Source organism: Falco biarmicus, chromosome 7, assembly GCF_023638135.1.
Source record: "Falco biarmicus isolate bFalBia1 chromosome 7, bFalBia1.pri, whole genome shotgun sequence".
In the NCBI taxonomy this organism is placed as follows: Eukaryota; Metazoa; Chordata; class Aves; order Falconiformes; family Falconidae; genus Falco; species Falco biarmicus.
In genome coordinates, this window is record NC_079294.1 from 33,151,912 (window position 1) to 33,398,776 (window position 246,865).

General features: G+C 38.5%; 5 protein-coding genes across 16 annotated transcripts; 4 read left to right on the top strand and 1 right to left on the bottom strand.

Moving 5' to 3' along the window:
- The first annotated feature begins 2,794 nt into the window (after positions 1–2,794).
- BDKRB1 (bradykinin receptor B1) lies at positions 2,795–7,546 on the top strand. Of its 3 annotated transcripts, none has more exons than XM_056347784.1 (3): positions 2,795–2,929; positions 4,049–5,115; positions 5,566–7,546. In XM_056347784.1, the coding sequence occupies exon 3, from the start codon at positions 5,622–5,624 to the stop codon at positions 6,705–6,707; it is 1,086 nt and encodes a 361-aa protein (XP_056203759.1). In that variant the 5' UTR covers positions 2,795–2,929; positions 4,049–5,115; positions 5,566–5,621; the 3' UTR covers positions 6,708–7,546. The 3 variants fall into 3 exon arrangements, with proteins under 3 accessions (XP_056203759.1, XP_056203757.1, XP_056203758.1); XM_056347782.1 differs by having other exon boundaries at positions 4,049–4,174; XM_056347783.1 differs by lacking the exon at positions 4,049–5,115 and having other exon boundaries at positions 2,805–2,929.
- Positions 7,547–38,757: 31,211 nt separating this feature from the next.
- ATG2B (autophagy related 2B) lies at positions 38,758–83,753 on the bottom strand. 3 transcript variants are annotated; one of them, XM_056345473.1, is made up of 42 exons: positions 83,381–83,753; positions 79,614–79,776; positions 77,638–77,790; positions 76,551–76,653; positions 75,347–75,509; positions 74,689–74,868; positions 72,177–72,273; positions 70,922–71,104; positions 70,092–70,246; positions 69,240–69,351; positions 68,824–69,085; positions 67,799–67,949; positions 67,208–67,300; positions 66,852–67,040; positions 65,286–65,559; positions 64,585–64,687; positions 63,356–63,548; positions 63,060–63,202; positions 61,748–61,905; positions 61,331–61,503; positions 60,884–61,031; positions 59,819–60,018; positions 58,844–58,924; positions 57,031–57,137; positions 56,676–56,768; positions 55,803–55,873; positions 54,744–54,820; positions 54,334–54,504; positions 53,718–53,859; positions 52,536–52,738; positions 51,330–51,556; positions 50,515–50,623; positions 48,555–48,740; positions 47,867–47,968; positions 46,099–46,177; positions 45,016–45,220; positions 43,978–44,047; positions 42,900–42,982; positions 42,297–42,418; positions 41,950–42,104; positions 40,769–40,918; positions 38,758–39,958 (listed from the first exon to the last, which is right to left on the bottom strand). In XM_056345473.1, the coding sequence occupies exons 1-42, from the start codon at positions 83,540–83,542 to the stop codon at positions 39,728–39,730; spliced, it is 6,222 nt and encodes a 2,073-aa protein (XP_056201448.1). In that variant the 5' UTR covers positions 83,543–83,753; the 3' UTR covers positions 38,758–39,727. The 3 variants fall into 3 exon arrangements, with proteins under 3 accessions (XP_056201448.1, XP_056201447.1, XP_056201446.1); XM_056345472.1 differs by having other exon boundaries at positions 50,515–50,620; positions 60,884–61,034; XM_056345471.1 differs by having other exon boundaries at positions 60,884–61,034.
- Positions 83,754–84,061: 308 nt separating this feature from the next.
- On the top strand, positions 84,062–88,164 carry GSKIP (GSK3B interacting protein). 4 transcript variants are annotated; one of them, XM_056345478.1, is made up of 3 exons: positions 84,062–84,082; positions 85,364–85,622; positions 86,260–88,164. In XM_056345478.1, exons 2-3 carry the CDS (start codon positions 85,365–85,367, stop codon positions 86,419–86,421), a joined length of 420 nt encoding a protein of 139 aa, XP_056201453.1. In that variant the 5' UTR covers positions 84,062–84,082; position 85,364; the 3' UTR covers positions 86,422–88,164. The 4 variants fall into 4 exon arrangements, with proteins under 4 accessions (XP_056201453.1, XP_056201450.1, XP_056201452.1 ...); XM_056345475.1 differs by lacking the exon at positions 84,062–84,082 and adding an exon at positions 84,096–84,326; XM_056345477.1 differs by lacking the exon at positions 84,062–84,082 and adding an exon at positions 84,420–84,442.
- An 899-nt stretch (positions 88,165–89,063) lies between these two features.
- AK7 (adenylate kinase 7) lies at positions 89,064–117,471 on the top strand. The gene is made up of 18 exons (XM_056347849.1): positions 89,064–89,141; positions 89,711–89,893; positions 91,006–91,114; positions 92,102–92,196; positions 92,939–93,049; positions 96,812–96,895; positions 97,456–97,544; positions 98,080–98,170; positions 100,862–100,939; positions 101,656–101,805; positions 103,300–103,428; positions 103,733–103,874; positions 105,383–105,511; positions 106,523–106,591; positions 108,480–108,677; positions 111,998–112,218; positions 114,381–114,539; positions 115,711–117,471. Exons 1-18 carry the CDS (start codon positions 89,064–89,066, stop codon positions 115,747–115,749), a joined length of 2,154 nt encoding a protein of 717 aa, XP_056203824.1. The 3' UTR covers positions 115,750–117,471.
- Positions 117,472–117,786: 315 nt separating this feature from the next.
- PAPOLA (poly(A) polymerase alpha) lies at positions 117,787–162,426 on the top strand. Of its 5 annotated transcripts, none has more exons than XM_056345229.1 (22): positions 117,787–118,114; positions 126,728–126,898; positions 127,494–127,560; positions 128,959–129,040; positions 129,598–129,707; positions 131,693–131,746; positions 134,772–134,883; positions 136,106–136,195; positions 136,286–136,424; positions 138,081–138,153; positions 139,588–139,708; positions 140,605–140,689; positions 145,326–145,379; positions 146,147–146,266; positions 147,976–148,085; positions 150,748–150,869; positions 152,505–152,647; positions 154,029–154,126; positions 155,708–155,928; positions 156,337–156,402; positions 158,044–158,118; positions 160,243–162,426. In XM_056345229.1, the coding sequence occupies exons 1-22, from the start codon at positions 118,107–118,109 to the stop codon at positions 160,336–160,338; spliced, it is 2,217 nt and encodes a 738-aa protein (XP_056201204.1). In that variant the 5' UTR covers positions 117,787–118,106; the 3' UTR covers positions 160,339–162,426. The 5 variants fall into 5 exon arrangements, with proteins under 5 accessions (XP_056201204.1, XP_056201207.1, XP_056201205.1 ...); XM_056345230.1 differs by lacking the exon at positions 160,243–162,426 and adding an exon at positions 158,279–158,380 and having other exon boundaries at positions 117,788–118,114; positions 154,026–154,126; XM_056345228.1 differs by having other exon boundaries at positions 117,791–118,114; positions 154,026–154,126.
- Positions 162,427–246,865: the final 84,439 nt, after the last annotated feature.

A 246,865-nucleotide genomic window follows, 5' to 3' on the forward strand; every position in this document is an offset into this window, starting at 1 on the left:
TAACCCTGTCATGCTGTTTTTCTATCAGCGCATTGTGGGATTCCAGCCTATATTGGCTCCTTCCCTATTTTGTTGTTTCAGTCTCTGTAAACTGTAGTAAATGGAGCTTGATTATTACTGCACTGTGATGCTACCAGGGTCATTTATTAGGAATTGCAAATCATTGTACCAGAGTTTAAGCTCTCCTTAGAAATACCATCTATAGTGTATGTAAAGAAATCTACCTAAGCTGAATGAACAATTTTGCATCACAAGGCTGCATCAAAAAACTTTTCTCCTCTTCCAGAATAGGTGAACAGTTATAGCCAATAACTGTGTTGATTTGCAAATCATTTCAATAAAGAAAATCAAACTGTTAAATCATACTGTTCCAAAAAGATAATTCATTCACGCTCCACCTATGTTAAGAGGAAGACTTTTAATGGCTGAACTGTTGGACCAAGAGAAAGAACCCTGGATTTGTGCCATTTGTCTACCATGTAATGTGTGTAATAATTGAGCAAAAATACCTCTGCCTTCATCAACATATTTGTTTAATCTTTCTGATCAGAGAGGCCCAGTTAGCATTCCTATGCAGCTCTAGAGAATGCACTTTTTGCAGGGAAATCAACATAGACAGGGTGGCTGAAGATCATCTAAGCTTAAAACATACTAATGCGCTGTGAATATCCTGAGCTGAAGGCACCAACAGACAGATGTTTCAATTGTGTATACACAGCAAAAACTTTTTAACTGTTGACTCTTACACAGATCTTTTTAAACTAGTCCTTCTTTAATTTGTGGTCCATCACATCTGTGCAATCTGTAAAATGTTACCAAATCATTATATGCTTTCTACAGGTTGAAATGAAGACCCAAGTTACAAAGAAGTAATAAATTAAAACTCCTTTTCATATAAAGTTACAGCTTCTTATGTGGACTTGTTCTCAATTGTTTAAGAGCTGGAGCTACAGCAGTGCCTATTCATTTCACTATTTCCACCAAATGTATACACTCCCAATTCTGCATCTCTCTCCTCTACTGAAAAAAGTTCTAATGATGGAAGTGAAAACCAGCAGAAAATAAGAAACTAGATTTGCAAAGAGGAGTTGGATTTGCAAACCAATATTTTGATCCCATTTTGAAGAGATGAATTTTCTAAGACTATGTTATTTATCATACAAATCTTAGGTACAGCTGCAGTTTTCTGTTCGGAGTCTGTGAGTAAATGTGAATGCTGGCGGCTTCTAGAGGTTCATGTCAAAGCAATGATGAATTCCAAACTTCTGGTTATTGCTCAAATGTTCTTCTTTATGGAAAAAATAACTTAAACACAGAAATTCACTAGCGTAAGCAAAGGGCAAGTTTTAGAAAGCCTGTGACGATCGTCTCTGGTTGTATTGCAATTACCTTAATGAGTCAGTGTGGGATGTGTTGTTCCAAGATTGATCTCCTGTAGGTTACTAGGATTCCTTAGGTAACATATAATTCAAAAAATGTTGTGTAACAGGTCTTCACCAAAATAAAAGTTTTGATCAAGATATTAAATAAAAATCATTTTGACAGAAGTGAAGCATATAGCTTCATTTGAGATGTATTTTTAAATGCTGTTTCATTTATTTAATAAAATAAGTATATGTTTAAATGGGATGCTGTTTAAATAAAAGAAGTATTTATACATTTTAAATCTTCAAATTAAATATTGTGTTCTTTCAAGAATTCTCCAGTGTGATGGTGTTAACTGGAACAATTTTTTTAATTTGTCTATTTTACCAGTGTTTGCATAACTCTAACTTAGTATCTTTTTAATGAATAAAAAGTTGGAATAAAAGTATTTATCATTATGATAGGGAAGTTGATAATAAAATACCACTGTGCAGCCCCACATGGCTTTTCATTAACGCACTTTCCAAACAGCAATGGACATGGTCAAATAAGAATTCAGAGAGATGGTGCATGTGTTCGGTAGGTAGCCAATGGGAAGAATTTTTTCATATACGTAAATAACATTCCAGTCCCTTGACAATTTTTCACTGTGTTTTCAAAAGTTGAAACCCCCTATTGTTTACACAGGTATATTTAAGAGAGATTTGTATTTAAAATCTGAGCTGCATCAGATATGATTTTATTTTTAATATTGCTCTAATCAAAAGACGATTGGAATGAAAAAGAGAAAAATAATTCATAAACAAACAGTCTCGGGCTACAAGGTCCCAGGAGGTAATGAAGTAAAAAGGGGATTATTTATGGATGTAAGCCTGAGAAAGTACAGCAGTCATCATGAGCTACTGAGAAGTAATGTTCACAGAGACTCATGTCCTAGAGCTCTATTGTGGGATGCAAAAGACTGTGCTTTCCACAAACGGTGGAAACGAAGTTTAGTGGGTCCACGCTTCAGCAGCCCTGCCCATGTGTCTATTCTGCTTTAACCCCAGCTCCTTGGCATGGTCCTCCCCCAGGCTGGCAGAGGAAGGAGCTCCCACCACAACAAAAACCTAGTTCAAAGTTTGTCTTTGTGTGCATTGGCACTGAGAGGGCACTTCAGAGCTGTTGTAAAATTGCTATTGTTACAGACCTCGTTAATCATACAAAGGAACTTTTAACTGCACAGGACCTGTACTTGAGAGCTTTATTTAGCTGTCACAGGAGGACAGGAGTCACGCCATATGGCTTGTATGATTTCACAATGAGAACGAAATATTTCACATGCCTTGAAAATTACTACAGCTGACATTTGGAGAGGTTAAAAAAAAAAAAAAAAAAAGTATCCTGGGGCTTTCTTCCAAAATGTAACATCACACACATTGTACATGGCCAGCAAAGCACTCAGACAGCACTCAGTTGCTCAGTCGTGCCTCAAGATGCATCTTTGAATTATCTCAATAACATCTGTACCAACTGTTTTTTAATGTGAAACTTTGCCTAAACTGCCAGGAAAGACAAGGAGTAGGTATGTCTATATGGTTTTAATGTCTTACCTTTATTAAAATTATTTCACATACCTTTTATATTTAAAAAAAATAATATTTTGTGCTCTCAGTTCTAGTAAGAGTTTCCCTTTCTGTTTTACCATGAAACTAACTTTGAAGGTCAGGTCTAGTTCTCTTTATGTGTAAAAATGTGATTCATTTTATTCGATTTCTTTATAGCTGAAATGCTTAGATGTTTGCAGAATTTTCTCTTTCAAAGTAATCTTTACTTTTAAGATTCTTCCTAAAGCTCAGGTTGTATCTATTTAGTGTTTTCAGAGCACATGATCCTAGCTGGGTAATATGTATTAATAGTAATAATGGTGATAGATTCACTACATGGAAATTAATTTGAAATGAGTTCAAAGTAGGAAAAATATGTCATCATTTGCATAAAAGATGACTGGAATGTGTTACATACATAAATTTAAAAAACCATTCATGTGGCTAATTGTCCATTAGCACTAAATACTTAAAAATACAGTCTTAAAATTTGTCTTTGAAGAAGAAATTAAATTAAGCAACTGAAAATTAATTACATTTTCTGTCAAGACCTCTGGAGCTGTAAGTTATAAAAGGATTCTGGCTTGTGGTAGCGCTCAGGCACTGGCTAGTAGCCTCTGAAGAAATTCTCCCGATGACAAACTCTGCAAAAATTTCACGTACAATTGCTAGCTGAACAAGAAGTAAGATTGAGCTGTGGCTCAAATCTAAGTTGCAATGGAAACTAAATGTTTCTGAAGTTTCTAGTTTAGCCCACCATGAATATAAAATTTGTGTCTCCAGCCCAGAGATCACATCCAAAGTGTGCAAAATGACTCAGAAAATGAGCAAGCAAGGAAAAAAAGAACTTTTTCCTCTATATTTAGTAAAAATAATAATTTTGTTTACAAAAGGAAATGTTTAACAGTTATCTTATTTCTATGTTATTTTTGACATATAATGTTACAGATTTTCTTCCATTACTCTCACATCTTAGCCAACCTCCTGCTATAAAAAGGTTAGATTCCTGCTATCTCACAAAGAGCTTCTTGCTGTCTCAGAAATAGACTCTTTGATGTTAATCAGCCATTTATTTGCTCTATATATCTTCTCTCCAGCTTTAGATCCTCTCAAGTTATCTTAGTTTGCATGAGACTGTCAGTGAAATAGATGACATTCAGACTGTTGTGAGGGAAGATGTTCAAAGCCAGAGAGCCCAGTTCCTGCCAAGACTGCCAGCCTGAGTGAGTTTATGAACTCAAGATTAAACTTTGCTGCTCACTTAATTCTGCAATGATGAAAAATGTTCGGTGCATCAACTACCAAATTGCATGATGTGGAATATTAGTACTTAACTAATTGCTAGAGGCATCACAGAAACAGGTATTGCAAGCTGCTCAGATACAGACATCACTAAAGCTGGACATATATGTAAAAGAGCTAAACGATAGTTCTAAATGCTTTCTTCAGAAACTCCATCCTTAGCTATCCCCTTGGTGTAGAAATACAGAAGCTGAAAGAGCAGAGTAAAACAGCTGTAGAAGAAAGTTAACATTCAGGGTGGCTGACTGCAAAACACTGATTTTTTAAAAAATATTTTCTTTTTTATGATTGACACGCTCCGCTTGGATATGAAATACTGAAATGTTAGATGTCACCACAGGCTCAGTAATGCCTTGCCTACCATAATGATTCTGAGACTGAATACCTGTAAAAAACCAAGATCCAGGCACTATGGTCAAGCATGACAACACGAGAAGAATAAAGTCACCACAGGAGGCAGCTCACAACCCAGTGGATTTTCATGGGAGGATAATGTTTTATCTGTGCTCTCATTCCTGCAGTGTCTCGCACAGAGTTACCAGAGAGAAATAAATGTATTGCCAATGCTATACGTGCCTAAACGTTTTGGACGCTGGGGCTGCCTCTCTGCAGCTGAACTCAGCTGAAATTTTTGAACTGGAGGAGAGTGCTGTGAATTTGCAGCTGCAGAGGCCTTCCCTCCAGGCAAGATCTTGAGCATAAGACTTTGGATGAGTCAGTGTTTTATTATTACAACCGCTGACATTTAAGGGCAATAAGCTGTCTAATCTAACGGTGATTTTGAACCCTAAGTTCAGGACGGGAGGAACTGAGAGGGAACAAAAGAATGCAAAGTTAAGCAAACAAGTGATGCACACAGAGGGTGAGTAGCATTTCCAGCTCTGGGGAAACGGGCATTACCCTGCTAAAGTTATACATAGCATGGAAAATAAGACTGAGGGCAGGGCAGGGTGCAAAGCTAGCTTTGTGTCACCAGCATGACTCCCGCTACTCTCAGAGAGCTAGAATTCGGCTATATATGTTTCTGTCATTAGTCTGGAGGAGTCATACAGAACTACTTAGACAAAATGGGCACTTCCCTTCCTCTGTGCTACTTCAAACAATGGCAGCAAAGAGAGGAAATTTCATAGAATGTAGAGGAAGTTCCATCCTTGCCAATTCTGGGAACATTTCTCACCATTGCACATATGAAGCATGGATTGATCTGGCCTATAATAATCAGTGAGCACTAATAAAGGATTTCCACCAGTTAAATGTTTGTTACACCTCTGATGGGAGACAACTGTTGGAATTTTATGCTTCTTTTTCACAGCCCCTTTCTCTCATTTCAAAGACGTCTCCTGTTCACTACTTCAGAATTTTTAAAAAATGACTGAAACTCCTCTACTGAATGTTCTCTCCTCAAACCGGAGTGAAAACAAGAGCAATGAAACTATTTGCCCGGACTTGGAGGAATGGTGGGAAATTGTGTACTATATAGTACCCAATTATATCAACATCATCTGCCTTATTGGAATGCTTGGAAATTTGTTTGTTCTCTTCACATACTTACTGCACAAGGGGTCCCTGAAGACAGCTGAAATCTACCTTACGAACTTAGCTGTTGCTGATCTTATCTTCCTCACATGCCTTCCTTTCTGGGCAGAGAACATCAGGAATGAATTTGACTGGCCATTTGGCAAGTTCCTTTGTCGCAGCACCAGCATGTCCATCACCCTAAACATGTACACCAGCATCTATTTGCTAGTGGCAGTCAGCGTGGATCGCTATTTGAGTTTTGTTCATACCTTGAACCACAGAGGGATACGGAGGAAAGCTATGGCCAAAGGGATCTGCTTGCTCACCTGGTTCTTCAGCATCCTTCTCAGCATCCCAACCTTTATGTTTCGGACTGTGAAATACTTTCCTCTGTGGAATATTTCAGCATGCACTTTAGACTTCCCCACCCCAATGTGGATAACAGCTGAAAACCTGGTATTCAACTTAGTGGGGTTTGGGTTGCCATCTACAGCAATCATCTTCCTTAATTTGTCTACCTTTCGCTCCCTACAAAAAAAAGCAAGAGAAGGAAGAGCACTCAGAACAAAGAGTTGCAAGGAGCACAAAGGCACAAAGGCCACCAGGTTGATCTTCACAGTGGTACTGATGTTTCTCTTGTGTTGGACTCCTTACCATTTTTTTGTATTCCTTGATACATTATACCAGACAGAAGTGATCAAAGGCTGCTTCTGGGGGGAACTAGTCAACTTTGGTGAGCAGTTCAGTTATACTCTGGCTACCACCAGCAGTTGCATTAACCCTGTGATTTATGTCTTTGTTGGGAAATACTTCAGGCAAAAGGCTTTAGAAGTTTTTTCACAGTTTATTCCCTGTGGATTTCCTTTGAGCTGGGTATCGTTCAAAGAAAAGTCTTCATATTTCAACATGTTTCCAATTAGAAGTAGTTTAACCTGATTGTTCTAGGTCCCATCTTCATTTTGATATTACAACTTAATTCAAATGGCATTAAAAATGAATATGAATTGCACTGATCTAGCATTCACAGACTAAGCAAATTATTTATTCAAGTAAATCACTTGACTGCTTATTTGTCCTCAGGTTTGCTTTTCTTTGTGTTATCCATCCAAACACCTAACGTGATATCAGAATTTTATACCAAATTATTTAACCTGTCTTAACAATTGTCAGTGACTTGAAGGAAACCTCTTTGACAAGATACCAGAAGTCTGGTTTCTTTACAGAAAGCCATAAGCTGGAGGAACATTCTACTGCATTATACCTGTGATGACAACTACTATACCACCAATAACACTATACATAAAATTAAAATGTGTATTACAGAGCAAATATGAGTATAATCTTCAGGTGATAGCTGCATTTGAGCAATTATAGAATATCTCCGGTTATTTTTAACAATATTTTAAATGTTTTGCATTTTCACAGTAACATATGGAAACTCTGAATATTTTTTGTGCACTTCAAATATATTCAGGGCATTAATATTGTACAAAACAATGTACCATAAAGAAAGTGTACATAAGTTGTAAAAAAAGTGAAGCAACCTGGCACCCTCCACAAAATCTGACTTTTTTTTTGTCCAGTAAAATGTTACACAATTATTTCTCAAGTACGTAAAGATTCTTTTTATTTTTTTATATATGAAAATATCAGTGATGGCCATTGAGACTCTATTATCTTGGAATGTCTTTCATCTGAAGCTAATCCTTAGATACATATTTATATTTTTATGAATCAAAACTAATAAAGTGCAGAGTGTGTCCCATTTTACACCATAGTCTTGTTCCTTCTTGTATTTATTTTGCATTTTGTCTCTCTCTGTGTTCCTTTGGGGAAAAGCAAATATATAGTTTTGTAATTAAAAATCCTTGCTGTTACCAGAATATAAACTCTAGCGGTAGTAGTGGTAGCAGTAGCAGCAGTAGTAATAATAAAAATAATAATGATAATAATGATGTAACAATAAAATACCAGACAGGAGACAAGAAGAAGGAAACTTCCATCACAGCCATAATTGCACAATAGACTTAAGACAACCGAGATACCTGTTCCCATAGCTCTAACAGCATGTGTATGTATGGGTATGGAAGAAGACAGGAGATAGAGTGCGGCCTGTTCAGCCAGAAGGATACTGAGTGCAGGAAGGGACATACAAGCGCATCGTTTGTTTAATCAGTTATTATACAGCTGTTTGGTCTTGTACTCCCTGTGTTGTATTTTCCACAGTTCTTAGTGTCACCATTTTGAATATGGAATTAATATCTTAATTATAGAAATCTGCCCATTCAACTTCATTGCAATAAGAGTAGTGTTCATTTTTAACGATTTCCCCAAACTTTTTGAATCTTAACAGTAGAAGCCTTTTGAAGAGTTAAAAAACTTGGTACCACGATGCTTTAAGAATTAGGGGTGGATTAAGGGAGCAGGAATCAGTCATAGCTTTATTAGTGACACTCCTTCTGTGACAGGCTTTTTTAAAATAAATGTCAGGGTTCGACATTAGCAGTAACAACAGCATGTGAAACCCACTGAGTCATCTGAGATCAAACACTCAATTCCAGTCTATAGTAACACACACAGCATTTATTTAACACATACTCGGCTGAATCCTTAATTCAAAAAACTTCCAAGCAGAGATATTTCCTGGGGAAAAAAAAAATTGAAATCATGATAAAAAATGTATAAACAGAACCGCCATTTTCCCACTACACATGGGGACCTTAAAAGGGAAAAATATTTTGTCTGACTAATGCTTGTCCATGTTTTGTAGCATACACAAATAAAGGGAAAAACACTTCTTGAGCACTGTGGCATATTTAGGGTATGAGTTAATAGGTTGAAAATCGGTCTGAAATCCAAAATCGATGGAAAGCCTCCTGTTTATCTCAATGGGCAAGTGACCAGGGCTTTCATGAAAGTGCTTCTATTTCACATGTGCACAATTCTCAGGAATCACAGAATGGTCAGGGTTAGAAGAGACCTCTGGAGATCATCTAGACTAACCCCCTGCTAGAGCAGGTTCACCTCAGGCAGGTTGTACAGTCACATCCAGGTGGGTTTTTAATATCTCCGCAGTAGCAGGCTCCACAGCCTCTCTGGGCAGCCTGTTCCAGTGCTCTGGCACCCTCAAGGTAATGAAGTTATTCCTGATATTCAGAAGGAACTTCTGTTTCAGATTGTGCCTGTTGCCCCTTGACCTGTCACTGACCACTGAAAAGTGCCCAGCCCCATCCTCTTGACAGTCACCTTTACGATATTGGTAGACATTCATGAGGCCCCCTCTCAGTCTTCTCTTCTCCAGGCTGGACAGTCCCAGATCTCAGCCTTTCCTCACAAGGGAGCTGCTCCAGTCCGCTCATAATCTTTGTAGCCCTCCGCTGGACCCTCCCCAGTAGTTCCCTGTCTCTTTGGAACTAAGGACCCCAGAACTGGACACAGTGCTCCAGATGCAGCCTCACCAGGGCAAAGCAGAGGGGGAGGATCACCTCCCTTGACCTGCTGGCCACGCTTCTCCCAGTGCCCCCCAGGATCCCACTGGCCTTCTTGGCCACAAGGGCACACTGCTGGCTCATGGGCAACTTGCTGGCCACCAGAACCCCTTCCCCGCAGAGCTGCCTCCCAGCAGGCCAGCCTGTGCTGGTGCTGGGGTTGTTCCTCCTTACACTTCCCTCTGCTGAACTTCATTATGTTCCTCTCCACCCAGCCTCTGGCCTGCCCAGGTCCCACTGAATGGCAGCACAGCCTGCTGGTGAATCAGCCACTCCTCCCAATTTTGTGTCATCAGCAAACTGGCTGAGGGTACCCTCAGTCCCTTCATCCAGGTCACCGATGGATAAGTTGAACAGGACTGGACCCAGCACTGAGCCCTGGGGAATACCACAAGCTACAGGCCTCCAGCCGGGCTCTGTGCCACTGACCACAACCCTCTGAGCTCCACCATTCGGCCAGTTCTCAGTCCACCTCACTGTCAACTCATCTAACTCGCTTTCTGAGTTTACTTATGAGGATGTTATTGGGAGACAGTGTCAAAAACCTTGCTGAGGTCAAGGTAGACAACATCCACTGCTCTCCCCTCATCTACCTGGCTAGCTATTCCATCATAGAAGGCTATCAGGTTGGGCAGGAGTGATCTCCCCTTGGTGAATCCATGTTGACAACTCTTGATAGCTGCCTTTTCCTCCACATGCTTAGAGATGACCAGGATGAGCTGTTCCATAACCTTTCCAGGGATGGAGGTGGAGTTGACTGGCCTGCAGTTGCCTGGGTCCTCCTTCTTGCCCTTTCTGAAGACTGGAGTGACATTGTCTTTCCTCCAGTCCTCAGGCACCTCGCCTGTCCTCCATAGTCCTGTTTCAAAGATGACGGAGAGTGGCTTGGCAGTAACATCTGCCAGCTCCCTCAGCACTCAGAGGTGCATCTCATTAGGGCCCATGGATTTGTGGGTGTCAAGTTTGCTTAAGTGATCTCTAACGTGACCCTCCTCAACCAATTGAAAGTCTGCCTTTCTCCAGACTCTCTCTTGCCTCCAGGGTCTGGAAAACCTGAAGGGTGGCCTTGGCAGTAAAGACTGAAGCACAGAAGGCATTCAGTAACTCCACCTTCTCTGTGACCTTCGTCACCAGGGCACCCACCTCATTCAGTAGTGGGTCCACATTTTCCCTAGTCATGCTTTTCCTACTGATGTACTTGAAGAAGCCCTCCTTGTTCTCAATGTCCCTCACCTGATTTAATTCCAAACAGACCTTAGCTTTCCTTATCTCCTCCCTGCATGTTCTGACAACATCCCTATATCACTCCCAAGTGGCCTGTCCCTTTTTCCACATCCCATAAACTACCTTCTTCTGTCTGAGTTTTGTCAGAAGCTCCTTGCTCACCCAGGCAGGTTGCCTGCCTCCTTTTCTTGATTTCTTACTCATCAAGATGAACCTATCTTAAGCTCAGAGAAATTGATGCTTGAATATTAGCCAGCTCTCTTGGACCCACCCTACCTTCCAGAGCCCTAACCCATGGGATTCCTCCAAGTAGAAAATTGAAGAAGCCAAAGTTAGTTCTCCTGAAGTCCAGGGTTGCAGTCCTCCTTATTGCTCTGCTCCCTCCATGCAGGGTCCTGAAATCCACTATCCCATGGTCACTGCATTCAAGGTTGCCCCCAGCCTTCACATCTCTAACCAGTCCTTTTTGTGAGTACAAGGTCCAGTACAACTTGCCTTGTTGGCTTCTCCACAACCTGCATCAAAAAGTTACCATCAATGCTCTGCAGGACTCTCCTGGACTGCGTGTGCCTAGCTGTTTTTTCTTTTCCAGCAGATATCAGGGTGGTGAAGTAAAAAAAGGAAAAAGCATCTGTAGGTTAAATACTGCTTTAAACCATTTAACAGGGTCTTGTGAATCAATTGCTTTACTCTCCTATACAAATGTATGTAAATGAAATTATTTTTCATCCATAAAGTAAAAATTGATCAGCTTCTCTCATTACTGATTCTGTGACCAATACTAACGTAGAAAAATATGAAGAGTAAATGCAATTTACTCCACAGCAAATGCAAAATTCTATATTTAATCAGAAATAATCCACTGCATAGATACAGGGTGAAAAGTGAGAGACTAACATCAGTTTAGCAGAAAAGGATCCATAGACTGAAAATCGAACATGATCCAGGAGTGCCATGCTGGTTTTGCCTCAAAGGTGTCTATGACAGCATGTAATGAACTTAAATTGTAGTAAGGGAGGCTCAGGATAAGCATTAATAAAACCTTCTCCTAGTAAAGGTAGTGATAAGCTGCCTTGGAGAGAATCCACCACAGCAGCAAGGGAAGCATCCAAGACCACTTTAGACAGACATTGTTGGGGACAATATGAATTAGTTCTGCCCCAGCACAGGGAGTATTTTTAATGATGTGTAACTCTCCACTGACTCTTTGTCTTGTGCTCAATAAATAAAGTTTCCTTGTTTGCATTTTGAGGGCTCTTCACCTATTACCTTTCAATTAATACTGAAATGTCACGTCTGATAGCCAGTTAAACAATACTGCCAGACTCCACTGCCCATGGGCTGCTCTTTTGAATAAACTCTCTTTTCCCCTTCTCGGATGTTACTTCTCACAGTCCCAATAAATATTGTCAAGCGTTAATAATTAAAAAATTTCTGTGCTGCAATGCTAATCTTTTATAGCCAAGACCCTAAAAGCCTGCAAGTATAATTTAACTTGTTCACCCCATCCATCTACATTGAAATAGTATATTTTATTTTTTAATCATAAGTTCCATAGGGCAAGGACTACCTTTTTGTTATCTGTTTAGGCTAGCATAGTCTGTTTACAATATGGCTCTGCTAGCACTAGTGCAGTGAAGTGACATTTAGGATTCACTGAAACCTATCTGAAGGAATAATACAGCCTGGAGTTGCATTGGCACTATCAAAACATTTTGACAAGCTGTTTCAGTTTTACAAGCTTTAACTGTAAATGTAGACAGTTGTCATATCAGATTCTGCCTGTAACAAGATAACACACACACACACCCCAAAAAAAAACCCAAACAAAAAAACCCCAACAAACTACCCACACCAAAACTGGCTGATCCATTTCTATAACTGAAGGTAGAAGAGAAGACATTGATCACTAAAAATAAAGACAGATGCATTTTCAGAGCTTTAGAGCCACATGGGCTTCTAGCCTGCCAGGATTCATCTTCCTGGGAAGAGCGCTCTTTGTCATCCCTGTGAAAATCATACCGAACCAAGTGAAAATGTTGACTCTTAGGTGGAAGAAAGCAGTCTGCATACAGTACGGATGTGCTGGAGCTTTCAACAGCTAGATCCCATTCTCACAGAGATGCTTAAACCCTCTGCAGCTGCCTGTGACAGGGTTCCAGAGAGACCTACCAGGTCACAGAGCAACAGGACCCATTTCACTGCCTGCAGGTGCTGTGGGCCAAGGGCAGTGGGTGTTAAGGAAGCTGCTTGCTCATGGTCCTAGCGAGCCTGTTGGCGCACTCCCAGCATCAGGAAAGGAACAAGTGACAAAAGATCTGCTAGACCACAGGACCAGAATTAGACTGGGGAAACAGGGCTGTGGCTGGAGGTTAATGGTGAACAGAGAAAGATCTGGCTGGAGACCACGAGTCGAGAAATGCAGGACAAGAGTGAGGGGAGAGAAGAAAGCAATTGCCAGTGTCTCTGCCAGCCACTTCCCAATGCAGCAGTGTGTGGAGGAGCAGGGAGGTCACACTGACCAAAGGAAAGCACTGAGGGAGGAGAGGAGACAGGCCCTGGCGATATCAGGAGACACAGCAGGAACCAGTGTGCATGTGAAGGGGAAAAGGCTTTGACAAGGAACTGGGAAAGAGCTGGGACCTGCTGTGCAATGAGGTCAGAGCAAAGGATAAAAAAAGGAAGAAGTAGCAGACACCTCAGGATGGGACTTGGAATATTTTGTTCACTTTAGAACTAAAGTTTGCCAAAATTAAAAACATCAAAAGAAATTTGAGTTTACCAAATTAAGCATGCAAGGGCCCGGAAATGTTTGATCTAATACTGTCCCTGGAATCTCAGTGTGTCCTCCTTCAGTGTATGAGTTGTAATGCAGTCTTATCTGACTAAACTTTGAATTTCCAGCACCGCAACCTAACCACTTCTGATTTAGCTTTGTGTCATTCTGCCTTATGTGGGAGATAGACACACATAAACCAAACAGTACCCTCAAGAAACTAAATCATCCATCCTGCATGTCAAATAAAAACAACAGTATAGATAATACACATCCTGCCTTGATTTTTACAAAAAGAAATCTTTGAAACAACGTAGAATTAAACTGAAAAATTTGCTGCAGTGAGATTATATAGACGCAAACGAGTCTAATAATCATATCTGAAAAGATTAGAAGAAATTCTAAAGTAAGAGCGATTATGAAGAACGTTGTCATCAGCACAAATGTAGGAAGGAACATTCCCCTTTCCTTGTAGCTCAGCAGGCTGCCTGACAAACAGCAGACACCACCTTTGGTCACTGGAAAGGAGTCGTCAAAACAACTTCATGGTAGAAGAATAAGGCAGGGCTTTGGGTCTATCAGGAGGGCAGGAGGAGGACAGAACTGGGGATTCAAAAATATACTACTGTGTCAGCTCAGGGCACAGAGAATAGCTGGAAACACAGATCCCCTGGCTGGACCATACAAGAACAGGGTTTTTTTTATTTTTCTAAGGCAAGCTGAAGCTCAAAAGCAAAACAAGCCCAAGTGAAGAGCATGCCAGCTTGTCTTAGTTACTCTGGTGTTTTTCTGTTTTCTTCAGGTTTTCAGTAGTTGCTGTTTATTGCCAAGCCTGTTATTTCACACGTGAGTGAAAGTAAAATCCTGAGTATCTTCACCAGCCTACTGAACTAGATGAGAGACCTGCCCCTTCTTTCCCTAGCCCCAAACAATAAAGAGCCCTTGTGACTAGCATGTTCCTCCCTGGCGGAGAATCGTCGTGGACCCATTTAGTCACAGGTATCACGCCCTACTTTAATTCTCCAGCACACACCACATTGCAAATACCCATCCGACTGAGCAAGAGAAAATGTTAGCAAAGCTTTACTCCAAAGGAAGAGTGGACACCCTCTCCTTTCTTTCCTTTTTTGTTGTTGTTGCAAAACAGGCACAGTCTTGCTGGACGAGTTCACTCTGCAGCTGCCCACAAAGAAGTAGGACTTGACCCATTCTTCAGTTCCACCTTGATTATTAAGCATGGCTTGAACAGATCCAGCTGCCTCTCAGGGTCAATCCATGGGCAACAATGCATCATAGCACCTCATCTGAATGGTAAGAGGGGAAAATCCTGCTTTAGCATTCTGCTCCTCAGTTTCTGGCAGGAGAACCTTGTCCACACAACCTACTTAGGTCATGCTGTTGCCACAAATACAGTAAGTCTTTTGTGACATCAAGCGGTGATCATGGGGGGGGTTACTAAATGACATGACACAGTAAAAAGGGATCAATTAACTCAAAACTTCCTACTTCTAAAGCATACATGTGGCTGGCTGCAGTGCATTGTACAAGAAAATGCCTTAGGAAGCAATTGCCCAAGAAAACAGGGCTCTGCCATCTTACTGTTGTGCACCGCAGGTTTGTTTCTGCAAAATCTTTGCTGTCTGCTAGTGATATTTTCTTTCAGGAGCTGAGGCTTATTCTCCATCATCGCTCTAATCTACAGCTACAGCTGGAAGACACGTTCTCCTCTGGGAAGTAATTCACGCACAGGAAAGTTCACATTTGGTTTCATGCATTGATATTTATCTAGTTCAAGTCCTGCACGGCAAATCCCCAGCCACACATCAGGAACGAAACTAGCCACCACCATTTCCATCACACAAGACTAAGTCAACAGATAAATTACAAGGTCCAAATACTGAAAAAAACTTTTCGAATTTTTCTAGTATTTTTTTGATGTATGGACAAATGCACGTGTCAGGTAGCTACAGAATAAGATAGGCTCATCATTCAACACTGGGAGGCAGGATAAGTAAAAATATTTAATCTGCAGTCTCAAGCACTCATCTGAGTGACAGAACCGTTCTATGAAAACCAGGTTAGAGGCCAAAACCTCACCCCATATACATCACAGTACACTGAAATTAATGGATCTATACCTATCTGCACCAGCCAAAGGGCTAGTCCTGAACAGAGATAGTGACTCTGAGTGCCTGTCATTACACCATTTTAAGGTTACTACAGTTTTTTCAGAGTCCAAAGTGTATATAACCATCAGTGTATAGCCAGCGTAATAAGCAAGAGCCTTCATCTCTTTAGTTGTTTTTTTTTTCTGCTATGCTTTTCAGGTACAAAGCTTTTGTCACATGACAAAACTGCTGGCGCACACTGTAAAAGTTATTGGGGGGGGTGGGGATTTGCTCATTTGCAGGACAAAACAAAGAGACAGAACCTGTCATCAGCCTCTAGTGATAATGTGAGACACTCACTAAGCTCAGTTTTGGATAAAGACTGGTAAATGGCAAAAGTCAGTCAAAACTTGACACTAAATTTAATACATTTTCAAAAAGGAGAAACCCAAGAAAAATTAAAGATCAGGTTGCCTATTCCGCAAAACTTCAGTCCGTCCTCAAGCACCACGAGAAGCACTAAGCCTCTGAGTGAGGCCTCTTGCCAGCATTGCTTAACTCTTATCTGCTGATTGCGTGCCAGCTTCCCGGCGTGGATGCCAGTAATTCATAAGCCAAATCATACACAGCCAGAACATAAAATCTCTCTGACGTAGCAAGGGGTAGTCAGACAATGGGTGACGATACATCTGGTGGGATTTAACGCCCAACTAATATCCTTATATTCCCTAGTGAAATATTAGCCAAATAAAAGCATTTTTGTTTGTTTTACCATGAAATTAACCATTTATTTAGAAAAGCAGGACAAAAAACTAGCTTCATTCGAATTATTCATATCTCATCTTTCGTGCTATGGCAAAACTCAAATATGCTTCAAGTACACTGCACATTATCCAAACAGTAAGTCTGCGAAAGAATACAAGATGTCCCTGAGAAACTACACAGAAGCACCACTGATTGATCACTTTAAAAGGAGTGCTCCACAGAGAAAGCCTGTAGACCAAGGGCATGGTTTCAGTAGAATAAAATTAGATGTGTGATGTTAGACCTGTATTGTTCTTCCCGCTCTGCTCTGCTTCACTTCCAGGCATTCTACAGGACCCATCCTGTTTATTCAGATGAGCTGTGAAGAGTCTGGAAGAGTTATTTTGGGATACTGTCCCAGACTTTGGGGATACTGATGTGAAACACAACTCCCTTCATGCACTGGATTCTTTGTCTGCTCTTTTTTCAAATTCTCGCTATTCAGACTAATATTAGTGGCCTGATTTTAGGGAAAGGCTTCCTTTTCCAGTTCAGTATATCATTCTCTGATGGGCTGGACAATGCCATATCCAGTCATGCTGTGGGAGACCTATCTGAAGTCCCTGGTCACCGGTGGAGAAAGCCTGCAGTAGCAGATAATGGCAGATGATGCCCTTTAGCAAAGCTCCAGCCCCACAGCCTCTCTTCTACCCCACCATCAGGAGCACCAGGCACAGCCAGCCGTGTTAGCACATGCTGGCCTGAAGCAGGAAAGCCCCTGCAACTCCGCAGTAAGGTACTAGTCTGGTGGCACAGAACCAGAAAGCAGGAGCCCACAGTACAAGACAAAAGTGATGGACTAGTCACGTCATCTTCCATTCAAGGAAACACCAGCAGTATCTTCCTAGATGCCCAAAATATCTTTTTTTTTTTTGTCACCGAAGCCAATTGGGAAATAGCTTTCTTTGCCCAAGGTTATTGCTATATGAAGTGACAACTGCAGTACATCTTTCAGGAGCAAACAAGACAGCAAGGTGCACTCAGGTCTCTGAGCTGAGATGCACTCAGTTCCTTGAACATTCTCCTATGTTATGAGGAGAAAGAACAGCTCTGATGCTATTAGTCCAACTTAGAGTAAGGTTAACAACACTTACTGAGCATTAGCAATGAACTCATCCCACAACACTATTTTACAGGAAAAATACCTTCTATTTTGAGAAATATGAGTGTATGTTATCAGAAGCTGTTGGCAAAAGAACCAGTTTGTCTTAGAAAACCAGCAATAGAAATATAAGAATGTCTTAGTCACTCTAACTGAAAGCAGTTTTTGTACTCATGAAAAAATTCTGGTGTGACAATTTTAAAATATAGACACATAGTTTCACAGAATCATTATTTTTTACTGTCTTCTCCTGTAAGTTTTTACTGAGTTACATGCTATACCTTAATAACGCACTCTATAAAGAGTCAAATAATTGTTATCCTTTTCCTAGACATTCTCTTATTTGTACATTTTAAGTATTATTAACATAAAGGTTATTTCTGAGAGATACTTTTTAGTATTCAGCTTATTCAGTACACTTCTATACTTCTTAGGTGATAGAAAAAGTTGTGGCATAAGAAAAACTCTGGCACAGCGTAGAATTTAGACAACCAGCTACATCCAAAAAGCAGCAGTAAAGGTATGGAACACATTAATGAAATTCTCTATCCTATGCTGCTACCACACATGTGATCCAAAAGTGGTGTTTCTTGTAAGTAAAGCACTTGGGAAGGTCATATTTGGCAATGTCATCAAAGGTGAAGGACAACAAAACAGTTCAATGTTTGGGAAATGATGTGTATCATATAAAGGAAGGTTAAAGGAGTCATAGCTTGCCTGTGAGACCAGGGGCTGTTGGTGGTGGGCAAATTACTCCTGTCAGTATGGGCTACTCCGTCTGACGTTGGATCAATGACTGTGTTTCCTTGGTGAAACAAGCTAGGGAAGTAAACAGCAAGAGCCAGAAAATTAGGAGTTCTCCCCTCTTGTCATTCTAAGCACTGAAAGAGGCAGCAGGAAAAAGACTGTGTAGCAATAATTCTATACAGTCATGTAATCAGAAATTATCCTCACAACACAAACCCGTTAAGGGAGGTAAATGGAGGTAGGGCAAACAATAGAGGTTGTTGCATTTGGTTGCTTTCTGCCATCTGATATTTCAGTGTTATTTCCATTATTTTGCTATAAATAGTTTCTGTATACATGTATACATATGGAACTAAGACTAAAATAACTTTTAGTACTTAATAATCCATCTATTTTTCTGAAGGAAAATGGGGAAAAGCTACAGTTCTCTGCAAGGCAAATATTTTCTAATTCATGAGGTCTGAAAAACATTAAACTACCATTTGCAATATTCTAGGACATTAACTCTTCCTCCCTCCACATACACGTTACAATAAATACACTAAATTTCTCTTTCAGCAAATTTATTTGTAGTAACTTCTAACATAACTGACCGCAATTATTGTCTGATCCTGAGTTATAGCAAGATTGATGGGTTTGATTAGAGTTGGTAAACTGTTTCTGGACAGGCATTTTATTTGAAAAATACAGCCTCTGTTTTTCCTTATCAAATATCTACAGAATTAATGTGTTTTATGTGTTTCAAATGCTCATTGTTTGAATTATGCAGCAGATGGTATATATTGCAGCATACTAAAGAATGATTAACCCTTTAATCTTGCTTCCAGCAGTTTCAGTTGCTGATTTTCAGTGTGGTTTGCCATCCAAGGCTCCTGCTTTCATTTGTCGTCCGTCACTCGGGATACTTTCAGACCCACTAAGACCTCACATACTCTTTTGACAAGAGCAGCTTCTCACAGGAGCGAGTAATCAGGTCACTTCTTTCAAACTGGTTTGCGATCAAAGTTTTGCTGCCGGAAGTGTTGGGGAGTTGGGGGGAGGAATATGGGAAAGAAAAGGTGTCTCCTTTGCTTCGCTGATGGATTTTAATTTTAATTGATGGATTAGTAGCAGCCTGAAGCTGCTCTGCCAGCATGGTTCAGCTGGACACTTCTGCTTGACCTCATTCAATGACCTTCTCTATCTCCACTGGGGCTACAGACATGGAAATGAATTCAGAGTCTAAGTCTGGTTTTGCAGCAGCACTTACCAAGCTGGAGACCTTCCCAACAGATTGGTAAAGGAAGTGGCAAGCTGCACACGTGGTGCAGCACTGTATCCCACAGCACCTTCAGCATATTTTCACCAGCAGCTGCTAGCTGAGCTGTTAGAACACCGACATTGATTAGGGGCTCTTGTTGAAATGCATCTCTCTCCAGTCTCAAGGAAAGGTCGTGCCTCATATTCTGCTTGCTGCTATATGCAGCTTACAGTGCTGTTTGCCAAGTGTGTCTCAGAAAGACTAATGATGTTTATAGCGCTTCATACACATTTGGACACAGTATTTTCATGATAATCACGTCAAGAATTCAGACCACCCTGTGAGATGGCCTTCTCTGAGCAGGAAAAGAAATACTTACTAGTGAAAATGATTGGTGAAGCCATATAGAGCTTCATGAACGGCTAATTTCTCTACACCTTTTAAAATTGCAGTTGTAACTTATATGATTACAATTATACAATCACAATTTATAACACATATAACAGCGTTTTAAATATATCACAGCAGGTCTCTTGTGATGGAGCCTAGATCATTGCTGCAGAACTCTGTGCAAGGAGCACTGATTCTTATCAATTTTTGACATGTGTGAACTGACAAGATAGAGACTTACTGTGTGCGTCACCACTGCGTGCATGCTCTTACTGGGAAGTCTATACGAGCTGTATCATGCCTCTCCCTCCTGCCCAGTCCCACACATTAGCACTGCCTAGTGTAGCACGTGTTCACTGAATGAAAGGGTGCAGCAATGCTGACATAACCGGCTTGTCCAATCCCGGTTCTTTTGCACACCTTCATACAAATCACAACACACACAGGCTGTCACCACAGCAGCTCTGCCAGCTTAGATTAGCTGCTACTGATATAACGCATGATAACACCACAGGGCAAGCCAGGTCCCTGGATACATACGCACTGATGAAACCATCACCAGAACTGCCTAACTCAGCAGTGAAACCGCCAACAGATTATATATGGAGCATACCATTAGAGTTAATGCACCTGAAAGAAAAGTGAAGGGAAATTGTACTTGAACAGCAAAATGGAGGGACCAGAAATGGGTTTCAGTAACGGCCAGACAAAGCTGAAACTCCCTGACCCATCTAAACCATTAAACTGCTTTGCTCTCTTTGATGACCTGTATTAGGGAAAAACACTGAAGCATCAGAGAGGTCCCAACGTGACCTGCTTTGTTAGATGGCCCTTGTCTGAGAGATCAACAGACCTGCTTGCTCACCCATCCCTACTTTGGATTAAAGGAGGATTGAAGGGCAAGATAAAGAAGCTTTCCTGAAAGGTAAGAGTTAAAGTACAGAGGCAGCTGTTGGGGATGGGTATAAACATATTGGGAAGTACAAAGTTCATATTTTTCTTTAAAATTAGATGAAAATTTGTACTCCTCCTTTTCTCAGATATTGTAATCCCTTTCCAGTTACAATCTACTTCGGTTGCTTTAATTATTCTGGAGGACTTAACTTAGTAGCCAGGCAGTGAAAACCTGCACTACATCTCTGTCCTCTGAAAATTGCCCCCTATAACTCTCTCTCTACTTCCTGGAAAACTTCTGGCATCATTACTTAGGTCCACAAATGGAGAGCAGAGCCCAGTTAAAACACAGAAATTAAAATTCAAAGCAAGAGCTTGTGATTCAAAGCAAGGTGTGCTATCTCACAGGTACTCATTTACCAGCCCTAGCCCTTTCAAAGGCATGTTAGTGTTTTACCTATCACATACTGTCTAGTAAACACTTACCTAAGACTTGTGGATGTCAAGAGAACCTCAGCATGCCTATTTCCACCGATGAAGTGGAATATCACATTGATCTATGCCAACAAGGTATTGTGCCACATTGTGCTGAAATTCGAACAACTAGTGCAAGATGACTTGAATGAACTCCACGTAACTGAGGATATTATTGCCTTCCCGAGGGTGAAGCGGCAATGTTGTCAGCTCCTCAGAAAAGGAGGAATATGTATCAGTCATCAGCAACATTCGAGCTGCTTCAGGGACATCAGTGTACCACAAACGAACCACAGCAGAAAGCCTGTCTTTTATATGAAGTGTGCACCTGAGGTCTCAAGAGATGGGACAGAGGGGAGTAGAAAGACTGAGTGCATGAGCATACATGAGAGAAGCCAGGGGACTGAGAACTGCTAAGGATATATGCTAGTTTACATGCTAACAGGAAAGGATTAACGTCCATCCTGCAGGAACACATTGAGAAATGCTGTTGCCAGGAGAGAGAGGTAGGAGGATGTGTCAACAGCTGAAGAAACCCTAAGGATACTTACTGCAGAATTTTGCAGTAACCTAAACTGTTTTGCATGACTTCCGCTAAGTGCATAATTTGTATGAAGCAAATACTTCCAATTGTTTAGTTTAAATATTTCAAAGTATTCTCTCCCTGTTCACAGATAAAAGATGAGGAAATTACACTGCCAAATGCAATGTTAGTTATCTTCTGAGATCTCAGCAGCCCGCTTTATAAATATTCTGTAACTGGAGGCAGATTGCTTCCAAGCAGTGTGCACCTAGGACTAAAGTTCACATCACAGAATCATTTATACCAGAAGGAACCTCCTGAAATCACCTAGTCCAACCCCCACAGCTCAGAGTCAGCTACAGCAGTTTTCCCAAGGCCACGTCATCAAGTTTTTAATAGCTCCAGAGATGGAGACCCCAAAACCTTTCTGGGCAACCTATGCCAGTGCTTGACCACCCTCTGTCCTGGTTTCAGCTGAGACAGAGTTAGTTTTCTTTTCAGTAGCTTGCACAATGCTGTGTTTTGGATTTAGTATAAGAACAATATTGATAACATTGATGGGTTTAGTTCTTGTTAAGTAATGTTTATAATAAGTCAAGGACTTTTCAGATCCTAAGACTCTGCCAGCGAGGCTGGAGGGGCATGAGAAATTGGGAGGAGTCACAGCCAAAGGGATATTCCGTAGCATAAAAAAGTCATGGTCAGTACATAAACTGGTGGGAACTGGCCAGGGCCTTGCGATTGCTGCTCAGGGACTGGCTGGGCATCGGGCAGCAGGTGGTGAGCAATTTTACTGTGCATCACTTCGTTTCGGTTTTTTTCCTTTTGGGTCTTATCCCTCTCTCCCTCTCTCATTTTCATTAAAATTATTATTAGTGATGTTATTATTATTATATTTCATTATATTTCAGTTATTAAATTGTTCTTATCTCAACACATGAGTTTTATCTTTTTCCCCGATTCTCTTCCCCGTCCCACCAGGGGAGGGGCAGAGCAAGAGAGCAGCTGTGTGGTGCTTAGTTGCCGCTGGGGTTAAATCCCAACACCCTCACAATTAAAAAAAAAAATGGTTTATTACATTCAGATGGAATTCCCTGTGTTTTAATTTGTGTTCCTTGCTTCTTGTCCTGTCACTGGGCACCACCGAGAAGGGTCTGTCACTCTCTTCTTTATTACCTGCTGTTAGGTGCTTATACACGTAGATAAAATCCCCCTTGCGCCTGCTCTTCTGCAGGCTGAACAGTCTCAGCTCTCTCAGCCTTCCCTCACGGAAGAGATGCTCCAGTCCCTTAATCCTCTTAGAAAACGTGTGCTGGACTCACTCTAGTTCGTCCGTACTTTCTTGTACTAGAGTGAGTCCAGAGCTGGCTGCAGCACTCCAGGTGTGGCCTCATCAGTGCTGAGAAGAAAGGAAGGATCACTTGCCTTAGCCTAAGAATTTAAACCATCTTTATACGTGCACTTGGTCACAAATAGAGAAAAAAAAGGAAAAAAATATAAATCAATAGATATGGCATTGTAACAGGGGAGCAGAGCACCAACAGTCCTCAGAGATTTTAGTTATCATACACGAAACAACAGCTCCAAGGCGGAGAAAGGCACGCCGCCAAACGAGAGCACAGCTTTTCATTAGGGTGCTCTCCTGGAACCTGGAGAAGAGTGTTTAGGTCTCCACTGTATCTCAGGTGAAGGAGAAGACATGTGAACATGTGCCACACCTAACTTGAGAGCCAGCAGGTAGCAGGGCCCTTTTCTTGCACTCTTCCACCCGGGTTTCTCTGTCTCTGGGGAGATCTCTGTGATACGAACACGTTACCCTGGGCGGTCCAGGTGGGGGACTCCGGGCCTGTGACTCCCAGCAGAATTTAGGATTGAGATATCTACCCAAAATTTTGGCTCTGCCAAGGGATGTGTGATGCTGCCAGTTCACTGACAGGGTTGCAGATGTCCATGTGATTTTTAACAACAGAAATTTGAGAACCTTTACAATTAGATAGCAAAGCACTATCAATGACAGTGGTGAATGTACAGTGATGTCATGAACAGAAATGCCAAATTATCCCCATCGTTAGTCTGTTCTCTAGCCAATACAGTTGCTTTAATCTTGTATGTCTTTTCCCTCTCAATGGTAAATGGTGCATTTAAGACAACCAGACCAGACCTCAGGTGATGGCAAACACCTTTGCTTATGTTACTTAACTGGAATGTGGATTGCACCTTTGCAGGAGTTTTTATTCAGTTATAGGAAGACCCTGGGGCTGAATATCATGCCATTTTTAAAGTTCTCTTGGCAGAAGCACAGATCCTTCAAATAGCAGTACAGTATCACAAAAGCACTTCTTGGAAAGCACCCTTGTCCATTAACTGTCTTCTCCAAGGGACGATCTCATACAGACTCATCTCTAACTACAGACACTGCAATATGTGACCATGGAGGACTACAAGGCTACAGAGGCAGTCTCCAACACCACAGATCCTCTATCTGCAATGAGGCTAGTTTGGATTTACACTTCTGTGAGGGTGCACAGAATGAATCCTATAACTTGAATACTAGTGGAAGAATTCTTGCTGCCTTGTCTTTTTGTATAACACATTTTTAATACATGTAACCTCTGTCGCACCATCACTCTCAAAACTTCCAACATGGTTTTTAAAGACACATTAACTGCCTTGCCTATGCAGTCTCTACTCAAAAAGAAGCAATCAAGGGAGCACTGCTTGGCAACGCAGAGCTGGATGATGGCTGCTTTAAACACCATGCAGAACTCACTGATCTGCTCATCACTCCCCAAGCCCTTAGCTGCTGTTTCTCCTATGCAAGAACAGTCTCGTGGCAGAGATTACTCTATTGTACCTAAAACTGCCCCAGAATTATTCCAGAGTGTGTCTGATGAGGAAGGACCAGTTATGCCTTCAGAATTGCCTATGTTTACATGAATAGATACATAAAGCATGGATTAAGAGCTCTGGAGTTAAACACCATGAAACAGGGGCTGTACAACACTAACAACTTATTTTCCTTCTATTTCCACTGCATGTTGCTGGCAAAGTCATCCAAATAGAAATACATATGCAAATACATGTCAATGATCGCAAATTAATCATGTATGTAAAGCTCAGAGCTACAAGATAGATGCAAAACATTAATTTACTTGGTGTGAAACTGCTCCCAACAAGCATTTTCACTCTGTCTGCGAGATGGAGGATGCTGGTAGCTATTTAACTGATTTTTGTGTGAATCAAGTGTGCTCAGGAGATGCCCCCAGACCAGCATCCTGGCTAATTTTCACATCCACACAATGTATGGATTGCAAGCCCTGATCTCAACACTGACCTGGTACTCTTGGGTGACCAGAAACTGAGTATTGGACTCACACTTTAAGAAAGTTTGAAGTTCTTACAGGTGACTTAGAGATCAAGGCACCATCTGGAATTGAAGAGCAAAACTGTTGTGCAGACAGAGCCTTCGCCTCATCTTTCCACCTGAAGGGAAATGAGAGGTCTTGGGCTGGTGAAGATGCTCATCTTTAACACACTAACGCAATGTGAGCTCATAAACAAAAGCACTGATTTTCTGTGGAAGATGTTTGAGAGTAAAAATTTGAAGCTTAGACTTCTTTATTATGTGCTTAGCCTTGACTCAAGTGGGGGCAATCAGAGAGCGATAAACAGAACAATATGGCCTGGAAAGAAAAGGTCCGGAGGGGGATGGTGAGGGGGAACCAAAACCCAAAAAGTCGTAACAGAGACCGTAGCTAAAAAAAGAGAATAGGAAAGGATGAAAGCCGCACCATTGCTCTATTGAGCCAGAGTGATGTACATTTTATGCTCAGGAGTTTTGAAACGAGCCAGGCCCAGATCCCTGGTGGCACAAATAGCAGTTTTTTCACTACTGTGTTCTTCTGTCTTGCATTCATTAAAGACAGTGAATGAACAGAACTGTCTCATTTATAACTTGTAGCATGTGGACACCCAGGACTCCTCTACCTTATATGCTTTGTCAGTGTAAATCAAAATCATCTCTTCTCAAGAGCATGTTCATCAGTTTAATACTTTGGGCAGTCAGACTCCTTCCTGCTGCAAACCACTAAACCTGCACATACTCAGTTTGGGGTTGTTACTACTATTTTTTTTTTTCTGATGTTTTAGCACCTCTGACTCCAACAAGCAGGATCCAATTCTCAGTCACAAATCTCGTCTGTAGCCTTGACAAGACTATCAGCCTCAAAACGGCTGTCATAATCCCCTCTGGACCAGTCCGCTCACAGCAGGATGCCTCCTCTCCTGCGCTCCAGAGCCTGGGCACAGACACTTCCCATCTCTGCTGCTTGATGAAGGGCCTCCCTTGGTGGGAGCCTAAGGCTCCAGCAGAGATCCACAGACCTGAGAGTCATCCAAGGATGCAAGAGGCAAGAGTGGCTGAGGAGTGATTTGTGCTGGGCACAGCCGCAGCAGAGTAGGACAAACTGGAGAACTATGGCCCTACTCTGAGCTGCAAGTGAAGACACAGGTCACCAAGTGACACAGGCTTTGCTCAGCAGATGCCAAAAATCACTGTTGACATGCATTCCCTCCTCCTAGCTCCCCCACGAAACACCACCACCTCTCTTCCATTCACCTAGTCTTTGAGTATGGATCAGATATGCCCATGGCGTGCCCAGGGACCAGCTTTCCCCATCTCCATTAGCCCCCCAAAAGCTATGTGTCCTTCTCCAGCTGACCAGACACATCAAAGAGAGCCATGGCCAAAGAGTACCTAACAAAGACACCATCCAAGACAATTGTGCAGGAATAGTCAAATTATTCTGCCTTGAAAAGCACAGCTAGAAACTCTTTACCAGAGAAGTTCCTGGATAAAGATGATGCTCAACTCCACCCATGTACTAGGGAATCTGCTTCTCAGTGGCTGAGGAAGGTGCATGCCTCACTTGGAGCTGGCTGTAGGTACCTTCAGCAGCTTTGGAGGGCAAATGCCCATGCAGTGAGCTCAGCTGCTGTGGTCCAGGATCTAGCGTGGCTAGTGGTCGAGGAGGCTCAGGCTGCTTGGGAGCTCAAAAAAAACGTCAGAGCAGAGGCTGTGAGCAAACCTAAGAAAGCCAAGAAGCCCAACAACATTTCAAAGACCACTGTTACGGTTGTCCAAGGCAGTTTTGCCTTCATAGTTTCAATAGTAATGCAAGGTCCGGTGCTTGGGTAGGGAGAAAACAGCACGGGATTTTTCTGAAGGACTGCAATCCTTTAGAGTCTCACATTCTCTTATCTGCCAAAACTGGAAGTCACTCAGTGTAGTAAGGAGAGCCTTAATGGTGTGAAAAGTTTTTTTTATTACTGCCATATTAATATTTATTATTATTATAATAATGTAAAATATTACTTTACTATTTAATATTATTATTTAGTTTAAAGGAAGCTGGGGCACAAACACATGAAGAACTAAATCCTTCAAGCTCCTCAGGCCCACTGCCAGTACTGAGTGAAAGACTCTGCCCTGTGACTGACGTTTCAGGGTGTCATAAAAGGCCCAGCGCGGGTGCGCGCACACACACACGGGGAAGGAACCTTTCCAACAAGCTCTCTGAAATTAGGGGGGCACGTGAACATCTGACCTAGGCAGAGCTGCAGCCCAGCTAGGTTTTATTTCTTGGCATGGCTGTTATGGCCAACAAACAGTTGCTGAGCAGCCTCTCCTGGTAGAAACTGATTACTGCTTTTCCTGAAGAATTAGGGTTCAAAGTGTTTCATTTCAGCTACAGTCCCTGCAGCAGTTTTTCTCTATCACTTCACCATGCTGCTGGTGAAAATCTGAATGATTTACAAACAGGCTCTAGCAAATCATCTGGTAAGTTGAATGACAGTTAAGATCCAAGAGTGTTTTTCCCCGAGAAAATGAATTATCCCATAGCTTGAAACAGTTCACGACCTATGTGCCACCACTCGACACACTTCTGTGAATCATTAGCTGTTTGTACAGAATTTAGAATCCCTTTTCAAGCAAACACTTAAGGACGTTTTCCATTCTTAAGAAAAAACACTTAAGCATGTGTATTACTTTGACTTCTGTTTAATTGTTCTACTGGATTTGTCATGCAAGTCAAGCCTAATGGACACTTAAAAGTTTGATTTTTTTTAACCACGCAGAAATAAACATAGCATATAAAATGCACTTTTTAAGTTACCTGCAGTGTAGGTAAAGCAAGTTAAGGCCAGCTCTGTACATATTTTAATGTTATTGAGTCTTTCCCAGGTTCCACACTATCCTCTGAGCTACTGGCAGAATCTGACATTTACACCAATTAAACTAGTATCACAATTGGCATAAAAACTGCACTGGTATTATCTCCCTGAGACAGTACAGTATTATTTATCCCAGCAGAAATGGAGATGTAGGCAGAATAGAAAGCATTATTTCAAGATGCTGACTATCAAGGGTTTTTTTCTTCTAAATTAATGCTGAAAAAAACCTAGAGATCAAGTCTTGCAACATTGTTGTCAAGGCCCGCTCACCTAGTGTAACACACGGTAAGTTAACACATTATGCATATCAGTGTTGACTTAGTAAACCTCACAATTTTTTGTGTTTTATGTTTTTACACAAACATAAAGGAGTTTAAACACAAACTCCTCCCTCCCTGAGTATCCTCTGCAGGGAATTGAATTTCTTAAGGGAAATCATGTCCTGAACTGTCCAAATGGCACACAAACTTTTTAGCAGCATCAGACCATACGAGTGGGAGTCATGCAGCTAAAATGCACCATGTTGATGCCTTCCACTAACAGAAAGAATAAGGTCTCAAAAAGTTAACAACAAAAAAAAAAAGTGAGATAATGAGAGCTCTTCCGTTACTTAAAAAGAGAAGAAGAAAACAAAGAAGAGAGATTTCTTAATTGTGCTTTGGTTAGCAGAGAACACACCTTTGAGAGTGAGTTTGATAAGCAAATATCAAACTATATTTCCAAAAGCAGTAATAGGTCAAATCTTACTATGACAGATAACAACAGTTACAAGTGCTCATAGGCATTATACTTATGAGTTGGTGAATTGTCTTTAATTTCTCCCAGAGAGCAAATGAAGAGGTAAGGGTAACTGATCTTTGCTGAGGCCAGTTTCCCACATATATTTCTTTCAAGGACTATGCTGGTTTGTCCTGCCCCAGCTGGACTTCTCCACTCCTTTGTTCTTTCTCCTTTAGCCGAGTCAGGAAAGCTGGATCTGTAGAGGTGTGATGAACTGAATCAGAAAAGTGATCCAGATTAAAAACCAGTAAACCATTAATTATCCAGATCCTGTTCTAATTGACTATGTAGCTGCTGGAAAGAAGGGCCAAGGACAGTTTAAGCCACTCCTGTGACCAAAATGTAAATGCATACAAAAGCACCAAACCAACCACCAGTATAATTTCATAGAAAATACATAGATTCAAGGATTCTTTTTCCTAGGTAAAACCATGACTCCCGGCTGTTCAGCAGAGATTATATTTTTCTGGAGATAACCACTCTGTCATCAATTCCAAGTATTTTAATACCTCATTGAGATTATTAACAGGGTTTTGCAGGTTATAGACATGGAGAACACCACTTGATTCTAGCAGAACAGCATTCCAACAAAAATATTACATTTGTCAAAAAAATCCCCACCATTTCTTCAGTTGCTGGGTAAAAGTAAATTACAATATTTTCCAAATTAAGAATGGAAAAATGTCCAGAGAAACCACAAACTCGCTGCAATGTTGTCTTTTTAGGGAAAGCATTTCAGTGCTGGACTCAACTTTGACAGCAAGGCCACACCAGACGGTTATTTGGCTAGACTGAAACCTGGTAAGCAGGAGAGATATTTCCTCATCCCATTTCCACCATCCTCCCTCCCTGAGTATCCTCTGCAGGGAATTGAATTTCTTAAGGGAAATCATGTCCTGAACTGTCCAAATGGCACACAAACTTTTTAGCAGCATCAGACCATATGAGTGGGAGTCATGCAGCTAAAATGCACCTTCCACTAACAGAAAGAATAAGGTCTCATAAAGTTAACATGGCTCTACACTGTCATGATTCAAGTTATTTGACTGTAATATGATTTTTTAATTTTCAAATATTCTTAACGCTGTTTTCAGAGTCTTATCATTCTAAACTATGCACGTAACCATTTTTAACATTGCAATACAAAGCAATTATCACTATTCTTTGAGAGCCCATGTAGATACATATGTATTTTCTCAATAAGCATTTAATCATTTTCTCTGAAATGAGCTAATCCTTAGCTCATTCAGGAGCTAATGTACTGCCAGCGATTAATGTGGCCTTGTTTATATTAAGATGCATCAGTTATGGATGGCTTGGAAAACAGCACTACTTAATTTGTTGTGACTTTCCCTGGTCTCTGTGAATGACTATGGCTAATACTGAGACACTTAATTTTCTTCTGTAGCAGCCACTCTGTTGTTAGCATTTCCCATCAGTATGATCAGTTTCTACAGAAGGCTTAACCCCAGCATTTCATTAGGAACAACCAGGAAATTCCTCTCTGAAAATGAGAATGTTTGGGGAAATTATTGGTAAGCCTCATAAAACATTTCCTTTAGACGTTGCAGAAAGTGCAATGTCTAGTGCTCTTTCACACTTGACTTCCTAGAATATAACTATCATAGCCACAATTAGAATCTATATAAGGATGTAAATTTGCCCAGCTAGAAGTATTTACGATAACATTTAAGACTGCCCTCAGCATCAACCATAGATCTCGATGGTGATTGTCCAGCCCCTTCTGTGTCCTGAGCCAGTAGAGCTTACATGCTGTCCTCCAGATCGTTCCTATCCCACAATTAATAAATACATGGGATGAAGCCTGATTTATAGCAGACAGTTGCCAGTTTTTATGTAAACAAGAGCTATCCTGAAAAGACATTTTTGCATTATAGTGACAGCTGATATTTCTGGAAACACCTTGTAAAGAAATTCAAGATTTTGAGATATCTGAGGAATGTAAATTCTTGTTGCTTTGAACCTAACACAGTGGACTTGATCTTAAACAGAAAACTCATCTGAAGAAGGAAACGCTTTCAGCAAAGCGGGCTCAGTCATGTGGAAGTTCCCCTGGCAACAAACAAAATTCTTGTCAAAACACTTTCAGTTCTTTGCCTTACTCTAAGCAGGTCCTTGCATTTTCAAATAGTAAAAAAATTTGAAGGAGCCTTTCAGTTCTCCTCAAACTCTTCACTTTACCTTGCTATAAACAGGCAGGGATAGTTTGATTTTTTCAGTTCTGCTGTAGCTTCTAGAGTTTTTCAGCAGCTGAGAACACAGGAGAAGGTAGGAGCAGCCTGCCACCTGCCTCCCAGGCACAGCTGGGCAAAATCAAGAGTCCCAGCATCACCACATGTTGCAGTAGGCTAAGCCCAGAGAGTTTATTTTCCTATGCAACGCAGCACGCATACAAAATGCAAGAAGATAAAAGAAGATATCATTTTTTAAAAACAATAGGACAAAACCAGGAGAAAACGTTTCTTCAGTTGGGATTTTACAGTAAAAAAAAAAAAAAAATGTATACTGAGCTGCTGTTCTGCTTAGCTTTCTCTGGGAGTTTAGACCTTCCCTGATGCACATCACAAACTGGCTGAAATAATTTTTCCTTAGAAAAGGAAAGAGGGCAATACTAGTAATGTTACAAGTAGGAAGGAACCTGTGTGCTCATCAGTCCCTGCACCTGATGGCCCTGGCCCAGGACCCGCTGCAGGGAATGGTCAGTGCTGGTTCCCTGAACCACAGGGGAAGCTCAGAAAGGCCCTATTTTCCTACCAACAGAAAAAGACACTGTGTTTTGGAAGCAAACATCTCCATCCTTCCTCAGAAGGGCTGGGTGCTTATACCCCATAGGTTCCTCCTCAGCTCTGCAGTCTCTGCTCAGGCAGATGAACTCACTTTACCGTCTTTTCCCTGTATTAACTTCACTGCAGAGAAGAGTATTGCAAAAGCAGCAAGTATTAAGAGCTATTGGTCAGCAACATAAAGAGGGGTCCAGCGCACCTGTTTGGATAGCTACTCCTAAAATGTGTAGCGAGTGGAAAAAAACCAAACCCCAAACATTTTTAGAGTCTTCGGTATTAATCTGAAAAATCTACTTTTTCTTTCTTCTGTTTGCATGGCAAGTTTAAATTCAAGCAATTGCCCCCAGGAGAGTGGTATTGATCTAGTAATTCAGACACAAGAACACTTACCAGCAAAGCTCAGGGGTGGCAGAAATAAAAACACTGTTCATCTTTATTCATTGTCCTTACTGGCCTGTTCTGCAACTTTACAAGTATCTGTTCAAAACTATTCTTGGGGCTTCACGCTTAACAGGAAGCAGCATCAATAAAAAAATCAGGCTGAGGATAACGAGGAAAGATGGTTATGATGCAAATTGCATTTGAAAACCTCTCAACATCAGTGCAGCTCTTTGCGTTAGGTTATACGACAGGCTTGGGGCAATGATGTAGAGGCATTAATAGTTAATGTAGTGGGACACTGACAGTCACACTCCTTCGTAATTGCCTTCTGTCATTTCTGCAGTGTCTGTGGGATACTGCGAAGAGACAGGGCCCAGCTACAACACTGTATCGACAGCTCTTCTCAAATCCGGAGGTCATTTTTCTTTTTGAACAAATTGTCAAAGTCCATTGCATTAATAAATTTATCTAGAGGGGCACCACCACTGACAAGGGAAAGGAAAAAGGGGCTACACAGTGTAAAGCTACAGCTCTTAGGAAAAAAAAATATAATAAAGTAAAACTAAAGACCCATGCTCCAGGACAATACACTTGGCTGGTGTAAATGAGATTCAGCTCTCAAGTAAGAGGGTTTGCCTCCACTGGAACGGGTATAATTGCTCCCCCTCATTTACATCTGCTGAGTTTGCCCTCCTGACTGTTCTGAGGAAAATAGGTACTCAGAGGCAGAAACGACATGGAAAAGAAAAAAAGAAAAAAAAAAAAGATCAAACACCATTACAAGTACTAAAGAGCGCTGAAAGGCCAAGAGAAACTGAACTCAAGAACATCACTGAAAGCCTCATGCTTAAAATAGGTACCTTTAGTGTGCTAAAAGACACTTTCGGCACTGAGTACACAGGGGCAGGCCTGTGATAGTGAAGCATTTTATTTTATTGAATAATTCCAGGAAGCCTTTCAAATCTGCTAAATATTACTAAAGAGATAAATGATACCAGGAGCTGTATTTCCTAAAAACCTGTACCTGCATGAAAAACCTGTTTATACAACTGAGCACTGTTATTTCCATCCTTTCATGTCATACTTCGCTTTTCTATTACCTTTCCATTCACAGTACCAAGTGCCTGCACATACGTCTGCCACGCACATATACCCACGTGTACGTACGTATCTGTCACTGCTAGGCCCATGCACTGTCTGGCATTCCATCAGCTGCAACAGATCCTGATCTGTAAAATAACGTGGTCATAGCAAAAACCTGGTCATAGCAAAACGCACACGTAGCTACACGACCATGGCACGGCTGTTAACACTCCCACGGCACACCGCGCGCTGTTTCTCCTGCTGTGGTTCGGCACGCCATGCCTGCACCCACCGTTTGGTGAAGCGGCAGCGCAACGATAAATGACGAAGGGCAAAGTGCTGCCACCACCCTCAGCCTCACAACTCCTCGCGCTTACAATTAGCCATAAGCCTCCCGCAGACCGTGTTGTACACACAGTAGGAAGCATTTTCAAACTAAATGGACGGAAGAGTTGAAAGGAAGAAAGGAAAGCAGCGCTGTGAGATTCACGGAGTCGTCAGAGCCACCAGCACATCTGCAGCACCGAACAGCCACTGGGTGTTAAAAAGTTAAAGCTTTCCGAGACAGCTGTTACTTGCTTCACTTTCGTGTTTGTGAGCTACAAGGGACCAAGACCCATTTTACGGAGTTCTGTGCTGAGGCGCAGGTAGTCCATATCCCCAAAACCAAAGTAACTTTCCTCCTGCTTATACAGGTACACATCTCTACTCCTCCCTGCAGGCTCCCATCCATTCTCGGCCTGCAAGAATGAAATTTAACACTCATGCTCCTAGAACAGAATGAAGTCAACCACAAAGCAAGTAATTAGATACGCAAATGAGAGCCTGAGAACAGAATCACACTACATAGAACGGTCTCACAAACCCTCATAACAACCATCTAAGGAGCTCAAACTGTTTCCTTGCCTGTGGGGCCATTAAATACTTCCTTGCCTGCCCTTCAGTAAATCCTGCTTTCATCTGACCACCCTGCTTCAGAACAAAACAGCTTCCAAACCTCAGTTCACCTGCCACAAAAAGGCAGCTTTATGAAGTCTTTCATAATCTCTGATAATACCAGATGGCTTAAAACACCATTTGCTAAAATATGAATGGGCAGGAAAAAAACATCACTATATATAATATTTGAAAGGTTGTTAACAAAAAACACTAACAAGTAAGAAAAAAAAATAATCCTCAATTACGAATGCATTTCAAGGCCACCAGCCAACGTTGCTGCGGGTTGGTAGGTCGTACTGGTGGCTTTCCATAGATTCCCAATTAGTTGGAGTGTCATAGGCCGTGGAATCTTAGTCTCCTCTGCTCTTGGGACTAACCTGGAAACGTCAGGAGTATCCTTGGTACACCTTAGTATCACAAAGGGAAACAGAACTTCTTTCACACTGCTTGGGCTGCGATTCCAGCTTGTGCCATCCTGTATCGTCTCCCTGGGGCTCATCTGAGCAAAACGAAGCCTGGTATTCCAGCCATGCAGATACAAGCTTGAGTTACAAATTTGAGCAGACAAATTCAGAGAACCACAAACACTTATGGTAGCTTTTATGTAACTTTTCTTACAAGTGACAGATGACTCAAAAATCCAGGGAAGCACAGACAGCAAATCAGAGTTTGCAACTTTATCACTTTCGATCCATGAAAGAAAACACACGGAACAAGTGAAATAAACTCCTCTCATTTTTCATACTTTCCTGGGTTGATCAATGACTAATTCCAAGCTATTCCCTATTTATCCTCTGTGATTCACATTTCCCTCAGCACAGCATTTGTTCAAATATCCATGATCACTTTTACAGGTAATGTTTAGAAAACCTGAGAAGAAACTTGTCCACTTTACTTGCAAAGAAAAAAAAGTCTCGCTCGTTCTCATTCTGCTTATACAGAACTTTCTTAAATAAAAGAAAAAAAGAGGTTTTCAACAAAAATACTGACACTGGAAGTTAATCTACATGAGGTCTTGCTTACAAAAAGAGGGAGGACGAGTTGCACTGGGTGGAAGTCAGCTTCTTTCTTGAATGAAGGGTTACTGTTTGACAGAAGAGTTACCCAGGCATTATATAGTGACATTTTTGTTTTTCCCTAAGCTATAAGAACATTACAAAATACAGTAAAACATTATTTACACCTGTCACATTGTGTATCATTTTTATCTGGCACTACCGCCACTGTTTAATACTACTCAGTACTCAGCCTTCTAAGATCTCTTTTCAGATGCTTGTAACTAAGTGCCTGTGAAGGTGGACATCATACAAGCATCCTGAAAGGAATTAATCATTTTGCATTCTTCACAGGTTTTGGAAGCTAATAAAGCTTTAAAATCTCCACTGAATGCGGAGGTAAGACATACACACTCAGTAAACGTGGCAATGGGCCTGTGGGAGACAGTACATCATACAGTTAAAACACCACTTTGTGGATGCACAGCAGAGATGGGTTAAAGTTCTATCAGCCAGGTTAATTTATTTGCTAGCTTTTGACCTTCATGCAATTTTAAAGTGTTCTTTTTCATTACTATTATTTTTTATTTTTGAGGTACAGCTGTATAGCCAGGTAGGTAAAAATCTTTTAACAGTTAACTCTTATTTTGGGAGACTATTTTCTACGTTAGTTATATCCATAGGTAGAGAAAACCAACTCGAGGAACAAATTAAGATATTTATTTATGTATTGTTACAAATTTATGTTTTTTCCATTAAACATATTTAACAGGACAACCTATTTGCACTCAGGCCTTTCAGCATTTTAATAAGCTAAAATATACACTTTTGGTGCCATATAAATTATGGTCAAAAATAATTCTCAAAGACATACTGAGGGGACAAGAACTTTAAGCAAAATAACTCAAGTTGAAATAGTCAATTCCCTTACAGTGGTTTCTATTTCATGAGATTATATTCTTTACACTAGCAAACTATATACAAACATTACCACAAACCTACTATAAATGCAAAAATGTAAAAAATACACAAACATATACACAAATTGCTGTGTTTCTGTCTGAGCTAACTTACTATTAAGAAATCCAGTACAAATGCATGATTTGTATTTATGTACTTAATTTGTAGTATCTAAATTTTTAACTGTAAACAAGATTCAGCATGTAGAGCAACTTAAAACAGTTGTCAAAAGCTTAAATCATGAGGCCTGGAGACCAAGAGAACTATGCACGCTAGGGAACCAAACTGACAATGCTTATATTGCCATGAGATTTCGAATATTTAAGAGATTTAGAAGTATTTAACTACTCTAAACAAATTCTTTGATTTCACTGTTTTACAAAATGCATACCTGTCAATATTTAAAGTAAAATCAGTATCACATTTGCAGGTATATGGATCATGTTCAGTAAGAGTGTCTCGTTCATAACCATTTAACAGCTTTTTGGTTTAGTAGAAACCTTTCTTGGCAACTCAATCAAGCAACTGCAAGTGACAGCAAGCAATGGATATTCATAATCGACCACTTAATGAGAAAACAAAAACAGACCCATCCCTTAAGCACATACGAAATCACTGGTGACTAACCTAATGCTCATCATTAGCCAGTACGCATAGGGTACACTACATTGCTAAAAAGCTGCAGTATTAAGGAACTGTCAACAGATATTGGAAAGAAAACTGAAGCTGCCTTTGCACGGATGTGATGATTTGTTCTTTCAGTCGCTGCCCAGATTCTTACGAAGCATGATTTTTGTTTGTTGTTTTTTTTTAACAGATGGCTGTCTTTTGTCAGGTATTTCCCAGGCACTCATCAAGGTATTATTTGAAGTGCTACGATACTTAAGAACACCCAGGGTGACAGTTCTATCAGGACAGTATCGGACTAGCTAACAGTAGCAGTGTTTGTCAGTTGAACGTTAAAGAATTTGAACATTAAACATGGACCGTGCCAGTTTCAACCCACTACAACTATGGTAAGTGTCAGTGTCCACAGCAACTGATCTCAGTGGAAAATTCAAGCACAACATTTTTTGCAGATCTCCTCGTGCGAACAGAGAATACAGTAATGTATCCATAGGCTTCCATTTCCAGGAAATACATCCAGAGTCAAATCTCATTTCGTATACTTTTCTAAGTGCTTGAAAACGCTTACAGTATTGAGCAGAGCATTTGATGAATTGCTTCTCATAGACAATATATACTTTTTGATTTAAAACACAAGCCACACTATACAAGACATTTTGAAAACAACGTCCTAATGTAAAGACTAGTTTGGCAAGTTTTGTGGTTTGGGGCTTGTTTTGGGTGGGTTTTTTGTGTTTTTCTTTTAACCATTTCAAACACTACAAGATCACATTACAACTAAAAAACAACGCAGAATATACATTCAAAAATTAAGAAACTGCTTGTAAAAATAAAATGTTGGAAAAAAAAATTAAATCAATTTCAATGAAAGGGCTCAGTAAAGTGCAAGCAGTAAACGCAAGGGTTTACATAGTGAAAAGTGAATTTTAATAAATTTGTACAACATGTATAGCTGACAGTGAGAGAGACACTATAAACGTGTTTTACCTTGACAGCATGCCCTCAATATAAAAATATATTCTAATTGCATTGCAATACAACCAGATCACGACAGGACTGAAAGTGAAATGAAACTGAAATGCCACTCCTCCTTTTCACCAATGTCAAAAAGAAAACATGTAGATTTATACTACTACAGTATACTCCAGTTAAATGAAGGAACTGGACCAGCTGAAATTACATAGCATGGTAATTGCAAATGAAAATAATACATTGCTACTTACTTGCATCGACTTACCACCACTTCTTGAGAAGGCATTCAGGAGGTGCCAAATTACAAATATGGAACTCATTCCTGTGCAAAATGCTCAAGCTTTGAGCTCTCACTAAGGTAGAGCTCCCCAATTACTGGACACAAGTATGAACTGCAGCAAGTATTCATGTCATTAAATCTGCAGGTATTTGTCCTCTCAAAAGCTTCTCTCTTCTGCTTACAGAAAGTCATTTAACTGAAGTAACCAGGTCTTCAAAGCGTACCACAACTTAGAAAATTCCAGCGAATGAAAACAAAACTTTGTCATATCACCTGTCCCCAATGCAAGAATCTGTTTGTAAATGGAGTTTTGTTTTAGGCAAAATAAAGCAGATATGACATAAGTCTTCCCAGCAGAGGGGACATTTTCAAATAATTTACCTTTCAGTCAGATTCTCTGATGTTCAGGAATAGCTAATATATTATCAGGATGAAGACACAGTAACTGTTTTCCTTCATACACTCCTATTTGTCCTGTAAGGCCCATAAGCAAAGTTTTTGCTAGGGGCAGGTATTAAATACAAGAGAGGGAAACTACTTCCTCATCACCCCTTAAAGACTGAAGTCTGACTGATAGCATCTGATGTCCCTTTTTCAGTGGAGATTCTCCACGTTGCATATTTGCAAGATTTCCACTTACAACAAGCATATATATAACATATATATATATATATAACATATATATATATATATATAACATATATATATATATAAAACAAACTTATGCTCGGGCTAGTCATCCAAAGTGTTAAGGTGTTGAAATTCAAAATAAGTGTTTTCCCTATTCAGAGTAGTCTTTTTATCATCCAGCTCTTGCTAATACAAGGGAAAAAAGTTTATTCCTGCACAGTCAGTGCCAAGCCTTTTAACTGCCCAGAAATGGCACAACGCCACAGAGTTTTATTAAGCAACTGGAGACCCTAGTTACCTATTAAACTGTAAATAATGTCAGTACCAACTTTGATTTTTCAGTATTTTTTTTAAATACTCTCACCCATCCCCAGTTCAAATTAAATGACCCCAAATACTCATTGTCAACTAACTGATGTCACACAATTTAAATTAAAAATACCCTGCGAGAGCAGCAAATCTGCAACAATATGAACTTAAAATAAAAGCGGATTATTAAAATAAAGTCTGTATAGAATTTTAACTACAAAATTATGAAGCAATTTGGTTTTACTTAGGATTTATCACTCTTACAAAGAACTGTTGGCCACCATAGTATTTAACTGCTGTTTTTCTGAAGAATATTTTTAGCATTGTAATTAGTGTAACAGAAGACAAAAGTGTTTGTACATATGAGTTTAAACAAATTTAAGACACTTTTCTGTAGGATCATCATCAAATGATGCTCTTTTCAATAATTTGTGTAAGCTTCTAAACCACATAAAGGATAATGCACATTACATTTTATTCACACTATAAAAAAAGCACAATATACAGGCCATATCCTTTAAAGTGCAACACAACAGAACATTTCTGCAACATTCAGGTTCTTCAATGACCCACAAAAGTAGGTATTTAATATTTAGGAACAAATCCTGTTCACAGGTGTATCAACACTGAATCAAAATTCTGAATGGTTATCAAGCTTGCCCTTGCTGTAAGTGCCACACTAAAAGCGATGCTTATGACCACTTAAAAGATATTATCTTATGTGTTTCCATATTACATAGCCTTCATGTCTCATGTCCAGAATGAAAGCTTTTATCCTTTAGTCAGTGAAGAGCATCTGCAGAGCCCTTTATTCAAGACAGTTCTTTGACTATGGTCAGGAAACATCTTTAAAGTATACTTAGTTTCACCATACAGGCTACTGCTTCAGGTGTTAAATCTACCAAGAAAAATATGGTAAACTGAACAGAGCAAGCATGTCTCTGAGTTGGCAGCGCATGCTTCGCTATGTTTGGCACTATCTACCAAATATATTGGTAACACACAGTATAAGCAAGTACCAATTTGCTTTTCACTTCATAAATATTTTTGGTTGGATGTTTTGTTAATTATAGTTGCAAATCTCATTTGTTCCTGAGATGAGCATGACAACATAAGTGAGCTCCCCCCAACAGGGGGACAGTCTTCTGCATTTCCAGCCTTGCTACCTGCCTGCTGAGCCAGATTTATAATCTCAATCCTCCCCAAGGCGCCACTTCTGAGACTCTTCTTGACGCACATCTGGCCTGATCTGGTTTCTCATTCCACCTAGAACATTTGAGGTTGCCTCTGTTGCAACAATGAAAGGTTTCACCACAGTTGGTGGAATTTGGCGGAGGACGCCTCCTACTGCTCCCGTTACTCCTCTGTTTTCATGCTCACGAGCAGCAGTCTCATAGATGGTTTGGGCTGTGTCCGTAATCCCCTTTGAGAAATGAACAGAAATTAGTTACACTGAAAAAGAAAAAGCAACCTCTCCTAACTTTAAAGGGAAAATTAAACTGCCCAGCATTTGTCATCTTTGTGACTTGTATTATAGCTGTAGTACAACTATACTGATATAAATACGATTTAGTTCTCCTCGTGAAGATTAAAATAACACTACAATGAACTTAAAGATGAAAATATTTCATGTAACTTCCGGTGGCATTTCTTGTGCCTAAAGGAAGAAGCTGTGTGGTACTGTGAGCTATTCAAAACGACAGAATTCACTGAAAGCTTGCCAGCTGAGGCCCAACTTCCTAGACATGGTATCAGGTGCAACTAATGGAAAGTACAAGCAGTACAGTAAAAGCAAGTTAGCACTCTAATTTTTGATACCTTGTCATGGTAAAAAGAGCCTTCACTTCTTGTAAATCCAGTATTATGCTTAAATTCTAACCACCTCAGAACTGACAGTAACAGGGCGTTGGAGGGGACGGGGATGACAACACACAACAGATGATCTGGGGTGGGAAATCAAGTTTACATGTCTCAGAACAACTGTAAACCCTCACAACTGCAGAGCACTGAAGTCCTATTCACACTTATCTGCCTAACATCTTCGTTATTTCTGCTTCTTTGATTTTTCCAGGCAACGTTTCTGTGGGTTTAAGATCACCATTGAAGACAGTCTTGTTCAAAATTTAAACCCCCTTCTTCATTTGGTCTTCTTAAACTAAACATCTGATATTTTATTTGCTGTCTTAGGAAATAATTCTGAAGTTTGGTTAAGCACGATTACTTTTGCACTCACCTCTTTTACTACACTGTAAGCTTTAGCTACACCTTCCCGTAGGTCTACTGGCTGATGAGCTAAACGATGGCGTGGGAATCGTTTGATCTTTTTTGCTTCAATAAAAGTAGGCCCTGGCGATACCATGTCATATGCAGTTTCTGCAGCTGCCTGAAGATTAGGAGTGAATACAAAAATACTTCAGAAGTCTTACAGTATTCTGATCACAATTAAACTACTAACAGAGTGACATAACTGAAAGAAAAGAATTCTAATTCCACAAATAATATTTGCTTACATCAGATTAAGGTTTTGTACAAGAACTTCTGGAATGGGTGCAGCTATAACTATACATTAAATTCCATAATAAACGCGGTAGGTTTTGGCAGGGTTTTTCCCCCCTCTGATTGCATTGCTTCAAGGGCACCCTCTAATCTGTACAAAATGCTAAATATAGAAACCAAAACATTTGATCAACAGTATGTTTTTCTTGCAAACACACAAGCATACACATAATTCAATTTATGTGGTTAATACCACTGTTTTATTACTATATATGTTCATGTTTAGGCATATATACAGTTCAGGGGCAGAAGTGTATTTTCATTATGTATTTTACATTAAGGAACGTAAATTTATTAATGGTTTAGTCCAAGATTACTTTAGGGTTAAATCCAAAAAAGCTTTAGACTTCATGTACATCAACACAATTAGTATTGTTCTGGATGCATTTTTATTGTTTGGTTTTGTGTTTCTGGGTTTTTTTTCTTAAATCAACGCTGATAAGCTAACATTTGAAAAAAAGAATCTAATACTAGAAAATACGCATGCACAAAACCCACTTCTTTCTTAGTATCAGTGATTTTTTAGTGCAGCTGAATATTTCTGTGTTAAACTAATATATTGACGACATTAAGAAACAGTAACAGCTTGGGTGCTCAGCAGTATTTTAATACAATTTTTAACTATTGTGATTGATGCCATAGCTCTCACCTCACAGACTGCTGCAAGCTTTGCTTAGTCTCCGCTTTCCTATATGAACAGCTGCTTTGTCTTTTTTCTTTTTTTTTTTCTTTTTTTTTTTTTTTTTTAAGACATGCTCCCAACCTTAAATATGTAGCATTAAGATATTAGCTTAATATAGAGCACTTACTGGCAACACTTCTCATTATATGTCTGACTCCAGAAGTAATACACTATACCTGTATAGTCTGAACCATTCTGTTAGTTAGCTCCAGTGCTGCCATTGCAGTGGAAGTACCAAAAGAAGCTGCTCCTCTTTGAAAGCCTCTTACAATACGGCCATCCTTTCGGTACTGCTCTATTGGTAACCACACCAAGTCTTTCAGACCTTGGACTGAAAAAGAAGACAGAACACCTTAGTTAGAAAGTTCTCCAAGATAAGCAGAATGCCTTGAGAGGAACTGTAAACAAGTGTCAACATTGCGGGGATTTTCTTGTCGTGGGGGGGTTTCTTGTTGGGTTTTGCTTTAAAAAAGCAAACAAATAAATGCCATATGTGTCTAAATAGAAATAAGAATGAACTTACCTAACTGCACTAGCGAATGCATAGGCCCTACTCCTCCCAAAATTCCTGGTAGCTGGTTTTTCTTTATATCATTAAGCCATTCACTGATGGCATAGGAGAACAATTTATCCACACCTAATAAACTAAAATAAATAAAGTTGTTATTATTATTTTTCTAACATACAATTCCTAATAAGACAAATGCATTATTCACTGAAGTAAACACAGATACCATTTAAACAAAAGTAAAGCTGTTCCCAAGTGTCATCTTTTGTTGCTGTTGGCTAACCCAAGTGTTTCATGCATATGTGCTTAATAAAACAGAAGTTCAAGACTGCATAATTACATCCAGTTCAATAGGGAGTAAACATACAACTAAAACTAAAGGAGTTTAGCACCAAGATTAGCACATATATGAAACACTGTCCTGAAAATAGACGTTTTCTTGAACACTATATATTTGACAAAAACTAAAATAGAGAAATATTTGTAAAGTTAAAGAGTGTCTTCGATTTTAGAAGTGCATCTTATCAGAGAATTTGCTTTTTGCTTGCTATGATCAGTTATTCACCATAGACTTGTTCAAATTGCAGTATCAACATTAATCCAATACAATAAACTCACCCATGTCTGTAACAAAGTCTCTTCAGCTTTAATTCTGAGCAGTTTAACTGAGCAAGCCCAATGAGAATCCCAGCTAGTGTCCCCTGTAAATGAAATATTTTGTTATCACGTGAGTTTAGTCCTTCTGGATAGTATGTAGGTGAGAAAATTTTAACATCTCATCTCATATTGCAGGTATTTCTGTCTAAACTGACACTCCCTCAGTCTCCACAATGCTACTTGTTGCAGTGCTATGAGTTGTCACATGAAAACTTGCAAAAGATGAATCTGGCTTAACTGCCTACTCTAAGAAAAACACGTGGATACAAAAGGGCTTCTTCAGAAGTATTAATACATTAAAAAAATTATGTAAACATAGGTTTGGCATTAGGCATGTTCCAGGCATTCTAAAGCTGCTATTTCATGTCTGCATTTCTTTGGCAGCAGTGCAAATTCAAGAAGTTGCTGCTTCTACTTGTTTGTGTTTTCTTACTGACTTGCCATGACAAGAGTAGAAACCAGATTTTTTGAGGTCTGCTCTGTAAACTCAGTATGATAACCAATACATATTTTTAGAAGAACTATGAACTTTTTTTTTTTTTAATCTGTATTAGATTCTGCCATTGCTACTGACACCCATACCTTATTATTAGACTGCAAGGGAAGTACACAAGGAGAAAAATGACAATACTTTATTCTGGCATTAATGAGGAAGAAAATAAAATGCACAAGTCCGGCATCAGATAGTGGTATCATCCTTTGAGGGGCATCACAACTGTATACAAAGATCTCCAGCCACTCAGCTGATTAATGGGACTTTCAAGTCTCATTCCGAGTTAATCATACCCAGAGGATCCAGCCTCTAGTTTTCAAATTAAGAGTGAAACACTGTGAAGCTTCACTGAAACTAAGGAGAAGAAAAAAAAGAAAAAAAAATTCTACAGTTCTCAAGATCACATCAATAACGAGCAGGGAGCATAAAAATATACCCTGACTCATGGTGGGGCAGGGGGGGGTGGGGGGGGTGGGGAGGAACAACACAATGGACAGACAACACCCTCGATTTTTTTGTTCTGGATCATCAACATTATACACAAACCTGATCCATTGATACATGTTTGCCATGGTAATCAAGCCGTATTGGAACTTCTGATGTAAAACGAAATTCTCTGGGATACATAAAGGAAATTTTATAGTGAGAAACATGAAAAAGGAAAGAAAATTATCTTTCAAAAAAAAACCCCCATGGTTTCCTATCCTCCTGGAATAGGATGCCATACCCTTTTCTATAAACCATAAATCCTCCAGTTACTGTGTTAGTACTTCAAAGTGTACAAAATACAGTGACAAATTTGGCTTTTCTTGGTTTATTAAGATCTAGTTGAGGTTAGCATTTATAGTAAATTTAACAGCCCTGCAAAAGTGCTACTAATCCTGCAGATGACATCTTCCCTCAGTTTTCACAGCATGAATTTCAGTTATTAAAAAAGAAGGGTATGGCTAATGATGGTTCTGTGCACACAATTTAGCCCTGCAGCTGGAACTTATTAAAAAATTCTGTTAGTGATGTATGTGATGAAATAGAACCACAGTCCTTCTCTCATAATTGGGCGCTGTGCTGCTTCCTAAAGCACAAATCTGTTAGAGGCACTTATGATCTGAATACACAAGACAAAACTTCTACATAACAATTTTTATAATCACTTCCCAATCAAGACTACATTAAGAGTTTCTCTTGTGATATTTTAATCTCATACCTCTCCCATGATACCCTTTTCCTTTATATACTCTCACCTCTGGTTATATTAGATCTAATTTACATTGTTAGACATAACAGTACAAACACTGGTGTTTTTATTCATTTGTAAAACATCTAATTACTGGTTCTGTAGAAGGCAGAGCTTTGATTTTTTTTCTTGTGCACAGCAGTGTGTAAAAGTTAATAAAGAAAATCCTGTTACCCTCCAGTGACAGAAAAAAAATCTCATTACCACAATCAGTCAAAAGACAAAAAAAAAACCCCAAACACCAAAAAAATGCACCTTGTCATAAGGTCAGAATGCTTTATCATTACACTTCCTTAAAACATTGAGCAGAACAGCTCTGTGTCACTGGAAATTCTGTAACAGAAGTTTACCTGAAAAATACTGGCTGATCACTGTACGATGTCACTTCTTGTGAGAAATGATGATCATCTCCATTAACCACGTCCATAGAATCAATGCTACCATTTTCATTTGCTTGTTTGTGTGATGAGAAAGAAATGACTGGACTTGGGTCCTTAAGGCTGCTGACATGCCTGGGCAAACTACACGTAACTTCAGCACCAGGAGACTTTTTAACTAAGATAAGAAGTCATACACAGTAAACTGACTCATATTTTCCACAGTGATTACAAAAAGATTGCATTTATACAATTATTGTGTCCTTAGTAAGCAATAATTCTTATTAATAGGAATTACTAGCCAGACAATATTTAGATTCTCTTCTCTTAGTAAGATCGTATCGTAGTTATCAATAGAAATTATTACAAGAAGCCTAAGTTGAGGTTTATGAATAAGCATAAATAATTCATCTAGTTTTACAGGCAGTATTGCAAAGTATTTCATTATCTATGCATTTCAGTGAGACATCTCAACAGAAATAGGGAAAGTGTAACTGCTAACAAACTCACAAATATAGTTAATAGAGGAAATTGCTTTTCAACATATACTGATTTTTTACATCAGATGGTGTAGTTGAAGTGCTGCTTTAACTGTACACATACATTGTACTGCTTATTTACAATCCTGAACTCTGTTCCTTTCTTTAGGGCTTACACAACTTCAAGCTATTAGACAGACATACTCCTTTATGCAGGTATAAAATAGAGGTAAATATTCTAGAGGTATTAAATAATTTGTTTTACCAGTAATAATTCCTAATATTATATACACAGTCCTCAATTTTTTCAGACGTTATAATTAAATATGATCTGATTTTGATGAAACCTTTCATACAGTGGAGATCCCAGGTGTTGAAGCTCTTTGATGGTATTTACAAAATACAATAACAAAATACCTAAAGTTTCCGTGTTCTAACAAATTAGTTACTGATGCTGCGGTTTGGTCACTAACATAAGTTTTTACACACACAGAATTCACATGTGAATTTATAGACACATACACACATTAAAGGAGAAAGAAGCAGCACTTTCATGTAAGATTTTTGAACAGTGTACCTTCAGGATCTGGAGTAACTAAGAGTTCTACTTCTGTAGAAAGGCTAGTGAAAAAATCCTTCAGGAAAAACAAGGCATCCTAATGTCAAAAATAAAATACAGTCAGGTTAAAAAAACAAAAAACAACAACAAAACCCCCACAAAACAAAACCAATTCTCAAAAAAATATTATCTACAATGCCAGCTCTTTATTTCTATACAGATAGGAATCAAAACACACTACTTCTTTTCAGCCTCTAACATGTGCAGAAGCCACACAGAATTCTAGGACAGAAACCAGGAAGATCCCCTTGGTTACTGCCCCCTGCTACATACAATATGATTTCATAATCTATCTAGCTCTGTCTTAAAATTCCAGGGTTGTTTTCATCATCTCTGCTCTCATTTTGGAGACTGTTCCAGAACTCAAGTGTTTTAATGGCTATACATTTTTCTCTGATTTCTAATAAAAAGCTATTCAAGTATAGTTTATATTAGTCTGCCAATGTCAGACAAATTATTCCACATCAGATCTCACCACTGCTTCATTATAAGTCATTAATCTCTCTGCTGCTAATGTCTTGTTAACATCTGAAAAGTTATTACATCCCATTTTCTTCTTTTGACAGATGCATCACACTGGTGTCTTGTTCATCCTTATCATTAATGACATCTGGACTATTTTTTTTTTCCTTTTTTTTTCCAACTGATAAGCAGACAACTTTAGTAGTAATAACAAGAAATTCTAACGTTACTGCATGCAGCCCTGTGCTTCCAAGAAAGCTGTAGTTAACCGTGCAGAAGATGTAAAGGTGAATTTTGTTTATGATACAAAAGAGAAAAGATTTAGGAAAGTAATCAAAAAGGAATGCATTTCCTCACTAGATGGCAGTATTTCTATGCTTTTTTCCTATATGAAATTATTACAACCTTCCTGTATGAAATTATTACAACCTATACAGTGTTCAATTTTTCTAACAGTAAAATGAAAACCTGGTCTCTAACGTGTACTGAGGGAACCAGAAGGTAGGTATGGAACTCCTCATTATGCTCTTGGGGGGAAAAAAACCCCACCATAACCAAAATCCACATCTCTCCGCAGATGACAAATTAAGCAAGAAATGCCTCAACAAAGAATAACTGCACTTTAAATTGGAATGCACAAACACGTGTAGCTTCCTTACTGGTGCAGAAAAAACACCCAACTTTTTCTTGAGTATATGAAAAATACTTCGCACAAAGGCTCGCTAAAGAAAGTAAAACAATTTCTCCCACTTCTGTTCTTCATGCCACTGCAGTTGATAGCAAGACCAAAGCCTTCAGAGTCTAGAGGTAGTCCCAAAGCATCAAGTGCCCTTGACTAAAATGCTGTGTACAGCTTCTAGATTAATGATTAACCTTTTTCAATTAAAAACACCAAAGTCACTTCATGAACAAAGCAAGATCATTCAAGAATATGCTTTTTACAAGCCATAATTCCAAAACATTTGAGATGATCAAAAATCTCAGGAGGTAAGCTGTTACTGAGTAAACAGCCAGGTCTGCAGATATTCTTAGTTTTTAGACTAAAAAAAGGCTAGTCTCTGTAAAGCTGGAGCAGAAGGCAATTTCTAACGTGCATATAAACAGAGTGGCACAGATCCAAAAGGTATGTGTGATTTTTCATAAATAAAAAAAGGTTTCAAACCAAGAAAACATCCCCATAAAATGTCTATAAGTATCTGGTAAAAAAGCCCAGTAGCATTAAATAAACCTAAAATTATTTTGTTTTCGCATTGGCACAACCAACCTGGTCAATATTGAGGCGAAGTGGCATTAGTGAAACACGTAAACAACATTCCTGCGGGGATCTGCCAGACTCTGGGCGGACATGTAATGCTTTAACTGTTAACTGAAAAAAAGCAGGATAAATAGAAGTAATAACATTCACAATTATTGCATCTCAGAACACGAGTTAGCAAAAACCTTTACTGCAAAACCTCTGTACTAATCTGACAATACTAGCTTTATAATTGGTAAGTAGAAAGAAAAAAAAAGCCTACTACGGATATTATAAAAAAGGAAAGTAAAATAGGAAACCCCCAAATTCGTAAATCCTTTATACAACCAGTAAAACTACAGTATATCATAAAACTACAAGTCTGCATGTGTAGTGAGAAGTGTAATCATACTCACACAAGCAGATGGTTGTTCAAAACAAAATGCAAAAGCTACCAAAGCAGTCCTGCACATCTACTTTTTTTAAAACGGCAGAATCTCAAAACCATTAATACCTGCCATACTAATATTCAAACTGATTTTTTAATTAGTTTTCATATCCACAAGGAGCAAAGCAAGTAGCTACAAACAAGTTATATTACTTCAGTGTTCCATGACCTCATATTCCTCCTTGTGCAAGATTAAAAAATGTATACAATCCCCACAATGACAGTTCAACCACTATAATTATAATGAATTAACATATTTCATAATGATACCATGTTTGAATGTGCTTTTCTGGGCATCTCCTTACTGCAGTAGAGATAGAGAAATTTATTCATCTGTGATGTAGCTAAACGATCTCTGATCTCCAGGTCTTGAACAACAAAAACCTGTCGCGACACTGGCTGCTCCAACAGACTAGATTCACCTCCTGAAGGGTATACCTCATGCTGGAATTTCACCTTGTAAACAGGGAAGAAAACCAGCATAATCAGCTTCAATGAAAAACAGTCTTTAACAATTGAATACTTTAATAAAACCAACCAACCAAAACAAAAAAAACACACCACCATACAAGAACTTTAAAACCTATCTACTACCTTAAAGGAATAATATTAGGATTTCAGAAAACTATTCAGATTTTTGCATATCTACCAGCAGAAATCTTCCAATTCCTAATTGTGTACATGTTCATATTTTAGGACACCAAATTTAAGCCAAAACAGAGCCAGTGTGAAACCAAACAAGGTTTGCTTTTCATTTTAATATCAGCTCTGCTTTTTCCTCTCAATCCTGACATCTCTCTTACATCATGTTGAAGACTGTACTAGGCAATCTTGCAGTTCTTGAATCCTGCACTTTTTATGCTTAGTAAAGTAAGGTTTCTTCCCTACTGACAGGCTTCTCAAGTAGCTTCTTCCAATCTCAGATTCTTTTTTCTTTACTCACTTCAGTCCATATAAATTCTGATCCATTACCTTCCTCAAATTCTAAAGTATTCTGAATTCTCTCCTTTTCCTCATCTCTTGATGGAGTCCTCATTTTCAAAGACTGTGGTTACCTACAAGTCATTCCCTGCCTCGATAACCCCCATAGCATCCGTGCCCGCAACGTAACGCGGCAGAGCACGCACGGCAAGGAGAGCAGTGCCCTCTACTGGCCAGATACTGAGAAACACTAAGTGCCCTGTACTCAAGGTACATGTGGTAACGAACATCTGAAGTGTTGAAAAGAAAAATGGGTGTTTATCATAAACACTGCTCAGAAAATTCACGTTTCCGACATCTTCTCCTTAATTTCTTGTTTAAATATTATTATTAGTCATTCAACCAAGTTACGGGTACAAGTAGGGAAAGACAGGCTTTATGCCTCAGCACTAACACCAACTCTAAATACCTGCAAATTGAGAGAAATCATTATTACACTTCTATAAAGACGTTTTCTACGTGGACTATTAAACGCTTCCTTTTTTCCTCTTTTTTATTGCAATGTTATTGTTTTTCCAGGAAAGGCTAAAATAAGTATCAAACATTTCTGGCAAGCTTGACAGAGCTTCTGAGCTTTAGAAACTATGTGGACTATAAAAGGCATTTGATTTTATGTAGTGCCTTTCATGTTTATGGAAAGGTTTGAAAAAACCTTAAAAGGTTTTGTTATCCATTTAACATGAAATCTGGTTAATTCCTTGCCAACATTCTTCACAGGGCCAGAATCAACCACCTAGTTTCTGTGTACACAGGCTCAAAAACCCAAAACATACTTATGCCTAGAAAGTGCTAAATACGTTGAGAGAAATACATGATATTATATCAGGATGTTATTTAATATCCAGTTATCATCAAGTGATACACTGAGCGTCTCAACTCATCTACATCCCTATTTTGCTAGAAAATTTAATTTCCTAATAGGTGTATCAATTAAGAGAACTGAAAACAGAAAAAAGTAACAGCAGTTGCAAAACATAGTTATAATAAACAAAAACTTAAGGAATATCATAATACACTTTATCTTTAGAAACATCTTTATTCAGCAAGTAAACAATACTATGCTAGAAGAACAAACATATTTTTTGTCAAACAAATTCTAAACTCGTCACCTTCAAAGTGACTGCTTAGATGTAGATACTAATGGAAGAAAACCTGCTGAATTCTAATGGAAAGCTGTTATCAAATACATGCAACATGCAAAGATAGTCACACACAGATAGTCATGGCTGAAGATGTTTCTGTCATTCACCTTGCTTAACTGTATTTCCATCAGAAAGTCTGGGTTTCTTCCTCTTCCCCCACATGCTGTACTCCGTCCATGCCTCGTTGGTGTATGAGAAGGCGAACTATGGGGACTTCTGGAGAAATAAGAAAAATATACTCTCACAGACTAAACTTAAAGCTATCTCATTGTTAATCTAACACTAAAAGCATATATGTTTCACCATATATAAATTATTAGCATTTTAATGTTTACAAAAGAAAAACATACTAGAAAATACAAAAAAAAAATATACTGGAAGCTGTATTACTGTTAACCAAGTATTTTCTTTTTGTTGTTCAAGGAATGCATACTTAGGCAAAATGCTAGGTGTATGCTTCCCACCAAATTATCGTTCATAAAACATTTCCTTAATTTTGACTCTTTATCTTATATGACATCCTAAAAACCAGACTCCAGCTACCATAAGACAGTCTCTTATACTCCTTTAGCCTTAATCTCTTCAGGAACATTTAACTTATAATACAACCCTTAAAACCAAGCCCATCCCGCCATCCCCAAAAAAACCACCAGAACCAAACACAGCTTGTCTAAATTAAAACACAGGAAAAAACACAATCTGGTGTGCAGAGCTAAACTGAGTAAGAAGGTTCCACACGATCTTTAAAAGTTCCTTCCAACCCGTAACATTCTATGATATATTTCCTGTAACACAGAGCGAAGAAGCAAGTGACAGAGACTTGAGATTGCATAGCAAGATTACTTAATTTTCCTTTGATTTGAGGTTATTTTTAAATGTTCTAATCTACACAGTTACATACAACACTTACACAAACACTTACACAAAACTTTTTGCTGGAGATGGTGGTGGTGCAGTCCCAAAATCCCTTCCACCATAAAGGTGCCAAATAAGAGAAATTTCCTTTACAACGTAGCGTACCAGTGGAACAGGAAAATGAAGGGGAGCTTTGCTTGTATCTGTTTTTTTTATAGGTTGGCTGAAATGATTTTCTTTTATGATAATTGCATCATCAACCATTTTTTTTATTACTGGCTCTTCTTCTTTTTCCTAATTAAAAAAAAAAAATATATCCCATTGAGAGGGTGAAATCTGCTTTCTTTCTTTATGGACATTTTTGTTTAATTCTTTCTTATGGAAGGAAAAGAAACTATAAAAAAAGCTTATACAACAAAGGCTTGGTTTAGGAATGATTCTTAATCAAGTAACTTAAAGGCACAAGCATGTAAGAATAAACTAGAAGCTGAGAAGTACTTAAAAAAAAAAAAAAACGAACAAAACAAACCTCAAACCGTAAACAAAATAAAGAAGTGAAAACAAACAAAAAGCATTGGAAAAGCCTAAGCTACCATATTAGCCCTTTTGGAAACAAACAAGCTCAAAAATAACTGGAAAAATACAGCTTCTAATCAGGGATTCAGAACTAGTTCTGTTGATTAAGTAGAATACAACCAGAGATACTATGAAAAATATGAACACAAGCTGTCTTCAGCAAGTTCAGCAGTTTCCCAAATCTTTTAATGCAGTAGACAGACAATGATGTAAAGGCACACACACGAGCTTTTTTTTTTTTTGAGGTTTTGCAAGGAATATAGGCCTATAAAAGCATTGAAAGCTTAGACTATGAGAGAAATTAATAAATAATTAGAAGATGTGCAAAGCTGCTATTTTGCTAAATACTGTATTTTCCTTAAAAATTTTTTTTGACTATGCCATTAATGTAAGTCAAAATGGCAATGATAAAACATGACTAAAATGTAGAGAAACTACCAATACAGTTTACTGTAATATTCAGATCCAAAAACATACTGCTGAGATACAGAAAAATCATACATATTTGAAAATATTTGCAATCCTTCCTAACAGTAACTACACGTGCAGTTCAACAGAAAGATTATTTTCCTATTGCTCTGCTCACTGATAAAAATACCACAAAAGCATATGAAGTGTAATTTGTCCAGATTCTACATAGGCTTTCCTCTAATTCAGTTTATATATGGATTTTTTAGTAACACTGAAATCTTCTTACAGCAACAGCAACTTTGGGTGCAAAAAGAATGCAGAAGTCATCACTTTCTGCAGGAACATCTCCCATGGCCTCATTTATCAGGTGATGAGTGAATGAAGCATAAGTGGGACTTGGATCTTGTGAGACGTTTCCACTTTCGTCTGGAAACAGGAAGAGATCTGAGCAAGATGGCTCCTGAGTTTGAGATCTGTCATCCAGAACTCCTGGGAGTTGAAGGAGGGTGGAGAAAAAACACATTTCAGTGGAACAATCTTTACAAAATATGACAATATGAACAAAATGGCCTAACGGTTAACTAAAATTTGTTACTTCAATTACATCAAGGGAATTTGTTTACTACATCTTGAATCAATTCCTCCCACAAATAAATTTTTGAAAAATTTTAACTTGTCTACCGTAAACTGCAAGTGATTACAACAATCACAACTAGTTACTAGTAGACATGAACTGACACAATACAGAAAAGCTATTTGTAAAAAGCCCATGGATTAAAATAAAAAAAAAAAAAAAAAAAAGAAGAAACACTCACCTTTTTGTGTCCAAGTTTCTTATTCTGGTAGTAAGACCACAGAATCAATAGCTTTCAGTACTACACTGACTGCTCACCTTCCAACATCAAAAAGAGGGCCAGATATCATGGAAATAGTGAAATGCTCTACTTGCAGTAAAAAATCCTTAGCCAATTTAAAACCGGGATTTAACTCTAGCCATGATGCAGAAGCCATAGTCCTGTGATAAAAATCAGTTATCTTGCTCTATCTGCTAACTGAAAGATTTCCTCACAGCTGAAGTTCTTTCTGTGACTCAGAACTCTACCATCCTTCTGGACTGCTTTCATACATGGAACAGAGGTGTCCGATTCCTCCATACTGCAGCATGCCATACAAAACTTACACCCATGCTAACTTACACTCCTTGAGAATCTGGGGTTTTGATTAAGTCCCACAAAGATTCCTTCCTTGCCGTTTTCAGTATCTCAGTAATATGTATTTGGCTCAAATGTTAAATTACTTTTACATTACTGTTAATACAAGCAAAATTTGTTTGATACTTTGAAGACTTCAGACAAAGGTACACGCCCGTTCTTGTTGCATCATCTCTACATACACAAAACTTCCAATCCCATTTTCGCTCCAAAAAAGTTGTCCTTTTTGTGTACTTATGCCTCCAGAGGATTCTTACCATTAGACTCTGGCTTCATGGCAGCAGCAGTCTGTTGAGTCTCAATTTCCTCCATTGCATCACTCATCAAATCCCGTAAAATCTGTTGCTCTGATTCTGCAAGGCCTGGTCCGTGGGAAGATGGCTGGCTAAATGTCTCTACCTGTAGGAGAGGAACACACTTACATCGTAGGCAATTGCAATATTGTGCTGAGTAACATTTTGCTAGAACGGCTTGATATGCAGCTCAAATTTTAAGAAGTAACACCTTAACTTTATAAATAACCAAGTGAGCTGGAAGTCCAAGCTCGATGATTCATAAGGTAGGTTAGAACATTATGGTTCAGGGTATTTGGATCCTCAGAGTACCTGGGACAGCTCGTGTATGTCCTGGAATTTCCTTCTTTAGACAAGAATAAAATACAATAGGTAAGCAGCACAAAATATTTTAGAATATTAAGAAGTGACAAAAGCAGAAAAAAAGGCACTGTTTTACTCTTAAAATATATTTAAGTTTAAAGCAATCTATTAATTTCTTTGCAGGAAATCTCACATTCTTTGGAAATAGAATGGGGATATCAAAATTAAAACATACTGCCAGGAAGCATAAAGTATATATTATGTTACCATTTTATACCTTCATTTTTGGCTTGCTAACTCCACGTTTAATCTCTGTTTTAACAGGTGGATGCAAATCACCATAGCTTGCAATATATTGTATGAGATTCATTAGTGCAGCACATGAATCGGAGCAAGTACGAATATGGATTACATCACTGGAACAGTGCAGTTCAAAGCGTGGTTTAGTCTAGATAGCAACAATAGAAAGGTAAGAATACACTTCAAATTAGCCCAAGGTGCATAAAAATAGCATCTATACACAGTTGCTTTTAAATTAATTTACTAATTTAATTAACAGGTCAAAAAGGACGTTAAAAATAGTACACAAATTGAAAAAACTTCCTTGATTCTCAAGTATAATAAAGTACTTTTCCAATCACAATCTGTCATGGACATTTTATATTTTATTTGTGATTAAATACTTACTCTTTCCTCATCAGAATCAGATTTTACTGCTGTAATGGTTAGTTCCAGCAGACCCATATCCATAACACGAACATAATCTGAATGACAATTAATTAAAAAAGAGAGAGAGTAAGAGAGAGAGAGATAAGATTTCATAACAAACATCATCCTTACTATGCATTTTTGGTTATTACACCATTAGAAATAGCATAAGCAGGGATCTTTTTTATTAAAACGTTTATATCTTGTTTCTCCTTCTTTTATGAGGATTACTCTCAGAGTTCAATTTTCAGCCACTCAAATCAAGAACTCAAATCTTTTCAATCCAATATATCACTCCCACTACCACCATCTGTGTGCAGTGTAATCTTTTAAGATATTTATCTTCATCCCATCTGGCTGAGTTAGAGAAACAGAGGCACAGAGAAGCTGGGTGACTAAGCATCCTAGCAGGTTTTTTAGTTGAAGTGAGAGAGGACATTTTCACATTGTACTAATCTTTCAGTACCATTAATAATTTATTTCTTATATATATGACACGGGTATATCTTTACTCTGCCCTTCAGTAGATATTCTCTTACCTAAACTAAACACACATATTTTTGGGCACTGGGTTTCAGTTTCTCCAGTTCATCTGTTAAATATTGATTCAAGTTCCTCAGTCCTTAAAGGTTGTTGTACTATATGAAAGGGAGAAAACCAGCGAATAACATTCTTTTCAGAACCTAGAACTCTGTGCTGTGTAATGTCTTTCAAGTTCAACTATACCTCTCTCATAAAATGAGATCTCTTTTCTATGAGGATTTATTTCTGTGCCAACTCCAAATTTATAAAAATACTCTTTTTTCAAATACCCATTATGGAAATCTAACACGAAAATTATGAACTTGCAAGTTACTGTTCTCTGACACACAAATCTAGAGCACTCAGATTTTCAGCAACACTGTATTACACATTCATATTCAACCTGCTGCTTTTTATCTCCTCAGACTCATCTTCAATAACCTTTATATATGCTGAATATGCCTGTAGTTTTGTTTCTTTACACTTGTAATTCACTCACTTCTGAAACATCCTTACCTCTATGAAGGTTCACCGTAACAGTGTTGCACTTGTCAGACAAATGCAAGGCAGCTTCATCTAAAATTATCCTAAAAGATGGGGGAAAAAAAGAAATGAAATAAACATACCAGAGAAGTGCTGTGCAATTCACCAGACAAAAGAAATTCCTACAGAAAAAAATATTTAAAACCATAAATATATCTAGCATATCTTAAATCCAAACACTTCATTCTTTCATCATCTCCAGATCCACTAGTAATTAACCACTGTAAAATATTTTCACCATCACCGATTATTTTATCTGCATTTTAATTTATATATTTGATTCTTCCAAGAATAAAAAGCAATGCTTTTGGCATACAGATTTATCACTTATTTCCTTTTTTGCCTTTTTTCTTTTTAATAATGTAATAAACAGTATTTGAAACAAACTTGTCTATAAGGTTTTATCAATAGAAACAAGTAACTTGGCAGATGTTTTGCATCAGAACAGGTGTAAGAGAATGAATATTCAACTACAATTGCAAGAAAAAAATCATTAAGAAGTTAAGAGAAGTTCAGTAATCACTAAATATTTCCTCAATATACCATCTCCAAATAACACAACTTTAAGAAATCTTAAGGTGCTGCTAATTAACAAAATAGACTCACTTCAGGACATCTTTCAACTGCATTAAAAATTGGAAAGTTTCTAGTTGTTAAAGAAAGCAAACCTAAAAAAATATATTTCACCTAATACAACAGAGGAATTACACATGAGCGAAGTATATTTCAAAAGATGTAAACCAGTGTGATAATTTACACAACATGAATGCTTTGTAGGTCAAAAAGTCAGACTGGCACTACAATTTTTACAGGAGCTTCCATGTTTCACAATTGCTTAAATTATACCTGAGAGTAGAAGAGGATTTATCTACCGCAACACTGCTGGAAATGCTGAAAGTTTCAACAGTAAGTAGCGATCTGACTGGCAAAAACAAGGGCCTAACAAGAAACAGAAGGAAAAAAAAAATTAATACTCTGTACCTATTTAGAAGTCTTATAGGTTACCTAAATAGGTCTCCCCAGGCCTAGGCAAGCGTTTAGCCTACTTCATATTGCTTACGGTTTTAGGGATTTCTGTTAAGTACTTTTTCCAAACAAACCTAAAGAAATAATTCTTAACAATACACAAACTCCAACATTCCTAGAGAATTAATACATAGCTGCAGTGCCACCAAGTGACATACACTTGCATTTTATTTACCTGTAATCAAGAGCACAACTCCACAGATGTACATGAAAAGTTGTAATTGTAGCTGGAGGATTATATCCCAGAACAGGCTCATCAGAAATATTCAGAAAATTTAAAATCTAAAAATCACAAACATATTATAATACTTTTAATATCTGTTAAATTAATAAACCATTATGTATTAGAAAGGAGAAAATCTGTAACAAGTATGACAATAAAATGTTTGATTAGTAGAAGGAAAAGAGTGAACAAATCTCAGATATTTAAAGGTACTTAACCAGTACCTGAATATGGAAAAGCATGGAACATAAACAGGGTAAAATATAAAGCACCCAAACTGCTGCCTTAAAAGGTACAGAAAAGATCAATCCACAGACACCTAAGTGGCTCTGTGCACAATGTCTCACAATCCATTTTTAAAGCATTGCCCAAATACAGTTTCATTCATCCTTCTTTGTAGTTGTTACTGTAGTGCTAGTTAGTATTTTCTTTGTTCTCTATCTGAAAAGTCAACTTTTCTTGCAATACTGTACATTGTTACAGGGATCTTCAAGTTATCTTTCTTCCTCTTGGGGCAAGGAAAGGGGGGGGAAATATGCTCAGAATCAGAAATACGTGCACATGCTCTGTATATGCTGCTTTCTCATGTATCACTGCATAAAATAAACTCCTATCCTCCTCTAAGATCCGTCATAGTTCTATAGTGTAACGGATTTGGGAGAAAAGTTCTTTTCAAATTATTCCAAGCCTGGAGCATATGAACACTGCTAGCCTCCTCTACCTACTTCTTTGGTTGTCTTTTTTTATTTCCCCCTTCCCCCTCCAAAAAAGATTCCTAAGTACATTACAGGCAATATTAATTGAGCAAAAATTCACAGAGCAAAAAAGCAATACGGTGTAAAGCAGACTACATGATCACATGTATCTACAGGAACACCGTGCTGAGAAGAAAGTAATGACAGCAGAGTCCAAAGCACCAAGTTCAGCTCCATGCTGCTATACAATAAGAACACACATAAAAATAAACAATAAATATTTAAATATATAAAAATAAATATAAAAATAAAATACAAAAGAAATAGAAATTAATTAAAAGAAAGTAAAAAAAATTTAAAACCCCATACATACTGGAGGATAAGCAGGATAAACTTCAATGTCAGGCTTTACTATCTGTAATCCAGTATGGTGTCAGTACATGCAACTATACTGCTACATAGCATGTCCTAGCTCATGCGTGTTTACACACAGCTTCTGGATCAAGGGTCTCTAGTCCTGTTTGCTAAGCTATACCTCTGCATGCATGCATATCAGTACAACCCTTCTAATTCAGAAGTTTGAATTCAAAGCATTTATGTAAACTGCTGCTCACTACTTCCCCAAAGTCTCCTTCTTCATTACTGCTATTGAATGTAAAACAGGAAACTGACAAGGGAGAGATGGGACTTGAGGAATGCAGTGAGCAGAAGGGAGAAATACATAAACGCTTTCAGTGCTGCAAGTAGGATGTTGGGGGTTTTTTTTTAGGTTTGTGGGGTTTTTTTTAAGTCAAGGATTATCCAATACTTGAATAGCATTGGACTGCTGAGATTTTCCCTCTGAACTATAGCAAACGAATACACAAGTAAGATTTAAGAGGAAGACTACAGTCTGTCCAAGGTCTCAAAGAGACACAATAAAGAATAACACTTTCAAGAGCAGAGTAAAATATTAAGACACAGCCGAATGCAAAGATTTTCCATTGAGGTTTAGTTTGATATTTAAAGCAGTTGTTAAAGCAATGAGACTCAAAGTGAAGGTGTAATCGAGAAAACTGTAGCAACCTGACCTGTTCATGCCAGCTTAAACCTGAAGGCAGTACTCTGTGTTGAAGGGTGGCTCCTCTTAGTCCAACAGCAACTAGAAATTCCTGCAAAAGAAAGCTGCACAAGTTAGTTTACATGAAATACATGTAACTATTTGGCAACTGGATTATTAAACACAGTCATCCTTCTGCTCCCAGAATCTCCAATTGTCTAGAAATGAAGAAAGGACTGGGCCAGGATTAAACATTCAAAAAACCTCGCTTCCTACTACAGAAACCCTAGATAATACAGTCTTAATACTTTTTGCAAAAGGATAGTATAGAAATTACAATTTTGTGGTGGTGATAGGAAGGCTACCTGTTCATATATTCTGATATTCACCAGAAACTGCCAGAAGCATCAACCACATGTAGTGCTTTCATACAATGTTCAAATTTGAGTCAATTGAGCCCCCATGACATTGCACTGGTCTGCAGAGTCCTTCTTCTCTAGATAATTCTACCAACCTGTTTGTAACAACTATGCCAGCTAAGAGGTCATCTTCTAGCCATGCTAGTAAACGCTACTGTCAAAGCCAAACATACCACTCATTTACCAGAGACACTCCAAAAAGGTAAGCCAAGTCTGCCTATTAGGCGACACTGTTAGTAAGCTGAGCAAAAAGCTTTTAACTCTTTATACTTGTTCTTGCTTGGTTTCACACCAGATTAAAACTCAACCAAAGAAAAAGAAGGAAAAGAGTCAACTGGCCAAGAAATACATTCGGTAAAGAAATACAGTGGGATCAGCAGAGGGGAGCATTACAAGAATTAGTATATTATGCTGATACTAAATTTTACAATCCACCCAAAAGATTCTAACAAAAAAATTATAAATTGAAGATGAACGACTCAAAGTTTTATGTTTTCTTCATCTATAACCCTTGTAACCCCACATCTAAATACTTCCATATAAACAAATAACTCAATTTATAAAAACACAAATATAAAACCGCAAACCTTTGTATTGCTCTCCATTTTATCAGATTGGATTTTGACTGCAACAGTCAGCATACTTGGACAATCCACTCCTACACCATCTGAAGTAGTCCTACTAAGACCATCTTCTTCAGAAAAACAAATAGTAGGTTCCAACCAATGGGGACGTATTGTGCTGGGCAGTCGTACTTCAGAGGAAGGGACAACCCCATCTACCATGCCTGCAAAGAGATTTTAGAATGAGTCACCTCATGCTTCAAAGCTGTTACTAGTGAAGAGTTAAGGAAAAACCTTTTTATGGTAATTAAAATAATTTAAAAGGCATTAACAAAGTTACTCATGCACACTGACAACCAAAAATTGTGAACGAGAGATTACAGGTGACCCAATATTTAAAGCCATGGTTCTAGCTAAAATCTTCAATGTGACTATAGGGTTTGATTGATTATTTGCCCAACAAAATGGCAAAGCTGAAATAAAGGACAGAAATCTATAGGTTATGTGGAAAGACAGGAATAGGTCTCTCCTTTTAATTTTATGAGATGGTGCCACGTTAACCTTTAAACACACTACAATTAAGCCTTGCACTGAAAATCCATTCACTTGACTACCACTGATTCTGAGACATTTGAGGGGAAAACCTTAAAAGGTTTTACTATATGGGGGTTACCACCCATACAAACTACCGTCACCTTAGAATTCTTCACCTGCTGACCCAGGAAAGATACAGCAGCCACTGGTAACCTGTACCTTTTTAAACTAAAAAAAAAAACAACAATGTGTAGGAAGTGTGCACTGCAGAATAAAAAACACACTGTACAGCTACTTTGCCAGAAGGCCGTAATATCTTTAAAGACCAGCACTTGCCAAGGAAAGTTTGAGCTGAATTGTAACTAAATACAGTCATTATGAAGTTGCATTACTGTAGTACTTAGGAGCATTAGCCACGGCCTAAATCTAATGTGCCAAGTGATACACTATCAGATGATGGGGGGGAGGCAGGAGGAGAACAGCATTTTCTCCTAAAAAGATTCAAGCTTCTCATTTCAAATTGAGTCCCAAAAGCTACCTCAATCCCACTCCTACCTTGATGATATAAATTGAGGCTGCTAGAATGGAGACAAACATAGTGTCTGTCCTCAAAGCCTTCATATTTAGTCACGCTGAAAAGTGAACCACTGTTGAACTCAAACCAGAACTCGCCATATTTTCCTTCCACTGTACTTCCATCATCCTGCTGAAGGGAGAACAGAAATGATAAAATGATTACTTGCCAAGTTTGCTGCAGTTAGTCTGAGCTAACATAACGCTTGCTACCAATACATATTTCCCTGCTTGCATTTAGTTATTCTCATGTAAAGCAAACAGAATCACTATAATACTATGCTGCATTATTGTCTAATTATAGTACAACAGCATGAAGATTACAGAATTACTGTTACAAACACTTGTTCCTTCCAAAACCAGTACACATCACATGAAGGCGACCTCACAGTCAAAACAACAGAACAACTTGCAGCCCCTGTGTCTCACCTTTACATCTGTGAATACTGACACTAATCCATGTGTCACGTTTAGCAGAACAGACAGAAAGCTTTGCGAGTTCTTATTCTGACAGTCAAGCTTCTTCCTTCTGCGTGAACGGTAGTTTGGATCAACAGTGGAATAATACTGTAGTGTTTCTTCCTCAGATCCACTCTCATCATCTAATAGAGAAAATGAAAAATAAATAACTCTCTGGCTAGTACACATATCAATAACTCATTGTTTTTCCATCAGTAATGTGATTCAATTTCACACTTATTTATTTAAACAGTAATCTATGCTTTTCTTCTTGGTTTAAGTAAATCCTTTCTTATAAATTTACAGATTCTCTCCACTACCAGCTTAATGACTTCAGCCAATTATGCTTTTGAATCACTATAGTTCTAGATGTTTTAAGTGTATTACCATAATGAACTGCAGATTTAAATTGACTAAAGCTGTCTTTACTGAAAGTGTTGATGAGCTGGCTGGCCACAGATAATCCAACACCGTAAGAAAGGTTTTCAAATGTTTCTACAGGAGATGGAGCAGTGGGTTCCCACAATAATAAATCATTGCTGATCCTAGGAAGAAATACTTTATCATTATACAAAACATATGACTATATTCCCCTTTAATATAAGGTCAGTCAAGCAATATTTTCTTTGCAGACTTCATATAACAAATTTCAGATTTCATAAACAAAGAAGAGGAAAAAGTTCAAGAACACAAGAAAGAATAACATATTCATGAGTAAAAGCAATGAGTAACAAAAAGTAACTTTCTTCTGTAATTACGGTATGTGCATATCAAAGTCTAACACTTGACAATGACACAAAAGCCTCTTCTTAGTAGGTGTATGTTAGCTCAGTAGGTTGGAAGCAGGGTGACAAAACCCTATTTTGATCACATCAATTTTCAACCACGTTGCAGGAAACATTAGTTCCTTTGATTTCAAGTGAGTCTGTCCGTCAGGGTAAAGACGCATGTGACATTTAGTACAGAAGTACACCAACAAAATATTCAATGAAAGGTACAGCTTTACCACTTTGCAAGTGAAAAAATGCTTTGGAAGTAAAGTAATGCCTATCAGAGGCTAAAACAGATCAGCATCTCTACGTAGGTATTATGCTAAACATTAGCTATTTTTTTAGTTGATTTAATCTAGTTGTATTTCTTGTTTTTCAGACAGAACACTAAGAAATAAATGCTAAAACATATATTTCTAACTTGGGTTCACTTTATTTTTCATAAGCCTTTGTAAGGCTTACAAGACTGGGTGGTTAGGGCTCCTTCCCCTGCTTGCCTTGTGGACTCTTAATTTTTAGATGGAGAACCACTGAATAAATAGGAAAGAATAAAATGGAATTCAATAGGGTTTGAACTACAATGATCTATTATAAAGGAGAATTTAGAAAGATTAGAGCAAAATGAAACATTGAGAATGAATCTGAACAAAGTATTCACTGAAAGCAAAAGACTATTTAACTTTGCCCTTTGTTCACAAAATCTGTCAAACAATTTTTAGCAGATGGCTGCTATAGCACTGATCAGATATACAACATAGTGACAGCTCTGGTGATAACTTGGAAGAATAATTATATAGCATTTTATGTTCTTAGAAAGCTATACAAATGAATTCCTGCTATAGCTGCTCATTCGATTGCTTTTATCAACAATGAATACAGAATTAAAAGTACAGGTCATGATAGCCAAGCAAAACAATTATCATACTTACCTATTGTAAAGTTTTTCATAAAAACTTTTGTTTGGTAATGTTAAGTGAATGTTTGGTAACATGAGTTCCAGTACATAATGAGAATTGCTAATTGTTTTATCCTGAAACTCAGTCATTTCAACTACATCTCCTGGCATCACCATCTGAAAGAAAAAAAAAAAAACAAAACACAAAACCCCACAGTAAACTCTCAAGTAAAAAACCAAAACTGCAAGTCAGAAGATGCATATAAAGTAGTAAGAATATACTAATTCTGTCTACCACAAGCACAAAGCAACAACAAAATTTTATAGTACCTCTTCATTTTCAAACATGACCCTACGAGAAGAAAAAGGAGAAGGCTCTGGTCTTCTAATATCACAGACATCCTTCAAAGAATGAGACCCTCCTTCTTCTTCCTCTTGAAAGTTATTATCACCTTCTTCCTCCTCAGCTGCTATCCTTTCCAGAATAGAGTGCACAGCCAGAGGGTTTATTCTCAATACAATCCTAACATTGGAAAAGTTATGCAGAATAAGCCATTAGAGATGCTTGGAATTTTCATATTGATGCACAGTCACATGTCCCCTAGCTCCACTACCTAGCCATTAAATACACACAGACTAACAGCTCAAAAACCAGGGATGCCTTCATTAAATAACATTTTATTAGACAAAGCAATACCATTATGAAAAACACCAAACTTAGAGGCACAAAGGGACATGGAAAAAGAACCATCAGGCAAATTCTCAACTTCATCAGGTGACCATTAGGTGACTTAAGAAAAAAACTAGTGCTCTCCCAAATTGTATCATTAGACCACCAACAGTTATTAAAAAACACTCTGCTACATAACAAAATGTATTACTTGTACACACTGCTATAGAAAAATTGATTTGTAGCATTATAAAACCTCACAGAAAAAATGTCCATACGAATGTGCCATCAGAAAGCCACAGATTTTGTGGCAAAAAACATGTGGCAAATCCTGCAGCAAATCTAAAATATCCTCTTCAAAACTGTTCAATATCTCTGAAGTATTTTAATGCCTTAGATATGATATAAGCTGCAATAATTCAGTAACAATACAATTATATTTACTATTGTCACTGCTTTATATGAGCTTATGTTAATATTTTGAGGCAAAATTTGATGGAGGTTTTTATTTTTTTGTTTGGTATTCTATCTTCAATGTAGAAGTAGGAGAAAAGGTAAATGGACAAAAAGAGGGGAAGTTACAAGTTTCTAATCATTCACCTAACTTTCACTGAAATTTACTCAAGCCTATGCAGAAACCATTATACATTAAAACAGTCTTGCATTATTATAAATAATACATATAATGCATTATATAAATAATCTAAATAAGAAGTCTGGGTGGGGGGGTTTTATAAATTCTTTGGCTCTTTTCAATAGCTACATGTTCTTTCTTTGCAAATTATTTTCAGGCATTTACTACACAAGCAGCCTGTCTAATTTTAGATTAGAAAGCAGCACTTCATAAAAATCCAAGCCACCCACATTAAAAAATAAAACATTATTTTACCGAGGCCAGTCAAAATTATCTGATGATGTTATATCTCCATCTATGCCACCAGACACTTGAAAAAATTTTATTGGCGCTTCTGCATTATCTTCTTCAAATGAACCTGAATAGAAAAATTAAAATTAATATAGGAATGACAACTCCTAACTTCAGTTTCCTACTCCTCAAGCTGGAGTCCAACAGATTAACTCATTGATGCTATTACTAAGGTATTTTGCAAATTTTTTTGTCTTTTCCTCCAAACATTTTTAGAAACTAAAACTATTTTACATTATATTCTAGCCAGCAGCAGTTAGAAAACCAGATGCTTCTAATGCATAGATAGCCGTATTTCATTTATAGCATCACTACATTATGTCACAGCCTTGAAAAGTACACAGAACAACGAATCAGCAAAGAAGGTTGCAAATATAAACCAGTCTCACAGATGCATTATTCTGAAACATATTAGAGGCATATAAGTATTAAACTTTTCTCAGTGACAGTTATTCAGGACATCATTCACCCCATTTCTAGACTATAGTTGAGATTCTTAATTTGCATAGCTGCAGTATCCCCCTACAAATCTACAAAACTTACCCTAACACCAAGATAAAAATCCCAGACAAAACCTAAATTGAAACAAAGTGGTATAACAATATAACAGAAAGTAACAGAAATACTGGCTCAGATCTCAAAAACAAGAATGTTAACATTCTTACCAGTTAGCTCTTTAAAAGTAAGCTCTAATTTAACTTGTTCTGGAGTTGACCCTCCTATAAACTCAGTTTTAAATTCCATATCTGTAAATTCAAGATGAAGAATCTCCTTCTGAAGTGATTTCTTAAACCATGGTCCTCTTTCCTGATCTGACCGTAGGTCAGGTATTGGGAAGCGAACAGAGAGATTTAATGCTGGGGCAGTGACTTGAACTGAAACTCTACAGTTTGCAGGAGTATGTGAATCATCCAGAAAAACTTCAGTAAATGCTTTATGCTAAAAAACAAAGTAAAGGAAATAAATTATCTAAATTAGAGAAAATAGCACTGAAAATTACTATGGTCATTTTGATGACGTAATACCTAAAAATGAAAAAGGTTAGTTTTTCATAGATTACACATATTAGGACCAATTATTATGCCTCTTAGGATATTATTCTATTATTGGTGGTGTTAAAATTCTACTTAGTTCGGTGTCAAGTATTTTGCAGATGTTTGCAAAAATGGCTAGGTTACAATTATTTTTTTTTAAATTAAGAGTGAGAGTACTGAACAATACTTAGCTGCAGTTAGGAAATATCATGTCTCCGATTTTATTTTTTTAATTTGTTTTTAAATGCTATTGTTGAGAAGCCAAGAACTACCATCATGCATATTTGGCCCTTTCAGTAAGTAATGGCTTCCAGTTCCCATCACTAATGTGTCATTCAAAACCTCCCTGAGCACAGCTTATTGCTGACCATCATTGAAAAGAACCACACTTTCAGAACATGACCACATTGATAGAAATTATTGATGTCTTACTAATTTTAAAAATGAGGATTCTCCATTTTTGAAGACTAATTTTTCAGTAAAGAATCAATGCAGCAATATAATTACATGAAGGTATTCGTTGCTGTGTAGAAAATCAGTTAATTGCATTAATCCTTCCTCATGTTATTTCAAGAAAAGCCTTCAATTTTAATGTTATTGTGCTAAAGGTACCAACACTGAAATCCTACTGACAACCTGAACCAAGACAAACAAGCTCCAATTTCTGTTGGTCCTCAGTCACTAGAATGTAATGCATATGATCCCCATCCTTTCTATTACCTACCCCAAAAACAGCTAAGGCACAGCACAGGCAACTAGACTGACTGTGACACCTAAAGATTTCAATACAGAAGTAGAATTGTCAGCAACAGTTTAATCAACTGCTGGAGAACATGGTCGGACAGATTAGGGATTAGAAATCAGTCAAAATTCCTCTTTTTTGCCCAGTTCTGCTTGCTTCAAGCTGGGATCTGACAGTTTGTGAAGCAGCTACCATTGCCTTTAGGTTTGTTATCAAGCGTGCAACCACTGAACCTAAAGTGAGTACCTATGTCAAATGGCTACTGTTTTGTACTCAAAGTAAAAAAAAAAACCAAACCAAAACCACATAAACACACACCAAAACAAAAAAAAACAAAAGCAAAAAAACAAACCACCACAAATCAATCAGAATTAGCTATCTTAGGCTTAGTGCCGTCCTGCCTTCTCCCTGCAAAAAATCAGCAAGTTTATTAATCAATTTCACTTTTAACTTACCAGACTTATGTGCTTGTTGTAAGAAGCATACATGTGAGACGCCATCATCTCCACTGTAGTTAGTTTTTGTGGCTGAAGTAAGGAATTTAATCTGTCTACAATACTAATATCCAGCTCACAAAACACTGGACTTAACTTTATTTGTAACTCTGCCTTCTGTGGAACCGAACTGAGTCTCCCTTGACTAGCCTGAAAACAAAGAGAAAAAGCACTAAAATCCTTAACAATATAGTGAATCAAATTACAGCAACAAACTCATGGACCCTCTGTTTTACAAGATACCTTTCTGTTAAAATGAACAAAATTAGACAAAGGCTATTATATAGAAACTTGGGGGTTTTAATCTCCCACCTTACCTGAGGTCCTCTATTATCTGAATGCTTATAATGAAGCTGAAGGCATGGCATAGCATGAGAATCACTTCCTTCTTCAGAATGAAATGTCAGCAGCTTTAGAATAAAACAAGAATTAAAAATAATTAATAGATAAGGAGGAAAGAGTTGCCATAGGAAAACACGTTTATGACATTTCACCTACAACAAAGCGTAGGTGACCCTACATTTAAGTCAGCAAACAGAGCCTCAACTCAAATGCTTACTCAGTCCATTTATTCAACCACTTTATCGGATGTCTGATCCTTAAAAGAGCTGAAAAAATAATCATCACCCAGAGAAACCTTCTCATTGTTCAACTACAGCAGTTTTTGGAAAACATTTACTCTAATTCCCATATTGTGCTAAGCATATTTAAATATTTAACTCTATTCCTGCCAGGTATGACAGCAGTCTGGTTCCTTGTTTGAGCTTACAATTAAAATAGAAGTTGCATCTTAAAACCATAACATGTTAAAAAAATAATAAAAAAATTACAAGCATTTTAAAATCTAGCATTCTCAGTTATACAATTAACATTTATTTTCTATGGAACTACCTGTATTTTTTACATACCTCTGTATAATGAGGTTGAATGGAATGAGAGTCAGTAGAAAAAAGGCATTCAAGGAACTCCATATCCCCAATACATAAATCAGTACTAAAACTTCGAGAGGCAGTCCTTTGCCTTTGTTCATAGGACACTTTGATGCCAGTACCTATAAATCTGAATTATGAAAATTATTAATTATAATGAGTAACACAGAACAATAAAAATTACAGAAAGTCAAGACTTGATTTAAAAAAGGATCACTACAGTCCTTTTAAAAAAAATTATTAAAACTGCCATAATTTCATCGAAAATAAGAAAAAAATCTAATGTATTATAGCTTTAGCAACAAAGACAATGAAACTCTTTTACATTAAACATTCAACAATGGTCAGTGTAGAGAAATTTGTAAAGCACACTTCTGACATCTAACCCAAGATGCAATTCACAAAGCTGGGAATTAACATCCTTATATAAACAATGAAATAGTCAAATGCCTCAAAAAGTCTAAGTTACATGCGTAAGGTAAAAAAAGATATATACACCCCTAAATATTTTACTTCATACACTATACTGGGACATTAAAAACTTCCAAAAAACCCAATTGTTGACTAACTTTACAATTTTGCTCATGCTAACTTTTTATCCCTGTTAATATACTATTTTACACTAAATAAAACCCTAAGCTTCTTCAAGCAGAAATCCTTATACTGGAATAAAGGTGGTCCTGTAAAATACAGCTATTTCTAAAGAAATAATTCACTTAATGATTCTTGACTGTCTAGATTTTTGTGGTAGAAATCGTACCTAGTTTAATTCATCTATTGTTGAAAAGAGTTAGGTCGATTTTAATGTTTATGCACTTTTCTTTTTTTATTTTTAAAAAAACCACAAAAAAGTCTCAGACAACAGATGTCAAAATTTGAGGCCATTTTGAAATCAACAAAGTTGAATACAATTAAGTGAATACAATTCTTATGGAAATAAACTTATTCAAACTTACTTAAAAGATATTTCTGTTATCTATATTTATTAATAAGCAAAGTTATACCTAAGGTGATCATGAGAACAAGCTTCTGCAAACACTTCTCGGAAGGACAGAAAATCTTCTGTTGAAAACTTAACTGGCTCAATCTTTTCTATTCGGGTAAAGAAATCCCGAGCCATTGGTGTCAATGGGTTAAGGTTCAGTGAACTTTCAGGTGGGGGTAAAGGGTCAATATGAAGTACAGACACTGAGAAAGTTCCAACTGCCAGTCTAAAAAGAAGCTCAGGTCTGGATTCATCCACAGAAACAGATCTGGATGGAATAGCTGAAATACAAAATTAAGTTCACGTAATTTTTCAGCAATAACACATTTATAAAATCATCTTACTTTTGATTTTCATTTCTTTTTATCAACTTGCTGCATAACAATTGATTTCCAGAATTATCGAGGGAGCAGAATGCAAAACAATTTTACTTACACGTCCTTCTTAAGGAAGTCTGGTGAACCACATTGGCTGTAAGCGTAGAACTTCTTGGAGGTTGTAGTTCTTGTTTGTTACGATCAAGAAAATCACCCCAAGTTGGTTGAAGCTTAAAAAAACCAAAAACAAAACAAAACAAAAAAAAATCTTAAATTTGACAATTAGATGGTAAGACATTAGATCAAACAAATAAGGTAAAGGAACAAAAAGAAGATACATGCATAAACAAACAACAGGACGCCATTTCATGGCATATTGGTGCTCAACTGAACAATTTAAATATGCTTTACTTCAGGCTACATTTTCTAAATACTATCATCACATACTCCCACATATATTTTAAAGCTAAAGCTGCTCTATCCATAAGCGTATATTCTCCCGTTTCTCTGTAAAAAGCACAACTGTGCTCCATAGCTTTCACTAAGCAAAACATTAGCCATATAACAGATTCAGGAAAGATGGCGATATCAACACTGCAATTTTTATGTTGCTTGAGTAATAACGTAACACAACAATTTTGTACTTTTTACTGTCATTGCCTGTGTAGTTCTTTCTAAAAGAAAACCCAGATGGCAAACATGCAGTTATTGAAAAAGAAAATAAATCATAAAACATCCTGTATAAGCTACACAGCATTTGAAAAAAATATATTAAATTTCCTGTTTTGGTACCCAAACAGATGAGAAACTTTCCAATACCAGTTCCATAGCAGAAAAGGAATACTATCAGCTCTAAACATTTTCAGTTGTCCTAGAATCTTGCAATAGTTCTTGATATTATAAAGAATATATATGCAAGTTTTAGACGGAAGTGTTAATTTCAAAAAGATTTTAGATTTAGATACTATACCACTGTTGTGCTCAGTGGAGATCCTGCTGGTGTAGTTGTATATGTACTAGTTAAAGACAAGTCTAGATCCATGGTTGGAGGGTCTCCAAGAGGTGGAAGGGAGGAAAGGCTGTGAGACATGTCCATTTCAGCCATTGAAAAGAAAACTTCTTCTTCTAATAAGAAACACAGATAGCAAAGAGTTATTTTCTAATTGGGAAAAAAAAAAAACCAACCCAAACTTAAAGTGGAAATGTATTCTTAAGTTTAGAAATCTAACTGCTAGACAGAATAACCAGCTAAATATATTATTTACAAAAGTTCCAAGTTCTCTTGAGACTAGTATCATCTATGGACAGGGATTACTAAAAAAAAGACAAAACCCCGAATACATACAAAAACAGTTCAACGTTGAATTTTCATATTCTAGTTGGCATAATATCTAAAAATTCATACACTCTCCTTCTGACAATTCAAAGTTCGTATTTTTACATTTTAAAAATCATAAAAAATTATTCAAATAAAAATATAAATATCAGGGCAGGCAATGCAATTATTATTCTGTTTTTAATTTTGTCAAACATGCAATTGAAGTGTTATACTGCATGTGTATTTACTGTGTTGCACCGTAACATACAGATTACTGAACAGTTTTAATGAAATACTGAATCAAGTCTAGCCCGATAGCTAAACTAGGTGTTATTTTTTTATTCAACAGTACAATTAATAGTACACAATTGTTCTTAGTCAAAGTTCTTTTGATATTAAAGTTAGTAAGATAAAAGACAAACAGTCCATTTATATAATTTAACAACAGTTATTTGCTATGCGGGATCATCTTTTATACTTGCCACGACTAGAAGGCGTTCTGGCGCTCTCCGTCTCATAGAAGCTTTGTTCAGATGATGCTCCTGCAGATAAAGACTCTTTTCTTAAATAACGTTTCAACTCCATCTGAATCCGATACTCATCCTCTTGCTGCATTGGCCGGTTCTTCCTATCTTTGTTTGACAATTCTATCCTGCTTAGACTCTCTGAGAAATTCAGAAAAAGGACAGAAAGCGCACTGTAATTTCATTACCAGGGTCTCAAAGAAAATTCAAAAATTAATCTGAAAATTAGCCAGCTGGTGTTGTTGTATATATGTGTACATCTCTGTATATACAGATCTGTTGTATATCAGATATGTATATACATGCAGTTTGTTGTTTTGAAGATTTTACTTGCCCAAAAAAAATTACCCCCTCCCTCACATTCATTAATTTCAAGTCTGAAAAAAAATATTTTCAGCTCATATACATAAATGTGTTCACATATAATATCAGTACATATTTCTCTTCTCAGTCAGCTTTCGGGACTAAAGATACAACCTCTTAAGAGTTTAACTATTAAGGATTATTAAAATTTCAGGTTTGAAGATGACACATATGGGAAACTATATGTAATGCTTTTCCAGTTAATCCAAAAACAATGAACAAGTCCAGTACAACATATGTAGCAGTATCATTAGAAGAATATTAAGCATCTACCTAGGACATGATAAATCTTTTCAAAAAGAAGATTAAATATCTAGCCTAATAACTGCTGTTACATTAGGTAGGTGCGTTGGGAAGGAACACACAAACAAAAACACCCTCATCCTACTACTGCAGTAATGGAAACACTGCTGTTTATTGCTTAGCAGCTATGGACAAATGACCTCAATTACTGTCTGTTCTACATTTTCTGTGCCTGCCGCTAAAGCAGAGGACAGAGAAGGAACCAGGCTGCTAAGTCCCTCTCATGAAACAGAAGCTACAAGAACCAAAACTGTTTTGGCCTCCTGATTTTCTCCATTTACCATTTCCCCATCTCTTGTTCTATTACACAGTTACTTGTCAAGCCTAGGTTTTCATTAGCTACATGTACAATTTGCAACTTAAGCCAATAAATTGATCATCGACCTACTCAGGGCAGCTACAAAACATTTTGCTAATATCGGATTGAAATTAATAATATTCTACCATCACAAATATTTAATTCCCACTGAGCAAACTTGTTTATCTTGCAAAGTTTATTTTTTGTCCACCGTAATACACATTTAACATTTACAGAATGTTCACTTGCCTGGTCCAGCAATAGCTGCTAGCATGTCCAACAGAAGATGAACCTGCCTTGGTGACAGAAATAGATGTACAGAGTCTATTTGTCCATCTACATCCAACTACAAAGAAAAAAAAACCAAAAAAAAACCACTTTCAAGAGCAGTTAAGGAATTTTTCTTTCGAAGTCTTCAATCATCTATTGTGATAATAGATTTTGATGCTGTAAGGAATACAACCATTCCAGCAGTGTCTTCATCTTCACATCTCTAGCGGTGTCATCATCTACAAAATGACAGCTAGAAATTTAATTGTGTATTGCTTCCAATCTGTAGCCTGTCAGGACAAACACAGGTGTATCACTGACAATTCAGTAGTTTAAAGTAAATACACAGTCACCTAACAGGAAAATTCAAGAATACTATCAACCTGCTATTTCTTTTTGCTGCTTTAATAATTCCTGAGACAATCAACAATATAGTTAGTATTGTGTACTGATAATAAAATACTGAAGTCAGCACCTTCTGAAGTAGACCTTAAAAACTGTACAGGTTTTCTTCAGGACTTCTCTTTAGTATACAGATGAATAAAGTCAATTTCTTCATAAAGAGTGGGATGTTTGTAGAAGTCTAATTGGTTTGAGATAGTACACAACAAAGCAAGCCACTTAGAAGCTCAAGCTAAAATTATCTTAAAGACTTGTATAGATCTATTTTCAATTGTAGAATCCTGTACTCCCAGACATTGGTCCATTCATGATTATACCTTTCTAGTGGGTGTAGGTGGCAAGGTGTTGGCAGCTGGACATGCAGGGGGAGCCTCCCTGCTAAGAGGTCAGGCAGGGTCTGCCCGGTGCTAGGCAGAGCTGCTGCCAGCCAGCCCTGTAAGGGCCCACCTCAGGACACAGCTGAGCCCATCAGCAAAGCTGGTGGTGCCTCTGTGAAAACATATTTAAGGAAGTGCAAAATGCTGTGTTGGCAGTGAGATAAAAACAGCAAAAGGAACAGTCCAGCAGACACCAAGGTCAGAGAAGGAGGAGTGGAGCAAATGTGACCCAGTGGATGCAATGGAATGCATTTATATGAAAATACACTTTTGTTTATAAATAACTTAGGGGAATATTTATCTAAGCGGAGAAAATAAACAATGAATTTGTTTTATATACTGTTTCCTACTATTTTTTTTCCATCCTTTGCAAAGAGTTGAAAGAAAATGAAATCATAGAAGCGTGTTATACCTGACGTGAACTTACACAGTATATTTTGTAGTTTACATGCTTGAAACACCTATTCTAATCAAAGATGTTCTAACGTAATTCAGTTTCCAGAGTTTAAAGTTTAACACAGATGCAGTTCATTGCTTAGTCTAGGGTCTTTCCAATCTGCGTTAACTCTACCTGATAAACCAGAAAACACCTTCTCCTTCGATTTTGTCATGCAATATTGCAAACATTCACTAGTTCAGATGTTGCTGTTACTTAACATACAAAAAGTGTTTTGCCTGTACTCAAGCCCAACTTGCAGAGACTACTACTCTGCATTCTATTATACTGAACATCTACAGAACAAAAATGACTCTCAAGGCTGCCCTTGACATTTTTCTTCTGGCTACCCTAAAATACATCTAATGATACAAAAGTGGGGAATTTTTGATCTTTAGAAACATCTGGACATCACTTAATTTAAAGGTTGTTAACTGCATTAACTATTCATACTTTTGAAACAGCCAGCATATCTATTTCACACCAAACAAAATATGCTATTTCACTTTTCAAGGCCTATTCTTAACTGAAGAAACAAGAAAAGTTAAAGATTGACTACAAACTGCTGAGCAAATTTTTCAGCTGTAGTAGACTATACAAGACAGGTCAATAGCCAACTTTAAAACTGCAGGCAAGGGGAATATATTTACAGTACTTTTCTTACAGAACTTCATTTCAACTGCTTTGCTTCCTGTATCTTAATGTAAATGTCAAATAATTTATTATTTTAACTAGTAGCATTGAAAGATGGCATTATTATTTGATTTACTACAAATCTATACAAAAGTAAAATTTACTACAAAAATTTGGCAGTAGTTGATATTAGTTTTACAATGCTGCAATCTAATCAATCATTTAAGGTTTACTTGCAGCTGTTGAAGTAAATTGTACCCTTTTAAAACCAAAGTTATTTTAATCACCCAGTTAAACATTTCACACATAGATAGGCAAAGTCAGTCACAGTACTACAAGTAAAAAAGAATAAACAAACAGCAGCAGGAGTTTCATGAAAGCAAAACAACTTTCTCAGGAGTTACTCCAATACATAAATTCAGTTTCTCTAACATACAGGAATTCTTCTTTAACAGACTTCAGTGTGCCATTGGCTTGCCTGGCCACTGTAAAGGTGTTTAATTGGTTTTGCATGCAGACAATCTACAACAAAACTAAGGGGATTCTTCCTCCTTGAGAACCTCACCATTTTTTTTCATGCAGTAAAAAAATAAAATCCTACATAACTATTAATTTAGTTAAAGACCAGAAAAGCATGACTAACCTTAGCTCCAGGAAGTACTTCATTTTGTTTTAATGTTAGGCTTAACTCCATTCTACCAATCAGCTTACTGATCTGTACAGGGTCAGAAGGAGTAATTTCCGGCAAGTTTCTTGTTAATTGTGGATGTGGCTCATAAATGATTTTTGGATTCCAGCTAGGGGAAAGCTTTGGTTCAGTTGCCTTAAAACATTACAGAGAAAGGAGTGAGTGTATCCCATTTCTTACAATTAAAAAAAAAAGGCATTTCAAATAAGGTTATCACACAAATTATCATTTTACACAAATATAAATTTGACAATGGCCTTAAAAACATGTATTGATAACTGTGAAAGAAACAAGGCATGTACAATGTGAAATGTTAGGCCTTTGCAAAAAGAAGTGGAGCAACCTTCCACAGAACAGCATATTGCAGAGGACTTCTACACATTCAAGTTGCAACCACATTCCAGTACAATACATCCTAAATTTTAGCAAGTCCTACAATCTCCCTTTCTTTCCTCCTTCTCAAAATCAACAGGAAGTGATTATGAAACTTACTGAACACAGATGTAAGTAAAAGTTAACTTGTATCTCCTTCAGAAGGAATCTAATATATTAGTGTAACAATATAGTCTATCCTTTGTCAATATACATTCTTATATAATGTATTTAATTTTACCAGCTGTGTAGCTGAACACACTGGAGAGGACTTTGCTGATGCAGGAAACTCATCCCAGAAGAAAGAGACACCTGAGAGCTGCAGTAACTTGTGAGCAAAAGCTGTGGGCTGATGTACATTAATCCCAGAGCACTCATCTGCAGTTTCATCACAGTACATAGTTCTAGGAGGCAAAAGGAAATAAAGATGGTAGGTGCATGCAAATTGTTACCTTTTTTGTGCCATTTAGCTTTTAAGTTTGTACATGCTCTCACTCTCTCTCTTTATGCTATTTACAATGCCACTGACTGTCATCAAAGGAGAAACCACCACTCTCTGGAAACGGGTAGAAATATTATCTACAGGACACCACAGGACTACCTGCTTCCAGTGTGAACATATCCTAGTGTATTACCCTAGTACTTATGTCTAATCTGAACACAAAACAAAGGAGTCTGCCCAACACCTCTATACATACGTTTCCATTGGGTCACTGGCAATTCTTGCTTTAGAAACTGCATTTTAAAAAAAATCTGGTATCTAGTATTTTTCTGTTGTCTGAAAGTATTACTTGAAAGTAACATTCTGTTAAAATGAAAGTTGAAAATTTCCTGCAAAATTTCTGTGAAATCAAATTTTTTACATTACAATACTGTAACCAGGTTTTTTTTAGTAATGATTTCAATACTTTGCAAGAAAGTAAAATTACACTATCCCAAAGGTCAAAACAAATATTTTAATAACATGCACAGTATTCAAGTTCACAGCCAGAGAATACATGTGGGCTCTTCCGAAAGCTCACAGAGGACCTAAAATCTTCAGGTTTTGGTTTTTTTTCAGGACTGTGCCTTTCCGAAAATATTTACAAGTGTCTTACTCAAAAAGGTCAGTTCCTTTTGTGTATCGAAGAGATGGCCTGATTTGCCCACAATATCCACTGACTGGTAAACACATGAGAAATGGTATTCATTAACTGCAGAAGTGGTGATTCACTTATCTTTGGGAAATCCCGAGTCTTCTAATTTGATGGTTAAATATCTTTAGCTTAAACATGTTAAGTTGATAACATGCTCACTGGCATTATAAGAAGAGGTGCCCAAAAATCTAGTGTGTAACTGTATACTAAGAATGTGTGTGCCTGGGTAAAATGTATTGTACAGGAAATGGCAAAGAGTGACTTAAGGAAAAAAACCACAAGAGATTTAAAAAAAAAAAAAGTCTTTACCTTTCAATTCTAATTTCAAGTGCAGTTCCACTTTTAGAGTTTTCCGGCACATGTTCTATTCTCAAAACAGTATCTAAAAAGGTAACTTTCACTCTTCTTAGAACTTAAGTGAGAAAACAAAAAGATACCATGCAAGCATTTAAGCCAAGTTACTTGACAATTACTTTTGTAACCAATTTAAAATGGTCTTTCATTTTATTTAAGTTGTCAGTATTTATTTCACTGGAAATGATCAACCGAGTTTAATAATGTAACAAGACATCAAGTGACAATGTAAACTCCTATTAAACATCCAAGATGTACATCCATACCATGCAACAGACCTTTAACGCAAGGATATTTAAGCAAGTGACAACTCAAACAGAGTTTTCTATGGCTCAGTGTGGATGATCCTCAAAGGAAGTACCTGCTTTACTGTGCACCATGTCTGAACTCCCAAAGATTTCTATAGCATCACACTACTTTGGCTAAATACTTCTATTTCTAGATCTGATTTTAAACATTTCCCTTAACTTGTACATTTTAGCACTAGGCTCTCCACCATGTAATGTGGTCATCAGCCCTTAGTTTCTGCCACTTAAAAAAACCCACCACCAATAAAAAACAGAGTTTCGAAAGTACTTCTAACAACATGGTGTTATTATTGATACACGTATGTCGTAACAGGTCAGCTTTGTGTAAAAACAGCTCAAAAGCCATTCTCTGTTTCTCCTTCAACAATATTAATACTAAAAATCTAAAGTTTGTGTGATGAACTAAACTAACACCTCCAAAACCAAGGAATCTCACCAATCACTCAGGCACAGATTTAGCTGGATTTGCTCTGGTGTAAACTCCAATTTGCCCTGAAGTAGGGTTCATTCTGTCCACTAAGGGAAGTAAACATATATTTTAGTAATTAACTGAGCTCCCCCCCTGCTTTGAAAACAAGATCAATTGTCCTGCCTTCCTGTTTAAACTTTACAAGCAATGATAACAAGTGAAATTTTGTGAAATAAGTTTTGACAAATGTGATGCCATTTTGTAAAACTGAGACACAACAAACTAATCTCAGATGATTATTCACATCTCAATAATTAATTCATACCTGTTTCAATAGTTTCTGCAAATTTCTCAAGTCCTTCAAAAGGCTGGGACCCTTCTCCTTGTTCATCTGTCAATTTTTGGCTAAGACACTCTTTTGCGAGCTGCATACTACTGGTCATAAAACTTGACCAATACATAGGCTCAGACCCAGATGCTGTGGAGTTAAAGAAGTCTTAATAAATTTGACTGCGAACATTTTGAAACAATACAGACAAAACAAAATAATACATTTGGCACATCCAGAGAAGAATTTCAACAGCTTAGTAAGAAGTCATATTTAAAAACAAGTTTAGTTATAATCTCTCTATACACTTCACTACTTCAAAATTATTTGAATCTATTTAGATTGCATTGCTAAGATTCTGGTGTTTTAAAATTCAATATAAACAAGATGAAAGCACGATTTAACGTAACTGATCTGCAGCACTGGTTTAAGAGAGTAATTTCTGAAGAAATTATATTGGTATGACTTGACAGGCATAATTGGCAAAGAGAAATCAAGCAAATAAGAATTTTGTTTTGTTGTTTGTTTTTTTAAGAATTTTTTTAAGGTTTCTTACTCCATTTGAAACATATACTAGATAGGGAAAGACTAAAAGTGTAAGATGTTATTTTAGCACACTAGAACACATTTTAAATATCTATCACAGCCCTGACATAGTAAGTAGAATATAATGAAATCCAAGAGCACAGCACATATTAAGCTGAACAAGTTTTTCAGGAGCCAGAATAACTTAATTGATAGTGCATTCCTATCAGCTAATGCCAAGCCCTTTGTGAGCAAATACTGTAAAACCAGATTAGACAAGTTAACCAAACTGTAAGAGTCTAGTATAGGCAAAGAAAAGTGAAATTAGCACAAATAAAAACATGTTAAACAGGCATAACACTCCAGTTTAGCATTCAGGTCTGGAAACATCCATGTGGCTACAGAAGTGCGATAAAAACAGCATTGTCGGGGGTTTTCCACTGTATTATAAAGCACTGTACATCAAAGAACTGAATGCATGCAAGTAAATAAATAAAGCTTCCTCCTAATACTACCATTCTTTCAAAGCAATAATCTTACATAACAAGATTGCTCAAAATTTAGTGCCAGTTAAACAAATAAGAATGAAATGCAGAGCGTAGATAAGCAAGTTACTCAAGGTGACTTGCAAAAGGTGGAAAATAGGTTTTCTGCATTTTTTCTCTTCTTCATGGTTCATTTAAAGAAATATTTTCTTCTAACGTCTCTACATTATAAAAAGGAAAACGAATAAAAATTCTTCAGACATTCAATCAAAATTTTCCAGATGCTGAAAATGCACTAGATGTCCCACACACACTATAACAACGCATCTTAACAGAATGTATGGAAGTTTGACAATCAGCACCGGGACAGTCTAACTAGATCAGTTAGATTCATATGGATACAGACAAGCTAGAGGAGCTCAGACAACCCTCTCAGCATTATAACCAAAACTCATTATCTCAGACTGTGATAGCAATTAAATTGTTAGTTGTTCTCCAAATATACAAGATGATTTACCCTCAATTTGCCAAACAAAGCCAGAACCTCACTGTAATCCCCCCTCACAGTCTTACACTATTGCTACTCTACTGCCAGCTAACAGACAGCTACTAACGCTGACTTAACAGCACTTGACATACAGCACCCTAAAAACCTAACCAAAACTCCTTTGCACAGAGTATTATTTTCATTTCAATACATCTCAAAGACTTTGGACGAAGAGATACAACAGTAGGAACATTATAAACATTTTAAGTTATTTAACAGAACAACAACCAACTGAGAAACACTTGCCAATCAACTGATAAACACTTGACAGTTCCTTTATTGCATTAATAACAAAGTATGTATGTAAATTAAATGGCACTTTAAAAAGGCTAAGAACTGACTAAATCAAGTGTAGCCTTATGCCTCTGAAAAAAATATAAAGAATCTCCTTTCTGAAAATTAAAAAATAAGCCTACCAAGCCTTGGTCTTGGCCTGAAGACCATCTCTAATCCTTTTACTTCCAATGCACAGTTATCCTGTAGCAATGACCCCCATGGAACAGATAAAGAAATTGATTGGATAAATCCATCTGTGACTTCCAGAGGTGCATCTGCAGACTCCAGGATCTCATTAAGACACTAAAAGAAAAGAATAAAATATAAAAAAAAAACCCCAAAACACATGCATAATTTTGCATATAATAAATAAAATAAATTGAGGCTACCAGAAAATTAATTTTATTCAAAAAGACAATAAACTGGCCACTTTCAAGTATTTTATTTCTATTGTAATTTGTTTCACATTAATTACTTTGCTTTTAGCATAATACAGATTTCTCTGTAGCAGCTGCATAACCTGTATTTTTGGACTATACCAAAAAAATTCTGCTACTTTACTGTTATAAATACTACAGTACTGACACAAGTTAATTTATTCTTTCTCCAGCAATACTTGAAGAAAGCTGAAAACAGGCTGACAGTAAAAATGCAAAAAGTACAGAGCATTTCACTACCCTATAATTTTTGTGTAATGCTCATGTCACATTTCTCTGTGACACTGAACAAGGGAACCAAATAATGACCTCTTGCTGTAACATACTTGCAACATACAAATAACAAACTTGCCATTTCTAAAGTATATTTTAATGTGTTCAATGTTCAGCACTAATTTCGAAATTGAAGCTCAATGGACAGACCAATATTCTACAGAAACTGTTTGGCTAACCCAGTCCTTTATAGTGACATCATAAACAAAACTACAGTCAAGTTGCCTTCAGTATCACACAGTAAACAAAACTGATGAGAAAATAGAACACCAGCTCTGAAGTCGCAATTTAGGATTTTGACATTTTCCATAATCCTCAGAAAAGACTCACTTGTTGCACTATATAGCTTTCATTACATTCATGCACAGGAAACATATTCTTCACATATATGTTAAAAAAACCCATTCAAATCCCTATTTGTGCCTTGATTCAAAAATTTAGTTAAAAACCACAGTTATTGAACAAGAACTATTTAGGCTGCTTTAACAATAGAAAAAACAATATAAATCACATACCAAATTCAGTCAGAGCAACTTTCTAATATAAAGACCCTACTAAAGACCATGGTTGTAATACTAGGGCACAATCTCCAACACAAAGAATGTGGTTTTGACCTTCCTGTATTGAACAGGGCCACCGCTTTTAAAATACATAAATTAAAAAAATTAGGGGGTTTTTTTTCAATAAGAATTTAAAAGCGTGGTTTGTTTTTTTTAATTCTAGTAAAAATTTTATTCTAATTATAAAGAATAATTTTAAAGTAAAAATTAACAAAAAAAGTCTTCAGAAAACAACGTTTTTCATCCTTAAGTCTCTAGGTGTGACTTTTCCATTATGTTAACTTACTGCTCTGCTTATGCTCTTAATAACTTTGCATTTAGAACTTTGTTTGTTTGCATGTTCAGCTTTTCTAGCTTCTGTACCAAAGTCCATTCAAGCAGCTGAAAAAGACACCAATTTTAAAGAAACAGAGCCTGAAACAATTTTATCAGGAAATTAACAATCAAATAAGATTCAGTGACATTGAAACTTCATTTTGAACTAAATATAAGAATTATAGACGTGGCAATAGCATAAGACTGTAAGATTATAAATATACTAAAATAATTATTTGGCACGAAAGCTATATTTGGAAATACCACAGATTCATTTAAATTACATAAACCTTTACAAAATAGTTTTCTACAGCAGGAAGTAAGCTAGTTACCATATTTTTAATAAATCTGACTCAAATATCTTTTTGCTACCAACATACATGGCAATAAAAATGAGTGTATTGCAGTACATTCCTCATTATTTTGAAATAAACATTTGCTATCTAAAAGTAAAAAAAAAACCAAACAACCAAGACACCAAAAACAAGTACTCTTATAGCTACATTAGTTCATAAACAAGCCAGTTGTTCCTAGAAAGCAGCAATTAGACCATTCCAAGTGAAACTGACATCAGGACTTGTTCCAACATTATCAACTGAAAGCCTCCAGCTGGAAGTCATAGTAATACTAGTAACAAAAGCACTATTCTGTGTTTATTAAAATTCAACTACAAACACTATGGGTCACATTTTTCTAAACAGCTCAAGTCCCAAGAATCAAAGGGGTTAAACAGCCCCAGGTATTCCTACATATCTCAATAAACACATGTTGGCTAAAATATCTACAGTGATGAACAGAAGTATCTACAAAAACGGGTAAGATAATATGTAAAAATACAGTCATCCTGGTGATTCATAAAGAACAAGCTTACAATGACTAGGGGGAAAAAACCCAACCCTGTAGTACTTCCGCGGCATCTGTTTTTGCAATCTGTCATACATGAGAAAGTCACGTGCAGAGAGAACCTCAAACATGTCATTGTTTACTAGTGAAAAAAAATAAATGCCAATCTACAAATGGGGACGATAACTGAAGCACTAGCGCATATACCTGTAATCAGTACGTATACGTAATTAACTGTTCATTTAGTACTGGTCCATAACTGCTGATTTACATTTTAAATAATGTCACTTTGACCAGTGAAGAGCGCTGAGATACCCACTAGAGGGCATAATAATTAAATTAAAGCGAGCCAGCCTTACTGCTGGCCGCAGAAAACAAGCTGCAAACACAGCCAGAAAAGAAAACTAACATGCAAACAACAAAACCCCTCACACTAAAACACTGCTAATATTGAACATTTCTGCAAAGTCTGTCTCCTGCCACTTTCAAACGTATTTTCACACAAACAACTGGAAAAGCATTATTTGAAAACATCACATATTCACAAGTATTTTCAAATGTACCCAGCATGGGCCCGATACCAGAACGCAGTACAGTAAAAATGTGTTTTGAAAGTACTTTACAAAGCAATAAGCCTGCACACCTAGGTCATCATCTGCGCTACCCTGGCATTCAATGACTGACTCACAGCAGTGCTTAAGGTTCCTCATGACAGTCACTTGACTGGCAGGTAGAATTCAGTAACGTTGGTAATTAACCCAAGAAAATTTAAGAAACATTACAAACACGGACACAGGCCTTTGGATTACTACAGTAGGCTGCAAGTATGCATACCTGTGTGTGCATAGACACAACCAAGACTGAAAAAGCTCCAGCTGGTTCAAAGCGTGACACTCCACCTGCTAAGCAAACCCCAGCTAAAAACAGCTTGCCATTTAATGTCAACAAGTACCTTCGCTATTGCAAGACTAGGGGACAATTTTTAGAGCTCTACACGGACTAAGCTCAGCATAACGCTGTCAACAAGAACCCACATGCCTCCAAGATGAAGACAAAACACAGATATCACATGGATTACTTCATGTTTTTATAATCTCCAGTAACAGCCAGTGAACATGCTCCTTGGTAACTACAGCAGCATTTTCTAGTAGTTTGGGCTACACTAGTTCCTTCTCCCTGAAATATCAGCAGCTATTCCTTTCTTCTAAACTTTGTTTCTTTTCTTACAGTTTAAAATAACAAAATCGAAGGGTAGCTAGAAAAACGTATCTGTAATAAAAGCTCAGTTTGGGTTGTTTTTTTTAAGTGCTAGCGTACCAGAAAAAGAGTTCCCTGGAAAATATGCGAATTATGGCTGTAACTTTCTACACAAAGGAGGCTGGGTACTGAAAACAAAGTGGGTGGCAGCCGGGGGCAGGGAATCAGCTGGTCCCTCAGACACGGCAGCAGCCGAGGGGGCGAAGCGCCGGCATCTCTTACCCACTTATCCAGAGGGACTTGCGTCAAGGAGCCGGTGCCCTGGTAGAGATCCAGGCTGAGCTGCTCCAGGCTGAGCTTCTCCTGCAAGAAGTGGCCCAGGTACCTCTGCAGCAGGTACCTGCAGGCCCTCTTCTTGATGGACTCCGAGAAAGGCCACGGCATGGCGGCTGCGGGACGGGGGCCGCGGGGCCAGGCGGCGGGACGGGGACGGGGACGGGGCTGACCCCTCCGGCGGGCGGCGAAAGGGAGGCGAGAGGGAGGTGAGGAGCCGCCGGGCCCTGCCTCGCCCCTCAGCGCGGGCGACCGCAGGGGCTTCCCGCTGCCAGGCGGCGCCGCCCCCGCCCCTCACACCGCCGGCGGGGTGGCACTGCCTCCCCTCAGGGCGAAGCGGCGCCGACAGGTAGCCCCATCCTCACTCGGACACCGTCGCCGCCATCTTCCCGGCGGCCCGCAAGCGCGGAGGGGGCCGCCGCAGCCGCGCTGCGCAGCAGAACGGTGCGCGGAGCGGGGCACGGGGCCGGGGGCCGGCGTGTCGCCCCCCCGCGTCAGCTCTCCGGCGAGGGCGGCCGGGCCGAGCCGGGCTGGTTGTCGCCTTCCTCCCCGCGCGCCCCCCGCCGCCGAACCCCGTCACCGGCACCGTGACGTCCGCGCGGAAGTGGCGTCGCCGAGCGGAGGAGGCGGGGGCGGAAGCGGCCGCCGGAGGTGGGTGAGGGGGCGGTGTCGCGCCGGAGGGGCCTCCGCTGCCGGGCGGCGCCGGGGCCGCGCGCCGGGTGCTGGGGGCCGTCGCGCCGCTGGCGGCGTGTGGGGCCGCCTCTCTAGTGAACGGCCCCGGGGGAAGCAGCGGGGCGGGTCGCTCTCCGCCGGCAGGGCGGAGCGGCGGCTGCCGTTGTGTCCGGAGCCGCTGGGGGTCGGGCGGCGGGGCCTCGGCCCCCCGCCGCCGGGGCCGGTAGGTGGGCTGCCAGGGCGCGGCGCTGCCGGCGGGGATGGCGCCCTGCTGCCCCCGCGCTGCGCCGCCGGTGGAGCGGGTGCGAGCCGGGGCTGTTTCGCTGTCAGTAAATCGGAGTGAGTCAGTGCGAACGACAGGCTACGCAGCTCGGTAGCCGGCTCCCCTGCCGCCTTCGGCTGATTTGGAATTTGTTTGTAGGTCCAAGGTGGGATTTGTTAGGAAGCGATGGATCTGACCGAACGAATGTCTTGCGCGTCGCCGAGCGGTGACTGCCAGCCCGCGTCCCCTCTCGGCAGCAGTGCTGGGCTCCCGGGGCAGTGTCCCAGGGGCTCTCCCCGCTGGCCCGGGCGGGGGGGTCCCTGGGCGCTCGTTAGCTGTGGCCTCCTGGCGACACTGGTACCTGAGAGGCAGCTGCTGGAGCCGCTGTGGTGGTAACCCCCACAGAGCCCGTCCCGTTTTGGTGACAGTTGCTTACAGAGGCCAGCGATGTCTGTCTCTGAAATGTTTTGACAGTTGTGCATAAAAGCTAAGCAAGAGAATTGTTCTTTATTGACTGTAAACAAAAAGCTGCAGTTAATATGACTTTATAGTCTCTGGTGAACCATTTAGTTCACAGGCTTTTCTAAGTCTTTCTTAAATTTTCCAGCAATAGGTTTTCCTTTTCTTTTTCGTGGCGTGACTTGTCTTCCTACTGCATTCAGGATCAGCAAAATGCAGACTTAATTATTGCTGAATCATAACAGCATCTTATACAACAGAATGCAAGTTACTTGCATAAGAAGCAGCAGCTTCAGTGATAACTCCTTCTGTGTGCTGGCATAACCTCCTTCGGCACTTGTGCTCGACATCTTGAGTTTGAGTTCTCTGAACTGTCATGAGTTACAGAAGTCACTAGGTCTCATATTTTCCCTTTTTTTTTTTTTTTGACAACGTTAAATATGTCTGCTTGAGATGTATCTCATTTTACAATTTTATGGTATTAATATATATGGAGTGTAATGGTATAATAAATCTAAAATAAATGTTTCTATATGCAGAATGGAGACTGAATGCAATCCTATGGAGTTGCCCAATAATGCGGGGTTTGAAGAGGATTCTGATTATAGAGACTTTGAAGGAACAGATGTGAAAGATATGAGACTAGAAGCTGAAGCTGTTGTGAATGATGTTCTGTTTGCTGTCAGCAACATGTTTGTCTCAAAAACACTTCCCTGTGCAGTGGATGTGGCATATATCAATGTGGAAACCAGGGAAAGGAACAGATACTGCCTGGAGCTCACTGAAGCAGGACTCAGGGTAAACTAACTTTTTTGTCATTTCATAAGCCTCATTGTTTTGAACAATTGTTGTTTTCAAAAGGTACCTAGAAAAATTCTTCAGTGACACCAAAACTACATATTCCTCTTGTACTTTTATGAAAGCCTGTTCCTACATGTTTTCTCCTAGAAAGTGGAACTTTTAACTAGTTACTTCCAACAAAGCAAGAAAGGAAGTTGATGAAAAAACAGGCATTTATTTGAGACACAAAATGATGAAGATTGAAGCAGCAATTTGTTACAGGCGCGCCAGTCTTTGGGTTTCTCGGGTACCCAGATAAGTCAGTAAAACAGCATATATACAGCACTTTTTTTGCACCATTTGTATTTTTTGTGTGTGTGTGCAAACATGCAGATGTAAGACTTCATTGCAAAGGTCATAATGATACATTTTACTAATATTCTGAGTTTTGGACAAAAGGTATTTGAAATTGTCTAAATACTGTATTACCACTAAGCCCCATAGTAGGAAGCACAGACTGCAATTTAAATCCAGTACCTTTTATTCTCATATTACTGTACTTCCCTGACTGCCAAAGTTAAATGTTGTGATAGCTCTTTCCTATTGAAATGTGGACCTAACCACAGAAATTTAACCAGTCATTTCTTTGTTGCAGGTAGTAGCTTATGATTTTGATCAGACTGATGACAGACTGCAAACTCCGTACCATGAAACTGTCTACTCGTTATTGGACTCTCTCAGCCCTGCTTATCGAGAGGTCTTTGGAAATGCATTACTGCAAAGACTAGAAGCTTTGAAGAAAGATAGTCAGTCATGATTTACCCGGGTGTGAGGAAGATTTAATGCTAGAAGGAATTCTTAGTATGAGGCACAGAGATCTTTCTTACAAACATAATCATAAACATCTTAAGCTTAATTTCTTGCATTAGTATCTAATTCATGCTAGTACTACTCTATAGTATTTTGCTACAGTAGATTTGTGTATATTGCAACGCTATTAAAAGCCACTTCAATAAATAACAAAAAAGTTTCTTAATTTTACTTTTTTTTTTTGTTGTAGGTGAGCAAGTAAGTTGCTGCTTACAATGTTCAAAAAATTTGGTCTCTTTTCAAAGTGTTGTTATCCAAAACTCTAAAAAAATATAGAGACTAAATGTTACATGTACAAGTAGTGATTTTTTTTGTGCTTACTAGTAGTTTTCATACCTGCTTTTTAAAATAGAAGCTACTTGCTCTACCCAGTTAATGAAGAATAATTGGGAGAATACTTTTTGCAACGAACAGAATTTCAGCTTGATTTGCTATACATAAATCTGAAAATGCTCAGTTTTGGTAACAAGAAAGATGTTTCTTGAACAGTTGAGCATTGCTTATATAGTGACAGTATTTGAGTTAAAAGCAAGGCTCAGTATTATTTGATCTGTCCTTGTCTACGGCAACCAGCAAACTCGAACTAATAAATGAGAGGTACTGCTAATATATGAATGTATTGTCTGAATCGCAAATGAGTTAAGCACAGAATTAGGATGTAATGGGCTACATTTCCTAACGACTATGTTATATATGCTATATATATGTATAAGTATGCTATATTGTAACTGGGAGGCTTGGAAGACATTTTAGCCTGTTTACTATTCTGAATGTGTGTTTACATGATGTACAGGATATACCCAAGACTATTTTTGCTTCAGCCTTTACTTTCTATAGTACAGTACTTTGCTACACCCGTTTTTCACGTTTTCTCCCTCAATTGTACAGCATCCTCTCCTGATGAATACTAAGCAAGCACTGCAATGTCAATTGCATTGTATTGGTTTGAAACCAAAGGCTGTATGAAATTTGCTAAGACTAATACAAACTGCAAGATATAACTTGTATTTTCTACTTAATACCTGGTACAGATCTCTTTATACACCTGTTGTTGTGCTGTAACTTTTCAAGTACATACTGAATGGCTGACTTTTTTAAAATTACAGTTGGTTAGAAATACCAGTACTGTTGAGCTAACATTCTGTGATGTTCATACTTTTTGTATTCTTGGAGTATTAAATAATCGTGCATCTTTCTTTAAATAATCCTGCCATTATTCTGCCATGCTTTTGTGACAAGTACATGCAGTAGCTTTTTTGGGGCCATGCTTAGGAATACATCAGTTCTCATAAAGTCACAGATTCCAGTGACTTCAGTAGAGCTATATTGACTTCTACCTGCTAAGGGTTAGTTATATTAATTGGAGAAGCCTAGTAGAGCTTTTGTAATAGCTTTGGGGTAGTGATGTACAACTATGACAAGACAACTGTAGTTACTGCTTCTGTTTTCCAGAGCTTAATTTTGTGGTTATTATCTATTTAGGTTGAAACTTCTGATATTAATCTTCTACCTTAGGGTGTGCTTCCATGCTCTAAAAATTGTTCATAGGCTCTCTTTTTGCACACAGGTTTGTGGCACGTGGTTAGTCCTCTGTGAGGAGAATGTACTTTACCAAATTTATATTTGAATATTTTTCCTTGCGACTGGTTTACTTGCTCAATTTCAATGATTAAAGCATTAAATAAATGCACCAGTGTGTTGTAGTTTTCTTGGGGGGGGACCTGCTGGAAAGGGGGGAGTGAACAATTGAAGTTATCATGCCTATGAAAAGAACTTAAATATCAAATAGTTAACAAGTATTTTAAAACCTTTGCCTGCAATCTTGTATCTGCTGAAACTTTGTTGTGAAAAAACAAGGTAGGCAATTGTAAAGAGGGACTTGGAAAAGAAGCATTAGTAATACAAGTGGAAAAATGCCAAATTTAACATTACATTGCTAGGATGTTTTTTTTCTTGGACATCTTTACAATGCTTTGTCATTCTGCGTGCTTATTATAAACCTAAGCTGAGAAATACATTCAAAAGAGGTGTTTTGTAGGTGTTACCAGAAGAAACTGGTGTCATTTCTTACAATGTACTGCAGTGTGAACTCAGAAATGGGGAAAGCTATGTCATTCAGCTATGTCTGGATTACTTCTGGGTAATCCTTCGCCCCTCAGTTACTGTTTGCACTATCCAAACCCCTGAATAAGTGCTGCTTGGCCTACCGTTGCAGTTGATCTGTGAATTTCCTAAAAGCCTCAAAGCCTGCCCGCTAGCTGACACGATGCCCAACCGCCTCCTTACAGCTACTTTTGGTCTCGGCAGTACCACGTATATTTTGCACTGTGCGGCGTCTAGAAGTCAGGGAAAGTCCCTTATGTGCTGACTGGCGCTGTTTGTCCTAGAATACATTGATTTAGGTATTAGAAAAGCGGCACAGCTACACACGCCGTGCCTGTTTACCCCGCCGACGGCCCGCAGCAGAGGAGCGGCCCCGGCCCGCCCGCAGCGCCCCGCGGCGGCTGCCAGGGGAGGGGAGGCCGCGCCGCCCACAGCGCCCGCTGCGTCGCGTAGCAACGGGCCGCGTCCCCGGTGCAGGCTGTGGCGATGGCGGCGGGACCGGCGCCGAACTGCCGGGTCTTCCTCAACCACCTCGACTCTTACTGCGGCCGCGGCATCGGCGAGGTGACGGCGAGGGGCGGCCCGCAGCTGCCCGCGGTCGCGGCTTCTTCCTCGGCGGTCGCTGCCTGAGGCGCCACCGCCCGTCCGCCCGCCCTACCCGCGGCCGGCAGCGCGGCAGGGAGCCGGGTAGCTGAGGTGACCTAAGCTAGCTGCTGAGGAGACGGACTGAGGGCACGAAGGGGTTAAGATAAGACGGAATAAGAATGAGAGGAGCAGGAGGTGTGGATAAAGCCGGTCTGGAGACCTCGGGCCGCAGGTGATGAGTGTGGGGAGGTGTAACGTCTCTGTGACGTCTCTGTAACACCTGCCTGAGAGGGGCCCTTTTACATCGAGGTGGCCTCAGGGACTCACCGACACCTTCGGCTCTGAGGCACAGGCCAGAAGTCGAGACAAAACATTACAGCTAAGGTTGAGGAGTCTCTAACGTTTTCCCGTTGGAAAGCTGTGTTCTGAGCTACATTACCTATGGCAGGATCAGGGCTAGTCAGAGTTAGCGTCTTCCCAAGATCATGAGAAGCTGTGTAGCGTTCAATATATACTTGCATACAAATGTGTGTCTTTGTATATTGCAGTATTTATCCGGATGTGTTGTTGGGGCATCGCTTGAAAACATAGGAGAAAATGAGGAGGAGGAAGACGAAAATAATTCAGCTGCTGAAGTTTCTGTTAGGCCAAAGGAAGGAGTCTACCAAATAGTGGGTAGCCTTTCTAAACCAGGGAGTACTAAACCATATTTTGCAGAGGAAACTTATACAGTAAGTAAGAGTCTTATTTCAGATTGACATTAGAGAATATTGGTAATATTGCAAGTCATGTAAAATGGCCTGCGTTGATTAAGTAGTCTTTTCTTACTGCTGGAAGCTGTGTATGTATATTTTATTCCTCCTGCTTCTTGCACACTGCTGTGACCCTGCTAGGCCTGATACAGCAAACAGTAGAAGGAAGGAACTCAGACTCAAACTAGTTTTTTTTAAAAGGATGGTTATGGACAGGACATCATCTATCCTGATGTTCCACAGGACTGCTTTGGTTTTTCTCTCAAAACACACACCTCAAGAACCTCCCTTGTCTCCTCTGTGTCTTTTATCTGCATTTTAAAGATTGTGGTGCTGGAATCAAAGTCAGTGTACCCCTTATCAACGTATCACTGAAATCACAGCTTTCGCTAGCAGCCATTTGTTCTGAATACCTACTTTTTTGTATAATGTCCAGCGTTCAGTTAACTAAAGGAGGCTTGCTTTTAAGAATGTCATTTCTTATAGCTTGATTTAGTTTTCTGAAACTAAAATTATCTTTGTCTCAAATTGATTATCCAGAATGTCTTCAAACATTTGAAAATTTTGATTTAAACATCTATACAGCTGAGCTGTTCAATCAGAAAATTATGGCTGGTGGTATTTAATCTTAACCACTGCTCTTGCCCAAAGTGTTTGTTGGACATGCTCAAGTGATGCAGACAAGCTGCATTTAAAAAAAATGACAGGATGCTATTTTGCAAGCCAATGGATCTTATTTTGTTTTCTCCATTCTTCCAACTGATCCTTGTTTGAAATACCTATAAAAGTCATATTTTTTGATACTCACAATTGCACTGAAAATATGAATCCTAAAATACCACTAAAAATTGTACATCTTTTTGAACTATATTAATGTGTACTGTAAATTAGAAGTTTCAGCATTTCATTTATATTTCATCACCTTACTTGTATCTGACAGATAAAGTTTGATATGTCTTATGAATTATTCTAACATCCTAGTGTTAGAAAACTACATTCTATCAGAAAGTTAAATCTTAAAATTAATTTTGGATATTTGTTTTCTTCTTTTTACTTTTTTAAATGACAGATTCTAACTTTTTTTTTCTCAGGTTTATTCTCGAAAAGAGCTCTTAAGTCACTTGCTTGAGTGTGAGATAGTTTTATATAATATCACTGAAGATGCAAATCAAATTGAGGAAGCAACATGGGCTGCTTCTGGTTAGTATAGCTATCAACTGGACTGAAAAGTGGTTGCTATACATCCATCAAAATTTACCATAAATTCATAATGAAATTATCTGGGATTTATCATTTACTATGATACAAAACTAGGTTATTTAATGGAGAAATGTTGCAAGAATTGTTCAATTAATTAGCAAGGAACCATGGAATATACTTTAGCATTTATAAGGTAGAGGAGCTGTCATGGAATGGTCCAATACTTTAAATGACATATCTGTGTAGGCAGTTATTTCCCTAAATAACTATCAACCATCGTCTTATCTATTTGCATTAGGAAGTGGGTAGAAAATTTGCTCCTGTGATATTCAAACAATGTTTCAAAATTTTATATAATTATTTTAAATATCTTTTGACTAAAAAGTCCAATAAAAAGTACTGCGAACAGTCTTTCTGAAAGTTTCTCCTGACTGTTATATCCAAATTCTAATAGGAATCTGGAATCTTTTTATGTTGACAGTGCAATATTTTTCTTTATATGATAGTTGAACCAAATTATACTTTATAGTATAAATACTTGGACATCATAAGTTACATAACCCACATTTAGTTATTTTGCTCTAAATTAAAATAAGGAAGCTTTTGTGGATTGCTATAGATTTTGTTTAAATAATGAAAAAAAAAAACCACTCTTTTATTTTCTTTCAGTATCTCAGCAGTTTAAATAAAGATTAATCATTTCCTAGTATAGATTGTTACTTTTCTTCCCTCTATGATATGTAATTCTGTGAAGATTGTTGATTCCCAATAATCTGATTCTTTATTACTATTGTTTGTCTATTTGTTTTCTTTCCTGATTTATTATCTTTAATTTATAGCAACCTAAATAAAGACTTTTGCTTAAAAATACATATCACATAGAACATTATGGTGTAAATGGCTATATAGGACCTTTATATAAAAGCAAAAATACAGTTTGAGTAACACAGTTTAGAATAAATCAAATCCTTTGCTTTCATTTAACAGCTCTACATACAGAAATAGAGTATTTTGCAACACCAAAGATATTCATCCTCATTTCAACAATAATGAGCTGGGCAAAAAGCAAATCCCCTGACCCTGTAAGTAATACAAAAACATTAATTTCTTTTTAACTGAATATTTTCATTTAATGGAAAATACTCATTAAATTCAGTTAAAGTATTTCATGCTTCATATATACTTCAACAATAGCTAATAAAGTTAGTGTCAGAAGTGTGGTTTTTCTCATGATATTTTCACCATGGACCACTACTTACTGCCAATATTGTTAAATTTATTCCACTGGACAGAGAAGTTTAGGCACTGGGTTACAGTGATGTAGGCACTGCTTGGACAAGAAGACCTATGCTAACCACAATATGCGCTGTTCTTCAGTTACAAAAAAAAATCCACATTTACTACTTATTTAATGAAATACATATTTAAATCAGTGTATAGAAAGATAATAGATAGATCTTTATATGTGTTAAGTATTGTCAGGAACCAGGTGGGATGCTTTTTGTACATATGTGTATGATATTGCAGTTCTCAAATTTAGTGTTACAGAAATAGAGTTTTTCAAGATTCTGTAATACTATATATAAAAACTAATGGGTTTTTAAATGTAAAAAGTAGTTAAAATCTTTTACTGTGAAAACTGAACATTGACAGTTTCAAAATACTGAACCTCAAGTATCAGCATCAAAAATTTTAAGAATTTCAACTGAAAACAAAGTTAAAACAGATTAAAAAATATTTTTAAGAACTTATTTTAATCACCTAAGCCTTTAAAAATTGTTATGTTTTAAGATATGTATAACAGTCACATTTTTCCCTTCATAGGAAGATCCTAATATTCCTTTTACTGATGAAGATTATCGCAGAAGAAAATCTCATCCTAACTTTGTGGAACACATAAATGCTGAAAAACTCATTCTCAAACTTGGGAAAACTGTATGTAAAGAACTGTTTTATAAACATAGGTTGTTTGGTCTTCTTACTTAGAGCATCTCCTTAGTAATGGAAATTACCAACAATCTGAATAAATTTTAGGAGTGTGTTACTCTCTTGATAGATAGGGACAATATCAATTACTAATTATCAAGTATAGAGAAGACTATAATGCCTTTTGAAACATAAGTGTCTACATAATACAAATCCTAAAATCTATCCTTTTTCCTTAGGTAGTGAATAAGATAAATGCTTGTCTTATTGAAAAAATAATAATGTTTCATTGGTTGTATCAGAGAGAATTAAGCTGGGGCCTGTGTGGGGAGAAGCTTAAGGATGAAAGCCTGTAGGGGAAAGGGATATTAGTGTAGCTTTACAGTAAAGCAACATTTTTCAATTGTAGCAAGCTATGTTAATATTTTAAATACATAGATGTTCTGGCCACACCTAGCATGTTCCTGGATAGTTTGTACTTTTGAAGCAGAGGGCTTATTGACTTTCATTCCACACTATAATCCACTTTAAAATCATGGCCATAAAGCTGACCCAGAATAACTGGCCATAAAGCTGACCCAGAATAACTAGAATATGTTATCACTTTATCTGTGTTTTAAAATCACTTCCTTCAGCTTTGTTTGTTTCAACATGATTAGGCTATTAAATTTACTAGAGAATAGACCATGCGTGTCCTTGTATTTAAGAGCTATTACTAAATAAATACCAACAGTGTCTCAGATGTGTCTCAGTGTCTTCACAGCTCAGGAAGATTGATGCTCTTGTCATTAGTGATGGGGTACTGTGGTGGTTAGGAAAGAGAACTGGAGGACAAATACATTGTATGATGAAGGTGTCATTTGGTCATTCTTTGTGCATTAGCTGTCTCCCATAATAAATACAGTGTAATTGCAGAAATTTATCAGGCTAATTATGGAGGGGGAAAAACCTTTACACTTCTCATCTTATGCCTTGCTGAGAAAATAGTACTAGAAATTACATTCTATTCTAATATCGGTTTAATAGTACAGAATGCTAGTAAAATTTGGTTTACAGCTTGAAAAATCAGTGGTAATTGTTCTTACTTTTACTGTACTAACATGGAGCTATAAGACTATGGAATAACTTTCATACTTGTGATGTCAGAAACATGGAGACAGTAAACAGTGTCCACGAAACCTTGCAATAACTTCTGCTACTACTAACACCCAGACGAACTATTGACTCAATTTTTCTGACTAGTCCAAAGCACTGAGTCACTATGTAACAAAGGAATTAATATAATTAGCTTCTAAATGTTTGCCAGGCTTGAATGTCCAGCAGTACATGATAAAACAACTTGAGTATTTTCAACACATGCCTCTTGCAGGCCTTTCAAAAGGAGTCCTTTTCCTCCAGAACCCCAGGGGCAGCATCAACAGGGATTATTACCCCTGTCTAGTTCCTGTCAGCACTTTGGAACAGGAAGGATGCAAAGCATCTGTTCTTCCCAGCAGATACATTAACTTCCTGTGGTGGCTGGAGACTTCTGGATTACTGTTCTTACTCATTTTTAAATTCAGTGGCATCGAGGGAATGTGCTGTCTGTGAAAGAAATGACAGTGTTACCACTGCCTGCAAAGAGCTCAGCAGGGGCTATTAGGATTCAGCAGCTGTGTCAGTCACGCAGAGATCTTGCACCAAGAATAGGAGGGTCTCAGCCTTGGTAACTGTTCAGAGTGCAATTTAATGGCTGTTCTTGCTTAAAGCAAGATGTCACCTCCAAGTTAGTGTACCTGTCACCCATATTTTGCTTGAATTTCAACAAGCTGTGAGCTAGAAGTCTCTGCTTTTTACCACTAGCAGTTTTTTGCCTTTACCTTTGTGGCAGGGCATTCGGGTTGTGTAGCTTTTCTCAGAAGTTGCTCACTCTGAGGTCCTGCCAAATTCAGAATCCTTGGAGAAACATCTGTCTACTACAGACTCTTCACCTCCTAGCTCTGTTGCCAGTGGCATTACAATTCCTGAATAATTTAGACCTGTTTCCCACTTCAAGCATTTTATTAGAATTAAATTAAAAAAAACCAAAAAAAACCAAAAACCAAACAAGGAAGCAAGCAACAGAACAATCGAAGGCTAGAGCTGACTGCAACAGCTAGAACGTGACATCTAGTGGCTTTAATGAATATTACACAGGAACTTGAAGGTCTTTACCCGTGACTAAATATGCAGTGTGTAACTGGAGCTGGCCTAATACTTGCCTTACTTTTTGAATAAATTCTATCCAAGTCGTCTCAAGTAGTACCTTCTTACTAAATAGATATTTTTAGAGGTCTTGAACCTGTTTCAGAGGTTTGTATTTCAGTGAAGTGTAGCACTCAGTGCTGAACTGTAGTTTGTCTCCCCAAGTGGCTACTGCAGAAGCTATTGTAAAGTGAATGGAAGAAAATCCTGTTTGTTACATTCTTCTTAGGGAAAAGGAGAAATAGCACCTCCTGTGCTTTCACAAGAGCCGGGTTTTTCCTGCTGGGAGATGGAAATTACAGCATGTGTTCTCCTGCAGCATGTTTGCAGTCTGTCCAGCACAATCCCAGGAGCTGGCTGCTTTTAGGGTACAAGCAGTTTTTTATCATGGTACTTCCCAAGTCAGCCTAAGTGTGGGAGCTTTTCTGCTATCAGTAATGTCTTCTAATTTTAATGTTTCTCGTGATTACTAACAAGTTGTTGCATTCAACTGAGTTGCGATAGATTTTATTGCAAAATTTTATTTTGTAAACAGACATACAATACACTGATGTTGTAACTTGTCATCCCTTTATATGACGCTTTGATTATACAATCATTGGCTAACAGTGTTCTTCATTTTATGTTTCTGAAATATTGTAAAGATGATAACGAAAGATGCCTTCCCCATCCCTCCCCCTCCCCCCCCCAAAAAAAAAAAAGTAGATCCCAAATCTGGACATTTATTCCCTAAATGCAGGCTCATTTACATAGTATTAGTAGATATATAATGTCTACGATCTTTACAACATAAGAATTATTTCAAATATTTGTTTCACTTTAAAAAATTTCAAAGTGACTGGTCCTAATATAAAAGATTTTCTTGAAAGTTTTTCTCCTTAAAGATGGTTTTTGAAAAAATGTTTTTTTCTCTTTATAGCCGTCCTCAACACTGATACAAGCAGTGACATTATACATGAACAGGCAAGCAGGACAGGCAAATTTATGGCATTATGCAATAATGGTCAGCAAAAATATGGGTTGATCCTGGTGTGTGGTTAGGAAAACACTTAGATAGTTCACAGAGTTTTAATTTTTTTTAATTGTATATTAAAATGAAAGTAAAGCAACTGTAAAATCATTATACACAGCATTTCCCACTTCTTTAGGCAATCACATGCAAACATAGTGCAATTAAATGTAATAGCTTAAATGAATTTCAGAGTTATTTTTCTTGAAAACAGAACGCAGACACATGAGTTATCCTGTTCATTTAATTGATCTACATAACTTCCAAATTTTTTAACTCTTAATTTTTTTTTTTAGAATTTCAGTTCATATGTAGACATGTAATTCTGATTGACTGATGCTTTTTTGGAAGGAAATATTAGCAATATGACTTATGAAACTACAGGATATGCAACAATTGGTCTCACTACAAATGTGAAGTGATATAATTTACACACGTTGTATATTTAGTACACAAGTACTCAAGTTTCAGGGTAAGCTAGTATGCCATTTGCAGTACCATAGTTTTATAAAAACGTTCTTGTTGATTTTACTTCACAGAACAAACATAAATTTTCAACTTATGTTGTTGCCTCAGGACTTCAATATGGAGCTGAGGAAGGAGTCTTGCACTACTTTTTTAAGGTAGACATCCAACTATTTTTGAAGGGTCATTTCATTTCTAGGGGCAAACCACATGAAATCGAATGCATTTTTAGTAGATTTGGTGCCATAAGCTTAATGCTTTTGTGAACAAAACTGGTTATCTGATCCCTTCGAAATGTTTTAGCTACAGTGGAAGTGTTTTCCACTTTTTTGACTCTATGTGTATTTTATTTTTTTTCCATAGTTTTTGAGCAGTATTTCCATATGTACTTTACAGTGAGAACTTACCTGTCATATCAATGGAATCAGGAAAAATGTCGGTCTTCTCAACATTATGTTCCCTTTTTTCCCAAGCATTTCTTTTGCTTGGGATACAAAATAACATTTGTCAAGATCAAAGAATATTCTTTTTTTAAAAAAAAGTTTCTTGTTTTTAGTAGGCTGCAGTCAGTATTTCTCAAGAATTGTTTCCTTTATTGCAGTTCCATTAATCATCCAAGCAAATGAATATATAAATTTGCCTAGTAAACAAATGCACCATTTTTTAGCTCTAGTTAAAAGTAACCTTTTTCTCCTCACTTTATTCTCTGTATTTTCAGATAGGTTGGCTTAGTGAGAGTCCTGCAATACCTGTTTTTGGAGATGGAAACAATTTTATTCCAACCATTCATATTCTTGATTTAGCAGCGTAAGTAAAAAAATATATCCCCTGAACAATAATATATACCTAGCTAGATAACAAATCCATATCTACTAGCAAGTACTGAGGCTTTTAAATTTGGGTGGGTGGGGATGGGTGGGTTTAGGAACACTCTTTGACCCTTTTTACTGATTCAGAGACTTCCATTTCTTTAGTACTAGATATGCTTTCTGGAAACCTTATCTGACTGTTTCACTGGTGCTATGCTTTTAAGAAATGACTAGCAACGCTCAATCTAGAGTGTGATACCAGTTAACTTGCACAGAACTGGAAATGGATTGTGGACTCTACAGTAGGCTAAGTTAGTATCTTCTACAAGTGTTGCATTTTATCCTTTGAACTTCTTTCCAAATAAAACATCTAGCTGTGCTTCTTTATTAAGGAAAATATATATGAAAATGTCATGGTGTGAAAAGTTCTGTGAGATTTTACAAACTCTGTACTGTTTCTGAAATGCATTTGACAATGAAAGCCCAGTATGTTTATCTAACTACTGGCCCTGACTGTACTTGCCGTGTTTCAGAGTGTTACAAAATGTAGCAGACCATAGGCCAAGGACTCACTACATACTTGCAGTAGATGCATCTATGCACACTCTTCAAGAATTAATAAAGGTAAGAGATTTGATATTTTTTTTCCAGATATCTTTAAGGTTTTAAAAACTATAAGTTTTACTGAAGTAGAAGTTCATTGGTCTTTCTGAAGTGTCTTGTGTGCTAAATTACATAGAATTTTTTTTTTAAATCCTCCAAGAGTCCTGTCCTTTGAACAAAATACATTACTTGGACCTGATTTTGCAGAACCTTTGCAGTATTACCATTAACTTTAGAAATTTTACTTAAGAAGGTTCTGGTGAATTGTTATGGGGTTCAGAGTACTGTAATTAGACACTCAAAATCGTAAAGATATTTTTCCCTTCATTTTGTAGGAAGGTATCTCGTTTTTCCAAGCATTTTGAAATTAAGTCTAGAAATAGTCTGGATGACACTGTTGAACTGCACACTGGTAGAGTCAACAAATGTGATATAATAGGAGACTTGCTCATGTCGATTGAGCAGATGTTACTTAAGGACCAAACATAACAGCCCAATATTTTTTGGTTGTGTCAAAGAGTGTTTCATGGAAGAGTGTGTTAGGGAGCTCACAAGAAGATGCAGCCTTTGTTTTGGTTCAGGTAATTATACAGGGTCTCACTGAAAAGTTAATAGTTGAAGATCCATTGTATGTAAGTGACCATAATGCAATTAGTCAACATTCCTATGGAAAAACCAAAGGTCAAAATAACTTTTGCAGCCATGGTCAACCATAAGAAAGAGCGTTATATAAAAATGAACACAAAAGACATGTAAAATACTAAATACAGGAGAAGTGTAGAAACTATTGAAACTTACATTTTTAGCCATATAGGCCCTTGTGTGCTACTTATTAAGAAAAGTTTAGGAAAGAGAAAATTAAAATTAGCATGGTTAAACTGTAGGTTGAGGAAAATAAGATGACAGACTTCAAAAAGTTATGGTTATGTCCAGGTGAAGAAAATAGAATAGAAAAGATAATGAAATCTGGCAGTGTCAGTGTAAAATACTTGAAGATCAACTATTAGGAAAGACTTAGAATGAATATATTTTTTTCTAGAAATTAAAAAACAAAAAGCCTGACAGAAAATCTCTAAGTCAAATTGATGATTATGGTATAAAAGGAGCACTCAGAGCAGACAAGGCCATAGCAGAGATGCTTTGCATTAGTGGATGGGTAAGAACTTGGAGGCATCTTTATGCTTCAGGATCTCTTTGTGGATAACTTGTTAGAGGATCTGTATAAAACGAAAGTTACTGTAGAAAAGATTGTAGAATGAGCTGACCAAATGAACACTAAAAAACCACCAAAGTCTGATGGTATTTACTGAAGAGGACTGAAATAGCTCAAGGATGAAATAACTCTGAATTGCAAATTCATACACACAATCTGCTGTTTAGCGTTGTCCTGGCACTTGAAGACTGGAGGATGATAGATGTGGTGCAGATGTAAAAAGAGATGTTCCTGAAATGTTTTGGGAATTACAGGCCAATATGCCTAATAACATTGGCTAATAACTAGGTACATTATTGGACATTATAATAAATTAGATGCATTAAAGTACATCCAGATACATATGGTCCATTTGGGAAGAGTCAATGTGACTTTGTAAAATATTTTCCCAATAAATACTTTACAAAAAAGTACTTTCAGATACTTTGGAAACCTCCTGAAGTTCTTTAATGTGACCAGCGAATGTGGGTAAGGCTGAACAAACTGATGTAGTCTACTTGAAATTCCCAGAGGCTTTCAAAGAAGCACATCATGAAAAGCTGTTTAGAAGCAGCTAGGCACCCTAAGAAAAGTGGTTGGGTCCTTTTGTGGGTACGGTCTTGTTTAGAAATGAGAAATAGAGGGCAGGAATAAGTGAACAGTTCTTGGGGAGATGGGAAGTTGCCAGTGGGGGACTGCTGGAGAGGGCACTACAGGGAGCTGTACCAGCCCAGGGGAAGACTGGAGAGGTACATGGGAGAGAAATACCTTGAAAGTTACTTAAATATATAGCAGCTATTTCTAGTTTAGGAAATCTTTGACTTGAAAGTAGTTGAAGATTAGAAAAATATTTTGAAGGAGTATCATATGCTTTTCCCATTCTTACTTTCATTTAGGTGTCCACCAATTGACATTGTTGGAGACAGAATGCTGGAATATATGTAGATTTGATCTGATGCTCTATATCAAATGTTTATGATTTTATGGAATCTAGCAGAGGTTTTAATTATTTCACAGTGCTATAGGAGTAAATAACAATTTCTGTCTAACAATGAAATGAAAATGTTATATGGAGAGTTATTGGTGGTGTTGATCTAAAACCCCTTCCTGATTATTAACAGAATCAAATACATCAAGAACCTGAAGAGAAAGTGCTGGCGAATAAAATAGGTCTCCAAATAGGTCTTGAGCAGTAGGAAGCTGTATGTACATTTAAGAGCTTTGGAATACTTTTCTTTGGTTTTGGGTTGTCTGTTTCTTGGGGTTTTTTTGTGTGTGTGTTTTGTTTGGTTTTTTTTTAATTTCAAGTGCTAGAGGGGAAGTGGTATATAGCAAAACAAAGCCATTGAATACTAACATTAAAGTTAATATATTGTGCTTTGATCTGTCCATTTCAAATCAGAATACTGATTTTTCAGGTGAAGTGTAACATAAAATGTAAAGCATATATTTTATCCAGAGAAATCCTGTTCAATTTTTTCTAAGTATCTTATTTGGTAAGTGCATTTTTTTCTTGATAGTGTATCAGTAAAAATATTGGACCAGGAAAAATTGAGAAGATTCCAAAAGAAAATGCATTCCTGAGCAAAGAATTAACGGTCAGTACTTTTCTTCCTTTTATTACTTAAGAAAAGAATGTAAACTGAAAAGTATAATATCATTAAATAGATGATTATTTTTTTTCATTTAATCAGAAAACTATAGCTCTAAAACATGTCTAAAAATATGTACCATGAGTTTAAGTTTAGAAAATAAACAAACTGAAATTTAACCATCATAGAACAGACTATTTTAAGGAGTTACAGCCTGATTTAGAAAAGCACTGATGTCACTGTTGCACTTAGCATACTGGAGCACTCTAACAGAACCTACACAAAACGATAAAAATAACAAAAAAATTTAATAATGAGGTGCTGCTAAGGCTGATGGTCATAGGATACATCAATTATGTTGTATCCAACTATTTATCTGGGAGAAACTGTTTATAGGAAAAATAAACAAATTATAACCAGGTAGTTGTAAGATGGTACTTGATAAATTTATGAAAGAGGTTATTCCCCAAAATTATATGAAACCTTTGCATTGTACAGAATAATTGTTTAACATTTCATGTTCTAATAGATCATGAGAATACTCAGATACAAATACACATTGAAAAGGCTCATAGTTTTAAAAAGCTTAAAATGTCTGTTTTGCTTTTTGCACAAACCTTCTTTCCCTATGCCTTAATTCTTTCTATTCTCATCCCTCCATTCTAGCCTATAGTTTAAGCTAACAATATTCACATGCATAACTTAAGCCTTTGCTCCTTCAGCAAATGCATTTGGATATGTTGTTTGTGAACCTGCGAATGGAATCTATGTTTCTAAAAGAGACTTTCAACATTAAGTGGGTCGCTCAGGCAGGACTGGTGGAGAACATTGAACAAATCATCAAGGAATACAAGCAAAGTCGAGGATTACTGGTAATGGTTTGGTCTACGCTATTTTAAAGTGCACCTTTCTTTTTTTTCCCAATAGAAATGGTTATATAAACATAAGCTTTAATTTCTTTGAGTAAAAATACATGAAAGACTGATATAGATGCAAAATAAATGAACACGAAACCTGAAAATCAAAATGAAGAAGTTAAAAAAGAGGGGATATTAATTAAAACAAAAATCATTAAATTGTATTTCTTTTATGCATAAACCTGAAACCCTGTAAATGCAAATAAGCTTCCTGAAGGAGAAGCTGCTGTTCTGAAAGTAATTTCTGTATACCAGATACAGCATTCCTGGTATATTTTGCTGCAAGAACACAGTAAGTGTATCTTTTGTTTAAGCTTTTTTATAATAGTCGCTAGTTAGGCAAGTATTTTGTGTCCTTCGTTATATTTAGTGAGCCAGGATGTTCAGTTGCAACGTAGATTTCATTTTACCCTGCTCTGTTTTGTAATGAAGCGAGTAACTTTGCTGTTTCCTATGTTAGTTTAATATTTAGAACTTCTGTATTCAAATGTATGAGCAAGGTTAGTGAAAGGTGCAGAAAAATGGTTGCACACATTGAAGTATTTGTTGGCATGATAAAGCTGTTCAGCATGTTTAAATCTTGTTCAGACTTTGAACAAGAGTTCAGGAGGTATAAAACAAAATACAACTACTATCATTCAAGATTGTTTGTTAAAAGTCCCTGTGTACCTCTGAAAGGATTATCATATCTGTGTTTGGGTTAAACTCCTGTGTCTGAGTACATATGCATCTAGTTCAAAAAATTCGGTACAAAATATAGACATACCATGTGGCAAGGAGAGTGAAGGCTGGCTAGAACTCTGTCCCTGTCACTATTAAATTTGTAGTTTGCATCATCAGATTTACTGAATTAAGATAGGCATTTAATGATGTATGATTTTGAGTTTGTTGTATAACATATTTAATAAGCATATACTGGAATATTAATTACATTTACTCACCCACAGGCTAAGTAGGCTGAAATGAGAAACGGCTAATATCTTGCAATTGTAATGGAGCTGAAATTTTTTAGGTCAAAATAACCATTGTGATGATAGCAACTCTACCTTAGTTGGGAAATAGAGCTTTGGCATGTGTATAGTAGAATATCTACCACCTCATTCCAAAATTCACTGTGTCCTATCTATAGGATTGTGTTTCATCTCTTTTGATCATTCAAACACTAATAGTGCCGCTATAAGTTGGTTTGCAGGTCTATTAAATAGAAGCGTGCTTTTTCTCCAGTGGTAAAGTTGTACATTTAAATTAAGTAACTGTGTTACTCAAAGCTTGTGGATGATATAGGAAATATTCAGTGAGAATTAAATGAATAAAACAAAAATATATTTTAAGTTTTAATGATTTTTGTTATTTCCTGTTAGTTACGGTAAAAAGATTGTTCCTTTTACATAAAACCATCTGTATTATTTGAATGATGTTACATTTTTATCTTTTTTTTTATTCCCCTAGCCTCTCAAAGTTTGTATTCATGGTCCTCCTGGCGTTGGCAAATCTACCATTGCTGAACAGCTCTGCAAATACTACAAGCTACATCACATTAAGATAAATGATGTGATTTCTGAAACAATAGCAAATCTGGTGTGTTGCTGTTTTCTAATATTGCTATTATTTTAATTTCTGTGGGTTTATAATGTTTGGCACAATTTAAAAATTAGTCTGAATTCCATTATTTTAGAATGGAAATATCTTTTGACTTACTGATCACCTCTGGGGGATGCACTGAACTGATTTTAGAGATTAAAGGTGGTTGCTTAGTATCTCACTGTCCAGGAGCATATGTAAAATGAGTTGTTGAATTATTTTTTTTTTATTACATCTGTGTATAAAAGGAATTTGGCTATGGAATTTCTGAGCCTATTTATATTTTGGTTGTTGTGGTCAGGAGAAAATTGTGGCTCCTAAAGAACAGGACTCTGACAGTGTGGAAGAAGAGGGAGAAGACAACAAAGAGGACCAGGGTAAAAATGTAGAAGCAGCACACAAGTTATTAGCTGGAATAAGAGAAAGCATGGAGCAGAATGCAGGTAGGAAATACAAAGTACTATGATGGGATTTAGGTAACTAGTGTGACCCTATGCAAATGGAAAATCAAGAAATAAATCTGTGCTTTAGAACTTTTACTTCCTATTAAAAGCAAGAATCATGCCCTGTCCATTTGTATATACCTTATTTAAAAATCGAATACAATGTTTTACAATATACATTATATACCTTGTATATTAAGTGTGATCTGTTTTTTAAATATTGTGATACTTTTTTAGTTGTAGAAGTTCCATCTTCCTACTTCTTCATACATTTTCTATAATACTTTTTAGTGAATTAAGTTGATATTTAAATAGCAACGATATACTCAGAAGCACAAGAATCTTGGCCAGATTTTTTTAAAAACAACATGTTTTCTTCTCAGAACAGGGAGCATAATTTATCTAATATAAAGTAAAAAGTGGGTGAAGCATATCTTTATCAAATTTGCAAAGTAGAAAAGTATTCTAGTAAGAAAAAGAATTAGTGCATTGTCATATGAGATTGTGGGTTTTTTTAAAGTACTTTATACCTCATTTTGGCCATCGCTAAAAAGTGAATAGTATTTACTGAAGCCTGTAAAGAATTTTAAAGTTTGGAGATTGAAAAAGGTCCAATAAATTGCTGTTACTGAAAAGTACTAATTATCATCTATATATGATTAAAGTCATGTCGGTTTTGACTTAGTGCTTAAAATTTTCCATGCGGTATGAACCCCTTTTAAACTGCATTCTGTCACTAAATATTTACCTAATTTGGATCTTGTGTATCTACAAAGCAATGGACTTGTAACGCAGCCAGAAGCTTCCGTAATGAGATCTATAGCAGCATCTCTTCTGCATGCCTTGATTTGTTGTTTTAAATAATAAAGCCTTTCAAATTAGTAACATACCTTTATGATTACAACAGTTTATAAATATTCAAGACTTTTAAAAGCCAAAGCAAACTAAAGTAGGAAACTGGAGTCAATGGTTTGTCCTGGCAAAAGGATAAAAAATCAGGTCAAACCAAACTTTTTATTCTCACATGTTTGCTCAACAATGTTGGACAATATAATAAACCACTTCATATCTCAATCTATTAATCTTAAAATAAAACTAGTAAAACCTATCTCATGTTTGTTCTGCCAGACTATCTTTAAGTCTTACTGTTAGCTGTAAATAGAAAATGATTGCTTTGTCTCATGTTTTTTCTATAAATATTTCTTTGCTGCTTCTATTAACACCTGATTGCATTTAAAAAAAAAACCCAACTAATTTCATGTTTACTATCTTTGAAGTTCTAATATTTATATCCTTGTAAGCGCAAATGTCATCTTATTTTATAGCTACACATTTATATTCCATAGATCACTGACAACATGTAATTGTACAAATAGTAACTCAAAATACATAAATTTTTTAGAGTCTAAAAGAAGTTTCACTGATAAATGAATGAAGATGTTAGTAAAATAATTTCAAGTGTCTATTTTCCATAAACTAGGTACCTATTAACCTTCTTTGTGTCTTAGGCCATCTAGATGATCAGTATGTTGTTAAATTTGTGAAGGATAAACTCAAATCTATGCCTTGTAGAAACCAGGGATATGTTTTAGATGGGTTCCCAGAGACATATGACCAGGCAGAAGATCTTTATAATTGTAAGTACCGCTGCCTCTGTTTTTATTGCTGCTTTTGTTTTTATCGCTGCTAATACTGTCATGATCATTACTATTATCAGCACCGTATTAGTTGAAGTGCATCAGCGCTGTAATGACTGCAGTGCAGGAGTGAAACAAAGATGTTTTCACATGATGCTTAAAATGTAAGAAGGATTATAATGCACCTTATTTAATTTAAGCACAAGTCAGTTTTCAGACTACCTTTCCTGGCAAAGTACTGAGTAAATGCACAAATATGGAGGATGCTTGTTCTGTGTCAGTCAACTCTACCCAAGAAAGCTCTAAGAATTTCTTCATAATATTTAAGGGCTGCTTAATAAGGGGATCCACCCAGTGCACCAACATGTTTTATGAGCCAGGTTGGAGTGGGTTATTAGATCAGCTACATTAGCTACGACTCCAGAGGAACTCTGTGACATACATTTCAAATTGTGAGCAAGGACTGTCAATGCATTAAGACCATCTCCAAATGTAAATTACATCATGAGTTTTGAAGGAAAACAGTCTTCTTCAGTTTAATAAACTGAGCTGTAAATTAATCATGCTCAGTTGATGCTCTTCAGGCAGTTTTACTGACTATTCAGAACAGCAGTCACTTAGCAGCAGAAACCATTTTAACCGTAATACTGTAAAAAATTTCTACTCAGTGTTCCAAGCCTTGCCTCTGTTTTTGGTAGAATGATGTACTTGGCAGGAGGAGAGGCCAGGGTCAGGACAGCAGTTTTAGAATTGGACACATCTTAAAATTGTGTGTGCATGCACATACTTCTGCTGTATAGGCTAACAACTATTAGTGTCCCAAGGCAGGATTCTGTGATGGCTGGCAGCATGAATTACTTACTGAATTCTCTAAATTGTGTCCAGGTTAGATTAATTTCCAACAACTAGTATAATTGGAATAGATAAACCTGTGTTTGTACTGGGCACATTTTTGGCAAATATAATTATATTGTTGCTTCAAATGAAAATGCCAATAATATTTTTTTGTAGTGGAAAGTGAAGATGAAGAGGAAGAAGTAAAAGGCAAAATAAATAAATGTGATAAATTAATCACACCTGGTAAGTTTGATAGATTTCTCTTTATATAAACTGGGGAGTTTTCAAGTACTGCTGCCACCAACGAGAAGTTGAAAATATCATTCCATCTGTTCATATTTAATTTAACATAAAATAAATATCTAATTCACATAATGCTGCTGCCTTCTTATTTTAAAGTGAGCAGTTAATCAAAAGGAAGGTTTTGGTTTGGTTTGTGGGTATTTTATTCTATCTCTTTTTTTTTTATTTTTGTGAAAATGCCATCAATTGCTGGCTAATAACAATAGTAGTGGCTGCCTTTGTTGTGATTACAGCAGCTATTAATGGAATAAAAATGACCTCTTGAACTTGGCATATTAAAACCCCATAAGTTTATCCTAGTATGATCACTTGAAAGATCTTACCAAACTCACTTTAATACATCAGTTAAGTTGGGAATTAAAATAGAGTGGTTTCCCTCCATGCAGAAATGGCCTCAACCTGGTGTTTTCACTATTTTTATTTCTTTGGAAGTTTTGATTACATTCAAACAATACATTTGGCATATTTTGCATTACAAGATGTGTATGGTTAGATAGTATAAAGGTTGACTATCTCAAACGATTGGTGTTTCAGTAAATTATAATTTGCTGGCTTCAGTGGAAGTGAAGAAAATTCAGAACTTTCTGAAAAATTCCTCAGTCCTTGCACTTACGTGAAGGGGACAGATGTTTGATTTAAAAAGCAGGCTTCTACAAGTTTGTAACCACTTATGATGATTTCTGAAGTAAATAATTTCTGTTATTCATAAACAAAACCACTTTTACCCACCATGTCAAAAGAGGAAATGTGAATGAATTATTATGATGGGCTGGAGAAGTACCACTTTTTCCCCCATAACAAGGACTTCAGGCATGGGATCTCTTTTAAAATACCTTCTCAACCTTGGAGAAAACTTGTTTTAGAAAACAGAATGGTTCAGGAAGGATTTATGTTAATTTGGGAAGGCTTTCTTGTGTTTGTTTTGGGTTATTTTGAGGTTTGTTGGGTGGGGAGTGGTGGTGTCTGTGCTTGATTCTACAGATTTCTCTGTCTGGAAATTTGCTTCCTGGCTTTGTTAAATTAATGGGTTTCAGTAGTACTGAGTAATGTTATTAGTAGAAATATCAGCATATATTGTGATAAATTGTATAAAATCATATATAATAAATACAAATTGATTGCTGAATTAATAAAATACTGCAAGATTCAACTTAATGAAAATACACATGTGAGATTTTTGATGCAAAGAAAGGAGATGGGTTTTTTATGGATCTTTGAAAGATTTCTGGTGTTACTGTGTACCGATAGCACTAAAATAACATTGGCACTAATTTTTGTGGCATGTGGTGACATAGTATTTTTAATGTACTATTTGATTATTTAAAAAAAAAATAATTCAGCAGATACACCTTTGTGAGATTAAAAATCACAATACAGAGTGATAACTTTTGATGATTTGACAAACAAGTGAGTTGTTAAATTTTTCAGCGTTACTTGCTGCTTTGGCTGCATTCATAAGATTTTTTTTTTCCTCCTATACTTATTACATGTGATGGTTGTACGATAGCTTTGTCAGAAAATTTGGACTATGCTGCATTGCTGCTGTTAGGATTTTTGTGCTGCTTATTGCAGGAATAGTCTTGTTGATAGTGCTATGAAGAATTTGGCAAAATTTGAATATGTAGCTTCTTTACAGATATGTCTCAATATTATTGGACTGCTCCATCTGGAGAAGTTGAATATAAGCATTTGCTAATTAAATTCGCTGTGAAGATATATACAATTCACATCTATTTATGTTCAGTTGTGGTTTAAAAGTTATTATTAATGCAAAATAGGTAAGAGGAAAAACAATAGATCAGTGCTGATAATGTGTTCTTCTTCACAGAATTTATTATTTCATTGACTGCATCTGATGAATTCCTTATAAACAGAATAATAAATCTGCCAGAGAGAATTGTTGCTGGAACTCATTATACCCAGGACCGGTTCCTGCAGTCTCTGAATCTCTTCAGAGAGTTAAACACAGATGATAAGACAGTTCTCAACTATTTTGATGAGCTTGAAATATATCCTCAGTTTATTGGTATGAAATAATAACAGTATATAAAATATGAATTAAAAATTGTTGTTATTACAAATGTAACATTTGCGAATATCATATAGTAAGTGTACATATATAAATATTTTTAATTAATGTTGAAGGACACATATACAACAAACATTTAATTGTATACCTGCAAAAATATCTGTATAGTCATAAGGATTCTGAATTGTTGTCATACAGTTAGCTGTTTTTAAAAAACAGGGGGGTTAATTGTTCATTTGTATAGGCTAAATGTTCGAAACAATTTTCTGATTCAGGTTACAGACCTCTGCACTGGCATCCTTCCAGATTGGTGTAATAGTATATTTTCATGGACTTTCAATATTAGATTTGCTTATATTTTTTCTTCAGACTTATCCTCAGATACCATAATAATATATAGGTCATCTGTAAATGATGAAGCATGAAAGAAAATTATTAGATCTTAAAGGTGGAAGGCTAGGACTGAATCTGTTTTGCCGTATACCTGTATGTGAGAAAATTTGTCTGCCCTTACTATCTAGAAAACTGCGATCACTGGAAAATCTTGAGAAGGTTATAGTAATCTGATTATTCAAAAACAGTGAGATCAAGTTGACAGCATTCTTAAGAAAAACGAGGGAGGGTGTATCTTCTTAGGGAGGGGGAGAAAAGGCAGATCAAAGGGAAAACCCTGCAGCTAAAATCAAACTGCTGATATTTGGAATGTCCATTTGAGATGAGTTATGAGAAGTTAATTGTTAAACAGTCTCAGTTGTAACTGATTTCCTAAGTTGTTGGGTTTTTTTATTTAATATCAGTCATGGAGATTATCTTGAGAATAATACCACACAAGTTTGTTAGTAAGTGTAGCAGTGGAAAAAACAGTGTTTTAGTATAATCATTTTAGAATTGAGGTAATTCTGCTACAGGATGTAAATGTAAGAAACATTAAGTATTAAGATCTGATGCCATCAATTGGTTATTTTCTTACCTTGCACACTTCTGGATACACAAGTAGTAGCACCGTGCAAGAACAAGTTTTATTTTGCTGGGGACTATGAAGTGTTTACTGCTTGATAGAATATTGCTAGGAATTATTCCCAAAGATTACTCTTAAACTCTAGTCCATTCCAAATAAGGAAATTCACTGGCCTAGTAATTTTAATTATTGAGGTATCACAACTATGACCTTCAGTGACATCCAGATGATTTTAACATTCCGTTTATAGTGTTGATTTTCATTTTCAGAGGAGCTTTGTCTTTATGTCCTGTTTATCTCAGGAACAGCCTCTTTACCTATATTCACATCGCTGATTGTTACCCTGCAAAGTATGCAACCATACCTCTTTCAGTTGTAAAATGGCAAGGACAGATAAAAAGATAACTTCTGTGAGCAACCTTCAGCTCTGCCAATACGCCTTCATTCTAGTTGATGTTCCAATTGGTTTATCAGATCCATAGAATTAAATAATGTCAGATTTAAGCAGAGTGCCAACTGCTTTCTCAGTCACATTCTGAAGGAATTTAGTGGGGAATGGTTAAAAAATTGTGCTTGATTTGTTAAATATTGACTGAAATTAATCCTATCTTCCACCTTAAATTTAGAAAATTGTAACATATGGCCTTATGGATTGCTTTTATGATAATTATTTTTTCTGAGTCTGAAGTACGATCAGTACAAAGGAGTGGGCTTCAAGATTCTGGAAACCCTATTTTGCTACAATGACTCACTGCATGAAGTCTGCAAGTCAGTTATATTGTGTCTTGTTTTTCTCATCTGCAAATTGGGAGTGGTGACACAGGCATATTAGATCATCCACAAAAAGGCATGTTAAAGTGATAACAGCAATTTCCTTCAAAGACCTTAATTTATGAACTCCTTTTCTGGTGATCTTTCCTTTCAATTAGCAACAGTGATAACCTAATTTTATATTTAAAAGTTATTTATTTTTGAGGATAAATGTAGATAATTATGATTTCCTTAATATTTGCACTGTAATCTCCCTTGGCCATCAGAAAAAAATAAGTCTTTGAGACCTCAAATTCAGTGTTGTTAGAGTTCTTAGCAGTACTTTAAATGACTAGAGAAGTGGGTTTGCCCTGTATTTTGTATATACAGGTGCAGCTAAAATTGCAGAAACAAAGGACTCCTTGAAGTAGAAAATGTATTATTCCTTTAATATGGAATACCTGATTTTTCTTTTTGAAGGAGAAGCTGTAAAAGAAACTTTATCATGTAGAATTATGGTAGGTTTCTCCTCAACTTATTAGCAGAGTTTGGACTTCAAGACCAAGTCACAAACATTTAAACTCTTGAAGTAATGGTGTTAGTATTGGACAGCTGTCTTCTGTCTGAATTAGTGATTAGAAAGACATGGGAAGCATGCTTTGCCAATGGCTTTCAAAATAACTCCATAAAGCAGACTGTGGAGTCAGGACTATTGGAGTCTCATCCAGATTCTCTGTTCTAGTTGTTCTGCGTTTTCCCCTTCCTCTGCTTGGTCTCCTTATCCATTTCTGTACCTTTAAATTTCCAGTCCCTTACCACTGAACAAGCCCTTTACCCCTGTATTTTCTGAATACCTGAAATACTCACTTTTACTCTTTTCTGTGTATATTTCTATACCCTTTCTGCCAGATGCCTCCCCACACTGAATGCATATAAAGCCCAGAAAGCCCTGAGGACAGTCCCCATTGTTCTGTGTTTTTTCTTTTCCTGCCTTTTTTGCAAGTTTAATACCCAACTAGCCTCCAGCAATTAAAATGGAGAAGGAATGAAAGAGAAGTTCTTGCTCAGTCTTTATGGTCCTGTAGATATAACACAGTAAGAGTTCAACTAGATAGGTCTGGGTATTTGTAAATGTGTGCAAGTGAAAACTGCAGTTTGTTGCCAAATCCTAGCAACTTATTGTGTAACCTGCAGGGGAGACGGGGTCAAAAGCTGATGGGTTTATGCACCTGGATAAGTTGACAAGTTGATTACATTGGTGGCAGGAACATCTCTGATAGCTGAATAACCTAATTTTAAAGTTTTGAAATCCAGGCAAGCTGAAATGGATAAATAGAATCATTGTAAAAATTATTTTAATAATTTTCTCCCTTACATCATCTTAAAAAGACAGACTATTTTAGCTGAAACTAGTAAAGAAAATCAGATATATAAAGCTTAATTTCGTGTAGCAAAAAGTTAGCATCTATAAGCAACTGAAAACAACATTTTATACTTGAAAATGTAAACAACATGAACACTATATATTTTTTAGGTCTTGCAGTTATTTACTAATGTCCATTGATAACTGATAAAAGTCATGCAAAGTCTCTCTTGTATTGTTTAAAAGATGTAGCAAAATTTGAAGATCCTGAGAACAGATTTATCATAAAAGAGATCATCAAAGAAATTGGGGAACCTCGGAATTATGGTTTAACAGATGCAGAAAAGGAGAAATTGGAACGCAAAGCAGCTGAAGAATGCCTTGTCAGAGAAGCTCAAGAAAAAGCTGAACGAAAGCGTAAACAAGCTGAGGAGAGGGCTGAAAGGATGGCAAATTGGGAAGAGTGGGTAGGTTAATACATATTTTGGGGAATCCATTATTTATGTGTTTTATATGTCTTCCAGCAATCTGCTATGTAAATCCACTTGGAAAGTGCGGCATAAATTCTCTAGTTCCTTATATCCTATTTAGATCTTATTTAGAGTATCTTCACAGTGCTTTTTGAGGCTGAACCTAAAGAATAGTCTCTATTTGATTACAGACATAACTTTTCTTTTTTTTTTTATGTTGGTATCACTATGTCTTTCAAATACTTTCATGATACTCTTCTTGTTCTTGCTGCACCATAGCTCTTTTATTTTACCATTCCTAAATATGTACTATGATCAATGGTGATTTTCCATAACCATTTTTCTAGGACTTTTGCATTTCGCTCACTTTACTTCTAAGCAGCTCACCAAGTCTTAATTATCATGCCTTTCAAACAAGATTTTTAACTCAACACTGGTCAATATTCCAGTATGCATCGCAGAAAGGTTTCTGAGCCTGCAAGAGAAACACCTTTGAGAGCTGAGTCCTCACTGCAGAGAACTATTTGATGCAGTCTGAAGGATGCTTTTTGAGTGCTAATACTCGAAAAAGTACTTGGTATTTAGGCTACTCGACATCACAGGATTTGCACAAGTTGCTTTTTCCCTATTTACTTTGCCACACCTAAGAACATTTTAAGGAAAGAAGGTGAAATGCATACTGTAATAATGTTCTTGTTCACACCCAAAGTCAGGTTATTTCACCAGAAGGCAGTTCCATTGTCTTTAGAGCTATTTAAACCCAAACTAATCGTTTCACAGTGAAATTCTTTTCTTACATTTGAAGGCCCATAAACATCTTTGGGGAAATAATACACAGAAATTACTGACTTTTAATGAAGCATTTGCGTTGCTCTGATGTTGGATCGTAAATATGTTTTGTTATCTCTATGCTTATTTACAGCCTCATTCAACATTAAATAGCATTTTGTACTCACTGTAAGCTTGTCTAAAATATCAGTAAGGGTAGTTAACACATTTTTAGCTATATTCAATCCAAGACCATCTAACTTCCAAGAGCAAATTGCATTATTTAAAGCTAAAGAAGGTGTTTAAATAAAATGTGTACTTAAGTTTATCCTTTTAAATAAGCAGACATGTAGGAAATCTAAGCAACTATTCATTTGCCCTTGAGACTGTAGATTAGCTGCTGTCTCTGAGTAGTGACCAAAGACCACTTACTTGCAGGATTTATTAGCACTCCTGAATTAAGTGAATAAGGTAAGTATATTTTCCAGATTTTGGTATGTTGTTTTTACCTGAACATTGTTTTTGTGTTGAGTTTAGAAAAGCAGTCTCAGACTATCACTGGCTTTCTGTATCTATATATGACTCATGCTACTGATGAATAAAATGAGAGAAGAGAGGACAATAAAAATGGTTTTGAGTAAGGTCTGGCTAAAACTACTGAAAATATGCATGCTATTAAGTGCTATTAACTGGAAGAAAGAAAAACGTGCAGCAGTTTTATTTCCCCACCCCTCCTACTTTTTGAGTGTAATCATTGTAATTGATTTAACCTGAATCCAGGAATAAATTTAGATGGTGTATAGAGATTTTATTTACGGTGGTTTTAGTCCGTTTAACTCTCATCCCCCTCAAAAACTAGCATACATGAAATAAAAACAAAACACAGCAAAGAAACCAAATCCAAAACAAATAAACAAAAAAACCCGCAACACAATTTAGTTATTTAGAAACTTGGGTTTGTCTTCTGAGTAAAAATATTCTCCTCACTCCCCAGTTCGAAGAACTCTCAAGAAACTGTCTGCATTCGCAATAGTACTAATTTTTTAAGTAATACAGTGTATTCCAAGCATTTCACCAAGTATCTTGTGGAAGCAGGAGCCCCGGAACACTTCAGAATAAGCCCCCTTTTAGGAGTTAAACAGAAATCTTTTTTTTTACTAAGGAGATTATTTCAGTTGTCATTGTGTTCAATTCTTTGTCCTCAGTGTGTCGTGTGCTTGAAATGTAATAAATAGTACATAGTTTTTCCTGCAGAGTTGTGAGTTTTAAAGTTCTGTCCACAGCTTCTAACACTATTTTTTTTTAATTCAGGGTACCATTATTATTTAGTCATGTGCTATTTGGTAGACATTATAAACCTTATTCTTTGTGATTTTGTTCATTATTTATAGAATAAACATATGGAGGAAGTGAAAAGACAAGAACAAGAGTTATTGGAGGCTCAGTCCATGCCACTACGAAACTATTTAATGAAGAATGTCATGCCAACACTTATGCAAGGGATAACTGAATGCTGTAGGATCAGGCCAGATGATCCAGTTGATTTTCTGGTAAGGTGATTACAATATTTTTTTTCTTAAATATATTTGAGTACACCCAAGGAATCTCTGTTAACATAAGGATTTAAATTCTTTTTTGTCACTGTCATGGTAACAATTAATTAATGGTTAGATCTGCAATTCTAGTGAGCATTAATGAATGTGAAAATTAAAAACCTACTGAGTACTCTTCAAGATCAATTGATACTGTGTATCAAGTAAGGGCATAATCCAGCTTTGCTAAACAGTAATAGGACAAAAAATCAGTAGTAGAATCTGTTTCTCTTTGGTACATGCACCCTGCACATCTTACCGACCCTACCAATTCTGCTGTGACACAGAAGCCTGCAGAAAGGGGGGACATCACTCTCCACCCTGCTTATGCCCCTCTAGGCACAGCAGAACACATTTTTGTAACAATGACTGAAAGCAAGCTCTTTGGTAATCCCCCTCACAATACACAGATAAATTGAGTAAATCCTGTAAGATATTCATAGGGCAATTACAGTTGCAAAGGACCTCAAAAAGTTATCTACTTCAACTTTTGGCTGAAAGCAGGGACAGCATTGCATTCAGACAAGGATTCAGATGCTGTGAAGTTATTGTTGTACCGCTGTTCTTCCTGCACATCCTAAGAAAATTAACAAGCTACCACAGTTTTAATGAAAAGAAATATTTCATAGCCAAGAAAAAGCTTAAAATAATAGCATCAGTATTGGGTCCCACTTTAGGCACTAAAGAACGTTTAATTGTTTTAACCTTTTTGCTTACTGATGTGTGACAACTACCTGTAGCTGCAGGAGCATGATATCTTCCCTACTAAGTGCCTAATTTTTAAAGATCGGTATTATCTACTTTTCTGGGTCCAGAAATCAGGCCCTAGCATATCGTCTACAATTTTCCATGGAGTGACAAATACTTTCATAAATGGCTCACTTCCTTCTCTTGCCACAACACAGAGATGGGGTGACTGCTACCAAGAGGGAGAATGATGTGGATGGTATTTGGATGTATTTGTGTGGAAGAGGTTTCTCTGACATATCTGTCAGAAATTACATTTTAGATCCACTTAGTTTCTGCAATTTAGTTTAAAGCAAAATTATCCACTGTATTTTTGTTATTTTGTATAAATTTTAAAACGGGAGACTTGAAAATAACTAACTCTGAAACTTTCTATTTATAGGCAGAATATCTCTTCAAGAACAGTCCTGATATCGAATAGGATAAACATTAAATCATAATAGCTGTAGAAATTGTGAAATGGAAAGGGAGAACATTCATTCCTAATGTTATTTTTAAACAAAATACTTAGGTTTCTGAAATTATTTTTGTTTAGAATTATTATGTAATCTCCATTTTTGTTTCTCATACTTCATTACTATATTGTATTGGGGTTTTAATTATCCTTCTACAAAAGTAACATTTACTGCACAGATTAATACATTTACACATCTGTATTTCATATGTCTGTTTGAAACTGTGAACCATAGGAATCTTCTCTCTCCAAAATTTTCTTCCCGGATTTTTTTTCAGTTACACTTTCTATTTAAGCAATATATTCTTGTTCTGATCTGTAGCAGATGTAGGCAGCTAGCCTGAGAATTTTTTTTTTTTAAAAAAGTGTGTTAACTGAAAATGGAAATAAGTAGAAGCAGCAAGCTCTCTTATTTCCCCTCCCAGCTACCAAGATGCAGAAAGTCATGCAACATAGTCTTCTTGTGCTGCACTGAAGACTAACTAATAAAGTTTTCCAGCATAGGTATGTCATAAAACCTGTTTTTTTCTTTGCTGTCAAACAAATGGGTGTAGTTCTCATTTAATTCTCTTCATTCAATATTTGATACGTTTTTCCCAGATTCTTGAAGAATCTATACTTTCCAGCATGTGGCTGTCATTCCTTTTTTTTTTTTTATTGACTTCATATACCTCTCACAGAAACTGTCAAGATTTATGCTCACCGAGCTGAAACTGATAGCGTATTTGGTGTAAAAGAAATACTGGATTTTGTCAAAACAGAAAGCAAGGGCCATTTGTGAGAAGGGGGGGGGGGGAAGAGAAAGAACTGAAAGGATGTTTATATAAGCATTTCACAATTATTTCATCTATTACTTTTAGTAGTAGAATTTTAGATGTGTTAAGCTCAATGTTCTTATTCAGATACATTAATATAGTTTTAGAGAAACAGTCTTATTTCATCTTTTCTCACAGAGTCACACAGCTGAGTCAGTGATGATAGCCAGGAGCAGAGTTCAGAACCATCATCTGCTCTAAGAAACAGATTTCTATGGGATCTAGGCTTCCTATATGCTGCCTGTCCAAGTTACTGTTTATCACGTAAGGCAGTTAAAGATGAAATAATCGCTAATTTTAGATAAATTCTTAGTTTGAGAGGCCTATATTTCAGACTAAAGATGAAACTAGGACACTATAAAATGATAAAACAGGGTGGGTTTTGTTCTTTTTAGTTGCTGTAATACGTTTACTTTTCTAAGAATAAAGTTTTGAGCTGATCTGCAAAGAGTGCTTTTTGTGAAACTTAGGCAGCCGATTAGAGGCAGAGCTTCCAAAAACCAGTAACAGAAAAGGTTCTTCTTGCTCTGTGTGAGGAATGAAAACCACGATAAGCCCGACGCAGGGAGCGAGGCAAAGCACAGAGATGGCTTCGAGCCCACAGCCTCCATGTCCCAGAGCCGCAGGCAGGGACGCAGTCGGGCCGCGCTCGGCCCCTGTGAGCCGGTGACGACAGTCCCGCCGTGCCCCCGCGGGGCGCCGCCGGTGGGGGCCGGGGCAGGGCCGGCCGCGGCCGCCCCGCTTCCCGGCGCCTCGCCGCAGGCAGCCAGCCGTTGGCCCCGGGCCGCCAGCCGGCCGCAGCGGGGCCCGCCTCAGGACCCTTGGGGCGGCGTGTTGGGTGACGGCCCCGCGGTCTCACCGCCTCAGTTCCCACCGTAAGGAAAGCCCGCGTCCCCCCCTCGCCCGGAGCCCGCCGCGGCGCGGGCACGCCGCCAGCTGCGCCCAACCCTTCCCGGCGGTGCGGCCGCCCCTCCCGCACTCCCTCCCCGGCCGGGACGTCCCGGTCGCCTCCGGCCTCGCCCGGCGCGAACCCGCGCCGCGCTGCGCGCACGCGCCGCCTCGCAGCCGTTAGCGCTTTGTTTTCAAACCGGGGCTGGCGGCCGCGCCGGAACTACAGCCCCCAGGGTGCCCCTCGGCCGCCCGCCCGCCGGGCACGCGGGGGCCAGCCAGCGTGCGCCGCGTGCGGGGGTGGCCGCGGCGCTGCGTCAGGCCCCCCCCGCTCTAGAACGTTGCTGTGGTAGCGTCTGGGCGCCATGTTAGAAGGCCGGAGGGGAAGAGGAAAGTGAAGCGGCGGCGGCCGGGCCTAGCGAGTGGCTTTCTCCTCCCTCTGCGGCCTGACCCCGGCCCGTGCGATGGTCACGATTCCCGCTTCCTGGCGGGACGAGTGACCGGTCCGGAGGCGGCAGTGGTGGGGGAGGACGAAGAAGAAGAGGAGGAGGGAGAAGGGGACGACGCGGTGGTGGTGGCGGCGGCGGCGGCGGAGGAGGAGGAGGAGGGGCCGGAGAGACGATGCCGTTGTAAGTTGGAAAGCTCGCGGAGTGTCTGAAAGGCCTGTGTTTTGCCGGCCCTTACTCAGCGCTGTCCCCGTAGCGCCCCGTGCTCCCTGTCCGCTCGGGCCCTTCCTGCTGGCTCTCGCCCTTCCCCCTCTCGCTGTCCCCCCGCCGGTGCCGGGCTCTTCCGGTGCCGCAGTGTGCGGGGCTGTGGATCCGCTGCTCTCCGCCCAGACCGCGAGGAGCTGCTTGCTCGTGTAGCCGCCTCCCCGCCCCCCATCGCCGTGAGTCCCTAAGAGATGCTGATGTGGCTTTTACGTTGTTGTTGTTGTCGTCTTCTCCTTCGCGATTTCGCAGCGGCAAGTGCGAGGCACCGGGCGGCCACGAGGCGAACGCCTGCCGTGGCCCCCCTCGACCCACTGTTGAGAGGCCGCACGAAGTGGCACAGTGCCGCGCGTTTGTCCCTTTCTGGCCCCGGCCGCCAAAGATGAAGCTCTTTTTCTCTCAGGAGTCCGGGTAGTGCCTCTCCCCCAGAGGCCGCGCGAAGGGTTTTGCCTCGTTGCGGGGGCCGGAGGGACGCAGGCCCTGGTTCTAGCAGGAGACCCGAGCGGAGCCCGCGGTCCTTGCGAAATTCACTGGGGCCTCGGTGGCCCCGAGGTGCCGAGCCGCTGAGGGGAGCTGGCTGCCGGCCGTGCGGGCAGCGCCCCCTGACGGCAGTGGCGGGCGGCGGCCCCGCGCCCCCCCGCGCCATTCCGCTGCCGGGAAGCCGGGGGCTCTCACTGAAACAGCAGGCCTTGTGCTTTGGACCTGCCGCGCTGTAACCCTGCTGGTGGCCGTGAAGAACGAAGTGGGGCATAAATTCATCCCAATTTCTTCGCCGTTTCCTTCACCCCACCCCCTGTTATTTTTTTGTTGTTGTTTTTGTTTCTTTTTTTTGTTTTCTTTCCCCTCGTTGACATTTTGACGGCTCCGGGTTGAGACGACAAAACTTCCTGCTCGTCAGTTCCGTAGCCCATATTGTTATTATATTATTGTCCTATATAAGTTCACGGAACCAGTGGATGAGTAGGTGTTCAAGTGGCTTTTAAGAATAAGGCATGTTTATATGCAGGCTTCTGTTTGTTTTTTGTTGCTTGGGGATTTTTTTTTGCCAATGAAGGAGAAATGTAAAGAATTCGATATTATTTATTATTGTTTCACTGTTATTATTTGAGGTTATTCACTGTTGTTTTAAATGTGTATACTTTATGTTAAGAATAACTATGCTTGCCTGTTGTGCTTGTTTTATTCAGTCTAAAATGTGGCTAAGTTAGTTGTGTGGTAGATAATACCAGGCAAACCTACCTGAAAGAGTTTATGGCAGGAAAAACACAGTGGGTGAGTGCAGAAAGGAAAATGGTTATGCCAGGCAGTTTTTAACGCTTGTATAGTGAGACTGCGATGTCTTTATAGTTAAGTTTTGCACATGTTCATTAAGGCAGTGAAAAACTACCAGAAACCAGCTTTGAAGTTGGCTAGGCTTTTGGCCTCCAGAAAATGGGAGGGTGCGTATTCTGACTGCTTTTATTCTTAGTTTATTTTGTTGTGACTACATAAATTCCAAATGCTTAATAACAGCATTTGAAAGTTTGGGCTACTTCAGTGAGTTGTAGTAATAGTGATCTTCAACTTGGACAAGTTTGGAATGACTTGGTCGTTTTTCTTAATGTAGGTGTTTATGGTACTTGAACTAGAAACTCTTAAATAACATTGCATAGTTATATTTGCAGTAATAGATTGCTATTTTCAGTATAAATGTTACTGGCAACTTCACTAATACAGGAGGTTTATTTGGGAAAATCAAAGCTTTCTCAGATTCTGCATTTGTTCATTACTTGCGATTTTGGAATGATTGACTTTTAAGTCTTGACTAAATAATACAAAGTGAACATTTTAACGCTAGTAAGTTGCAATGCTTTTAATGTTAATTCTTGAGTTATGAAGTGATACCTATCTCTGACAAGTTTAGAGAAAAAGGCGAGCTTAGGAAGTTCCTTTTCTGTATAATGCTTTCCTGTATAATTATTTCCAGTTAATGCTTTCATACTTTTGAATGATAATATTTTTGAGTGAGACTAGAACAGCCCTATGTCACTGCCAGGTTTTCAAGATGACCAACAAAATACACACACACACACGCACCCCCCCCCCTCCTTCCCTTTCAATACATCCTTTAAACTTCATTTTTTAGGGTGGTGGTTATAATTGACAGGCCTAGTCAGAGCTGATCTCCCATACAACCAGAGGTTGTCATTCTTTACTTGAAAAGCGTTAGTTCAGAGTTCTCAAGAGGTGTACAGCACTGTTGATTCTGCAGTATGGTACAAAACTATGAAAACAAGAAAATTATTTATATACAAACACAGCTGTTACAAGAGTAAACTGCTGTTCTGCTGATAGATGGCATTTGCAAAAGCCTTTTTAATATTGAAAAAACCCAGATTTTTTTTCCTGGAAACTTACATGACTTCTTGTTACGATTTTCATTAATGTGTTGTGTGAAGAGATAGCAGCCCTATAAGGGATATCTCTTTAATTTTCAATTATTCAGAACTGATTAGGTCAAAGATATTTCTGCTATTATGAAGCTACATTTTAGTGAACTGTTAGATGTGGAATGTTCCCGTGCCTTATCAGAAACATAAGAAGTCAGGGAGAAATGAAGCTCTTTAAGCTGTTCATATGTTTCAGTTAAGGCTAGATTTTACGTGGAAGGGCTGCTGACTCGGTGAAGCAGCAGCTATGTTTATGTGAATTGATGATCTAGTCTTTTTGTGTAACCTGGGCCTTTCTGACCCTCCAAATAGAGAAACAGGACCATGAATTTGTTTCCTGTTAAGCTATAGATATTATTGCACTTCCAGCATCTTTGCTGAACTTCTGTGTCTGCTAAAATCATTGAAAAAGCCTTTTTATGTTTGTTTTTTAACCAGAAGTGGAGAAGTGCATTGAGTCATACATCTGAATACTTAAAAGTGCCATAATCACTGTAAGTTTTAACTATTGTTGGTATTGGTAACTTCCATATTAGAGTTTTGGAATACCTTTTTTTTTTTTATCTTTATTGTAGACAGTCAAGCTTATTCCCACTTCTGAAGTAAGACTTTTTGTATGTTTTCTTTCACTGAACTTAGCTTTAGACATATGCAAAGTCATTGTTTTTTTGACTTTTAATTAGTGTCTGTCAACTTGTATGCCAGGTGATGTACAGCAGCATATTTAAAATGGCTTGTACTGTTTGGGAGTCGATAAATATGTTTTTGAACACGGAGTGCTCAGATTTTTATAAACTGTTATGGAAGGAATTAAATTTTTTCTGATCTTTTAAAGCACAGGACCTACTTCAGACGAACAGTTGCCTTAAAGTGATAGCTTTATTACTCAAGAAGAAATTAATATAAAAATCTGTACTGAGGGTTACACTGTTAGATGCAGTACAGAAGAACTGGGTGGCAAGTATATGTAGTTTTGCAACAGCTTTCAGTCTTCTAATGTCATGCCAAAAAAGACTGAGCTTATACCCATTATCATGGAGTTGTACTGCACAGAACTTGGAAACCTAATTATTTTTGGGCTGAGCAGATCTCACCGCTGAGACAAATGCACCTCTTAGTGAAATGCTTCTTGGTATTCCTAGTTCTTGGTTTGATACTCCCTGATATCTTTTGATCCATCCTTACTGAATTACTTAAATTGCTGCATCTGGAGTTTTTTGTCTCTAGAATAGCTATAAACCTCATTTGTGGTTCAAGTGCTGCCTGCAGACTTCAGTAGAAATTTCTTTTGTTTGAACTTGAGAAACTTATGAGACTCTTGTTGGCAAGAATGTTGTGGATGGGTGTGCATTTGTGCCTTCACTATTCTTCCGTGCAAATGCAAGAGCCAGTGAGAACTCAGGATTGAGTCAAAGGTTAGCTGAGTGTGTATGAATGTTTTTCTTTTGCCATAGGTGAGTCTCTTTTTCCATAGGTCCATTGCCTGTCATTGCTCCAATACCCATGTTCATATCTCTTTTGGGAATCTTGAACATCTCATACTGACAGTTGAAAACTTAATTAATGGTCTAAATGATCCAGCAATTTTCTGCTAGACCTTAAAACTTTTGGTCAGGAAGGACAGCTGGATTGTCTTAACCATTTGAAACATACTGTCCCTGGTAAATGATATGCACAGATTTCATTAAGATTTCCTGCTTAGATTTCTGAAATTCAGTGTGGAATGATGGTGTTAGCATGAAGCCAGAAACTTTAATCTGAAATTGCCAGTCAGTCCTTGCTGGAGGAGGTTTTGAAACAAGCAAATGAGACTCTTCAAAACACTTCCTCTGAAATCTATCACAGTTGGAGCTTGAATTTTGAGTTTAACTCCAGTTGATCGACCAGATGATGTGATGACCATTATTGCTTCAAGTATCTGACTTGGGTGGCTAACAACAGTAAATAAGAAAGACTGAATATTACTGAGGTAATCAGTAGAGCCAAATGGAGAAGAGAGGATAGTCATTGAGATTCCTTAAGCTGTGTTTTTTGTCTTGGTATCTGGAGGTAAGACTGAATGAGCCAGAGGTCCTGACAGAAGTTTAAAGTTAACATTCAGTGGGTTGTTGGCACTGTTTTGGGACACTGTGCACAGCCCACGGTTTGCCTTACTTCACCATTGCTGGCCTTAGTGTGCACGCCTGTCTGGACAGACTTAATCCCCAGCTGAGGTTTAGTGATAGGTGAAAGGGCTTGTATGACTTGTAGCAAAAGCAAGGCAGGAAGGGATTTTTGCATGCACTGAACATGCATTTAGATGAGTTAGATCTTGGGTAGTTAAGGTCTTTTTCAGGGTGGATCGGAGACAAGTTTCAAATTTATGTGGGAATCAGAACTGTTGCCATTTGTTAAATACTATGGCATGTGTTTTAAAGATTTCAATTGTTCATATTATCTTTTATTTCTGTGAAGCATCCCAGATTTCTGGAGTATGATGTTTAGATAATGTGGTGCTGATTGCAGCTGTATTTTGTTTGTTGATAAGAATTCTAAAACCTTAACATGATAAAAACATTACTAGTAGAACTGAGGTAGAATACTGGGAGTGAAGAGGAAGAAGTGCTTAGAACCTCAGGGCTGGCTAAAATGTTACATGCAAATGCAACATTAAAGCTGGAAAAATGAGCATGTAATGTTAAGGTTTTTCTCAGTGATAACTTTTCATTTAAAAAGCAGCTGGCAAATGCTTTACTTGAAGTTTCTTGGCTTTGTGGTAGGTAGAGGGGTGGGGAGAGGATACACCTTTACTTGTTTGTTTTTATAGTAACTTTGGTGACTTGCCCTTATTTAAATGAATGAACATGGGTAGCCTAGCACTAGTTAGTTTATTGCATCCTTGAATGGATTTAACTTTCTTCCCAAATGTCATTTTTTCTGCCACTTTACAAAGGCAGTTTTATGATATCTGTTGATATGCTACAAAAACTTTAGAATAGCAGGTGTAAACAGTTGAGCTTCATTTTAAATGGTTTTAACTGGAAATAACCTATAGTCTCTTCAACACTAATACGTGTTAAAATGTAAGCTTCATTGTATCTTTTGGGGTTGTAAAATCTAGAAGGCAGCTGTGCTTAGAATCATTAGGTACCATCCCAGTGAAAGTGTTGTTAACTCCTCAACCTTCAAACACAGGCACAACACAAATGTGGTAAGGTCCTGTGCTGTTTTCATTCTTATAAAATACATGAATATTCAAGCAGTAGCTGTAACAATTCCTAAAGGTGTATATTAGGTGATTGATTCAATAGATTCTTTAAAGCTGTTGTTTTAGTGAACAATTTCAGAGCTTATTTTGTGCCCTGTGACCATGCTCTGATGGTCCTGCAGGGGCTGAAGTCATGTCAATGTGGTGTTCTGTGAAGACAGACCTGCACGGGGCACTGGCAGGATTATGCTGTAAACCAGATATGGGAAGTGATCAGACATTTGGTTGTCTTTTATGTGTTATAATTTTGGGAGCAAGGTGAAGGATTATTTTTAATGTACTAGTTCTCAGATTGGTGAAGCGTGGCCCTTATACAAGCAGGTAGAAGACGGGGGGTTCCATCAGCGTTACTGGCTTGGGAGTCTGCTTCACAGAATCTGGGCCTGAGTGACATTGAGTGGTGGGTTGTTTTTTTTTTTTTTTTTGAAACCTAGTAAGTGTCTGACAGGCTGTGTTTTGCCTGTCCTGTCAATGAAGTCTTAATAACTGTTGAATAAAGTTTCTATTTCTGGATGGGTGGAAATTACGATCAGGACATTTAAGTTACACAAAACTAAAATATTGACTGCTTTATATTACTGCTTTAAAAACCTGTAAAAATGAACTGTAAAATCTTAAATTAAAAAGCAAATTATTTTTTTCAAATTAATAGTTGGTAAAAAGGGAGAAATTGTAGTTCAAATTTAACTACTTGCTTTGTGGTATAAGTAAAAATGTTCATAATATACAAAGGATGTTTATGTATTGAGACCTTTTGTTTTCTGACTGCTTTGCATTGTGACTGAACTGTTGATTTCAAACATTCAAAAATTATGGTACTTAAAATAGTTCTAAAATGGGTTTAACTTGTGGAAAAATATTAAGTTTTGTTGATTCCCATCAATTTTAAGTTAAGATGTTCTTTTTAACACTTAGTCTTGATGGAAATGAAGAATGAAACCCTGAGATGATGACAACAGTATGTAAATACAAATGAAATTGTTCTGTAGCTTTCCCACCCAGAATACGTAGTTAGCCTGAAAAATTGTTTCTTGTTTTGTATTACAGAAATAGTATATAACATGTCTAAACATGAAGCAATATACAGGGGAATGTTGTACACTTTTTTTTTTTTTTTCACAGAGGATTCTCTTTTCTTTAGACTTTATCTCTCTGAAAGTTGAAGGAGACCAAACTGACGATAAAACTTTTGCCCAAGTAGAGTGAATAAGTGAATTTCGGGGGGGCAGGAGGGGAAGCTAATGCATAATCTGAATTAAAAATATTAGTTATACATTTTGTATTAAGCAAAACATTATTTTATACCTTTGAAAGGGAGTAATCTTATATAGTATGAGTATAAATTAAGTAATGCAGATGTAATGCTTCTACATAATTGCTTTAATTGTTGGTAAGGCTTTTTGAACATCTGTTGATGCAATAGCTAAATTTTCTGAAACATGTATTTTGATGAGAGATCATAATGTTTCTGTTAGATCTCTGAAGGGTTGACTAAGTTGCAAGTTGGTTTCAGAAAAGCTTTTCAGTATGCTTAAAAACAATGATTTGTCACTTAGAAAAATCAAAGATGGTGGAGTAATGCTTGTGGCTTAGAGGAAAGTTACCTATGTGTCAATGTAAAACTAGTATTTAATGCTGCAAGTAACACTTAGATCTTTTTAAATACAGATTTAAGTAGTGTATTGTTTTTTAAACTTGTGATAATGTTCAAGATTTAAGTGTTTTTAAGTTTAGAATTTGGCTATCTTAAATCTTTAGTATATAATTCTACAATACTGAATATATTTAAGATTTTTTTTTAATGGCTGCCTGTTGATAGCATCGGTTCAAAGAAGTTTTAACTATGTGGTATAGCATGCAGTAATCACTGAATCCAAACAGCTGTATGTTATGCAGGACCAAGTTTTTAGTTTTGAAACACTTCGAATTACTAGCCTTAAAGCTCAAACTGTTCTGAAAGTAAGGCTGTGTTTAAATGAGAATGTCACAATCAAATATATGCCTGTTATGAAAAACTGCATAGGTGCTTTTCATCCAGAATGCTCATCTAGGAAAGCTGTTAGTTTTCACAACATAATGATAACTTTGCTGTTGTGTTTCTGCTGAAGTTCTTTTGTATCGTCTCTTCTCCCTTCTTGCAACATTTAAATATGGGGGATTGACTTTAAGAATATCATCCTTGTACTTGAGGTTTTGCTCCATACCTGTCTGTGTATCTTGAAAAGTGCAAGGCAAGGATTCGATGAGGGCTTGGAATGGAGCAGTTTACTAATGAACTAGGCCCTTGTACATTTAACCCACTGTGGTAGGTTAGGTTTACTTTAGGCTTGCTTCCCTATTTAGAGAAATACTTAAAGTAAAATGTCATGTTAAGGAAACACGGGTCTGGAGAGATTACTGCTTACATCCTTGGTACTTGTGCTAGGCAGAGTCTAGCACAAACCTGGTATTCTCCCCCCTCATGCAGCAAGATGACATGTAATATTGCCAACATAGACTGAGCTGGCACTGTTCATCTAACCGTCCTGTTATGCTAGCCAGCACAGAAATCAGCTTAAAAGTAACTGTTATGCTGCTGATGGGCTCAAAATATACTAAAGCCTCCTTACTTATGTGAGCATTTTGAGTGTGTGAAGTCAGCTGATGTAAAAGGTCGTGCATCATAGCAACTTGTAACCCTGCAAGGTAATTCTGTTGTTGTCCTTAATACAGATTGATCTGGGATGTAAAGTGCTAACAGGAGGCTTAACTTTTCATTTTCTTGATACATCTCTCTTCTCTGCTACTCTGATGAGAAAAAGTATTTTAGTATTTTTTGTGTTGTTTCTGTCAGTAACTTTATCTAATTGCCTTTATTAGTCCCGTTACAACCCAGGGATCACAAACACAGCAACTACAGAAGCATTATGGCATTACCTCACCTATCAGTTTAGCTGCCCCCAAGGAGTCTGACTGCATGCTTACCCAGAAATTAATTGAAACCCTAAAACCTTACGGTGTATTTGAAGAGGAAGAAGAACTGCAACGCAGGTGAGTAAACACTCTAGCAGTGGTTTTCTCCTGTTTTGAGGTTCATGTAGTTGAATATTGAACCCCAAGCATGTTTATGTTCTTTCAGATGCTTTCTTAAAAGCCTAGTGGAATATTAAGCTTGATTTTTCTCACCTTAAGAGAAATACCTCAGAACACATAAAGGAATAAAAATTATCTTTAAATTTTGATGGCAGGCTTACATATCTTTTTTTCCCCTTCATAACTGTTTTGTTGTAGTGGCCTATACTTTTTTTTATTAAGCTTTCTATAGAGTTTTTTTCTCACTATTTTTAGGTTCATGTGTTTTATGAATTGAGGCTGTATTTTGGAAGAGTAGAATTCATACACCTGAAATATATACAGGGCTGGCTTGCTTGCATTTTTTCTGTGCTTAAATCACTTGAATTAATGGAGAAAAATAGTGGGAGTGTTGTAAGAGTGGCTTTATTTCAGTGTGTATATATATAACGAAATCTGTAATTAGATCGGCAATGTTACTGTAGCTGACTTACTGTGTAATCATGTTCAGGGTCTTAAAAAATACTAGTTTGATCTGAGTTCATGACCTGTGATTCTGCTGTTTTATCAATAGGATTCTAATATTGGGAAAATTAAATAACCTGGTAAAGGAGTGGATACGGGAAATCAGTGAAAGCAAGGTATGGTTATATTTTACATGGAACTGATCATACTAAGACTTCTGTAGGAAGAAAATTACAAAATATACTCCCAGTCTAAACAGAGTGAATCTTTAATTTGGGGATCAAATTTGAAAAAACAAACTACCTTTGTATAGCTGCTTTTGTTTCCAGGCAGCATTACCACTTAAAGTAAAACTGTGTCAAAGAAGGAAACTCATAAATAATGGAAAAAGTCATGGTAGTAATATTAATTTTCAATTGTTCCTGTTTTTCCCTAGGTAGAAATACAGCTTGACTTCTTGTCAAAATACATTTGTATAGTACTATGTTAACTATATACTTATGTCGTTTAGCTTTTTGAAGCAGTGCTAGATCTTAAAATGGACTCTTTGTAGCTTTATGATCTGTGGCCTTTTTCTCTCTGATGTTACTTTTGTAGACTCGTAATAATAATAGTAGTGTTTTTGCCAGGTTGTAGTCCTCCCCACCCCTACACACACCTTTTTTTGAACGATTATAGACTTGTATAAATGTAAAGCTGTAAGTGGGTTTTTTTAGGGGTAAATCCCTGAATTTTTTTTTTTTAAGCTGTTTTGCTTGGAGTATGTTTAGGATTGTATTTCTTCTGTACACTTCTCTTTTGAAATGGGAATTTATATGTGACCAAGATTATATGCAGGGGTGACCCTACTGTCATTTGAATATTTATATTTGAAAACAGAATAGTAATGGTATCTTGACTGGTGTAAGAGTGGAAACTGCTTAAGTTAATTCAATATACATATAATTAATTTTCAATTTGTTTTTATCTTTTGTTGTGTAACCATGAATGTAGGGCTTCAGGTTTTAACATTGCATCCCATTATGAAAGGGAACTGTCTTTGCCCATGGTACTTGGATTCAAGAGTTTTTTGAAAGTACAAGTCTAGGAACTTTGACAGATGTTCCTCAACAGTTTTGACATAAAAGAAATACCTCTCCCAAACCCAGTCTTTTATTTAAATAATGTAGTATGGGTGTCTCTGTAAGTAACTTAATAAACACTGATAAACACTGTAAATAGTATTATTCTGTGGTTCTAAATTGGATTCCATCATCGATTTCTAAGTCAGTCTGATAAAGCAACACATTTTTAATGTCTGTAATATTTTAAAGCTGTTGCACCAGAAGTGTAGAACTGCTGGAACAATTACCAGGTTTGAGGCAGTAATGTATAATGTAGTTGAAATGTTGCAAATAGTTCTCAAGTGGCAAACGTACCTCTGTTTTCTGTAAATACTAAGATTATTATTTCAGTAGTAACTACATCTTAAACAACAACAATTTTGTGGAATACTTTTCCGTTTGTTTTAAAATAAATTTTGTGCTGTTATAACTTTGAAAAGTAAAATAACCAATTTTATTTGCTCCATTTAGAATCTTCCACAGTCTGTAATAGAAAATGTTGGAGGAAAAATTTTTACATTTGGATCCTATAGATTAGGGGTTCATACAAAAGGTAACACTTTTATTATAAAACTCATGTGTTTGAGCTAGTGATGTATCTGTAAATGTCACACTTAAATAACAAAACATTCCTGACTTTTGAGGTGATGTTAGGATTTTATGTGTTTGATTTTGGGGTTGGTTTTGTTTTTTGTTTGGGTATTGTGGTTTATTTAATTATTTTTTTCTTAGTTGTTTTGGTTGGCCATCTCCAGTCTTCATTATAAATAAGAAATATGTTCCTATATTACGTTTTTGTCATGGGTTGGGAAACAAACAAAAAAGTTGTAAAATACTGAAAAATAGAGAAAGTTGTATACTTGGATTCTCATGGTTTGTTCTTTGAATATTACTACAAGTCTTCCACAATTGAAAGAAGGATGTATGTATTCAGTATGCTTAATGGCCATTAACGTTTTTTTTTGTATTTGGGTTGACTTAGTATTCCCAAAGAAAAGTCATTCTATGGGAAGAGAAATTAAATTTTCCTGTTCGGTTTCAAAAAAAATTCTAGCTATTGCTGGCATTTCACGCTTGTGAAGTGTAACTTGTGTTAATAAACAATTTCAGGTGCTGATATTGATGCCCTCTGTGTTGCACCAAGACATGTGGAAAGAAGTGATTTTTTCACATCATTCTATGAAAAACTGAAACAACAAGAAGAAGTCAAAGATCTGAGGGTATGTGAACTACCTGATACAGCTAGCTGAACTGATGATGCTGAAAAATCAATAGGGAAAGATGATGCATCAAACAAGTAAATATAATTTTACTGTTAAAGCTTGCAGTGGATTTTCAGTTAACCTGCAGCAAAACCTATCACCATAACTGAAATAAATAGAGATTCTTCCAAGTTTTCACTGTTTCCTCTTGAGACAGTAGTTTAAGCACCTGGATGGCAGAATGATCTCCTAGCATGTATGTTAGTATTGCAAAATTTCTGCTTGCTGTCTAGCAGCAGGCAGATGCAAATGTGGTTAGCTTGAAAAAGATCAGGACTGAACTTATGTGTTCTTAATGAAGACTTTAAAGCATACTGTTATGTTGCTATTTTTATAATTTCATGTTTATAGAAACAGTTAGTGGTTGATATTAACTAAACTTTATATATTGGCTGTCAACTGTGCATTTTCAATGGAAGTTGTTTTTAGTATGTCTCAGTGTTAGATGCTTGTGCAAGATTTTTAGTATGTTGACATGAAGATTTCCCTTGTAGGAATGGAAGACACACTGGTATACGGTATTTTGTTTCTATTTTTTTATACCTGAATGATATCATACCTAAATGACAAGCCCACTAGGTCAGCTGCTGGGAGCTTTAATCTTCTCGCTGTTGGCTCAGAGTAAATTTTTTCTGCTGCAAGTCTTTTTTAGATTAAGATAGTTGGCTGGCAAAACTTAAACTTTGTTTAGTTTAGTCCTGCTCCCATAAAAAAAGTACAACTGCAACTCTTCCACTCTGTGCATCCTTGTAGTTGGTAACTACCAGTGTAGTGCAAACATCTGGTGGTAATACTGTATGTACTGAAACAACTGTTTTGAATGCTTTATTATCTGAACACTTCTAGTAATGTTTATATCCACATGCTATAATTGTGAGCATTCTGATTTTCAGATTTCCAGTTAACTTTGATGTAAACTGTAGCTAACTCAAGCTAATGTAGTTCATTTAGCAGCAAGGTAGATAAATGTACGCTGTTTGGTGTAGCTCTGCAGTGGTGCAAATAACCTTTAGATCAGGGTGTCATAACACTTCATTCCAGCTAGACCTAAGGAAATTTGTACTTCTCCCGTGTTTAGGGAACCTAGGTTGGCTCTAGTGAGTGACTCTGAGAGATTTGTGAGCTTCTGATTTTGCTTAGGATCCATCCTACCAACCCGTAACATTAAGGTAACCTTAACTAAGGTTAAGTGCACGAAGTAGTGGTGTTGTCTCCTCCTCTTAAGAACTAGAATATTCTTAGAACAGTGTTTGGCTTGTGGCAGTTCCTGTTTCTTATTGAGAGGTATGCAGTAGTCTCTGCTTCTGTGAAAGAAGTGCTCTGCAAATCTGCATTTAGTTCAGATGCCAGTTCAGGAAGGTGGTATTCCTAGCTGATTGCATAGTAGACATCAAGTTTTGTGGTTTTGTTGTGGATGTTGTTTGTCAAAGTACCTTAATAATAACCACATTTAGAAAAGATGCTTGAGCTCTGGAGACTGGTGACTTGCAACTGGTTTAGGTGAAGTCAGACTGCATAGGTGCACAGTTGTCATATTGTAATTTCTCATAAAAATACTCACTGCAGAAACAATAGAAGAGACCTCTTGGAGTAAGAATACCCATAGGCTGACCTTAAAATACTGAGATGCTGTGAGGAGTAAAAGATGCTGGGTCATGTTCTGCTTGTATTGAGAGAAAGAGTTGGACATGGAGGTAATATCAGAGCTGGTTGGTATGCGTTTGGGTTCTAGTTAACATCTAGACAGCTCTAGCACTTGGTGGATCAGTGCTTACTGCATAAATTCTCAATGGTGGAGAAAGACATCACTGACAAAAATCGAACTGAAAACAGAAAATCATCTCTGCATAAATAGCGTTTCATCATGATTGTTTAGACCTGCTAGCTATTGCTTGTAAATGTTCTTCTCTACACTGAAAAATTATTATTTTTTTTTCCCCCAGGCTGTTGAAGAAGCTTTTGTCCCTGTTATTAAACTTTGTTTTGATGGAATAGAGGTAAAGATCACATTTTATTTTGTTTTGGTAGAACATGATTAAAACAGTTTTCAAGATCTCCATATCTTTTGTAGTATCTATTAACATGAATGCTATTAAAGTGACTCCTAAGTTCACACCCAAGTCTTTGAGAACAGTCCTCAGTTGTGTAATTTAAAGTAGGCCTTTAAGACTGAACCACGTCTTTCTTGATGTACTTAAAAGCTGTGTGTAGAATACCTTCCTGTTTTTCTTTAGGCGCTGCTACCCACTGGTGTTGATGAGCTCACTGACCTGTAGAGTGCCAGTATTGGCATTATTAAGACTTAACATTTAATAGAAATTCATAAGTAATGTGGCTTCAGTAATTTTTTGGCTGCTAATGGTTAACTGTCCAAACCTTAAATTCATGTTTGCTTCAGTATCTTATACTATAGGAAGTTTTGCCATCTTTGATCTGTTCTCAAAAAGGCATTGTGGAAGGCAAACTGGGTATCCCCTTTGTCCTCATCTCTTCAGATGTCTGTAAACGCTTGACTAAAACAGTGGCTTGGGTGCCTGTAGCCTGATGGATCGATCGGCTGCCTTGGAGTGATGAACTGGCTTAACTTGATATTGACCATTTTGTGAAAAGTTGCTGAGAAAACAGGAACACTGCTTTCAAAAGATACTCTGTTACAATCTTCCTTGGACTGTTTTGTAGTCAACCTGTCATGTTTTCTTAGTGACAAGACAAAAACATAGGAACTGTTCATACACAAAGTTTAACAGACGTGTAGCTGGATTATGTCAGCCAGTAACTGGTGGGTATAAGAAGGGTACCTGCAGTGGGGGAAGAGTTCCCATGCTAATCTTTTTGACATATGACATGATTTGAAGAGCTATAGTATTGTACACAAGACTGGACAGTTCCTTCTTTCCCAGTTTGAGTTAAATCTCTGCCTTGCAATTATAATGGTCATTTGTTAGGGTACTGGCAGTTTTTGAGTCTCAGGAAAATGAACCACACACTTTGCTGTCATCCATCCAGCTTTACTTATTTGTAGTTTCACTGACGTTTGTGTCAGTTGACACTAGGAACGTTTCTCTTGAGAATCTGTTCACATAGCTTAGGTATTCATTGCAAATACTAAAACTTGCCATAGGCATCCTCTGGTTAGTCTGGTTTTTGTATGTTTTTCTCAATTGTTTACATTCAAGCCAGTGTTGTCTCTCCTTTTTTTAAAATTAAATTCAAAATGCAAGTCTAAATAGGGAAATAAAATGATTCTCTGCTGAAGGGATAGTATTTTCTTGCTCTAATACAGTAATTTATGATGGGTGCTGATGGTTTAGGTTTATGAGCAAGACCTGACCCATGTTGTTGGCAGTACATGAGAGTTCTTTTGTCTGGAACACTAACTTACCGTAAGCACTCTTTTTATATATACAGGTGTTGTTAGGCCACAATCTCTGATGACTCTGATTGTGCCAAGTATGTGAGCATCAGAAGACTTTAATATTTCTTTTCCTAATCCAGGCAAGAGGTGTCAGAAGTTATTCCCTCTGTAAAGAAAACCTTAGAACTGAGGAAGAGGACTTTAGTTTTGTGGTGATCCTGTCAGTTAAACTTCAGAAGTTTCTGCCAATACCATTTTTTTCATATGTGTTTTATGTTCTTGCTTAAAATAAACAAGAACCTTCTTGATACTGCTTTTGTTCTTCCCTCCCCCCTTCCCCCCTAGAAAAAGTATATATGTGATATAGCACAGGCTATTCATTTCTTGATTTGAAAAATCCTTTTATTGTCAATGAACTTTGAATTTTTAGAGGTGCTAGAGTTTCTGGAGATCAGAATAGAACTGCAAGCTGAAGTTAATTTTGAACTTGTTTTACACTGAACATTGAAGGGTAGCACTTCTATCTTAAGTAGAAGCTTGTTGGACAAAATGTTAAGACCAGTTATTAAAGACTTTAAAATCAAAAGTCCATTGGATACTTCAGAAATTACTTTTTTTTTTTGGAGAAGTGCTTCATAGTTTAAAACAGATGTTTTAAGTTTTGAGCACCTACAAATAGTTCTTCATTTTAAGATACCTTCAGCATTGTTTTATCTGCAAGAGAATTTTAATGTAACCAAACCTGTTTTGTTATTGGTGCAATACCACCAGGTATTTCATAGTCTTGTATGTGAAGCATTTATTAGTTTGTCATGATTAAAAGTCTCATCTCATGAAGGGGGCTTGTTGTGCAGACCAGCTGTGGATGTGCACTTGATACTCTCATCATGACTGACTGATGCCTAATCTAAGACTAGAAAGGCAAACTGACTTCTCTGCTCTGTGTAATGTCCTTGGCTGTGGGTGGGACAATGTAAAATTCTAGTTCAGTGTTGAGTAGTATCTGAGATGTTCTTGACCTAGAAAAACTATGACAATAAATTATTGCAGAAGTAATAGCAAAGAAATTTGACATGATTTCAAAATTTACATAAGTTCGTACACTTGCTCAGTAGCTTGCTGAATTTTTGTAGCTTCCTGTTTTCTGTCATCAAATATGTAGACTTTTCATAAATACTGGCCCTATACTGATGCAGCTAGTTGCATGTGTGCGTTACATTGCTAGATGGGAAAGGTCTCCTACTTTTTGTGTAATTCAGTGATAATTTTGAGACTGCTTAGGTTAAAACTAGATTACGTTTTGACCACTTGCCCTGACATAATAAAATTGTGTATTCCAGACCTAGAAGTGGTGCTCGTTCCCAAATGATTTTTATTTACACTGACAGTTGACAATAGCTTTTATGTGTGTGCTGGTATTGATCGTAATGTGTGTTTTATCCTCTTGGAATAGGAGCCATAAGATTGATGAAGCATCTGAAAGGGTTTCTTTTAATGTCTGTGCAGGGTGTTATTATGTACTGTTTAAAGATAGTCTTTGTACTAGAAAGACTACTGTTTTTATTAGTAAATGTGATGAAAATGGGTTGCGGACTTAACTGTACAGAAGCAAGAACAATTTTCTAATACCATGCCTCTCTTTTTTTTTTTTTTTTTTTTTTTTTAAGATTGACATTTTGTTTGCAAGATTAGCACTGCAAACTATTCCTGAGGACTTAGACCTACGAGATGATAGCCTACTTAAAAATTTAGACATTAGATGCATACGAAGTCTTAATGGTATGTATATACACGTTTGCATATGAAGGTCTTGTCTAATCTTTCAATAAATATTTTTGTTTGATACAGTAGTTTAGTTGTGGACTTGACTGAAAATACAGCAACTCCTAATCTGGAAATGAAGTCATAGCCAGTTTTATATACCTTGTTTGGAGGGAAGGGTTGTTTCTTGTTAACCAAAGTTCTGTAAAATTTTTTCTTTTCTTTGGATTGTAAATGGTGCTGTCTAGAAATTAATGGGACTTGCAAGACTTTTGTATTGAGCACTATCTGTTCCTATAAATAAAATGTGTGCGTGTTTTTTAATTTGTATGTGTTCTAATATCTATAAATGTACACAAAATTGCTTCAGTGATAAAATTGGGATGTTAAAATACTGTCAGTTTGAGGTTAGGTCTTCAGTAGCTTGTGTAAGCCTTAACTTTTCTATAATACCACAGCTTAAAAAATTGTTATTTATGTACAGGATGGTAGGGGATTTAGCTGCCTGTATGTAACTTAGCAGGGAAGAGAACATACGAGATATCACCAATTTTGGTTATGAGCTGAAAATGTGATAACTTGAGATTGCCACAGTGACTTGCACTGTTTTGTGAAACTCGGATTTGTGTAGTCTCAAATTCATACTTGTCTCTTACTTGCTTTGAAAAGAACTCCTGGTCTTAGATAATGATTGTCTTGCAACCAGCTCTCTCAAACAATTCAGTGACAATGAACAACTACTTATTCTTGATTAAAAAAAAAATAAAGCAAGCAGTTTATCTTGTCATTTGTAATGTCATTCTTAAGCCTGAAAATACCCCATCAAAGTAATGATACAACTTTGTGTTTAAAAACTATTCTTTCTAGCCTGTTCTCATAAATTCAATCAAAGCTTTTACATAAAATTTTCAGGGTTTTTAGTTTGTAGTTCCATGAAGGCTCCTTTTTTTAATTTTTCTGTGTGTTCTGTCCTGTAACAGCAGAACTTAAAACTTGTTTCTTAAACAACATGCATGAGTTGTCTGCCTGAGTGCTGCTGTAAAACAGTAAAAAGGGGCGGGGGGGAAATTAAGCTTTCTAATCCAAAACAAGTGATCAAAATAAGGAATTAGTTTCTAGTGTGCTCATCTAAAAAGCCTGGTGGCTTTGAAGCTGGGGGAGGGTAAGCAAGCAGAAAAACTTTGGAGGCAGCAAGTGTAATGGACTCTTTTTCTTTTTTTTTCTTTTTTTTCTTTGGCAGGTTGCCGGGTAACCGATGAAATTCTGCATCTAGTACCAAACATTGACAACTTCAGGTTAACACTGAGAGCTATCAAACTGTGGGCAAAACGTAAGCAGTTTTATTCCAAAATTTGTGAAGTTTTCATTAACTCACATGCTTACTGATAACTCTTTTGTCTCTTTCCTTCTCAATCCACAGGCCACAACATCTATTCCAATATACTAGGTTTCCTTGGCGGTGTTTCCTGGGCTATGCTAGTAGCAAGAACTTGCCAGCTTTATCCAAATGCAATAGCATCAACTCTTGTACATAAATTTTTCTTGGTATTTTCTAAATGGTATGTGTTTTTTTAAAATTTAGATTACACTAAAATAAAATCGTTTGTAGACACTGAATTTTAGTCCTGTTTTTATGGTATCGTTTTCAGCTGTTACCAGATTAAGATGGTAGTTATGGGCTTTGTTTTTGCTGCCAGAAAATTGTTACCTTGAGGTTTCCAGTAAGTCATCCAACATATCTTGCTCTTAAAGTATCCAAAACAAAACCACCCATGTTTTATTTAAAATTGTCTTAAGTATTTGTTGTAACTCAACATTACTTTTCAGTTAAAATACTTATATAGCGCAAAATAAGAGCAGACACCCCAAAACTTAGTCTGTGAACCTTCAAATACTGAGATAATGGGAAAAGGAGGTATGTCGGTATGTGGTTGAGGCACATAGCCTAAATGCAGTTTAGGAGAATCAGTGACAAAAGTGGGAGTTTTAATCTTGTCAGTGTGGAGAGGTAGGTGTTTTCAGATTAAATATGATTTCATATTCCTGAGCTGGTTACCTCAGAAAGGTGGTTTGAATAAAACTGATGAGAACAACGGGAGCATTCCAAGTAAACTTAGAATGAATGGGACAAAAGCGTATTTTGCAGCTTACAAGTGAATACTGTTTTTCTTGAAAGAAAGCATATCTGGATACCTGTAGTCTTCGTGAAACATTGACAGGTTTTAAGAGTAATTTTACCAAGCTGTTGCTTTACTTCCAGTGTAGTGCCGCCTTAACATGAAGGTAACTTCCACAGTTTCACTCTCTTGAATCCGTAGGCTTTATAGCAGGGGTCCTCAAACTACGGCCGGTGGGCCGGATATGGCCCCCCAGGGTCCTCAATCTGGCCCCGGGTATTTGCAGACCCCCCCGCCGGGGGTTGAGGGGGAAACCAAGCAGCCGCAGATGGCTGCCTGCCACTGCATCCGCGTGCCGGCCCCCTGGTTACAAAGTTTGAGGACCCCTGTGTTACAGCCTCTGAGGTACCTAGTGTTTAGTAATATTTTACCATGCTAAGCTAATAGAGGAAAACTGGTTGCAAGCTCTGTTTAATGTGTTCCTCATACTGCTGTCCATTTTATACGTGCATAGTACAGGAGCATTAATCTGCAAATAGGAAGAGATGAAATGACTTTTACTCTTTGTAGGAAGATAACTTTACTCATGGAAGTAGAGACGGCTTGACGAACAGAAGTGTTACTTTTTTTTAGTGTTTCATTCATGGGTTTATTTAATCTTGATTTGGATTTTTTTTTAATACATATGCTTTTAGTGATGCTATAATGTTGTAATCATGCTGGCTGTTTCTTCTTTAGTTTGTCCATGAAACGGCTAGCTCGAAGATGGACCCAGTGTCAATCTTCATAGAAGAATTTCTGTTTGATAGGTATATTTTTAAGAAGAATTTAGAGGAGATTAGTAATCTAAACCAGTGGTTATAAAGCTTCAAGACTACAGAAAATTCACTGTTCTGATGCTCTGGAGGAGCTAATTACAGCTGTATTGTAGTTCAGCAATACAGCTTATTTAAACAACCCCAGTTAGACCAGCTTAATCTTGAGGAAATGATGCTTACCTTGAGAGCAGAGTTAAGGATCGCATTCAGAAGTATTGTTTGTTGAATGTACATGGTTGTATCCAATAGTCTTATTCAGTGCTACAATCTTTTTGAACAGGGAATGGCCAAATCCAGTGCTATTGAAACAGCCAGAAGAATGCAATCTTAATTTGCCTGTATGGGACCCAAGGGTTAGTGTATTATTTTTTCCCCTATAAGTCACTTTGTACAATAAATTCAGTTGCTCTAAAGAATCCTAGGTGAGCTTCATTTTGGGTTTATTAAACTTAATATTTTGGTATTATGTCTTCTTTATAAGTAACCTTTAGGTGTGGAACAAAGTTTCATTTTCTAAACTGACTGCTTGAAGCACACTTGCTGAACAATGCACTTTTTCTCCCAAGTTTTGCAATACATGATATTAATAAATATTCAGCATAATTAGATATAGACAGTAAAGCAATGCCTTTTTAAAAAACTGCTTAGCTTAAAATGGTTTGCATCTGACTTAAGACGAGTTACTTTTGCAAGTATATTAAATTCAGTTTGGTGCAACAGTCAGAGCTGGATGGGTTTGGGTCCATATAGTTGTAGTTGTGTTTTCGTCTTGGATAAAAGAAGATCGTAACTTGAAGTCTTTAAGTTCTTTTTATAATATTTGATCTCCACCTTTGTAGCAATTAAATTAAGGACACTGAACATCATTGCCCTTCAGGCAGTCAGTAAAGCAGCTTGCACAACTCTCATTCTGAGGTTTCAGTAGGGCGTAAGGTGAAGATGTTCGACGCTGCTCGGTCAATCTTAGAATAGTTGGTGTTCAACTAACCTTTTTTTGGTGAATAGTGTAAGCACCAGAGGTTGAGTTGTACCTACTTTTGTACTTAAAATCTGGGTTTTTGGGCAAAAGTCCACATTTAAATAATGTGAGACAGTTGAAAAAGTGTTCTCGAGTCTTAACTGTTATTCGTGGGGTAGGGCATTTGAGGTCAGTGTGTGATGGGAACTGTCTGTTGTAGTAGCCAAACAAAGTGGGGTAAGGGTTTTATCTTTAATTTACAGTCTACAAGTTTTTTACGCTGATCCTATTTTAAATGTATTTTTGCGCATGTGTGTTTTGTCCCTTCTCTTTTGTTTCCCTGTGTGCGGTTTAATAAAAGATACGTTAATGCAAGTGATGCTTCTGTCAGGTGGTTTAGAGCCTCTTGTCTTAAGCTGGCTCTTTATTTTCAGTAGTGTTACAGAAATAAAGTATAAAATATTTTTTGCAAGGTCTGAAGACAGTCATTCTTCTGAAGGTGCTCATGTGGTGTGATGTAATCACAAGCTCATCTCTATTGAAGAGAGAAACTGTTCTATTCAGTTGGTATTTCTGGACTTAGAAATGCCTGCAACTTGACCATGATGTGCTGACAGGTTACAGCCCTCCCACATCACTGTGGTTCAGAATGGTGTCCTTTGTGAAGGCGTTATCCTTGTTTTCTAAACTTTGTCTGAACTGTTGGTAATTTATTTGGCCTGATATCTAAGGTCTCTTAGAACTTAACTGTTGTAGTAAAGGGAGAAATCCAAATTTGTTAACTCATGTGTATGCTTGAAGAAAACTGATTGGCTGTTGTTATATATAGGTAAACCCCAGTGATAGGTACCATCTTATGCCTATAATTACACCAGCATACCCACAGCAGAACTCTACCTACAATGTGTCCGTTTCTACACGGATGGTCATGGTTGAGGAATTTAAACAAGGTAAGTATTATCTTACGCTCTCTCTCTAAATGTTTGCAAACAGATTTAAAATAGTTCCATCATGGCTATGCTTTGTGAGGGGGAGGTGGGAGGGTGTTAAATAGCCTCTTGACATGACGCTCTTCTGAGGGAGGTGGAACTTGGCCTGTTAGCTTATGTGGCTTAAAGTTCTATATTAAGTAGAAACTTCTGGAGGTCTGTCCTTCACTCCTGGAAACTGGGTAATTAATAAGAGTGCCTTATGCTCTGAAAATGAGAACTAATGGTACAATATCTTTTTTGTTTATTTTAGTGGTTTTAGATCGTGTCATGCCACGTGGAAGAATAGCGTAGTAGTCCCACTGTACGGCCATTTCTAGGCCTAATATAAAACAATATACTTGCTCAGAGATGAGTCCTCTAGATTTATCCTAGTAATCTACTTAGGTAATTATAGTAGATAAGAGAAGATGTTATCAAAGCAAGGAGTAGACTTGACACGGAGAGCCACTGCCAGTAGCACTCGGACAGAGCAGTAGCTTATTGTCTCCCTGTTTCTTTGCCTTGTACAATGTCTTGCACAAGAGATGATTCAATTACTGTAAAGAAGTAGTTCTCTTATCTTCGCACTGAGTAGTTACTGTGGCATACACAAAAGATTAAACTGAGCTATGTTACGCTGCAAAGCAAAAATACCATTAGTCTGATCGTTTAACATACATTTCTAAATGTGTTTTATTGATGTTCTTTTTAATAATATGATTTGGTATGACTGGAATATAAAGCTTGTTGATAAATTCCTTTAAAGGGGGGAAATAATTTGTAGTAACCTTTGCTAAGTTAATAAGCTGTTTTTACTCTGGGTATTAAACTGTATTTTTTAAAAAAAAAAAGTTTAAATTTTTTTTATAATTTAGGTCTTGCTATCACAGATGAAATTTTGCTGAGTAAGGCAGAGTGGTCCAAACTTTTTGAAGCTCCAAACTTCTTTCAAAAGTACAAGTATGTATTTTATAGCATGGCAGAATATTTTAAGTTTTATCAGTTAAAATATCTAATGATGCTCTGTAGCACAGGATCTTAAATATGCATACGTTAAACTTCCTGGAAGTGTTTTGTTAGGATCTTTTAATATAGAGGGGGAGTAAATGCACTATTGTCCTTTCTCTTAGAGAATTAATAATTTTGTCAGATACCTTTTTTTTTTGTCTTTAGCATGCATTTCAGAAACCTTTTAGTCCCAGACCATATACTTAGAATGTCACCAGTTAGTATGCTAATGTCACAATTAGTATGCTACTAGTAAAATTGAAGACATTTCTGTTGGTCAAACCAGCTGATATGTTCTTTAGTGGTGTCAGTAAGCATTCTAAAAATGGGTCTTGCCTCCCAGGAAACAAGATATTAAAAGAACCAGTTCTGAAGGTCAACATTTAAGATGAATACGTACTTGAAACTGTATGTTTTCTTCTGTCAATATAGTCAACAGTTCACTGATAATAAAAGATATTTTTGCAATTGTGTTGACTAACTGCCAGATGTACTAGTTATTACTAGATCTTTTTCCATTAAAGCTTAAGGCTTTTGGCTCTTTATTAATACTCTTTCACACTGAGCTTCTCTAATTTTGTGATGTCTCTAAGGGAAATACTGAAGTTCACACTTCACATATTTAGGGTTTCTAGTAATATGCTTGTGGGGCAGAAGCTTGTTAAATGTATATGAACTTGCTGAAAGTTGTATTTTTACAATAAATATGGATTATTAAAATACGGACTACATCTTCTTTGCCCTCAGTTGAAATTGGAGACCCATTTTTCTTGAATCAAGATCAAATATATTTTACACTTGTTTCTGTGTTGGGTGGTTGGTTGGTTATGTACTAATCTAAACAAGACTGAAATATACAGTTCCCCCATTAAAAGAGACTGATGACCTTCATAATGTGTCTGTGTTTTGTTTCTATACCTTTTGCATGATAAAAGCTTTAAAACATTTGGATGGCTTTTATGTTGTACCTTGGAGGTTAAGTTTGAAAACACGTAAGAGCACTGTAAAGTTATGTTTTTTTGAAGTTAAAAATGGGTGGCAGACAAATCAGTTTCTGCTCAAGAGGTTGCTAATAAGTTCCCTAGTACATTTCCTTTGTTTCTTTAAAAACTAGGAAAATATAGGAAACACTAAATGTCATTTGAAATAATCTCCATTTTAATACAGCCTTTTGTGTTATCAGCTTTCGCCATTTTATCAGTTTTAATAATAAAAGCTTCTCTTGCCAACATTAAATATCCAGATTTTGTATGTTTTGCACAAAATGTCTTTGCTTGAATTATTTTTTTTAAACTATGGTATAATATTATGGAGCCTGCTTTAAATTACCCAAGGTTTTCTATGTTTTAGGTTAGTAAGTTAATTTAAAGCTTTGGTTAGTAACCTCTACAAAATAAAATCATTGTATTGCAGTCATCAGTATGCAATAAATGTACCTCTTGGTCAGATCATTGTCTGAAAGCTAGATGTTTTGGATTCCCCCCCCCTCCCTGCACTGTCCTTTAAATTGTAGATGCCTTGACTTGTTCCTGCTGAAAATCAAAGCAATGTGTAGTTCTCTGCCAGTTAAGAGAAGATCTAATCCTTGCTATGAGACGTACTTTTAAAAAGTTTTCTTTTCTGAAAGCATAGCTTTTGGTAATCTGTATTGCTCTCAGTGGCAATTAGTTTCTAAACATCTGTGTTGATTGTAAACACTTTTGACTTGTAAGCAATGTTTAAAATAAACTTTAGTGATGTGTGACTAAGGAAATCTTGAGACTACTGCATACCTGCATGGCAGGAGCAGGTTAGAAATTGGGAGAATGGAGAAATCTCTTTTTATTTATTTTCGTTATTTTTACAATGTCAACAATTACTTGGAGTTAGGGAGTTGTGTTACCTGCCCTTCATATAGGTTTAATTTTTTCAGATTGGGGAAAAACAGCAACAAAGAACATACACTTGCTGGATATGGCGTTTTACAGGGAAATGACAAGAATAATTTCAAATAGATATAACATGAATATGAATTGTTAGATGAGAATGAAATTACTAGAGCTTAAAACCAAAGGAGAAGTATGGTGATGCGGGAAATAACACTCATTTAATGACTTTTAGGATTTTGGTTCTCTGTTATAAAGATAAATATCCTGCTAAATAAGTAGAATTTAAACATACCTTTTAAAAAGGTACTTTGAACTCTTGGCTTTGGTAGGACTTTATCGAAATCACTGGACAATTTGAAGTGTAAATCCTGGACAACTTAATAGAGAAAACCTGAAAGGCACATGTTCAGGTGTTCTCAGTTTTTTCAGAAATTAGTATGACTCTTAAAAATAATTAGTTTTTTTGTAGGTAAAGATGTTGATGGTGTAAGACAATTCCATAATATCTACATTAGGTTATTTTTATGAAAACGTAGTGATGACAGGGAGACAGTGGGAGAGAAACAGCACCAGTTTCTAAAAGAAAAAAAACCAAACCACCAAAAACCGACCCCCCCCCCCCCCCCCCAAAAAAAAAAAGAAAAAACCCAACAAAAAAACCCCAAACACCCTGCATCAAAAAATCACCATTGAGAAATAGAAGCTTAACTTCGGATTTATTTTTTTTTTATCGTGAAGTAATGGATACTTCTGAATTAGTTGTATTCTTTGTGGTAGAATTATGAATGAAGAACCGATCACAAATCTTTGTAAAATTTAGCAGCCAGACCTTAGACTCTTAAGTTAATGTCTTAAAATAGCACAAGCTGTTAAAAATTTTTACTGAACATGGCAATAACAGATTTCCAGTGATTAATTCCCTCTCCACACTGTTTAACAGTTGGGGGTGGCAGGAGAAATTGCACCTTTCCCTTTTCTTTCAGCTAGTGCTATCTGAGCAAAAATAGCTAATCATTATACTTATTTTCATAAATAAGGCTTAGGGTTTTCTTCTGTGTGCCCACCAGCTAGTTGAGACTTCTAGACATAGCCAAATTAATTATCTTTTTCAGTTGTTCTTCAGAAGCTTGTTTCAAAGAGCTGTTTTTAATAAGTAGCTGGAAAATTCATTTCTCCAAATACTTCCAGATTTGAGATTTGTCTCTTTCAGTTTTATATGGTTAAAAACAACAAAAAGCTTGAATTGTCTTCCCTACTAAATGAACCATTCTGCAAGTGTGTGTGATATGTATGATGTAGGGATATTAAGGGCAATGGTGCTCCCTGGTAGAAGTTCATATCCGAAATTGGTAACTTCGCATGCAGAATTTGAGTAAAGAACCCTTCCTTTTTTTTTTTTTTTTTTTTTTTTTGTAATATAATTGAGTCATGGTATCCTGCAAGTATCTAAAACGAGTATTTCAATAAGATCACAGGAAAAACACCATTACATTTTGTACGAAGCAGTTATTACTGCCAAAATGCAAAAAATAAGTAAATGCCCTGTTCAGAAGGGGGAAGAATTTTTCCAAATATCTTTTCTAGTCCTCTCACTTCATTGACATTCTCTGACTGAATTCAGAAGACTCTAGTATTTACCTATTTTTTTTCCCCTCTGTCACCTAAAGATAAGTAGAGACATGAAGTTATGGATTTCATCTGTTTCTTTTGGTTTAAGTTTGTGATTTGAAGGCCTTATAGCATCAGAGGACTTTTTTTTTTTTTTTTTTTTTTTTTACACCATAGTTACCATCATTGACCTTGCATTGCTTTCTATGAGGTACATGTACTAGGGTCTAATCCTTCACGTTATTACTGTTGTTTAAATCCTGCTCTGAAGATACCCAAGAATACCATATCAGTATAAAGTAATGCCAAGTTGAATGACTTGGGATGTTAAAGTAGACTTCCCAGCTAAAATTCTGAAAAACCTGATGGTAGACATGTCAGGTTCCCCTACCACCTTTATGAACTCAAGTTGAAAGTAATCTTCTCCTGTTCCACTGTCTTTGGGCTTGTTTAAAATACATCTTTGCTTTGTATACTGTTTCTTTGAAATTTACTTACAGTGGGTATACACTGATTATCCTGGAATATAATTGAGAGCTTAAGAATTATCATCAGAGGAAACATTCCTTGTGAAGTTTCAGATAAGTGTCTTCAGACAATTCTAAAATGCAGATACAGTTGTTTTTTTTTTAAACCACACTTGATGGTGTTATTTTTGACTTTGAACAAACGTATATGTGATAACCACTTAACTATTCAGAAATAATGTGACAAAGACAACTGACAAATTTATAGATGGTTGTGAACAACTGGTTTTACTTGCAAGGAATATTTAGTAGTCAGTTAAATCCTTCATCTTATTAGGTATTGAAATACCTGTACTGTCTTTCAACTAGTGCTATGTTCCTAGCCTTTTGTTAAGGTTACTGGTATGGAAGTATAGTTGCAAATGTCCCTAAAATCCAAAATGTTTTGATAAGTCCATTAGTCACATGCTTGGGGAACATATCCCCTTTGTCTAATGAACAATACTTAATTTTATTATAGGGTATATACTTAAGCTAATAATCTGTAGTTGCAATGTGGAATTTACTGCAAAGTTTTAATGTTAAGGTTTGAATGTCTAGTTTTAGAAGTATAAATAGAATAGCATATTGTCTTTATCTCCAAAGGCATTATATTGTACTTCTAGCAAGCGCACCGACAGAAAAACAGCGACTAGAATGGTGAGTATAATGCTTGGTATTTAAAGAAAAACAAAAATCACCAAACAACAAAACCAAAAACCCTTACAGCCTTGGACACAAGGGAATATCTGATATGTATAGTATCTTTTTAATGAAATAGAGTTTCAGTGTTTCAAAAATAAATGGATGAAGATGTTACACTTCTGAAAAAAACAGTAAAAATGAAGAGCCAGGGAGTGAAGACTGTTGCTTGAATTTTGCTACTTTACAACGCTGTGAGGTTAACTTTACAAATTTATTTTTTTAAGCCTCTTGTGCTTTTCTAATAAGCAGTGTGAGGAGGTATGTTCTCAATCTCTTGAAGTACTGTTTCTCAAGAGAAAAATGCCTCTCCCTTGTTTTTGCTCTCTTTTGTTAGAGAAGTTTTAAGATTGTCAGATATTGGGTTTTTCTTCAATGTTTAAAATTCATCATCTGAAGCCAAAAGCATATTGGAGAAATACGTACTAGTTTCTTGCTGACTGCCTTTTAATTGATGTGTAATGTCTTGCTATTTAATTCCATTTGTAAAATTGGGTTATAATGAGAGCTTCAGGGCATTCTTACGCTTCCCTTGCATTAGTTTTTGCAACGCATTCACTTGGTTCATTGATCTAAATTAATGTCATGTATAGTGCGCTAGTTACATCTGTAGTGTCAAGTATTAGTATAAGGAGTATGTTGAGGATTTTGTCCTGGTATGTGATGATAGATAATTCTGTTATTTCATATTAATGAGAACTTGTTAATAAATGACATTTATGCAGGGTGGGCTTGGTGGAATCAAAAATCCGTATTCTAGTTGGAAACCTGGAGAAGAATGAATTCATTACACTGGCTCATGTGAATCCACAGTCATTCCCAGCACCCAAGGAGAATCCTGACAAGTAAGCAAAAGTGTTCTTTCATGTGATAGTCAGGAACTAACTTAGCTAAAATACCGGTTCATTAACAAATAAACTAGCATTTTTTATAGAGTCTTAAATGGCTTAATTTTTAATGACAGCATCTAAAGGCAAACAGTTTTAAGCTCTTCTCAAGTACTATTTGTAAAACTAGATATTTATTCTGTATAAGAATGTTTCTGAGCCAGAAAATAACTTCAAGGAAATAATATATTTTTGCTAATAACTATATTAATTGCATAATTTCTTGCCACTAATCCATGTCAGCTACTGCTCCTTAGCTGCTGTTGTTGTTTGAGCATCTAGCATCACTTGGTAAGACAGTTTTAATTATGAAGCATCATGAGCATTGGGTAGAACATCAGGCACAGTAGAACCAAAATCTTGAGTAATTAAGTACATTAAAGTTATTAAATTTAGCAGTTGAGATGCATGTCATTTAATCTTGGTGATGGCTGATGTTAGAATTCCTCAAGATGTGGAAACAGTGGAGAAAATACCAAGCACTTCAAATTGTTTAGGATTATCTATTTTTCAGCTCCTTCCACCCTTTCCTCTGCCACTCAAAAAATGATTGCAAGTGTGTAGGCTCAAAACGCTTTTTAAGACTTTATTTCTAGGCAGTGTTGTGATTAATTTGTAAGGAATCGTATTTTTTTTGTGAAGTGAAAAAGTGAATGAAGTGTGAAAATGGGGAAGAAATTGTGGTTTTCACTGGGAGTATATGAAAAGCCTTGTTTACCTTCCACCCAGCCTTTTCCAGACTTAAGTGCTTCAAGTGACAGTATGGTGCTCCCTTTTTAAAAACTTATATATGCAAATTATGTGCATGTTCCAGGTGAAATTGGACAAAAGCAGGCAGTACCTCTTCAGCACCATTTAAGTGGGTAAATACAGCTACAACTGCCTGCATAATCACAGGCTCTCATTAGCTCTTATTTCAGAGGACTTGATGTGGGCAACTTTTCTAGGCAAGGTTATTTTCCCAATGTAAACTATGCGTGTTCTTTCACCTGCCTGCCCAATTTTTTTTCATTGATTGATTGGAAAGCAGTGTTTTTCTGAAATGGTCTTGCAGGGAAAAGACAGTTGAATTAAAACATTAAATTTCTTGAGCTGCTGTAGAAGTGTTACGCTATATTCTGTGCTAGACTATAATAGTTCCTCTTTCATGTATATTATGTGAAGGTGAGCTGTCAAAGGGAGGCTCATCTTACCTGAAAACTGCACTTTGTGGTCAGTTACAGCTAAGAAATTTGAGAGTTGGAAGACGTTTAGCAAAATGGAAGCTGTCTAATCAAGGAGTAGATTCTAACTACTTCAAGCATCACGTGCTGGAAATCTGTCTTCTCCTTTCAAATCTGTCCTTTACAGTTGTGATGGCTAGTTATAACTCCTAAAAATGAGACAATCTATATATAGAAGCACAGTTGAATGAATTAATCTACTCATGATCTTAGTTCATGAAGTTTGCTGGAGGTAGATGGGTCAGTGTTTCGTGACACTTTTTTTTTTTTTTTTTTTTGGTATTGTGGGTGCAAAGGGAATGTCATTAAGTCAGCTTTGTTTTTGGTCTTTGTATGGCTAGCTCCACTAAAATGTTCAACTGTTGTCTATTGCAGCAGATAACTTAGTAAATTATTCAGTTCTTCTGTCAGTATTATATGACTCTTTTATGTAAATTTTTCCAGGGAAGAATACCGTACAATGTGGGTGATTGGGTTGGTGTTTAAGAAAACAGAAAATTCTGAAAATTTAAGTGTCGATCTTACCTACGACATTCAGTCTTTTACAGACACAGGTGAGTGTTGCTTTCCAGATGTTCTGGTATTTATGAACTTGTTGAAGTTACTGTTTCTGTTCATTAGGTAGTCTGTTTCAGTAGTAGAATCTAGACTTAGGCTAAGGAGTTAGGGTGTTTAATGAAATACAGTTTTAATGAGTTTTAATGCTTCTAGACACTTCAGACATTGTTTTCAGTTTGTTTTCATTAAAACTGATTAAAATGATGCACACATCTTTTAATGTCACTAAAAATGGTACATTACATTGTGATCTTTACTGAAGAAAATTGGTTATCATGTAACCATGATGCAACCTAACCTCTTTTTGACAATATGTGTATAGTTTAAATATTCTTATTACTTGTGAAACTGAATTCATCATTGGATTAAAGCGGATTATATAGTAGACTCTAGAACAAAATGCTTTTTATTCCATGGTGTTACGTAGTAGCTAGTTGATTCAGTAACTTTTACTTTCATGTCCAACACTTGATGCAAGAAACCTGTTTGACTTTCCAATGTTCTCTTTTTTGATTCATGAATGAGAAATTTTAAGGAAAGAATTGATAACAGCTGCAGAGTGTGACTCTCTAGTCTAAGCCTAAGAAAGGAGCAATACCTTTGAGAAGATTAACTAAAAAATTTGCAGTTCTTGTTTTAAACAAATGACAGTTAAGGCTCAAGTATTACATGTTTACAGAGTTAAAGGAATAGGTTCAAATGCTAGTTAATGCAATGCTGGTCTTTGGATTTCTGAGACTCGGTAAGACTGGAAGCAAGGAAATAGTACACCTCCACCCCCTGGTATGGATGTATGAGTGAATATAATAAAATAATAATGTATATTTATAAGTAAACTATGCCAAGGCTTGAAAGTTCTTTATTGTCATTTATAGCTGCAGTGAGGGGTCTCTGTGTGTGTGTCTGTGTCAGTCGAAGGGATTTCTATTTTCTTGAGAGGGGTGGAATATTCCCTTTGATTATAAGTGGTGAAGGTGAAACTATAGGCGCATCATTCTAATTTTTGAGAACTTGGAAAAGCTTGGTTGCTGCTTTGAAGGAGTGAAGGAATTAATGAATTAGTGTCTTAGGTCTTTTGTTGTTTATAAAAAATGAATTTCAATAGTGTACTTAGGTTTTTTTCTATATGAAAGTACTAAAAGTTGCACATAGGATTTTGAATCTGGTGTACTTGCACTACATTCAAATCTGAAATTTGGCTAAATACATGGAACTTTAAATGAAGTAGCATTTAATCAAAATTTAGAGACTGTGATGCGCAGTTTTCTGTTCAGTTTCTAAATACACTTTCCAAGGTAGTCAACTAACAAAAATTTCTGTTTTGTGAGTTTTTGTCACCTCAAATCAATGTGAGTGTGTCTCCATCATTTTTAATCCATCCTGAAAACCTCTGTTTGTCCTATATTTTGGAATAGATCCTAAGATTTTATTGAAACTACTGAAGTATTTTCAAGAATGAAATTAGGGAATAGCTTGCTTTATAGTAGGAGCAGGGGGAGGAGGAGAGCCATGAAGAGTGGCCTAGGTTTTCCTTGAAAATTTTCCATTGAGACTTTGGTAACACCTAATGTCAGGAATATGGAATGCTTTAACCATGTCTAGCTTGCTTGAGCATGCCCCTACCCTACCTTAACTATAACTTGTATAAGCCTCACACAGAGGTTTTATGAGCTTCTTCAATACCAAGAATTAGTCTAGTAGGCACTTTAATATGCAGTAGTCATTGAGCTTTTTGTGTGTCTGTCTCTTAACAGCTTTTTTTATTACATGTTCACAGCCTATTCAATGAGAATAGACAGTGAATAAGCGAGATACCTCCTAAGTTTTGTATTTAAGATCTACAGAATGATTTTTTTATTCATTCGTCTGCCACAGCTTTATTCAACATTTTATAGAAAGCTGATGTGAAAGAACAACAGATTTTTCATTTTTATCTGGCTTTACTTGAACCCAAGATGTTGGGTTGCGGTGTAGTTCCTTTACTAGCACTAACTGTGTTGAATCACCAGAAGTAAATGTTCTGAGGTGAAGAGAAACAGCTCATTATAGTAGACATAATTACAAAAAGAAACAAAGCCAACAACAAAAAAAGCCCAAAGCAAACCAACAAAAAAACCCCCCAAAACATAGCAGAAAAAAACCAAACACAAATCACTTCTGTATAAAAATGTGGTGGTATCTGGTGTTGCCAGAATGATTTGTAATATAATAGCTGACACAAGCATTAAACTCCAGAATTAGAACCTGTTTGTAGGAGCTGCATAAATAAAAGCTGGATCAATTGAAGGGAATAGTTTTATGTAAATACTGTAATTCTTATGAGGAAATCTTATTTCTGTCTTTAGTTCATTTGAGCTGAACTGAAGAATTCACTTTAGTGCTGTTACTATTAAAACTTGTAAACAATATAGTTTAGAGAACGGCATGCTTGCAAGATACTGTTCTTGGACAACAGGTCCCCTACCAAAGTAACATTTTAGTGTTTGCACTGTCAGTGCTGGCATAGTTGGCGGTTTACTTTCTTCCTCCAGAAAAGGGAATGCTGAATTTGTTCTTGAGGGTAATAAATGTTCTGAAATGCAAATTGTTTCTGCCTGGGCAAGTAAGTGGACTTTGCAAAATACTTCAGTGTATCTTAATGTTATTCTAATTGTGTAGTTTATAGGCAAGCAATAAATAGCAAGATGTTTGAGATGGATATGAAGATTGCTGCAAGGCATGTGAAACGTAAGCAACTTCACCAACTGCTACCTAATCATGTGCTTCAGAAAAAGAAAAAGGTAAACTGGACTAATATTTGAGAGCAATAAAAATGCTATTGAGAAATGATACCTCAGGTTTTTAGATTTAGTAATCAAAGAAATAGAATCACATTTTGAATGCTTAGTTTTACCTGTATAAACAATGTGATCTCATCTGACACTAGCAGTATTACTACATGCATGAAATACAATTCTAGATTCTCTGAACATCAAGAACAGGAATAGTATCTTTGGGTCTGGCTGAAATACCGCGTTGTTTTGGCCTTCCTAAACTAAACAGATTTAAAAAAGCGTAATCTAAGATTTTAAAGCTCTCTTAGTACTCTAATGATGCTTCCTTTAAGTGACCTGCACATTAACAATACCAATAAAACAATCAGTCAAGCAATTCTTGCTACCGCCAGCTTTTTCCTCTTAAAGTTGTTATTAGACTTTCCTGTAAGTCTCCTAAACATAAAATTGCAACTCTTCACATAGAAGGAGAGTAGAATGTTGAACTTGTTGCTGGTTTTTTGTACCTAATGGTAGTCAGTTGCTGTAACTGAGATTGAATACTTTGAGGATACATTTCAGGGAAGTATTCTTCAGCCTGCAACTTGGCAGCTTTTGATATTGTATGTTCTTAATGAAAAGATTTAAATGACAGTTTTGACACCAGAAAGTTGCCCGTTGCCTAGCCAGGGTAGGTATTTTCTCCCTCAGTGTATAGTTTACCTGTGTGGCCATACATGAGAATGGTAACACTTTTAATTGTGTTGGATGTGATTTACTTTCAGTGGAGGCAAAACAAAGGAAGTGGAACATGGAATTTAACAATTTAGGCTGTATTTCAAAATTCCTGTTTCTTTGTGTTAGCTTAATCTGAGAGCAATACGAGTTTGCTTGTATTTGTGAATAACTACACCACTGTTATATACTCGGGTATATAAAAATAACTTGCTTTGTTACTATAGCTGTTTTATGTTAACTGCTTTTTTAATGAACAGGAAATCTTGTATTGATACTAAGTGTAAATCTGTTTGTAATACATTCCAGACGACAATGTAAATATTAAGTGATGCATCTCCTAAGTAGTAATGTGTCAGAGGAGGGTGTTTCTTCTCCACTGACTGTTTTAAATTCTAATCAGTCTCTAAATTCTTTGTATTAATTGTGGGTTTGGTGTACATTGGTATTACTTGGAAGTTAATGAAAGCAGTATCTATAAGCCCACAAAACCAAAGACATTTGAAATAAACTGTTACTATATTTAGCGATTGTATTTTCATCTTTATCTTATGTTTTTGAACATCGTTGGTTCAGACAAATCTGTACCTGAATTGCGAATGTGAAAATGTAAATGCTTGTAGTGACAGTATAGTGGTTTATTTACATGTAAAAGGATTAATCGTCCATTAATGTTTTGCATTTTTAAATGCTTCTACTTCCAGGTTGTTTTTTTCTGAAAACATGCTTAAATTTACCTGCATTTAAGGCATGCATACTTGCTTCGTTTGTGGTGGAAGCTCATTGCTGTTAAATCATCTCTTGTTTTTTCTTCACAAATGTAACAGCTAACATTTTGCATAACTGAAATATTACATCATTTGAATCTTCATTGATTTTTAAGCCTTTAAGACTAATGTAATTGTCTTTTTGTCTTGTGGATTGCAGCATTCAACAGAAGGAATCCGGTTGACAGCTCTGAATGACAGCAGCCTAGACTTGTCTATGGACAGTGATAACAGCACGTCTGTGCCTTCGCCTACTAGTGCTATGAAGACGAGTCCATTGAACAGTTCTGGAAGTTCTCAGGGGTAATGAAGACTTTCAGTCTTGTGGCTGCTCTCTGTTCCTGAATTACTTGCATTTAAAAGCATAGCAGATACTGCATCCGTGAGATACTACGGTTATCAAGGTGTGACTGTTCCAAACTGGAACTTGAAGACAATCTTTATTTCCAGTTTGAGCACTAGAGCAGGGCTAAATTTGGGGGATAGGGAGCATGGCATTGGACTTCAGATAAGGAATTATAAAGTTGGGTAGAAATCCTTAGAACAACAAGGTGATATAAAAACTTGGGGACACTGCAGTAGGAGGCTGTGAGAGGTAGTAAGCAGGAAATTGAAGTGTGAGAATAAGGGTTGTGTGAGTTTTGGTCAAAATGAGAGACAGTACAGGAGTTTAGGCTTTCTGTCTGGGAAATCAGTAGTGCTACTCCTATTACTGATGATATCTATGCAAATTAAGCTTATGAACATAATTTTCTATTGTATTTTCAAAGTGTACATATTAATGTTTATCTTAAGCCTGTCTTTCTGTATTGTCTTTTCATAGAATCACAGAATGGTTTGGGTTGGAAATGACCTTAAAGATCACCAAGTTCCAACCCCCGCCATGGGCAGGGACACCTTCCACCAGACCCAGTTGCTCAAAGCCACATCTGACCTGGCCTATCTAAATTTGTTTGCCCAAGTAAATGGGATTCTGCTCTTTCTTCTTTCAAGAGTCCCGTGTTTGTCTGTTTGATGCAGAGACAAGTTAACATCAGTTGCCTACAATTGTGCAGGATTAGATGTATATTACAGGATGTTGTATAGGATAAAATACTTAAGTTCACTAAACTTATTCCTTTTGACAAGTATTCTTTAAGTTGGTCTTCTGTGGTAAATGATTTCCAATAGTTGATGCCGCTAACCGTGATATTAAAACAAGTCTATGATATCTAGGAAGTCACACTTGTAGTGGAAATTGCCCCATTATGATTTTTGGGCATAGTCATAACGGTGTGTGTAAATGGAAAACAAACTTTCTATTCTATTTTGGTCCTTCTGTACTGGTTTTGTTCCGTTCTTCAGGGAAGTAGTTGCTGCATTTTCCCCTGCACCTTATTTGGGCAGACATTGCTTCAATTGTTGCCCTTTTTTAGTGCAACTCCTTACTGGTCTAAAAAACTGTCTCTGAAGTGATTCAGATTAAATATTTGAAATAGCTTCCATTGCTCAAGTTTGACAGTAGATTACCAATGCTCATTTCTGTCTTCCTGCTGTGACATAGTATTGTAAGTTCTGCTCTGTAATGTAGGTAAAATCTATCATCTATGGTTACTGGCCATGCATGTGATGTGATGAAAGGCGGGACATACAGCACCATAGCTTTACTAATGTTCAGCATTTCGTCATTTTTCCCTTTTAGCAGAAGCAGTCCTGCGCCAGCTGTAACAGCAGCATCTGTGACCAACATACAGGCTTCTGAAGTCACTGTGCCACAAATAAATTCCAGTGAAAGCTCAGGGGGTAAGGAAAGTGGCACAGTATATTGTTTCTATTGATTTTGTTTGTTTGTTTTTTGTGATGTCTGTGAAACAGTTTTTCTTCCAGTTTGAGGTCTTTACTTAACACATGCTCTAACATGTTCTCCTTGATGTACAGATTTAACTAATTTCTTTAGGACTCAAGAAACCATGGCAGAATACTTTGTGCCGTGATGTTTGTTTATTCTTTTACTCTTAGAGATTTATATTTTACATTCACAATAGCCATAGTTTTCCAGTGGCTTTATGTAGGTCTGTAGTTCAGTTGATCAAATAAGGAAAAACTATCTAAAGATGGAAGAGCAATTTTTGTATTTATCCTAATCCATTTTGTAGTTAAACCCAAGAGCTGATTCTGTACTGTCTGTGATCTGTGCTTCCATGTTACTGTTCGTGTTGTTCATGAAATTGTTTCTAATAATGAAAAAGACTCAGGTGTCAATAAGGAGCATGTGTTCTGCTTACATCTTTTCAGATATGTCCTACTGTGTGTGCTGACGTTACCCTCCATATTTTCTACAATAAAAGCTACGCTTCACTTAATACTTAAGAAAAATTGACTTTTTAGTGCAAGAACAAAAGCACCTGGTGAAAATACTCACTTGGCAGTGTCAGCTGCTGCTCTTTTTGATGGCACTTTAGCTGTATACAAGGAGCAAGTCAGAAACAGATTGAAAAGGGGACCAACTGGTTAGCCTTTCAAGATGAGAGCTCTATTATTTCACTCCTTCACATGTGGCACGGTGGAGTCTTTAACTGTTCTCTGATTTTTATTGTAAGTCACAGATGCATCAATGTGAGTGAGTTAGTCCATGAGCACTAAATGGAGCTTAAATGGAATGACTGTTTTTTGGATTTGTAGACATATCAGAAGTTGTTCATTCTTGTATTTTAGTTAATCAAAAAGCAGTCACCTGATAGTTATTAATGAAAAAAGTTCCTCAATGTAATTTTTCTTATCCTGGAGCATCTCCCTATGTGTGCTTGTTGGTTTGAGGTAGGCAATTGATGAGGTAGAGCTTTTTCAAATGGAGCATTTTTCCAAAAGATGTTTGGAATGTCAGATCTTTTTTTGATGCTCTGTGATGACTTCATATCTGTCATTGTGTACTCTGAGCCTGAGAAGTGGTAAATTTCATGTTTGAGTGACAAAAGTGGTATCAAATTGGTCTTGAATTTTATTTCAGGCAGTCTTTGGCAATGCATTTATATGGCTGAGTACAGAAACAGTAAAACTTCTTTTGGGTACCAAAAATAATAGCTGTATTAGCACAGAGCTTTGTCTGGGTTAGTGTACCTAGCTGTTAAGCAGGGTTATTTAGACCAGGCAGTGTCACTGACATGGCTACCCTGTATCTGGTACAGGAATTCTCTCTTGGAACAAGCCTGAAACTAAACTGCGCTGTGTCATTCCAAACATGATGCTTATAACACTAACTGTACCACTGCTGTCATGCCTGCTTGGTTTCTGTGGGTTTGAGTAGAGACCAAAAATACCAGTGAGTGAACTGAAATGGTGGTGTCGTCTCATCTTGTTGAAGCTTTTTTATTTATTTATCCACAGGTACTTCAAATGAAAGCATTCCTCAAACTGCCACACAACCAGCCATTTCTCCACCACCAAAGCCTACCATCTCTAGAATTGTTTCCTCAGCATATCTATTAAATCCATCACCAAGAACTTCAGGAAATGTTGCAACAAAAATGCCTAGCCCTGTCACAGCAGTGAAAAGGACATCTTCTCCCCATAAAGAAGAGTCTCCCAAGAAAATGAAAATCGAAGAGGTATTTTGGATTTTGGGGTCATACATAGCAATGTCCAAAACTTTGAATATTCATTTCAGCTGCAGAGTGCTGATTGTTGTGTTTCAAATATTTTGTTAACCGGGGTGTATATTTCCTATTCTGATTGCATTGCTGCTTTATGTATTCAGCTTGCTTAGGTGTTAGTGTTTTTTTTCTTAGGCTGATGTTTGTCACGTGACACACGTGCTGCATTTCTGAGAATTCTCAGACATGCTTAGATTCTAAATTCTTGTCTTAAAAGCAGGTTTTTTTGTTTGAGTACAACATGTTAAGTCTCAGAAGTAATTCTGTTTTCAAAACCGCTTTATGACCTTATTTTCTTGTTGATTTTTTAAAAAATGTTTTTATGATTTTTTTAATAGTTTCTGGGTTTGTTTTCATTTTCAGCAGGATGAAATGAGTGAAGATACTAGCTGTATAGATTTGAATGAGCATGAAAAAATGGAAACTAAGGTATCTATGCCTACACCATAGAATTTTGTGTATATTAATCAGGACTCTTCCTTGTGAAAATTACTGTGTTTGCCTCTAGGAATGACTGAGAGTGTTCATAGATACAATATAGACTCTCCAGTAAAGATAGCAAAATGATACATAATTTTATCAATGTATATGTCAAGATTAATGAATTGCAGTACATTATCTGTTGCCAGGCTAAGCTGAGCCTGAGTCCATGGTCGCATAGGACAGCAATTTCTTTGCTGGTCATTCACACAGTGTTATGCATGGCAAAAAAAATTAATGATGATATTTATATTGCATCAGATCAGGCATGTGTCTATATGCCTTGCTTTGCCGGCATGCCAAACTTGATGTATATTACTTAAAGAACAGTTGTCCTATGTATTCCATTGGGATTTTTTCATGTTGGGCTGAGAATCCTGAAGCCAGGTGCTACCTTGTTCACTGTTGAGGTAAAACAAAGTTTCAAATGATGGTAAATAAATACTTTCTGATAGTGAAATTATTCTATGAAATTGCAGCATACCTTTTGGGGACTTCCAAAGATTCAAGCATGCCTCTCCTGTATCTTGTAATTTAGCAGACAATTTTTCTGCTTACTGATTGGCCAGAAAGGGTGACAGTCTATCTTAAGCCATATGATAGCAGCTCTCCACTTGGGTGCATACAGTTTTTGTAGGGCGTGTTCTGTTGTCTTTGGAATCTCTGGAAAACATATCAAGAAATTAAAATAGCTAATAAAATGCTTGAAGTGCTTTGGTTTATAGTTTACACACCTGTAAGTGAGGAATTGTATCTTGTTATGTAGTCACATTGAAATCTCTTTGAATTCAAGACAGGTGAAGTCAGAAATGCAAGTAAGCATTTAATTCTAATGTTGAAAATAGATCCTCTGGGTGCAGATCATTGTAAAAGATAAAGGTACTCCTGTTAGCTTTTATTGTTAGTCTCCTCTAAATCTTATATCCTTAATAGGCACAGAAGGAAATGGTGGAATGAGCTTTAACATAAACATAAGTATTTTTCCATTGAAATGAATGCCTTTTTGTTAGGGTATGGTTTACTAAATGATAGTTTTAACTAACAGGCTGTCTTCATTAAAATGAATGTGCTACTACCCTGCTTTAGCTGTGCAGTCCCACTGTTGTACCTGAAAAACTGGCTTTGATGTTAAATCTGTTCATCCACAAAGCTGATTCAACAACCTGTTGAAGTAGTAGGAAAACTTTTTCTGCTGGAATGGTGAAAGCAGTGGAAAAGCAGTTGAATTTGCAACAAATTCAATAGCTTTTCACATGGTCTTTCTTGATACTATACTTTTTGTCTTTCGTGAGTTGAATGACATGTAATGTTTTCATATAGGGTTCTGTATAAAAGGTGTTAAGTGGTTAAACAAGTGACAGTTGAGAAGTGATTTAGCTTGTATTGATGTCAGATTTCTAATCAGCAAAACATAATACAGAAATCCCACACTAGAGAACAAAAGGATGGGTATCAACGCAGCAAGTACCAATATTTGCCTTTTTTCTTTTGCTGTATATGCTTAACTTAAAGGCATTCGGTTTAATGGAGTTCGATATTGCTTTTATAATTGGAAGTGGTATAACTGTGTCGATGTTTTTGTGTCTTTAGGAGCAACTTGAGACAGAAGTGAATGTTAATTCTCAAACAGAAACTCTTCAGACAACTTCTCTGCAAGCTCCTCAGGTACTGTTTTTGAGAACACCTCCATGCGTGTGTGCTAATCTGTGGTGAAAACACTGACATTAAAATGAGTCCAGACATTAAAAATAAATGTGTATTTTTTAATATAAATCCATTGTGTGGAAAGCTGCTTGTTGTTACTGTTGCAATTTTTGTGTTTTAGATGGTCATTGATCTTATTGAATGTGCATTGTAGCTAAACATGTATGGCTTGCCATACAAACTGACCGAAGCTGGATTCGCTCTTCTGAATTGTGCCTTCAAAGTAAGGGGCTCAGTTTATTCCTTTGTGCTTTGCACATCACAGAATAATCCTTTCTAACAAGGAAACAAATGCTTTAAATAGCTGCTGCTCAAAGATACCCTGGTAGAGGTTGAGAATGTCTGAACTGTAACCAGATTCTGCTGTTTGGTGTGACAGAGAGATAAATTGTAATCTTATAATTTCTTAGCCAGCTGTGTTGCTTCCCTGAAGGTATTAGAAGTGTGAGGAGCATTGGAAAAATAGACAAAGTTAATTTTCTGGCATTCACTCAAATTTTTGTTCCTAATACTGTAACAACTTGTAGAGAACACATCTTTGTCCTTACTAGCATTTTTAAGTTACTCTTCATGCTCTACTGATTAAAGTTTCACTATCACAAAGTATTTTATGCACACTTCACTCATTAAATGTGTAGTAAATGTATTGATTGAAAATGGAGATATATTACAATAGTATTAAAAGTATTTGTTATCAGACTTTTTGAGCTATACGAGCAGTATGAATAAAGGTAACAAAATTGTTTGGCCAAAACTCCAGATGTTACTTCGGCACTCTAAACTGCTTCAGGGAAAATTTTAGATCATTTAGTACACTAAGTTCATTTTACCTTTTGTTGAGGGAGGATTATATGAAGCTTTGTAGCTTTTACAAAATTATGTAGTTGTTACTTTAGGAAAAGTAATCTGGAAACTGCAGAAGAATGGTGGGCCTCTTCTGTCATTTTTCAGTATTCTGGCAGGCTTTGTTTAAAACACTGCTCGTGTTGTAGAAAATAGAAACATGTTAAATGGCAGGTCAGCACCAAGCAGAGTGGGCTGCTGGGGGCAGGGGGGAGGCAGGCAGGCAGAGCTTTTGTGCCCTGAGTCCTTCTTGCACTGTGCTTTGCTACTGTCAGTCAGTGCTAACTCAATTGACTTTTTAATAAAACAACAATTAAGAGCAGTCATTTTAATGCAGCTTTTCCCATGTATCAAATGTACCTTATATTAATTTTGAATGCTTATAACACAAGAAAACATTTGATGATAAATCATGGGAAGTAATGCATAACTGGGTTACTGGGATAGCAAATAATCTGGTGCAGGAGAAAAGAAGCCCTTCGAAGTTTAAAACGCACATGCACCCACCCCGCACCCCCCACCCCCCCACCAAAAACCAACTCAACCCAACAATAAAGGCTTGTTAAGCCTGTGAGAAATTAATGAATCGCACTGAATCTTGAGTATTCCTTTTCTGTGCTTTCCTTTATTTGGCTTCAGATACAATTTTACTGAATGGGATTTAAGTCTTTTAAGTGGGCACTGTTTCAGAGTTTGTCTTACCTTTTCCATATAAATCTAAACCAATATCAAAAGTTGAAAATTTGTCTGTACAGAGCTTTTAAACAGTCTGAAATGTGAATGTGTGAAGACACATACTTTGCACTGGGGACAGTTTATCATCCTTCATCTGTAAGGGGCTGAGGCTTAACACTGAACTGTTCAAAGGAATTTCGAAATACTAAATATCTAGGTCAGGTAGTAGATGTCACTGATCAAGCACCCTTATTATATCAATATTATGTTTTATTGTATTACAGGTTACCAGTAGGCTCAGCTTTATCTGCAGATTTATCTTCCTAATTTCTTTCAGTTGTTGAAAAAGGAAATGTACATCATGAAAGACTCTTGTACAAATTTTTCTTAATGACTGTGTAGGCAAAGGAAATACCTGCTTCTATATTTATAATTATCCTTATCTTGGTGTATTCCTAAAAACTCTTTTAAAGATCTTGGTTTTGAAAGTTAGTGCCATTACTATAGTATTTTTCTTCTGATATTTACAAAGTTAAAATACAACCAAACTTCTTCTTTTCTTTTCAGAAAACACCCAGTACAGACCTTTCAGATATCCCTGCTCTCCCTGCAAATCCTATTCCTGTTATCAAGAATTCAATAAAATTGAGATTGAACCGGTAAAAACAACCTCAGGGGTCCATAAACAGTATCTGCCAACTCAACCTGTTGTCTTCTAATGCTAGAAAAAAAAAGGAGAACGGAGGGTGCAAGACTAGAACATAATTGCAAATGGATTTAGGTATATTTTGTGCACTTCCCTTTCTGGGCTAAAATCACCACTTGATTGGAAGTCCAGGTTAGTATGTGAAGCCAGGAGTACAATTAATGTGTTAGCAACAGTTGCATTAAATATTTCGAAGGATTACTGCCTTTAAAAACATGAACACTATTTGTAGCCATATTTGACATTCTGATTGAATTTCTTTGCATTGTTTCAAAATTGAGATAAAACTGGCATAAGAATCCCTTAAATGCACTTTTATGTACTTTTTTTATTGGAGTATGACTAATTTTAGATTGTCAGCTGATACATTTTCGTTTTATTGAAGGATCTCTTCAATAGTAGTAATCTGCAAATTGGGTGATGTTCTATGATGTACTATACATTGAAACCAAAGTGTATAGCATATCTAGTTCAACTGCCATCAAGCAGCAGTAAAACTTTAAAGTGAAATGTCAGATCTTGAGGTTATATGACAAGTTTGAGGAAGTAATTGGGAAGTTTTGGTGTTGATGGGACATGATTAAGATGTGGTCTACTTTTTATTTATAGGATTGTTTTAAGGTGCATACAGATCAGCAGTCAAACAGCAAATAAACTTTCCTTTGAGCTAATCAAACTCCTTATTCCCTTTTTGATCCCTTTACTTCTTGGGAAAGGCTTTGCATTTTATGTTGGTGGGGGGGTTGGTGGGGGGTTTTTTTTTTGGTGTTTTTTTCCAGCTTGTATGCACCATATAGGACAATAGTTATTTATACAAAATAAAAACAAGCTATGTACTCATTTGGATTTCCCCCTGCCACTTATCTAATTGTAATACCTTCTGGCCTGTAGGCACAAATTCAGAATTTTGTCCCATGACTAAAGTGTTTAAGTAAATATTGCGTGCCTGTGAAATAAAACACCTGTCTTGATGGCCTTTGAATTGCTAAATATGAGATGATTTTTGTACACTCCATAAAAGTCCTGTATGCATTTAAAAGCTTCAAATTTTAAATAAAGGCAAAAAGATTTTTCCCTAAGTATTTTAACCTTTTTATTTTTAGATGGCTCATCAGAAATAGTTTTACATACTGAACAACACTGAATTTTTAAAAATCATATTTCTAGTAAGCACTTGACATCTAGTAAGCTCTTTTACTCTTATTTTTTGTTCTTGTAGTCCTATCAAAAAAGTAACAACTTTTTCTTTTGAAAGAACTGAATCTCTTGTGGCAAAGGACATCAGTATTTGAGGAACATGAGGAATACCAACAGTAATACCAGATGTAGATAAGAAACTTCATGTTACTATTACTTAAGTCTGAAATATGTGGGATGTCAAATCATACTTCCCATACTTTGATTAGCATGTTTTATGAACTCCCTTCTCCCGTTGTGCTCCATCCTATTACACGTGCATCTTTCATGTTAAAATTAAATTACTTACACTCTTCCCCTTATCCTTCTAAATTAATTCTCCAAAGTCAGAGTGTAGCTTATCTTTTACTTAGGCTGTGCAGTAACTGAAGGGGTTTTTTTTTGCCATTTGTCTAAGATGTCTAGTATACAATATTTCTTTTCCTTGCCCTGTGCAGCCTGCTGTCGTCCACCCCCCAAAGAAGGTTATATTAACAGTTGAAGTGTACAAGGTGTCTGTGTATTTTGTGTAGCTATGGAGTTTAGATCGAAATTGCCAGGCACAAATTTAGTCTTGTCATTTTGTTTACACATCAGAAAATCTTTTTCATTTTATTAAACGTTTCATGTAACTGCACCCAAGTTTTGCCAAGCTGGAAACTTGGAACTTTTCTGTATAGTGACTTTTTAATTCTAGTTTTCATAACCTGGAGATCAGACTGTTGCTTTCGCATGATGTACGTAGTGTCTCATGACTGGAGTTTGCTTTGTTTTATAGTATCTGTACTCCTTGTATTTTTCAAGAGCTATTTTGTAAACAGATGATGTATTTCTCCATTGAAAACACAATAAAAAACAGCACAATCCCATAGTTGTCTGATTTTTCTGAATGCATAAAATGGATTTTACTCTCTTAATTCATGCTTGGCTCTTAAATTTTCTGTGAAGACAAAATATGATGTGGCCTAAAAGACGTGAATGTTCTCTACATAAGCATCATGATGGATATAGGAAGTGGAAGTAGCATTCAGGGAGGATGTTGAGTTCTAGTCTGTTAAAGGGAAAGGTTGTGGATTGTGCAGTGACTTGGCAGGGGCAGAGTGTATTGCCAGAAAAAAAACAAATCCATTTTAAGAGCATCCATTCCTTGTTTCCTGATCAGGAGTCTATCTCAAAGTCTTGAATTCTTAAAAGCTGATGAAACTAGAAGAAATGTGTGCATAAACAATTTGGGGCTGTACTATTTTCTTGAAAGTTGGAATTCCATTTTTTGAAAACTTTCAGCTGTAACAGTTTTGGCATCTTACACTTGCTTTTCTTGCAAGTGACTATTTCTTGTGTCAGCAGATGGCACTATTTCTCTTCTTGTCATAGTTTAAGCTTGCCCTGAAATAAAAAGTAAAAATTACAAGTAACTGTGCATCATTGATCTTAGTATCAGCATGAACCCAATCCTCCAAATGCTTGATGTGAGTAACTTTAATAAGTAGTCTCCTTTTGACTAAAATTTCTTTAACTGCTAAAACCACTGATGATTACGGTCTTCATATTATAATTACCCTGCCTAAAACAATAAACCTTTGTGTTGTATATATTTTTCACAGCATGCAATTGCATGTCTTGTCTAGAAAAGATTCATCATCTTTATATCTTGCCCACCCTGTCTCCCTTTCATCACAGCTGATGTTATTTATGGCTTTAATTCCTCTTTTATTTTCGCTGACCAATAAAAATCTGCTAGTAGATACACAAATTTCTGTTCAGTGCTTCTCAATCTACTGGCAATAGGCTTGTTTTTCCAAGTTACCAGTCATGAACCTCCAGAAGTAAGTTCATGGACTCAAAAGGATCTGCAAACAAGAAGCTGAAAATTACTGTTGTAGCCAAAATAATTAACACTAATAAGCCATGGTTCTAACAGATGGCTTTAGATGTACTGATTTGAATCAGACATTTGAGTTGATGAGTTCTCGCTAAAGTTGTGCTTCCTTGCTGTAGGTAGTATGTGTGCATGCCATTTCTTGGTTTCTTTCTTTTTTCTTAACTGCAAAATCTTTACACTTGTAGCTACAAGTAGTAGTAGGTAGCAACAAATACCAGTTGATAGTAAATTTACCTTAAACAACCGATTTTAATCGAACAATAAAAGTTAAAACTCAGTTCTTCAGTTTGTAGAATAGCAAAAAATAATTCAGTAATTACTGAGCCAGAATCTGTACTGAAATGAATGCTGTGATAGCTACTGAGGAAGTAAATGCGTTTATTTTCTCATATTACGTATTTTTTTGGAAGTTGGGTGCATTTGTACAGAAGGCATTTGACGTTTTGAAGTGCATCATTTATGTAACTATAAACACACCAGTTACATAGCTTTGCTGTGCTTAGTCTCTCTTTGACATCGTTGTGGCTGAGCCATACTTACCAAAATTTTGTCGCGTAAAAATGCACAGGTCTTAATAGTGCACTCACAAATATCTGTATGCACGTAGATTAGCCAAGTACTGGGTAGAGTCACTTTTTCAAAGATCCAGTGTTTGTATTAGGAAAACATCAGCAGTAAACCATTTTTAATTTACTTTAATAATCTTGGTAAAATTAAGGATCTGTTCCATAGAAACAAACCATCTTGGATTTGTTGATAGAGGCAGATGCAGTTTGATACGCCTACAAAGTTCAAACTAATAATTTGAGATATCTACAAACATCAGACATCTGCTGCTATTATCACCAAAAGAATGCAAACTTTGATATCAAACTTCAGAGGGCATGTTTTATTATGAAAAAGATAATATGATGAACCACTGCTGGATGTCCCATCTGCTTTTTGGATATTTAAACTCTAATGGTTTTTTAATAAAGTTTAGGCATATTTGTATTGTTCTGACTAAATTCTGGAATGCTATCTTTAGGTAACTTTTTTTTCTTCCTCCCATGCTTAATGAATTAACCAAATCACACTTCCTATTCAGCATGTCTGTTTTTTTAATGACCTAAGTATTTTTATGACCTCTGTATTCTAGTAGAATGTTTAAAATAAAGAATGACAATGTCGTACAGAATTTATTAAATTTTTACCTTATTAACTCCAAAGATACTGAATTTAGAAAAAGTCAAATTTAACAGCATACTAATAGTTGGAAAAAAACCTACTTAATGGTATATGCAGATATTACCAAGCTTGATTTTTTTGGTAGCAAATTAGTCTTTAAGTAAGAGCCAGAACCCAGGCAAGTAATAGGAAAGGATAAAGAGGAAAATTACTGTTGATGTAAGGTGATAAAAACTACAACTTGTTGGGTAGGGAAAGCTGCCTTTATTTATTTAACTTAAGAAAATAGCCAATGCATTTAAACTGCCCCATAATAACTGTGGCCCGCACAGATACCGGACAGCTTACAAGTGTAAATGTCTTTTTGTCCATCTTCTTTGCAACCTAGCACATCTCCTTTATGGACACATTTTATGTTTGTATTTTTAGAAGTAGATTTCCTCAATAAGGCTTCTTAAGTGAATGTTTTGCATGCTTAATATCTACGTATCGGTTCAAACTTTTCAGTTAATCTACGATTATTTCTGTGGTGTTTGCTTCAGTTAGGGAAATACGTTAACCTAAAGCAGATAAAATTATTAGAAGTGAATGGAGTGCTAGGTCACATATCCTTTATTGATCAGGCATTTCAAATGTTAAAATAAAACTAGAGGCAGGGGGGATATTTGAGAAACGACTCCTCTTCCCCCTCCCCTGCCTCTCCCCAGGTAGAAGTTTGATTCTAAGTAAACATAATAAACATGATAGTTCTTAAAATGGCATGTAAGATTTTTGTGCTGCAGCTTCTGCTTCAGCTTTGCGGAAGCCTTGCCCTGGATGGTGTCTGAGGCTGTGTGTTTCCAGAAATCTGGCATGCGCACTGTCCTTGTTTGCGTTCTCAGTCTGCAGTGGAGCTGTTAATAAAGAGATTGATGATAAAGTTGTTGAAAAGAGACAGTTGGACAGGACTGCTCGCCATGAGTGACAGAGGGCATGCTCTGCCTTCACAGCCAAGAACGTTGCCCCCAGCAGAGAGCTGGCCATGCCTGGACGCTGTGCCAAGACTGTTCAGTGCGTGGGGAGAGGAGTCTGCAGCTTATAGGAAGGATTTCTGTTAGATTTTTAGCTTGTGTTCTTAAAGTGAGATTTCCTTTATTTAGGATCGTCATAAAATTTCTGAAAAACTTTATGCCCTCTTGAATACAAATGCAGTTTCAGCAGCACTGTAGAGGCTACCGTAGATACATTCTGAAATTTTTGTGAACGCAATGCTAGGACTTTTAAAGCATTTTATTGTGGTCTGGTTCAATGAAATGAAATAGAGATCCCTTGTTCTTAAAATTAACATTTTTTGCTTTTATGGGGAATAAATGCATTATTCATGTACTCAGTCGAGATATTAGCTTCTGTAGGAATTTCCCTGCCAAGATGTCATAAACTTGATTCAACTCAGTCACATCGTTGGAATAAGAGAAGCCCAAAATGATGGATGGAAGTATTCTTTGTCTCAGCCATGGCTTATCATGTATAATTTTTACCCATCACGATGTAAAAAACAGTAAGACTGATAAAACATTTGATAGTTTAGGCCATCTGCTCAAGCAGCATATTAGAATTATCAGTGATTATTCCTACTGTTTCTTATTTTCATCCAGAACAGTGTGTGGATTTTCTATACAGTAAGGATCACTGTGACCACTAAATGCAGTATCTCCTCTAGGAGAAGGTTTGGTTTGGTTTTTTTTCTCTTGTTGCATCTAGTCCTCATAGGTAGAGAGATAAAAAAGATCCTTGCAACCACAATTGAGATCAATGACTTAAAAAGCAGTTTCAATAGCTCACGCTTCAATGTTTTGCTTTTGAATATATTTACACGAGGAAGATCAATCTTTTTGGTCTCATCACAGTAAGTAGTGGTAGATCGTTTTCTGTAGACAAATTGTACAAATGCTAGTATAGACTTTTTCCTGCGTTATTTCCCACAGGACATGGTTTCTTAGGTGTTTCTTAATTGGATTGAAATATGTAGTAGTTCACCAATATATTAATGCATTTTTATATATACTTAAAAAAACAGTAAAACACTACAAAAAGGCCTTCTGTTCTATGTGCCTTTGACCTGGATAAGGATGAAATCTTGTTTTGTAGTAGTTGCTGTGAATAAAAAAAAAAAATGTTGAATTGTAGAAACATTTTTCCAGTAGTTGATACAGGTGGAAGGCATTTCTTTTCAGTTTTTAAATTTTGCTTCTTGACTGGCTTAAAACATTCAAACTTTGTTTTATAAAAATGTAGGTTTAATTCTGGAGAATCTCAAGTCTGTCAATTAATTGACTTGTGAGTACAGTAACCTAAGAAGATTTTTTTTTTCCTTTTTTAAATGTAGGGATATAAGCTAACTCACTACTTGTTTTGAAGGTGTAGGCATTGGTTCATAGCCTCACTAGTGTTGCTCTGAATAGGACCTGTCTGAGCCAGAAGTACGCCAGATGTTCTGTCTTGGCAGATAAAAATGGCAAGTTTGATCTAGTACCATTAGGACTCTTTTTTTAGCTTAAGGAATACTTCTACATTTCATTTATTATATGCTGTATTTTTAAAAATGCATGGAAGTCACGCTTTTGAGTTGTTGCAATCACCACAGTGTTGATTTTTCCTTTCTGGCCCATTAGTTTTTCAAGGATAATCTGAACATCCGTTACAGAAGTAGGTTTCTAGTTTTGTTTAAAATAGAGAGATTTTTGCTTTTTATTACTTATCACTATTTAATGTTCTAGTATGTTAAATTATTTATTACCTCAAATTATTAGTTTTTATTTCCAGCCCCCACTGTTATGAATCAAACTGAACGCAGCATGCCTTACCTGACAACAGACAAAAGTTTTCAAAGAACTGTGGGAATGAATTGTCCATTCCTCTGCATTCCACAGTCACATATCATCAGTGCCGCCTTCAGCTGTAACAGCTCGTTTTGGTGTCGTAGGATCTTTCCTGTTAGAATTCTAGTGTTTTAGTTTCTTCAAAATGAAAGGCGTCATAGTCATATTATTTCAAAGGTGCTTTTATGTGGCTATAAGAGGAGAAATAATATGTAATGTGTAAGTAAACAAACAAACCCCAGCTATAACTCATCACTATCATATGAAGCAGTTTGTTAGAAAGACTGGCTCACAGCAAAGCCAAACCTGCATTCCATTCCTGACTTGTGTACATGTGACCTTGACAGGGCTATTGACTCTTTGCTTCAGCCTCGTATATGAAATGAGATTAGTGGTTATCAAATATTTCACAAATACTATCTTGGAATTTTCATATAGAAGATGCTTTAAAATTATTCCATTGGATTCTACTGTAAACATGAATCATACTCCACTTGAAACTCATACACTAGTTTTCCAGTCTGTGTTTTGTTTTATATCAGATACATCATCTTTATATCCTGCTGTAAATTAGTTCTAAGGGCATCACATGAAAAAGGAAAGGTTGCTGAACATGTTATTAAGACAGTCTTCCGGTAGAGGAAAACTACAAAATTGGCCAACTTGGTACTTCTTATTTGCTGTCCTATTTTGCCTTTTTTTTAAAAAAAATATTTTTATATAAACACACAGACCTGCGTGTGGTAGTTTTTCCCCAGGAAAAATACAGAGGGGTTTAGGTCCTGAAAGCTGTATACCTGTTTGCTATTCTGATCTTCAGCTGTTTAATCCCGTCTTCTTTCTGTTTGCTTATGTGTAGTCTGCAGGCTTTGTAGCTCACTAATACGTTGCTACAATGTCTATTACGTATAACATGAAAATAAAATTTGGCTACACCACTCTTCAGCTTCTGACAGTACAAATGAATGATGTAGATCTGCGGTCTCTCTCACCCTGTAAACAAAAACAATGGAGGTGTTGAGGACCTTGTTGGAAGACTGGCTTTTCCTCTGTTTACAATTTATGACATTTTCTAGTTGTCCAGGCTCCAGTTGCTTTCATATGGAAGCTTATCTGAAAATGGGGGAAGACACTTTTGTACGAGTCTGCTCATGGGTTGCATTTAGGTTCTTCAGAATGGTAAGTGTGGAGGGGTTTAATTTTAAGGGTTTTAATTTTTAAATTTATTTTTGAAGTACAATTTACATAGTAAATGCAAAAAAACCCCTACTGCTTCTTTTTCTGGTGATTTTTTTTTTAAAAGTCCTTTTTAATGTAGTATGTCTGACAGGTCTAGATGAAAGAAAAGCGCGATGGTTTTACAAAGCATTGTTACTCTGGTGCGCATGGCGTTGCACAGCAGCACTGCCTTGGCTTATGTAGAAGTCAGTTTTAGCACATAGTGGCAGTCCAAGTTCGCCACCTTTTGAGGACCAGCCTGTGCAACACTGCAGAATAAAAACTGGAAGTAACATGGACTGTGTAATGATCATTTTGACAACTGCTACCAGGCTGGCAGACTTAATCCAAAAAGCAAGTGTCTGCACCCCTGTTCTGGGGAATAGGACGTGCCCCATGGTGATCCCCTTTTCCCTCAGATCTTCTCAACACCTTCCAATTTTTTTGTTGTTTACTTCCAGTAGTCTAAGTAGTCCTAGTATTTTGAAATAACTCCTCCTACTTCATTCTACCTGGAGGACTGAACTGAGGCAGCAAAACCTAAAGCTATTTGGGAGTTATGTTAAAGTCTGCTATGCTGAACGCTTACCGATAATGCTTTGCTTGCTATCCACACATCTTACCCCGTTACCTGAGCCTGTCTCTATCAAAGGCCCCTCAAAGTATCTAAAGTGTCTTCATGTCTGCTGCTTTAGGTGTATTTTTGTTGGAGAGATCAATGCAGCGCTTTCCCTTCCCACACAAGCATGTTTAAACCCTTTGGTTTTGGGAGACAGGTTGCAATTAAAAACCATGAATCAAAAAGGTGTGGATTATCTAGGCTGGGGGTCCTCAAACTTTGTAACCAGGGGGCCGGCGCGCGGATGCAGTGGCAGGCAGCCATCTGCGGCTGCTTGGTTTCCCCCCCCAACCCCCGGCGGGGGGAATGGGGGGAGTCTATAAATACCGGGGGCCGGATTGAGGACCCTGGGGGGGCCGTATCCAGCCCGCAGGCCGTAGTTTGAGGACCCCAGATCTAGGCTTTGGGGTGGGTGGAGGGGCTGTGCCATGGGACCAAGCAAATCCATCTTCGGCTGGCCTGGTCCTGCCTGAGGTAGGACAGTGTTGCAGTATCTTAGATCACTTCTGTGAGCAATTTTAAGCCAAGACTACTTATCACAGGTTATGAGGAAAATTATGAAAATGGTGCCTTCTGATGGGGATTCAGTCAGCCAAGGAATAGGAGTTTCCTTGGGATCTTGGAGTTATTTCTAATTCCTTAAGGAAGAGTTTCATAGTGGTGACCTAGATGCTATAGTATTGGGATCCCTGGGACGTGGGGAATCTCTTTATTTAGGCAGTGGTTGTGCACTTGCAAATACTAAATTCAAGCTCTTCCTCATAAAACAGTCAAGGGAAGATGCAAAGATGCTTCCTGGTGTCCATTGATCAAAAACTTCCAGTATATAAAAAAGTTGAATCAAATTCCGTGTATGTGCTGCTAACTGCTACTGGGAATTTTTCTATAGAGTATAGAATCACTCTGGAGAAGACTTGTTTTGTGTTGAAGTCAGATTATGTGTCTTCCTAAGAGTTCTTTTACATCTTTCTAACTGTTTTCAGATCTACAAACTGTGGTGACTGGTTCTGTACACAGTGGAAGACACATGAGACTTTATTTAAACAGCCGTGTATATTTCCACTAATAAACTAGAAACTGAAATGTGGGCAATACTGATAGGAGAAGCCATTTGTCCGATTGACTCTCTTGGCACCTATCCATTTTTTTTCCTCATTGACTTTATAATATTTTGGACTTACATAAGCACTTTTCATCTGATGATCTCAAAGCTTTTTGCAAACATTAATTAAGCCTCTTGATGCCCCTGTGAGCTAAAGAAATACAATAGGAGCAGTTTAGATGGGTGAATGAAGATACAGAGTAGTTGTCTTGCCCAAGGTCACCTAGTAATTCAGCAGTGGAGCTAACAGGTAGAAAACTAGCTGCCTGACTCCCTGTTCTAATCGCTAGGTTTAAATCGGATTCTCCCAGGTAACTACAGATGACAACGAAACTTTTAATGCTGTGAAAGATGGATACAGCAAATAATTGCAGTTTGTGTTCTGACAATGACCAGAGCTTTTCTACAATCCTGAATTGTCTTTGCAAAATTAATTACCTGCTTCATGCAACCGGCCCAGTGAAAGAAATAATTTAAAAAAAAAAAAAAAAGTAATGACTCAAACCTGTAGTTCTGTTTAATATTTAAGATGTGTGAACCGTGTTTCTTCATGGTTTACTTACCTGCATCCAAGAAGAGGCTATCCAGTATTTTAAAAATATTGCGTATGAGGAATGGGATTAACAGGAATATGGAGTAGGGAAGAGGGGGTAAAGAAGAGTGGAGATAGATGTCTGAGCACCTTAAGCTTAGTATTCATGATAGGATTTTGTTTCTCGTTAGAACTTTATTGGATCTATCCTGTCACCTGAATACAGAAGGCACATACCTACTCCTGCTGTTAGGTTGAAAAATGGAGAAATCTGGCTTCCTGCTTACGGTATGTGAAAAGTGTGTATGTGAAAAATGGTACATCATGTGAGAGCTTTACCTTCATGTAGGACATTGGTCTTGCCTTAAGCAGGGTGACTTCATTTCTGAGTTCTTTTAGGCCATGAAAAATTTCTGGAGGGCTTTTAGGCTGTGACTGTGTGAAACTCATTGCCCCTGGTGTTGATTCTTCTTGCTACTAGTAAAATAGTTGATGCTGCAAGTTAGTTCAATGATAATCAATCAATCAATAAATAAATTTTTGCTTTTTGCATCAAATGTCTTTATTAAGCTAAGAACTACTTAATCTCCTGCTGTGTTTCTGAGCTTCAGACTGCTGCAGGTGCTGTGTTGCTAAACTTGAATCTTGCAGCGCAAACTGCATCTTTCAGTGGGACATCTCCAAGAAGTTACAAATTAACTCCTGCAGGAAGACATATACTTTATATGCAGTATATTTGTCCAGGAATAAACACCTCTAATTTTTCTGGTACTTGATGGAAGTGGCAAAGCATTTGGTGGTAAGCATTTTGTAAGCTGCTGCAGGGAGTTGGGAAACAAAGGTAAATGCATGAACACGGTTTAGTTTAACAACTGTTTTGTTTTCCAGTTGATGGTTCTCTTGTTTTTTTGCTTCTTCCTATTCCTGATGCAGGAATAAGGACTTCGCTTAAGTCTGGAGTTGGGAAATGGAAGAAAGATTGTTGCTTTTTGAAGAACTGATCACAAATAAAATTCTGTTTCCATACATTTTAACTTTCTTGAAGGTTTGGTTAGGGGATTTGATGTAACATTGTGCATATGCTTGTTCTATTATTTCTATGTCACATCCATTACTGGACATTCTTTTTACATTTGGCAAAATATGTAGGTTGATAACCACTGAAATACAGCCATTTCTAGTCTGGCAAGCAAACGGCACATGAAATGCAGTGCTGTAATGATGGAAAGCTACCAGCTCAGTAACTTTCTGATCGAACTCAGGCTGATCTGACCTTACAGTACCTTGCTTACTTCAGAATTGCACACTTGTTTAGTCAGGGAAAAGAATTAATCCAAATCAGAACTGGAAAGCACGTTGCAGGAACAGTCTTGCAGAGTGTAGAAAAGTTGAATAAATTTAGTATAGGAAGATAGTAATACATTTTTTATCAACTCCAGTTCATAGGCTAGACCTGAATGTCCACATGCCCACATAATAAGTATACATCAGTCGAGTTTTAAAAATTTCTATTTGAAGTTCCAAGCATCTGCACAAATGTCCGTGAAATTAATCTGATGTTTGTTGTCCATATCTCATTTAGAAACAGTTTTTTCTTAAGTACATGTTTAATCAACTCTATGTTAAAGAAAAATCTTTCTCTTTCAAGGTGTCTCATGTATGTTGTTCTGATCTTTGGGGGGGAAATCGTGAGAGAGAGATGAGTCTTGCATCATGATCTGAAGTTCAACGGGCACAGATCCTGTCACGTTTGGATGGTAGACAAAGCAGCTTCTCAAGATGAGGAACCCTTTGAGTAGCTTGACTTCTAAACCACTGAGATACAATGCATCCTTTTTTCTTTTTTTTTAAAAAAAAAAAAAAAAAAAAAAAGAAATCCCACCACCTACAACTGGCCAGGGTACCTTTAATTAGTTTACCCAGTGCCCTGGCAGCCGCTGATCCTGAGCCCGGAGAGCCACCAGGAGTGGGAAGATGTTTGGCTATTGTGTCTATAGCAATGCTAGAAGGACTGGAAGATGTACATAATATACTGGACTTACTTACTAGATGGTACCAGGATGTCTGCAGTGCATCTGAGAGCACACGTACGTTGTAACAGCTCCGTGCAGTTAGTGCTGATGTGCACTCCCTCCTTCAGTACGTTGCATCTCATTAGCAGTCTCTTTCTGTGGAGTGTAAGAAACTCCTTTTGACCAGGGCATGTTGTTTACTTCCAAACCTGTGTACAGCTGGCATAAATCCCTCCAGGCTGTGGTCAGAGCTGGAAGTTGGCCATTAATACAGGCTGCTTCTTTGTCATGATATAGACTTAAAGAAAAGAAAGCAGGTGCCCTCCTGGCATTTTATAAAGAGTCATTCATGAATATAAGATACTGCATTTTGCATATTAGTGTGAGTGCCAATATAAACCCAGCTGTGTGCAAAATAAAGTGAAATATGTATTTCAAAAACTAGGCCACAGCTTTTCTATGGCGCAATCTGAACGCATTTGAATCAACTTTGCATATGCATAGCCTTTTCTTTTAAAATTATATTTTTCCTTGGGTTTTTTATTTTTTCTTTTCTCTTTTTTCTTCTTTTTTTTAAATGTGGTGATTTTACAACACTTCTCCCAAGGTAATAAGACAATAACACAAGCACAGGCTGAGGAAAACATAGGCAGATGCCACAAAATGCATTTTGAAAACGCACCTCTGTGGCAACTTTCCATCCTCTTCTCTGGTCCCAGACTGGAGCCCTCCTCTTGTATTGAGCTGGGATTCTCTTCTTCCATATGCAACTGTTTCTGAGAAGGCGGTCAACGATTTTGCTTGGGATTTTGTTATACTTTAGACCAAACTCTGCAAAGCTAAAAGTTCTTTAATGCTACTTTTAAATCCTAGAGGCTGAAAAAAATGGATTTTTAGGGTCTCTGGTATTCATCTTGCGCTATGTGATCTTCTGCATGCTGAGGGGAAGAGAAATAAGAGGGGGCAGGGGAGTGCAGGGAAAGTAGAAGAGAACCCTCTGGGCTACAGTGGAGTTATCCACCACAGCAGGTAACATCCACCATGCAGATAACATGAGGAGTCACTGGTTTTGTGAGCCTGTAACTTGCCTCGTCTTGATCCTTGTATACTTGCTTTTACTGCCTTCACAGATAGTCCACTATTTTAAGAAATACCTGTGTGGAAATAAAAAAGATGCATCCAGGTTTTTTTGATCAGGTAATTATTAAATGCAAGATGCATCTGGTGGCTGCAGTGAAGCCAATGTTTATTTTCTAGTAGTTGTAGGTGATGTGTGGTTGTGAGATGTTCCAAGCTTTTCCTTGCACCAAATTTCAGTGCTTTTTCCAAAGAAAAAATGAAATCAGCTTCTCATTGCTCTGGCCCTGTGGCACTCTGCTCCGGTGCACGTGAAAAAAGGTGAAAGGAGGAATATAGGGAAGGAAATCTACTCCCTAGGCTGTAGGAGTTTGCCTATAGATTAAACCCATAGATTAAACTGCCAGAGGTCATTTGTAGAGCAAATTTGGGTCTCTGCTGCCCAGCCCTGCTGTGGGAGTTACAGTTTCAGGACTGCAAAATCTTGCATCTAATCTAGCTCAAAGGATTCACCTGGCAGACTGCTCCAGTCCAGGGGGGCAGATGGGAAGGCAGTGGCCTGCAGCTGAGACTCTCAGGGACCTGCACCGGGGACAGCTGAGGGATGGTGAGGCCTGCCTCTGGATTGCCCCAAGCATCCTCTGCCTTCTCCTCTGCATGGTCCAGGGACAGGAGGGATCATTGCTGAGGAGCTGATGGGCCAGGCTTGAGGCTCTGGCCGTGGATGAAGGTGAGAGTGCTCTCATCTCATAGATGAAGGTATCCAGGTGCTGCATCAAACTGCATGCTGGGGTCACAAAGGAACTGGTGATGCACACCACAAGGTGTGCTTCCAGGTTCTGTAATCCAACCAGCAGATGACACTACCTTCTTTTTTTCTTTTTCTTTTTTCACTTCTCTTAAATCTCATAATGGATCCATCTGCATTTATATGCAGTTAAAAAGTCTGATCTGATGACAACTCATTTTTCTGCGGCGAATTGTGACTGACAGAGTGTGGCACTAACAAAACCAGAGGAGTTTAAAACTGCGTGTATGCGCTTGTGAAATGAAGACGTGGGGGTTCAAGATGCACTGATAATAGAAATTAATCTGTGTAGAACTATTATCTGATTTATTTTGATCTGTGGTTAGCAGTGTTTTGTTTTAGTAGGATTCTTTGTTTTTTGCTAACAGGTGCTTGGCTTTAACAATATTCTTTCACTGGTTCTGGTAGATTTAATAGCATAGTTGCTAAATTGAGTTTAGATAGCTTATCCTGTATATATTTAGAGATAAGAAGTTCATTTAGGGATTAGAGAATGCTTCTTGTATATGCACCATTAAGCATAGCACATCTGCTCCTGAACTAGCAATCAGTAGAATATTGACAAAAGTTATAAAGAAATCTTTTTGTTCATGTGAACACACATTTATATGTGAGGCTCTAGATGCTTACATGAAGAAAGAAGTAGCTCCAAGAGCTGTAAATTAAATCCAGATTCTTGGTTGAAATACAAGAACCGATCTTGGTTAGAAACTGTTGCAGTTGAAATGGGTCAAAAGAATTGGTGATAAAAAAAATCACCTTACAGCAAAGTAAGATTTACATTTTAGTTTCAGTTTCTGCTTTGAAGAGGGAAAGAGAAGCTTGTTTTCTGGTATATGGGACGAAGCTGAATAAACAGTAAGGTACAAAAAATGAAATACAGACTTTCACATATTATTTGCTTTAATTGGAAAGTCAGGCCTCTCTGAAGTAGCCTTCAGAGCAGTAATCAAAGCACAACATTGGTTTTTTATTTTAAAAAACCCAAACAACCAGCAAAACCCACACAACCAAACCTAAAAACCGGAGTGCTTTAAATAATGAGGAACCAGTGAAAACTCCTGGACCGTCTGGGAGAGAAGGGGAACAAAATGACCACGTTACTGACACTCCCCAGCTGGTAACCAAAACCAAAAAGGGAGCAGTGAAAACGGAGGGGATTCATCAGGTTATCTACTCTTTATTCATACCAAATGTAACACTTTATATCGCAATTAACAGAAATGTGATTAAATCTTTGAAACATGGAGATGAGCCTTTCAGACGTGCAGGTGGTTCTTCTGAAATGCCTGCTTGTGGAGGAGAGATCTGTGTGTATGTATATGCATGGGCAGCTCTACTCCCACCAAGCAGCTCAAGGAAGCTTTTCTGGGCTATTTATATACTTTATGGAAGGCTGTTTGCTTTATAAGAGGAAAAGCTGATTCATGCTGGTGTGGAAGCTGGTTCTGCTGCCAACGGGAGAGGCAAATTTGAGGTACACGAGGATAATTAAGCAGGAGATATGTACGATTCAAAAATATGGATATATTTTTCTAAATGAGATGTTTGCGTGTGAGTGTGCGGGGCTCAACTGCAGGTGTCACTGTTAGATCTGGAATAATGGTTTCCTCTTCGACTCCTGCTGTCACAATAGACTCTTCTTTTCCTACCAAAGTCACACTTGTGATAATAGCAATGTAAAATCTAGAAAACGTGTAGTAAACCGTAATCTATTCAAGCTCTGTGTGAGTGTGTCTTTGTGCATACATGCGCTTGTATGTGTACTGAGGGCATACCTATACTTTAGGTGTATATCTGTGCACATATGCACCCCACCAAGAGCTATCTCAGCATCTTTACAGTAAGCCTAAACATCTCTACAAATTAGACTTACAACTTTTAGTCTGAGTGTTTTGAAATCCTCCCGTGCTTTGGGATGGGTAAGTTAACTTCCACTGACCCTTAGCAAAGTGATGATGAAATCTTAAATACAGCTGTACGATGTGTCACTGTTAACGCAGGGATTTGATAGCGGGCATCTGAAATTGTTTACGGTGATTTGCAGTAGCTCAGTAATTCTGTTTTCTGCAAATGAATTTGCTTGCGTTTATTTGTGGTTATTTTTTTTTGGATTGTTTGTTTGTTTTAAATAGTCTCTGGCTTTTTGGGTAAATAGGCTTGATTCTTCCATGCTTATTATTCAGATAATGAATAAAGCGCTGCAAGTTTACTCTCTCTTTCACTTTTTTCTTTCCTCTTTCTCCCCGCCCCCCCCCCCCCCCGCTCTTTTTTGAAGAAAAAAAGGGAATGAGAAAGAACTTAAAAAAGGGGATTTAAAAAATCTCAGCAAAATCTTCCCCTGTGCCTAATTTGAAACTAAAACATCCTGTTTAGAAAACGAACAAAAGTATGATTCTGAGTATATTTTGGAGTAGCTCCCCAACAGCTTTTTAAACAAGAAATTTTAAGGGATACGCAATATTCTCAGTAAGTATCAATCTCCACTGCCTGTTCTTCCCCACCTGGATACCATGCCTTCAAAGCTGGTAGTATGACACATGACACCGATTAGCTCACTATATTAATGTTATGAGGCTTTGTTGTTTTTTTTCTTGGCGGTATCTTTTCTTAAGTATTCATGCAATTCTATGAAGTATATCCCTAATCTAGAGCATATTATTTCTATTACGTTATTCTCAATTTTCACTGTTTAAAATGTTGTGTTATGCATATATATAGGATTTTTTTTGTTTCTTCTCAAATCCTGCCAAATGCTTTTGGTAGAGCAAGTGTGTTTGTGAGATCGAAAAATACTTTCCTCAAATCAGACAATGGAGTTTTTCACTTGCACAAATAAATGTATATATCCCAGAATAAGCTCACTCTAATTGAATCCTGAACGTTCTGGAGGGATTTAGCCCTCCCTTTTTAATTTTTCTCAAAACAAAACCTAGAAATGAGAAAATATTTTGAGGTGGGCAGGAAAGGGAGGGGGAATAGAAAAATAAAGCAAATAAATTTTTGAATAAGAATGACCCATGTACTGTGACCAGAGGGCAAATGCAAATGTCTGTTTTCAAACACAGACTCGTGAATTCTTATTAGGGGTTCGTGACTGTGCCTCCAAGCACATCATTACATATTCATAAGTGTGAGGAAAATACACTCCTTCCACATTCAGGTGTGTTCAACTAAATGCTGCCCCTTTAATCTTAAAGAACAGCTCATTTGGTCTATTTTCTTCAGTTCACAAAGTGTTAAGGGAATATGAGATAAAAGATGCACACACACAAAAAGAAAAAGAAGCAGCAATATTCCACAAAGATCTTTTTAGTGTCAACTTAAATGCACACAAATAGCAGATGATGATCTCTTTTATTGGACTAACATTTATCCAGTAATATCCACACACTTTTAAAACCATTGAGACCTCCTCTTCAGGTGTTCATTTGAATAGAAATAGCTGAATGAGTGTTTTTATAATTGATCCCCTGAGTACTGAATGTCTAGTGCAGCATAACCAACATTTTCCCATTGCTGTTTTTTTTTCCAAATTGCTACTCTGCAAAATTAGGATTTTGTATAGTTTTGATAAGAAAATTAACCTTCCAAATGCCAGACAGCTCCCCTTAATGTTACTTACGAACCAGTGTGAAGGTACGACGGGAACTCTTGTTATCAAATGGATTATTTCTTGTATGTAAGAAAAAAGAATATATTTTCTTCCATAAAATTCCACAGAAACTAGAGCTCCCTCTCTAAAAAAACATTAAAAGTTGTCTGTTGAGTTTCTTATTGCTGTCCCTTAGATAAGAAGTTGGCATCTTTAGAGAGTGCTTAATGAAATACATTTGCTTTCAACAGCAGCACAGAAACTTTGTAGTATTTGTTTGCTATTGTTTGACTTTTAAGCTGGCTGAAAAATCTGATATATTTTCAACTTTTATTTTTATCTTTAAAGTCACCTTTGGAAGATTTTTTTCACAACATACATTGTGTGTCATAAGAACTAAATTTTCCAGAATGCAACCAGGTACAGTGTAGATTTCTTCTTATTATTATTTTTAATAGGAAAAAATTACCTAGGTAGAACTTGCAATTTTGGACGTGGATTTTAAAAAAACCCTGATCTTGTTGTGAAGACACAGAGCAGCTGAAGTTTAACAGCATGCATTACAGGTGGCTGTTCCTTCAGTAGCCCCTTGAAGGAAATGGAATTCCTAATTGATATGAAATCATTTTGTAGCAGCAACACCTGAATAGTAGAGAGAAAGAGAAGAAGATATGATAATGACTATGTGATAAAACCGGTTAGCATTTGTGTGCCATAGCAAACACTCATGAGTATAAAGAAAATACTAGCTAGCCACTAGAGATATCCACTTATGTTCATGATACAACCACTACAAACTCTAGTTCTATCAAACTAGCATCAAGCACAAGATCCATCTTTAATTAATTTAATCCTGTAGAGCTGAGACTCATTTTATTTGTGACTGTGCAGAGAGAAATTACACTTCCATACTTGCCTTGAACTTCAACCTTATCCTTCCCTATCAGTCATATTGAATAACACAAAAGCACATGCTCTGAATTTCATGTCTTGGTGGTTGTTTTTTTTTCTCCAAAGATTATTCAGATCTTCCTACATGTGGCTCACTCAATAAAAAGCACAGAAAATGCCTCCCCCCCACTCCTCCTTCTTTAGGAGAAAGAGTGATTTCTTCTGCAGAGGGGAAATAGCTTATTAAATCAAAAGTCTTTCTCATAATGAGTAAGCACCATGGAAATTCTAGAATAAGGCAGAAAGATTTGTTTTTCCCATCCTTGGTACAGGAATGAACGAACTACACCCCACTGAGGGCCATACCTAATGCATACAGGATAGTGTATTTTGCCTTCCTCCGCTCCCGCCCCCCCCCCCCCCCCCCCCCCTTAAAAGTGTGCTTTGTGGAAATTACATATTCTGCATGTACTACTCCTGTGTGGGTAGTTTCTGTATCAGTAACCCATTCCAGATGCTATGCAGGTGTCACGATACAGTGTGTGACCAAAGAGACAACTGTGCACGCTCCTGGGATCAGCTTCGTGATGGATTCATTTCCCGAGTTCAGCTCGTACAAGGAACAATACAAAAGTTATTTTAGACTTTTTTCTTTTTTCAAAGAAACAAGGGCAGAACTATGGCCCACCCCAGGGGAAGCAGCCAGTGGCGAGTGCTTCATAAACCTTTAAAACAGCACAATTTCTAGGGCAGAAGTGCTGCTTCTCACCCTGGATGACCAGACTCAGTGTGAAGTTGTGGTGTCGCTGCATAAGGCATGTGTCAAAGTTTGTAGCATCTCTGATACAGCCATGAAAATATGTGGATTGGAGAAAACGCTGTGTGCGTCTTGGTGGCACATCTTCAGGGTGACAAAAGCTCCAGCTTTCGTGCAAGCCTCTAATTTTAGGCCCTAGCTGTGGTACTTCTCATGTACAAGGATGAAGGGAAGAAAGTTTCTCACCTGCCATTTCCAAACAAAACAGTATCTTTCATTTTTTCTGTTCATAAAATTAGGAGAAGCTAAAGGAGTGCAAGAGCTGAAGTCTAAGATCTAAAGGAAAAATCAGTGGGCTTCCTTCCCTTTAGCAGCAGACTGCTGGTTGGCTGTATGTGCCTTTGGTCCGAAACTGGCCTTTTGCTCTGGGATACCAGGGAGGGGTTTGCTTTCTCCCTAATTCTTAGGTCAGGTCTGTGTGCAGGAAGAAGTGTGGTGAGAAATAATTTTTGAATGTCAATTACATTTGCAGAAGATTTTCTTGGGGGGAAAAAGAAAGATTTTTTTTTTCTTTTTTCAACCATGCTCTCAGAAAAGCAAATATAAGGCTTTAGCTAGGTTTAAAATGGGAAACACATCAAAAGGATGTAGAAAAGTCAAGTCCTGATATCTGTGTGGGGCAGAAAGTGACCCTCCCAGCTTTCCTCACCGTGGCCAGTCTTTTTTCCTGCACTGGTAGAAAAACTTCAGGAATAACATAGTTTCTTTTGACTTCCAGACTAAACACTGCCAAGCTTTGCAGAGGGCAGTTACTATCTCTTTAGATTTCCTCTCATCCTTATGGTCATCTATCAATCTTTAAGCCCTCTGGTTTGTTATTCATAATAGAAATCCTGGCAAACACTCATTTGTAAGTTTGAGAATCTCTGTATTTAAAAAAAAAAAACATGACTGGCAATTTTGCAGGCATACAGTAACACTGTAGTTACACGTAAAGTTAAATTTCATGTTAAAATTGGAACTATCTCCACTTTACTGGAGATGGGGAAGTACAGAAAATAAGATGGACAACCTCTTCAAATTGACTCAACAATTTTGTGACTTCTTTTTTAACTGCTAAATTTAGACAGATCTCAGGCAAAATTTCTGTGTGTTGCACAGTGTCATTATGCCAGCTGAATCTGTGCATGCTCTGACTTCTAAAATACAAGACCCTCCATGCAATACACAGAAATCAAGCCAACTCTCAAACAGTTTGATCTACGGCTCTTCCAGTCTTGCTCACATGAGTTCCAGCCTTCTTTGGAAGATTACTGTTATGCCTGCTTCCTATATTTTCCCCTTCAATATTTCTGTTTTCTCCCACATGTAAGAGAATAAGAGAATTAAATGTCAAGAATTATCTCATTCAAATAGGTGGGATTTCTGTGATTTCAGCTTGCTGCCAGTCTACCATCAGCGTAGCCAAGTTCCTGTGTTTTATTGCTAGCTTTATCAACAAGGCCTTTGCTAATTCTTCACCGTCTACAAACACAGTCATTATTATTATTTTTCCTACTCAAATGCAGTCCAATAGTTCAGTTCTAGCATGAAAAAGCACTGCTTTGACATTAGGTTTCAAAGTTTCATTATCTTGTTGCCCTTTGCCATTCTTGGCTTGCATTAATTCATTCTGCTGCCTTTTGACTCACCTTATTTTCCTTTTATGGATTTTACTCCACTGACTGAGTTCCTGTCTCATCTTTTGTGCTTTTTACTCTGGTGTGGAAGAAAGGATGGATATCCTATAAGAATATTTCCTGTGCCAGGGCATCTTCCTCTGGTAAAGGAATTGCCCCTTGCTGTGACTGGACAAGGGAGTTATTTTCCACCCTCATCCCTATTATAAAGTCACTTCTGGCTCTTAATTACACCTTCCTCTGCTTCTATTGTGGATTTATCTTTCTTATGGGCTAATAATAATAATACTTACCTGCCTCTCAGGGGTGTTGTGAAGATTAATTAGTTAATGAGCTCTAAAGATGAAAAGTGCTGCATCATTGCTAAATATTATTGTTATTCTTATCCTGTATAGATTGAACTCATCAATATCAGTATTTCAATTATAAATCTCACCCTACCATTTTTCAATTAGGCCCACTAGATCACATTATCCATCACCCTCTCTACCTTCTTGTTCCTCTGGTTTATTTCTACCTTTGTGCTTTTGAGAATAGACACATAATGAACATATGTTCCTGTAAATAAAAGATTCACCTTTTGTTTCAGAATGTTCCCATCTTTTTTTTCATATTAAAAATTAGAGTCCGCAGTGGACTCTGACTAAAGTCCTGCTCCTTTACCTGAAGTAAAATATCCTTTAAAGTCTGTTGCTTTATCTACTGAAAACAGTATCCCCAGAAGAAAGTCTGTAGGAAATCATATAACCAACTGGTCTCCAATACCTCTCTCCTGTTGGATTATCATTGTGAACTGTATTTTTTTTGCCTTCTTTTAGCGGTTATCTTTGAGTTTGTGAAACCTTCCTTTGCTCCTATGGATTGCAGTGGATCTGCTGAGTAAAACAAGAAGTTGGAATTCCCCAGAACTCCCCAACTCATCCAGAAACTCTTTGTGCAGTGCTGCTGTAGTGAAATTTGGAAGTACCATGCCTTGTTACTTCTTTCAACCAAACTGGAGATGTGCCTGACTGTACTCTTTGAGCTGAGTCATCAGTCAGCATCACTGCTTTTTTCCTTGTTTATCTTTTCCCCTTTCACCCATGGTTCATATTCTGTCTTTGGATGCTGCTCAGTCTCCTGTTCTCTAAAACGTACTGAAAAGATATCTCGGGAATGTAGATCTGCCTGGGACTCTGTGTCACTTAGTCCATCTTTTAATCTGTTCCTGTCTCTGTTTACACTATTAACTTTCAGAAAACATGAGGACTGTTGCATAAAAAATGATCTTCAGCCTTGATTCCTACAGCTTCCCTTGGTATAGAACACCTAAAGGGAGGGCTGCCCTACTGTAAACGTGGCAGGGAGGCCAGAGATGCTCTGGTTCGGGCACAGGGTTTCCCTTTGCTGCGGTGTGTGGTTTCTGGTGCGCCAGACAAGGATTGTTCGGGAGCAACTCCAAGATTTTAATTTCTGTGTTGAGGCAAACCTGTGTGCGTCTCAGTATCTGTAGAAGCAAAATAATTCCCACCACCCTGAATGCACATGTGGGAGAGGACACAAATTTGGAAGAATCAGAGGTAAACTGTCTACTTAGATCCTGGGTGAGCACCCTCAGCCCAGGACCGTGGTCAGTCTTGGCCACCCTCTCACTCCTCAGAGTCGTTACACTTTGTACAAATAATTAAACATTCGTTGGGCCTGAGAGAGGGCGGTGTCTGCAACACTGCTTGCTGTAAGGGAAGAACATGATCAGCCCAAACTGCTTGCAAAAGAGCTTCTAAATTCAACAAACCCTGTCATACATCTTAACTCTTCTGTCTCATGTCTAGATCCTAGGAAGCATAATCTTTCTTTGGAGAGGTGTTGTCAGATCAAGCAGAAATAATGCTGGCTGAGCTAAACAACAACCATATTTGATATTTTCTGCTGATTGAGCTGTCCAGTTGACTGGAAAGGGCTGACAGCAGAGAGAGCCCTGGTCTGAGCAGAGCAGCTCCCAGGCCAGCTGGCGAGGGAATGGGTCTGCGCCAGGTAATTATTGCCTAGTGCAGAGGTCGAAAGCCTCAGAGAGGCTGATGTACTAATGAAACACAAATGGGACATCTGTGTTCAGGAGTTCAGCAAAGCACAGAAAACAGAGCTTTGCCAGGAATATATGTACTACTGCAAACTCACTTTCTTGAGCTAAGGGAAACCCACTGAAGAGTAAAGGCACAAGAAAGCTTTCTGCAGTGGACTTCTTTTTGTTTGCACAACTTAAAGGTTTCTAGTGATTGCTCTAGACGTCACAACCTTATGGGAGGAAAGTGAGTGCATCTGAACAGCATGGTGCAAGGTCACATGTGGATACTGAGGAGGGTTGAGAGGGGTAGTAAAAGAAAACACAATGTAAATGAGGTTACTGGGAGCCTTTACTGACATGAAAAACCAGCATGGTACTGGGTGGGTGGGTTGTCACTTCTAGGTGGCTGTAGTGTCAGATACAAATGTTAGCGTGTGAATCCAGGGTCTGATTTTTTTTGTGCCTTGTATGGTCGTGTCACTTCAGCTGTGTTTCAAAAGTTTCTGTTTTGTGATGGGACAAAATGGTCATATTATATGTATACATATATATATATATATTTGCAAGAGTATAAGAAGGCACTTTCTGAAGAATAACTATCAGAAGGCTCAGGGCACTGACATCATGGAAATAACACTGTCGTAGTCACATTTAAGTGGAGACTTAGGACACATATCAGGTAAAAGGATTTTGAGTTAAAGCCTGCGTGTCAAGAACAGACTCACACTGGCCAGGACTGATTTGAGCAGTTCCTTAGGGTCTCCTTATCAATTTAACTTAGCTTGTGTTAGGGTACGTTAGTTACGCATTCTAGAGGTGCAGGATAGTTGGGTGAAGGGGGAGAGGTTGTGGGGCAGAGAGATGAAATTCACCTTTTTGACTGGGAAACAGAGTTTAATTGTGATATCCTTCAAGTCTCTGCAAGCTTCACCAAAGTGGGGAGGGAAGGAGGTGTGCTGAGGTCTGTGCAGGTGCTTCTGTGTCCTTGGCACAGCCAAAGGCATGTGGGCACCTGTCCTGCTTCTCCCAGCAGTGTCCAGCTGGGTGGGAAGCACCACGGCCCAGGGCAGGTCTGTGCTGGTCACCATGAAGCTTGGGAGATAAAAGGCCCCAGGTGCTGCTCTGCCTCACTGGGAGCTGGGTTTCAAGGGAAGGGAGCTAGCTGGCCTTCAGGCACTGGTCCCCATGTGAGCAGCTGGTCAGCAACTCTTATTGTTGCTTTTCCCCAGTGCTGTTCTCCTCCACTAAGTGGGCAGTGATGAAGGAAAAAAATTAACTTATCTGGAGCTGCTTACCTGGATCTCTACTAGCCACAAAGAGCCTTGCTCTGTTCTACCCAAAGTTATTAAGGTGCCCTCAGAGCAGCAGGACTTGGAGTTAGGTGTCCTTTCCTGCAGAGAAAAAGTCATTGTTTCTGATGTTTGGGGGAGGTTTAGTGTGCCCTCAGGTTGTCCCTGTGAAGGTGAGTACAGCTATTCTCTAATATTTTACTGCAGTGTCAGTGCTGGGTGTGAGCCGACATCTGATGCAAGATGAATCTAGGACCTTCTGGCTTGGGGCAAGAGTGTGAATGCTGGCAAAGAGGTCTAGGCTATGAAATGTCATGAGTGAACTTTACTCAAAAGTAGTCTCTAAAAATAAATCATAACAAGAGTAGCACTGGGGTTTCTTTTACACGTTCAGAGCCAGCAACCCAGAAGATTTTCCTTTTGCCCATAAGGTATTTGATGACTTATTTTAGAATTAATGCCTCCAAATATGAAGAATGTATGCATACTTCATCCATGATACAAAGATTATAATCAACGAAGGCAGAGTAGAGCATTTGTAGCACAGAAAATCTGAGCTGGAATTGTCTGGTGCCATAACACCGCCTCAGGCTGTGACCTGGTCACATCCCTATAGCCAGACAGAAGGAGGCTCCCAGAGAAAACACACACTGGTTTTGGTGCTTAACAAAGGCATTCTTCCCATCCAGAACTGCTAATTCTCCCCCATCACAGAACAGATTCTTTGGCTGGCTTCAGTGTCTTTAGCACTGACCTCTTATGGTATTACTTGTAAGAATGAGGGCATTTGTTGTGTTCTCCTACTAACCACCAATTTAGATAATTATGTTCAGCATATCTTAAAAAGTGTCCTCTTTTCCTAACTGCATGTCGTATTCCTTGTCTTCTGTGGTATGTTGCTATATCATGTTAATTTGCTTTCTTTGTTGCGGATCTTTGATGGCATTTCACTCCATTTCAGTGATGGGTGAATCATAGATATTTAAAACTAAACATCAGTTTACTAAACATGGTTTGGGATCTGTGGCTAAAGGTGCAATTTTTATGTCATCTGTTACTGTAAAAAACCCCACATACACTTGGAAAACATAATGGGGCAAGTGGCACAACGCTGCATTCTGACGTTGCTTTTAGATCCTGCTTGGATTCCTTTCCCATGATGCTCACATTACTAGTCATTGTCATTCAAGACTTCAGGATATGATCACTTTTGCTAGTGATGTACTTTGATCAGCTGCCCTAGCCTGCTTCTTGCACACTGTGAATGCTGACTGCTATAGCAAGCTTTTGGTTGCTACATTTATGCTTACTTGCAGATAGGTATGACTTGTCTGAAGAGGCAGCTTGATAGTGATGAGCCAGTGGCTACTGGATCAGCTGGGACCTTGTCCAAGTGAACATGGAATTAATTGCTGAATCTGAGAAAAAAGCATTTGGCAGAGGTGAAAATGAATTCATTTTTACTGATGGGAAGGAGCTGCTTTGTTGCTTCTGGCTCTAGAGTAAACTTGCAGTATAAATCCATAAATATACTTGTTTACTGCTGTGATTAAATCCACTTGTTTGAACTACCTGTGTAGAAAAGAAATGGTCTCTTTTTAGACTTGTCCTAGTCTTGGTGAAGGATGCCTAGCCTTTGTGATTGTAGGAAACAGAAATCTAGACTGGAGAGCCCTAAGTGATAAAGCCCCGGATGAGAGGGAGAGCTGAGGGTGCAGCATTATGTAGCTGAGCTCTGGAACCAGCCGTCAGTGGAAATAAAATCAAACCGAATTAAACAAATTCCTCTAGAAAAGCGTGAAATATTCAGTGTAGCTGAGAAAGAAGGCCACATGGTCTTCTGTTTCACTACTTTATTAATGGAATGAAAGGTAGGAAGCTGAAAATGAGCTGGGTTCAATTGCCTTAGCAACTTAGAATTTTGTTCAGATACTGTTCCTCATGTCCTGCCTTCTCACTGATGAAGTCGGCTTCTGGTTACCTGACTTTAAACCACATTCCAAACGCAGCCAGGGCAGCCGGTGCTGACACACTTACAAGCAGCTACTACCTAGATACTAATTCCTCCCTGTTAAGATTTGCTGGGCTCTGTGAACACAAGTGAAAGAAGAGCAACATGTGCTCTGTAGTGAGGGACTGTGCTGGTCATTTGGCCAAGACAGAGAATGGTTGGACACAGCCAGGTGAATCAGTGAGGTAACACTGGAAGTATGGGGTCAGCCCCAGGAAAGAGCTACAGCAAACAAACCGACCTGGGATGTGTACTGCAGCCCTGGAAAAGGTCATTGTTGCTCCTGACCATTAGAAAGGTGGAATTTGAAATCTGCTACTTACTGAGCACTGTGGAGTGTATCACTCCCTTAGCCAAGGTTTATGCTGCTAACTGTACTCCCAGCTAAGTATGAAGCTGGTGTAGAGACCAGCAGGCAGAAGCTAAAATACTCCTTTTGCCTGCCCTGTGTTGCTTTTCCCTCTGTGTACTATATCTGGGGTCATAATTTTCTTACATCTTATTTCTAACACACTCTTTTTCTTATACCTGAAGAGAAAAGGAAAAGTCCCAGCCAGCCTCTGGGAGACAGAATTATCTTAATTCAGTTAATCCAGATCTCAATCCATATCCTTTTGAATTATTTTTCAGAAGAAATGTTTACCCTGAAAGATCTGGAGTACTGGTCTACATCTCCAGCTGGGTGGCTTTGTTTAATCTACTCAGTTGACCCTACAACACACAAATTAGCTCATTTAATATGAGGGAATGTAGATGAAGCTGGAATCATTTGTCCTAACAGCTTTGAGGAAGAGTATTGAAAGGAGCTAGAACTGCAGCCTGGAGAGAAGAGAGGGGAAATCTGTCCAAGTTCTCCAGACTATAACTGTCAGTGGAGATTACTGACAATGGTAACCAGATAGGAGGTTTCCTTTTGGAAAAAAAGGGTTGAGAAGTGGTGTCCCTTCTTTGGGCTATTCTTCCAAGTACAGTTCCTGCTGTGCCAGAAAAATGATGTGTTAAAGATGAAAATTTATCGCTTGGCAAGAAAAAGGTGCCCCTAATGACCCTTGAAAAAAGCAGTTTGGAGGTGTGAGAGGTCAGCTTGTATGAGGGGGTGACTTTCCATAGGATTTCAGACAGTAGTTGCACCACTGGGTGAGGAGGACTTGGTCTAAGCTTGTCCTGTCCTCATTGCCCAACCATTTAGTGTTCTTCCGTACAGTACCACAGAAAATCCTGACCTGCATTCCTGAGAAAAGGACAACAACTGAGTTTTGGAAGCCACCAAAATCCACTGTTGCTCATGTCCCTGGACCATTCTTAAAATGGCTTCTGGCTTGGACTTGCATGCAGTTTGTCAGAGGCTTTTCTTTGTTTTCATTGTGCTGTGTGAAGGCTCCATCCACACCTCAGAGGACAACATGCAGGAGACAACCATGTTTTAAGTTCAGCTGTAGATTTTCAGAATGGCCTTACAGTGGGCCTCTTCCTCCATTACCTCCACATGTCTATGAGAGAAGTAATGGCCCGGCTGTCTCTGCAGAGCAGAACCTCACTGCCAGCAGGCGCATGCCCTCCTCTGGTGACCATTTAACTCCCCAGTGTTTGCTTCTCAGAGCTGCTCTAGTCCCACCACCGCCCACTGGCTCTGCAATCCACCTGGGGTCTGTGGAGCACACCAGATTACTTCCCTGTGACTTCCCTGCCTGAGTGTTTCAGGGGTTAGGCTGCCCTGCCACCGGGCATGCCTCAGGACAGGCAATGGACAGCCACAGCCCTACCCTGGAAGTTTCCAGCTGGAGAAAGCCCTGAGCAACCTGGTCTGGGCTCAAGGCTGACCTTGCTTTGAGGATGGGCTTGAGCTTGAGGACTTGAGCCCTCCTGAGGTCCCTCTGCCAGCTTGACTTATCCTCTAAGCCAAAGGCATCAGGCAAACTGGTGAGTCGCTGCTTTCCTTGGCTGGAAGTGATGGTGGTGGCAGCTGGCAAGGCCTCAGTGTGTTTCTTGGTGGCACTGTGGAAGCACCTTGCTGTCCTGGCTGTGCTCTTGCCTTTCAGAGATTCAAGATGTGACTGAATTTGGGGTTTCCTAAAGAACAGGACCAGTGGAAGTACTGGAGATGTTAACAACCACAGGACTGTTTCATAAATGCCTGTAGATTTAGGCATGATTGGATTCTTCAAAGCACTCCACTTGCCTTGAATCACCCAGGAAAGTTCTCGTTTTGACACTACGATGGGAGTCACTGAGCTTCTTTGAAACTCTGGCTGCAAACATGGTTGCGGTGCTCTCAGAAACCACAGCCTGAAGTGTGTGAGTTGGACCTGAGCGCTGCTGAAGGGAAGTCTGATGTGGTATTGGGTGCCGAGACCTCAAAAATGTGACTCAGAGCTGTACTTCAGCTTTGGCTCAGAGCTGTGAAAATGGGTATCAAAGGACACTGTCCTGTCTGAGCTGTCTTTCACACGCCCATGATGCTGGCATGAGTGATCATTTAACATGCAGCACAAGGGAGAGGTGGGCGATACCATGTGAATGCAGCCAGGGGCCAGGGTAGTGCTGACAGAGATGTCAAGAGTGTTGAGGATGAGGGAGATGCAGCCTAAGCCCAGTTTTGTGCTCTGAGTAAACAGTACTATACAGGAAAGGCAAAAAAATCATTCTGTATTCTTCAAATAAATTCTATGCTTTCACTTAAAAGAAAAGCGGAAAAAACAAACAAACAGACAAAAATCCCCAAATAGGCTTTTAATCTTCATAAGTGCAGATGATCTGTTCATTCCACAAAAAAGAGATGTAGAAAACACACACACACCTTTTAACTAGTGAGCAATTTAAAGACTAATAGGATTCATCCATAATTACATAGTTAAGTAAAATTTATGTATGAAAGAATTAACTGATTTCCCTGAGGGCAATATAAACCATAGAGACAGTGCTCTCATTTAAAAGTACCATCTCAATGTTAAAATACTTTGTCATTCTTCTGTAGTGATGGTTAGGTGCTGTGAGAGCCACATGGAAGTTTATTTACTGATCCACAGACAACTGATAACAGATCTCTGCTTTGTTTGGAATAGAAAACTTGAACAGCTTGTCTGCACCTCTCCACTCGGACATTAAATCAACATGGCTCTATTAGTGGCCCTAGGATGCCAGCTGAGCCATCTCTAAGCCTGTCACCGTGATGTCTTCATCTGTAACCAGAGCAGACGTGAGCTCCTGGCAGCTTCGGGAGGTGACAACAAATCCAATTAGCTCCTCTCCATGGCGCCACAATACTACTGTGAAACGGCCTGACAGGGAGGGTGGCTGCAATACCCTGCACAGTGGGCCATATCCTTCGTATTTAAAAAAAAAAATAAAAAAAAAAAATCTACCAACACTTAATTGCTGGAGTGACTTTCCAGGCGGCTGCTGGAACCTCGTACACAATCTGGTCAGAAATGTGAGCTGTCCTGGAGGGCTGGATCATGCACAGCTTGGGGAGGGCTTTGCGAAAGGGTAAAACGCTCCAAGAGGATAAACCTGTGCCAGCACTGTTGCCCTCCTCCCTCACAAGGAAAATTTGGTCTGGAAATCATGCAAAAGCCAGTGCCTTCCTGCTCCAGTCCTATGCTGTGTAGGGACAGGGACTTCTGGTGCCCAGAGGTGGTATGTGCTCTGTACTGTCTCTTTTGGCTACCGTGTAAGCCAAAAGATGGAAACTAACTCCCCACTCCAGGCTTTGTCTGCTGGAAGGAAAGTGGGGGGCCGTAGGATGTAGGATTTGGAAGCAGACAATCTAACAAAACTCTTTGAGCATTGAATGGGAGGGTGGATAACACTGCTCAGAAGTTGAGGCTGGGCTGACTGAACTTGGGCAGTTGTATTTAAATCCAGCTTCCTCCCTCCCAGACTGGTTAGCTAGTGTGAAGAAGTATTTCACGGACTGATTAAAAGTTGCTGATATCCCAATGGGCATAATGCATTAAGTAATTTAATTCTTTTAGGCTCTATCACTAATGTGATAATTTTGCATTTTCTGACTAATGCTTGTATCTAATAGTGCAAGGTGAAGTAGGCTGGGGAAAAACGGAAGCTGAAGTTAGGGTCCTCTTGAGTAAGAAACTAAATCTAGTTTCTTCTATTATGTTCTCAATGTCATAGAGGCCATCACTGAAACCTGAGCATCCCTGCTGCTGAAACGTAGTATACTTGAGGTGGAAGAATGCTTCCCAGTGTTCGTGTTCAGGTACTCTCCAATGCCATTCACGTAGGTAAATTCTGTCTCTTCCAGCGCTGGAGACTATTAGAAATCATTGTAACCGTATGCTGCTCTTTGAAATATCACTGAAGTTAGTAACTAGCTTGATTTCTCTGCTTTCTGTGGAGTTGCATCAGGGTAACTGTGTTACCCACAGTTTAGTGACTGTGGTCACTAGATTAAATCACACACCTCTAACAATATAAATTCTATTTTCCGAGCTAGAAAGGATGGGCATTCTTGCACGTTATGAGTCCGTGTAATGCTGACAGAACTGGTTTATAGGTGGCAACGCAGGGGAGGGGAGTATCCAGCAAAGCAACAGTAAAACGGTTGCATTGCTGCATGTCTGCAAACTTGTTTGAATGGAGAATCTTCATTCCTCCAAGGAGAGTGTGTCTTAAACCCAGACAGGAGACAGCATTCCTCTGGAGCCTGGTTCCACCTTGTCTGTGTGGTTACTGCTGATGGAGAGTCGATGCAGTGAAAAACAACTCAAAAAACTGCAGAAATGGTGTTGGGAGGAAGCACAGCGTTACTATTTCCAGCAAGTTAAATGCATATTTTTCAACTGGTTTCCCTGATGTGCAACTTCCATGCTTTAAAAGTGCAGTGAGATCTGGGAACATTTCAGCACTAGTCATGATTTCTGAGGATGGATTTCTCAAGGGAGAGCATATTGCAGCAGTGTGTGCCTCCCAGAGCCAAGCACACACTCCAGTCAATGGGTAGCAGTTGGCAGGCCACCCCTCCCTTGTCAAGAAGCCAGTTGTTCTGTTGTCTCCTACCACATCCCTGAGGAATACCTGTGGGCACTGGCAGCCACACAGCTGATGAAAGGGAAAAAGGTATAACTGGGATAAAACAAAGAATATTTTTCCCCCTGTTTTCTTTCTTTCTTTTTTTTTTTTTTTTTAAACAGAAGCAGCTTGTTGCAAATCTACATTATTAAATCAAACTCATTCCAGATTAACTGGGCACAATATCTAGGCATGTGGCTGGTTTACAGAGCAACCAAACACTCAGTGAGCCTTGGAACTAATGGACTGGTTTTGGAAACCAACCGAGTGCTGCCAGGCCCAATTATTTTCAGCAACGTCTTTCTGTTACCAAAATGTGGCACTGTGGACCTTGGCCTGCTTGGTAAGAGCTACCCTGCTAGCTCACTGATGAGCACAATCCAGACTGCAGACCTCAAAATGAGCCTGCACAGCATGGAGAAAAGGATAGCCTGGTCATCAGCACAAGGCTTTGTCTTAACCAGCAATTAGCAGCTGCAGTGGTTAAGCCTGAGGGTTTTTTTAAGCTGGTCACACGTATGCTGGGTGTAACGTGCAGTAGGCAGTTGAAGGAAAGCCTTGGCTTCTTCAGGATGAGAATGCAAACAGGTGATGGGAGTTAATGTCTTAGTTACCCTAACTGTGGATGCACATGGACTGCCATTCATACAGTAAAGAGAAAGTTTCAGGGAGAAATAGTTCTAAAGCAGGATGTGAGACCATAGAGCTGATTTGTTGGGGAAATATTCCCACCATAGCTCGCATCACAGGCTGCTCAGCTTGTCTTATTTGACCACAAACTTCACAGTCATGCCAGCTCTGCCAAGGCAGTGGTGGCTGATGTAGACAATTTGCAGTGAGACTGATCGGTACAGTTCGTGAGTCAACTGAGAATTTGCATTATTGTGTGGCTTTGCTGGTGGCAACTGAGTTTTGCTTTGCCATTTTAAGGAGACTGAAGGGATGGCTATAAAATGAAACTTGATGACTGCTACTTCTGCACTGGGCATCACGGAAGCTTTTAATAAGCCTTTGTCCCCTGCCCCTCTCAAAGTTACACACTCCAAATGTGCTTACAGACAACAGTACTGAGTATGATGACTTGCTGCCCCAGCATGCAAGGAGAGCTTGCTGTGACACGTTGGTAGTGGGAAGTAGAACATGCTTTTCTGTTAAGCTCTTAGTCTATCATCTCCTAAATTTCAGCTTTTATGATGATTGCGATAAAAGGCTGGGCCTAAACTGCTGAGTATCACTAAGGTGACTGGACACTGAAAATAGCACTGAGATTGCAGAGCCCTGAAATACAGGAACAAGAGGATGTCCAGATATATTCTATCTGGGAAATGAGAGAGAAGAAGAGAAGACATTGGTAGAGTGACAGCAGAAAGATTTAAAGAGCAGAAAGGAAGGGGAGAAGTTATTTGAGTGGGTAAGAACAGAGGAGATCTCTCATTTGACATCTGAAGGTGATAAGGCACAAAGAGGAAGAGAGGAAGGAAGAAGCATGAAGCCATGTGCTTCTAAGGCAGGCACATCGGCAAGCACAAAGGTGTTTTGTTTCCTGGAGGTTTTGCGCCAGCTAATAACATTGGTTATATGGAGCCCTCCAACCTACTTCTCTAGTAGGTCATCCCAAACCAAAAGCTCGTATTAAAAACTCTTAACTTTTTGCTATTCTTTATTTAGTAGTAAATACTGGCTACAATTATGTTTCCTCCCAAATCTTTTAATTCAATAGAACCTGTATCAAAACAAAACATATGGCTTTGGTTATCGGGAATTTGGGGGGAAATTAGCTACCTGGATTATCACAGGATTTGACAAACAAGTCTTGAGACACACTCTTTAAAAGGAAATTTGTATAAGAAACGATGCCCTTTATTTGAGGACTGAAGGTCTTCTCTCCTCTGGAGGTCTCTGAGATAATGCTTTACAAAAAATTGACAGAAAAACTGTAGGTTTTTCTTGGAAAATCTTCATCAGCTTTCATCAATTCAAGACAAGTTTTGCCCTGTCTTGAAGGAGGAGTTCCTAAATACAGTCATTCTCTTCCTTTTTGTGGGATCTGGCTAGCTATGCTGGGACTTTCTTACTGAAATCACTGACACACACACTGTGGATGATGGTGTTTGCGTAGTCAAGCCTCAGCTGCAATTTCAAAGGCACCAGTCAGAATAATATGTCTGTTGAGCATTCCCGACCCATTTAAAGGTTGGAGAAGCATCTCACAAGAGCTGGCATTAGTCAAACAGCTCCCTCGGTAGACAGAGGGTCTGTTCTGATAGCCTCAGGGAGCCTATAGTTTAAATCAAATGGATTTTGTTGACATATTTTCTTTGCGTGAAGTTTTTAAATATGTCAGAGGTATCTGCCTCTGTTGGAAGCAGAGGGTGGTTTACACAGTTGTGTCACCAGTCCTACATCCCACTATATGATTTCCTCACTTTCACTTGAAGAGAAGTCAACAGTTTTAGAAGCTATGGTTTATACAGTCTCTTGGGCTGTCTTGCAGCTTTGGCTCCTGATAACACCGGAATCCAAGCTTTTTAAAAAAAACCTATTCTGAAATGGGACTCTTGGAAAAGTATAGTGCTGTTATGAAGAAAATAGCAAGCAAAGATGGTGGCACAGCCAAGACAATTTCCCCTTGGTTTTTGGCCAAACCCTCTGGTGCTTACGTAGGTGCCATCTGCTCTTTCCTCTATGGTATTGCAACTCCTCATAGGCTTTAGGGCTCCTCTAGGCAAAGAAACATAATTGCACCAAAAATCGTTATTTAAATCAAAATGCTACGTTTCACTCAGCTCAACAACTTCAAGAAATACTCATTTTTCCTGCTCTCTTTTACCCAGGCTTGTTTTTATCTACCTAAATGCCACGTTTCCCTGGCTTGTAATATTGCTGTGCTGAGTACTTGCATTACTTTGGTGCCCAGGAGTCCCAGTCGTACACTGTTTTAGGGGTTAATCACAACATTAAGGGTAGTTTTCCTTGGCCAGGTAGCAATTAGAGCAAAGAGAATACTACTCAGTAATCATTTTCCTAGTGTTAGGGCTTACTCAAACTGATGTTCAAGACAAGTTCCCACTCTGAAAACCATTTGCCTGGCAGGTGATAGAGTTAGGATATTCACGCAAGATTATTTAAGATGCATGAGTGGAGCGATGGGGAGAACTTTATTTGCTCTTGAGGCCCTTGACACTAATTTGGATGGTTTGTTCTTGCTTTCTCCCTAGCTTTGGCTCAAAACCCCTTAAAAACCTCCTTTGCCTCATGGCACAGCTTCTTCAGAAGAGGGGGAAGCGTTGCTGCCTGGTGCCCAGTTGCTCTGTTGTGTTTTCCAAAGGAACATACTGATGAAATATGGTGCAAATATCCCTCCAAGGGGGCTGGTGCCACGAGGCAATGCAGCTCAATGCCATGTGGTGATACCAGCTCCCATTGCCCAAGCAAAAAGTGTCATGTTCATGTGGCAGCATTGCATGTGAGGAAACAAGCCCTGTACCTTTTCCAAGCCTGGACCTTCTGCGTCTTCTAAAATCAGGGAGTATTCACAGTGATTGCTGGGGAAGGGGTGCTTGTCTTGCTTTTACATATTTCCAGGAAGGAGCTGAGTATCAAACCCCTGCTAGTTGGGTTTAGAGAGTGTTTCTTCCCACCCTGGAGGTTTCACAGCTCCTGGCAGCTTTGGAAACAAGCTCAATCAGGATTCAGACTCAGGCCTCTCACCTGGGGCTATGCAACATTGCTTCCAGACCAATGAGCCATTTTGTAGGTGACTTCTAAACATGCAAAGAAAATTAAACAATTCCTTTGAATATCCTTAGCCAGAAGAACAGCTCAGAGGGTTATTGAATTTTTTTTTTCTTTTTGAGTGCACAGTTCTTGTTTATTTGAATGCTGCATCAAAGCTGAGAGAAAAGGCCATTGTGTCTTTGATTGGATTGGAATTTTCTGCACCAGCATTGGCCAAAGGCAGTCAGTCCATCCTCTCGCAGGCTCTCACACGTGACGCAATGGGGAATGGGGGAGGGGGAAAAACCTGACAGACAAGCAGACAGATCAAACACAACACTTCAAAGAGAAGAAAAAATGCAAGAATGAAGCAATCCGGCACTACAGTCCCTCAATGCTATGAAACAAAGCAGACAACCCTCTACACATGGCCATTCCTGCCATCCAGAGACTGAGGCTGTATACATGAGATCTTACCAAAAGCACTAGGGAGTGGTCTCCAGTGACTACATGACCAGTTATTGCACTATCCGTGCTCAGACACTCAGAGGGGCTAATTAGTGCTTTTAATATGTAAATCAGAGCCTGAACAGATTAAATCTAGGGAAAAAAATAACCCAGCTGGTGAATATGTTGTTTTAATTATTGCTCTGAAGAAAATATGGACATGACTGAAGATGATGGCAGAGAAGAACCTCTAATACTGCCTTACAGAAGTTGTCCTTGTTCATATAAAAGTAGTAGGAGAAGCTTGGTGCTGAGCTGGAGCAGAGGAGGAGCAGCAGGGGCACATGCAGGGCTAGCAGAGCCCTGCTGGCTGCACGCTCAGTCTCAGCCTCAGATACTCCAGTCCAGCCAACGAAGATTTCAAAATCAGTGTTACTGCTAAGTATGCATACGTCCAAAGGCTCAGTCAGGATTTCACCTTGCTGGGTATTGTTGAAACATGGCAAAAGAGCTATTCCCTGGCCCATGGAGAGATCTGGGGGAAGGTGGGCAGGGGGATTAATACCACGTGTTACACTGGAGAGATGAAAGTCTGTAATCTGTTCACCTCCAGATGTGCTTGAATCCTTTATGTTTACAAGGGCACAGGGCTTGGAAAGGGCCAAATATTGCATTTCCCCAGGCTGGGCTTGTCTGAAAGCAGAGGGGAGAAGCAGAACTTAGCTAGGATGGGTAGGGAAGAGGAAAGAGGGAAGGGGGAGGTTGGGTGATTGTTTGTGTTTGATATAGAAAACTGTAAGCAGGAAAGAGGCTATTAACTTTTGTTGAGCTGTGTCCACTGATACGGGATTGAAATAATTTGCACAGCAAGCCTGGACTGCAATCCCCTCTGCCAAGCATGAGCTGAGAGGAGGAAGTTTGCTTTCCAAGAAAAACTTTTTAGAAAGGAGGGCATCTGTATGCCTCAAAGGCCTCTTGCGTTATTCAAGTCAGAGCTGCCTTCCAACCTGCCTGAAGGAATTCAGAACAACTTTCCTCTGTGTCAGTTGCTGAGGCTCTTTTGCAGCCTCTAGTGAAGTGAACATTTTTCTATGGATCAATTTTTAGCTTCTGTCAGTATTGAAAGTCTGAACTTTTTTCCATAGAGCAAGGGAATAGCAGGTAATTATGTTTTCTTTGAACATACACGCCCTTTTATCTGTGCCCTTCTGCCTACCTGTCTGCCTGTCTCCTTATTTATTTGTGTATTGTAATTAAGAATTGGGAGTTGCAGGAGAGACAAATTCCTTTTCCCATTCTTTTTCTCTCTCCCCTTCATTTTTCTAGTGTCTAGTTAAAGTGCACTGCTTGAAATAGGCAGTTAAAAATGTCTTTTGTTATTCTCCCAATATACATAAAGATGTACATGCACACATATATCTCTACATATTCAGCCATACGATTATACATAACTGGATCTGTTAAGTCATGTAACAGACTCATTCAATAGAAGATTTCATCATATGCTCCTGATCAGCTATAAGAATTAGGTTGACTGGCCTGGGTTGCCTGGGATGTAGATATTCCTTCATGATAATTTTAGTAATGCTGTTTAATAGAGTACAATTTACCCTTCTTCTCTAACTCCAGTCTTTCCTTCTGTTCTTTCTGTCCTCTCCTCCCTGTTGCTGCACTGTGGATGCCCTGGAAGGCAAATGTGACCCTCCAAAAACTCTCTTCCTTTAACCCTTATAACACAGTGGCTGTGGGATGTGATCTTCTCAGTGTTAGCTCCTCCTTCGTAAATCAAGAATGACTTCAATGGAGCAAATCTGCATGAACATCACCCCACATTAACCTGTCCCATTAAATTCTTGAACTCCTTGGAGGGACAGAGAGATTAAACACAGGATGAGAATTTAGGAAATCTATGTCTCCCATCCTGGCTTTGTCACTTTTATCCTCCATGACCTTGGATTAATCCTTTGAGTCATTTTAATGCTGTGCAATGGCACATGGTGCTGGTATCTCCAGGCATGCTCCTGTATCTACTTTGTGAAGTGCAGCGCCTTGCAAAAGTCTAGGTCTATCAGCACTGTGCCACTGAGAGCTAATTAGTTCAGGTGCTGATGCCATCGATGTGTAGCTTCTGATCACTGAGTGAGCAAGAGTCACAACTGGTGAAGGTACATCTCCAGTGTGACCGCTGTCAGTGTAAAAAATGTACGATGGGTTTCTTATGCCATTTGTGGCTAAAAAGCCTGTCACTTTTGCTGCTTTTAAGACCTGATGTTTTAGACACAGACACTTCCACTTAGTGTGGACTTTGGACTTTCAGTACATTATATATATATAAAAATAATTTTCCTCTTCTAGGAAAAAAAGTGAGTGCTAGATATTTAAATACTGTGTTCATTTGAGTGTTGTTGCTGTCCTTTTAGCCCTGAAACAGACTCTTCATGTGTGCCCAGCACTTCCTAGACACACCAAAGACAACCTGGCTGTCCTAAGGAGCTTTTGTTATAGGTGTCAAAGAGCTGACAACACTTAGTAACAAAACACCAGACAGGCCAGAGACTTAAAACAAACAAGGCTTCTTGTTTCCTCAATAAGTTTGCCACATTTTTAGGTTTAATAACATTTACTTTGTCATAAACACAGGCACACTGCTGTGGGAGGAGGACAGCAGACAGGACATATGAGCCTTGGAAGAGGATTTTCTTTCTGATGCAGAAGGTGTGAATGTCAAGGAATGGGCATGAATGGGAGAAGAAGGGGTGAAAGAAATGAATTTGTAAAGGATGGGCTGGATAAATGTGACAGCAGTGCCTCTGCATAGTTGTCAGTCACTGCAGTAATGCCCAGGCAGTGAGAACTTGTGATGTGGAGGCTTTGCTGGTTCCATCAGTTAAAAATAAAGACTGAAACTGAGCCTACAAAAATAGTTAGTTTTATATGTATTTGAACAACTCTTTAACCGGACCCTAAATGCAGGAAGCTGGGTGCCTGGCTTTACTATTACTTGCCAAAGAGAGATGAAATCATGGATGCATGATGTATCATGCCTGACACCATGACTTGCCATCCTGCAGCAGAAAATTTCCTTCAGATGCAGTCTGTGCACCTTGCACTTCCACCAACCTCCACCTTCTGCCTTTCCTACAGAGGGTTGAATGCAGTGTAATTAATTGTAAAAGGAATTTTATAAGCAGTTTTTAGCAACACAAGCTGTTGTCCAAATGTCTTTGTCACTGTGCTCTGGCCCTTGAGGCAGAGCTTCCTATTGTGGGGACCAGTTCCACATTTCTAATGAAAGCAAAACCACTCACGTTTTCTTTCAGCGACTTTCCCAGCACAGACAATTATTTTGTTTGAGCTTTAGCAATTACCTGCTAAAGGCAGGTACTTCAGCTCCTATGGAATATTGGAGGTCTTCCTGTTCTACAAATGCAAGGCTTCTATTTTGGGTGTTCAGTAATGGTTAAACCAAGAAAAAAAAACAACCACCAATCCCAAAAATCTCACTGCCGTGGACCTAGTAAAATGCATGCTGAAGTCACCATAACGGCTGTGTGTGTCTTTCTCTTAATTTAAAACTTGGATAATAGCATGAGATTTTTTTGCTACCTTGTCTGGGAAACTGCCAAGATGGACCTTGCTGATGCCATGCTTGGGTGACCCCTTAGTTAGCATTTACTCTCCCACATATCAATATTCTGATACTCCCAGTTCCCCTCAAGTCCTCTCATATGCTGTGTAGACTCTAACCTGTCTTGAGCTGAATGTCAATAAGGGAACTCAGTGCCCATCTGTACAGTCCAAGGGTAGTGTATTATCACCAAAGCCCATCCTTTCTTCAAGGAGACCTAGAAATACTGGTGGAAATGGCTCCTTGCCTTGGGCTGAACTTGTTGGGACTTTGGAGTGAGAGCTACCATGTCAAGAAGCTAAGGTGTAACTTTTGGGAAATCACTGGATATAACTTCTCTGGCCAAAGCTATAGCCTGGTAAATCCCATCTCTTCAGTATTGCTCTGAGTACAGCAACTGATTATCTCCATATAAGCCAACTTTGAACTTCGGATAGCGCGTTTCTTCCAGCAAAATCAACAGCTCTATTTCATCAGGCAATTTTTCTTGCTAGGCCTTGCAGAGTAGGACAGTTCCTGATTTTTCTAACCATTAAGCAAGACAGAGATTCCCCATCAGCCTGTTATTTTGTGTCTTCCTGCAATGACAAACCAGAACAGAATGCTGCAGATGCATCCATTGCAGCTGATTTTTGTCGGGTTTCTTGTGGACTATGTCCAAGTGGAGAATTAATGGCCAATTCTGCAGGAGATTGTCCTGAGATTCACAATGCCATGAAAGAAATCTCAATTGTCTTTGTCAAATTTTTGCATTCTTGTAATTAATAAATAGATACAAGCTGCTGAAGCAGTCAGTCCTCTATCATTTACCTGTAGCTAAAAATAATTGCTAGAAATGGTATTTTGCTGATATTTCAAATCCACAAATGCAACCAAATTAATTTGCTCTAGACATTTTCCATTTTAGTGTCTGTATACACATATATAAAATATAACCACATCCATATTTATAAGTATGAAAATGAATATATTTTGTACCTAGAAATATTCCCATGTACCTCTTGGCTTGTCATTGGGAAATACACAGAGGACCCAACAGTAAGTAATAAAAGCATCAGAGGTGATATCCTAAGGTTTGCTATCCCCGCAGATTCGTTATGTGGTGGAAAAGAGCCCTGACAGGGTGAATGTCCTTGAATATTGCAGCTCAGGGTTTTTGGCTACACTAAGGGGTATTCCTGCTCCGTTTCCTGACCAAATTCCTGTGTGAGCACGTGAGGATGCTGTTCCCATCCTACATGGCAAGCATGACCCAAATCCCATAACTAGACTTAGAATTCAGTCTGACAAGCTGTTTAGCTCTCAGGATCTGATTCTGTAAAAAATAATTAAAACACGTTTAACTGTAAGCACATAAGTCATTGTTTCAAAGCCACATTGCCCAGTGTCTGACCAAGTGGTCTGGGCAAGCTTGCCCCCTCAGTAATTTACGGTGCCCCTCCTTTTCTCCCTTAGGAGAAAAGTACATCTCTCTGCTTGCCAGCTAGAATTATGCCCCAAAGGATTAAAACTGTAGTCTATTGAAAGCTAGGGACATCTTGACAAATAATACTATCACAGAAAAATTGTGTCTAAGCACTTGCTTTCTTCCTGAAAATATTTTCACTACAAAGCTAGTCATTTCATTATATATAAACATAATTTTAATGAATGAGCAGATGCATTCAACTGTCTGGGGCAATGTGATGTGTATCTATATGTTTGGATAAATCTGTGTGCACACACACTCACTGATAAAATGTGTCTTTTCTCTTACACTGAGGGATGTATAATACTTCCTGGGAATTGTATTTCTTCCCCTGTATTACAAAACTATGGAAAGCATTACTGTATCTCTAACTGAGAACTATTTCATGCTCTGGCATAGCCAAGTGTCTGCAGGCAGAGATAAGCTATGATTTCCCATTTTCCTCTACAAAATTAGTGATCTAAAAGCACAATAAAACCATCACCTTGTGTCGCCAGTGCGGATGGTGGAAAGCATTAAGTTAACACAATAATAATATAACAAGTATTAATGGGGAAAAAATTGAATAATGTGTTTGTGGGGGGGTTCTCCATGTTTTTTTTTTAAACTTGAAAATAGTTTTGAGAGAAAGATAAATTTCTGAAATTATGTGGAAGGATTTGCAGAAAATTAATTCAATGGAAAAAGGGATGGTCAGTAGTTGGCAACAATTTGAAGTTGATACTGCAACAAAACTAAAAAAAAAAAAAGTAGTTTAGGGGAATCTCTCTGGTCCTTTTCATTTCATATTTTTAGATGACTCTTCACTGTCTGGAAAAATGCCCTCAGTAACACAACTCTTTCACAGGTAATAATTTGCAGGGGTTCTTTTAGTGCTGTTTTTCTGTTAAACAGATTTTAAAGCAAAAGCATACCCAGTTAAATAGTTATCTTTTTTTACAAATGTTAATACCTGTTTTTTTTAAACTCAGAACAGAACTGATTTTCTCCCCTGCTGGTGAGTTTTCCAGAATAATTAGGAGAAAAAAAAAACCTTCCACTGACACAGAACATTGGAGGGAAACGTGGGGCTCCCCCTGCTTCTTCTCAGCTTTTTAGAGGCTCAATATGCTCCTAACTTTGCACAAAGCCCAGCCTGAGGAACAAAGCCTGAGGACCACCACCGGGAAGTGGTATTAGCCCTTTCCACAGCCTTCCCACTGTGGATGCATGCTCAATTCCCGGATAAATGCACCTTTTAAACTATATTAATGTAAAAGTTTTATTTGAAAGATGCCAGCTGTGGTCCTAGCCCAGGTTTATTCATGTGGGACATTTACTGGGTCAACTTAATACTTGACTACTGCTTATTATCCCATCAGTCTTCAGGGACAACCCATGATCTAATTGCCCAGCATTTATGTTGCCCTGGCAACTATAAATACAGAGTAATAATCCTTAAAGGGGCAGTGTAGAATTTCATGCCCCTGCAGTGAACTACACTTCATTTCCCAGAGCACCCTGTGTTTTTTAATTCAGTGAATAAAAATGTGTAATGAATAATTAATTATGTGCTTGGAGGCACAATAGCTGCCTACTTTTGAATATTCATCAGTGACATTATTAATTCACTAGAAATCCCAAGGAGCAGTGGGATAGGCTTTTAGCCTAGCTGGAGGACTTACAGATAATACTCTGCAACATGAACAAACTTTTTCAAGCAGACTTTTCTTTCACAGAGTTTTTTAAATTTAATTTACATCTTAATAAAATAATAATAATAAAAGTTCTGTACTGGATATAGCCAAGCATCAGTGAGCAATATCTGACTGCAGTAAGAAATCCAGCAGTCTGGAACCTATTCCTCCCTGACCCACTGCCATGCCTGACCTTTGCTTCAGGACCCAGTGTGCACCACCGCAGAGAGGGTAAACCTTAACAGCTCTTTGAGTAAGATCGTAGAGAAAAAGCAGATGGCCAGTCATAATTTCTAGTAACGTGTCAGGTTCTCTGATGAAAACCTATCTTATTTGTGCGTCAAAACAATAAACATTAAAAAAACCCCTGCCTACGGTAAATAACTTGTCAGGCTACAGAGAGGATTATTCTACTGTTGAATAAACGTGCAAGTCTTTTCCAGAGAGAAAAGTGTGACTTTCTGCGTCATCCTGTTAATTTAATGATGCCATTCCATTTAAAGGAGGGGATTTATGCTGGGTGAAAGCTGATGCTGAAGTGCAGAGACAAACCCAATCAGTTTCTTGGCAGAGAAGACATGAAATGATCAGAAAGAAATCTAAGGTCTTTCTGTGGAGTTTTCCTTCTTTCCCCACCTGATTTGCAATGCCAATGTGGTTGCGATGCAGTCTCTTTTCACCACTGATACCTAAGGCCAGATTCTATGCTGATGCAATTTCTTTGACTTGAGAGAGAATTTGATCTTCAGCGCTTTGGGCCAAACCTTGCAGAGGCCCTCTTCTCACAAATAGCCCACCTTAGGGTCTTGTTGGGAATTTTTCTTCAGAGGAACTTTTAGATGAAAATGTTGTTTCTGCAAAGATCAAAATTCATGGTTACAGTCACCTACTCTCCTATAAGGCAGTTCACTATCAGAAGAAAATGTAGTTTAACCCTTGAGCCAGTCCAACAAACCTAGAATATCTGTAAAAATCCTTCTTTTCCTCTAGGGTTTGTTACTCAACTGGTATTCCTATTGGAATATTTGCAGGCCTAGCTCTTTATTCGTAAAGGAATAAAACTTTTGAATCCTTCAAAAGGCAATTGAATTGCTAAATCACAGACACATTTTTAAAAACAAGACCTGTAATCCACTGAGGTTCTTAATGGGAAGAAATCATTATGCCTAATTAAATTGAAAGTAGCTCCATTTGTGTAAAGCTGGCAAAAATGGAGCTTATTTGGAGCATATGCTTGTAATAAGTTATATTTAAACTACCTGTGATGTGCTAGAGTCTTCTTTATATAGGACTGAAACCTAACATTGAATTCTTTTCAGAATCTTATTCTCCCTTGCCTTTCCTTTGTCTTTGACCTTCTCCTGCCATGTGATGACCTGTGCCTGCTCTGCTGCCCTGATGTTGCATCTCCCTCATTTTTCTGTCTTTTATTCCAACAGAGATCTCCAGCAACAGCAACCAGAACAGTGCACCCAGGTTTGATCAGTCTTGATTCTCTGCTGCAGAATTTATTAACCACATAGTGACAGAAAAAAAGTAATTACATACATTGGCTAATGCAACGTAAAACTGGCCAGCAATTTTAGCTGCTTGCTTTCCTGTAGGAAAAAAAAGAAAAATATTTATGTATTTTTTCCCTTTTAACCAGAAACCCTATTACCAACAGTTTTAGATATCTGAAACATTTGGGTTTATTTCCTGTGCAGTCATGGTGTGTACACCTTTAACAACACAACTGATACCATCCAGCTTGGTCACAGGTTAAACAACAGTCATTTTGCTCAGCAATTCAAACTTTCATTACAATTTGTAATGCAGTAGAGCACTTGGGCTATGTAGTCATTTATTGCAGTGATTTGCATTAAAGAGAGTGTCATTGTATTACCTCTTAGCTTTGGTTGAGATTAGAAGTAATATCTACATTTATCTTTCACTCCTAGGAGTATAAAATTGTGCTAATAATAACAATAATAAAGCTAGTTCCTAAAAGCAAGTGAACTCTACACAGCTTTTTTCCCTCTTTTTTTTTTCATCACTCAAGTGGGGGAGTAGAAGAATCATGAATAATAAATATGGAGATAAGAGAACTGAAACTGGGAAATCAATTTACTGCAAAATATTTGCATATTTTATTAAAAGAAACTGTGCATAAACCCCACAACAGGGTGGAATGATTTATATTTTGATTTGATTTGTATACGTTATACCTCTGGGAGAACTGATGCAACTTAGTCATCCCTGCAGGACTTTTTTTGGGTAGGGTTTTGTTGTTGTTGATGATGTTGTTTTGTTACAAATATCTTAGCCAAGGGAGCAGTAGGTACCCAATGGAAATTTTAAGTCAGTTTGATGCTACATGATATTTTTGGAATCTCACACAGTTAAGTGTCCAGGACTGTTCTTAGCAAATACGCAAGTCCCTTGGGAGTCTGTCTATCCTGACTAACCCCATGGTTTCTCCAAAACTGTAATTCAGGTCAGAAGGCTTTCAGCTCTAGCTTTGTTAGAAAGCTACCTCAAATGACCCAGGCAGTACTTATAGGCTGTTATCAGAAATGCAAATCGTTAACATAAAGGAGAGCATTTATACTCTCCACTATATATTAGCAAATATATCTCCTATATAGATTTGCAAAATCCTGTCTAATATCACAACATCTAACTGCTGAACACATGTCCAAGGTGTCCTGTTAAGAGTGTGTTGGGTGTGAAAACAGGTTATGGGCACTGGAACAGCTGTGCAGCCCGGGGTGTCGGGATTTCTGCTGGGCTGGAGGTCAGTTGTCTTATCAGTGACGTCTGGCCTTAACGTTGGCAAGCTCAACAGTCATGAGCAATTATACTGGTTTTTGCAACAGTACAATTTTTTAAAAAAATTCGTTGGAGTTCACAGAAGGAAGTTGTAAAAATTAGGCTTGCTTTTTGTGCTGGCTTTGTCTGCGGTAGCATTAATTTTCTTCATAGTGGCAGGGATGTTTTTGTTACCACTGAGCAGTGCTTACCCAGAGCCAAGGCCTTTTCTGCTTCTCACAGCACCCCAGCAGTGAGCAGGCTGGGGGTGCACAAGATGTTGGGAGGGGACAGAGCTGGGACAGCTGACCCCAGCTGACCAAAGGGACATTCCATATCATATGATGTCATGCTTAGCAATAAAACTAGGGGAAAGCTGGCAGGAGGGCAGCTGCTTGAGGTCTCTCGGGGCATCAGTGGGTTGGTGGTGAGCAATAGTTTTCACTTGCATCATTTGTCTTTCTTGGGTTTTATTTCTCCTCTTCGTTATTTTAATTCAATTACATTTACTATTACTATTACTATTACTATTACTATTACTATTACTATTACTATTACTATTACTATTACTATTACTACTACTACTACTATTATTATTATTATTATTATTACTATTATTCAGATTATTCAACTGTTCTTATCTCAACCCACAAACTTTCTTACTTTTAACCTTCCAATTCTCTTTCCCCATCCTGGTGTGGGGGGGAGAGAGCAAGTGGCTGGGTGGTGCATAGCTGCTGGCTGGAGTTACACCATGACACTTTGCTAGCAAGAAAATACTGCCCAAATTATTTTATGTGTCAGGTACATGCTTCAAAAATAAAAGTGCCCATGTGGTTATTTGGATCTCCAGGTATTAAACTTTTGGCATTGAACAACACAAAACTTTTCCACTAAGAGTGGAAATCCTACGTTACAGCTGTCTTTCCAAGAATAATGTCCACGACACATACTTTTAGGGGTTGAAATTCGACCTGAGGGGTAGCGAAGAATAGGGAAGGCTGCTGTTCCGTTCCATTTCCTGCCCAGGGAAAAAACCTCTACATTTTCTTGGAAATGCCACATCCTGACATAAACTGATATATTTTATATGGACATTTTAGCATTTGAGGACGGAGACAGAAAAGTCTCACCATGTTGAACTTGTGCCAAAAAAGCAAAATTTTACATTACTAATTGAGATATATACCCATATCTATATGTATATGTATTGTTTTTCAAATATGTCTCAGATTTAGAAATTTCAAAAAGCAGCTTAAACACACATGGCCAAATTCCATCCATATCTGTGAAGTCAGGGAGTTCACATCAGGAAATCAGTGGTAATATTTCAAGAGCAGCTTGAGGTCTTCTCATGTTTCAGTACCGGCAGTGACAGTATTTCTAGCAGCTTCCAGGGGGTCAGAATTCAGACCAGTGAGAACATGAAAATAATTCCAGACTAATTTCTACTCTTTGTTGCTCAGGCTTTGCTTTTTATGCAGCTGCCTAAAGTTTCTATACGTGCTCTTAGAAGTTTCTTAACTGGATATTGGATGTTTCACTCTTGGAGATCAAAGCAGCTTCTGTGTGCTTATGGTATCAGTGAAAAGCAATGTGTTCTTTGTCAAATATGAAAAAATGCTTTGTCAGACATCTCATGGGTGCATGAGCAGTGAAATTCAGAAAAGCTCTGTAATTAATCCTTGCCATATATCCAGTTTGCTCAGCTTACTTCAGTTGGCTCCTGAATGCAATTTGTATTGTCTGAAAGCTATGTGTGAAACACCTCTGGAAACAGGCAGTAATGATTCGGTGAGGGGCAGTTCATAAGTACATAATATGATCTTCACCATCATTGTGTATTTGAAAAAAAAATTATATGTATGTGTGTTTGATAAACTGTGTTATTCATCATTTTCCTCAACCATGATGAATCCTATAGCACCCCTTGTTTCTGCGGGACCTTTAAAGGTTAATATAGTCCTCTCCCCTGCATTGTAATAGCATTAATTTAATGATTTACTAACCCACTCATCCAAATGACTGTTCCAATCTATAGTCATCTCTGCATTTTCAGATCTTGCTATTTTTACCTGCTTCATCCTCATTTCATGTATAAATTACAGGGAAGTGTCTAAGGCCCTGGGCAGTAGCAGCGAGCTGATTTAATGAGACCAGCTCACCTACCTGAGAATTGAGTGTGTTAGAGACTCCCACATGGCACCATGGAGTAACCCAAACCGGTGAGGGGAACTCAAAAGTACACGGCAGTAGAAATTATCTGTCCTCTGGTGGGACGAGTATTCTATTGTGTCCTATTGGGATACATATGGGGCTGGACTGTGGCTGTTGGGCAAGTAAGCAAGGGACTAGGCTGGAGAAGTATTAACAATAACCAAGCTTGGGACAAAAGCTTCATAATTTTTGTTGTTGTTGTTGTTTTGTTTTGTTTTGTTTGTTTTTACTGTTTTCAGAGTTGCCAGTGAAGCATGACACAAAGGGATTTGTGCAAGGTATGATTACATTGTGTTCAAAGCAAGGTATCATTTGCTTGTACTTGGTTATATTTTGTTGTGACTTCATGGATTACTGGTCTTTTCACTATCTCTTCCCATGTCTAGAAACTGCTCTTCTATCTCCCTTCCACTCTCTAAGCAAGGTCAAATTCCTTAACTTTTCACCACAAACATTGGTTGCCAAATCTTGTGCCATTTTTTCATTTTTTGTTTTCCCCATGTTTTCCTCTGTTTCAGTTTTTTAAAAGGTAGGCTATAGCCCTGTTTTCATAAGTCAACATTGTTTTTACCTGAGTTTCCCTCTGTGCCTTAAGGTATATGCATCTTTAACTTAAATCTGTAAAAAAAGAGGAAACCCAGAAAATTCACACAATTTCTTTGCATGGCTGTGGTGCTTTACAAGCAGAGTGTGGCCAGCTTTAAGTGTTGAACCTCAGCAGTTGCCAGCCACCTCTAATGACTACTTATAATTCTGAAAATTTCCTTCTAAACTCAAGAAACCTAGAAACTTCTGGTTGACAAATGCCAAGCAGTCCAGAGAGCAGCAGAAGTTGAATGCTGCTGCCCTGGCCCTGTGTCTTCAACTTGGGTTGTCCCAAGCTGATGAGAAATAAGCTTTGATTGTAGCTTCTCTTCCAATGACATTTGAAATGTTGCTAACCAATTTGTTTTTTCTTGTGTCAAATGATGCTGGTGAGATCAGTTTGCATCCCTTTCCATAGCAGGACACTAATGTGAGTTTCACTCTTCCATCTGATCAACTACTTCCACAAAACTGACCAAAAGTTAGTATATTTGGTAGGATCTCTAGGTAATTTTGCTTGAAACTGGGCACTGAGTTCCAGCGTTACAAAGAGAAATGAGCACACACGCACAAATTTGGAGAACACCACAACTCTAATTTCCTTGGCAAATCAGACTAAGATAAAACCTGCAATGCTGTGACCCCAGAGCTGGAGCTAAACTGGGGTTTAAGAACTTAGTGCATCAAAAAAAAATAAATCACAAAATAAATGTAGCCTTATCAGGGCCTGCCTGAGATTTCTAGTACTTCCTACTCAAAGTTATTACAGTCACGCGATTTCCTTGAATTACAATAGCTTTTCTAAATCTACTCCAAAAGCAAGGAACAGTGGAAGTCAGTAGGAATTAAAAACAAAGCAATGAACATTTTCTCTTCTGCATTGATTCATTTAAATGCATCTGAGGGTAGGAAGGCAAAATTCCTTAATCCTGATACCTTTGCTTTCAATGTAATACAGAAGAGGATGCAGCATGGAGGACAATTCATAACTTTAAATGAAGTAGGATTCATGTCTACACAAAGGAGCTTTGCTTTACATTCTCAGCTCTATGGATGTAAAACCCCCTATGGTTCAGAAATTGCATAGCTCTCTTCCTAAGTCAGCATGCTCAAGGGAAAAATAAGCTGTTCCTGTCAGCTTAATGCTCAGGTGAGTTTACTAGTCTGGACACTGTGTCATACACACTATTTGGTCCATGTGGACTTGGGCTTATATTTGACAGCTTGGACTGGGAAGGATGAAGTCTAGCCTGTCTACATGCTTCTGGCTGAATCAGAGGATCCTAAGTCCTCTTTTTGAACAAACTCAGATGTGTGAACCAAAATTTAATGGAAAGGCAGCTTTTTCTGCAGACAGAACACAAAGTGAACTTTTACTTTCAGTTTACAAACAGCCCACATCAACAGGGATTGTTTATGAGCCGAAGGAAGATGATTCTTTACCCCTAAGACAGTTCTGAACATCCAGGTGAAATCTGCTTCAAGCTTGTGACAGCATTCACTTCAAATGGCTTTTGACATCAAGTCAGTGAAACACGTGAAGTACATTAATATGAATCTTGAGGCTGACAGGGATGGACTCCTGCTATGCTTCTGCACAGTCAGGTTCAGATACTAATGTGTCAGCTGGGTTTAAATTTTCTTCCTATTAGGACAAAAGTTTTATGGGACCATGGATATTTGGGGCACCCTTACAGACTGAACATGGGAATGGTGGTTTCAGTCCTCTCTACCCGCAGACACTTAATGCAAAATTGCTTTTCCTTTGTGCCTACGCAGCTACTCTCTCCTGCAGAGAGTGTCAGGCCCTGCTCTGCTAGTTAAAGAACATTTTGCTGCCTCTGCTATTTGCTCCTTTCAGCAGCTATTGTGGACTGAACTCTCAGCTCCTTTCACAGAGAAGTTGTGATGCCAAAGTACATGGTTCCCAGGGTGGCACGGATGAAAGCAGCAGGTTTCTTTCTTATGCCCTGAGTTTGACTAACAGGCCCTTATTCCAGTAACAGTTATTTTTGATGCATCTCTGTATGCAATGCAGAAAGTGAGTAACTTGAGATATGATAGTGAAACTGGGAGAAATAAGAGTTGGGAAAACAGTGAAAAATCAGGAAAACTCTTGTCAAAAGAGGTTTGAACCCAATAGCTGTACCCATTAGCTGCGTGATCTGCCCAAAGACTGGCAGTTTTGGGTGTAAATGGTCTGAGTTTCAACTTTAAGAATGAAGTTAGGGCATTGGTGACAGCAGCTTGGAAACAGTCTATTTAGAATTTGTTCTTGAACTCACAGTAACAAGTTCCATATTTTTACTTCTGATCTGGTGCCTTGCAGCAGCACATCCATTTTCTGCTATTAATGAGTTGACGGCTTGAAAACTTAACTCTCAGTTGCAGTACAGCCTTTGATTTCACAAAACTCCTCCAAATGCCTCAAGCTAATTGTGTTTTCAATAATAAAGTGTTGAAGAAATCTTGGCTTAGCTGAATTTACTTCAATTTGATTTAATTAATGTGTTTAAAAAACTCCATCCTGAGAAGCTTGGACTACTGGATTGCTTGTGCTATTTGCAGGACACTGCAGAGAGGACTGACCCAGAATTTACAGCCTTCTTTCACACCATCTATTACATTGCAACGCCATCATTTAAAATAACGGCATCTTCTCGCCTTCATACAAAATCATTTTTGCAGCTGTGAAGACTCTGACTAATAGGGACGTTTTTTTCATATAAAAAGCAGAACTGAACGTCAGTGGCATGTTTGCAAGCTTGACTGATTTACAGAAGCCAGCCTCTATTACAGGTGGATTACAAAGCTCCAGAGCCAGCTCTCCTTTTTTCAGTCACAGGAACCTTTAAGGTGATTTGTACCAATATTATCTATTCACTGTACTCACATGTTCTGCTTTGTCTCATGTTTAGACTCCTGGAATTTACCCATTCTTGCTTCTTTTACTAGGAAAGCTGATGCCATCACAGCCAATCCTTTCTGCCTTCCCCAACCTAATTACTCAGACCTTCTACACCAAGTAATTCTGGTAAGATCTAAAATAGCGGTTCAGTATTTATGATCAATCGTGTATGGTCTGTAATTCTCCACAGGCACAGAGATGTCATAACGTGGAATTCACAGATTAGAGTTATCTGATAATGTATGTGATCTGCCGGACAACGTGGCATCACACTTTAGAGACATGAAATTTGCTTGCTAGCAGTAAAAAAGTCTTTGGTCTGGGGCATGGAGCTGATATTTATTGCCTAATTTAAACAGGGAAGCACTGTTGTCTGTTTTCTGAATTACCGAGAGTTGCAGAAATCTTAGCAAAACAGTCTTTCTAAGACTACCCAGATGTTTGATATTAAACAAACATCTGTTTTGAATAGAAAATATTTCACTCCCCTTTGCAAGTCCTCTTTAATATAGCAGAGAATGGCTGGAAAGAACTGTCACAGCCATAGTTTTATTTAGTTCTCTGAACACTGCTGTCCCTAGTGTCAAAAACACACCATAAAATAACTCTTGGAAAGGTTAATAGTGGCCTTTCCAGTGTCATATTCTACACTTTATGTGTTGTGGTAATTATTATCATTATAGCTGTAAGGATGTCTAGTTATCTTTCTTAATCACATACTATAAAAAGTGCTTCTGAACACATATCTATTATTTAATCAAAATTTCACTGTTATTGGCATTTATGCTCTGGAAGGGCTGTGTTTATTTTCTGTTTGCAGAGGGGAACAGTGCCTCCCAGGAGAAAGGGAGACCTCCACCCATGCCCACTTTAATCACTGTCATATCATGTGACAATCTGTACTATTAATACCAGAGACTGCTAATACATGTTATTATGTCCTGTTGCCTTGTACTTTTTGCACCCTAGGAAAGCACTTTCATTAACGGACTAAAAAAAATAGTGTGAGAACTGAACTGTCTTCCCAAGGAAGAGCCAAGTACAAGAGCTCTCCTGCCTGGAACAGCTTGAGATGGTTTCAGGAATGCCTGTATCTAACAGGGTCAACCATACACCTCAGATGGCATCTAGTCTCCCACCAGCCGCCGTTTTTCTCCTGCCCTCTGCAATAAAACGCTGAACCAGTTCTCCAGCTGTCATGTCAGGGCCCAACACTGAGTCTGTTCAGAGGAGTCAGTTGTTACTGGCATCTCTATACTTCTCTGTTAGATCACTCCTAATGATCGCCTCTTGCAAGAACATCCACACTACCAGTTTGGCATTGGCAAAAAAGATCTGGGAGGCCATCATTCTCCTGCATCATTCACATGACTCCAAATGTTATCTCAGATTTCAGAACATTGTGTTCAATGATGCCTGCTCTGCCACAGCACTGATGGGGCACAGCTTCACACGATTCTCCCCTACAAGAGCTTCCTGGGTTTCAGCCTAAGCGCATGGGCCACGACTCACACTCCTTGCGCTCACTTGTCACTCCCCAGGGTCCTGGCACTCATGTCAGCCAATGGTAGATGTGTGAGCATGAGAATTCTGTCTTCTGCAGTGTCTCTGTTCCTTGAAATATGGGGTTACTCTTCTCCCACTCGGTGACACTGACATCCATGGGCCTGACAAACTACATGTTTTGTATTTGTATTTGTATTTGTATTTGTATTTGTATTTGTATTTGTACAAATAAACATTGCCAGTAGTGCTTGCCTCCTACTGAAACCCAGCATTATCTCAGTAACCACAGCGTCCACAAGGAGTTAGTTGCATTCTCAGCTCCCTCATGGTGTCCTTTGAAAGCTCCCAGCTGGCTCAAGAATTTTTCATGGTACCTAGAAGATCAGCTTGACACCACTGTAAAAAATGTTGTGATAATCATTTGATGGTGCCAGCATGTGAATCACGCTGTCCATTTCCTGGACATGAGAGGCTTGGAGATGTCACAGAGAGATGCCGTGCATAGAGTAGGGGGTTGCTGGAGAGGGACATGAGACAAGCTGATGTGGCCATTCTTCATAGCCACTTCACTACCAGAATTTTGAAGCAGAATATGAGGAGAAACACATCTTCATTCAGTGTGTTACATTTCCATGGTAAATTTCAACAACAGGCAATTGATAGGATTGTTTTATTCTTTAGCCTTTAATCTGAACAATTTCATCTAAGTCTTCAATTATTAAAGTGAACTTGTACATTTGTGCCTATGGTAGAACATGTTGACTTAGTCACAATACATGTTTGTCTGGTAGGAATAGCATGAAATTCCCAATTTTCTGATTCAATTGTGTTTAGTTTATTTACAAACACCCCAAAGCCAAGAATTACTTCTGACTAGGGAAGATTTTTTTTTCTTCTATTAGGACTCAGAAATGTATATGCTTGTGAGACAATTTAGTGTGTTTAAAAAAAAAACGACAGCAAAGAAATATACTTTCTAATGCAAAACCCAATAGCAGTGTGTGTGACACATCAGTGCTGCTATCAGTTCCATTTTGCTTAATATATCTCACCATGTGTTTATTCTTAATTTGAAAATAGCCATCCAGTACATTTTTCTATAATGAAAATGCACTTGCACCTTGTAGATATGCTAATAAATTTAACACAGAGGTGCAGCCATTGATTATTCAACCACAAGATGAGCATATCTGCTGTAAAATATATTTTTAAAGGTAATCCCTAATAGCCATTTCATAGCAGCTAGGCTTTGCACTAATATGCTTGTCTAATGTCCCGTTTAGATTCTTATATCCCAAATTAGTGATAAATCATGGGTGGAAATTTGTATTTTATATTCCTAAAGCATCAAAATAAAGTGTGACTTCAGCTGTGTATGACTAGAAATGACTAGTGCCGGTTACAGGAAACACCTGTGCTGACATCTCAGGAGAGGGTCTGTCTTGATACATTTTGGGTTCTAGATATTTAATTATAGCCAATGCAGTTGTGGAGCCTAGGTTTTTTAACGTATTTACCTTGCTGTCCTTTTCTTGTTGCCTGGAAATTTTTAGAGGTTGGTTAGGGGAGAGGTTCCTACTCCTAAGAATGCACTATAGCCAGATATTTGGAACATGGATAGAAAGAAAGATGCAGAAAGAGCGCCCCCCACCCCCCAAAAAAAAAAAAAAAAAGGAAGAATGAAAGTAGGTCCTGCATGACATGCCCTGGGAAACTCTGAGAACTGTTCATACTTCATCCAGAAATTGTGTTTGGAAACTGAATTTTCCTTCATGTGTTTATAGCATTCAAATATAACTGCATTCATGTTTGTAAAATAACTGAACAATGAAAACATGGAACTTCCCTGCCACACTTGACTTCCTTCAAGATTTTCCAGAGTAGTTTCCCAGACAAATACTCAAATTCCAGCATCCTTTTCCAAAGCCAGCCTGTTAGCAACAGCTACTGGGTTTTAAGGCAAAAAAGCCAGGAGAGACTAGGTGGCATAAAGGTCTGAACACTGGACCGGAGCACCTCATTCAGGTCCCTCTGGCTCTCACCTCAGCCTTCCATTATTTTCACCACAAATCCACTGGGAAAAGCAGGGTTACAGAAGGGGGGATCAAGCAGGAATATATCTGAATAGAAATCACTCATTCGTGGGATAAAATTTGGGTTTATTTATTTTTAATTTAGATGGAAAGTACTTCTAAAAGCTGTGTTGCCCATGTGAATATTCAGTTCAGTGGCTAAAGAGGGATTTGATGAAGACAAGGCCTATTATAAATGATGGATATTCTTGACACTTACAAGGACACCTTATGCTGTGGCAAAGGCAGTGGTGTAAATGTCCTGGTTAACATAGGGTATAATGCATTAGTAATCAGTACCAGCACAGCAACAGCAGTGCAAACAAACTGGAACTCAGAATAACCACGTTCCTAGAAACACCACCATTTCCAGAGAAGCCAGACACGGTTCCCCAGCCAGCCACATGCACTTCTGGTTTGTCTAAAATGCAAAAGGAGATCATCAGTAACCAGTTTCAAATGACATGTTGCCTTTCTTTTTGATTGTAAAAAAGGAGGAATAAGAAAGCTGAAGAAGTTTCCCTCCCCTCTATTTCAATGATCCAGGAGAAAAACAGAAAAGCTGCTTGATATATCCATGCCATCGGTTTCTTCCATTGTTCCCCCAGCCAGTCTTGGCACAACAGACAGCACTCAGCCCTCTGATTGCTTTCTACACTTCTCTCAAGTCTGCCTCTTTCCTGCTCTTCTCCCAGAGTTTCAAGCTATGCTTCCCAACTGTCAACATTTAAAATTCATAATGATGCAACCTGAGGTTACTATGGCAACTAATGTCATTGCCTAGGTGGTGGTGATCATATAACACGCATTGCCATTGAAATTTAAAGTTATTTTCTATAACCCTATGAAGGCCATGCAAAGGGTTGCGCTCTACCCCATGCAGTCCCTTGAAAAAACCCACAACCCTAGCAGGCATTACGTAGGAAGCTATTACAGTCTTCTGGAACATGGATTTGTACTTCATTAATGTACAGAATTAAACTTCTGGCTCTGAAAAAGGCAGTATTTTAGATATTTACTTAATGTGATCAATATGTTTTTGAGTAAAATAAATTTTTTTCCCTCTGATGTAACCATAAACTCCGGCTACTCTCAGTGCAACTCAGGCGTATTTACTTTTGAAAGCAAATGGTTTCCTATTCACATGAAAATACATTTTTGTTCTCTACATTAATCACTAGAAAAGCCACCAAGTTCTAATGATGTCACTCAGATTTTTCTGGCAAATATCCTAATAAACTGCTGGCACCTTTTGAAGTAACAGTTGAAAGTCAGCATTTTTGTTTCTAGCTTGCAACTCAGCTACCAAAGTGTGCACATTCCCTTGTGATGGGCACAGCATTTAAAGACAGATACACAGGGATTAAACTAATTATGTTAGTTACATTTCAGTCCCATACATAATCTAATAAATCAATATATTTCAATAGCGGGGAATTTAGGAGTAGCTCTGACCCACAGAGACAGTAAGTAAAACAGAAGTGAAAGCACAGTAGCCTTTTTCTTCTTCCTAAGGGGATTTATTTCTGGCTTACATCTCAGCAATAACAAAGATACTGCAACCACTGTTTGATAAAGGAAAGCAGATCTGAACCAGCCAACTTTTCGAGCCCTGGGTTGGCTCTGCTATCTGAGCAGAAACAAACCTAGTTGCAAATTAAGATACAGCACTGGAAGGGACCCTGCAGGTCATCAGCAGGCCCCCAGTCACAAGCAGTGAAGCTGTATAATCCTCTTCTTGTATGTATCAAGCTTCATTAGAAAACTAATTGCCTGGAGGTTTTGCCCATGATTCTTATACTGGAAAGTTATTCTAGAGCTGGTAGCTAGAAGTAACTATAAGCAATTTCGTTCATATTCTCTCTATATATATTTGGTGTGGGGTTTTTTTATCTTTGCAGCTGTAAATCTAGATTATTTTTTTTTTTTGATATAACAAGGAAGATGGCTTTATATATAAAGCCAGGACGGATATTTCTTTTACATCTAATGCTGTTGATATTTTCAGTCTTTTTTCTTTGTCAGTGGCTGGACTATATGAAGCTACAGACACGGGAATAGTTACTGAAAATCAGCCATTACTAGGAAAAGATAGATACAGAATTTGGTGAAAGAAAGAGATGCAAGAATTTTTTGTCACCTTGTAGATATGTCTGATTTTTCAATAGATGGAAAGTGGTTCCATTGTATTTACAGATTATTATAGAATGTCTTGTAAAAACTTTTCTTGTTGCTGGAAATAACACGAACTCTCTTTGTAAGGATTTTATATTGTCATTGTTCTCCCCCATATCTGAATGATTTGCAAACAACATGCAATACAATAAAGGCTCTTACAGTCTCCGAAAAGTCTCTGGCTGCTGGTCTGTGAACAGATGAAAGTTTCAATGTTTGGAAAAGGCTCTTTGGCCAAGTAAAATTTTCAATTCTTTCTGAAAGGTGATGAGGTTATGGATTTGTCTGCTCTTTATTTTGTTCCCAAGCTAGATATTCATGCTTATGAGCATTCTCCCTTCTGCTGTTACAGACTTTATCTTGCTAGAGTTATAGACACTCAGTTCATGGGTTAAAATTTGGTCTTTAATGTATCTTGGCAGTTTGACCCACTGTTGGGTCATTTATGTGGTGTTTGTTTGTTTGTGGTTCCCTCTGGAACTGGATATTGTAATACTAAATTACTGTGATATTTCAAGTTCTTTTTGCAGGCTACCTTGGACAGCTCCAGACAGCAGTTACTAGGAATCATATGAATGTTTAGTACAAGATTAGTGATGAGAAGATTTCACATGAGCTGACAATTAAGCATCCACCCTGTACCTAAGAAGCTGTTGAAGTTCAGCCACGGCTACCTCCATAATGCTTTATCTCTCCTTCAATTACCGAAGGGTGGTGAAGAAAAATAATCTCTGAAAGAGTCGGTGTATGGGGTTTTTTTTTCTTTCCCTTTCAGCCTGTTCAGTCCCAAAGCCCAAGATGATGTATCAAATATTCCCTGAGGTAGACATTCGGCTTAAATAGAAAAAGAATGTATATCCATTCATTTTGAGTGTGAGCTCTCCAGTTCTTTCATATTAGGCATCCAGACAATAAACACAATTGCAGGAGTCTATGTAGTATCAAAGCGAGAGGCAAAGTTATTTACAGCATGTCAAGGTCTTTCTGTGACAGTGTAAGAACACTTCGATAATAATAATATAGCACTTAGGAGTAATGATGTACTTATAAGTATAGATGAAGCACCTTTAATTTATTTGATAAAGTGAAAACTGAAGAGGGCAGCTTCATAGAAGCGTACACCTCTGGTCCTCACTTGCACTGAGTGTTTACTCTAAGAGTATGTGAACCCCTGCTGAAGATTTTTCATTAACAAAAGAACTTTATAAATGCAGAAAATACTGAGACGGAAAAGATATTTTTTTTTCCAAATAGGGAAAACCTGTTTGTGGGCAAATACAATATGCATGTTATCTGTGGGCGAAGTTTCTAGCATCCAGAGGCCAGCTCTCACCTTCTGGCACAAAGGGTGAGTTTTCTTGTAGAAAAATGTCTCGTCAGTTTCTTCCTTTAAGAGACAATCAGGATATCATACAATCAATGAATAGAATAGAATCACAGAATCATTTAGATTGGAAAAGACCTTTAAGATCACCAAGTCCAACCCTTAACCTAGCACTGCCAAGTCCACCACTAAACCATGCCCCTAAGTGCCACATCTACATTTCTTTTAAATACCTACGGGAATGGTGACTCAACCACTTCCCTGGACAGCCTGCTCCAGTGCTTGAACACCCTTTCAGTGAAGGAATTTTTCCTAATATTCAATCTAAACCTGCCCTGGCACATCTTGAGGCCATTTCCTCTTGTCCTATCACTTGTTACTTGGGAAAAGAGACCAACACCCACGTCGCTGCAACCTCCTTCCAGGTAGTTGTAGAGAGCGATAAGGTCTCCCCTGAGCCTCCTCTTCCTCAGGCTAAACAACCCCAGTTCCCTCAACCTCCCTCCTCGTAAGACTTGTGCTCCAGACCCTTCACCATCTTCATTGCCCTTCCCTGGCCACGCTGCAGCACCTCTGCATCCCTCTTGTAGTGAGGGGCCCAAACTGGACACAGGACTCGAGGTGCGGCCTCACCAGTGCTGAGCACAGGGGGACGATCACTGCCCTGGTCCTGCTGGCCACACTGTTTCGGATACAAGCCAGGATGCTGTTGGCTGCCTTGGCCACCTGGGCACACTGCTGGCTCATGTTCAGCCGGCTGTCAACCAGCACCCCCAGGTCCCTTTCCACCAGGCAGCTCTCCAGCCGCTCTGCCCCAGCCTGTAGCGCTGTGTGGAGCTGTTGTGGCCCACATACAGGACCCGGCACTGAGCCTTGTTGAACTTCACACAGCTGGCCTTGGCCCATGGGTCCAGCCTGTCCAGATCCCCTTGCAGAGCCTTCCTACCCTCCAGCAGGTCAACACTCCTGCCCAGCTTGGTGTCATCTGTAAACTTCCTGAGGGTGCACAAGATCCCCTACATCCAGATCATTGATAAAGATATTGAACAGGACTGGCCCCGGTACTGAGCCCAGGGGAACACCACTTGTGAGTGGCTGCCAACTGGGTTTAACTCCATTCACCACATCTCTTCGGGCTCAGCTGTCCAGCCAGTTTTTTTACCCACTGAAGAGTAGACCTGTCCAAGCCTTGAGCAGCCTCTTTCTCCAGAAGAATGCTGTGGGAAACAGCATCAAAGGCTTTGCTAAGGTCCAGGTAGACAACATCCACAGCCTTTCCCTCATCCACTAAGCAGGTCATGATGTCATCAAAGAAGATCAGGTTCGTCAAGCAGGACCTGCCTTTCATAAACCCATAGTGACTGGGCCTGATCACCTGGTTGTCCTGTACAGGCCATGCGATGGCACTCAGGCTGATCTGCTCTATAACCTTCCCTGGCACTGAGGTCAGGCTGACAGGCCTGTAGTTCCCCGGGTTGTCCTTCTGGCCCTTCTTGTAGATGGGCATCATGTTTCCTAATTTCTAGTCTTCTGGGATGTCACCGGTTACCAGGGCTGCTGATAAATGACAGAAAGTGGCTTGGTGAGCACTTCCACCAGCTCCCTCAGTACTCCTGGGTGAATCCCATCTGGCCCTGTAGATTTTTAAGATTTTAGGCTGGTGTTATTATGGGTCTCCTTGAATATTTAGATTAAAAGTCACCATGGTGTAGGGGGCAAATGTTATCCGGACCAGGCAAGTTTGCCCTGTTTTCTGAGAAATCCCTTGAATGGAGGATTTGAATTTGTCACAATGACTCTGTCATACTGGGGATTTAGGCTGTAAGCATGTGCTGCTTCCACCTCCAGGCCCTAACTTTGCCAAATGTTTTGGATTCCAAGCAGTATTCTTTCTCTCTTTCAAGACTGTCTCAATACAACTGCTCTTCTCTGAATTCCTTGGTCTTCTCGAGTCAGAGTGGCTCTGATTTTAATGGAAAGCCAGTTTGTATGCAGCAGTAAGAGGGATGTATTTTTTTCTATGATATACAATGGGGGAAAAAACCTCTTTAACTGTTCTGCCAAATTCAAGCCCCAAATGCCTCTTTACATCTCTGTAATGCCAAATTGTATTGGGTTATCATGGCAAGGTTTTAGTAGTGGTGGGGGCTACAGGGGTGGCTTCTGTGAGATGTTGCTAGAAGCTTCCCGCATGTCCAATGCAGTCAATGCCAGCCATCCCCAAGCTGGACCCACTACCAGCTAAGGTTGCACCCATCAGTGATGGTGGTAGCACCTCTGGGACAACATAGTTAAGAGGGAAAATAAGCTGCTGCACAACTACAAATGCAGCCAGAGAGAGGAGTAAGACTATGTGAGAGCAACAACTCTATAGATACTAGGGTCAGTGAGGAAGGCAGGGAGGAGATGCTCCAGGTGCCAGAGCAGAGATTCCCCTGCAAACTGTGGTGAAGATCATGGTAAGGCAGGCTATCCCCTTTCAGCTCGTGGAGGTTACTGGTGGAGCAGATATCTATTGGAAGCCTCTGGAGGACCCTATGCTAGAGCAGATGGATATACCTGAAGGAGGCTGTGACCCTGTGGGAAGCCCACACTGCAACAGGCTCCTGGCAGGACCTGTGGCCCTGTGCAGAGAGAAATCCAGGCTGGAGCGGGCTTTCTGGCAGGACTTGTGACCTTGTTGGGGACCTGTGCTGTTCCTGAAGGACTGTATCCCATGGAAGGGGCCCACACTGGAGCAGTTCCTGAAGAACTTCAGTCTGTAGGAAGGGTTCATGTTGGAGAAGTTCATGGAAGACTGTCTCTAGTGGTAGGGACCCCATGCTGGAGCAGTGGAAGAGTGTGAGAAGCCCTGAGGAGGAAGGAGCAGCAGAAACAACGTGTGATGAGCTAACTGCAACCCCTATTTCCCATACCCTTGTAGGTAGGTAAAGAAAATTGGGACTGAAGGTAAGCCTGGCAAGAAGGGAGGGGTGGGGGGGAAAGTGGTTTTGAGATTTAGTTTTTATTTTGTCATTATCCTACTCTGATTTGATTGGTAATAAATTAAACTAATTTCCCCAAGTTAGGTCTGTTTTGCCAGTGACAGTAACTGGTAAGTGATCTCTCCCTGTCCTTATCTTGACCCAAAAGCCTTCTGTTATATTTTCTCTCCCCTGTCCAGCTAAGGAGGGGAGTGATAAAGCAGTTTTGGTGGGCACCTGGCATCCTGCCAGGGCCAACCCACCCCACAAGTACAGAGGAGACCTGGTGGAAGGCTTCATGTGAGTTTTCAGAGTCAATGAAGGTATCTCCAAGAATAACATTATTAAAAGTGGGATGAGAAAGAACAGAACTTTCTGGTGACTTGAAAGCCCTGCTGATATCTGTAGGGATGGTAACTGGCAAGGTTTGAGCTCTCAGCCGTATGCTAAACCAGTTCATTTAGTCCTGGAGGGCTCTGTTTATAGTCTCTGGGGTGTCTGTTCAGGAATCAGACATTGCAACAGGAAAATTGGAAAAGAAATGCAATTGTTTGGCTGCCCAACATAGAGGGGAAAAATCTAGGTGAGAATGGAAGCCAGGAAAAGGATCACAGGATATTTAAAAGTCTGAAGTACATGTATGTAGTAATAATCCTTTTATACAGGGAAGCAGAAGAGAAAAGGTTATGAAAGTTACAGAATACTAGGTCAATTTTAAATGTGTTGTTTTAGACTCAGAGAAAAAAAACAATAGCCTGAGCTTCTGATAGCCCAGTTTAGAGTGGTAAATATGAAATGCTCCCTCACAGCACTCATCTCAGTGAAGCAAAATCAAGACTGAAATATACTTGCAGAAAAGGGAAAGCTTAACAATAATTAGTATGAAGAGAAATTCATCAACAGAATTGAAGGATACACTTGAATCAAGACATACTCAGAACAAACAGTTAGTTCAGTTCCAACTTATGTATTGTACAGTGTTGCTTCAAAGGGAGACCATTTAAAGATGCAACATGTTCTTTCCAGGGTGATTATTCCATACCAATCTAATCTGCTGTGCATGAGTCAACCTTATAAAACGGGCAAACTGTCGAGAAATCTGTAAATCGCAATGTTGTTTTTTTCTTTTTTCATGCACCCAACATATTCAGACCAAATCAAAGCATGCAATCTGCTGATAACTGTACTCCACTAGCTGCACTTCCTAGAAGCCTAGTAATTTCCACAATGTTTCTCTTTTCCTTTAAAAAAACAACAACAACAAAAACATCTAATCCTGGTAGCTGCAATAAAAACCTTACAAATACAACTCAGTACAAACCTATCTCTCTATGCTTTCAGGTGTCCAAGCCAAAGCTCAGAACTGAGTCTAAGTGCAGCTAAAGAGTCCAAGTTTGATGAAATGTTCATTTCTCCCTTGCCAGAAACACTTTTGTATTTGTTCCCTTTAAACTCATGCTGATAAAGTCATATTGATGTTTTTCTTTTCCTTCCCCTTTCCCACACATCCCTGACACACCCTCTCTGAACAAGGAGACAGGCAGGTATATTCTATGAATGTTTCTACAGACAATTTTTCTGTGCTCCCCCACTGGTGTGCCATCACCCGGCAGGACTTGGCTGGCCAATGCTCATGGAGGTGAGGAAGGGAAGCAGGCTGCTAGCAGAGGCTGTGAAGGACAGGTCTCGGTGTGGCAGCACTTAGCAGAGCTGAAGTGCCTAGTTACCTGCACGCCTCCAGCTATGGCCCGGCCTTCCTGCCCACCACGGGTATGGCTGTATAGGAGCAAGAGTTGATGGAAAGCCTGCAGTTCTTGCTATGCCCCCTCCTCCTGCCTTCTTCCCTCTATCTCACTACTCCAAACATGCACATATGGCAGAGTGGGTGAGCACCGCCCTGTCAGCATTATGAGGCATGGCCAGGCTAGCCCACAGTTATTTTGGGACACTTGGGACAGCGTTATTTCCATCTTTTTTCCCAACCCAGCTTAGGTTTGTTGCAGTGCATTGGGCTGTGGGTTTCCCTAGACTGCAGGGGACAGATGGATGTCTGGTTTCAGAGAACAGGACAAACTCCCTTCCTCACTTCTTGGTGCTTCCTGCTAAGGTCAGACCCAGCATAGTGCACTGATGTAGGAAGAACAGAAAGAGGCAGAAAAGAGTGAGACAGGATCTGAAAGGGACAAAACAAGGATGCTAAGGGAGGCAGGTTCAGAAGACTCCCCAAAAGCCCTAGTCTCCTGCTGCTTTCCTTCAACGTGTGTTCAAACTGTCAGAGGATTTTTCTTATACCATGTACTCATCTCATTGTCTTTTGTAAATACTGTGTCCCCTCTTGAGCGTCCCAGCATCCCAGATACTGCCCCCCCCCCCCCCCCCCAATTTTTTCTGCTGCTAATTCATATGAAGAAGAGGTATTGTGTTTTCTATTAAAGTTTAAGGCAACTGAAGAACTTACGCTTTGGTGAAAAATTTCACACACTGAACTATGCTAAAATTATGAGTTCTATCCAGTTTTGTCTAGAACAAATGTGCCTGTATATTAAATTAGAAACACTAAACAGCATTCCTGATTATTCCGCAGTTCTCTCTTGAATCTCTCTTTCACATTCTGCTTCTACATTTATTTCCTTCCTTTTCCAGCTCAATGTGCACAAGATCTTTGTAAAGACTTTGGATACCCCTTGAAGTCCCAAAGTTGGTAGTAACATTTTATTTCAGATTCTTTGATTTAGTCAGCTAGGTCAGTATAAGTCATATGGACCATCGCCCACATGTACATGAACACGCTGAGGCTGAGTCAGTGGCAGAAGGTTGCACCTCACGACAGGACTCCATTGTTATTTTAATTTTCTCGTTCCACAAGTGCTCTCCCACCATTTCCCTCCCACTGCAAGAAGCTTTGCTACAAAATGAGCACAACTAACAGTGCCCAAGGCTGCTATACAAAGGAAAAGCTGGGGGAAATTGCTACAACCTCTCATGTCTGTGGCAACTTTATTATGCCACTTGATGCAGCTTGAAGGAAAACTAGAGCACAAAAGGCAATATTTAAAAATAACTTCTTTCTTGTCAATTAAATCTAACTGTTTCAAAATCCTTGGCACTGATAAGGTTTGTTTGTTCTTTTCTTCTCACACCCTGCCTCCCCCCCAAGGTAACTCTGTACAACACGCTTTCTTCTAAATCATATACACTTCATACACTCCAGCGCAGAAACAGAAAAAACAGAAAATGACTTGGTCCAACCATGTCCAGAATTGTCTGATTACTCTGAAAAGCACACAGCTGCAGCAGTACCAAACACTCTTCAGTGGGGAAATCTGAAGGACTAGAATAGGACTGGATATAACTCCAGAAGTTCCTTCTATCCAAGTAACTAATGCAAATGACACCCTATGCCAAATACCCTCCTTGGTTTGACTTTCAGTGCCTTTGTCCCCACTCTTTCCAAGATGACGTAGTGCTGCTCAGTCAAATGTCTCACAAGCTGAAGTTGTTAATCATTCAAGCCTCTTCAAAAGCAATGCACCGGACAAGCAAAACAGTATTAAACCTGTGAATATAAAGACTCTGAACTCCTGGGATTGCCTAATCCTGAACCAGCACATTTTGTTTCCACTTACTCCAAACAATCCTCATACATATCACAGAACCAGATTCTCTTCTGCTTCACATTACATGGGCACCAAATAAGTGTATTCATATCTTAGTTGCTTTTGTGACAGAAGCAAATGAGCTTGATTCACAAATGGCATTTCCACCTCTCTTCTAAAGGTAGTTAAAAACACCTTCTTCAAATGTGTTGGAAGAGGATATGCTAAAAAAATAGCTTTCCATGCCACCAGCAGTTTAAGACACCCTCTTGGTGGGATTCTAGGAGTATCAGATAACACAAAACAAGTAGGCAGACACTGGGAATCAAGTTCTTGCATGATTGTGTGTCCTGGTTTCAGCTGGGATAGAGTTAATTTTCTTCTTAGTGGCTGGTGCAGTGCTGTGTTTTGGATTTGGTGTGAGAACAATGTTGATAGCACACTGATGTTTTCAGTTGTTGCTGGGTGATGTTTATACTGGGTCAAGGACTTTTCAGATTCTCAGGCCCTGCCAGCGAGAGGGCTGGAGGGGCATGGGAAACTGGGAGGGAACACAGCCCGGACAGCTGACCTAAACTAGGCAAAGAGATATTCCATGGCATAGATCATCACGTTGAGTATATAAGCCGGGGGAAGAAGAAGGAAGGGGGAGACATTCAGTGTTACGGTGTTTGTCTTCCCAAGTAACCGTTATGTGTGATGGAGCCCTGCTTCCCTGGAGATGGCCGAACACCTGCCTGTCCATGGGAAGTGGTGAATGAATGCCTTGTTTTGCTTTGCTTGTGTGTGCAGCTTTTGCTTTACCACCTATTAAACTGTCTTTATCTCAGCCCACAAGTTTTCTCACTTTTACCCTTCCAATCATCTCCCCCACACCCCACTGGGAGGGGAGTGAGTGAGCAGCTGTGTGGTGCTTGCCGGGGTTAAACCACAACATTGTGATACCCTAGATCTGCAAATCCAAGTTATGTCCTTTGTCTGCTGTGAGCTAAATGGCGGGTGGAGATTGATGCTGGATAGGAAGGGATTGTCGTTGACTGCAGAACCTAAAGAATGAACTTCCTGACCCTCATATTTTAAAAATTTGAATTCAGCATTAACAGGGACTTTCCACGCATGCCAATGTTTTCTTTTTAGAACCAAAGTGGGTTTTTTTAGTTTAATTGTGATATATGCATGAGCTTAACTTTGCTTTAACAAAGCTTTTTTTTCTGAGGATGTAAGATCATTATCACTCCCATTACATACTGTGTAAATTATCTGATATGTCTATGGGTGTATGTCATTCAGCATATTCAAAAAATAAAATTTTTATGGCATGCTTCAGGCTTGAATAAAAATAGATTTGTCATCTCTTTTTGTAACAGAACACTTGAGGCATTTTTTTTCCCATGCAATATATTATTCCCTTTAAATAAGAGACCAAGGCGGAGTTGTTAGTTTATACAAAGCTTTTCTATAGTGATAAAGCTTTTCTATAGTGATGACCTTTTCTGACCCTCTGTGAAAGTTAAGCATTCACTAACAACCAATAGAGATGATATCTAAAAATAAACATCTGCATACATAGAATTTTAACCCTGGGTACACATTTGGATAAAAAAAGGACATTTTCAAGGGACTCTTCATGACAGCCTAAGAAGAATCTACTACAGATGAAAATGACGGATTTGTGCTGTTATAATGCTTCATTCATTGTTTACGATAAATGGGTTATTCATCACAAATGACAATGAGGTCATTTGGTTTATTTGAGAAGGTGAGAAATTTAGCACCAGAAAGACTTGAATTGTTCCCAGCTCTGCTGCTGGCCTTGAGGGTGAACTGGGGCAAGTCATCTTGCCCTGTGGTGCCTCTGTTTCGCCATCCATAAAGCTGTGAGATGGATGCTGATCCTTTGTAAAGCGTTCAGAGATCTGATGAAATGTGCTGCCTAGGAGCCAGGTATTATTATTGCTAATTTTGAGAGGATTAAAACTTGTGTATACAAGTGGTGCCTGTATTTAGTTGTAGGATTACTGTGGTCCTGTGTGCTAATTGGGTCACTGGGGAAGAGGCTTAGACTGTCACTTTGAACTGCTCGGTTACCTGGAAAAAACATGATGATTGCTTCTAGAAACATGCATGTGCTAAGGCCTCCTTATTTACATCAAAAGTTTCTTAGGAACAAAAAAGTGCCCATGCCACATCATTAAGTCCAATGTTTCTGAGAGGTGGTGTACTTTTTTAGTGCACATCTGGCAAGTATATCTCTGGCCTGCCCATGGGAATTTTTGGATAAATGGAAAAAAAACCCCTCAAACTCAGTAAGAGTGTCCAAGAAACCCTGAACAAGATATAAAACTTCCCCCACATCTCTGTAAATACAAATGTTCACAAAGATGAAGAACTTGGGGTGTGTTGGAGTTCATTCTTCCTCTGCCTTGCATAGGAATGAAGTGACTGCATCAGTGAGCAAGGGAGGAGCTACTGGCGCCATCTACTTGGGCTTCTACAGGGCCTTTGATATGGTCCCCCACAATATCCTTGCCTCTGAATTTGAGAGATACAGATTTGATGAATGGATGATTAGATGGATGAGAAATTGGCTGGATGGCAGAATCCAAAGAGTTATAGTCAGTAGCTCAATGTCCAAATGGAAAACAATAACAAGTGGTGTCCTTCAGGGGTCCATACTGTGACAATTACTATTTTATATCTTCATCAATGACATAGACAGTGGGATTGAGTGTACCCTCAGCAGATTTATGGATGACACCAAGCTGAGTGGTGCAGCTGATTTGCTTGAGAGAATGGATGCCATGCAAAGGAAACTTAAGAAGTGGGCCCATGTGATTGGACCTCATGAAGTTCAACAAGGCCAAGTGCAAGGTCCTGCACTTCACTCGTGGTAATTCCCAATATCGATACAGACTGGGAGATGAATGGAATGTGAGCAGTCCTGCAGAAAAGGACTTAGGGTACACACGTGATCTGGCAATGTGCGCTTGCAGCCCAGAAAGCCAATGTATCCTGGGCTGCATGCAAAGAAGCATGGCCCGCACGTTGAAGGAAGTGATTCTCCCCCTCTACTCCATTCATGGAAGACCCCCACCTAGAGTATTGCAGCCAGCTCTGGGGTTGCCAGTACAAGACAGACATGGACCTGTCAAAGCAGGTCCAGAGGAGGGCCACAAAAATCATCAGAGGGCCTGGAACACCTCTTCTATGAAGAAAGGCTGAGAGAGCTGGAGTTGTTCAGCCTGGTGAAGAGAAGGCTCTATGGCGAACTTATTGTGACCTTTCAGGACTTGAAGAGGGCTTACAAGAGAGAGAGAAAGGCTTTTTACCAGTACCTGTAAGGGATGAGGGACAATGGTTTTAAACTGAAAGAGGGTAGATTTAGACTGCATATAAGGAAGAAATTTTTGTCAATAAGGATGGCGAGACACAGGAACAGGTTGCCCAGAGAAGTCATGGATGCCCCACCATTGGAAATGTCCAAGATCAGACTGGATGGGGCTTTGAGCAACATGATCTAATGAAAGATGTCCCTACCCATAGCAGGAGGAGTGGGCTAGATGACCTTTAAAAGTCATTTCCAACCCAAACCACTTTATAATTCTATACCACAATTCCTCCTGGGAACAGAGCCCACATGCTTGCCATAGTGTGACCATGACTCAGCAAACCCCCTCCTGCACTAGCAGGTGTGTGCTTCCAGCTGCTTGGTCCACAACGCCACGCCCCGCCCCGCCCCACCCCACCCCACCCCGCCCCACCCCGCCTCCCATGAACCACCTCCTCAGCTGTAGTTGATTGAAAACAGTGTTTTCAACTTGGATCAGTTCATTCAGTAGCTGAAGATGAAAGACAGTGAAAACTCCAATGCTGTCACCTAGGAAAAAAGGGCTGTAGACCTGTACCACTGGATGTCTGAACTGAAATGGAAGAATACTAGTAAAGGTGAAAAGCCTCCTTCCATCTCTGTGTAAGCTATCCAGATCAGGATACAGGGGGAAATTTTTAGAGATGCCAGGAAATCTTTAATTTGAAGAAAAAGTGTTTTGGAAAAGTTTCATTTTTTTTGAGTATGTGGTGTCACTTCTGACAAAGCTTTGCACCTAAACTACTGTTTTCAATTATTTTTTCCTTTCATATGACTTTGCTGGGGAAAAAAAAATCAAAATTTGTTTGTTACTTTGTTAAGTCATAGTTATTCCTTGTTACTTCCGATACATTAACTTAATGGTAGCTGAAACATTCTGTTACTTTATTTTATGTTATGTTTTGCTCCATTTTATTTTTAAAATCACTTAAGGCAGCTAGTACATAATATGTATTTAAATATTTGTTTTCTATATCAAAATGCCACCACTTTGTGTTGAAACAAAAGTTTTACATTAACTTATTCTCTTGCTAAAAGTGCCAAACCATTTCATTTCAACGCGAACAGGAGACATTCAAAACAAAATACAAGCAGATTGTCAGGCAATGTCATTGCTGTCCAATGAAGGCACACATTCATCTGGAAAAGACATTCCAAGCTGTACTATGTAGTGGTTATACTTAATTATTCTTACAGTAAGCTAAACCCAATAAACTTTAAATTATGTTAATATTTTAACAATTGTATCACGCCATGACAGAATACAGCATAACAGCTTTGAACTGTATAAATCACATTATGCATTTCTATTTCTGGCATGTCTTAAAGTAATACAAAAATAATGTAAAAATGAAATAAAATATTACAATAGTCTAAGAAGGTACATTTCAGAATTTTTGGAAACATAAATATACTCAAAATACTTATTTAGAAAATAAGAACAAATTAAAAACTCAGGAGATGGAAAATGAAGGCTTCAAATAGTTCTGATCCCACGTTTCTCCTACACATGGTGGGGATAGAAAAAATAAAGCCTGAGGTCTACTCCCCAATATGCAGGGCGGCACAGATGTGGTTGCCAAAAAGCCATCGCAGTTTGCTGTTAGCATATGTCAGCAGCAAACAGCTGTACCCTTCCTTCTCCCGATGATCCACAACAATAGAGGTGGCACACGAGTGTCCAGATGTATGTGCAACATGCTTGGTGGGTGGCTGGACCTTAAAAACATGAGCAGTGAAAATGGATGAGAAAGAAGGATTTGGCTCTTAACTGGAATGTATCTTGTCAAGATTTATGTTTACTGGGAGGTGTCTCAGGTAACTGATTTAACGTAATGACAGTGAATGGTAATGACTGCTGCTCATTACTATAAATTTGGCTTAATGGGGAGGCATTCAGCAGGTGCCAAGTAACTGCATGGTCAGTTGACTCTGTCAGGTCAAATTAGACTCAAATTATAGGTTCCATAAAAAACAAGTGTTTTCTGCTGCTAAGGCCAGCAGAAATGTTTTCTTTTCTTTTTTAACTGCAAAGCAAATAAACGTATAAACAATGAGCTCAAAACAGCCTTTGCAATCACAACACTGGCTTGGCTAAAACTAAGATAGCTTCGGTTTACACTTGAGAAGGTCAGCAGGGTGGTGTGAAAATTCTTGCCACACAGCACCATGGCACAAGCTCATCTCCATGCCTACAGTTAATGTGATATCACAACTTTCACTGATGCTCTGGCTACCATGAACAGGTCCAGAAGGAGCTGAAAGTCAGGCATCGGGAAAATAAATTACACTGGTCTCTGATGTTTTGTATCAGTTGCAAACTATGAAGATAGAGCAGCCTAGAAATGCTGTACAACCTGAGCTGTTGTAATGGTCTTTATGAGCAGATAGCCAAGCATGGCACAGACCAGCGCTGTCCCATCTCAGTCCTTTAGCTTTGTTTCTGGGTGTGCTTTACTTCAGTGCACATGCAAAAGCAGAACTAGGAATGGTTCTTCTGGTTGTGAGAACAGGTTTGACCCAGTCCCAGGTGCTGCAGTTCTGGGCCCACCTGAATATTGCTTGGACATGAGCAAGTCAATACCTATCCTCATGTGTTTTTTGTCAAATCAAGGAGGAGGCTATTTGTGAGCTCAGATAAGTAGCTCAGCTTTCCTTGTAAGGTTTGGGGTGGGTTGTTATCTGAAGAGCACTTTATATTCTGCAAGTGCTATGCCTTCATAGTGGACATGTTGAAGACAAAGAATTTTTCTTCTAACTAGTTCAAACATACAAAGGGAATCTCTTCATGCTCATCTGAAATAGCTGATCCTTCCCAAATGATTCCAAAGCAGGTGTGGTGCAAGCTCAGAGCTGGCAACAGCTCCACAGTCGCTGCTGGTGCTTCAGCAGCAAGGTAGGTATTGACAACAGGGTCTCTGGTTTTAATAATTCAGCAACTAGAATTGAAGATTAGAGCTGAGAAAGTCTCTTGTCAAGGGTATGAATGTTATCCTTGACCGGTATTGCAAAGATTTAAGCTATTCCTGCTCATAGATAATAATCTAAAAAGCGTGAAGCTAATAGTGTGTGTGTGCAAACTACGGCAGGGGCAAATTCAAGAGGAAGGAAAGGAAAGATGAAGGGATGGAAGAAGAAAGGAAAACACAAAAAGGACAAACATTTTTTAATTTATTACAATTTTGTGTAAGGAAATAAGTCTTTCCGGCCACAGAATACTTTTAACCCTCATTTGCCAAAGTATACTTCATCAAGAAGTAGAGGAACTTCAATTTAATCTCTTTCAGTATAAATTGAAACACTTATTAGTAGAGGTACCAACATAAATGGCTATTTTACAGTAGCTCTAAAATCTGTGGATCAAATTTTACGCTTACCTACCCCACATAGATTGAGTCCACCTGCTGGGATAAATTCTTCGTGAAAAGATACTTGAAGGATAATAAATCCTCTTTCTTCTTCAGTGATGCATTAGGTGTAAGATGACTATAATTTCTCTTTGTAAGGATTCTTGCTCAAAGAAGAGTTCCTACTTCCAGAAAGGTATAAACAAAAGTGTAAGAAAAATTAGACGAAGGCATGAAAAAAAAAGATGTAATCACAACAACATGGTATATTTTTCTATTATTCTGATTGTTCTTGGGGGAGAGAGAGAGAGAGCAAAACAGAAGCAAATCACAACCGCTATCCTCCAAAACTTACAGGAAATTAATAACAGCATCTGTGGTTTTTTTTTATAATAGTGAAATTTTCCCTGCTGTTCTGAAAATAAGAAGAGAAGAGCATAAAGGGACAGAACATCAGCTGGTGTAAATCATCATGGCTTCATTAAAAGGATGAATTTGTCCTCGTAAGTTTAATAGGAACAGAAATATATTTACATTGATCTAGTGCTGGACGACATTGGGAATGTACATTCAATACACATTTTGATGTTCTGTTTTTACTATAATTTCTGCAGCATTAATCACTGGGGTTTTTGAGGAGCTCAGAAATCTTTCTTGTCTGAGCAGGTGCTCTGAAAGATTGGGGGAATGTTTTGCAGTGTTTGGTGCCTGGACACCTGCTGAGGGTAATCAAGTGGGAGCTGAGAACCTCACAGGGTTTTGAAAGCAGTGTTTGCTAACGCTCACCTTGTCTGCAACCCAGGTGGCATGAGGGGACAGTGACAAGAGTATTGTCTTGGGGGATGGAAGCCAAAATAGGTTTTTAGAGGTGTTGCTATGCTCTGGGACTTCTCTAATTAGAGGCTCTGAGTCACTACTCAAGGCTGCTGAGTAAAAACCCACACCAGAGAAGCTGGTGACTTCTTTGACTACAGAAGTCAAAATCCAAGCGCAGGATAAGACAGCCGTGGTGGCTGGAGCCCAGCCAGGTGGGAGTGGCACAGCAGCAGTGCTGAGCATACCTGGCTGGGTTCTCTGCCTCCCACGAGCAGGACCACGGAGGATCTCTGGGCTAGGGAGCATCCAAAGACCTGCAGAGCTTCCACTGAGTCAGGGTCCTCTGCAATGAGGACCCTTAGCAGTTCCTCCCTTCCCCTTACAGATCTGAGCAAAACAGGAGCAAAATTGGCGATGATGAAAAGCAAGAAAGGAGGGAAGAATGCCTTGGGGCACTGAGGATGAGTATGGAGGAGGTAAAGAAAAAAGGGCTGGGCAAGCAGAAAATTTCATGGGCACTGACATTTGGGAAGATTATCTAGGAAACTAGGATGAAGCTGAAGCTGCCGTGTGGCGGCTGGATACTATCTCATGGTACACAGTGAGACAGGCAAAAGATGAAAAATTGGCAAAAATTGACAAAGCTGCCTAACCTCCTGGTGGGGTCTCCAAGCCCCCAGCTTGGGGCAGGATGATATGCAGCGATACAGAGCCCTGCCTGATGCAGGCATCAGCCTGCAGCTCCCTGGCCAGGTGGGGAGGCAGAGGGGACATGTCTGCGGCCATCAGAGCAGCACGTGTCAACCTTGACAACCCTCAGCATTTGGTAAGTTGGCACTTGCTGCCCCTCCGAGCCAAAAGGATTCTTGCTGATGACTGCCAGGGCTCCTGCATGAATAAACCCCTATAGATAAGTAGATTCAACATCAAATATATCTGCAAAAAAAATAATTTCTTTACCCACCTAAGACAAAGGACAAGGCAAGGAAATCTGTTAGTAGCATTCTGCTCCATAGCCCTGCCTCCCTTTTTTCAGTTCGGGGGAGTTGGCACTCATGGCAGTGGATACATCCCTGTCTGACATCCTGAGCTGCTTTATCCAACTCTTCTTTCACACAGCAAATGTTTCCATCCTCTGCCTTTACACCTTGTTTCTGACCTGTGGGCTTCTGAGAGGCTGTCTAGCAGAGTCCCAGTTTTTAATTTTCCCCAGTTTTTTTCAGCCATTGAGATAAATCCAGATTGAAAGATGCAAAGAAAGAACGAGTAACCACTGCTGAAGACTTTATAGAAAAATCATAGCTTGAAAGGCTGTAAATTCTGTATTTACAATGCCAGCCACTCACAGCATGGCTCTATTTAATCACTGCACATGTGCTTTTAAAGCCCACAGACTTCTAGAAGGACATTATTTATATGAATCACAGGTTTCAGTATGAGCTGGTTGGTATCTCTTGTTCATTTGCAATTGTGTTTTCACAGTGGGTGGGAAAATGCTGGAAAAATCATCAGCAAACCTCCAAATGTCCACCTGACCTAAAGAAAACAGAGGGTGTTTATTTGGAGGGTTTTCTTCTTCAGTGCTGAGATAAGAGAGAGTGTAGCCAGCTATAGCAGCTGGATATGACCTTTGTGCTAGGGATGAAGCCAGGATGGTGCTGGAGTCAAGTGACTGGGGATGTGGATTTTGCTGGGAAGTGAGATGGAAAATAAGGGGCCTTTTGTGGGAATGAAAGGACCTTCAGAAAGAGGTGAGCCAAAGGCGAACTGCCCTTCTAACTTTCTGATTCCATATCAGCTGTTTGGTTGTGTGTAGATTATTTTCATGGGTTAAGAAGAACTTTTGTGCAATGCTCCTGAATTGCAAGGTTTCTTAAGAAAAGGAAGAGAAAAAGGCAGATGTGTTCCTTGAAATAGCCGTTCCTGCCAATAGGTTGGATTTAAAAAACACTTGGATGCAAATTTTTGCATTTTCAGGGACTTCTGTAAACCTCTGAATTTAACTGTATAACGTCTTACTTTTTGGCTCTTTCCTTGAATCTCTGCACTGTTTTCGATCTTTATTTTCCCAATGGTGTTCCTTTATTGAGTATACAAAATACTTTTGAAAGTGTGTAATAGAAGTTAATTTTTAAAAACAAAAATCATAACTTTCCTGATATGAGTTCATTATATGACTGATATGGGGGAGGGGGGAATTTCAACATATAAGAGAAGCTGTTATCTGTCTGATAATATAAACCCAGGAAATCTTGAAGCACAGAGAGGGAATAGGAGTTGCTGGGCTTCATGATGGTTCCAGCCTTGCAAACAGCATGGCACAGGAAAATTCTTCAGTAAGCCTTCATGCAGATTAAGGAGCCTGCCTAAGTGGTTGCAGGATCACGGCTGCTGCTTGGAAAAAGGATGACCTGGGGTAAGTCACTAAAGACTGTACACCAAGTGTTTCCCTCTGCTGCTCCTCTATACTTGAATTCAAAAGGATCTAAATCTGTGGCTTACAGCTTATAGTCAAAGAAATCAGTATTTCAAGCTTGGCTGAGAAAGATGATACAACACAAAATTATTTTCTTCCCAGACTCCAGCTCCAAAAATTAAAGTAAAATAATCTCCATTTACTTACAGTAATATATGAAGAGATTAAGAAGGTTTTATTATATTTTTAAAAGAGTACATCCTTCATTATTTATTTATTCAGAATAGCTCAAGTTATTTCAAATTTACTCAGGGCTGGAAATAAATAGAGAAGTTTTGGTAGGAAAGAAAAAGCAATAGGAAGTGTAAAAGACCAGGAATTGTACTGAACAGAGTGAGTTGTCACTGAGGGCGATGAATCAAGAGTGATAACACTCCATGAAGGGAGGAAATGCTGAGTAGAGAGATAAAACCTGAAAATGGTGTCACGGGGTCAGGGTTATGCAACAAAATCGGAAAGCTTCTGTATGCTATAATAGCACAAATAAATATAAATATATGTATTTCTCTACATTCAAGCAGTGTTAAACTTGGAATTGTAACTCAAGTGCCCAGTAAAACCTTGGTTTACTTAGATTTAAGATTGCTCAAATGAAAATTCTGTCAATACAGTGACAAAACAGTTCAAATAAATCTCATTTGCATGCATTAACCTCCTCCCTAAGGCACAAAGCCTTTAGTTGGTCCTTAAATTTACACATCTCTGAGGTACATACATAAAGAGCCTAATTGCCAAAGGCACCCTAAGTAACCAAGTGGAGACAGACGCATGCTTCTAGAGGATAGCGGAGATCTCAAGGGATGAATTACATTCTGGGATGGTGTCTTCCCCCTCCACTGAGTACCTGGAGTGAGCCAGGAGTAGCAGCCCTAGCTTAGGCTCCTCCATTAAAGTTAGGTAGCTTCAACGTGTCCCCTCTTCCCTGGAATCTCTCCAGAATATTGCCAGCCACAATGCACATAGTTGGTCTTCACAGCACCTCAACAGGAGCTGCAAGCCCTAATAGGGTCTCATCTGAGAGGAATCTTGTTCAATGGACAGAAAAATCTACATATTTAACTTAAACGGCATTTTGTATTTTTGCCTATCTTGGATTAATGCCTCGTCAGGAAAAATTAACTATTTAAGATGGGATTTAGTCAGAGAGTGGTCAGAATTGTAAAATTCCCATTCAGGCAGGAATTACTTAAAGTTTATATCCTTTTCTGTTCCTGTATCCCGACCTTACCACCACAGTGCTATTAGCCTAATTGGGAAAGGGTGCTGCTGCTGAGGAGTCCAAATCAGCATCAGCGGCTCCTTTGTCTCATGGCATGACTTTATGGCTTTCTCCTGGTAAGAACTGAGATTATTTCTGGTCCTGATTATTGCTGTATCATTTTTGAAGGATTTAAGATATACATACTGTATGACCAGTTGCAAGGTTTTGGGGGAGGCCTATACTAGTGACAGGAGACGAGTCTAATCCTGAAATATGCATGATCATTTTTGTTACCAAGGCTAAGCGCTCTAAGTGGTAAACAGCCTTCTTGAGACACATTAACAAATTCAAATGTCCACCCATAGATGACAACTTCGCTTGTAGAATACTAAGAAATGATCCCCTTCCAATGAGAAGTTACCATCTGGACTATTAGAGGGAAAAGAAGAAACTGGTTCAAATACATGAATTTGAAACATTTACTGAATATGTTGGTAAATGGTGCCACCAGTCTCATAGTTCTTAGATGGACAGGAGACAGATGCAGAGCTTCTACCAAGCAAACTGTTTTAGAAATGAGTGTGAGGAGGCAAATATCTAACTTCTTCCACAATGTCTAAGGGGTGGCAGACACAAGGACTAAATTAATTTTGGAGAGGCAGCGCCATTGCTTTTTATGAGAATACTGATGAGCCAAAGGCTTAGTTTCATTTCTTGACCTCGTTGCATTACACTGTTCAGCAGTATCTAATCCCTTAATGATTTATCTCCTTATCCCAGTCCTACAGAATTTTGCTTTTAAATTTGCAATTATTAAGTGTTTGTTCTTTTCTAACCCAGTGAATAATGTGCTGCAACTTAATACTTTTGCCTAGAAGACAGTCCCATGGTGTCTGGGGTTTACAGTATCGAGTCCAACCATGCAACTGGCAGGTGGAGTGTTGAGTGGATTTCTCCAGAGATTGTATGGCATGGGCCACAGAGGCAGATACACTCCCATGCCTTGTGAATGAGTTCCAGAGCCACTTCTTTTCGGTAAAACAAATTGTCATTCCCATCAAGAGCACAATTTCAGAAGGCTATAAAGCCTCATTAGAAAGTTTCATTAAATTTAATTGTCCTAAGACAAGGATTATTGATAGATGTGTTTCTGTGTTTTGGGGAAAATATTTAGTGGACTATTGTGTCTTTTACTGAGTAATATGTGCCAGCAGAAGATTAACCTGCTAAGCTCCCTCTTTCACTGTCAGTAGACTAAAATCCACTCTGTTCCTGGCAAAAGAAACTGTGCTTGGCATAATGCAGGAGAGAGATGAGTGGCCATCTAGGCTCTGAGAGGCACTTTTAGCGGTTGCTAGAAAGCTCTAGAAGTGAGACATGTCCTGCTGGAACACTGTAACCAGAAAGCTGATTCCAGGTGTTAGTCGTGGCCTTTGTCTGTTGATTCATTTCTGCAGGGCAGCCAGCACAGCATTCAGGCAAGTTAAAGACCACAGACACTGCTTAGGAAGAACATCCCATGGTTAGCAAAGTACATCTTTTTACTGGCTTCAATCCTGGGTAAACATGCTCTTTGGAATGGTGTCCACCTTAATGTAGACTCTGAATTAAGTAGACTTGCAAGGCAAATCATCAGAACTCTGGCTGCATGTGTTGTGACCTCAGTATGCCCTGGTTCCCATTTTACTGGATTTGTCAGAGGTTTGTATCTGCAATGTTTAGTATGAATATTCATTGCCTTTTTTTGTTTCTTTTTTCTTCTCCCCAACTAATAATGTGCTCCACAGCAAGGCCTTATAATCGGGCACAATAACCAGAGAGCTACGTATTGAAAATAAATAAATTATCCATACAGAAAAGCATTCTACTTAGTCATATATAGATCTTATGTTTGCTATTTTGTGGGTTTGGTGTTAAATCTTATTTGTGGACTTGAAGACACCTTCTTTTTATATGTCCTTAAGTCTGTGCTATTTAAGCCCTGAGTGATTCCCCCTAACAGTCTCTCTCCCTTCCCCCTCCTTTTTGCTTTATACAACAAAAACAAGGTCTTTGCATTAAGAATAAGATTGACCACAGGCTATTTTAACATGCCTCAGCAGCCACTGTCTCTCCCCTTTACTTCCTGTCACGTATCCATTTCTACTCGTGTGAATCAATCATACCTCTCATTTATAAAACATGGCAGCAATATATAAGAAATTAATATAATAATTAAAGGAAATATTATTGCAAGATCTAAAGAAACATAATTCTGACATTTCAAATGTTCAGTCCAGTTAAAAAATTGACATCAAGCATCATGCATGTTCCTTGGAGAGGGTCTTCAGTACTATGTATCTCATGGGTGTCATTGGATGTAATTGTTGCCATGCTAAATATTCATGTATGAATAGTCTGGAATAAATTCTCTTGTAAATTGACAGAGGGCAAGTTAGAACTGTCCTTGAATCTCTCATCTGCATCCTCATTTTTGAAAAATGTCTAGTTTGCATGTGTGTGTGTACTTGGTTAAATTAAATAGAGAAAGCCTCTCTCTGCAACAGTCTGCTGCTCTCTATCCCCTGTTACTAGCACTGGTTATTTATATCAACTCAGTTGTGTGCGGTAGAAACTGGTTTAATACAATTTATGACTGGCAATAGTTCTTTAAGCTGTTGTGCCTGCTGGCCCCACCTGATAGTGGAGCTGGCTCCCCCAGTCAGGCTGTAAACACACACAGGCAAGGCAATCTCTGCTGCGTGGTGCCTGACATCTGAGTAAGTGGGATGGTGAGGCAGAGAGAGAGAGAGAGGGTCACACAGGAATGTTACAGGAGAGGCAGAAACTGAACCCCTATCTCCTACCCGGCAGCTTCATCACAAAGTCATCCTGTCCTCTCTGCAGCTCACTAATACCCGACACAATTATTTTGGGTACAAATACTGCCAGTCAAGGCAGACTATTATCCTTTCAGGTATTTAACCCTCTCTACCAGGTGTTGGCAGTCCTTGTTAGTGGGTTTGGAGGTCTGGATTTGTTTCTCCTTCCCTGTTTTGGTGCCATATAACTTGAAGCTGTCTTCACCCCATCTTCCTTCTTTCTCCTGAAGATCTGCATAGTTGGGCTTGCTTGGGTTTTTTTTTTCCCCTTCAGCATCAGTTTTGTTAACTTTGCTAATTTCACCCAGTCATGAGAAAAATGTGGAGTTTTTTGCACTCCTCTGTGTGCTGAACACTGACACAGGTAATGCTTCTTCGTTTCAGTCTTTCCTGCGTCTCATCACTTGCCCACAGTTCTTCATCTGGTTTGCACTGTGCTCTGCACACCTCAGATCCTCCTCCAGTCCCTGCTCCCTGTGCCTGCATGCACAGGGTCTGTGCTAGACGCCTTTGCTGGAGTGAGGTGGCCTCCAGTGACTTGTCTGTGTGCAAGGACTTGTATCAGGCTGCCTGGTTCCAATGCTGCCAGCAAGTCTTCGTTAACACTTTGTGTCAGTTTGGTGTTTTTAGCATTGCATCATATTGTTTCACACTACGTGGGGTGAAACAAGCAGAGCAAACTGGTTTGCTCACTCTTCCCTCTTTGCTGCTGGCATAAACCAAGCAAAGGCTTTCTCTGCTTGCTTTCTCAGTATCTCCCTCCCCTTCCTCTGCCCCTCACCTGTGTGCTTTCCTGGCTCTGCCTCCAGCCATGGGGCTGGGAAGATGAAAGCTGCTTCTGGCAGCTGAAACCTTCATATTGCTGTCTGCTATTTGCAGCCGTAAGATGCTATCCTCCGCAGACACTGAATTACTGGTGCCTTTTCAGCCAAAAGTGCTTGTGCTGCTGCAGAGAACTGCAGTCAAACAACCCCCAACATCATCTTCCTGGCCAGTGGACGAGGTGGTTTAAGGGCAGGACCTCCTTCAGCCAAAGAACTGGTGGAGAGCCTCTGTGGTGGCAGAGTGGCATTTTGCAGACCCAGTACTGAAACCAAAGGGGTTCTGTGCAGGTGCCATGTGGTTTGGCTGGCATCCATGAAGGGGAAGACAGAAAATAATAGTCTATTATGCTTTGCTTTCTTGCACTTATCTATTTGGACAGGTCATAGATTTAGCACAAGTGTATTGACCTGGCAAAAAGTACTAAATCAAATCCATAAACACAGTTGTGCGGCCAGGCTGTGATACCTCAAAAGATACAGCTGTGAATTTTTGCAAGTGAACTTCCAGGCCATTTGGAGGAGTGACAAGCTCCCTGTCACAAGCTGGCAGGAGGATCAGCAGTGCCGCAGGGCACCCAGGTTGGGACGGGGCAGCAGCCTGGGTGTAGGACACGCTGGTCACCCTGTCAGGAGTGAGAAACTGTCGCTTCCCTTCGGTCCCGCTTGTTGCACGATGCGCTTCATGACAAGTCATACTGGCAGAAACTTGCTTTGTTGGTGAGAGGGAAAATGCTTCTGCTGCTGCTCGGGTGAAACCCTGCACGGGGCTGAGCACCGGCTAGACAGGCAGCCCTTGCAGTCACAGGGCTCCATCCTTGGAAACGAAGGGGACATGCCAGCCAGCCACGTGTTGGGTCTAAACATCTGAAAACTCTAAAATTCAGAAGCACTTGACTCTCATTCCAGAGAGGAAGAACAAAATGGCGCTGCGTTTCTCAGCGTGCCGGTGGGGCCGTGTCCTGGCAGTGGGACCGGTGAGGCTCCTGGGGCTGGGAGCGGAGGGGCTGGCAGACGGCTGGGGACGTGCGCTGGCCGGGGTGTGCAGTTAGCAGCGTAAACAAACTCAGCTCTGGAGGTGAGGTGGTAAGATATATTTTTTTAATTATTGAGCTGTGTACACATTATGAAACCATTACAGAGCCAAAGTATATAAAATTCCAAATTACAAATACCAGCTTATACAAAGGGGTAATAAAATAAATAATACATTAACTAGCTCCAGTACTGTGTATTCATAGACAGTAATGGAACCATATACATCAGAGGCCATAAAAATGCATACATTAAACAGGGTGCACAGTGGTAACTGAGGGTTCATCTTGATGCTTCCTGACTGCATGAGGGTCTATTAGTGCTGGGGGATGGGAACTCTGCTACTTAAGCCATTATTGATTGAGAGAGGGAAACACAAACCTCATAGACCAGGCTGGCAGGAAAAAGGGTGAGAACTTAGTTTGACATAACACATTAACACCGTAAACAAAATGGGCTTTGAAGGTTATTATGCATGACTGCTGTGTCCTGCAGTGCAGGGTCTGCCTTGGTGTGGGACACCAACAGGGAGGACTGCACTTTCTCCAGGTGGAACTGAAGCACATCATGTATGGAGGAGGTGTCTTCACCGATGGTCACACTGCAGATTTGGACTGGGGGGTGAAATTTGCTCTAGGGATAAACATCTGCTGATCCAGTAAAGATATGGGGCAAGACTCTTCCTCTGACTCCTGTAGAGTGAACAGCAGTGGCATAGCTCAGGTAGCCTTGGGACAAAGAGGGTTGTATGATACCTTTGTAAGTGCCAGAGTAGGATCTGGATGGATTTAGACTGGCATACTCTTCTCCCATGGCCATGGATGCGTTTATCCATCTCACTGCATTGTGAGAGATTTCCCTGGATCCTGCAATGGCAACGCAAAAAAACGGAGACGTCTACGAAAGAGAACAGAACACTTGGTCAAGAACCTAAAACCCAACCACACCTCTCTCTAGTCAAGAATCCTTCCCACTTTCTCTTGTTCTGCTTGCCAAAGCCCCTTCCTTTTATTTTTGTGCGTATGCTGCCGGACCCGAAGAAACAGTAGTGTGCATGTATCCTGCTGCAGAGCCCGTCCTCTTTAAACAGTTTCTTGATGGAAGAGTTTGGTACGTTAGGGTCTCTGGATCAGATGGCCCTAGCTGGTAAATCTGAGGGATCATATAAAGGGAAAGAAACTAAAGAAAATCATCAATCTGTCTAGATGTGTAAAAAAGCATGCATGTGCATATATATATTTATTTACTGTGATTATGGAAGCCATCTCATAATATCAGATTAATTCAGATAAAAATGAAGCTTATTCCTTGACAGCAAACTGTTGCTGCTTTACGTCCAATGTGGTGGACGATTTGTGCCCAGAAATGTTTTTGCTGGGTTCATTCAGAAGGGACCATTCTGAAGTAGGATCTCTTTATCTATTTGACTTGAGTGATACGAATGTCATCCACTTGCGGCACTACAAATCCATTGTGGGGCTCTATTAAGACTCTTAAACTTTCATTTTTAAATTTCTAATGTACTGATGAAGGAAAAGAGAAGGGGAAAGGGAAGTGGAAGAGAAAGGGGAGGAGGAAAGGGAAGGGGAAGGGTTTTGAATACTTCCCTATATACCTTCTGCTTTCAATTTGGCAAGATTTTCATCTGATGTGAGTAAACATTATTCCATTGATTTTGCTGACTTTTAATGAGATAAGGACAGAACATTGTAATTGATTAATGCCATACAAGGAAGAGCTTACATCCTCATTTTTCTTCTGTATACGGACAGAATGTGTGTTTGATTCCTGAATGCCGCTATATGAAACTGTACTTCTCTGCCTTGCTCTGTTTCTGGATCAGGCTCTGATCTCTGTTACCCTGATATACAGTGAATGGGGTTAAGTTGGTGTGGGAATTGTGCTCCGTTTACACTGGTGGAGCAAAGACCAGGACTTCTGGCTCCCTTTTCTTCACTTACACAAACTGGTGTAATCCATACAGGAATGCACTGAGGTTTTTTTAAAAACAATTTAGAACAATTTATTTTGTAACGCATGTACTGAGCAGATGCAACACCGTTTCAGGTACACTGAGCTATCATGCATCCTATTTTTAAATTCTGTATTATTTCAACTATCAGAAGGGTTTGGAAATTGTTCTACCCTTGACAATGACCTTTATTACAATTAAAGCTCATGATGTAGGTTCCTTATTTGCCCAAGACGACAGCAAGATTTGCTATGCAATTTGAGAAGCATTTATAATACTGCTACCCATGTTGTAAGCTGATTCTAAATAAAGTTCAGCAGAATTGCTTCTATCAGAAAATCAGAATTCACAGTCAAATAAAGTGTACAACCCTGATGTGTAGTTGCTTCTAACTGCTACTGTACATAAATCAGATTCTGCTTAGCAACTGCTGCATATCATGTTTATTAAAAACCTTCTGCTTATTACAGCAGAGGGTACTAAAAATTCTTCATGAAAATTTCTCAAATATCTTTTCACATCTTGGATATTTTTTAAAGGTCTCATTGCAGTGAACAGAATCCTTCTGCGGAAATGGTACTTGGGGGCTCTCAACATGTGCTTCCTGTTCCACTCAGTCACATGGAAAATGTTCTCAGTTTACAAACCAGACAAATTGTTTTGTGTTGTTGCTTTAGTCCTGAGGCTCAACCCAGCATAAGGAGAATCAGGCTTCCTATGCTCAATAGCACTGAGCATTTTGTTTGAAGTAATGCTGTTTATGAGTCATGGGAAGTAGTTGAAAAAAGGCTATTTCATAAGGAGGTACGCTTGCCTATACGCTACAGAAGCATGCTGGAGCAAGCAATAGTTCATCAGAGAAACCAGTCCTTTAACGATCAATGATTCTTTGGCACAAGCCACTGTTATCAGACAATTTCTCAGGGCTAGTCCACCATTTCATAAGTAAAACACATACATCACTGCATCTCACTTTTCCACACTACAACGGGCCTTTTAAGCTAGTCTGGGATGCTACTGAGCTCTGATAGATTGAATATAGTCAGCTGCATACTTTGACAGCCATTACTGTCACAGCGTGAGAAGAGTGTTCAAAAATGTCAGGCTCCATTTCATTGAATATCTCACAAAAATAAAATAGCAATAGTAATAATCAGCTTTGAAATAACTTTTAGTCCACCACTTGCAGCTCCTGCTCTGCTCCTGCTACAAGCTTTTCTTGACTGTTGCATGTTTGTCACTCCTTGCTCTCTGTCTTCCAGGTGTAGTACAAATGTCAAATCTCAGTCATAGAATCAGTATCATTTAGGTTGGAAAAGACCTTTAAGATCATCATGTCCAACTGTTAACCCAGGACAGCCAAGTCCACCACTAAACCCTGTCCCTAAGCACCACACCTATGTGTTTTGTAAACATTTCCAGGGATGGTCACTCAACCACCTCATGTGGGCTCTGGAGATTAGAGCTCTGAGCTATTCCTGCAGTATTATACCGCATTCTTTGCTGGACTTCATTAGCTCATGTGCAGGACTGTGCTGCTGCCGGTACCCACAGTCAATTTATTCATACCGTGTGCCATACAGACATACCCAGAATGTTGTTTTCCATCCAGGGCTTGCCAAAAGGCTACACCTCTTCCACCACAGATGAGGATACAGTCCACCGTACAGTGGATGTCTGTCATATCCTAAATGGATTGCTGTGAATGTATGTAAAGCTAAATGAAGTGGTTATGTAGAGATTAGGGCTCTGCAGAATACAGCGTCCCAGCTCCTCACCAGTACAACTGTAGAGTGCGTAGCAGGGTTTTGTACTACCACTCTTCTCTCTACGACCACTGTTGGCACCAGCTCAGGCTCTGGCTTTGATCTGTAAATCCCTCAACTGATTAACGCTCCTTTATATGAAGAAGGACCTCTTTGGGAGTGACAGCTATGCACCTCTTCGATCATACAGCTAACTGCACTGTGGATTAATTGCATGGGAAATGGACCTAACTGTTCTTCGTTAAGATGAAGAACCTCTACCTCATGACAGAACAGTCTTCCTCAGTAGAAAGTTTCTGATTGTATTGCAGCCTGCCTTGTGACTTTGTTATAGATCAATTATTGCTTGATTAATTATATAGGTAGCTGGAAACTGGGAGGAAGACTGGGAGAATTTGTGACATACTAAATCTCAGCAGTTCTTTATCATCACTTATAAAGTTGTTGTTTTTTTTTTTTTTGCTTTTTAATAATTGTGCATGTTTCTTAGCTGCAGAGCTCCCGTCTGTGATACACACAATGAAAAATGTTACCTGGCTAAGAATATATTTACATAACCACAAGCTAATTACCGTTTGTCATGAGCAAAATCAAGGAATTATTACCCTGCACAACTTGTTTAGTTGTACACTGGTACTGTTGAACTGCTGCCTTGCTTTACCCCAGAACTGGCTGCATTTGTAAGCAGCGTGCAAACAATCACTCAGCTAACACCCAGATGCACTTGCTGTTTCTTCTCTCTACTATGCCTTTTCAGTGGCGTTCCTCCTGACTTAGTCTAGTATTCTTGTGGGTGGAATCTGGCACTAAAATCTGTAAAGTACATTATACCCATCTGCATTAAAGGTGCTGTATAGACATCAATTAGTAATAATGACATCCAGGAGCTTCAGGTGTTTGAAAACAGTTGGCAGTGCTTGATGCTAGAAATACAAAAGGCCTATAACCTCACTTAGGTAAACTGGGATAGCCCTACTAATACCAGCTGAGCTTTATCAGTTTACCACTGCTAAGGACCTGACCCCCAAGCTCAAGTCTTTTCTCAACAGTAAGCCAAGTGCATGCTGTAGCTCCCTGTTTCAGCTGAAGTTCTTTCCTATTTTGTAAAGTTGTTTGGAATGATATATGGATAACAGCTTTAGAATTCAAATTATACTACAGATCAGCATGACCTGCAAGAAGCAAAAACGTTTTGACTACTACTCTAAGCAAAAGTGGGATGGCTGTCATAGATTATCCTTGCATGCACAAATCTATAGCTACATGACTTATGCTGTTTTTAAGTAGCTTTATTAACTAAAGTTGACTGTTAAATTTCAGTGCTTGTTTAGGAAAACTTCAAAACGAAACAGTGATAAAGAGCACTGTGCTATTTTTCTGCAGTTATATTTTTGCATATTTTTGTGCCTTCCAGAATTTTTTTGCACCTATGATCAAATGTAAAGAACAAATCTAAAAGAATTACAGTTAATCTTTGATTTTTTGAAGCATTGTGTTATGTACTAATGCACTGAAGTATCAATCAAGCTGATATGATAAGAACAAGACATATAAAAGGATGGTGTTCTCTGAGATTTTCTTAAATCACAGTGCTCCTAACCACTATGTGCTTCATGTATAACATTACAAAAAGTCAGTATCAGCTGTATCCAAGTAACTGATACATGTTAACCCAGCTCTCTCATCTTCTTTTTTTGCCCTTTTTTTTCTTCCTTCTCCCTCCTCTTCATCAAAGGCAATATCTTTCCAGTCATATCTAATTTGTTATTAGATTTTTACTTTCTTTAGTAGATCATGATTGCTGGAAGCTGATGGGTTTTGATGGTCTTGGTTGTTTTCATGCAACGTCAGTGTCGTTTGAAATGAAAAATATTGAGACCGCTTTATAGTTACCTTGATTGCTCTAAATGGACAAATTGGCAGCGCTTTTCTTATGCTAGCATAGATGTAAGGAAACAGATCCACAAATTCAAGAATTTACTAATACAGTTGAAGATATGATTAT

Excerpts from the sequence above, each read along its gene's own strand:
- PAPOLA (XM_056345228.1), top strand. Across the intron at positions 138,154-139,587 it reads TGCCTGTATGGGACCCAAGG|GTAAACCCCAGTGATAGGTA; the intron begins GTTAGTGTATTA and ends TGTTATATATAG. Across the intron at positions 155,929-156,336 it reads AGAAAATGAAAATCGAAGAG|CAGGATGAAATGAGTGAAGA; the intron begins GTATTTTGGATT and ends TTTCATTTTCAG.
- ATG2B (XM_056345471.1), bottom strand. The coding sequence starts at position 83,542 with ATGCCGTGGCCTTTCTCGGAGTCCATCAAGAAGAGGGCCTGCAGGTAC. Across the intron at positions 69,352-70,091 it reads CTCCACTGAGCACAACAGTG|CTTCAACCAACTTGGGGTGA; the intron begins GTATAGTATCTA and ends GGTTTTTTTAAG. Across the intron at positions 44,048-45,015 it reads GATCAGCCAGTATTTTTCAG|AGAATTTCGTTTTACATCAG; the intron begins GTAAACTTCTGT and ends TATGTATCCCAG.
- BDKRB1 (XM_056347784.1), top strand. The coding sequence starts at position 5,622 with ATGACTGAAACTCCTCTACTGAATGTTCTCTCCTCAAACCGGAGTGAA.
- GSKIP (XM_056345478.1), top strand. The coding sequence starts at position 85,365 with ATGGAGACTGAATGCAATCCTATGGAGTTGCCCAATAATGCGGGGTTT. Across the intron at positions 85,623-86,259 it reads TCACTGAAGCAGGACTCAGG|GTAGTAGCTTATGATTTTGA; the intron begins GTAAACTAACTT and ends TCTTTGTTGCAG.
- AK7 (XM_056347849.1), top strand. The coding sequence starts at position 89,064 with ATGGCGGCGGGACCGGCGCCGAACTGCCGGGTCTTCCTCAACCACCTC. Across the intron at positions 89,142-89,710 it reads GCGGCCGCGGCATCGGCGAG|TATTTATCCGGATGTGTTGT; the intron begins GTGACGGCGAGG and ends TGTATATTGCAG. Across the intron at positions 112,219-114,380 it reads TGGCAAATTGGGAAGAGTGG|AATAAACATATGGAGGAAGT; the intron begins GTAGGTTAATAC and ends CATTATTTATAG.